This window comes from Biomphalaria glabrata, chromosome 6 (genome assembly GCF_947242115.1).
Source record: "Biomphalaria glabrata chromosome 6, xgBioGlab47.1, whole genome shotgun sequence".
In the NCBI taxonomy this organism is placed as follows: domain Eukaryota; kingdom Metazoa; phylum Mollusca; class Gastropoda; family Planorbidae; genus Biomphalaria; species Biomphalaria glabrata.
The window spans coordinates 49757262-50045619 of NC_074716.1; the positions used below are offsets into that span (position 1 = coordinate 49757262).

The following is a 288358-nucleotide window of genomic DNA, read 5'->3' on the forward strand; positions in this document are numbered from 1 at the left end:
ATACATTAATTAACTGACTAATTTCCTTTTTTTTTTATTGATTCATTTCTTGTCTATGAATATTGCAAAGTTTCAACCCGTAGAATGGGTGAACAAACGTTTTACCTGATTGACAGGGTGAGTTGATATAAAAGAAAAAAGTAAAGTTCCCCTTTCAGACCTTGCGATCTATGGGACATGATATAAAGTTCATCTGTTTCTGTAGCCCACGGTTAACAATGGTGTCATATGGCTAGCACAACGACAAACAGCCTTTACTTTTCCCCAACTAATGTCAGGTACCCATTAGAGCTGGGTGGACTCAGAGTTACCCTAAGATCCCGAGAATAAAAACCCCAGTTTTCACCAGGATTCGATCACGGACCACTGGTTCGGAAGCCAAGCTCAGCCTCTGCGCCTCACTCGAGATGAGTTGATGTAAGCTCAGTAAAAAGTTGAACACAAGATTTACTAGTAACCAGAGCATTGCTACCTCTTACCTTCACATGTTTCTTAGTCGTTTGTACCGCTGAGGCCTCACGCTCAGCCTCTGCGCCTCACTCGAGATGAGTTGATGTAAGCTCAGTAAAAAGTTGAACACAAGATTTACTAGTAACCAGAGCATTGCCATCTCTTACCTTCACATGTTTCTTAGTCGTTTGAACCGCTGAGGCCTCACGCTCAGCCTCTGCGCCTCACTCGAGATGAGTTGATGTAAGCTCAGTAAAAAGTTGAACACAAGATTTACTAGTAACCAGAACATTGCTACCTCTTACCTTCACATGTTTCTTAGTCGTTTGAACCGCTGAGGCCTCACGCTCAGCCTCTGCGCCTCACTCGAGATGAGTTGATGTAAGCTCAGTAAAAAGTTGAACACAAGATTTACTAATAACCAGAGCATTGCTACCTCTTACCTTCACGTGTTTCTTAGTCGTTTGAACCGCTGAGGCCTCACGATCAGCCTCTGTGCCTCACTCGAGATGAGTTGATGTAAGCTCAGTAAAAAGTTGAACACAAGATTTACTAGTAACCAGAGCATTGCTACCTCTTACCTTCACATGTTTCTTAGTCGTTTGAACCGCTGAGGCCTCACGCTCAGCCTCTGCGCCTCACTCGAGATGAGTTAATGTAAGCTTAGTAAAAAGCTGAACACAAGATTTATTTGTAACCCTACCTCTTACCTTCACATGTTTCTTAGTCGTTTGAACCTCTGAGGCCTCACGTTTGTTCTGTTTGTTATTTCTCTAAGCCTTTTGTCAGAATTCGAGCAGCTTTTAATTTAGTCCTGTCCATCGATCCATCCCAGTGGCACTACAGCCCATGGAAGGCCCTGGCCTGTTCTGGCACATCGCTCCATTCTGATCTACCCAGCACTTTACGTCTCCAAGCCCGGACGTTTAGCTGTTGTAGATCTGCCTCTACGTCATCAAGCCGCCGTACTTGTGGTCTGCCCTTGGGGCGTCTGCCTTTTGGTTTTTGCCGGTGAACAATCTTTGCTCCTCTGTTCTCTGGCATACAATCGAGGTGACCCGCCCAACGTAATCAGTTCTATTTTATTTCCGTCACTACGGAGGGATCTTCATATGGCTGGTATATTGCTTGGTTGGTGCAAGTCCTTTGTCTGGTTTCCTCATGTATGGCACCATATATTTTTCTGAGGATTTTCCTTTCCCAAGTACTTAGCGGATTTTCAAATCATTAAATAGAAACAGTCTGATATAAACTTTTCACATGTAGGCCCTATATTACTTTTGCAACCCGCTCGGATGTATATATTGTTTTTTTTTTATAGTTATAATGTTTTGCTTGGCGTGATACACAAATTGTAAGACAAATTTCCTTACGGACAATAAAGATTTTTTTGGTCAGCGTTCAGGTTTTACGTGCATACATAACTACTTGTCTTATGATTGTTTTGTAAGTAGTTTTCTTTGTTGTGTGTTATAGAAAGCTCTGTCGCTAGTCGTTCCCTTACTTCATTCACTAGATCATCCCGTCCATTCTTGGATATATTGTCTTCCCATGTTTTCTTTCATCTGCCGTTCTTATTTTTTCCCCCTAGTACTGTTCCCTTATAAAGGTCTTTACGAGCCTTGAGGATGTTTTATGTCCGTACCTATAGCACACTTGAGATTGTGTGATTCGGACCAACAAAGAGAAATAACTCAGTAAAGCAGGAGGAGTTTGGCGCGTTATTTAAGCGAGACCCGATTAAAGCACTTTCTATGTTAAGGATTCACTTCCCCTTACCGAGTGTGACTATGCTAGCTAGAGTCAAGAATAAAATGAAAGTTCCTTGGCCATCGTCGATTTAGGGCAGTGGCGTAGCTATGGATTTGGGGGCTTGACCTTTTTAGGGGCCCCTGCATTTTGGAATTCGACATCGTGACATGAGATAATGGCGTAATTTTTAATGTAAAAACAAATTTAAACACTCGTTTAAGCCCCCCCCCTTTTTTTTTTCCGCAAGTTGGCGCCTTGGGGGATTTTCTAATTTTGCCCCCCCCCCTTTTTTTTTCCCACTCTAGCTACGCTACTGATTTAGGGTGAGGGAGATAATAATGTGGCCAGCTTAACGACCAACCGCCTTTACTTTCCCCACTTAGAGTCAGGTACCCATTAGAGCACATTAGAGTTGGGTGGACTCAGGGGTGTCCTAACAATTTAACAACAATGAACTATTTTATTTGTTTTGACACAAAGCACAAGTGCTAAAAAGTCAGAATTACAAATACAAATTATCAAGATAGAAATAATCTTTTGAATATATAACATCATTAGAATGAAACGATAATTGAGAAGGCCCTATAAAGATATGTTGAAGCTGGTGCTTTAGGGGCTGGATGAAATGATCATGATAATTAGAACGCTTAATTAAACAGCATTGGTTAAAAAATAGTAATAATAATAATATTATCTAATACCTAACTATATGTGCTTTTCTCGTCTTATTATTTCACATGACAATAATTTCAGATAAAGTCTCTGTTTGAGTAACTTCTCTAAGCTTTCAAGAGGATAACAATTTACACAATTAAAAAACAAGCACAACAACAGGATTAGAAAGAAAAACAATTGTTTAAAGGTCAATCAATATTCTTGTTGCGTAAGCTATGTCCGACACACACACAACAACCTTCTTTATTAATACAGGCGTGGTGGTTGTGTGGTAAGGCACTTGGCTTCTTAACTGAAAGGTCCCGGGTTTGAATCCTGCTGAAGACTGGGATTTTTATTTTCGTGATTTTTGGGGCGCCTCTGAGCCCACCCAGCTCTAATGGGTACCCAACTTTAGTTGGGGAAAAAGTAAAGGCGGTTGGTCGTTGTGCTGGCCATTCTCGTTCACCGTGGGCAACAGAAACAGATGACCTTTACATCATCTGCCCTATAGATCGCAAATCTGAAAGGGGGAAGTTTTATTTTCTAATGCTATCACAAGAAGAACAAATCTGTTAAGGGCTAGGCTTGAACAAACCAATGAATAATGACGATTTAACATCAACATTGGCCTATATTTATTTATTTAATTTTGAAAGAAATATACTTACACAGGGTGGCTCATAATAGTAGGTTTGTAGTTTTCACTTAGAATATTTGTTTGAAAATTTGACGCTAGAATAGCGGGAAATTCGTTATACCAATTAACATAAACAATTGAATCTCTCAAATGTCTTATCTTATCTTATATAATACAAACGTTACTCCAAAAAAGAAGATGATTACGTCCTACGCGTCATGCATTTAGTCATGCATATTAACCAACGACTTAAATTCTGCCAAGTCACTGGTTTTCCTGGCTAGCTCAGGCAACCCATTCCATGCTCTAATAGCAGTAGGGAAGAAGGAGTATTTGTACAAATTTGTCCTAGCATATGGGACGACGACAGCATTACAAAATTCTTCTCTCGAGGACAATCGAACACACAGTCCGACACAAATTCCGATCTTCATTTCGGTAAATGCGAGCTGAATGTAATCTTTGAAATCAATTCTTGTTTTTTTGGCTTCTTGTTCTTGCTAATAACCAATCCTATACTCTTAAGCGAGCAATTCTTGTATGTATGTATGTATATATATTTATATTTATATATATATATAAATTTTATTTCCAAAACGGCTCTAACGATTTTCTTTAAAAGTTCACGGTATGTGCATAATAGTGAGAAAAAAATTCTCAACTCATTGGCCACATCGGGAAAACTCAAGGTCGACCGTTATATCGGTTTGAAAATGGCTCATTATCGAAAAATTTATTTTGGCTAGAATGTTTTATGAATGAAATTTTCTATATGACGTCAATGGGAAAAAAAACTTGACACCGCTTACGTCACAGCAGTACACTAAGACATTTCTTCGCAAACAAGAAAAAGTTTTAATGATTCAATTGGCGTAATTAAACATTTGCGCACCATCTTAATTTACATTGATCCATTATGAAACTATGGAAGAAAAATAATGAAATATCTTTATGTATGATTAGTTATTGTGTTTTAAAGGCTTTATAAGTTGTTTACACTTTAATTGCTTACACCCGTAGGTAGCTTTTACTTTGTTATTATTTTGCTGGTGAATTATTGCAATGTGTTTAAGCTTCGAAGTCTGCCGTCCAATACCAAAACGTAGGAAATGGTCATAACACAGCTTATGCCTTACTTGCACAATCAGGGCCGGCCCTAACATTTGCGGGGCCCTATGTGAAAAAAATGAGGATTGCGCGTGGACCAGTAAGGGTATTGATAAGGATAATAAGTGAAAATAAAGATTTTGTATTAGAAAATAAATTCGTATTTGCATTACATTTTTATTAAATGAAAGCTGACGATGCCGTTTTTTTATATCACGCGTAGGACTGGCGTTTACCATAATGATTGACACCCCAAAATGACAATTTTGTCTTTTTAAGGACATTTTTATGTGTTTTAGGAGGAGATTTCCAGGAGCTCCTTGAAAACAAGGAGACCACGGGAACCCTATTATAAATTATAATGGTTTAATTTAATAATTTACACCTAGAATTAGCGCGGAGCTTTTGAACCTTCGGGGTCCACCACTGTGACAACATAGGCCTAGGGCTGGCCCTGATGATATCCAGCTCGCGGTCAACGAATTTTCATCACGCTGCTGCCTTTTTTTTTTATTTGTTAACCTATAAACCTCGGTAAAACAGAAGTCATGTTCCAAAAGTCACCCAATAAAACCTACTCAGCCCAAAGATCACTGCCATAGACATCCCTTAAAGTGGTAGATAACTTCACATTATCTGGGAAGCATTGTATCAATTGACGCATTGTTTTAAAGAGAGTTTGATATGTGATTATGGATAGTCGTGCTTTTGGACGCATTCAAGCGAGAGTGTGGCGAAATAAATCGCTCGCCTGTCTACAAAAATCAGTTTCAACCAGTATTCTCTCAACCCATCTATGTGGATCTGAGACATGAGTACTTTATAAAAAGCAACTAAGACTTCTTGAACGACTTCACCAAAGACCACAATACAAACAGCGATATTCTTGCAAAATGGTATGAAATTCGAGTCCGAAGATAAGTGAGGAATGCAGTATTTCCCTTTGCTGTGCAGCCCCAACTGTGACCTACATATTTTGCCACATCCAGAGCAAGCATAACCATTGTCCGCAGGTGGCCGATTTAGATTTTCTTTTCGCCGTCTGCGTTTGTTCTCGGCTGCAGATTTTCTTTTTGTCTCAAATGTGTATCCCGCGGCCTTCGTGAGAGACATCCAGCTGTCTCGTTCGGAGGCCGCATGCAACCAGGTGCTCTCTTCTATGTTAGCCAAGGAAAGTTGACGACTAAGCTGGTCTTTGAAGAATTTCCGTGGAGCGCTTCTGTCACGTCGACCACCTTTTAGCTCACAAAAAAGACTGCCTTGGCATTCGTTCGTCTCCCATACGGGATACGTGCCCTACCCAGTGCAACTGTTGGACCATAAGAAGTCCCTCTATACTGTCCATACCGGCGTTGGCAAGGACATCGCTGTTTGTAGTGCGGTCCTGCCACCGTATGTCCATGATGGAGCGCAAGCATCTTTGGTGAAAGCACTCAAGAAGTCTTAGTTTTTTCTGTAAAGTGTCCATGTCTCAGAGCCATAATGAATATATTAATTGCAATATTAAATGTCAGAAAGTAACAATTTTAGAAGTTACACTGCAAAGACTTTCTTACAAGCCTATAATAGCTCAATAGTTCTACATGAAAGAAGCAATGTAAAACGTTAAGACGTGAGCTGTGGTTTTCTATAGGACTACTTTCTATTCTAATCGCCATGTACACTTACATTGAGAACTGAAAGAACTAAAAAGCAACTCTTCGGATTGATAGTCTTTACCCGATAGTTCATTTTCGTAATTACAACAATATTCCCAAAATAACTTCGGGTAAATATCCTTCCTTAACAAATTATTCATCCGAGCGAGGCTCGGTCACCTGATATTACATACATATTGTTGTAACCCTGCCTTGCACCAGTGCTTGAGATGCGCACTAGTGCACTGTTGAACGTAAACAGGAAGACGCTAAAATGGAGAGAAGAACAGTGCATCAGGAACTGTGAAGAGTCTGAATGTTTGGGAAACTAACAGGACAACTTTTGTGCTGCCTGAAGGTTGTATATAGGGACCTGGAGCGAAGCGGGGAAGGCTGTCGTTGGTCCACATTCGGGTTAAGTAGCAAAGTACTGGTATACTTAGTAGTAAGACTCTGAGGAAGCTGAAGGATGTTATGTGTTTGCCCTAGTGAATAAACACAACTATTTATTTCCTGTTAAACTGTGTTGAGTTGCCTGCCTTTTCGTTGAGTGCCTACCCTAGAGTTGCAACAATATATATATATATATATATATATATATATATATATATATATATAAAGTAAGAATTTTACCGTTGTTTTCTAAGTTTATATGATAAGGTACCAGGCTACCAGCCTATGTCTCCACAATGACCACAGGGGATAATGATTTGCAGAATTCAAACACGAAAACATGGTGACGACAGTGCAGTGAGCTTTCCAACCAATCATCACTGCCTGAGTTTACCAACAGTTCCTTCAAATTATTTATTTTTATTAATATCACTAAATTAGCACCACTGAAAAAACAACAACAACGCATTTAAGACATTTGAGATTACAGAAGGCAAACAAAGTGTGTACAAATTGTATTTAATAGATAACATATTAAATTCGATAACAATTATTTATAAAAAAAAAATTATATGCAAAGAAAAATGTCTATATTATCATTAATTGTCACACATAAATTCTTTAAAATGTGAAGTTCTTTTTTTTTTTTTTTTGAATGAATGCAAAACCTACTAAATTCTTAAATGTGGCTATTGTATATTCACATTGACATTAAAGAATTCAAAAATGCATATACGAAAGGTTGCCCCATATATAGCTAAAATAAAATCAAACGGATTTTTTTTTTTTTTTGTATTTTATCCTATGACTTACATTTTCTCTTCGGTTTTCGCCCTTGTCTGCTTCATTTGGTTAGGACCAATACAAGTATTGCATCTTATTATAAACTAATGCCCCAAGCAAGGACTACTAACCGTGTTTTAAATAAAAATGCCATTTTTTTTAAATTAAATGCCTTTTATACTTCTAGAGAAGTGAATGAGTGATATTCTGTACGTGCGTACACATCTGTCCTGATGTCTAGATCTAAATGTTTGAAATTTGAATGAACAAAAATAGGTTTACAATGTATTGACTAAAATTAAAGGCCTACAAGAAAATGAAAAGCATTGTGAAAGTATTTAAAATAACTCTTTAAAACTATCATTCCAGAATAATAAATATTCTTAAGACACGCACGCACGCAGGGACACACAAACATACACATTACACACACGTAAACAATATCGCCACCAGCATTGCTAAGGCCTATCTTCCGGCGGGGAGGTAATTACAATAACTAACTCTACAGCAGAAGTGAGCGCTTTCGAACGTATCCGGCTGCCGGCAGACGTCTCTGCTGGCACATTCTGCCTCGAACCATATCTTCTTGGGCCCCAGGAATCGATTCACTTTTCGGAAGCGGCAGAGCTGTGGAGAGAGAGAGAGAGAAAGAGAGATTTTATGCATGTTAGCAAAATAAAGCACTGGAGAAATATTTCATTAAAACACGTATGAAATATGCACATTTAAAGGGGAGATCAGGCACAAAAGGTACTCCATACATAAGTAAAGCTGACAGAATTATAGCCCATGATATTTTCCTATAGGTTCTAGGTCTAGCCTAACTGCCCTCTTTCTGAACTACAGGAGGTTTGGACTAGGGGTAACAATCTTCGTTTCTGAAGAAACTCCAAAACATATCAAAGAAAACAAAAAATTATATTGTCTATTCAAAATGACAATGTAGATAGTACTCCACAAGGGAAGTAATGATGACCATTTTCACAATTTGAAGGTAAATCCATAAACGGCAAGCTTTTTTGGTGTATTCGATGTACTGACTTATTGATAAATTGTGCATTTTAAAAATCATATAATAATTTATGTGCATTTTTTTTTCGCTGTAAATTCAAATTTCAGATTAAAAATCAAAATTTTAACAAAGAGCAGGTAACTGTGAATAGCGTGTAGTAGCCTATAAAAATCTCCATATTTAGTGCACAATAATACTGACTACGAAGTACTTCATCAATTTATTTTTATATAAGTTTATAATTTTTACTATTACTATGCTCATATTAACTCCCTCTGTCTGTCTGTATGACAAAAAGTTTCTACACATTATTTCTCCCACACCCATTCTCGGATCAAGTTGAAACTTTGCACAATTATTTATTGTATAACACATGTACCGGAAGCTCAAAATTGGAACCAGTGAGGTCTGCCCATGTGGAGTGTCACCAGAGAATGCCGACCATGTCCTCCAAAACTGCTCTCTTTACCCAGAGGCCCGTACAAGACACTGGCCCCAAAAACACCCCAATAGAATGAAAACTATATGGAGAGCTCCTTGATTTGGAAACCACTGCGCAATTCATCTCATATATTGGTCTAGTCATCTGAACGCTCCAGCACAAAAAATGAGAACGAAGAAGAAGAAGATTTATGGTATCAAACAAAAGATGAATCAATGAAAAAAAGATCAATTATCCTTTTAATATTGGTTATTATTTTGTTTGATAAACTAAAGGAAATAGCTTCTATATTGTTTATATATATATATATATATATATATATATATATATATATATATATATATATATATATATAAGTGCAGAATTCTTTCCCTTAGATAAGCTTTGTTTTTTAACAAAGAATTTTTTATTTTATTTGATTTGTTGTGCGTGGGTGTAGATAGTAAATAATGGATAAAGCGTTTCATGTTTACAATGTCAAATTTTTAGACTGCTGCTTTCAGATCTATTCTCGTCTGATTCATAGCCTTGGGATTCTCATTAGAACATTTCCCTTGACAGCTAGAATGACCTATAGCCAAAGGCAATAGTGGCCTTTTGTTGTACGGAACAACAGACAGAAACATTAATTAGCGGTGTTATGTTGTTTTTCTTTTTTGTTTGTTTTTCAATTGAAGAGTTCTACTTGTTCAGTTCACCTTGGCGCCGTAAGATGAAAAATTCAAATCTTATGACCAAAAATTGTAGACAAAGAGAAACCTCCTCTTGTCAGTCTTTGATTGGAAAATGGATGAAGGTCATAGTTTAGATGCCCAGATAACTTTACTGACCACCATATTTTTTTTTTAGCATATTTATCTCCCTTATCTGCCTGGTCGTGCGGTTTGCTCGCTGGACTGTCGTTCGGATTTATCGACGGTCGAGGGTTCAAACCATGCCCGCTCCCATCCCCCGTCGTCCTGCGGGAGGTTTGGACTAGGAAGTAAACTATCTTCAACTCTGAAGGAACATCCGAATTATGTAAAACATTTTACAACAAACATCTATATTATACTTTCAATAACTTTTTTTTAAAGAAATTTTTGTTCTTCGAAATAAAGATATAAGTTTTAGTGACATGGTTTAGTTTAGAGATTATGTTCGTTTTTTTAATTAAATATATTGTGCATTGTTTTTAGCGACGGTAAAAGTAGTGACGTAGTCAGACTGACGAGTGACGTTGCTGAATACGGGTACATGATAGGAGAAGACTATGGCTAGGGCTTGTAGAAAGATGTACAGTGAATAGACTGCTAATTAAAACTACGGATAGAGAGATAAGACGATCATCCCCGTCTGTAAATAAACATCAGTTGAAATCTTCACAAGTTTTATTAAGTATATTTAATTGTTATGTCCCTTGGATGTGTTCAGACTCGCGTTTAGAATAGTGAAATAGTCTCAAACAGACAATACACAAAACATCCAAGCCAGGAGAGTATATGGGGCTCTTAGTATGACTTAGAAGACCCATTAAGAGGGGAAAATGTAGTCGAATATGAGGATTAAACTTACAAAACATGCCTTCGTGTTCTCCAGAAAGAATGCAAAGAAACTTTGAAAAAAAAAATGTATGTTGTACACAGGACAGGCCCTAGGCCACTGCAACATATGCGGCGCAGTGGGCCCCGCATTTTCATAGGCCCCGCGCTATTTATAGGTGTACATTTTTAAATTAAACAATTATGACTGAATCTACTGGAATTCCAAATATAAAAAAAAAAATCCTTGAACTCTCCAGAAATTATTAAAATTTATGATCTATAGAGGAAACAGAATGTTTAATTGGATAAACGCAAGGCTCGTAAAGTTAATTTGATCGCGATTTTGTACTTAGTAAAGAAAAAATAAAATTCAAAGACGAATTTATTTTCTAATACAAAATTTTGATTTTCAAGTATTATCCGTAATCCTTAACTCTTTCCTACCCAGACTGGGCCCACTCAAATCCGTCTCGCATAGGGCCCCGCAATGGTTAAGGCCGGCCCTGCCTATACATTTTAAGAATGATTATTCCGGTTAAGACTCTAATATTTTAAATATTTTATGCTATTAGAAATGAAAGCGTTATGTATTCGCTCCATGTTTTAATGAAATGATTCGCTTGCTTGATAAACAGACATAATGCATCTAAGCGTTTATATTCTATTTAATTGGGAAAGAGGACGGAGACATAGAGAAACCTTACCTCTCCCTGGCTGCATACAGTGATCATGGCACTTCTAATACACTCGTAGACATTCTGTCCTCGACAAGCCAAACATCGAAGTCCTGAAAAGAAGTCATACTTAACTTCAGGCTAACTCCAAACTGACCAGTCTAATGCGTATGCGCAATTAAATGTAACGCGAAGTTTGTTTTGTTTTGTAATAAATTTTCATTTCAATAATTTTTTTTTTAAATGTGTCATTGAAAACGTCATAACTAGATAGCTAGATCTATGCCCCCCTTCAGTCGCCAAGCGACTATGGATCATCTCGGTGAGATGAATGCCTGGGCATTAGCTATGGTCGGAACGATGCCGCCCACACATCAGTTCCCCCCTCTCCACGCAGCTGATGTATCCAAAGGAACGGCAGTGCCGATTCAGTTTGGGATCAGCGGCGTCGAAGGTTCTGCCAGAGTGTAGCACTGGGTGCTGCAAACTGCCCTAAGGCAGATCATCATCATCATCATCAAACTCCATTAGAGTGAGGGCTTGAGAGGCTCAAATCCTCTCTTGCAAAAGCCCTGGACAGAAACCCTCGTGTCTTGCGTAGTGCATAAATGTCGCCATACAGGTCGAGAATTTTGGGTTTCCCAGACCTGTCGAGACGGAGATCAGCAAGTCTGAGGCAGTCAAACAGAATATGAGGCACGGTTTCCTCTTCTTCCCCGCAGCGGGGGCACCGTGAATCAAAATTGGCCATATCCGCGAGAAATATGAGCCAACAGGACAATGGCCTGTCCTGCACTGTGCAATAATAGCTTGCTCAGGCCTGGACAGCCTCCACCACGGGGAAGTTCGGTCAGGGCGCCTCATGCGCTCCCAGACTCCACGGGCTTTTTGGGACTTGTCCCAGCACTCAAATCAGCCTCTTCAATGGGTGGAATAAGGCAGATAGCTAGAAGGTATATGATATTGACCTCGAGCAATCATTTGCAATCATTTTTTTTTTACATCTGTTGGTATTAGCTCATGTAGACCTATATCAAACAATTATTTGTTCATTATTGTACCAAACAAATCATGTATCAATAAAACAAATTAACCAATTAGTCAATTAATTATTGGTAATTAATTATTTTCTTGTATTATTTTATTAGCTGGATAAGACCTGCGGCCTGCGGGCCTTAGTTTGGGTATTACTGATCTACTGGATTGAATTTAGATCTTATATGTCAAACACGGAGAATGTTCCCTTCACATTTTGTTTTATTTTGCCACGTAAATAAAAGTAGAGTATGAAAATGGGTTTACCCGTTCAGCCAACATATTTGTATCTTGATAAAACATGCCAAACAAAAAGTTCAGTTAAAACGGGTTTACCCGATTTGTTAACGTTTCGTTATTTAATACAGATACAATTAGGTAATTGTGTCTATTTTTAGGGCAATCAGGTTGTGGAAGGGACATTAAACATACGCTACGGCCTCGGCCATGATCTAAGCGACTTTTATGCAGTTTTATCAAGATTGGTCAAACGGTTTTTATTTTTATTCGGGACATACATACATAGTGAATACATACATACATACGCCTTACTTTCTACTTTATATATTAGATTTGTAACTAGAATTTCTCAACACATAGTACATTTATAAATGGGCGTAACCCGAAATATCTTTCTGGTGGGTGGGGGTATTGGGGAGAAGTTAAACATTTTCAATATTTTTTTAACATATCATTCATAAGTTATTAAGAGCGACGTGGTCGCTATTACCAAAAGGCCTCATCAACTATTAATTGTATCTTTTAAAAAAATTAATAAACCTTCTTTAAAATGTTATTTGTTTCAAATTTTGTAACGAAGTTGCCGTCTGTTGATGTAAGGTCTAATTTCTTATGCATTGTACACCATAGAATTACTCCCCTTGAGTATTAAAGAAAATTTGTGATATTTCAGAGTGATGTAGATCTGTATTTAGATAGGAGAAAATAAGCTAACTAAGCCTAATAAAGGAAACTACTGTTTTATTTACATCTTATTCTGAAATGTACTGACGTCTCTTAAAAGAAGAAAATAACTACGTCTTATCTTTCAATGAAAATGTGTACTGAATTGTCCCCCTTTTTTCTTCCAAAATTTTAAGACCTTGATTTTAAATGAACACAATATGAGGCGTATTTATACTTGGCAGTGGATGTCAAGAAGCTAAATTTGTAATCTTCCTTCTTCCCTAGTGCTATTAGAGCATGGAATGGGTTGCCTGAGCTAGCCAGGAAAACCAGTGACTTGGCAGAATTTAATTCATTGGTTAATATGCATGACTAAATGCATGACGCGTAGGACGTAATCATCTTCTTTTTTTGAAGTAACGTCTGTATTATATAAGATAAGATAAGATCTCAATTAAAATATTTATAACGGTAAAACTCCATATTTATAGCAAACTGTGTAGGTGCTGTGGCTGAGGGCTTGGCTTCCGAACCGAGAGGTCCCGAGTGGGAATCCTGATGAAGACTGAAAATTTTAATTTCTTCCTTAGGGCGCCTCTAAGTCTACCTGTCATTAGTTGGGGAAAAGTAAAGGTGGTTTGGTTTGGACCATTGGTCCACTTACGCCTTACGTCATTTCCGCTTCCTTTTAGACAAGGTCTAAAACAACAACAAAAAAAAACATATCCTAATAGCATTAAAAGATAAGTCGGTAGTCTGTTTCTTTTCTTTTTTTTTTTTTCGAGAGAGAGAGAGCAAGGAATGGTACACTGTAAAAAAAAAAAATAAATCCTAATAGCATTAAAAAGATAAATCTAGATCTAATGTCATTTCGCTACGTTCAAAAGGGGTCAAAGGGATAAAAAATAATAAAACCAAATTAATATGTCTTTTTATTTAGAGAACAAAATAATAAGATAAATGTAGAAAGGGGAGCGGGAATGTGGCATTGAATACGGGTCTTTGGAAAATACATTTTCCCTCTAGGCTTGAAAATGATGATGTGAAGAAACGGTTTCAAACGGATAATTGTATGCGGCGTCTAATACCGAAAATTGCTTTCTTTTAGATTAAAGATTGTAATATTTAAAAAAAAAAAAAAAGGACAGTAACCGGGGGTGGGGGGGACGGGGTCACGGTCAAATCAAGTCAAAAGTCTATGTCGGAGAAATTACAATGCGCAGGTAAAAAAAATAACAACAAAATGGGGGTTCCAGAGAGAGAGAGAGAGAGAGAGAGAGAGAGAGAGAGAGAGAGAGAGAGAGAGAGATAGACGTGAAACGTCATTGTAACAGTTACACTAATTCACGGGCTAAAAAAAGTATGTTAGGTTGATCGTTGAAATGTAGCCCGTTCATTCAAATAAATTTAAAAAAAAAATAAAGGTGTATTCCAGACATAGTAAACAACATACAGCCTGTGGAAAACAAATCAACGGGTGTGTATAGCTAGTAAAATATAGGTGTTAGAAATTAATATAATTTTTTTTTTGTGGTTAGCCTTCGATTATTATACATAGTACATGGAGTATAGATGGCTGCCTGGTGGTGCGCGCTGGACTGTCGTTTGGATTTATCGATGGTCCAGGGTTCAATACCAGCCCGCTCCCATCCCCCGTCGTCCTGTGGGAGGTTTGGACTAGGAGGTAAGCTATCTTCAACCCTGAAGGAACATCCGAAACATGTAAAACAAACAAACAAATACGTATATATAGGCCTTATGATTTTAAAAATATATCTGTATGAGAAAACAGTTTGAATGTTTATTTATTAAAGGGGGTTTTATTTCAGAAAAATTAAGCAACCGTTGCATATATTTTTTTAAGCACTCTATGAATATAATGCAATCGGATTTTCTAAAGCGCTTTTGATATTTGAGATTTAAACGTGACAGACGGACGGACATATAGACTTCGCAAAACAATACGCGATTTTTCATTTTCATAGTTTGATAAAGCTTCTCTTAGTTAATAAGGAATAAAAAGAAACTAACAAAAGTTTTGTTTATTTTTAGTTTAACTAGGCTGTGCTGTCTCGCTTTCGTCTTTTATCATATTCTTTTCAGTCTAGTTGTAAATCAACATAAACATACGTATTGGCTTGAAACCACAATTACGCTAAGTATTGGTTCAGTGTGATAAACCACCCTCTTTCTCTCTCCCTGTAAACAACTGTGTACTCTACACACGCACGGGTTATGTCATGACCCAGTGGGTCAAGCTCGCAAATCAAACTCTGTGTTTAAAAAAAAAGGAACGTTTTCCTGTGTTGATCCAGGTCTGGGTTGTCCCATATTCTGCTCAGATCCGGCAGACTTGAAATACAGTGATCTTCGATTGGTGCATGCTTGAGAAAAGATTGATCTCTGAATGTGTATTTCAATTAATGTTGGCTTCTTAATTATTATTTTTTGTTTGCAGAGCTAAATCATGGGAAATATTTTTTTAAACAATAAAGTTTTAGTGCTTCAGTTATAATTATCATATAAAGAGAGAGAGAGATAGAAGGTGGGGGGGGGGGGTGGAAAGAAAGAAAAAAGAAAAAGTGAGAACAAGAGAAAAAGTGACAGTGAGAAAGAGAGGTAAGGTGAAGAGAGAGAGAAAGAAATACACACACACACAGAGAGAGAGAGAGAGAGAGCAAGGAGAAGGGAGACAGAGACAGAGAGATAGAAAGAGAGGAAGACGTGAAGAGAGAAGGAGTGGTGTGGGGGATTATGTCTATATAATAACCTGTCGAGGTGAGGTGACTGAGTGGTAATGAGCTTGGCTTCCAAACCGGGGGTTGGGGTCCCGGGTCCGAGTCCTGGTGAAGACTGGGATTTTTTTTTTATTTCGGGATCTTTAGGGCACCTCTGAGTTCACCCAGCTCTAATGGGTACCCTGACATTCGCTGTGGAAAAGTAAAGGCGGTTGGTCGTTGTGCTGGCCACGTGACACCCTCGTTAACAGTGGGCCACAGAAACAGATGACCTCTACATCACCTGCCCTATAGATCGCAAGGTCTGAAATGGGAACTTAACTTTTTAAAATAATCCTACGTAGGGTAAAACAACATCTACCAAAACACCAAACACAAGAGAGAATTCCATGACCTTTCAAGAATGCATGACTTTAAAAAAGTCTTTTTAACTAGGACTGCATTCAGACTACCAAGAAAACCAAAGACCTAGACTTTAATCTCTAGATTAACACCAGATGAGCATGAATGATCGGAAGCAGACGAAGTGTTAGATTAACATGAATGATTAGATGAACAGGAAGGATTAGATTAACATGAGGATTAGCTGAACATGAAGGATTAGATTAACATGAATGATTAGATGAACATGAAGGATTAGATGAACATGAAGGATTAGATTAACATGAAGGATTAGATTAACATGAAGGATTAGATGAACATGAATGATTAGATGAACATGAAGGATTAGATGAACATGAAGGATTAGATTAACATGAATGATTAGATGAACATGAAGGATTAGATGAACATGAAGGATTAGATTAACATGAAGGATTAGATGAACATGAAGGATTAGATTAACATGAATGATTAGATGAACATGAAGGATTAGATTAACATGAAGGATTAGATGAACATGAATGATTAGATGAACACGAAGGATTAGATTAACAGGAAGGATTAGATGAACATGAAGGATTAGATTAACATGAAGGATTAGATGATCATGAAGGATTAGATTAACATGAAGGATTAGATGAACATGAATGATTAGATGAACATGAAAGATTAGGTTAACAGGAAGAATTAGATTAACATGAATGATTAGATGAACATGAAGGATTAGATGAACATGAAGTATTAGATGAACATGAAGTATTAGATTAAAACGTGGAGAGGTAGAAGGCGCAGTAATTTGTTTTCAAAGAAACTTTTTATAATTTCAAAGATAAGAAAACCTCGTTCTTTAATTCACACCAGTTTTTAACCCACGTAGCAGACGTCACCGAGACCCATCGTTATTGTAGGCCTCAACACTGACATGCGACGTCACAACCTGTGGGCAGTTTAGACCAATAGCTCGTTGCTATAACACTGGCAATATATATATATATATATATATATATATATATATATATATATATATATACAAGCCGAATTTGACCGCAGCCTGCGGACCGTGTTTACCCGATTTGTAAAAGAGTTTTGCTCTTTAATACAGATACATTTAGGTATTTTATTTTTAGCCACTCCCCCCACCCTCAGGGATTTTTTTTTTTTGGGGGGGGGGGGGCATACACATACACTACGGTCTCCGCCATGATCTAAAGAACATTTTGGCCAAGTTTGATCAAGATTGGTTAAACAGTTTTGGTCTCTATGTGGGACATACAGACAGACAGACAGACAGACAGACAGACAGACATATATACATACATAGTTACATTTTGCTTTAAATATGTGATATTTCCCCCTTCACTTTCTACACTTTTGATATGCGGCTGTAGGAACTATCTATTTCATTCACAGATAAGGTCTTAACTTAGTATAGAAGCATACATCAATCAACTACAATTCCTTATCTCTGGGTGGTTTTTCTTTTCCAAGGACGCTGTGTAGAAACTACCATGTTCATTTATCTCCCTTTGATTCCACAGGACATGCGCGTGCCTGTTGGACGGAACAATTGATTTTTGTTTATTACATCTTATGATGGGGAAGCGATCACGTGGTCTGGACATCACGTCTAGGTCATTGCATGTTTAGATTTTGGTTTTTGTTGTGTTTTTTTTTTTTTTACGTGTTACGAATTTTGCTTTTAGATTTGAGGTAGGTGGGAATGGCGGGGTTCGAACCCGGGACCATCCAGACGCCAGTCCAGAGCGCAGACCACCGTGACCTCCGTGAACCGTGATCTATGTCGAAGGTGCTGCGACCACACGACCAGGCTGCCATTTAGTGATGCCCACTGCATTATAATAATGATCACAGTACCGTAAGTCAGTGAAAGTCCTTGTATGGAATCCTTTCCTTCTATTAAAGATTTTAACGAACTTAATGAAGATGCACCTAATTAATGAAAGATTAATGACATACCGTATTAGAATGCTTGGGCGCTTGATGCCATTTACCATCTTTTTTTTTAATTCATCATACATATTTATAAAAATGTATTTTAGTTAGCAGAGGACCTCCCTTTGAGAATGAGCAAGGATACCTTTTTTTTCTATAGTTTATCGACTACGGGGTGATGCCTTGGGCTTGTAAGTGCTATTGCCAAAGTGTTGTTTTTTTTTCACGCGTATGGATCTACTTTGTCTGTTTGTGTAAAACGTTTCCTTCAGAAATGAAGATTACTACGCTTTAGTCCGATAGAGATGGAAGCTGGAAGCGCTCGAGCTAAATACAATTGTCACAATTTGACGCGCCTACTTCACGACCAGGAAGGTTAAAGCTTTTTTACTGAATGGATCTATTTGCCGGGCAGGAGGGGGGCTCGTTAGCCTCGGCTGGCTACCCACCTAGGAGGAGGAAAACCCTGAATTCAAATCTTTTCTGCCTTGCAGCTGTACCCCAAACATGGGAAGGGAAAGGCTTCGGGAGTTAACCCTGAAGAAAAATCAGGAGCCGTTGAGTGCCGGTGGCAGCTTGCGGAACCTTAGATGATACAAAACTGTATCGGCACTCATTTCTTTGGATTCATCCGCTGCGTTGAGATCCATAGTGGTTTCATGACTGAAGTTGGCCATGCAGTTTCATAAGCGTTTATGTATTTTTGGCTTTCCTTTTAAAGCGAATTTCTTCAACATTCCCCTCCTCCAACTTTTTTTTTTCTAATGGTGAGACACATCTATCATAGTTTTGGCATGCTCGGTGCGCTGTGGGAGGGGGGTCTTGAAGAAGCCTTTAGGTCAGGGGTTCTCAACCTGTGGGTCGCGACCCTCCTTTGGGGGTCGATTGACGATTTGCCAGGGGTCGCCAAAGACCACCGAAGAAGTCTGTTCTTCTATTGATGTATGTGTGTGAGCGGGGGGGGGGGAGGTCGCGGCAGAGTGGGGGGATTTGTAAAAAGGGGTCGCCGAGCTTAAAAGGTTAAGAACCGCTGCTTTAGGTGCTAAGTAAACACAACTAAGCTACAATCCTGATTCGAGCGGCTTGTGTGCCACTCTTATGTCGGTTTATGTATTTAAGTCCCGAAGTCTTCAAGACTGCGAACAAAATTTCGTCCACGTTAATAATTGAAACGTGAGTTATAAAATAAAGTTCCCCAACCGCTTTTGCTTTCTTAATCTAAAGTCAGGTGCCTATTAGAGTTTGGTGGACTCAGGGCACTGGCGGATCCAGGGGGGGGGGGCGGTAGGGGCGATCGCCCCCCCCCCCACTCGACCGACCCCCCCCCCCCAAAGGGGGGGGGGCGGACGAATTTTAGTATAAAAGTCACACAATTTGTATACGAATTTTACTTATGTTAATAATATATACTAATTATTTATATTTCAAACTATTTTTAGATTATTTCGCCCCCCCCCCTCTAGTATGTTGGCCGATTTGGTGGGGTCGGGAGGGGGCGATAGCATCAATCCGCCCCCCCCCCAACCATAAACTTTTGAGTGGGGGGGGGGGCGGTCCAATTTATTTGTAGAAATCACAGCTTGCTAAAAGAATCAATTAAATATCTATATGATTAAAACTTATTGATATTTTAACCGATCTCTATATTATGTCGTTCCCCTGTTGTCCGATTGGTGGGGGGGGGGGGGCGAAACCTCTACTGCCCTTCCCACCTAAACCCTTTGAGTGGGGGGGCGGTCCTACTTTTAAGGAGAAATCATAGTTTGTGAGCAAGATTAGTTGAATTGATATATAAATTTGATATTATGTCGCTCCCCTTCTGGTATCTTGGCCGATTCCGTGTGTAAAGGGGGGGGGGGGGCGATTGCATGTACTGTCCTCCCCGCTCTAGCCCTCTGAGTGGGGAGTGGTCCTATTTTTATGGAGGAATCATAGTTTGTGAACAAAAATAGTTGAATATCTTTATAATTGATATGTGAAACCATTTGTATATTATGTCGCACCACACTCTAATCTCAAATTTTATGATTAGTAAATATAAAAGGAAAAAGGTGGGAGGGGCGATACATGCCATCTCCTTTCCCTTATCGGACAAAGCAATAATTTTTCTTTTTGTATTATAGTTAAGAAATTACAAAATGTAAAAAAAAATGAAAATGCAAGAAAACGCTTTTAGCGTCGCGGCCCCGAACTCCACTGATTAATAATGAGCTGTAGATGTCAAGAGAATGCGTTTCTTCAGTGAAAAATGCATGAAAACGCTTTAAGCGTCGGGGCTTCGCCCCGAAAGTCACTGATGAATAGTGAGCTGTAGATGTCAGGAGCAGGCGTTTCTGTAGTGAAAAATGCAAGAAAACGCTTTTGGCGTCGGGGCTTCGCCCCGAACTCCTCTGATTAATAATGAGCTGCAGATCTCAGGAGAATGCGTTTCTTCAGTGAATAATGCATAAAAACGCTTTAAGCGTCGCCTCGAAAATCACTGATGAAAAGTGAGCTGTAGTTGTCAGGAGCAGGCATTTCTGCAGTGAAAAATGCAAGAAAACGCTTTTTGGCGTCGGGGCTTCGCCCCGAACTCCAATGATGGATAAAGAGCTTTAGATGTCAGGAGAATGCGTTTCTGCAGTGAAGAATGCAAGAAAACGCTTTTGGCGTCGGGGCTACGCCCCGAACTCCACTGATTAAAAATGAGCTGTAAACGTCAGGAGAATGCGTTTCTTCAGTGAAAAATGCATGACTGATGAATAGTGAGCTGTAGATGTCATGAGCAGGCGTTTCTGCAGTGAAAAATGCAAGAAAACGCTTTTTGGCGTCGGGGCTTCGCCCCGAACTCCACTGATGGATAAAGAGCTTTAGATGTCAGGAGAATGCGTTTCTGCAGTGAAGAATGCAAGAAAACGCTTTTGGCGTCGGGGCTACGCCCCGAACTCCACTGATTAAAAATGAGCTGTAAACGTCAGGAGAATGCGTTTCTTCAGTGAAAAATGCATGACTGATGAATAGTGAGCTGTAGATGTCATGAGCAGGCGTTTCTGCAGTGAAAAATGCAAGAAAACGCTTTTTGGCGTCGGGGCTTCGCCCCGAACTCCACTGATGGATAAAGAGCTTTAGATGTCAGGAGAATGCGTTTCTGCAGTGAAGAATGCAAGAAAATACTGAGAAATACTGCTTATTATTATTATTATTATTATATATGTAATATATATATATATATATATATATATATATATATATATATATATATATATATATATATATATATATATATATGCTGTACGTACGTTTATGTATAGGGTTAGGGTTTCCTGGGCGTTAGGGTTAGGGTTTGGAAAAAAATCGCCCCCCCCCCCACTCCAAAGATCTGGATCCGCTAGTGACTCAGGGACGCCCTAAAGATCCCAAAATTAAAAATCCGTCTTCATCGAGATTCGAACCCAGGACCCCCAAGCGATTAAATCCAGAAATTAAATTTGATATCGTTAAGAATAATATTAAAAAAAAAAAAAGAATTATCAATATTCCATTTACATAAGACCATTTGATATTGTTAGTGGGGATCTAACTTTAAACGACAGATAACAGTCAGCAGTTAATACAACGCATATTTTTGGAGCGCATCTTATCACCATAAATGGAGCACTATCAGTACAGAAAAGAACCGATGTTATCATCCAATTATAGAGTACAAACATTGCATAAAATATAGTATTTATACATATAATCATCTTGAGAACAGTGATTTAAATAAATTAACCATGATCGAATAAGCGTGTTATATTATGTATTGCATACGACAATGTAAGAACGTAATTATCTAAAGCACTCACCATCCACTATAGTGAAGGCCACAGTGCATAGAAGAAATGTTCCTGCTGTCTCCAGCAATCTCATAGCCAAGTGTAGTTACTCCCCTTGTCGAGTTCGCGACCACAAACACCGAAACGAAGAGGGTGGGGAAGGGAGTTAGTGGACGGATAGAATAGGAGGCGGGACGGTCTAAGAATAGCAGCGCTGTGTTTTGTTTTTTTTTCTAAAGTCTCCAAGAACCAATGCCCACTAATGGTTTGTTAAAAAGAAAACAAGGTCCAAACAAACGATTCAATACTGCTGGACAGCCCGCCATTATCTTTTTTTTTTTTTTTGTTTGGCTTACATGACGTAAAGAAGGCCGTCGTGTACTTAGCCGATGATGACGAAAGGTGAAGGCCGGAGCCATTGATGATTTTTTAAAAAAATAGTGCAGTTGAGTCTGGGGTAGGGTTTGGTGGGGTAGTTTGTTTACCTTATTTTTAGCAGCGTATTTTTCAACTGCTCTAGCTTGCTCAGTGTCTCTCTCTTTTTCTTTCTTTCTCTTTTCTATCTCTCTCTCTCTCTCTCTCTCTTTTCTCTTTCTCTCTCCCCTTCTCTCTCTCTCCCTCTTTTTCTCTTTCTCTTTCTTTCTTTCTCTCCCTCTCTCTTTTTCTCTTTCTAAACCAAACATTTCAAATTAACAACTTTCTAATAAATGGTCGGTTACTTATTTATCTAGCATTAAATTGGTCTACCCATCTATATATATATATATATAGCTCCTCCTTCGTGGTTCTAAGATGAGCACATTTCTTATTTCCTATGGACTCGAAGATGACTGTAAAGTCCAATCCTCGCTGTTGCAGATAGGCCTGCTTCTTCTCTCAGCTTTTTGTTGGTTCGGCGCTCTTTCGCCCTGGCCACGCTTCTTCCTTCAAATCTTGAGACTCCGAGACTCACAGCTTCACACAATGAGGAGCGACCGAGAGCTAGTGCTTCCCAGCCGTGAATGTCAATATCGCATTCCTTGAAGGAGCTCTTGAGAGTGTCTTTGTAGCGCTTGTATTGGCCTCCTTGGGAGCGCTTTCCTGCACACAAATCCCCGTACAGATAACGCTTGGGAGTGGGATTGTCTGGCATGCGGACTACATGTCCCGCCCATCGAAGTTGGGACCTTTTTACTAAATTGTAAACCATTGTTATTCGCTAACAGTATACAGTATATAGAGAGAGACAGACCCCTTTACATTGTTTTTGTCGATCTGACTAAAGCTTTTGACATGGTCAGCAGAAGTGGCCTTTTCAAACTCCTGAGGAAAATAGGTTGCCCTCCCAAACTACTGAAGTTAATTGAGTGTTTTCACGAGGAAACTAAATGTACTGTCAAATTCAATGGAGCCCAATCAGCACCTTTTGAGGTTTGCAGTGGTGTCAAGCAGGGATGTGTGCTCGCACCTACTCTGTTTGGCATATTCTTCTCCTGTCTACTGCATTATGCGTACAGCGACATAAACGAAGGTGTGTTTCTCCATACAAGATCCTCTGGAAAACTATTTAATGTATCAAGGCTGCGGGCAAAAACCAAGGTTAGGAAGCTACTCGTCAGGGAACTCCTGTATGCCGATGATGCAGCTATTGTGGCTGATTCTGATATTCAGCTACAGTCCATGGTTGACAAACTATCTGCTGCTTGCCAGAAGTTCGGCTTAAACATCAGTCAAAGCAAGACTAAGATACTTGTCCAAAACACAAACACTGCACCTCAAGTAAGCATTAATGGCCAACCACTAGAAATTGTTGATCACTTTTGTTACCTTGGCTCCATCATATCCAACAACACTCTACTGGATAAAGACATAAACAACAGGATAGCCAAGGCAATGGCCACCATGTCACGGTTGCAGAAAAGAGTCTGGGACAACATATTGCTGACTAGCAGGACTAAAGCCCTAGTCTACCCGACCTGTGTGTTGAGCACCTTGCTGTACGGAAGTGAAACATGGTCAACCTACTCATGGCAGGAAAAAAAGCTGAATGTCTTCCACCTCCGATGCCTAAGGCGGATCTTTAAAATAAGGTGGCAAGATAAGATAACCAATGAGGAAGTGCTACATAGAGCAGGATGCCAGGACATCCGCTCTGTTATCAGCAGCAGACGCCTTGGCTGGCTTGGCCACGTTCGTAGAATGTCAGTAGGTCGACTTCCACAGGACATCCTGTATGGCGATCTAATTGAAGGCAGGAGAGCCGCTGGTCGCCCACTTTTACGTTATACGGATGTATGCAAACGCGACATGAAGCTCTTCAAAATCGACACTGGCAACTGGGAAGAGGTGGCACTGGACAGATCCACATGGAGAGAGAGCATAAAGGAAGGGTCACAGATTGCAGATGTCATACGCAACAGAAGCAGAAAGAAGGGTGAAAATGCAATGGCGCCTGGTGATTTTATATGCCCAACCTGTGATCGCAGCTGTGTATCAAGGATTGGCCTCTTTAGTCACACAAGAAGTTGCAAAGGGAAAAGATCGTCTCGCGAGACGTAAAATGCCACAGATACCATCAACGTTAAATTAAACCGTAAAAAAACTTGACGTGGAATGAATCAGAGAGGGTGTGGATAAGAATTTTTTTTTCTAGAGTTGGTTATCCTAATGCTTTTAGATCTATATAGGTCTATATAGCTGTCGATTTAGACTTAGATCTCAAAAATAAGTCTTAAGACTATAAAAATTGTTCCTTGATGTTCCCGCTGTTAAAAATCTCCACGTGTTCACAGAAAAATTCGGAGCAACCCCATTCATAATATTGCATAGAAGCTTTTGGCAAAAAAAATGTTTAACATTTTATAATACTGCTATTTTCAGTTGCAAATATTTACTCCCATAACATCTACCAGCATCTTACTTTACCCTCTTTAAATGCAGACTGACTAAATAGTTGTTAAGTGCATCATTTTTTTTTTTGATAATCAAAGTTATTGATATCACATGACCAGAAAACATAGATGTGTGTTTCAACCCTGACCACATGTTGAAAAGTTGTACAAATTTTAATTAAACTTTTTAGTTAGTAACTAAAAAAAAATTAAACTACGATTTTAACTAAACTTTTTTTTTTCTAGTTAAACAATGGCATTAATTTTTTTTTTTAGTTTAACTAAAAGTTTGTAACTTTTTAGTTAACTTTTGCCCATCACTAGGCATGATACCCGTGGATACCTGCTGTCTCTTTAATTACACTAAGATATGATTTTGGTTTTTAATTAGCCTCAAATGCGTGTCTCGTGTCGTTCGCGAGAACTCTCCAACGCTTTCCTCAAAGGTGTCTTGACCAAAGATGTACATACGCAGGCAAGACAACCTTACTGATAACCACGTTCTGCTGGAGGCCGGTGTGGACAGTACAGAAGCCCAACTTACCATTCAACAGCTGCGCTGAGTCGGACACTTGTCCTTATGGAGGACAACAGCATGCCAAAAACGATTTTTGGAGGGGCGAGCTTAAAAGAGGACGGCAGAACAGAGGTGTCTTCCCGTAAGTGCTATAAAGATCAACTCCGACGCCATTTTGCCCTCACATGCATAACACTCCATTGAATCAATTATAGCCTCTTTTCTTGTTCCATGGGCAGGGACAAATTCGTGCTAGTGCTCCTATTTCCCTGGTGCCATTGGAGAAAGGAGAAGGTTGCCTGAATCAGCCAGAAAAAAAAAGCAACAACTTAGCAGAGTTTACGACTAGATTAACGATGGATATCCTTTAAAAGAAACGTCTGTAATTAATAAGATAACTTAAGATTTATGTACAGCTTCTACGTCCCACGTGCATAGGTCGCCGTTTTGACAAATACGATTGTATTGAATAGGCGGATCTTTGTCTCCAAGATAATCGATTGATTTGACCAAAAAATGCCATAGTTGTTTAAAGTCGGTTCTAGTCTCTTTTACTAGGTTCATGCAATGCAGGGCCGGTCTTAGGCAGTGGGCCCCGCACTTTCTTAGGCCCCGCGCTAATTCTAGGTGTAAATTATTAAATTAAAACATTATAACATATAAAATAACAGGGTTTCCATGTCCTCCTGGAAATCTCCTGAAATTGCAAAATATAAGAAAAAGGCATGGAAATCTGAAATTATTAAAATCTGAAAACTCATAAAAATCTTTTGAAAAATATACAAATTTGTCATTTTTGGGGTGCCAATCCTAAGCGCGATAAAAAAAACGGCCTTGTCAGCTTTCATTTAATAAAAATGAATTGCAAAGATTAATGTATTTTCCCAATAATAAATCTTAATGTTAACATTATGCTTATCATTACCCAGATTGGGCCCCGCGCAATCATTTTCGCGTAGGGCCCCGCTATTGTTAGGGCCGTCCTAATGCCATGGAACAGCCCAACGAAGGCAGTTTGAGGCATTTTGGTAGAAAGTTCAGGACATTCCTTCAGAAAAGAAGATTATTACCATCTAGTCCAAACCTTTTGCAGGAAGGCGGGCAATGGAAGTTGACAAGGTTCAAACTCGGGACTATCGTGACAGGTCATAGTGCATACCACACGACCAGGCAGCCATTGCATTACATCTCATTTTATTGTCGATATCTATTAGGAATCTATTCCCATATGTTCCTTGACTTTCGTCGTAGGAGCGCTGTGACCGTTCCCGTAACCAAATCCCTCTACTCGATTTTCCGGTCAGCAGATGTTCTTAGTAGAAAGAAAACCCAGAGATAGTCCGGTCTATTCTTTCACATTATATGGTAACATTGGTCATACCAATTTAGAACAAATGATAAAGTTAACTTATTTAGGCAGTGTTATCTCAAGTGATGGAGATGCATATCATGGTGTTGCATGTCGGATTGGAAAGCAGGATCTCGAGCTGTCTTTAAAAAAGTACGGCCTATCTGAACAAACAAATAAATTAGCCTGGAAATTACGCAGTATTTTATATTTGATATGAATAAGTCCGCTTAACGGGTAAACTCATTTTTACAATCTACTTTTATTTTCGTGGCGAAAGAAAAATACAAAGCTTCCGCTTCTACCCCCCCCCTCCCCTTCCTATAATTTGCACTAAAAAAAATTAACTTCCTGATTGGGCTCCATGAAATTTTGTTTCGCTTTCAAAAGTTGTTCTCTTGGGCAAAGTTTTTAAGATTATTCGAAATGGCGGATCCTGGCATGGCGGTCAATTCAGGTATTATTTATAGATCTAATATAATAAAAAGCAAAACATTAGATCTAGATTGTGGTTAAGATAGATCTAGTACGCGATTTTGCAATCAGTTGAATGGCCAAACATTAGGAGATGTTGATCTCTTGATAACTCTTGACTCTTAATATTCTGCTACAGACGGGGAAAAGTGGAGGGACTCGGTTAAAGTTACAGCACCCCTACGACTAGTAGTAGTAGTACGAGTACGATGAAAGTCAAGGGACAGATGATGATGAATATAAAAATGGCATTTTAATCTAAATTTCTTATAAAATCCTAGTCTATTAAAGTGGTCCAAAGGCACAGAGATCTCACTTTATTGATATATCAACCATCAGTCTATATATGTAATTAAAATTATATTATCTAGTGAACAAGAGTCTAAGTTTGACCGTAGCCGTAGACCATGACACTAATGACAGTAGAGACAGTACCACATGAGTAGATTAGAGATGACAAATCTGAAGTCCAAATAAAGATACAGTCATAAATGGCATGGCTATGGCAACATTTTTCAACTAGACTTATGAACAGTAAGACTCAGTACAGTAAATAAAGTTAATTTAAAGTTGATATCTATTAATTAGATCTAAATCTAGTTATAAGAGTTTAGTAAGACTTTGAGTAGCTTATTATTAAGAGTCCTGAGATTAGATCTAGATCTATATTACATATAGGCTATAGACACTCTAGCTCTAGATATATTTTATATTTATATAGATCTCTATACTATTATAGTTATTAAATATGTTTTAAATATAATATATTTACTTATACATACATACATATTTTATATATCTAGTATATAATTTGTTTTATATATATATAGACATGTATTAGCATTTATATAGATTTATATATATGTGTTCAATCTTGCATGACTTTAACATTGTTTGTTCTGTTTACTTTTTCAGCTGCCCGTGTATGGGCCCCATTTCGGGAGCTTAATGACATAGTGGAATCAGCAGTGACTCGACGACAGCCAGGAGCATTACATGACCTGGAAGTTGCACTCCGCAAACATAAACCAGATTTTATCGGTCTCTTAAAGAAACCTGTAAGCTCATTGTTCATATCACTGTTGTCTTCCGATTTACAGTAATGACAAGTATTATACTAACAAAAAATTAAAAAACAAACAATTTGTTTTTACAAAGCTAATAAAAACTCACTCTGTCCGTAAATGGTTTTAGAAACATTATTTCTCTGGCACTCTATCTCGAATCAAGATGAAATTGTGCACAATTATTTTGTTTACCTGTCAACACAAGAATCAATTTTAAAAATCTCAAACAAAGGAAAGAAATTGTACTTGTCTGAAGTGGTGGCATAAGCTGAATTAGTCCCTTTTATAGGTTGCCACTTTAAAGCAAGTTAGTAACAAACAATAGATAACTAACTATACAATCTTCTAATTTCATAGGCGCCTCACTAGCAGAGTGGTCAGTATGTCGGCTTGAGGATGCTTGAGCCTTGATCTTCAATTCAGGTCGCTCCCTTTTTTATTTTATTAAATCCTTTTAAAAAGAAAATATGGTAAAAATTCACCCAAATATGCCTTTCCCCCCCCCCCCCCCCCCCCTTTTCCAAATTTTCCTAACTGGTCAAAATAAGTGATAGGATCGCATCATATTTGAGAAAGCTATAAAAGCATTAAATAATGTTAAACAAAAACAGTTGGTAAATTGGTAAAAAATATTTCTAATTGCACAGATTTATTGATTTATGGCTGTTGGTCTTGATGTATTACAAACTTAATTGCTTGAATGATCCAAACTAATTGATACATTTACACTTCATTGCAGCTTTGTTTCTTTTTTAAAGTATTTTTTGTTTGTTTTTCTTGTACTTGTATTTGAAACATCTCTACTACAACAAATCTGTAGCCTTGTATTTGAAACACATCTATATAACAAATCTGTAGTCATGTATTTGAAACACATCTATATAACAAATCTGTAGCCATGTATTTGAAACACATCTATATAACAAATCTGTAGTCATGTATTTGAAACACATCTATATAACAAATCTGTAGTCATGTATTTGAAACACATCTATATAACAAATCTGTAGCCATGTATTTGAAACACATCTATATAACAAATCTGTAGTCATGTATTTGAAACACATCTATATAACAAATCTGTAGTCATGTATTTGAAACACATCTATATAACAAATCTGTAGTCATGTATTTGAAACACATCTATATAACAAATCTGTAGTCATGTATTTGAAACACATCTATATAACAAATCTGTAGCCATGTATTTAAAACACATCTATATAACAAATCTGTAGTCATGTATTTGAAACACATCTATATAACAAATCTGTAGTCATGTATTTGAAACACATCTATATAACAAATCTGTAGCCATGTATTTGAAACATATCTCTACATCAAATCTGTAGCTGGGCATTATGAATTTATCTGTTTTGTCTTTGAATTGATAATGTTCTTTACTCTCACTTTAAACACATTCTATAAATATGGAAAAGCAAGCTGTTTGATCAATTTTAAAATGTTTATCTTTCTGCTTCTTCCAACAAAGGAATGGTTTGTATACATATTAATATCGCCCTTTGAAAATATTTCTTCGCTGCAGGGTAAAAACACTGCTCATCGTGAACTGGTCAGAAAGTCCAATGTGGAGGGTATTCCTGTTCTCGGGGAACAGAGGAGACAGACTTTCTCCCAGCAGTTCATTGCAGAAACTTTTATCCTGAGTGACCTTTTTGAACTCAATGAACTAGCAGCAGTTGAACTGTTGATGGCAGGTTAGTAGCTCTTCTTACTACCTTCATCCTTCACCTATCCCTGTGGCTGTTGAACCGTTCGGGTACCACACATGATCAATAAGCAAGACAGCAGGGTTTCTGTCCAGGGCTTTTGCAAGAGAGGATTTAAGCCTCTCAAGCCCTCACTCAAAAGGAGTTTGATTATGATGATGATCTGTAGGCAGTATTTTGGCACCCCTCTCTGTCTTAAGCCTTGAATAGAATCTCTTGCAATGACAGGCCCGTCCATTCTTAAATGTGATAACATACTTTGTTCTGATAAGCCTCTAATCCAATATTTATTTCTCATGGTCTGAAATGTAAGCAGTTTGTTACTTTAATTTGAGGACAAAAAACTTGTTTTATTTTGATACATTTAAAACTTGGTTGTATTTTAGTATTGATTTATTAATCATCCATTTTATGTCCCATGTAGAATCATGTAATTGGGATGGTAGACTACGTAATTATAGTTTTTACTCGGAATCGCCTGTAGGATCTTTGAGACAATTCTTTAAAAGAACATAAAGTAACTCTTTCTGACCTAGCGATATATAGGGCAGATGATGATACTGTCATGTTTCTTTGGCCCACTGTTAAAAATCAACTCTACTTTTCCCCAACTAATGTCAGGTACTTATTAGACGTGGGTGGACTCAGAGATGCCTAAAGATCCCAAAATTAAAAAAAAAAAAACAGGAGTCAAACCAGCGAACCTCCCCCACCTCCCAGTTTAGAGACAAAGCGCTTTACCATTCAGCCACCGCACCCTGAGACAATGTCAAGATAGCCAGTAAATCAGTGCCATCACGCTCACAGACCAAGGATGACAAATTGTAAATAAATACCATTATCAAATCTGTGTAATACTAGATTCAAACTGCTTCACGCTTTTGCCTTCCAGTTGAACAGTACTGACTGTTCAACAAGCTTGAAATTTGAATGGTTCTTTTGTGGCTATTTTGAAAAGAAAATCTTTTCTTTGTCTGATTTTTAACCCTCAAAGTGTCTCATTAGAAACAATAAGTTACGTTCCCATGGAAACCTTGATTCCATGTTTCATTTGTTCCATTTCCAACAGTTCAACACAAGTGTGCACAGCACAACAAATGTAGATCTAAGGGAATATAGGAAGACCTTAAACTTTGTTCCCACGTGGTAATTGAATCCCTTAGTTTGACAACCGTGTGCTTGAATACTTGTATAGCTTGTCATGTCATCAGAAGCAGCAAATACCATTAATAACAAGAGATGCTTTTCTTCAAAGTTATTATTTAAAAGCTGATGTCACATTGTACACTAGACTTGCTTTTTTTTTTTGTCCATTTTTTTGTCATTGTGCCCTCTAGGAACTCAGTCACTAATTTGTTGTTCATCATATTGCATTCAAAGGCTTAACCTATGCTTACATTATTTGTGAACATTTGATGTGCTGATGTTATAATTGGCTTGTATTTGTTTGGCAGGGGAGCAGCAGCTTCCCAACTATCCTGGACTGACTAGAGGCCTGGTGGCAGTTCTCCTATATTATGACGGTCAGAGAAGCTTAGTGACTGCCCTGAGAGCGCTGGCTCAAGCAAGAGAAGGGCGGACATGGACGGTGGGGGTAACACAGGAGATGCAGTCAGTTATTGATGTTTTCATCACTGAGCTGTTACAAGCTGGACTTGTTGGTACAATATTGAGTAAGCTGTTTAAAGCAATTGGGAGATTTACATAAAACTAATAATTTGTTTAAAGCTTTAGGGAGATGTACATAGAACTACTGAACTAGTAAGTTGTTTAAAGCATTAGGGAGATGTACATAGAACTAGAAAGTTGTTTAAAGCTTTAGGGAGATGTACATAGAACTACTGAACTAGTAAGTTGTTTAAAGCATTAGGGAGATGTACATAGAACTACTGAACTAGTAAGTTGTTTAAAGCATTAGGGAGATATACATAGAACTAGAAAGTTGTTTAAAGCATTAGGGAGATGTACATAGAACTACTGAACTAGTAAGTTGTTTAAAGCATTAGGGAGATATACATAGAACTAGAAAGTTGTTTAAAGCATTAGGGAGATGTACATAGAACTACTGAACTAGTAAGTTGTTTAAAGCATTAGGGAGATATACATAGAATTAGAAAGTTGTTTAAAGCTTTAGGGAGATGTACATAGAACTACTGAACTAGTAAGTTGTTTAAAGCATTAGGGAGATGTACATAGAACTACTGAACTAGTAAGTTGTTTAAAGCATTAGGGAGATATACATAGAACTAGAAAGTTGTTTAAAGCATTAGGGAGATGTACATAGAACTACTGAACTAGTAAGTGTTTAAAGCATTAGGGAGATATACATAGAACTAGAAAGTTGTTTAAAGCATTAGGGAGATGTACATAGAACTACTGAACTAGTAAGTTGTTTAAAGCATTAGGGAGATATACATAGAATTAGAAAGTTGTTTAAAGCTTTAGGGAGATGTACATAGAACTACTGAACTAGTAAGTTGTTTAAAGCATTAGGGAGATGTACATAGAACTACTGAACTAGTAAGTTGTTTAAAGCATTAGGGAGATATACATAGAACTAGAAAGTTGTTTAAAGCATTAGGGAGATGTACATAGAACTACTGAACTAGTAAGTGTTTAAAGCATTAGGGAGATGTATATAGAACTAGAAAGTTGTTTAAAGCTTTAGGGAGATGTACATAGAACTACTGAACTAGTAAGTTGTTTAAAGCATTAGGGAAATGTACATAGAACTACTGAACTAGTAAGTTGTTTAAAGCATTAGGGAGATATACATAGAACTAGAAAGTTGTTTAAAGCATTAGGGAGATGTACATAGAACTACTGAACTAGTAAGTTGTTTAAAGCATTAGGGAGATATACATAGAACTAGAAAGTTGTTTAAAGCTTTAGGGAGATGTACATAGAACTACTGAACTAGTAAGTTGTTTAAAGCATTAGGGAGATACTCATAGAACTACTGAACTAGTAAGTTGTTTAAAGCATTAGGGAGATATACATAGAACTAGAAAGTTGTTTAAAGCTTTAGGGAGATGTACATAGAACTAGAAAGTTGTTTAAAGCATTAGGGAGATGTACATAGAACTACTGAACTAGTAAGTTGTTTAAAGCATTAGGGAGATATACATAGAACTAGAAAGTTGTTTAAAGCTTTAGGGAGATGTACATAGAACTAGAAAGTTGTTTAAAGCATTAGGGAGATATACATAGAACTTGAAAGTTGTTTAGCTCATTGAATACTGTTTTCTTTGTTTACTGCCATAGGGAAGAAATAAACTTTGTGGTTCAGTCAGACAAAAATTAATTTATATCATCTAGTGTGCTAAAAAAAACCATGTCTTTCTTTTATAGTTAAGAAAACTATATAAATCAGGCTTTAGGTTTGTGGAATTTGAATATTAGCTTGCCACTCATTTTATTTTGACTAGATGCCATTAAGTCCATGGATCTTGTGAAAGAGCTTGACAGACTTCAGAAAGACAGAGCACTTGGTCCACCCAAACATAGGAAACAGGTCAGCCTACAGTTTGTGCTCATCACTTCGTATGTATTTCTTTGTGTGGTTTAATTATTTCAGGATGTCATTGGAACTTAGTCACATCTTTAAAAAAGAAGGATGTTGATTTTTATTGTGCCTCCTAAGAATTCAGACACATCTTTAAAAAAAAAGGACGTTGGCCATTGAAGGAAAAAAACAACTATTATTTCCAAATTATTTATTTTGATAATCAAGATGCATGGGTAGTGAAGAGTACTAGTCCAAAGGAATTTTAATAAGCCATAAAGTTTTTCTTTCAATATTCTTTTCTCTAATTAAGTACTGATGCAAATAATTAAGTATAAAAAGTTAAGTTATCTATAAAATGTATTAATTAAGCAATTAGAGCTTTTAATTTTTTTGATGGGACTGTCTAGATTGGCATACATGGAATTATTGTGAGTCTCTAGTTTCCTAACCTGGGGCTACAAACCTAATTTGAAAATGTTCTGTGTAAATCTTAGTTACTAAACCGTTCTCAATACCTTAGAATACCCACTTTTCTTACAATAATCTAGCTCTAGATCTAATAAAGCTAAATATTTTTCTTATTAATTGAGAGTCTCTTTCTCTGTCAGATTAACTAAAAACATTATTGCGGATAAAATTCTGACTCCCAATCATCTAAATCCACCAAAATATTAACTTTAAACTTCTATATTTGGCTAGACCTACTGTAATTTGTGTCTGGATAATCATTATTGAAAATATTTTCACTTCAAACCACATTTAGTCCATTCAAAGTGGCAGACCTTTACACATGGTTTAACACATGGTTTAGTTATTAGTTGTTATATTTAGATTCTGGCACTTTTTTTTTTTTTTTCAATTAAGCAATTAACAAAAAGTAAGTAAAACTATAGTGCCATTTTGGAAGTTACTGAAAAATCTGTTCAGTTTGGTAGAGTTATGTTTGATTGCCATTATTAAAGAAATATCACATGATAGAAAGATTAGGTATGTTAAAAAAAAATTTTTTGTAGGTCACAGATCTGTATGTTGAAGTACGACAAACACTTGGAGACATACTGTTCTGTTTAGCCTGCCAGCGACCTTTGAACATGATTGATACCCAACGGCTCATTGCACATCTACGTCAGGAAAAATCGCTCCAGGCAAATGAAACATTGGACTCTGTGACCCTGAGTCTTCTTATGACTCTGTGGTATTGTTTTGATGTCAGTTTGTTACAGAGAGAAGATTCTGAAGGTAACTGAATAAATATTCATTTAATTATTATGTTTTATTGTTTTCTCTATGATGATGATGATTGTTTTCTCAGAACAGCATTTTAATTCTTCCCACTGTTTATTAGGGAGGCACTGGGGCTTAGTGATAAAGCCCTTGGCATCCAAACCGGGGGTCCTGGGTTCAAATCATGGTGAAGACTGATTTTTAGTTTCAGGATCTTTAAGTGCCTATGAATCCACCCAGCTTTAATGGGTACCTGATGTTAGTTGGGGAAAAGTAAAGGCGGTTGGTCGTGCTTGCCACATGACACCCTCTTTAACTCTAGGCCACAGAAACAGTTGATCTTAAAATCATCTTCAAGGTCTGAGAGGGGAACTTTTTTACTGTTTGTTTAAATATGGGATATTGATTCCAAGATAGGAGAATATGTCTTAGTTTACTTGTTTTTAAGGTTGTAGAGAATACAAAATGTGCTTGGTCATTGTGCTGGCTTTATTATAATCACTATTACTTTTGCAAGTTCAGAAACAGAATTTATTGCTTCTCTGCAAAAGATCTTTGGGTTGGTCAAAGGGGAACTATACATATCTACTGCTTACATATTGACACCTGTCATGACATAGTCTGTTAAAACCACTATTATCTGCTCATAGTTTAAACCATTTAACTAAATAACCCTTTGTATATCGTGCATTACCTATTTTAGATTCCAGTCTTGAATTGACTGAATAAATGAGCTAAACTGTTTGAATTATAACTAAATTTATATTTTATCTTATTATATGTTCTAGAAGTTCTGTCCAAGCTTCCAGTGTTTAGTCAACCAGATTACATGCAAGCAATACACAAAGAATTGGTGAGTGACACCACTTGGGAGATGCCAGGGTTGAAGGCTGCGGCCCAGTTCAGTTGGGCCATCCTTCTTCGTCAAACATCACAGTTTAATGTTGCCAGTGGAGGTCAGTGGTTTTCTCAGCATAATTTAACATTTCAGTTTTTTTTTTTTTTTTTTGTTTGCTAACACAGTTAGTGGTAAGATTTTTCCTGTTGTTATCTTACAGGTCATAATTTTTACTCTTGTTTTAATCCTAAACAGAATAAATACAACTCATCCGCTCAGTCCATACTTTAAAAAAAATGTGATTATGTATAAGTTCATAATTATTTCTAAATACATTGAGTATATGAAACCTGGCTATTACAATTCACTTCTTATTCTACTTAATATATCTATAATATAAAGCATAAAGTAACGCATATGTATGTATGTATGGCCCGCATAGAAATCAAAGCCATTTCACCAATCTTGATAAAACATGGCATAAATGTTCCTTGGGTGCTAACTGGAACCGTGATGTATGTATAGTAGCCCTAAAACAAACTTAAGACCCTAAAACAAAAATGTTGCTCAGCTCTATGAAAGTATTACTATTTCATGAATCTAGGCCATGTTTACAGGAGAGAAGATCAAAAGGATCTAGATCTAGCATTTTTACATAAATTCGTTCCTGATGTACTTTATAATCCCATATTGTAATAGGGCCATAAAAAATGCTCAGCTGCATAAAAAAAAAATTAGCCTTAAATTAAATCTTTTTAAAAGTGCTAGGATTCTAATTAAATTTAGGTGTTGCATTTTGTGAAATAGGCAAGTTCTATTAACTATGTGTGTAGGTATATAGTGACTTTGATTTTCTACATGGGGATAGGGCTTGGCTCTAAAAAGTTGAGGACCCTCTGATGATATTGTACTCTAATTTTCCAAACACTTGAAACCAATGGCTTGTCATTTTACTCACCAGGACCAAACGGAGGTAGTGATTTTTTTGAAGATGATGAACGTCTGGTAGATGTTGCCATGAATGCGAACCTGTTCTCATTTTTGAGCCTGTCCCTGGTCTCCTGTTCAAACTTTCATTCTGAGGTCAGACTCTTAAGTTTATTTCTATCATTAGTTTGTTGGTTTGCATTTGTAGGCATAAGATAAAAATTTCTTGTATGTTTGAGTATTTATATATTTGATGTTGAACATGGTGAGTCAGGTTTTATTCCACCAATACTTTTTGATATATTAGAAGAAAAGCAATTGTGTACAAACAGCTTGGTTTCTTAGTGTATCATTCGTTAAGGATAACAAGAGAACAAAGTATCTAATGTTAATGTGAAGATTAGCTTTGACTTAATGATTGCAACATAAGAAGCAAAGTAAGCTTGTAATTCTAACAGTTTAAGCAAAAAAAAATGTTCATTCTAGAAATGTCTTGATTCCAGCAGACGTAACAGTGACAAAATTGCTACAAGAATTCTATTTGATTAGAACACTCTTTGTTTTCTGTTGTAGTATTTATTGTTATTATTATTACTTTCTCAGGAGTTCTACTTGAGAAGGCTGCATGGACTTATTTCAGATTTCATTTACCAAATGCCATTAAAGGTATGTATATTAGCTGAACTCAAAGTTACATTTTTTACACTATATTTAGTTTCATTCCAAACAAAAACATATTTATTAATTTTAAAATTAACTTAGTAGATTTGAAATAGTTATCATTGGTGGGAACCACAACGAAACAATTATTAAACCTGGACCCCAATGTATTTTATTTACTATGTGTTACATGTGTTTGCATAGGATGCTGACTCAAAATATCATAGCTTGCGCTGTGGTTATGTTATTGAGCAGGTTCCATTGTGTATAGTAAAAATCAAACAACTATTCAATGTTTTTGTCTTAAATGCTTTGTACTCTATTTCAGACCAAGGAGCTTCGTAACCGTGGTGATGAGATAAGCCGCATTATTTTAGCCCATCAGGCAGAAGGTTTGGAACCACCTCAACAGAGGAGAGATCTGCAAGAATTCATGACTTTGGTTTGTGAACATATTAGCTAGGCATTTTTTGTAACATTATACCTTACCTTTACCTATCCCTTAGTCTGTTGGACCGTTGGGGCACCAGGCAAGACTTGTCGACCGTCTTTCTCAATTCCTCCCTTTTTTTTTTGCCTTGTTTAGAACCTCTCTCAATGGCAGGCCCGTCCATTCTTTAATGTTGTCCTCCCATCGCTTTTTCTGTCTGCCTCTTCTTCTATTCCTGGCACTGTTCCCTGAAGGAAGGTCTTTGCGAGCCCCGTAGATCTTGTAATGTGGCCATAGGTTTTAAGCTTTCGTCTTTTTACAATAGTTAGCAGGCCGTCAATGGCTCCTATCGCTGCAGTAACCCTTTCTCTGATTTCTTTGTTAGTGATGCGGTCTTTGAATGTGATGCCTAGGATCCTTCTGTAGCATCTCAATTCTATTGCTAGGATCATGGACGTTGAATGTAACATTATAGAAAATATAATTCAAACCAAATCTGATCACACTAAAATGAATTCTAATTGCTAGGCACCTTTTATTAGATAGTTAATACTTTTAATATATAGGAGCAATATTGTCTTTATGTCTAGATACTTCGGTTGGCAGTGAGCTTGAAATTTTACTTATAATTCACATTCTGTTCTGGACTGAGTATTTTATTCAAATATATTTTACATATTGAAACAGTAGGAACCCCTTTTCATCATCTGCTCATAGATCACAGGGTCTGATAGGGAAACTTTACTTATTATATGTTTCAAAACATTTTTACAAACTATTTCATTTCATTTCAAATTAGTTTTCAGAAAGTTCATTGCATTAGTGAAAATCAAAATTTCACAGTATAAGAAGAGCTACACAAGTTTTGGGAGCTAGTCAACTGTTCAGTTATATATGTCAGTTATATATGCTGAGAGCAAGTCAACTTTTTAGTTATATATGTCAGTTATATATGCTGAGAGCTAGTCAACTGTTCAGTTATATATGTCAGTTATATATGCTGAGAGCTAGTTAACTTTTCAGTTATATATGTCAGTTATATATGCTGAGAGCTAGTCAACTTTTTAGTTATATATGTCAGTTATATATGCTGAGAGCTAGTCAACTTTTTAGTTATAATGTCAGTTATATATGCTGAGAGCTAGTCAACTTTTTAGTTATATATGTCAGTTATATATGCTGAGAGCTAGTCAACTTTTCAGTTATATATGTCAGTTATATATGCTGAGAGCTAGTCAACTTTTTAGTTATATATGTCAGTTATATATGCTGAGAGCTAGTCAACTTTTTAGTTATAATGTCAGTTATATATGCTGAGAGCTAGTCAACGTTTTAGTTATATTTGTCAGTTATATATGCTGAGAGCTAGTCAACTTTTCAGTTATTTATGTTAGTTATATATGCTGGGAGCTAGTCAACTTTTCAGTTATTTATGTTAGTTATATATGCTGAGAGCTAGTCAACTTTTCAGTTATATATGTCAGTTATATATGCTGAGAGCTAGTCAACTTTTCAGTTTTATATGGTCTTTGATCTAAGTGTAGAACAGACCATAATATTTGAACATTAAATGTAGTTATTTTTACTATCACTGTAATCATGTGTGTTGCTACTATTGTGTTCCCAGATTGGAGACATCTACATGAAGGACCCACTCAATCTTCAGTTAGCTCTAGAGTACTGGTGTCCACAGGAGGCTGGGGCAGGAGATGTTACCACTGTTTACAGACTTGACCCCAAGCAGGTTGGAACTTTTTGCTTGTCATTATCTGACAACATAGATTAAGTATTTAAAAAAATAAATTTTGCTACTTTTTTTTTAAAGAGACTATTATTAAAAATAAATGTTAAGAGACAAAAGATTTTTTTTTTCTGGGGGGAAAGGGTTAAGCCATTATTTAATCTCAATATTTGCTATTTCAGATTGCATTGTTTAAGTTTGTTCGTGTCTCTGGAGATCTTCTTCCGGCTCCTCTGTATCTGCCATACATTCACATGCTGACTGGACTGGCTACAGGCCCTCAATGTGCACACCACTGTTTCAATCTGTTGAGGGTCAATGGTGAGTCCTTCCAGCATTCTTCACATTCAAACCCCTTCTATGCAAAGTTTTGATTCCTTAAATTGGGTCAGACTGACTGGGTTATCAGGACACCATTTTTATGGACTTTTGTTTGGCATTACAGGTGGTCAGGCTAACCCTGTATCCTGGGACCACATCTTTGGTTCACTGCACCAGTACTACACCAGTCTGAGGCAAGAGGTCTTCGCAAAGACTGACATAGTGGGAGTCCCTCATCGCCTGGCTTCACCCCGATGTATGACACCACAAGAACTGGAGGCTGTCTGCGCTGTGCTGAAGCTGACAAAACACATTGCAAATTTGGTGAGCAGACATTCTGTACTCTTGAACTTTAATGCTATATTATCTCATTATAACCTAAATCATTGCATAATTTAGACCTAAATGTATCCCAACCTTTAATTGTTACTCTACTCTTAATTTTCAATTTGGACTAAAGACTTAAAAGACCCTCTTTCATTTGGAGTATAAATGGTTTTGATAATGACCTACAACCTGTTTCATTACAGTAGGTTAGTTTACCGAAACAAGGGCTTACATATTCCAGAGTGTAGTGGGATGCTAGACTGGAGATGATCATTAGAATTTTTAGTAATGACACACAAATATAATGTAGAAAAAAATAGTCTTTGTCAGTGATGCTCAAAATACAACCGGACATGGTTTTATCCGGCCTGCAGAAATGTCGGCACAAAGTGTAGAAAATCGACTACAAAAAATATGGAAAATTTATCTTTACCTATGTTAGGGCCTTCACTTTTCTCTGATGAATTGGTACCATGACCTTTAACATTTGTGTGTTTATGAAATGGGAAAGTGAATGGATCTTTACTTTTTTGTGGAAGCAAACATATTTTATTAGTATTTTATATGTAAAGTTAGCTACAATGTTGCTCACAGTTTAAGTAGAGAAATGAAACCATTTTCAAGCGTGTAAAAAATATACTCATATAGATCATTAATTAATGTAAGTACTAGATCCTTACAGGCTTCTTATAGGCCTAGTTTCAGGTTAATTTCATTTCGTTTTTGTATCATTATCATTAATTTGGCCCTCGACACGAGTGTCGGAAATTAAAATGGCCTCCAGGTCGAATTAGGTTGGGCATCACTGGTGTTTGTGTCTAGATATGTTTATATGTATTGTATTACTTAAAAGTAAAGTTTAAAAAAAATCTGATGATTGAAGCATAAAATTTGTACCAGGAGTATTTCATTTTTCGTACTGTGGGTAATGTTTTTCAGAATGAAACTTGCAGGTCAGCATTTTGTGAAAACCAGCAGTGGTCTGTGGTCATGGTCCTCTTTGGCTTGCTGACTTGCAGTGTGAACATCCAACTGAAGGGAGAACTGTTAAGTACATTGGCTTCCATAGCCCAGACTCCAGTCTTTGCTGCCACCATTTGGCAGATATTGGAATCATCCCAGGTAACTCATTATTACAATTAAATATGTTGGATGTTGTATGGAATATCTGTGAATTTCTTATACACTTTGATGCCCACTCTAGCTAATTCTGAAATAGCTTTTTGTATAATAAGCAATGTGAAAAATTGCTTAAAACAAACCAATCTGATTTGATTGGTTGATGTTCATCAACACTTTGCGTGTCAATGGTTACATACATTTTTTGGGAATGGTCATGAGACCAAACAATTCAACTTAGAGCTATTTTATGGCTATGATTATGTTAATTTTTAGACTGCATTCACTCAGGATAAAAGATGATATTCCAAAAAAATTGGTTTGTTAGGAAGCCAGTAATAGTTGTGGTGAAGTCGCAGCTATCTGGATTTCAATACCCTTTCCAATTTATTGTTTTTTTAATGTCTCGGCTTGTGCTGCGATAATGTAAAAGTAATCTTCCTTTTTTTTTTTTTAATAGATTCTACAGACTCTACCCACATCTCGGGATCAGTCAACTGGGATCAAGGTTGAATTAGAAGAGGTTGAAAGCCGCCACGAGGAGTTTCCTTTGTCCAGAGGTTTCTTAGAGCTGATGACTTCACTCACTCAGTTCCCTGTCCCCATGGGACTTGGCGCAGGGACTCGATCACCTGGGTTTGATCCTTACCTGGATTTCATTCTCAACTCTTTGCTTCTTAAATACAATGCAAGGGCTTACAAAATGGCAGAAGAAAAGGTATATTCTTTTTACATACTATTGTATTTTGTTCTATAAATTAAGAAAAAAGACCATTTAACCATTTTCATCCTGGGCACTTGCTAGAACTACTCACTAATCTTTAAGAAAGAACTGTAATAAAGTAATAAAACAAACATCTATCATAATTGGCTCCTACAGGTAAAATGAATAATCTTAAAATAAAAAAATGCTGCCCTATTATATTATTATCTCATAAAAACAAGAAAATAAAAGCTGATTTTTTGAGTTTAAAATATTATTATTAGATTATTATACAATGAAAAGCTAGTTAGTGAAATTTAAATTGAAAAAAAAAATCTTAAATCTGCAACAATTTGCAGCAGTGTCTTTAGTTTTTAAGAGGGTTAAATAAAATTTGAAGAGCTTTCTTATTGAAATTTACCAAATACAAAACTTTTGATGAATAATGAGAATGGATCACTATTACATATTAAGCTTGTTATTCCAAGAACTTGCTGAGTATTAACAAAGAATTAGTAACTTTTAATTAGTGTTGTAAAACAAACATTTTCTGTAATTTATTGCAATTATCTTTAGTTTGCAATAAATTCTGCATTTCTCAATCAAAAATATTCTCCAATAATCACCTAGACTAATGTTGAGATCCAATATCTATTTACACAAATATTCTTTGGGGTCATTTTGTTCATTTACCTGTCAACATTAAAAAGCTTCTCTTGCTATTACAATTGTGGTGAAACTTTCAGGGGGTGATAAAAAAAAGTCTGTTTCAAATTCTTTGCCTAGTACTAAAAATAGATTTCTAGTTAGTTTGAGCAGTGGGAGAAATGAAGATTAGGAAGATTTTTTTAGCAAGGCTTGGACAACAAGCGGGGTTCAAATAAGTTTATTGTGTCTACTTCTGTGATTCTACTACTCAAAGTAAATTATATTGTGTATTGTATTGTGTGTTCAATATTTGCAAGATTCCGAAGAATAAGTGTTTTATTTCCTAAAGAAGATATCTGTTCTGTTTCTTTACTTAAATAATTATCTCCAGTGATACTGGGTAGTCTTAAATCTGGAAATTTCGAGACATACTTTTATGCACACAATCCCATCGTATCAGATGCATTTCCTATTAAAAGAAAAAAATCCTACTTTAATCTGCTCTTTTTTTTTTTCCAAATACTCTGTGGACATATTTCCTAATATCCTAAAAAAATAAGAACATAATAAACAGAGGGACAGTTAGAATAGAAATTCTTTGTGTGTGAAATAAACTTTCTCTCTTGTAAACAAAATGTTTGTAAAATGTTTTACATGTTTCGGATATTCCTTCAGAGTTGAAGATAGTTTACTTCCTATTCCAAACCTCCCCCAGGACGACGGGGGATGGGAGCGGGCAGGGTTTGAACCCGGGACAATCGATAAATCCAAATGACAGTCCAGCGTGCAAACCGCACGACCAGGCAGCCATCCATTTTTAAACAAGTTATTGTGGAATTTCTTCTTTATGATTCATACATTTAGAGTGAATTTTTAAAAAATTCCACAGTTCACCAAAATTTAATCTTTTTTCCCCCCTGCATCTTAAATTAAATGTGCAATTAGAATTACATAGAATCAGTGATGTTTTTTTTTTTGTTTTTTGGTTTTTACTTATATGTTCCAATATTAAAAACATGCATGCACTAATGGTATGTCCCTAATACATGCAATTGACTCTTCCAGTGGAAGGTGGTGTCTGGTTGTCTGAGAGTCCTTGTGAAGCTCCTGTCCGACTATGAACTGAACAATGAAGACCTGCTTCCTGACACTGTTGATGTCCCAGGTCTGGGAGTTGTACCTGCCAGCAAACAGCCTGGCTTCACTCTGTTGTGTCTGCTGCTCACAGACTCCCCACTCTTTAAAACTGTGAGTTTTTTTTAAAACTATTCTAGACAAAAACATCAATATTTATAAGTGACCATTCATAACTTTATATCATACATAGTTTGTAAATATATTCATACATAGACTTCTCACTTCACTCATTTTTGTTTTCAAGATGTAGATGAATGTGAAATGATTCTGGTAATTGATATCTTGGTTACAGTTTCCTAACAATCTGTCTAGGCTAAATCTGTTATAATTCTAATAATTGATCGTCCCGAGACATGACGTTAAACTGCGCTCCTCTTTCCTTAGCACTTTTGGAGCTCAAAAGTGCCCTACTTCTTTTCTATCATTGTGTCTGCCTCCTCTTTTCCTAAGTCTGCCTTCATTGATCATCACACTGTCTCCTTAACTTTAAATTCTCACTACGTCCTAGACCAGTCCGTTTGCCGTGGACTGCGACGGGTAAGGGGGGATAAAGAGATCCTGGTGTTTGAGTGGTGGCTATCTGAGGATAAGCCACAACAACACAATACTTTGGCTCCAAGTTCCCCTAGACCTGAGACCCAGATGGCCCGCTCTGGGTCAACCGGCTGGTCATGCCGAGCTACCAGCATAGGTCGTCGACCTATGCTGGAGGGCGGTGGCTGGAGGGTCAATCAGGGAGCTGCTGTATCGGACACATGTCCGATGTAGCAGCTGACTGAGTATAGCACCTGTGTAGCCCTGGCGGGCTCATTCTGGACATCCGAATGGCCCGTCCCCTTGTTGGACTCGATGGCGGGTGGGGAGCACAGGTGCCGAATTAACCAAAATATATATGGACAAAAAAACACACACAAAACTACTTGCCCCAGACCTGTGTCTGGGCAAAAAACGACGAATTGACGATAAAAAGGAGGAGGTCCCAAAAGGCTGTGCCACCTGGCCATCATTTCTGGTGGTTAGATGCACAGAGGAGGGAAAAAGCCTGACCAAGTTGAGCCCTTTTATTATCTATAAGGGACTCAAGTCAGTAGTGGGAGAGCCCAAGAGTGTGTCTAAGCTACACAAAACAATGGAACTCCTTGTAGAAGTAGACAGCAAGACACACTCTGATGGGCTTTTAAGATGCAGAAGACTCTGTGATCTCCAAGTGGAAGTCATGCCACACAAGAGTCTGAACACCAGCAGAGGTGTAATCAGCTCTAGGGACCTACTGGAATGTTCCGAGAAGGAAATAGTGGAGGGCATTGAAGGAGTCACCCATGCCCGGCGCATTACCAGGCGCAGGGAGGGTGAGGAGGTCAAAACCGCCACTATTATCCTCACATTCGGAACTAGGACACCGCCAGAGTATGTGAAGGCAGGATACCTACGAGTTCCAGTGAGGCCCTACATACCTAACCCCATGAGGTGCTTCAAGTGCCAGGGTTATGGACACGGCGCGGCAGTCTGCAAGAGGAACACTGTGTGTGCCAGATGTGCTGGAGAGGGTCATGAGGACAAGGGCTGCACAGCCCAGTTCAAATGCCCAAACTGTCAAGCTGGCCACTCAGCCTACTCCAAGGACTGCCCTGTGTGGAAACAGGAGGTTGCCGTGCAGGAGTACAAGGCAAGAAACGGATGTACCTTTAGCCAGGCGAAATCGGCTGTACTGGCCCTACCCAAGGGCCAATTCGGCTTGACAAAGACCTACGCCCAGGCTGTTGCTAAGAAAGGAAGATCCATAGCCACACAGACGGACACATTGACCCCACCACCCCCTCCTCCTCCCCCAACTCAGAAGAAAACACCGCCAAAGAACACACCTCTGAAGAAACAAGAAAGCCCTGTTGTCATGCTAAAGAACAGGTTCTCTGTGCTCGCTGATGAGAGCATGGAGACTGAGAGAAAGACTTCCCCCAAAAGGGGGTTGTCCTCCTCTCCATCCAAACCCAAGAATAAAAATACCAAGGTCACTGGAATAAAGGGAAACCCCTCCGGGGGCCTCCCAAGGCCAAATAGCTCCTAGTAGGTCATCTAGAATAAGCCATGGATTCCAGAATTGTACAGTGGAATTGTAGAGGCCTCAAGGCCAATTACGAGGAAATGCAGCTACTGATGGACTCTGAGACTCCTGTAGCTGTCTGCTTACAGGAAACATTTCTGAAAGATTGCATCAGCTTCCGAAGCTACCGTGCTTACACCAAGAATGTTGAGGATGCAGAGAGAGCATCAGGTGGAGTCTGTATCCTTGTGAAGGATAGCATCCCCCATGAGAGGGTAGAACTACAGACCACACTACAGGCCGTAGCAGCTAGGATAACGCTTCACAAGGTTATCACTTGCTGCAGCCTGTATCTACCACCAGGCGCTCCATTAAACCGAACAGACATGGAGGACCTATTGAAACAACTCCCCCGGCCTTATTTAATCCTTGGGGATTTCAATGCCCATAACACCATGTGGGGATCCAACAATACCGACACAAGAGGTCGTATGCTGGAGGATATCTTCCTCCAACATGATTTATGCATACTTAATGATGCATCACCGACCTACTTGCACCCAGGAACTGGATCATTCACATGCATTGACCTCACCGTATGCGTCCCCGGACTTCTGGACGATTTTAAATGGTCAGTTAGCAATGATCTACGGGGAAGTGATCACTTCCCAATCATCATTACTAACAATCTCCCTTCATTGGGACGACCTCAGCGGTGGAAACTGAATAAGGCCGATTGGGAACAATTCCAAAAAAGATGCTCTGAGGATATCACAGAAAATATCCTCCATGAACAGAACCCAGCTGATACCTTTGTTAGCAAGCTACTAAGTATAGCCAGGAAAGTTGTACCCCTAACCTCTGCAAATCCAAAACGGCCTAGCAAACCATGGTTTGATACAGCTTGCAAAAGTGCTATTGGTGATAGGAAAAAACAACTGGCTGCATTTATAAAGAATCCTTCCCAGGAAAACCTAAAGCTATTCAGGATAGCTAGAGCAAAGGCTAGACAAACCATACGGTCAGCCAAAAGGAATTCCTGGAGAAGTTTTGTCGGCAGTCTGGATGCCAAAACTTCTGCTAGAGCGGTTTGGAAGGCAGTAAGGCGAATCAAAGGGAAAGAATCAAATGCAATAGGGCATTTGAAAAACCAAGGACGAACTGTCACGTCCCCCAGAGAAATAGCTGACTGCCTGGCATCCTCAATAGCAGAAAAATCATCCACTGCACACTACACGCCAGAGTTCCAAAAAGTCAAAACCAGGGAGGAAAGACACCCCATTGATTTCAGGTCAGAGAACAATGAAGACTACAACAAACCGTTCTCGCTTGAGGAACTGAGGGAATCGCTGGACAAGTCACATGACACAGCGCCTGGAGAAGACGAAATCCATTACCAGTTCCTCAAGCACCTTCCCGAACCCTCATTGGCAGTCCTGCTAGGGGTCTATAACTGTGTGTGGCAAACAGGCGCTTTCCCAAACAGCTGGAGGAAAGCCACAGTTATACCGATACCTAAACCGGGAAGAGACGGCTCTGACCCAGCTAACTATCGACCAATAGCACTAACAAGCTGCATCTGCAAAACCATGGAAAGAATGATTAACAGTAGGCTGGTCTGGTACCTGGAAAGGAATAAAGTGATCTCAAACTACCAGTGCGGATTCCGGCAGGGGCGGACAACAACTGACCACCTGGTAAGGCTGGAAGCTTATATTAGAAATGCATTACTCAGAAGAGAACATCTAGTAGCTGTATTCTTCGATATAGAAAAGGCCTACGACACAACCTGGAAACATGGCATTCTACGTGACCTGGCGCTTATGGGGCTTAAGGGACACCTCCCCCGTTTTGTGGAGGAATTTCTGAAAGATCGAAAATTTCAGGTTCGAGTGGGCAACTCCGCTTCTGACACTCATGACCAGGAAATGGATGTACCCCAGGGCAGCATTCTGTCAGTCACCCTGTTCAACATTAAAATAAATAGCATCATAAATGCGCTGTCCCCTGGCATAGAGTGCTCTTTGTATGTTGATGACTTTGTCATTCTTACTTATGGGAAAAACATGAACACCTTAGAAAGAAAATTACAGTTATGTTTAAACAAAATTCAGGGTTGGGCAAACTATAATGGCTTCAAATTCTCAGACTCCAAAACAGTTAGTATGCATTTTTGTAATCTAAGGGGACTCCACCCAGACCCTGAACTATTTATACACAAAAAGAAGATCCCTGTCGTGAAAACTACAAAATTTTTAGGCCTCACCTTAGATTCCAAATTTAATTTTCTCCCCCACATTAAGGAACTTAAGAAGAAATGCCAAAAGTCATTAAACATACTAAGAGTACTCAGCCATACGGACTGGGGAGCTGACAGAGATACCTTGCTGCTGCTCTATCGGAGTCTAATTCGATCTAAGCTAGACTACGGATCCATAATATATGGAGCAGCAAGGAAGTCGTACCTAAAAATACTGGAACCAATACAAAATGCTGCCCTGCGTCTCTGTCTCGGCGGGTTTCGTACATCACCTATCCCAAGTCTCCATGTGGAGGCTGGAGAACTCCCCATGGATATAAGAATGAAAAAGCTTGCAATGCAGTATATAGTCAAGCTAAAATCCAACCCCACGAACCCTGCTTTTGACTCCATATTTAACCCCACAGAGGTAGAACTATACAATCGAAGGCCTAACGTCATACAGCCGTTGGGCCTTCGAATGAGAGAACCCATCCAAAATTTAACCCCACCCATTGACCAAATCTCTAAAATAGAAACCCCTCAGAATCCTCCTTGGCTAATGAATAAACCCAAATTAAATTTATCCCTCCTTAATTTCAAAAAAGAAAATACAGACCCAAGCATACTACAAGTCCACTTTAGGGAACTGCAGGAGAGCTACGGAGATTGTGGCACCATCTACACAGACGGATCCAAAATGGAGGGAAAGGTCGCGTGTGCCTGCTTCTTTCGGAACAAAACAATCTCCCGTAGACTCCCTGATGGCTGCTCCATCTTTACGGCCGAATTGCACGCAATATTGCTTGCACTTATGGCCGTAAAAGCATCAGAAAGGAGTAAATTTATAATCTGCTCCGACTCCAAATCTGCATTGCAAGCTTTGGGGCGGATGAAGACTGACATCCCATTGGTACATAAGAGCCTGAAGCTGTTGGACCAAATAACAGCCGACCGTAGGGATGTCACCTTCATCTGGGTCCCCTCCCATGTTGGCATTGAGGGAAACGAAGCCGCAGACAGAGAAGCAAAGAGAGCCCTAAATCATGCGGTGTCAGGAACCCAAATTCCCTACTCGGACCTGAGACAAAGTATTGCCTCTGCTACCTATCGAGAGTGGCAGAACCGATGGGAGGCTGAGACTCACAGTAAACTCAGGCAGATTGTGGCGGATGTCAGGTGGCGGCCCACATCTAAGGGTCTGACAAGGCGTGGTAGCACAACCATGTCCAGACTTAGGATTGGCCACACCTACATCACGCACTCTTTTGTACTGAAGAGAGAGGAGCCCCCACTTTGCGAGTACTGTGACTCTCGCCTCACCGTGGAACATATCCTCGTTGATTGCCCCAGATACCAGGATGTCAGGGCGAAATATTTTAGAGCCACTAATCTAAAAACACTATTTAATAATGTCGACCCTGGGAAGGTACTGGGCTTTATTCGGGAAGTGGGGCTATCTACGAAGATCTGATTTCTGAATTTGTGAACATGCACTATTTACATTAGATTTTTACCAAATATTTAAATTTTTACTACCTTTACTATTTTAACTGTGAATAGACCTTGATTTTAATTATATGACTGTATAGAATCTGGCCCTTGTTGTTTAGAGAGAGAGTGGTCCTTGAGGGACTGCAGGCACGACATGGCCTAAATTGTGCCGATGTGCCTCAAATCAACAAATCAAATCAAAAATCTAATAATTGATATATTTGTTCTAGTTTCCTAACAATCTGTTTAAGCTACATCTGTTAGCTCTTAAATGTCCTAACTGAATATAATAACTTGATTTCATGTTAATGAAATGTGATTTCAGGTTCAACTTATCTTAGAGGAGGCCCTTCGTCAATTTGAACAGTTTGTTTCTTTCCCTGGTAAGGTCACACACTTTCTTGTCAATCAATTTGACTGTAAATGTCTGCTTTGTGAAATGTCAACCGAATGTAAAAGCTGGTATACGAGAGCCTTAAAAGTCAAACAAGATCACAAAATGTTTTAATGATCTTATGGGAAAGTTCTGAATTGTCTTGATTTGTCAAGACTCTGGCCCCGAAACCCTCCAATAGAAGAAAACTATATGGAAAACTGACTGATCTCGGAGGTGCGGTGGCTGAGTGATAAAGCATTTGGCTTTTGAACCAAGAGTTCTGAGTTCAAATCCTGGTGAAGACTAGGATTTTTAATTTCGGGATCTTTGGGTGCCTCTAAGTCCACCCAGCTCTAATGGGTACCTGAAACTAGTTGGGGAAAAGTAAAGGCCGTTGGACATTGTGCTGGCCACATGACACCTTCCTTAACCGTTGGCCACAGAAACAGATGACCTTTGCATCATCTGCCCTATAGATCGCAAGGTCAGAAAGGGAGACTTTTACTGCCTGATTTGGTAACCACTGCGTGGTTCATCTCAGATACAGGATTGCTGACCTGTACCCTCCAAACATGAAGTATGAGAATGAAGAAATCTTGACTATGGTTTAGCTAACAACTTGAAACCAGAAACTTTATCATCAGTTGTTTTTTTTTTAAATGATAGTTGAGAAACAAAATAGAAGCCTATAAAAGATTTTTTTAATGTCTTAGGTAAAGACTATTTAGAGGAGGTGTCTCTCCTGTGTCTACAGCTACTAGAAGAAGCAGCTGATAGACAAGAATCTCTGGAGAAGAGAATTAGAGAGACAGCATCTCCGCTCCTGGTGTCCAGTTTAGAGAGACTTCTTCTGGCCATCAATCCTAGAACAAAGAAAGCAGACTACTTGATCAACATTACAAAGTACGTTGTCATCTGACTTAACCCTTTCTCCCTGCATCATTACACTAAAACACAACTTTCTTATCTCCAAGTCTATTTGCATAACTCTAAAATTATCCAAAATAAAAATATGGACTAGCTATCTGAAAAGCAAGAAAAAAAAAACTTAACAAATACATTAAGATTCAGTTAAACTAATAACAAATAACATTCAGTTAATGCTATAAAATAAAAAGGGATTCAAAATGGTTATTTTGATTGTACTCATGCATCTCTCATATAAAAATTCTCTCTTCAATAATTGTGAAGTAACAAGGGAAGTGGAAACAGCCTTTAAAAAAAAGCTTCAATTAAGTCCACCTCTTCTTCAAAATAGATTTGTAGCACCATTGGTATCCTGTAAAATATTTTCTTTAGATCTATGCATAAGATTGTTTTTGAAACATTTGTAACCAACTCAGAGTTAATGAATCGCAAAGACTCAACATTCAAACGTTGGTAGTGTTTTCCAAGCAACTTGAGCTTTCTTGAGACGTTAAGATTTAATGTTTGCTTAAGGATGTTAACATATTGAGAAAAAAAAAACATAATTCTAATGAGTAGTTTTTTTTCTTCTGATTTTCCCATCTTGAGTGCTTTATAGGTATATGAATGCTTTGATTGTTTTTATTTAAGGAATTTGTTCTATTTGAAAAAGATGCGTTTGTTTTATTATTTTAAATGTAAAGGTTGAAATGTAATAAGAAACGGAATCAATCTCTGTTTCAGGTTTGTTATCTTCAACACATTCCTTCCCAAACATACCCTGTCAGCCGTGAGGATCCTGTGTCATGTTTGCGCTGAGTTCTCCTCCCAATCTGACATTGTGAACCTTTTTACAGCGGATAAAGTAAGTTGACACACAGTACAGCAGACATGGTTTTTTTTTTTCATGCAATCAAATAAAAAAAAGTTTTAGAAGAATCAAACAGCAGAAAATGACTACATTTAAGCTAAACATGTACAGTAAGTTGTATAACTCTTTTAAAAAATTTAAAAAATAATTTAAATTTAAATGTTTTTTCTTTTTTTGGAAGACTGTCATTTATAAGATAGATTACATTGTCTATTTACATTTTATCTTCTTAGTTACTTATTGCCATATTTAAATTTTATGAACACAGAGTAGGTTATTAAGACTAAGACGAAGCTTTATTAATCCTTATGGACATTTGTTGTGATGTCATATAAAGACAACACAATGATCTTTCTAATTCATTGAATTTAGTCCTGAACAAAAGATCAAACTTTGAGAGACCTACATACAGATCTTTGATTGGAGGGCTGCCTGGTTGTTTGGTTTGCAATTGAGATTTTCATCATAGTTTGAACCCTGCCAGTTGCCATCCTTAGTGCCCTCAGAGAGTTTGGGTTAGGACCTAGTAATCTTCATTTCAGGAGCGTCTAAAACTTAAACAAAGCAAACAGATTAGAACGGGAAGTCTGTGCCTTATAGTGATAATATTTCACAGTGGGTTTCACTTTGTTATTTCAGAGAGTCAGTGCTGAGCTGCTTCATGGCTTTGTCGAATGCTTAGACTCCAGCACTGTTGAAATCAAGCAAGAAAGAAATTTTTTCCTCTTGACAGAAGAAGGTACCACATCTAGATCTTTATATTTTAAAATAAGCTGTAGTTTAAACCTTATCCTAGCTTGGTTTGCTTATTCTTCTGTTTTGTAAGTGAAGCACTTGAGCACTGTTATCATGTCCCCAGAGAGATCAGAACTGAAAGAGCCCCCAATACAAAACTCTATCTGTGAACATATCATACAGCTAATGTTGATGTCCTTGGATCAAGCTGCCCCAAATCTAGCTCATTGGCTTCTGGGATTTCAGCTACAGAAGCCCGTGGTTAAGACCACATTACAAGATCCTGGTATGACAGTTATATTTGTATTAGTTGTTTCTGATAGTTAAAGTTGCATTTGTCTTATCTTACAGTCATTGTAAGCTTCTGTTGTTTGTTCTGAAAGGTGTGTTGGACTCTCCCAAGACCTGCTTACATTCCATCCTGACCTTACTAGAACAAGGTCTTGGCTCCAGAGAAGGTCCGACCTGCCTACTAGATAGACCAAGACTAGCCGAGCTTGGATTCCACCTGATATATGCCTTGTGTGCCAATAAGGACACGTCATCTCCCACGCTGAGATATTTGAGGACAACTCATGATTTCTTGTTCCGACAGCTGCATCACTTGCCCTTGGATAGTAACAAATTGGGTTAGTGGTATTTGTTGTAAAAATACAATGTGCAGCTCTATATTTAATTCAGTTATCACATTTAAAGAAAAATATTTCCTAACTATATAAAAAAAACAGATATTTGATAACCTGAGCCTTTTTAAATATTTAACTTGATACATGACACATAGTTACTCTAACCTGTTATTTACAACAGAAATTTTTCAAATGACATCACCATTTGATTAGCATACTTAAAACAAATAGTACATTTTCTTTCACTAAAATAAAGCTTTCTGTAAGCACTAATTTAACTAGGATATATCAAAGTAAAAAAGTAAAGGCCTTTCAGACCTAGCGATCTATAGGGCAGATGATGTAAAGGTCATCTGTTTCTGTGGCCCAGGGTTAACGAAGGTGTCATGTAGCCTGCACAACGCCCTAACCCCCTTTACTTTTCCTCTACTAATGTCATGTACCCATTAGAGCTGGGTGGACTCAGAATTGCCCTAAAGATCCCGAAATTTAAAATCCCAGCCATCACCAGGATTCGAACTCTGGATTTTCCAGTTCAGAAGCCAAGTGCTTTACCACTGTACCTCCAGGATATATAAAGGATGAAGCAGAAGAATTTGGGCTGTTGATAAATTTAGTTCTAGCGTTAGGATTACTCTGTCTATTACTATGTCCTTTTCCCATCTCAAAATCTTGGATTTCTTGAAATGTGAATTTATAGAAACTCCAGTTTTGAAGTTACAAAAGAAACTTTTTAGGCTTACTCTGTATCTGAAATAAATTTACTGAGATTTTTGAAAACATAAATGGGCAGATAATAAATCAGAATATAGGTAAAGATGTATCATAATAAAAGCCCCAACAAACTTAGATTCTTCTTTTGTCCAAAATATTTTATTCGACACATCATTATTTTAGTGTGAAATTAGCTACATTGGTATAGTTATCTAAGATATCTTAGTTTTGTAGAAGCTAGACGTGTAAGGTGATTTGTTTTTCTTGAATTGTATTGAGATTCTTAGATTTATTTTTATAAACAACTAAATACTAAATCTAGCTAATTACTTCAATGTTATTAAACAAATTGTTTAATGTACTTTATTTGTCATTTGAAATGAAAGTGAATATTAAATCAAGAATTGTTGAAGTGTTGACATGGAAACCTCTTCATTTGATCTTGATCTTTGTCTTGACCTTACAAAAATGACATAAAAGTAAACATTATTGACTTAAATTTTTGTTTTCATTTTTTTTTTTTTTTTAGAAATCAGTGTCTCAGATCATCAAGCCTGGCTGTTGAAGACAATCGCCCTGGAACTTAGAATGACATCCGTCAACAGACAACGTTCTCACACTCAGAGATTAGTTCAACTTTTGTTAGGAGATGAAGAGCAAGAGATTTGTAGTAAGGAGATGGGGTAGCAGCACAGTGTTTCCAAACTGTTCATAATTTTAGTTACTAAATGAATTTGTTGTTCATTTCACAAAAGTGGATCTTCTAAACCAAGTTAGGATGTGCTCCTTACTCTCCATAATTTAAATCATGTTCTTGGGTTTTTAATGGGTTTTTTTTTTACACATTTTTGTGAGAGGAAGAGACAAGTTTGTATGATGTAATGTTTGCATCATTTAATGTTATTATTATGTAATGTTTGTATCCTATATATATATATAGTATAGTAATGTTTTTTGTACAAATGTGTGTGAGAGGAAGAGACAAGTTTGTATCTTGTAATGTTTGTATCATTTAATGTTAGTATTATGTTATGTTTGTATGATGTAATGTTTGTATCGTATAACGTTTGTCTTATGTAATGTCAGTATTATGTAATGTTTGTATCCTGTCTATCAGGCAGCGTACACCCTGGAGAAGACAGTGAGTTAGGAGTTGCGGAAAGAGAATCTTTGCTGTCAGTCACACATACCATCACATCATTGAACACAGGTAAAGCCCAGTTCAACACAGATAAAATCTTTCATTCATGTCAGTGCTTAAACATAGGATATGAAAACATTGGCTTTTAAAATTGTGCTTATTAATTTAGTCTAGAGTAATATGCATATTTTTATTTAAATTTCAGTTAATCCTAGAGTAGCTATTTAATCTAGATAAGTTGTTTTTTTTAAGCCTGATATTCCTAATTAAGTATATATAAGAAAACCTTTCTCATAACAATGTGGGCTAGGATTTCATTATCTTTCAGATTTCAGCGGTTACTGTTTCCAAGGACTAAGCATGTTAGCCTCATAATGGGAATGAAACTTTGTTTCTCCATTGACCTTGTGAGCTCAGCTGCTGTTTTTAATGAGCCCAGTCAATAATCCCTTCTGTAAAGATAGAATCACAACTGGTATATAGTTGAACATGTTCTATAGATTTGCACTCCCCCCTAGCATATGTGTTCAGGGACCCTTTTGATAAGAACCCTTTTTCACACTTAAAAGTTTATCAGGTCAAAAACAATATCCAAAGAAATACGATATTAATCTGTTGTTATTTTTTTTTTAGCCAATGTTGAATTTATAGAATAGTGTTTTACGATTTTTGAAGCGGATAAACCTTTGGATGTTTTAATCTTTTTTTTTATATATTTTTTATTCCAAAGGGAAACAATTCAGACAAAGGCTTTTAGGAATTCTGGACACGATTTCATTTGAGCAGAGCTACCCGAGCCCACTTCATGTAAATTTCTTTGACAAGGCTCAGATAGAGGCACTGGTCAGGAGTCTGGAGACCAGGGCTAGAGATGGAGTGACCTACTGTGATGTTAGAGCTTTGAGACAAGTCTTACTGACAGAACTGGCCAATCAACAAGGTCCAATGGTAGCTGGACAGAGGCCTCACATAATGGAGGTAAATATTGACAATTTGTAGAGGATGGACACAAGGAAATATATTTGTTTTTTGTCAAATGTTTTAAATTTTTTTTTGGGTATTTCTTCAGATTTGAACATAATAACATCCTAGCCGAAATCTCCCACAGGACTAGGGGATGGCAGCAGGCAGGTTTCGAATCCATGACCATTGAGACCAGTCAATAATCCCTTCTGTAAAGATATAATGACAACTAGTATTTAGTTTAACATGTTCTATGGCTGTGCATTCCCACAGCTTATGTGTTCAAGGACCCTTTTGATAAGAACCCTTATTCATAAGGAAAGCTCACTAACATTTAAAAGTTTATTAGGTCAAAAACAATAGCCATTTCATTCAAGCAGAGCTACGAGAGACCACTGAACAACTGTCCAGAGTGCATATCAAACAACTAGGCAGCCATGCATTTGACCTGTTAGAATACATTGCTATTCATCATTACGAATACTTTTGAAAAAGTAGATTTATATATTTCAATATTATTCATGATGGTGGGAAGCGTGGTCGAGATGCCAAGTACGCTTGAACTTGGCTTGGCTTGGCTACCTAGAAGGGGGCTCGAGGTTCGACACCCGGCTCGGGTAGAGTTGTGTTTACTGAGCGCCTAAAGGCAGCACAGAAAACCAACTCCTAGATACCCCCTCCCCCCACTGGTCCACAAATGAGATTGGACCAAAAGCGCTCTGAGCATGCTATAAGCATGAAAATAGCGCTATTTAAAAGCTATAATAATAATGTACATTTACTTCAATATTTTTTACATGTATATATCATACAAGTTCTGTTTTTTTGTTTGTGTTTTTATAAAGATGAATCCTGAATCTAGATCACTAGCTTACATAGTAACTATTTGAAACAATGTTTTCTTCATTAGGAGATTCAAATGGTGTTGGAGACAGTTGTAGCTCACAATGAAGTCAGAGAGGCTCTGCAGAGAAAGAAGAGAGCATTTGAATCCTGGCGACAAGTTGTGGAGGTTCTTCTAACGTCTGTACCTCAGGACTTGCTCAGTGGGGAGCGCCGTCAAGCCTTGTTGATTGACTTATTGCAAGAACTATTACTGAAGGTATCTTGAACTAATTTACAGTGGCCAGACTAAATATTTACTCTTTTTTTTGACACAAGTTAAACAGGCTAGATACTTGTGCAAATGGTTCAAGAACTATTACTGAAGGTAGCTTGAACCAATTTACGGTGGCTAGGCTAAATGTTTAAATTTTTTTGACAAATGAGTTTAACAGGTTAGATACTTGTGCAAATGAATCTCTAAAAAGTTTCAAAGTACACTAGGCTGATTTTAGTACAATGTGTAATGCGAGTGACTGATGTATATTCATTGTTGTAATTGTAGGTTACTGGGGATGATGTCAGCTTTGAAGCATCATCTCTTGTCTCAGACGTCCTCCTGACACTCATGGCTAACCTCAGACACTGCTTCCTGCCTTCGTCCAACATCCCAGACAGCTCCTCTCATCCCTTCTGGATGAGCTCAAACGCAGGCTCAAGAAGTAGTGTCTCAACATCCTTGCAGATTGTTCTGAGGGGCATCATTGATTATATACAGAAATCTAGTAAGTTTTTTTTTTTAGCATAGGCTTAAATTGTCATTTCAAATTTGTTTAAAAAAAAAAAGTAGTAAGAAATTATAGGATTTGTTTTCCCTTCCCTGTTTTAAATCATAAGAAATGAATTCTCGAATGTATTTGTTTTCTGTCTGACCATGTTTTCTTTTTGTCCAGGTGGAGGCACTCAGAAAGTTCGAGTCAACTTGTATGGAGCTCTGTTATACTGTCTGCAGATAGCTCAGAAACCTCAAGCGGTGCAAGACACCTATGCTGGTTAGTTTCTTATTTATGACATGTTTGGTTTCCTCTCCTTGTGTGTGGGTCATACCTCCCTTTCTTCTATTTTGTTTTTGAGAGGTGACTCCAAGCTTTAGTGCTGTCTATCAAAAGTCATTCATTACAACATTCACAATGCAATAATTAGTGAAAATGAAGACAAAAGATTACTGAAGCTCTGATAAAGAACAAAATGGACTTCATTAAATTAATGTTCTTGTTCAAATCTAGTTTTAACATTTCAATTTCAAAATATATTTTTGTCTTTGTGGGGTATGTTTCAACATTGTTTTTTTTTAAGCTTCCAAAGTTTGGAAACTAATTTGTTATACCCATGACATGAACCTCTTTTAAGGGGCAGGATATTGTCACAGTCAGTATCTTGTTTGGACTAATGAGAGGCACAGTAACCTAGGCAACATTCATGTCAACTGTAGCTGACCTGGGTCAGTGAAATGACTGAATAGTGTCACACACAAAACTATATTTGCTACTGTCAAGAACATATCTGTGACTTGTCTCTTTATATAGAGCAATAGTAACAGTAGTAAAATGTTAATCTAAATGAAACTTGTACAGTACATTTTTTGCATTTTAAATGTATGCTAATATTATATAGGAATAAATGATTGAAGAATTTTTTATTATTTTTTTTTTCAAGAGACAAAAACTATACATACAGCATATAATCATTTCCTGTCTGATGGAAATTCCTATTCATCAAATGACTTTATTCAGGGGATCTCGCTGGCTGAGTGGTTAAGTGCTTGGCTTCCGAACCTGGGGGCCTGGGTTCAAATATTGGTGAAGACTGGGATTTTGGATTTTTAGGATGCTCCTGAGTCCACCCAACTCTAATGGGTATTTGACTTAAGTTGGAGAAAGTAAAGGCATTTGGACGTTGTGCTGGCCACATGACAGCCTGCTCATTAATCGTTAGCCAAAAAAAACAGATGACCGCATCATCATCTGCACTATAGATCGCTAGGCGTGAAGTAGGAAATTTACTTTTACTTTAACGATGTAATTCAGCCTAGTATTATCCCCTATTTTCACCTCATTTTCTCATTGGTTAAAGTCTACCTTGCAGCACCATTTTGTAGGGAAACATCTACTTGTCGAAAACACAGGCATGTTTCTAAATGGTCATTTTGTTTAAAAAATTAGGCTTTTTATAGGGCAGAATATTCTTCTAGTTGTTATCTTGTTTTAATTACTGAGAGGAAAAAATTATCAAATAATAATAGTTATTATAATAACAATCTTTATTATCCATAAGGAAATTGGTGTTACAGTTTGTGCATTACATCAAACAAAACATTACACTATAGAAAACCAAAATGAACATCTACAACCTCACTCTCTCAAAATTTACATGTGAAATGTTTTTAACAGATAGTTGATATGTATTTAATGAATTTATTGTGAGGGGAACAAAAGAGTTTTTCTGTCTGTTTGTCTTTGCTATCAGTGATTCAGATTGTAGCGTTGAACAATTAATAAAATTAACTTTAACATTAATGGAGAATGATGCTGATCTAATCATTTATGTTGCCCCCAGAAAACATGTTTCTGAAACTTGTCTTCTAGATAAACTGAAAAATATACAGACTAGAATATAACAAATAAAAAGCAGATTAATTAAAAAAAGAAATTAACATTTTAGAAATCATCTTTTTTTTACAGCCATATTTGTTTGTTATACCTCATTGTTAAGCATTATTTTAATGCGCCATTTCAACTCAACCTCTTTTAAGGGGCAGGATATTGTCACAGTCAGTATCTTGTTTGGACTAATGAGAGGCACAGTAACCTAGGCAACATTCATGTCAACTGTAGCTGACCTGGGTCAGTTGAATGACTGAATTGTGTCACAGTATTTTACTTTCAGCATTAACTGTGTTAATACTTTTATGTGTTCAATGCCCGATCCATTAAACTGTAGATCAGGTCCATTATAGACAGTCTATTAGGACATTGAATTCTACTTTAATATTAGTGTTGCATTGACACAATATCTTTTAGTTTAGTTTTAATCCATTATTTTGTTCTCTATTTAAAGCTGGCTCAGTAGGAATGGAAAAACTGTTGGTGAGAGACGATTCAGACTATGAGAAATTAGCCACAGAATACATGGATACCATCACGTCCTACGGCAGCAGCTTCATGGAAACTTTGAGCCGCGATGCCTGCGATGGACATCATGTTGGGCGAGTAAGTCTAGGTTCCTGTTGAATTGCGATGGTCGTCTGCCATCTTCTTAGTGGTTAGCAAGCAAATAAATTCATCTTACTCTAAGAGTGTCAATGCAACAACAAAAGTCAAAAGTGGTGCCTGATTTTTTTCAAATGTAGAGCTGTGGTCCTTGAGCCCCCAAAAATATAGATTTTGTTATTTATGTCTGTGAAATGTTTCTGTGTGTTTAACTGAAAATTTCATATTAACACATTTCTGGGCATGAATGAAACAATAAATACATTTTTTCCCCATTAAAAATGATACTACTGATAAGAGATTTATAGACTTATTTGGTTGGGGGGAGGTGAATATGTTTCTGTATATTTTCAATTTGCTTTATGTCAACCTCTTTTAAGGGACAGGATATTGTACCAATCAATATCTTGTTTGGACTAATCTGAGGTACAGTAAAAAGGACAATTCTATCAATTATATCTGACTTATGTCTGTTAAATGATGGAATTGTGTGATAGTACACTTGCAAGTATGATCAAACTTTCGTTTATAAAATACATCTTGTCTACTATATTGTATGTGAGTCTATCCTTGGAAGTAAAATTTTCATTTCCAACTCCCCTCAAATTAGTTTTTTTAGGTTATGTTTTATGTTCATAGATATTCAAAATACTTCATTTAAAAACATCCACCATTACCAGCTTTACTTTTTGAATTTTTAACAGCTCTTGTCACTTTCAATAGCTCTGTCACTTTCAATAGCTTTGTCATTTTCAATATTTCTGTTGTGTAGTCCCAGAAGTAGAGAAAGTCAGTTCCATGAAAATAAACTCAATGAAATAAAGCCAAAAGTTCAGACTGAAGTTTCAATGGAATATTAATTTATTAATTTGATCAACAGAAAGCCATCATTTGAATCCATTTAATTTGTGTGTTGATTGTAATGGTAGGTTTTTGGCTAATGTGTAGCGTCAATGTTTTCAGATGTTATCTCTGTCTGTGCTTGACACTATCATATCCATGGATCACCAGCACACCTGGCTCAGCTTCCTGTGTGGTCGTGGATATCTACAACACTTAGTGGACTCTGTGGCATCAGAAGATGATGGTCAGCTGCTGGCTATACTTTCACCTCATCCGGCCAATCTCAGAGCACTCTACATTTTTCAGTCGAAAATGGTAACTATGTCTAGTTTGGGGTGTGATGGCTGAGTGGTTAAGTGCTTGGCTTCTGAACTTGGGGTCCTGGGTTCAAATCTCAGTGAAGACTGGAGTCCATCCAACTCTAATGGGTACCTGACTTGAGTTGGGAAAGTAATGGCGGTTGGTTATTGTGCTGGCCACATGGCACCCTGCTCGTTAACTGTTGGCAAAAGAAACAAATGACCTTAACATCATCTTCACTATTGATCGCAAGGTCTGAAAGGGGAACTATACTTATAATTAGTTCAATTATGTTTATGTGACAGCCCCTTTATTATTTTAACAAGACAGTCACAGTAATCTTTGTTATTGGTAAAATGTTACGTTCTCTTGGGAAACTAAAGGTCGCATGTTCTTAAGTTAACTTGTTTCAGCTAATGATGATATCATGTAGTTAATCCTGCAACCAAATTAATTTTATTTTTAACACACAAATGTCAAGAACACATTTCGGCTGGTTGTTACTAGGAAATACCACAAATATAAAAAATTTTTAACTTCACTGATTCCAACCTAAGTCTTCTCCACCATGACCACCATGCTTCTATTAATACTTGCTTATTTTATCTGTCCCTTTGTGTTCCTCATGGAATGTTGGGGCTCCATAAAACACATCACTCACCAGTCTCTTGCTAGTCCGTGTCTTTTCTAGTTTCAAAAACTTCCAATGTTTGGGAAGTTATTTTATTGACACACCATTTCTTCTTGTTTTAACATGTTCAACATTTATACCATCACCTCTTTTAAGGGGCAGGATATTGTGTTGTCAGTATCTTGTTTGGACTAACTAGAGGTACAGTAAATACAACATCTATGTCAGCTGTAGCTGATGAGTGTCAGTGAAATGGACAATGGATGTTACATTTGTTATTGTTCTCAAGAGGTTTACAGATATTCAAAGTGTATTCTATTATAAGAATCATATTTTTAGATGTGTAAATGTATGCTGGCTTTAAATGTACATTTTTTTTACAAATTTGTGTCTGTGCATTGATTTTTACAAATTATCTGATGTATGAACAGACTTCACCATTTCTAGATGAGAGGAGTCTTAGGTTGTGGATCTGAATGAATTTTTTTAGACTTCAACTGCCTTCCATCACTATCATACTACGGTAGAAAATTTGAAGACATTTGTCAGGATGCATAGTCCTCTGTCCTAAGTCTTCTCCACCATGACCACCATGCTTCTATTAATACTTGCTTATTTCATCTGTCCCTTGTGTTCCTCATGGGACATAGGGCCTAAATAAAAACACAGCACTCCCCAATCTCTTGCGAGTCCTACTTGCTTAGAGTTCAGGAAATAATGGACAGTTCTTCAGGAAGGAGAAGAAAATGGGAAAATCATCTTTATATTAAGTGTTTTTACATCATGCTAGGAAGATTACACATAAGCTATACTTTATGTGGACTTGTGTTGTTAACCTCTCGTTCATCTAACTTGTTCTACCTAGTACTATTGCTCCAATTGTACAATACAATTTTGATCTTCCTTTTTGTTTGCAGGCGTTACTGACCAGAGTAGCAGAAATGCCTGACGGTGCTCGTACATTGTTACATGGTGGAGCCTTGGAGAAACTAGCTTCCTGTTCAGTGCTGAGTCTTCGCCCAGAAGTGGATGAGTAAGTCTTTGTTTTAGTCCATAGTTATTGTCCAAATTAACTAGCCTGTATACATGGTATTTGTTGTTACTTGGTTCTTTATATGTCCTTAATTGTACAAACATATTAAGTAGTGTAGGCATGTTGTTAGCTCAGCACTATGTAAGCAGCAGGAAATTGACTTGTCATTTTCTTGTTTATGTAATGAGTTGTATTATAGACAGAGTGTTAAAAATGGAGTCAAGTATGAAACAGAGTGAAATTTAGAATATACTATCTGTTCCTGTTTCCACTTAGTTGCTGGGATCAAGTATAAATGTAGCGGGAAAATTAGCAAACATGTTTCTGTAACAAACATTTACACGTCAAATAATTAGATTATTCAACTTGTGTATAAAGGGTTATTTTCATGCTGAACTGACAAAAAATGAAGTAAAAAATGTGCACAAAGCAAACCTTGTGAGCCTATGGGCATGAATTAGATATTTGTTTACTTATAGAGAGCTTTTACAGAGTCACACAGTTCCTTTAGTACCGGTACTAAAATAACGTCAACCTCTTTTAAGGGGCAGGATATTTTGCTTGTAAATATCTTGTTTGGACTAATGAGAGGGACAGTCAAATGGACATTTCAGTCCCACGTTGTCTTGTCTGACCTGTGTCAAGAACGTGACTGATTTGTGTGACATACTTTGATCAACTACTTTTAAATACACACTCATCGTTATAGCTCAATACAAATTCATTCTGATCCATCAAAGCCCACAACCAAAGTTTCTTCAAATCAAAACTCAATAGAAATAATTGTTTTTCGCAAATATGCTAGGACAAACTTGTACAAATGCTCCTTCTTCCCTAGTGCTATTAGAGCATGGAATGGGTTGCCTGAGCTAGCCAGGAAAACCAGTGACTTGGCAGAATTTAAGTCATTGGCTAACATGCATGATGCGTAGGACGTAATCATCTTCTTATTTGAAGTAACGTCTGTATTATAAAAGATATGTTGCTAGCTAATCATCATTTTTTTTGTTTTGATTCTATTCATCTCAGTATGTAGGCATCAAACATTGCAATATTTAAAGCATATATCTGGAAACGATGATTTAACTTGGGTGGGATGGGTTGGTGGGGGGGGGGGGGGGATGGCTGAGTGGTAAAAGGCTTGGCTTCCAAATTGACATCTTGATTCCAAACCCTAGTAAAGACTGGAATTTGTAATTTCAGGACTTTTCACCTCCTCCCCCCCAAGCTGAATTTCCATTAGATTGGACCAATAAAACTTTTCTTATCTTACCTGAGTTGTATTAGTTGTGGAAAGCAAAGCCAGATGGTCATTGTGCTGTCCCTATGATACTCCTTGTTAACCATTGACCATAGAAACAGATGACCTTTACATGATCTCCCCCATAGATCCTAAGGTCTGAAAAGGATGCTTTACTTCATTTGATGGCATATATCCATTTTAATTGATAGCTTCACTCTTTCTTCTTTTTTTGGTCCTTGTCTTTTCTACTTTCAAAAGCTTCCAATGTTTGGGAAGTTATTTTATTTCTTCTTGTTGGAAAAAAAACTTTTGGGTTGTACATTTTTTGTTTTAACATGTTCAACATTTATACCATCACCTCTTTTAAGGGGCAGGATATTGTATTGTCAGTATCTTGTTTGGACTAACTAGAGGTACAGTAAATACAACACCTATGTCAGCTGTTGCTGATGAGTGTCAGTGAAATGAACAATAGATGTTACATTTGTTATTGTTCTCAGATTTTTACAGAAATTCATAGTGTATACTACTATAAGAAGCATATTTCTAGATGTGTAAATGTATACTGGCTATAAATGTACATGTTTTAAAAAAAATATTTGTGCTTTGATTTTTACAAATTATCTGATGTATGAACAGACTTGGACATTTCATGATGAGAGGAGATTTAGGTTGTGGATTAGAATTAATTTTTTTAGACTTCAATGTCTTACTAAAGTAGACAATTTAAAAACATTTGTCGGGCTGCATAGTCCTCTGTCCTATCTGAAAAACCTTTCCAGTCTCTTGAAACTATTCAGAAACATACAATTGTCTTATGCTCTCCAACTGACATGCAACCACACAAAAAAACAAACAAACACTAAGCTTTCTGTTTTAAAGGGCCATTAATTTCTTCAAGACAGAGCAAGTCCAATAAAACATTTAAGAAATAACTTTAATTTTTAAACAATGGCTATAACTGTTTATTATTATCAATGTGTTTGTCACTGAGCTAAGCAGTATTCAAAAGTATTTAAAGGCCAATTAATGCTACGCATGATGCTCTTAAATCTGATGTATAGTGTTCCTTGTGTTTATATATAACCCACCTCCATTCTCGGGGACAAGGTATTGCTCAGTTCATAATATCTTGTTTGGAAATGAGAGGGACAGTAACTATCACTGGCAGCCGTTTGTAGTTGACTTTCCATAAAGTCAATAAGAAAGTCTGACACAGGGCTGACACATGGGACAGAGATTTCTTTTTCTTCTTCAGTTTCACTTGTTGTTTTAATGTAGAGACAAGATTCTGAAAAATTCAAACTGTGTTTGTTATCAAATGATTTTATTAAGCATATCCTAAACTTTTATGTAACAGAAATGTCTCTTAACATAGTTAATTAGAAAAAAAGAAATGATCCCATTGTATTACACTTCATAGGACCACATTGTATATTGGAACAGTCAGAATATCACATTTGGCAGTCAACATTCTTCAAATTTGTGTGTCTGACAGTCTTCTGAGTGCTGTCATAGTCAACATTTGTTTACATCTCTTTCACTTTCCCCTCTATCATGTCTCTACATTAGTAATAAAAAAAAAACAAAATGTGTCTACCTAAATTGTTTGTGTTTCACACCGAAATCCACTAGTTAACATTAAACTTTCTTTCTGCATGGGCATTGTTGGATATAAAGAGACTTTATTTAGTTGTTGTAATTTTGTACAATTGTATATAAGGCGCTTTATAAAATCCAGTGAACAGTGAACCTGAATCTTGTGTAAAACTTTGCCTATAAAATAAAAACTTTCTTTTTCCTTGTCAGCTATTTACAACACATTGATGATGAGGATGATGATCTAATACCCAGCCCTCTAGCTAGATATCGCTTGTTGCTGTTGGCTGTCCTACGTTTCTGTCTAGCCTTGTTGACCTCACTAGGTGGTGAAAACAAGGAAGCTGCCACGCAGGTAATTTCTGTTGGTTTTTTTTTTTGTGTGTGAAATGTTTTATTGAAATAGTTATGTTTTTGAAATACCTGACTAAAATATAGTGTTCAAGAACTCCTCCTAAACCATACCAGACCTTAGTCCCTAAACCTAACTGTCCTGATACCCAAGTTTCTGGAGTACCTCCCACCCCTTTTTTTTTTGTATTACTGATCTAGCTCAGGCTCTAATAAAGTTGTAACTCTGTCTCTGTAAATTGCCCCCAACAAATTTTCTTGATAAAATGTTCATACAAGTCTTACATCATCTCAAATACCCATCAACTTCGAAGGTTGTGAAAAACCTCAACCTCTTGTGTTCATAATCATTGCACATTTTCAGACATATTTCATGGTAAACCAAATTATGATTTGTTAGTTATTTTTAGATTCTGGCTCTTTTTTTTTATTAATGTACAAGACATGTTGCAAAAAATGAATACAGTTACATAGCGCCATTCTGTAAATCAGTGCAGTGGTCTGATAAAGTTAAATCGCAGGTCATATCTTCAAAATCAAAATAATTTTAAAACAATATTTTCCAAAATTAATCCCAAAGCAAAATTAGCTAAAAACATCCTTTTTTTTTTTTTGGGTGCTAAAAAAATGTGAATGATTGTTTTTCTTTTCTAATCAGTTTTTTTTTTTTTAGTGTAAGGATATTAGTATCTAAAACAATTATTTTTTTCACTGTTTCTATTGTGTAATGACTTTGCAACCTTACAAACCAGAGTGAAAGCTGTATAAACCAAAATTACTTTGCAATAAGAAAACTTACTGCACAATAGAAATCCCATTGCTAAATTTAGACTAACTCAGAGAACAGTCTGACTCTACAAAACATGTTAGTTTTCCAAGTAAATTAACTTGCCAACTACTTTCTTGAGACATTGTGAATAGAGAAGTTGAACTCTTACCCAAGCAACAAGTCTTATTGTCTTGTTTCTTTTGCAAGGTGATGCTGTTGATTATCTCCCATGGGGACATCTTTACCTCCATCTTGAGAAGTAGGAAGCCAACTTTGAGTGAAGCTTTTCTTTTAGAACTTAGTCTTACAACAGCTGTCATCGCCAGGGCTAACTATCACAGTAAGTTTTAGTCACTAAAAGTATAATTTTTCTTTTACCCATTACTCTTACATGACAGTTTTTTTGTTTTTTTTTCACATTTCATATTTCTTGTCTATTCTCACCAGGAGAACTTGGAGCAGATTTATTAGAGCATGACACTGCCAATATGGAGTTTAAATCTCTCCGCATGAAGCTGCAGGTAAAAAATTATTGTCTGCTTAAAAATGTCTTTTTTTTTTATTCTTCTCAGAAGTTTGAAATTACCATCTTGTATGTGTTGACAAATCTTTCACTTTGAATTGATTGGTTTCCCTTTAGGATCAGATGCTTGCCCTGTTACCTCACTATGTGACACCAGAGACAGTTGCCAAGCAACTGAAGAGTCGTGTCACCTCCCCCAACAGTGCCAGTTCTCACACAGAGGATGATAATGCGGCTCGTATTCTCCACCTTTACCAAGAAGTGGCCTGCAACTTGACAGCATATTGTCGCAGCCTTATTGCTGATATAGGTCAGTGCTCCTCAGAAGAAAAAAAAGCCTTTTAATTTTCATAATAGTTTAAATGTTATTTCAGCCCAGCACTTGGCGTTCATTCTCTGATCTCTCTCTCTCTCTCTCCCAGGCAACAGCAGTATGAACCAACACTTAGTATTTGGTCCTAGTCTAGAGGAAGTCAGTCTTAGAGAAGGAAGTAAATTAGATGGTGAGTACCTACTCAACTTTTAATTCTCAGTGCTATCTTTTGGTACTCACATGGGTGATTAGACATGTCATTGATGGACTGGGACTTAATGCCGGGCAATTTAGTCAGAGAAAAACCTTGAAATAAATTAATCCAGAAATAACTTTTGTTTTTTTCTAATATATTTCATCCCAAGTAGACAATATCATGATTATATGTACATTTTGAATCAAAAGATGACCTTTTGTTTTAGGGGCCATATCTTTGATTTCTTAACTAGATCTAGGCAAATAGATTCTGCTGTAAAACATTTAAGTCTGCTAAAAAAGGAGATTAGTTTAAACACATTTGCTAACATACATTAGATTTTTTAATTTTTTAAATTAATTGTATTTTTTGTTTTTTTAAATTGTTTTATTTCTATTTACCAATTAAATACTTTAAAAAATATATGGGCTTTTTTTTTCTTTATTTTGTTCATGTACACCAGAGGTTCTTAAACTTTTTTGATCTGGGGACTCCTTTAGATAGTCAAACTTGCCCACAGACCCCTAAGTGAAAAGGCTTTTAGTGAAGAAGTTATTTTAATTGTAAACAATTTTCATCTTTCTGCAAACCTCCTTTGGTGGTCTCGTGGACCCTTGGGGGTCCGCAGACTACAGTTTGAGAAAAACTAATGTAGACAGTCTTATAAGTTATTACTTAGAAAAGAGCAAAGATTGGTTGAAATGAAAGTTAAATCTGTGACAACCTCCTGCTAACAAAGATGTGCTATGTGGTAGACCTAGGAGCTTGTCATGAGTTTCACAAGATTAGTCAATTGAAGTGGCTGTTCACAGTGTGTATACAAGACTGGACTGATAAAAAAAAGGAAAGTTGATCAAGTGTTAGTAAAAACATGCAGTCAGTTTGGGCATGGTCCTAATGGGATATCGGGAACCTTATCTTTAGGGCTCTGTTCATGGCAAATTCGTGTGTTTACTTTCTTTCTAGACATGTCAGTGACACTTGGCGTCGGCCGGAGGCTTGGACTAGGTGTGATAGTCTTGTTGCTGCAGCAGTCTGCTCGTCACTTCAACGTAGTCTACGACTCCTATCATCAGCTGACCTACAAACTGAAAAAATTACCAGAGTTGACAGCAGAGGATCTGAAGCAGGTATGAAATATGGGCTCTTTTAACTGGGACTTTTTGTGGTTTCTGAAAGAACAAGATTAAACTCCATTTTTTGGTTTTAAGCACAGAAAGGGGATGGCTGGATAATTAAAAATTTTTTTTTTTAGAAAAAAAAAACTTATCTTCTAACATGTCTTGTTGTAATTTGTTTAGCATTTTCTCAGTGATATATAAATAAATATATATATAGCTAATCTTTCATGGTATAGCATGGTCAGTGTGATGTGGTCCAATCTCTTTTGTGGACATATGGAGGGGGGGGGGTGCTCTGGGAGAAGGTATTTGTGCCAACTCAGCAAATGCAATTCAGCTTGAGTCAGGACTCAAACTCAAGCCTCCTTGGTAGTTGGCCAAGTGGTTTTTTTGCCATTCAGCCCTACGTCCCATATATTCAGGTTAATTGAAATATATTTCAGATGGTCAATTCTTGTGCAGTCATCATTGGTAGTAGAACTGAAAATAGGAAAACACTTGGGTCACTGCTAGGCCTGCATTGCTTTGCTAGCCATTACTTGCATTTAGATGTGTGTATTGTCATTTTCAATGTTCACTTGATGTTTCTCTCTACAGCTATGTGGTGACCTGTCCATTGAGAAGTTGTCCTCTCAACAGCGGCAGGACTTGGCCAAGTCTCGTCTTGTCCAGCTTGTCTCCCAGAAATCACAGCACCTTCAGCACTATGTTTGTATCCTTTGTCAGAGAGAATCACTAAGAGGTTTTTTTTATTCTATGGTTCAATTTGAGTTGTTGCTTGTTTGGTCGAAATGTTTGAAGCATTTTTGTTTTCTTTAACTCAAGTTTTTGTGTTTAGATATTGTAGAAAATTGTTTGTATATAATTTGGCGCCATCTGGAGTTTTTCCTGGTTCACTGCATTCCTGCTGACCAGTCTTCAATGTCCACTCCTAGTTTCTTAAGGCACAGAACAGGCATCAGAAAATTAACAGGTAACTGGTTCAACAGAGAAGAGTGTAATGGCCGAAATAGTTGTGAGCATTGAAAACATTCATTGATATGACACCATGTTACATAGTATAAACCCACATTTAAATGCACCATAACTACACAATCAAGTTAGATCTATTTCACACTTTTTGTTTCTCAGCTTATGTAATGGTTGTCAAGTTATTGACTTGTATAAACGTTTATCTGTTGTTTTTTTGTGTGTGTAGGTGTCTCTGATTCAATGCTGGATGACAGTGTGACTGGAGGAAGTCCAGTGGTGGGTCCAGGACTAAGTCAGGTGGCACTAGGAGTCTCACGTACCAATATAGAGCAGCTTAGAAGTGCAGCTCCCACAATACTGAATGACACTTTCTTTAAGAGAGTGCAGAATGTTGACCAGGTAGACTTGATCACTAGCTCATAGGATTTCTGAGGAATGCTGGTTTTTTTGACCCATGGTTTTTGTTAGGGTTAGATCTCTTTGGATTGCACAAACATTTCTATAGGACTTCCTGAATATTAGAGGCTTTTAGCTGGCTGCGTTGTAAAATGCTAGGCTTCCAAACTGGAGGGTCCTGGATTTGAATCCTGAAGATAGTGATGTTTTTTATTTCAAGATTTTTAGGGCGTCTCTGAGTCCACCCAGCTGTAACGGGTACCTGACATTAGTTGGAGAAAAGTAAAGGTGGTTGGTTGTTGTGCTGGCCACATGACACCCTCATTAACCTAGGGCCACAGAAACAGATGACCTTTATATTTTCTGCCTTAAAGTTCTGGGAGAGGAACTTTTTACTTAACATCTCTTTGAAGTTTTAAGTTTTGGCCAGCTCTTTGAATTCACAATAATTATTTTCAAAAAATTTTGTCTGTTGTCTAGTCTGTAATGATTGTTCTTGTTCCTTCTCCAGGTCTATGGCCAACACAGAACACATTACAGTTTCTCTGAGGCAATTACCAGGAGAATTAAACGCGTTTTAAAACTTCACACATTATAGCCTGTCATTAGCTTGTTGAATTACATTGGTCATTGATGGAACTATGTAGCAGGACAGCTGATTCAAGTCTATTTTAATCCAAGTGCATCCAGACTTGATGCCAGTCAAATATGTGTCTTAAGTCAAGTCTCATAGAAACATGCACCAATCTGTATAGTATGTTTTAAAGTTGTAAGTCTGAATGAAGAGAACCTGTTTCAAGTGTGTCTGTGTTTCAGGTGTACCTGTGAATATGTTACTTTGTAAATGTTTGGAATGTGATTTTGTGAACTTCATTTTTTTAATTCAATTAAACTTTATGAACTCTAACAACTTGTTCCAACATCTTGGATGTAAAATGCTAAAAGTTGACAGCAGTACAAACCACACAGAGAGGATACAGAAAAAAAAAGGAATATTGCAGTACAGAAACTCAACCATTTAATGTACCACAACCAACATGTGTTCAAAATAAATTGGAATTAGTCAAATGTAAAAGTACACACATTGCTAGGTAGTAATAAATAAATTAAATAAATATTCTAAATGGTGAATGTATTGATCACTTAGCATGACAGTTCTAAAGAACGCCAGTTTCTTTTCAAAGCTCAGGAAGCTTCAAGTATATGTTGAGCTTTCATATACACACAGAGTATTTTACTTTGTTGAAATCTTAGTAACTTGTGGGTAAACATTCAAAAGTAAGAGAATGCCCTGAACACATTGTCTCATTTGTTCTCCCTGCCATAAAATCTTGACTCTGACATGAGAACAGCCCTAACTTATATACATCACTGGAAGACAATTAGAAACAATAAGCAACGTAACAGCGGGGTCCCTTGGCATAACTTACCTTAATCAGATAACATTTCAAGACCTAAAACACTTATTGGTGGTCTATTTAATGGCACATGCTGAGCTTCAATTCTCAAATGTTAAAATCTGTCACTTACTGACAGTTCTGTTAATCACAAGCAGAGGTTGGATGGTAGCGTGCTATTAAACAGTTTTCATTTGAGTGACAAGGTTTTAATACAAACTAAATATTCAGGTCAGTGACATCAAAGAATGTTTCACTCATTCAGATTTTATGGCTAACATTTCAAGTTCTACTTCTGCTGGTAATTATCTTAAAACACAATCATTTGATAACATTAAGTCAAAAGCAGTGGATCTGTGCTTCGAGCAAAAGTCGTGTAAACTTATATGGCTGTCACTTGAGTGTCTCTGCCTTCTTTGTTCAGGAGATCTTTGATGATGTCCGACTCTACGTTTTTGTCATACAGGTGTAAGTAATGGACAGCTAGAGGGGAGATAACACAGCTGGTTAGAAGTGCTAAAACACGACTAGATACAAAGTGCTAAAACATGACTGGCTAGAAGTGCTCCACACAACTTGTTATAGGTCTAAGTGCTAATACACTAGATACAAAGTGTTAAAATATGACTGGTTGTAAGTGCTAATACACTAGTTACAAAGTGCTAAAATATGACTGGTTGTAAGTGCTAATACACAACCTGTTAGAAGTGCTAATACACTAGTTACAAAGTGCTAAAATATGACTGGTTGTAGGTGCTAATACACAACCTGTTAGAAGTGCTAATACACTAGTTACAAAGTGCTAAAATATGACTGGTTGTAAGTGCTAATACACAACCTGTTAGAAGTGCTAATACACTAGTTACAAAGTGCTAAAATATGACTGGTTGTAAGTGCTAATACACAACCTGTTAGAAGTGCTAATACACTAGTTACAAAGTGCTAAAATATGACTGGTTGTAAGTGCTAATACACAATCTGTATGAAGAGCTAATAAATACACTAGTTACAAAGTGCTACAAGACTGGTTATAAGTGCTCCACACAACTTATTAGAAGTGGTACTACACAACTTGTTAGAGGTGCTAATACAGAAATTTGACAACAGTTTGACCCACCAAAGCAACATACAAAGATAGTTTCGTACAAAGTTGTCACACAGGTCATTATTCTGTAAATTGCACCCAAAACATTTTTTAATCAAATGTTCATTTATAGGAGTCTTACATTGTCTTAAATATCACAAGTACACAGTGTACTGTCTTCATGCAAGTATTCCCCCCACAACCTCACGGGATGTCGAGCAGACGACACAAAGCACGTCATCCCCAAATGAGTACATCGTGGACAAGAGAGAACTGAGGACCCTTGCAGCCAAGTACAAGATATAATGTGCTCAAATTTTGAAAAAAGTTCCCCTTAAAATACATGTTCTGTTTTGCACAGGCGTTACAGGAACATCCGAAACATGTAAAACATTTTACAAACATTTTTTACGTTCTAGTGTGAGCATATGTCTATGTGAAGTACCTGAGTAAGGAGGGTCATATGGTGGCTTGACTGAGTCAAAGTATGGATGTTTTAACAGTTCTTTGCAGGGTGCTCTCTCTTTCGGATCTACCACTATCATCTGGGAGATTTAGAGAAAAAACATTTAGTAGATCTCTATGGGATATAGACGTGTACATCAACTGCCAATATACCTGTACATCTTCCTAAGAATGTGAACCTTAAAAAAAAAAAAACTAACTACAAATTGAAAATGAATTCTATTTATAGCACTAGACACCCCAGTGTGAATCTTTCATTCTGCTCTGGCAACCCAAATAATAGAAATCAAGAAATGGTTTGAGTGCTGGGACAAGTCCAAGAAAACCCACAGGGAATCTGGGAGAACATGGGGCGCCCTGGCCGCGGTGGAGACTGCCCAGGCCTGAACAAGTGCAGAACGCGTCATTGGCACCTATTTCTCACGGGCTAAGGCCAAACATCAACGCACGGTGCCCCCGCTGCGGAGAGGAAGAGGGAACCGTGTCTCATTTTTTTTGACTGCCCCAGACTTGCTGATCTCCGTCTCGACAGGTCTGGAAACCACAAACTCTTGTTCTGTTTGGTGACAAACGGGCACTACGCAGAACAGCAGGGTTTCTGTCCAGGGCTTTTGTAAGAGAGGATTTGAACCTCAGGCCCTCACTCAAATGGAGTTTAATGATGTTGATCATTCTTAATTTAAAAACGAAAGACTTTATGTTAGATCTTAATTTCATATGAAAAAAACGAGTAGAATGTAGTAATAATCTACACGGATACTAAGCCTGTTGATCATTAGGCCTCTACACTTAAATATTTCAATGAAAACAAAATTAATGAAAATAATAAACCAATAACTAATGAATAAATATACAATCAATAAACGAAGAGTTTCATAATATCGGTAATCGAGAATTAAATAAAATACACACATTCTTACTCATGGAAAGTATTATTTATTAACTTAACTTAACCCAGTACCCAATAACTTTACCATATTTTTAGTTCTTTAGCTTTAGACAAATACCCAATAACTTTGCGTTTGATAAGCTCGTCGTTTTTTAATATACCCAATAACTTAGCCAAATTTAAATTATGTAACAGCCAACTTGGCAAAAAGTACAAATAAATAATAATACTGACTCATAATGGAAACAAAAAAGACGCAAGAACAATTTCTATGTTTACCTTAGCAATAAAGTTCGACGACTCTTTACAAAATTTATTTCCGTACACAACGTTGCCGGCGTTGACCTTTTCAATTTGAATGTGTTGGTAAGGGGACACAAATGGCCACTAAAGATTGGGGGAAAACAAATTTAATCTTGGACAGCAGAAGTTCTAGACAACGTGAACGGATATGAGAAAAGTGCTCATCTTCGTCCTCGAAGGAAAATTATATTATTAGTGTGTCACTGTGTGTGTATATATATATATATATATATATATATATATATATATATCCTCCTCGAGATCGAAGATGAGCACATTTCTCATTTTCTATGAACTCAAAAGCAAAGCACCCTTTTCAGATCTTATGATCTATAGGGCAGATTATGTTAAGGTCATCTGTTTATTTGGCCAACGGTTAACGAGCAGGGTGTTATGTGGCCAGCACAACGACCAACCGCCAACTAAAGTCAGGTACCCATTAGAGTTCGGTGGACTCAGGGGAGCCCTAAAAATCCCGGAATTCAAAAACACAGTCTTCACCGAGATTCCACCCCAAGTTCGGAAGCCAAGCGCTTAACCACTCAGCCACTGCGCCTCGTCTATGAACTCAAAGATGACTATAAAGTCCAATCCTCGCTTTAAAAAGCCGGCCGCATACGTTGCATGCCCCCCCCCCCCCAAAAAAAAAAAAAGGGAAAGAGAGGCGACCTGAGCCCCCTCGTCATCAGAAAAAAAATATAATTAAAAGTGGAATGGTTAAGGATTCCGTGAGAATGTCATTCAGAGATCTGGTACTCTTTCGCCATTTTCTTATTAGATAGGGCCCTACAATTTTATACGATGACCATTACTTGAAATCTAGAATATATTCATAAATACCGCTGACTGATTTGGTTCCCCAAGTGCCTTTTTATGATGATATGAAACTAATTACGCTGGAGGATCATTTGAGACGATGACACACGACTCATTTGGGCAAACAAATCAATTTGCTTGGAGACCAAGATCCACCTCCTCAAATCATACTCTAGCTAACCATGGAAGACATCCTAAGGTTGAAAAAGAGGCTAAACGTGTCACAACAGCGACGTCTCAGGAGGACTTTAGGAACAGCATGTCACCAATAGAGAAATCCTTTCCCGCACTGGGATTTGCCACCCTAAGTGAAGTGGTTACCGAAAGTCGTATGAGGTTCGCTAGACGGAACACGTTTAACAGCCATAAAATGGAAGCTGAATAGAGGAAGGCGAAAACAAGGAAGTAGACCTACACGTCCAATATGGCGTCGCACCTTCTTAGAAGACCTAAAATCAGTGGGTACCAGCTGGGAAGAAGCTGTGAAAGTCGCCTATGACCAGTCTCTGAGGAGAGAGCTTGCCGCTCTATGCAGCGAACGGCGCGAGAAGACCTAAATCTAAGTAGGGCCTAGATCTACTTAATTTAAATTTACGGCAGTTTTGTACAGTACCCAATAACTTAATCCAGTGATTCCCAAACTGTTTCCTTAACGGAACACTTCTTACATTCAGTAGGTATTTAGCGGCACACATAACTTAATTTTTAAGAGAGATTAATTCACATGGTGGCCTACTAGTTAATTATTCCAGAAATTCGTCGAACACCCATTCAGACCTCTCGGAACCTAAACACACTTTGCGAAACACTGACTTAGCCACATTTAAGTTTTGTGGGGTAACCAATTTCCTGATTGGTGCGGTTTAACTTATCATATATCCCGACAAAATATCTGAAGTTATAGGCTACATCGTGACCTAATGATTCCAGTGATTCCAGCAAGTTTTAGTTGCTAGGCGTTGCTTCATGTCTAGGTTTGAATTGAAATTGACATTTATTTATTATCACGACCTCTGTGACCTACTAACCTGATTAGAAATAATGTTGTACACAGTGACACCTAGACTCCAGACGTCTGCAGCTTTACCATACGGTTCTTTGTTCCAAATCTAGAGAGCAGGCATAATGAAAACAAGTAGATCTATGCCATTAACTTAATTAGGCATTGATAAAGTTATTGTGTAAAATATGACAGCTTTTCTCGTGGCCTCTTTGTGGGTACAGTTTAGAATTGTATGAAATGGATGGCTGACTGGTCGAGTGGTATGCGCTATGGACTGTCGGCTTGATGGTCCCGGGCTCGAGCCCCGCTCGCTGCCATCTCTCTCTTTATCGCGGGAGGTTTGGGCTAGGATGTACAATTCTGAAAGAACATCTGAAACATCTATCTATACATAGAATTCTTTTCGTCGCCCAACCGTGCGGGGCACCACGCACGCACGCCGACTCTCTAACCCTCGATGAAAAATCATGGAAAGATCATTTATGCAAGTCAGACTAGAGTTACCCCACGTAACTTTCGCGGCGACAGAGAGCGCGGCTCAGAAAAGAAAAAGAGAAAAAAAGTGTGTGTGTGGGGGGGGGGGAACAAGTAATCTTTCTCTTTACATTCTATATTTGACTACATTTATGTGTGTATTTTTTACACACGTCAATATCTAAAGTCATTAAAATAGTTGCATGTTTTTTCTGTAGCTTTGTTTTGATTTTGCCTCTTCGTATTGCCCTTCGTTTCCTAACCATGGCCAACGCTTCATATATATTTCGAGGAGTCAACAGGTCTTTCAATATAGTCGAAATTCCTGCATCAGGTAACTGTTTATTTCTATCAGTCGCATATTTCTGGAAAAAATGTCATCGACGAAACTGTTGCTCTCGAACTTCGTAAGATGGCTGTAAGCTTTGTTTGCAAACATTGGGATAACTATGGCGACGCCCTGTCAGTTGTTCTTACTCACGGAAGCACAGCCATACACTCTGCTCGACAATACGCTGCCTACATGAATACTTCCGGCAAATAGCGGCTTATGTTACGCCGCGGGTCGACTAGTGTGAACTAAATATCGCGTCATGTTTGACACTTAAGCCTTATATTTTCCTAAGGAAACAACAAATGTAAATAAACTCTTTAGTTTCCAGTTAATATTATCACGTGACTAGACAGTTGTAAGTAAATAACAACACGTGACTAAGAGTTACCTCTGGTGCCCGTGTGACGTAGGTGGCGCAGCGACCCAAGGTTAACGTAGAGCTGTCCAGTTGTATCGCAGAGCCAAGGTCACCCAGCACCACATGACCGGAAATGAGGATATATATATTCTCTGGCTTCACATCTCTGTTCACATATGCAAATATACACAAAGTTTTACATTTACTAGTCCCTGACATCAAAGAGTTTAAATAATGTGTTTGAAAATGATTCAGTTTACAATAAGCATTAATCTCGGAAAGATACAAAGATAAAGTCACATTCCTTGTTTCGTATGCTAGGACAAATTCGTACAAGTGCTCCTTCTTTCTTAGTGCTATTAGAAAATAGTTCAATTGGTTGCCTGAATAAGTCAGGAAAACCAACGACTTGGAAGATTTTAAGTCACCGATTAACATGCATGACTGGGTTGACACGGGGATAAGCTTGGGACGTAATTATATTCTCTTTTAAAGTAACGTCTGTAATTTATAAGATAAGAATCTACTAGTTGAAATTCATTGTGAGAGAGAACTAGACAGAGTATTCGAGAGCGAGTGAAGAGAAAAAAGGAGAAAAAGAACGAAGAGAAAAAAAAGAGAGAGAGAGAGGTTGGTGGCAGATCCAGGTGTTTAGGAAATATTAACGATCTCCACTAATAGCTCCGTTAGTTGGGAGGACATGCGCTACGTGACTTAGCCTCAACGTGACTTAGCCTCAACGTGACTTAGCCTCAACGTGACTTAGCCTCAACGTGACTTAGCCTCAACGTGACGTAGCCTCAACGTGACTTAGCCTTAACGTGACCCCCGGGGGTGAAAACGGTCGTTAGAGGAGACGATTAAGCCAATTTGTAAGCAAAAAAAGAACTACCGTACGAGTGCTTAAGAACCGAGTCCATTGCAATGTCGGGGATGGAAGAGAGCACAAACAACCATGCCACTATCCAAACACCGTTCTTAGAGGGGCCATTTAATAGCGGACACCCGCACAGCTGATGTGATACAAGAAAACATTATGGGGGAATTCCCCAGTAAGCTCGCTCTTTGGCCTCGCCTCTAGCCCGAATGTCTTAGGATAAGAGCCATCTGTAAGAGGGATTAACACATTTATATCTACTTGGATCCTTCCCAGGCAGGCAGATGAAGGAGAACTTCCCTGGGCCTGTAAAGTTCCAAGAGTCTTTGGACAGTTACAGAGAAGAAGAAAAACACATGCAAATGATATTTGAAACTGAAATGTAAAAAAATGTTGAAATCTCTTAAACTCATTACTGAATTTTAAATCTTGAGAAAGTGTGACTTCGCGAGTATTGCTCTAGGAATTTTTTAATTTCACTAACGACAAACTCCTCTTCCCCTTGGTCAACCCAGCTAGTATTGGATTTAGATATAGATCCGTTGAAGCTAAAAGCGTTAAAAGTCTGCGCCCTCCCAGATCTGAAATTGTAAGAACTTCTTCTACATATGATCGTATCGGATCAATGGTGCAGTGATGATTACCTGTGTAAGATGTTCTTTGCATGTAGGTACTCCAAGGCCATGGTGACTTCCATACAAAACAATCTTTTGGTGTCAGGAGTTAGGTAGGCGATTGATAAGAAGAATTTTAAAAAAATTAAATCTTAAATAAATAAAAAACATTGAGAATTACAAATAAATTGAAATATTCAAGCCATTTTATGTCCAAGAATATGAACTCTCTGCTTCCTAAGCAATCTTTTTTTTCCCCATTTGTTTCCCTTACCAATCTTTCTTGTTTTGTTTTGCCTCTTTTTGCATTGTTTTCCCCTTAACCATCGAACGTAAAACCTTCCACCTTCCTCTGTAGAACAATTCTCATTTAAAGTCGTTCTCCCAATCGAAGTTTTTATTTTATTCTTGCAGTGTTTTTCTCATTTTAACCCCCCCTCTTTTTTTTTGCAAACAAAACGACCAAATTCTCAGGTAGAGACACGGTTACTAAGATTGCTGTTAAAATATTTCTTCAGGACTTCTTTGCTTCTCAGTATGCTCTAGTTTTTAAGCACAAAATATTCTTGTCCAGGAGTGTGTCTAGATTCTATTGACAGTATAGTGACAATCTTACGATAGTGGAAGTCAAGTCTGTAGGGCTACAATATTTATGTAGGCCCCCTAAGCATCTCAAATCTAATCCACAGACCCTTATATCTCTTCAATAGATTGTAATATAGATAGTACTGTCTAAGCTGTAATCAGTGCAATGTAAACTGTAATAGAGATAGTACTGTTTAAGCTGTAATCAGTGTAATGTAAACTGTTTTGTAGATATAGTACTAAGCTGTAATCTGTGTCATGTAAGCTGTGATGTAGATAGTAGTCTAAGCTGTAATCAGTGTTATGTAAGCTGTAATGTAAAGATCAAGCCTGCGTTATTACGTTTTGCGTTGATATTAATGCGAATGTTTTGTTTATGAAATCAAAGAACGTTATGAATCCCAGACTTGAACACCTATACATATCTTCTGATGATGGATGCAGCCACTTGTGTTGATTTCTTTCACTTGCGTCAGAATCTGCTAGAACAAAGCAGTCAAATTTGGAGAGGCAGAGCCGCAGACAGCCAGAGTTCCTGCGTACCAATGTTTGTCTTGGGTCTGTCACACTCAGTAGCTTATACTGCTATTTCCTTTCCCATTAAAATATTTTCTTATATATATACACATAACTTGGGCAAAAAACAAATAAACAAACAATAACACCTCCCCCCCCCCAGTAATTCCTACTTCTACAAATCTAACTAGTACCTGGCGTTAGTGGAGCCAACTCCTTTCATTGCGTGTGTCAGATGATCGAGTGTTAAGAAGGGAGCAAACTCCATTAGAATGAAATGACTCTGACAACAAAATAAAATGCAGTTTTGGTAAAAGTGTAACCATAGCAACAAACAACAAGACTCATTTGGGAAAGTGTCTGTCGGGGCGGGGGAGTGGGGAAATATCCAGAAACAACATCTTGTCAGGTTTGCGACTATAATGTTATCCCCCCCCTCATCCCCTTCGCCAGTTAGTATCAACTTGTATCTAACATAATGAGTTGTTGTTTTTTTGTCCATATAGTTTGTAATTTTGAAATGTACTTTTGACCCAAGTCTTTTGACATACACATAAGCCAGCTCTAAGTCTCTATCTGCAGCTGCGTAGATTAAGCCAGATCCGACCATGTTTTACTCTAGTACACTGGCGGATCCAGGGGGGGGGGGTGCGGTAGGGGCGATCGCCCCCCCCCCCACTCGGCCGACCCCTCCCCCCCGAAGGGGTGGGGGGGCGGACGAATTTTAGTATAGAATTCACCCAATTTGTATACTAATTCATTACTTATGTTAATAATATATACTAATTATTTATATTTCAACCTATTATTAGATTATTTCGCCCCCCCCTCTAGTATGTTGGCCGATTTGGTGGGGTCGGGAGGGGACGATGGTATCAATCCCGCCCCCCCCCCCCATAAACTTTCGAGTGGGGGGGGGCGGTCCAATTTCTTTGTAGAAATCACAGCTTGCTAACAGAATCAATTAAATATCTATGTGATTAAAACTTGTTATTGATATTTTAACCGATCTTTGTATTATGTCGTTCCCTGTTTGCCAATTTATCTCTACTGCCCTTCCCACCTAAACCTTTTGAGGGGGGGGGGGCGGTCCTACTTTAATGGAGAAATCATAGTTTGTGAACAAAATTAGTTGAATTAACATATAGATTTATATTATGTCGCTCGTCTTCTTGTATCTTGGCCGTTTCGGTGAGGTTGGGGGAGGGGGAAATTGCATGTACTGCCCTTCCCACTCTAGCCCTCTGAGTGGGGGGGGGGGCGGTCCTATTTTTATGGAGAATCATAGTTTGTGAACAAAATTAGTTGAATATCTATATAATATAAACTACATATTGATATGTGAAGTCATTGTATATTATGTCGTACCACACTCTAATCTCAAATTTTATCATTAGTAAAATTTAAATGAAAAAGGGTTGTACCAGGTGGGAGGGGCGATTCATGCAATCGCCTTTCCCCCATCGGACAAACCAATACTTTTTCTTTTTGTATTACAGTTAGGAAATTACAAAACAAAAACATCTGTCACTAATATAATTTATATATACTATAAATAAATTCTTATATCGAGTCGCCACACCCCTATTCTTTAATTGCAAATGCAATCTTTAGCAGAAATTATTAAAGGAGCGAGGATTAATCGTTTTCACTCTACCCCCCCCCCTCCCATTTCCAGACAGAGTTTATGTAATTTCACATGAATTTATCATAACTATTTTAAGAAAGACTTTGCATTCAAAAAATTAGAATTCAAACGAAATTTTTCAGTATAAGAGTCACGATTGAGATGAGTTCTAAACCCAAATCATTTTTTCATAGTCGCCTTTTTCTAACCTTTACTCAATCTGATATTTTTCTAGTTAAATAAATTTGGGACTATAACTCACAATTTATACTTTGATTTTATTGAATATTATTTATCGAATAATTTTTTTTCGGCGGAGATCCTCAAAGCCAAAATCTAAATATGTGGGGTATCTTATCTTTTCAAGGAACAAATCGGATTTTTTGCAATGTATTAAGGGCCTATAAATTCATATTAGAATATTTTTCAAGTACAACATTATTCAAAAGGTCCTTTTTTAATAGTATGAATAATAAGTTTTAGGTCAGGAGAATACGTTTCTTCTGTGAAGTATGCTAGAAAACTCTTTTGGCGGCGGGGCTTTGTCCCGAACTCCATTGATGAATAATGAGTTGTAGATGTCAGGAGAATGCGTTACTGCAATGAAGAATGCAACAAAACGCTTTTGGCGGCGGGGCTTCACCCCGAACTCCATTGATAAATAATGAGCTGTAAATATCAGGAGAATACTTTTCTGCAGTGAAAAAAGCAAGAAAACGCTTTTGGCGTCGGGGCTTCGCCCCGAACTCCATTGATAAATAATGAGTTGTAGATGTCAGAAGAATGCGTTTCTACAGTGAAGAATGCAAGAAAACGCTTTTGGCGGCGGGGCTTCGCCCCGAACTCCATTGATGAATAATGAGCTGTAAATGTCAGGAGAATACTTTTCTTCAGTGAAAAAAGCAAGAAAACGCTTTTGACGTCGGGGCCGAACCCCACTTGAAAACCTTATAGCGATGTCCCAGTTGTTTTGTTTTTCACCAAAGGTTGAGAAATGCTGCTTTTTAAAAATTCTCATATATATATATATATATATATATATATATATATATATATATATATATATATATATATATATATATATATATATATATATATATATATATATACGCACGTTTATGCATAGGGTTAGGGTTTACTGGGCATTAGGGTTAGGGTTTGGAAAAAAAATCGCCCCCCCACTCAAAAGATCTGGATCCGCCAGTGCTCTAGTATCAACAATGAAGGTAGGGGGAGAGGCGTCCATACTACAACCGCAATGCCGTGCTGGAGGTGATACCTGACCACTGTAGCCAAGCGGCAAGCAAATTCATCACAGATCTGCACGGATAATTCAAGGCAAATCAATGCCGCTCCCAAGTTTACACGCCATAGACTTCACGTGAGTGTTAGAATCGACCACACGGTGCTCACACTTTCAGTGCCTAACAAAGAAATGTGCAGCTCTTGTAACTTGGTGAACTGACCTATATGTCCCTCGGAGAGCCTTGCGCTCCATGGACGCTTTTTAGCTGAGCCGCGTTTTCCCTGCAACACTTAAGGTTTGCGAGCTTTTTCAGTAGACAGACCAAAGGTCTAAAACCTCATTGACAGACCAAATAATTCTCTACATCCAATAACATTTAGACTTATCAATTCAAAACTTATTTAGATTAGTCTCTCATTTTAACTTTTTAAAAATTTTGTCTGCTATGTTCTCACAGCGCCTGGAGTCGACACCATGTTTAGGTAAGGAGTAGGTCTACTGGGTACATTACTTTATTCTCCCAATCCTTCTTATCCGTAGGCACCAGCTGGAGGTCGCCCATGGCAGATCTCTGTGAACGGCGAGGGGGAAGGGCCCTAAGTTTTACCCTCCTCCTAGGCGATATTCTCTCTATCAAGGAACAATCTCAGCATCGCCCCCAGTGACTGATCAGTTCTTTAATTTACACTTTCCCGTAGTTTAAAGATTCATAGAATTACAGCCCATCTCCCCCCCCCCCCAAAATCAAATGATTTCTAAGTGTGACACGAATTCATTGGACTTTTATCTTCAAACTGATAAGTCTCGTAATTGTTTATGTAACTCTTATACAAACCAATGTATAGAATGTGCAATATATGAACTAACACTGTTTCCCAAACTGTATTCCGCGGAACACAGCGGTTACGCAAGGCCTGAATAGGAGTTCCACAAACTACTGGAATAATTAACTAGTAGACAACCACGTGAATTAACCCCTCTTAAAAAATAAGCAAAATGTTCCACTACATACTCTAAATGTGCAATGCGCATTCTGCGTTTGGGAAACACTGGATTAACTGGTTAACTATGAGTAACACTGAGTTGCATAAACGCTTTTGATTATTTGAATAATTTCAACTTTGCAAGACGAACAACGTAAGAAATGAGCTCCTACGTACGTAGTCACGAAAGCGTAGTTTGGTCGACTCAAACCCGTCCAGGACGTTGATGACAAAAGGGCACTCACGACATTGATTCAAAATGTTGAACTCGGTGCGCGCTTCGGTGATCTTGGACAGAGGCAGAGATTTGAGCACTCCGAGATACTTGGACCGTTTGTGGACCACGAGCTCGATCTGTGGACGATACTGCACTTTTTGAACACAGAAAGAAGTACTTTTTAAACACAGAAAGAAGCACTTTTTGAGCACAGAAATAAGCACTTTTTGAACACAGAAACAAGCACTTTTTGAACACAGAAAGAAGAACTTTTGGAACACAGAAAGAAGTACTTTTTGAACACAGAAAGAAGCACTTTTTAACACAGAAAGAAGTATTTTTGAACACAGAAAGAAGTACTTTTTGAACACAGAAAGAAGAACTTTTGGAACACAGAAAGAAGTACTTTTTGAACACAAGAAAGAAGCACTTTTTGAACACAGAAAGAAGTATTTTTGAACACAGAAAGAAGTACTTTTTGAACATAGAAAGAAGAACTTTTGGAACACAGAAAGAAGTACTTTTTGAACACAGAAAGAAGCAATTTTTGAACACAGAAAGAAGTATTTTTGAACATAGAAAGAAGTACTTTTTGAACACAGAAAGAAGAACTTTTGGAACACAGAAAGAAGTACTTTTTGAACACAGAAAGAAGCACTTTTTGAACACAGAAAGAAGTATTTTTGAACACAGAAAGAAGTACTTTTTGAACATAGAAAGAAGAACTTTTGGAACAAGAGAAAGAAGTACTTTTTGAACACAGAAAAAAGCACTTTTTGAACACAGAAAGAAGTATTTTGGAACACAGAAAGAAGTACTTTTTCAACATAGAAAGAAGAACTTTTGGAACACAAAAAGAAGTACTTTTTGAACACAGAAAGAAGCAATTTTTGAACACAGAAAGAAGTATTTTTGAACACAAGAAAGAAGCACTTTTTAAACACAGAAAGAAGTATTTTTGAACACAGAAAGAAGTACTTTTTGAACATAGAAAGAAGAACTTTTGGAACACAAAAAGAAGTACTTTTTGAACACAGAAAGAAGCAATTTTTGAACACAGAAAGAAGTATTTTTGAACACAAGAAAGAAGCACTTTTTGAACACAGAAAGAAGTATTTTTGAACACAGAAAGAAGTACTTTTTGAACATAGAAAGAAGAACTTTTGGAACACAGAAAGACGTACTTTTTGAACACAGAAAGAAGCAATTTTTGAACACAGAAAGAAGTATTTTTGAACACAGAAAGAAGTACTTTTTGAACACAGAAAGAAGATTTTGAACATTGAAAGAAGAACTTTTGGAACACAGAAAGAAGTACTTTTTGAACACAGAAAGAAGTACTTTTTGAACACAGAAAGAAGTATTTTTGAACATAGAAAGAAGAACTTTTGGAACACAGAAAGAAGTACTTTTTGAACACAGAAAGAAGCACTTTTTGAACACAGAAAGAAGTATTTTTGAACACAGAAAGAAGTACTTTTTGAACACAGAAAGAAGTATTTTTGAACACAGAAAGAAGTACTTTTTGAACATAGAAAGAAGAACTTTTAGAACACAGAAAGAAGTACTTTTTGAACACAGAAAGAAGTATTTTTGAACACAAGAAAGAAGCACTTTTTGAACACAGAAAGAAGTATTTTTGAACACAGAAAGAAGTACTTTTTGAACATAGAAAGAAGAACTTTTGGAACACAGAAAGAAGTACTTTTTGAACATAGAAAGAAGAACTTTTGGAACACAGAAAGAAGTACTTTTTGAACACAGAAAGAAGCAATTTTTGAACACAGAAAGAAGTATTTTTGAACACAGAAAGAAGTACTTTTTGAACACAGAAAGAAGAACTTTTGGAACACAGAAAGAAGTACTTTTTGAACACAGAAAGAAGCACTTTTTGAACAAAGAAAGAAGTATTTTTGAACACAGAAAGAAGTACTTTTTGAACATAGAAAGAAGTATTTTTGAACACAGAAAGAAGTACTTTTTGAACATAGAAAGAAGAACTTTTGGAACACAGAAAGAAGTACTTTTTGAACACAGAAAGAAGCAATTTTTGAACACAGAAAGAAGTATTTTTGAACACAGAAAGAAGTACTTTTTGAACACAGAAAGAAGATTTTGAACATTGAAAGAAGAACTTTTGGAACACAGAAAGAAGTACTTTTTGAACACAGAAAGAAGTACTTTTTGAACACAGAAAGAAGTATTTTTGAACATAGAAAGAAGAACTTTTGGAACACAGAAAGAAGTACTTTTTGAACACAGAAAGAAGCACTTTTTGAACACAGAAAGAAGTATTTTTGAACACAGAAAGAAGTACTTTTTGAACACAGAAAGAAGTATTTTTGAACACAGAAAGAAGTACTTTTTGAACATAGAAAGAAGAACTTTTAGAACACAGAAAGAAGTACTTTTTGAACACAGAAAGAAGTATTTTTGAACACAAGAAAGAAGCACTTTTTGAACACAGAAAGAAGTATTTTTGAACACAGAAAGAAGTACTTTTTGAACATAGAAAGAAGAACTTTTGGAACACAGAAAGAAGTACTTTTTGAACATAGAAAGAAGAACTTTTGGAACACAGAAAGAAGTACTTTTTGAACACAGAAAGAAGCAATTTTTGAACACAGAAAGAAGTATTTTTGAACACAGAAAGAAGTACTTTTTGAACACAGAAAGAAGAACTTTTGGAACACAGAAAGAAGTACTTTTTGAACACAGAAAGAAGCACTTTTTGAACACAGAAAGAAGTATTTTTGAACACAGAAAGAAGTACTTTTTGAACATAGAAAGAAGTATTTTTGAACACAGAAAGAAGTACTTTTTGAACATAGAAAGAAGAACTTTTGGAACACAGAAAGAAGTACTTTTTGAACACAGAAAGAAGCAATTTTTGAACACAGAAAGAAGTATTTTTGAACACAGAAAGAAGTACTTTTTGAACACAGAAAGAAGATTTTAAACATTGAAAGAAGAACTTTTGGAACACAGAAATAAGTACTTTTTGAACACAGAAAGAAGTACTTTTTGAACACAGAAAGAAGTCTTTTTGAACATAGAAAGAAGAACTTTTGGAACATAGAAAGAAGAACTTTTGGAACACAGAAAGAAGCACTTTTTGAACACAGAAAGAAGTATTTTTGAACACAGAAAGAAGTACTTTTTGAACACAGAAAGAAGTATTTTTGAACACAGAAAGAAGTACTTTTTGAACATAGAAAGAAGAACTTTTAGAACACAGAAAGAAGTACTTTTTGAACACAGAAAGAAGTATTTTTGAACACAAGAAAGAAGCACTTTTTGAACACAGAAAGAAGTATTTTTGAACACAGAAAGAAGTACTTTTTGAACATAGAAAGAAGAACTTTTGGAACACAGAAAGAAGTACTTTTTGAACATAGAAAGAAGAACTTTTGGAACACAGAAAGAAGTACTTTTTGAACACAGAAAGAAGCAATTTTTGAACACAGAAAGAAGTATTTTTGAACACAGAAAGAAGTACTTTTTGAACACAGAAAGAAGAACTTTTGGAACACAGAAAGAAGTACTTTTAGAACACAGAAAGAAGCACTTTTTGAACACAGAAAGAAGTATTTTTGAACACAGAAAGAAGTACTTTTTGAACATAGAAAGAAGTATTTTTGAACACAGAAAGAAGTACTTTTTGAACATAGAAAGAAGAACTTTTGGAACACAGAAAGAAGTACTTTTTGAACACAGAAAGAAGCAATTTTTGAACACAGAAAGAAGTATTTTTGAACATAGAAAGAAGTACTTTTTGAACACAGAAAGAAGAACTTTTGGAACACAGAAAGAAGTACTTTTTGAACACAGAAAGAAGCACTTTTTGAACACAGAAAGAAGTATTTTTGAACACAGAAAGAAGTACTTTTTGAACATAGAAAGAAGAACTTTTGGAACAAGAGAAAGAAGTACTTTTTGAACACAGAAAAAAGCACTTTTTGAACACAGAAAGAAGTATTTTGGAACACAGAAAGAAGTACTTTTTGAACATAGAAAGAAGAACTTTTGGAACACAGAAAGAAGTACTTTTTGAACACAGAAAGAAGCAATTTTTGAACACAGAAAGAAGTATTTTTGAACACAAGAAAGAAGCACTTTTTGAACACAGAAAGAAGTATTTTTGAACACAGAAAGAAGTACTTTTTGAACATAGAAAGAAGAACTTTTGGAACACAAAAAGAAGTACTTTTTGAACACAGAAAGAAGCAATTTTTGAACACAGAAAGAAGTATTTTTGAACACAAGAAAGAAGCACTTTTTGAACACAGAAAGAAGTATTTTTGAACACAGAAAGAAGTACTTTTTGAACATAGAAAGAAGAACTTTTGGAACACAGAAAGAAGTACTTTTTGAACACAGAAAGAAGCAATTTTTGAACACAGAAAGAAGTATTTTTGAACACAGAAAGAAGTACTTTTTGAACACAGAAAGAAGATTTTGAACATTGAAAGAAGAACTTTTGGAACACAGAAAGAAGTACTTTTTGAACACAGAAAGAAGTACTTTTTGAACACAGAAAGAAGTATTTTTGAACATAGAAAGAAGAACTTTTGGAACACAGAAAGAAGTACTTTTTGAACACAGAAAGAAGCACTTTTTGAACACAGAAAGAAGTATTTTTGAACACAGAAAGAAGTACTTTTTGAACACAGAAAGAAGTATTTTTGAACACAGAAAGAAGTACTTTTTGAACATAGAAAGAAGAACTTTTAGAACACAGAAAGAAGTACTTTTTGAACACAGAAAGAAGTATTTTTGAACACAAGAAAGAAGCACTTTTTGAACACAGAAAGAAGTATTTTTGAACACAGAAAGAAGTACTTTTTGAACATAGAAAGAAGAACTTTTGGAACACAGAAAGAAGTACTTTTTGAACATAGAAAGAAGAACTTTTGGAACACAGAAAGAAGTACTTTTTGAACACAGAAAGAAGCAATTTTTGAACACAGAAAGAAGTATTTTTGAACACAGAAAGAAGTACTTTTTGAACACAGAAAGAAGAACTTTTGGAACACAGAAAGAAGTACTTTTTGAACACAGAAAGAAGCACTTTTTGAACACAGAAAGAAGTATTTTTGAACACAGAAAGAAGTACTTTTTGAACATAGAAAGAAGAACTTTTGGAACACAGAAAGAAGCACTTTTTGAGCACAGAAAGAAGTACTTTTTGAACACAGAAATAAGAACTTTTGGAACACAGAAAGAAGTACTTTTCGAACACAGAAAGAAGCACTTTTTGAACACAGAAAGAAGTATTTTTGAACACAGAAAGAAGTACTTTTTGAACACAGAAACAAACACTTTTTAAATAAACAGCAAATCTCTATACAAAACAAGAAAACAAAAAATAAAACATTTTGATAAAACATATGAAGTTTAAAAAATATGATGCTGGTAGACCAGTGTTTCTCAAACCCCCAGAGGTCCACGAGACGAGTGAAGGGGGTCCTCAGAAAGATGAAAATTGTATACAATTAAAATAACTTCTTCGCTAAAAGATTTTTTTTTTACTTTGGATTTCGAGGGCAAGTTTTGACTTTATAACGGGGGTCCCCGGGTAAAAAAAAAATTGAGAACCTCTGTGTTAGACCATTATAAAAATATGTGTCTTTTGTATGGAATTATGCAAATCAACAAAACATAAAGAAACTAGTATAGAACGCAAAGTAAAGCTTTGAGTTTTTTTTTCTTCTTTTATCAATAAACACCTTTGACTAGAGAAACATCTTTATTATTTTAAAAGAATCTAGGGACAAAATGAACAAAAGTCTAAAAAGTAAAGTAGCAGCAATACTTAAAACACCAAAACATAATTTACAAACGCAAAAACAACGAAATGAAATACTCATAAAGACACATTTCTTTTTCCCGATATCAAGAAAATGTCTTTCTTTCTTAGAGTCTACGGCAGGGACAGGGTTGCCAGGATCAGCCATGAAAACCAATGACTAAGCGACGTTTAGGTCTCCAGCCGACATGTATGACCAGGTGGATACACGTAGGATGGACGTGATAGTCTTTTTCGAAGGAACGCCAGCAACTCATTTATAAAATGAATCGTAATCTTTCCAGATGTAGCCGTCCATTCGGCAGAGATTTATTGCATTTTAAAATAAAAAACAGACTGCTGTCTTATTCAACAAATGTCAAGTGACTATTTGAGTGGTGTGCTATCCAGGGAACTCTAAATAAGCATCCTTTACCAAGTTTAGATCTGGACACTGTTAGTTTGGGAAGTCGAATACTCTTACAACTTACGTACAACCCATGCAATGATGTTTGCACACAGCATATAACCATGTGGCGACGATTACCCAATGCTTGCAATCGGTAAAACTTATAAATAATAATGATGGTATATGCAGGAATGTTTTGTGCTTGTTGACAAGGTGAACTGTAAAGTGTACAGACTCAGTTTTACTAGACCGTGGGTGTAAACCTTGATAGGGCCACTACTGGATCTAAACATAAAAAAAAAAGGGAAGGTATTTAGACCTAATTCTCTACACAACTCTGTTTCACCTCTCTGGCAGTAATGCCCCTTGTCTTCACTCACAAGTTGTCTTCTAATTTCCCCATAATCCAGGTAAAAATTTTATATTTATATTTTATATTAAAAAACACAAAAAGATACACAAAATAAAGTCTCACACTAAATCACGCGCACGCACGCACCTTACCACTTGTCCCCCGTGCAAAATCCTTCTTCAGAACTTGAAACGACTCCGGGTCCTTGAAACAAAGTGAACAAAAAATAAATAAATTTATATACAGGAAATAACGTAGTCGCTAGCAGTGGCGTCACTAGGGTCGGTGTCACCCGATGCGGCCCGCCCCCCCCACCTAGTGACGCCACTGGTGACTAGAAGAAACTGTATTAGTCATAGACATTGCTAAATTTGTGTCAGCACTTTCAAACTTTTATTGTTAACTCGCCATTGCCTAGATGTTGGTTTAGTGTTAAATGGAAATAATAACATAGACTTCAGAAACATTTTTTTTGGGGGGGGGGTCAGTAGAGTAGTCTACGAGCAGACAATGATCATCTACCAGCTAGATCTAATCTAATAAAATACTCAGAAAGACACAAAGATAAAGGCACGTTCCTCCTTCCATATGCTAGGACAAATTTGTACAAATACTCCTTCTTCCCTAGTGCTATTAGAGCATGGAATGGGTTGCCTGAGCCAGCCAAGAAAACCAGTGACTTGGCAGAATTTAAGTCATTGGTTAATATGCATGACTAAATGCATGACGCATAGGACGTAATCATCTTCTTTTTTGAAGTAACGCCTGTATAATATAAGGTAGATCTACCTTTACAGACACTAATAGAGCTACCAGATAGCTAGCATTGTTCTTTTTTTTTCTTTTAAACCACCCCTTTCTTTGACATTCCAGATATTTTACAAAATTACAGTCCTGGTGTATAAGTCTACTAGATCTAGATCTAGATTTAAAACACGATACATGAAACTTACGTAAGTTTTCCAAATCATGGGCTGAAAGATAAATTGTAAACGATAACTTGAATTAGGAACAAAAGTGAAGAGGTCAATTTAATTATTGAAGTTACAAAACTTGAATAAGGAGGCGATTAGAAATGCTTAGGCTAAATCTATTTTCTTGGTAGGGGAAAGTCAACGATATCATGGCTAGGAAGGAAGACGTTTACAGTGCGCATTCTATCATTGTTTTGCATTGTTTTGAACGTTCCTGCAGAACTAAAAATAATTCTCCTGGCCCAAAGGCAGGGTTCAAACATGCCATGTTTGATTTTCATATTAGCAAAAATTAAAGAAATCCATTTCTTTAAACGTTGAAATCTAAAAACCGGTTTTTAAAAATTCGTTTTACCCATTCTATAGATGCCAATCATTGGCACTAGAAAGAGGAACCCCCCCCCCCCCCCCCGTCTCGAAGCGGCTAGTTTTTAAGAAACAGAAAACAAAAAAAGTAAAGGCTATAGCCGTGAAAGTTCAGCACATGGATGTCCCTTACACAAGTCTGAGAAAACAACATAGTAGTTGGTTATGTAGATTAACTGGTAGGCATTAAGTGACCCTCAAACATCTTAGAAAAGTGAAATGATCGTGTCCACTATATCCTTAGCTGTGAAGTGGTCAACGGTAGCGCTTCCTTTAAGAGACGAGTTATTTGTAGTGTGGAGTAGTGTACCTTCATTCCACTTAAAAGGCCCGCATTTTTTATCACTACAAAACTTGTTTCCTATAACTTTTATGCTGAGATTAGAAAGCTAAAATGGAACGATTCAATTGATTGGCCCAAAAGCGATTAAAAGTAGGGGCCTATAACTCAACAGGGGGGTCGTGACACGATGCACAATGTCAAAACGAATTTCCCATATCTTTATTAAGAAATTGTGCTTAAGCTGGCTTACACAAAGTTCTGCATTGAATCGACTACTATGAACAAACAAACCAACAAACAAAACAAACAAAACAAACAAACAAACAAAACAAAACAAACAAACAAACAAAACAAACAAACAGACAAACAAACAAAACAAACAAACAAACAAAACAAACAAACAAAACAAACAAACAAAACAAACAAACAAACCAAACAAACAGACAAACAAACAAACCAAACAAACAGACAAACAAACAAAACAAACAAACAAAACAAACAAACAAACAAAACAAAACAAACAAAACAAACAAACAAAACAAAACAAACAAACAAACAAACAAAACAAACAAACACACAAAACAAACAATGGTTACCAAATGCTTTGGGAAAGTGTTGTAGTAAACTTGCTCCACCATGTGGTACTCTCGCCCGATCAGCGACATCTCTTCATCCACCGAGAACCGCGCCACCTTGCTGAAATACCGGTAGTCGTACAAACGTTTGCTGTTGCCGCTAACCTCTCTGACGGCCATCTCGCTGTCCAGGAACTGGTAATACTCAGGATCTCCAGGCTGCGGGCAGAAGAAGATGTTTGTTTGCTTGCCGTTAAATATTCGTTTTATTATACGTTACTTGTAGATTAGATTCTTGCATACAAAGCACTATTTCAATTAGAGTGACAGAGAAATAAATGATTAGTAAGACTGTTCGGGGAACGGAACCAGGAAGAAGAGGAAGAGTCGGACAGAGAAAGCGATGGGAATTCAACATCAAAGATTGGACAAGGCCTGTCAGTGAATGAAATTCTATCCAAGGCAAAGGGCAGAGAGGAATGGAGAAACGCGGTTGACAGATCTTGTGTGGTGCCCCAAACGGTCCAACAGACTAAGGGATAGGTGAAGGCGAAAGGTGTGAAGACTAAGAGATGGTAGAGAGAAGCTTGCACTATGACATACCTAGATTGCTGAAAACCAAACATTTGGTATAGTACGCAGCAGTGATTGCCAAAATTTAAAAAAAAAAAAAAAAAGCTTATCTAAGGGGAAAAACTCCGCACTTACAACTATATCAATCAAGAATGTATAAGTCATTTCCCGTTTTCAAACAAAATAATTATTACCAATAATCGATTGACTAATTGTTTGATTTTTTTAAATTAATTCATGCCTTGTTAGCAACAATAGATAATTGTTTAAATTTTGACCTGATCCGGGAACGGGTGTGGGGGAAATGAAATTATCAAAGGGATCAAATCCTACATATTTAGCCATTTCTGTGAATACTGAAGGATTAATTTTACTTGTTGATATTAGACAAAACAAATAATTACTAGTAATCAATTGACTAATTGGTTAGTTTTTTAAAATTGATTCATGTCTTGTCTACGCCAATGAATATTTGTGGAAAGTTTCAACTGGATCCAAGAATGGGTGTGGAAGAAATAACGTGTTTCAACGTTTTACCAGACAGACGGACAGACAGAGTGAATGAATACAATAGTTGTGGAAAGTTTCAACTAGATCCAAGAATGGGTGTGGAAGAAATAACGTGTTTCAACGTTTTACCAGACAGACGGACAGACAGAGTGAATGAATACAATAGTTGTGGAAAGTTTCAACTGGATCCAAGAATGGGTGTGGAAGAAATAACGTGTTTCAACGTTTTACCAGACAGACGGACAGACAGAGTGAATGAATACAATAGTTGTGGAAAGTTTCAACTGGATCCAAGAATGGGTGTGGAAGAAATAACGTGTTTCAACGTTTTACCAGACAGACGGACAGACAGAGTGAATGAATACAATATTTGTGCAAAGTTTCAACTGGATCCAAGAACGGGTGTGGAAGAAATAACGTGTTTCAACGTTTTACCAGACAGACGGACAGACAGAGTAAATGAATACAATATTTGTGGAAAGTTTCAACTGGATCCAAGAATGGGTGTGGAAGAAATAACGTGTTTCAACGTTTTACCAGACAGACGGACAGACAGAGTGAATGAATACAATAGTTGTAAAAAGAAAAACGAAAGCACATTTCGTAAGTTTCATGATTTTCCGTTTTCGCACTTTTTCTTCTAAACACTAGTTCATTACGCATGTCTTGGTGGGACAAAAAGAACACCTTACGAAAGATGCCGCAAATTATCGAGTGCATGTTTTTAAGATCACTAAAGGATTTAGTGAAAGAAGTTTCTAGCCAGTAATCTTGTTATTAAAGGGCATCCAGCATCCAATATGGGCAGTAAAATGTAAAAGTAAAATTACCCTTTTAGACCTTGCGATCCATGGGGCAGATGATGTTAAGGTCATCTGTTTCTGTGGCCAACGGTTAACGAGCGGGTGTCATGTGGCCATTACAACGACCAACCGCCTTTACTTTCCCCAACTAAGATCAGGTACCCATTAGAGTTGGGTGGACTCAGGGACGCCCTAAAAATCCTGAAATTCGAAATACCAGCCTTCACCGAGATTCGAACCCAGGACCTCAGGTAGGGGCCATAGGGTTTCAAATATGAACCAGTGCTCCATGCCAGAGTCTTGGCCATATGGCTAGGGGTTCATAATGGAACTTACAGCTCAGTCTTTTCCAAACTTTTGTTTTCTTTAACGGAACACTTCGCACATTCGGAGTATTTAGCGGGACACTTCGCACATTCGGAGTATTTAGTGGGACACTTCGCACATTCGAAGCATTTAGCGGGACACTTCGCACATTCGGAGTATTTAGCGGAACACTTCACACATTCGGAGTATTTAGCGGGACACTTCGCACATTCGGAGTATTTAGCGGGACACTTCGCACATTGGGAGTATTTAGCGGAACACTTCGCACATTCAGAGCATTTAGCGGGACACTTCGCACATTCGGAGTATTTAGCGGGACACTTCGCACATTGGGAGTATTTAGCGGAACACTTCACACATTCAGAGCATTTAGCGGGACACTTCGCACATTCGGAGTATTTAGCGGGACACTTCGCACATTCGGAATATTTAGCGGGACACTTTGCTTTTTTAATTTTTTTTATTTAGAGAGTGGTGGCCTACTAGTTAATTATTCTAGCAGTTCTGGGAACACCTATTCAGACCTCGCAAAACAGTAAGGTTCCACGGAAAACAGTTTGGACAACACTGTTATAGTCTATAGTACACGTAGATTCTTCCTCGAAAAGTGTAATTTAGCTCTTTCTCTCCGTAATTATCTACCACATTCTGGTGGAATCAACGTTGGTATCGTCAGTTAGGAGAGAAAGAGTTAATAAGAGAGTGACGTAAAACTAACAGATGTGTAAGACTATTGGGGAAAGGGTTCAATGTAGAGCGAGTCAAACTATTTTAAACATTTCTTAATGTATATGCTAGGACTAATTTGTACAAATGGTCGTTCTTCTCTATTGACATTAGAGCATGTGATGGGTTGCCTGAATCAGCCATGAAAACCAATGACGTATCAGAATTTAAGTCTCCGATTAACATGCATGACTAGATTGACGCATGAAACGGTGTAGGACGTTATTATCTTCTCAGTTGAAGGGACGATTTCAATTTATAAGATAAGATAAACCTACAGTCTATTAAGATGCTTCACTCAGGTTCATTGATTAACAAGTTAACTCTTTCTCTCCTTATTGACGATGCCAACGTTGATATGACCCCATCAAACTAAACTAACTTTTGGATTTATTAACTTTAATTTGTGTTGTGTAAAATCCTACAATTTAATACCAAACATAACATTTTCTGATAACAAATAAAAAAAGTTATTGAAGTTTAATCGGAACAGGATAGTGAAATACAAATGAGCAAAATGAATGATTCTATCGGAACAATGAAAATAATTATGGAAAGAAAGAGTTAAATATAAAAAAAAAAAACTTTTTAAAAACCTCGCTTATTTTAAAGTGAAATTGCATCAATTATTTTTAATCATAACTGTACACAATTGCGACTTGTATGCGTCTGCTATCTTGCATGTTGACAAGAGCCCCATTCAGTCAAACGAGACTAAGGCTAAGAGTAAGACTAAGACTGCTTTATGGATCCTTGTGGAAATTTGTTGTTATTGCATGTATCCTTTTCTCATATAAAAACAACACAACAGAAACATTCAAATGAATAGAACAGACACAACATAAAGAGTTCATTGAGCGACCACACACACAGGCATCTTGGTGCTTTTCACGTTTCTTGATCAACGAGTGACGAGTAAGGAACGATCGAGTTTTTGAGTTTGAGTTTTTGGCACATCGGCACAATTTAGGCCAAGTCGAATTTGTACCGCTCGGTTCTGGTCTCAATAGATAGAAGTCGACCACTTCGCGATGACTTTACGTTGTTATGATGGAGCGGGTGGCTGTTGTCTTCCAATATTTTTTTCCCATTTTCCTGAGACATTTTTGTTCAAAAAGTTTATTTGAATATAGTAGTGTTGTGCGAGTGATTTTAGATGCCTTGTTAAGTATGTCGTCTAAGCGGCGCAACAGTTTAGATGAAGCGTTGCCTGAGGACTGAGGTCTATCTACATCAATCATTTTAAAGTATGGGATAAGAAAATTCACAAACCTGAGATATCACAGATAATTTTTCTTGCATTGATGTTCTCCTGCTGTCCTGGCTCGTGGATGCCTTGGAAGAAGTATCAGAAGCCACAGGCTTGGTGCAATCAGGTTGGCAATTCATCATCTTCATGTTACTTAAAAGTTCCCATTTCTTATAGGCCAGTTCCTGTAGATTTTCAATAATTTTTTTACCTTCTTCCAGATTTTAAAATTAATTGGACAACAAACTAGACTCTTGAGAATGTGTAATGAAACGTTTGGAAGGCTTCTAGGTGTCGGTCAATCAGATCTTGTCGGGTCCATGTAAACAATGGTCAATCGGTTCAAAAAGGTTGTCAAAAAACTTGAGTTCGGCAGCCATGTTTGTGTGTATTGTGTAAAACGTCATTATTTTTCGTGCATTATTTTGTGACGTGACCAAAAAATCAAAGAAGAAATCTTTACCTTCCCATAAGGCCATTTCATTTCTGGTAAAGGATGAGCACAATCTCATGTCCGTGACAATTGTATCATAAGTAGCATACGTTCCTTCTTAGCAGACGATAATTAATTACCTCCTACGCGTATCCATTTGTACAAGTGCTCCTTCTTTCCTAGTGTTATTAGAGCATCGAACGGGTTGCCTTAGTCAGCCAGGAAAACCAATGAATTGGCAGAATATAAGTCATTGATTAACATGCATGACTTGATTAACCTAGGGACACGCGTAGGAAGTAATCTTTTTTTTTTTTTTTAAGTAACGTCAATATTTTATAAGATAAGTCATTAGATTTCCAGGCTGATTCAGGCACAATCGCCCATCTTGGCAAAAGGGAAGAAGGAGCACTTGTACGAATTTGTCTTAGTACACAGATAACAAGAATTGCGCCTTTAGGCTCTCTGTGTCTTTCTGAATATTCATTAGGGTGTGTTTAAAAGGGTTTGGAAGGAAGTCTGTGTGTAGTCACCGAATGAACTCTTTATGTTGTGTCTGATCTATATATGTGTATGTTTTTGCTGTTGTTTTTATTTGAGAAAAGAGTCCTTGACCTTGTAATAACAACACACTGTCTTAAGGATCCATAAAGCAGTCTTAAGTCTTTTGTATTTGTAAGCTATGGTTCAGTGTTTTACGTGTTATAGCCCTATATATGTGGTCGGAGATAAGCAAGTTTAATTTCCCACGAACTCCAAGATGGCTGTGAAGTCCGATCCTCGCTTTCAAAAGCCGATTACTCTTAAGGCACGGGCAGGTTGGATTTATTCCTGTATTGGCTGCTTTTGATTCATCTTTCTTATCCTTTTGGCTTTTGCATTGCGCAACTTTCATGCTTATAGAATAATGCCCAGTGCGCTATGGCCCTATCTTTTTGGTGCAGCAGTGGGGGGAGGGGGTATCTGGGTGATTTCTGTGCTGCCTTTATGCTTTCCGCTCGAGCTGTAGCCTTGTTGATAGCTAGCTACGCGGAAGCTGCCACTGAGCAACACAATCCAGCTACACTCATCGCCTTGTAGGCTTTATACACACACGCTCGGCGCCTGAACAGCGACCATGGGTATCGATTCCGAATTTCTCGAGGCATCTCTTGGGAGTATCTTCTTATCTCTTGGGTTGACTCCCTTTCATATAGATTTCCAATGCACAGCTCCTATAGAAAAAGCGTTTAGACAGTCGACGTCGACATGCCAAGCTCATTGTTGCTGAAACCTTTTTTTTTTTTCTGTGCTATTAATAGAGATCATGGCACATGTAGGATTTCCAGGTCTGTTGCGTGCAGACGTAAATCTAAAGGGAAAAGGGGGGGGGGAGGGATAGACAAATTCCGATTAGTGACGAGCAGGGAGACCTTGACCTTGGTGGACTGGTAAGAAACTCTGCTGTGCGGCATAGTACCTCATGGCTCCCGTGCAGTGCTAGTGACCTCAGAGATGCAATGGCGGCCTGGTCGTGCATGTATGCACGCTGGAGTGTCGTTCGGTCGTCTCGAAGTCCAGGGCTCATACCCTGCCAGCTGCCACGCCAATTCATCCTGCGGGATGTTTGGACCAGGAAGTAGATTATCTTCAACTTTGAAGGAACATTCAAAACATGTAAAATATTTTACAAACGTCTGACTGCTGCTAACGGAGCCGCGAACTTTCTTGCACGACATATGCGCCTACTCCTCTGACTACTACCAGTGTCGGCAACGGGCATAGTAATTGGGTCAGAATCAGCCAGAGTGAGAACCCTTGAACTTCCATTTCTTCACGAACAGCGCCATTCTGAATTAGTACGCTTTTAATTCAAAACGGCAAAACACTCAAAAGAAAAAATCTTAATTTTCATTCCTTTGATTGTTACAAAACTTCTACACTGAACAAAAGATTCATTCAAAATGGCTACAAAAACGAAATTGAATGTTTAAAAATTGTTTAATAATTTTATGGAAACAAAATTTCAGAGAAAATTGCTTGGCCAAACTGTAATAAGAAGCACATAGAAGAATTTCCTAAAAACAACAAATAGAATAAATCCACGAAACAAATACAAAATATCAACTGGATTCAATGAAGAAAACACAACTGAATTTTAAAATATTTTGGATTATTGACACAAAAAGAATCTAATTCTTCTTAGAAAACTTCCCATAACAACTACACATAAATTTTTTTTTTTTTTAATTGTATTACTAAGTATTTTAATTATACACTAAAGATTTCAATACTTAAAGAACAGGCAATGTAGAAAACATCTATGTAGGACTAGAACGTAGGACCTGAACGTAGGACCAGAATGTGGGACCTGAATGTAGGACCAGAATGTAGGACCAGAATGTAGGCCAACAGTATGGTCAAATATGTAAAACTATTTAATTTTTGTTGAAAGACTAAAGACATACTGCATGGAGAATTGCCTAAACTGAAAGCCTCTGAAACATTTAGCAATTCATCTCAGATACAGGGCAATTTCATTGACCCATCCATAGAACAAAAAAAAAATGTTTATTCAATTTCCTAAAAGTCTAACTTAGAAGAATGAATCCTCCTATTTAAGCTAAACTGCTTTGTAGTTTAGAATCAATCACCAAATCATTCTTAAGCTGGAATCAATTACTTCATAGACAAAATTTAAAAAACTAGAAACAATCACTGGATAGATCAATTCAAAGTCTAGAGCCAATCACATGACCGAATGATTCTAAGACTCAATCGCTTGTCAGATCAGTTCAAAGACTAAAACTTTGACTTTGCGCCTAACAATATCATTCAAACGTAACTAGTTGCTGAAAAATAAAATGTAAAGAAAATATGCAACATCAGTCCCCATAGAGAGAATGTCATATAAGTTGCAGCGTTGGAAAGAACATTATTAGCTAGACTATATACAAGAGAACACTATACTGAATAGTAGTCGAGGATGAGTAGTAAAGGAGAGGTCCCTAGTTCAAATCCTGGTGAAGACTGGGATTTTTAATTTCCGGATCTTTGATTGCCTCTGAGTATACCCAATGCTAATGGGTACCTGACATTAGCTGGGGAAAAGTAAAGGTGATTGGTCGTTGTGCTGGCCACATGACATTCTCATTAACTGTAGGACACAGAAACAGATGACCTTTACATCATCTGCTCCATAGACCACAAGGTCAGAAAGGGGAACTGAATAGTTTTTCAGTTGAAACATTCAATCTCAACTATTTCATATTCACATGTACTATGACATACACTGCATTCATTGTTGGAAGTTTTCACTGAGAAATAAATTAGACCAGTGATGCCCAACCTAATTCAATCTGTGGGCCAATCTGCCGACCATTTTGATTTCCAAAACTAGTGTCACGGGCCACATGATGGAAAAAAGATACAAAAACTTTATAAACTTGACCTGAAACTATTTTATTTCAAGCCCGAGGATCTAGTACTTACATTGAATTATCGGGATATTTAAATTTATTTTCTCTTTACACTTCAAAAAAAAAATGGTGTAAATTTTGTTTATATTTTGTTATTCTTGTTTTTTAAAAACAGCCACACAGACACTTTCTTAACAAAAACAAACATGTTGGCTAGCAATGGTATCATGTTCTACAAAAATGAGAAGATCCGTTCACTTTTCCTTGTAGATTCTTTAGTCCTATTTCATGAACTCACAAATGTTAAATGCCTTGCTAGTAATTTGGGTTGGGGGGGGGGGGGGAGGAGGGGGGATTTTCTATATTTTGTGCCGACATTTTGCCGGGCCGTATGGAAGCACGTCGCGAGCCGGATCTTGCCCGCGGGCCGTATTTTGGGAATCACTGAATTAGACAACTCTGACCTAATACTTTATTTGTTTTCCTATCTGTAACAGGGGCACAATCCCAATACTGTGATGTTTTATTGGATTAGAGCAAATCAATGACGAAGAAAGAAAGGTTGAGGCTCATTTCAAATCAATTGTCAAACTTTTCTAGAGTCAAAATTGAAAAAACAAAAACAAAAAACAGAAAAACACACACACTGCTAAAACATATTATTGTAGGAAACTTTTCTTTTTTTTTCTGTTCCATTGAAATGAAAAAAAAAATATTCAGAGACAAAGGCCAGCTTATGTCCAAAAAGTATTCATTTTAAGCTTGTAATATTTATTTTTCATATATATCAAAAACAAAGCAAAAATAAAATAAAATAAATGCCAAATAGCATTTTTTTGGTTGGAGTATTAGCTTCATGATAAACTCAGTTATCTAAGACTAGATGCACACTGTCAAATTAAAACAAAAAAATACAATTTGGCAGTACATATGGAATGACTCATAAGTAAATGCAGCATAGGCTACTGTCACAGTAAACAAAAAAACAAAAGGTGAACAAAAGGTTTGTTTCCCAAGATGGCTACTGTTGCCACAAATACTGATATACTTGTAAAAGGCAAAAATACTTGTTCATAAAAAAATCTTTACAAAAGATACTCATAAAGGAAAAAATGACTAGCCTCCGTGCCTAGGCCTACAAAGTAGAACGAATGGTGTCTGACTTTACAGGAGCAAAACATGTCAATACATTTACATACTGTATGAGCTATGGTATTGGGCTACTTCAACTAAGGCAAAATATGCACATCATTACAAACTCTCCACAGACATGCAATAAGTTGCTCTAAATAGATTTTCTATTCTTCAGAGTGCCTTGAACATTTGTAGTGGAAGGGTCAATAGAGATTCATGCATGGAATAAATAGTTGCATCTCAATAAACAAATCTATTCAGGACCGTCAAGTGACTAGCTTCTTCATCGAAGATAAATCATAAAACTATGAAAAAAACAAAATTAATGAAAATATGATAAAGATATTGTGACTAGAAGAACTACAGCCAAATGACATTAAGTAAACACACAGGGCGCCAGGAATCTGCTACAACTATTTCAAGTTTCCACTGGTTGCATTGTGATCCATTTGGATTTAAGACAGTTGACTGTTGAGTCTAATGCTCAAGTATGTTAGGACTGTCTCCACCAGGTTCACTTTAATCTCTGAGTTACATTTGCTAGAGCTACTGCGAAGGCTTGGACAGCAGTAAATGGATATTGGAAATCTAATGTGTAGGCATTGTTGTCGATGCGACCAAATTGCATAACCTGGGAAAAGATTTAAAACCAAAAATGAAATTTTATGATAAAAAATTTAATTTGTTACTAAAACAGAAAGCATACAAAATAATTGAACTGTTTTAGATTTGATATAATTGTTTTACTATTTGATTTGGATACAGAGAATTGTATTGACTTTAAAAATGAAACATAAAACACATGACCAGAAACAGAGATTGTGTACAGGAGAAATGGATAGAATGACAGGTTCACTTTGACAAAACCCCAATGTCTGGCAGCATACATGTTATCTACCTGGGATGAACTATTGACAACAGCCTTAATCTAGACAATGAGGGGACAAAAGGGATTGGAAAGACCTCTGCAGCGGTGGCAAAACTATCTGAGCAAGTCAAAGAAACTGCCAAAATGACCATGTCAAACAATGCCTGTGTAGTGAGAACTCTGCTATATGGTAGTGAGAGATGGTCTTCATACATGTATCAAGAGCATAGATTGAAAGTGAAGGTTCGGATTTCACATACACTTCAGACTTCACTACACATGCATAATTTGCTCCTTCCCTATCTCATAGCCGTAAAAAAGGGGGAAAGGTATGCTGTATCGGCTTGTTTTGTCAATTGAACTGAAATTGGAGCCATGAAGCATTCAACTGATCAACAGAACAATCCTTTAACCCAGAGCTGAGTTTGTCTCGGATCCTTAATTGTGACTAACTTATTTTCTGCTTAAGTTATTCATTAAGTATCATTAAGTATTGCACTAAATATGAAAGCTCTATTGATAATGTTCACATAGAATTTTCTTTCAATGTCTCAATTATCAGACAAGTGTTAATGATAATGCCCATGTTTTCAATTCAGATTAATTAAAGCGTGAATGCATTGTTTTTCCACATCTGATGCAGGCAAAGCGGACACAGTATAAGAAACAACTGACCTGTTTCCCTCTCAGTTCTATCTGAAAGTTTTTGGCAGACTCTTGTGTCACCCTGCCCCCGAAGTCCAACTGGTACACCTGACTTGTTTCATTCCACAGTGGGGCCTTGTTGTGCATGGTGAATGTCCGGGCCTGCTCCAGCCTGCCAGATGTGCTGTGCAGACGTCTCCGCATCTGGTTTAATGAAAGATAAGCAATTTTTTTTGCCATGAATTTATCTAAATATGTTTTTTTAATTTCTTATCAAAGTCATGTTGGAAAGCCTCAATTTAGGCTGAACCTAAACAATGCCTAACAGCATTTGACATTACATGATTTGTTTTTTAATGACTATTTGCTTGCTTGTATTATTAAAGAGAAGGTGTGGTGGCTGAGTTGTAAAGCTCTTGTCTTCTGAAGTGAGGGCTCTTGGGTTCAAGTGTTATTGAAGAGTAGGTTTTTTGAATTCAAGATTTTTAGGACACCCCTGATTCCACTCAACTCTAATGGGTATTTGATAATAGTTGGGGAAAGTAAAAGCAGTTGGTTGTTGTGCTGGCCACAAACACTCTCGTTAACGGTCAAAGAAACAGATGGCCTTTACATAATCTACACATAGATGGCAAGATCTGAAAGGGGAACTATTAACAAGACTAGAATGAAATCACTGTATTAGAATATCTGTAACAGAAGACTCTAAGATTTGTTGATTCCCAGGGAGTCCTAAAACAAGTTGATAACAAACATTTCAAATTGACTAATTACTGACAAAACTTTTAAACTACAAACTTTATGCACTTGTGTTTTAATTAAGAAAAAAAAATCACATTAGAATTAATTTAAGGGGAGACCACTCACTGTTATCAAAACAAACCTAGTTACAACATAGAAACTAATCATTATGTGGACTAAAATAATAATAACATAGCCAATCCCAATATGGTGTAATTAAGTGGAATCTGGAATTGACAGTATTCTTGAAAGGTAAAAAAAAAAATGTATATTGAAATATTCATCAAATATATAAATCTCCAAATTTTGTCCTTTTCTCGTTTTTAAGTTAGGCAGAGCTATACAGTTACAAAAATGATAGTCCTTATTTAATCATGAAAAAAACAACATGTTAAGTTATTTATTTCTCTGAAACATTTTGCAAATCCTTCAACCACCTATGATAAAAAAAAAAACACTATTTTTTTACCTTCTGTTTCAACTGAGCCTTTTGGAAAGCCTCAAGACTTTGATACTGATGAGAGAGTCTGACATCCTCTAGCCCAAGGTAAACATCTTGAGACGAGATGGGACTGTCTCGACCTTTTCTCCCAAGCAAGGGGCTCAAGTGTTTGCAACGTCCCTTGAGAATCTCCTCGTGGATGTTCTGGGCTGCTGGGTCAGGCTTAACACCAAAACGTATCGGCGAGGACGGTAGTGAGGCACTAGTTTGCTGGATTTCCAAGTCTGCAATATGATTCCCCAGATAGTCAGAGTTCAGAGGATAAGACCCAAGCAGATTTTCTGAGTGCCCTGGAGTTTGTTCAGGGGACGGGGAACTCTGTTCAGTGTTGATGGTCACGTGATCAGGGTTCTTCATGACGAATCCAGGCATAGACCTGAAATTGTGGGAAGAGCTCTGAGCTGATGGCTCTTCCGAGAGAATCAGGGTCAGTTTGTCAAAGGAAGTTAGATCTTTTGTCATGGCGGAACATTGCTGCGTGTCTGGGTGGTAATGGGTGCCGTCGTTATTGCTTGGAAGATGCTGTCCGTTGGACAAAGTCCTTTGGTTGTGCAGACAGTTGGCACAGATGTTTTGAGCAAGTTCTGATGGAGGTAATGGTGCTGCGACATCACTGGAATGATTGGATGATTGCTTGAGGGAATTCCGCTTGGATGCGACAGAAGCTGCACATTGTAGGCAGTGGGTAAATGAGCTGATGTTAGTTGGGTAACGTCCAATCAGTTTGGAGCCGGAGGCTAATACTGACGATGAGGATGACAACATTGGCACTGAAGTGGGTGTGAACAAGGAAGAACACTTGTCAGAGCCGGCTGCCTCTTTTTGGAATGTCTGGCAGTCATTTGTTTCAGTAATCCTTGAAGAGTTTTTGAGATTATGTTCAGCAACTAGACGAAGGTGCTGGTCACTGTCCATGGTGGACGTTAATGTGCAGTCTGTTGCGGCATCAGAGAGAAACTGGACAGGAAGACAAGCAGGACAGCCACTGGGCGAGATGGGAGCCCCAGTGTCCACGATGTTGTATTGAGCTAAATATAGCCTGAAATGAAAACAGATTTTCAGAAAACTTTTTTTGGTTTAAACATTTTCTCACAATGTTAACATTTTGTTAATTCTGTGCCTTAAAAAACAAAACAACAGAACAAAAACATGACAATAACAAAAACAAAATCAGTTTTCAACTATTTAATTATAAAGTTACCCTCATTAAATTACAAAAAGACTTCAATATTTTTACACAAACTGTTGGTCCTTAACAAGTAATTAACTTTGCTAGATGTACAAAAGTGAACACTTATATAAATATTTGCAACACATATTTAAATTAGTACAACTAAATCTAGTAGTCAAATGGGGTATGCATGAATGTCCCAGAGAAGAGCAAATAGGAAGTGTATGCCTTCTCAAACTTTTTGAGTTTCTAAACAAAAAAGTAAATATGTAAAGGGGTATAATTAGAAGTGTAAATGTTTTTATTATATTTATAGAGAGAGAGTAGAAGAAAAAATCTGTTCAGTTCATAAGTTTCATGCTTCATATTAAGTCTAGGCTACTTTCAAGAATTTATTATTGAATTATATATATAGAGAGATTTTCTGAAGGGAGAGAACAAACTGTAATAATAAATGGCTCCAAATCAACACCAATAACAGTAAACTCAGGTGTACCTCAAGGAACAGTCTTAGTTCCACTACTATTTTTAATCTACAAAAATGATTTACCAAATCGCATTAGTTCAGGAACAAAAGTCAGATTATTTGCAGACGATTGAATAATATATAGAACAATAAAAACAACACAAGACACAGATATTTTACAAAGAGAATTAGATGAATTACAGAAATGGGAATCAAATTGGAGCATGTCTTTCCACCCAGAAAAATGTCAGTCATAAAAAAACTAAAACAAATAAATTCCACTTATCTTATTCATGGCAAACCAGTAACACAGACTAAAAATGCAAAATACATAGGTGTTATAATAAATGAAAAACTGTCATGGAATCCCCATAATGATGAAACTATCAAAAAATCTAACAAAGCATTAGGGTTTATTAAAAGATATTTCCTTAAATCAAATAAGAACTTATAACTAAAATGTTATTTAACCTTGGTTAGGCCAATAATAGAATATGCATCCTCTGTTTGGGACCCCTCAACAAAAGTAAAACATTAAGAAACTGGAACAGACACAAAATAGAGCAGTGAGATTCATAACAAACGAATATTCACATTTGACTAGAGGAACACCTTTAGTAAAATCACTAAATTTAGAAAGCCTTCAGGATAGAAGACTTAAAAGTAAAGTAGCAATTATACATAAAACACTGAACCATAATCTTCAAATACAAAAAAAAAATTTAATAAAATACTCAGAAAGACACAAAGACAAAGGCACATTTCTCGTTCCATATGCTAGGACAAATTTGTACAAATGCTCTTTCTTCCCTAGCGCTATTATAGCATAAAATGGGTTGCCTGAGCTAGCCAGGAAAACCAGTGACTTGGCAGAATTTAGGTCATTGGTTAATATGCATGACTAAATGCATGACGCATAGGACGTAATCATCTTTTTTGAAGTAACTTCTGTATCATATAAGATAAGAAGATAAGTGTGCGTGTTCAATATTTTCATGATTTTTGCCTAAGGATTAAAATATTTTTTTGTACAGAGGAATTCAGTTATTTCTTGCTCTAAATAAGCTTCACTGGTATACACTGGACATCGGGTCATCAGATCTAAACAAGCCTCCCTGGCTTACACTGGACACTGGGTTATCAGATCTAAACAAGCCTCCCTGGCATACACTGGACATTGGGTCATCAGATTTAACTTTAAATATACTAAGACATATTTACCACTCACTTGCAATGTAACTCTTATTATAAATAAAATTTCACACTGACATATTAAGACAAAAATATATAAAAATAAAAACTTGATAAAATATAAATGCTGGTTAAATAAATAAATGCTAAATATATTTTAACTTAACAGCAAATGAACATACTCTAAAATAAGATAAAACAACTGAGTTATCTAACCTTCTATGCAGGTCACGACAGTGTGGGGCAGTAGGACTGCAGTCAGCTACCAAGTTGTTTTCAAACGGTAAATCTGATCCTTCTGTGGCACTGTCCTCAAGAAGCTTGACTGCGTGGGCTGCAGGATCGGCCCAACGTGACCCCACTCCGTCAACGAGTGCACCAGAGTCTACAGTCACATAACTGCTGCCTGTCGTATGCTGGTCCTTGGATATTTGCCCCAGAGTCAACTCCTCAGCTTTCATCACGCCCACCAACCCTGCTCCCCCTCCCGAAGGAGTTCCCAGGTCAAACTTTTTAAAGCCTGCCAGGTTTTCGTGTTTCCTGTTGCAGGACACATTTGTCAGGCCTGAGGGCAGGGCCTCGACTTTGTTGGTGCCAGGTGGGCAGTGCTGAGCTGAGTTGCCGTTCTGTGTGCAGTGGACGCTGGTGGCGGTGTGGCTGCTGGAATGACAATTGGAGACCACCCCGTGTTTGTTGTTGCTGCTGGTTGACTTGGGGCTTGGAATGCTGCTGCAACCACCACCGCCAGTAGCGTTGGTAAGGTTGCCGTGGTTGTGGCTACTGCTGTTACGTTTATGTATGCTGGCCTTGGGCCGAGCCCCCTGCACCTGGACATCACCACTAACCAAATCTGGTTTGGTCAGAGGTCCTGTCTGAGTTAATGAGTTTCTGACTGGAGACAGTGACCTTGACCTCACAGTCCCTGAACTCACCAATTTGCCCGTCATGTTGGTGAGTTCAAAGTTCAAAGGCTGGCTGTTCTCAATAAGTGATGTGTCTATTCCAGTCAACCTGAAGAAACACAAATGTAAACATCCTCTTATTAAAGGAAATAACAAAAAAATAGAATAGATACTTTAAAAAAAATACAAAGTTTATATTGAGTGTAATTGTATCAATGAGTTTGCATCAGTCATGTAATTAAAGTTGTAAACCTGTCTGATTAGAATATTTTTACCAAAGGTATTTGGTTAGCGCCATTTCAAGCTTTTTGCGTTCTCAATGTGCTATGATCCTATCACGTGTCTGGACCAGTTGGGAAAAGGGAGCTGGGGGTGAGGAGGTATCTGTGACAATGTTACTGTGAATGATTTTTTTAGTACATTTAAAAAATAAAAAAATATTTTATGACTTAATTCGAACTCAGAGCTCAAGCCTCCTCAAGGGAACTAACTCAACTTATACCACCACATCGGTAAAGTACAATTTCTTTCACTTGTACAATACCAAACAAAATAATTAATTACCAACATTTAATTAACTAACAGGTTAATTTTTAAAAATTGATTCTTGTTTCGTTAGAAATAATTGTGGAAAAATTTCAACTTGATCCGAGATTGGGTGTGGGAGAAATAACATGTACAAACTTTTTACCAGTCAGACAGAGTGAGTTGATATAAACTTTGTAAAAAAACAGAATAAAAGAGACAACTTGTCAAAGCTTATAAAACAATTATAAATTATAAAGCAATTTCGAATAAAGTGTCTAGCACAGAGAGTCTCTACCAATTTGTATTGACTATTACCTAAGCCCATTCTCTAGCAATGTTCCATCAGCCCTGATGATGTCATCAGTGAGGACAGACGGGGCATCATGTACGCTGACCTCTACTGTTTTCTTCTCTGCCGCCAGGTCCCCTTCACTTGCCCCTATAAAAAATGATTTCTAACAGTGAGCACCAGTCTATGATAAAAATGTTATTTTAAGAACACTAATCAATAAATGAAGATATACATGTATTTTTGTGAACAGCTTTTATATAGCGCAACTTTCATGCTTATAGCATTCTCAGAGTGCTATGGTCCTATCTCATCTGTGGATCAGTGGGGGGAAGGGGGTATCTGGGAGAAGGTTTCTTATGCTGCCATTAGGCATTTAGTAAACACAACTCTGCTAGAGTCTGGGTGTTGAACCTTGAGTCCTTTTAATAGGTAGCCAAGCCAAATTCAAGCCTACATATATTGGTGTAGCAAGTTTGAAAGTGGGTAAAGGTTAAATTGAAATGGGTCATGTTTCATGTGCATGTTTTTGTAGAGGAGGGGGTCAAGGTTGACATCTTGTCTGCCTGAAATACTATTGGTGACCTGGTGACTGTCAGGTTGTACTAGAGACACTAAAACAACAAGAGTCTCAATGGACCTCATTCACCAACCGTAAACAAACAACATTTAGTCACGTGATTATATTGATAAAACAAAGAAAAAAACTGTCACGTGATAGCCATTGTGTATTAAAAATTAGATCGTAATTTGTATAGAATGTTGTTTGTTTACGATCAGTGAATGATGTCCATTAACACATTGATTTTATTAGTCTTCTATTCATCTCTTTTACTCCAGCATCTTGTTGTGAATCTGACCCACTTTTGCACACAGTCCTGACGTACACACTTTCTTTGCTGTTCACTCAACCATGTGCAGTGAAGGTCAACTGGTCATTTCATACACAGACACATACACTGCACTACTAGCCAGGTCTGGCAGGGGTTCCTTTTTTTTAATCTATCTTGAATTATTCTTCTGAGATTTAAAAGATTTATCAACCCAAAATTATATAAATATCAATTCTCATGTGTATACACCACCTTAACTGGCCACTAAGCTACCACATTATTTATGTCTATCTTTCAAGACAAAATGTTCATGAAGACAAAAATGTTAATGAAGACAAAAATGTTCATGAAGACAAAAATGTCCACCAAGACGTTTGCTTACAAAAACTTTCCTCGTCATCACTTGCAGGAGCAGGTGTGAAGTTTGGGTCCCTTGACAATGTTTGTCTGGTTGGAGTGATCTCTGAGATGGTGATGGTCATCTGGCGGGGCTGCAGGTGCAGCAGAGAGGTCTTGTACACCACCTGACCCAGACACGCTGGTAGAGACGAGGCCAGGCCAGTGATCTGAAACTTGGTCCCCCAGATATTGGAAGTCACTTCAACTAGCCTGTTGGTCTAGAAACAAAATGAATTAACATTCTATATTATTGTTTGACAAATCACAAAGTAAAGTTTAATAAGAGCTCCTAAATTTTATGGATGCTTGCATTAAAAAGCAATCCTATAGAAATGGCTAAGAATATATCTTTGTTCAGCGTGTGTGACCTACTTTCATGCCAAATAAAATGTCGTAAAAAATTTGAAATTCAAATTGAAAAAGGTTTTGCAAGAGTTAATCAACATATTTATTTTGAGTGGTGCATTTCAGTTTCAAGTTTGAAAAAGATGGTCAGTTTATAAATTGTGACTAGCTAAAGGTGATGGATCTCTTCACATTACATTAAACAGACTTAAAACAGAAAGCAATGTCCTGATGAAGTATGATTTAAAAAAATTTATTCTTGTCATATTTTAAATGGTTTTTAAGTTTCTTTCTCAATTCATATTATTCGTCAGAAGGAGCTAATATCTTGTAACTGTGATGCCGGGGATTCTGTAGACATATCTCTAGATCTAAATAAGTTCTAGAGATTCAATAAACGAAGATCCTTCTAAATCAAATACAGAGCTTTAATTCAAAACTTGGAATTACAAAAAAATATAAAGTATGTTCAGAAATAAAACTGCATCAGATGAATAACTTCTTTGAAAGCTCAGTAATAAAATATATTCAGTAGATCAAATAAAATGCAAGACTTGTCACTGCAAGTTACAACTCAAAACAAAAATACGTCTTATCTCTATGAAATTTTCTCCACAACTAAAGTCTCAAGATCACACGTTTTCTTAGCCCCTTCCCCCAGACGCTTGTTTTAACCAATCAAATCATTTCCTGTCAGATGTCACGCTATCACCGGACGCGTGTCTGGGTATTTCTGACACCTGCACGTGGGGACGTTCCCTACTGGTAAAAAATTATACCTAGATTAATTACCCTAGGTTAGGTTTATTAAAGTTGATACGTGACAGCTATCCTATTTAATTTAACCAGTAGCTAACGATTCATACAGTGAATAAATGACAGTAGCTTTTTTGAATACAACATGTTATCTCTAGGTCAGGGACTACCTCTGGCAAGTTATCGTCGTACATCAGCTCATCCAACGTTCTAAATGTGATACTTCTGTTGACTCTCTCGGCGCGGAAAACTTTGTTCCGCCGTCTCCTCTGCATGCGGGGTGAGCCACACCCATCTGTGTATACCTCGGCCTCGGACTCTGAGCTGGTGTCACTTTCAATTCCCCCTGGTTGGGCTACTTCAGCTAGAAACAGAATAAAATTGGTTTAGACAAAGTACACACATACTCGTCAGCGCTGGTGTTGTGGTTGTTAATACTTAGTGGTGGTACATGTACATCTAGAGACCTAACATTCAAATGCAAAAGAAGATTCTATTCATAATAGTATTCAATAAAAAAATTTACGTTAGAAAATTGAATATGTAAAATGTCACACACTTGAAACAAAACATAAAATAAATAGTCATAAAGAATACTTCAGGCACTATGTAAAACAATAACGAAAGGCCAAAGTAAGCATGGAAATAAAGAAGATTGAAATTTTAGTTCTATTTCATATTCGTAAGTCTATGAATATGTAAAATATCACAAACTTGAAACAAAACATAAAATAAATAGTCATACAGAATACTTCAGGCACTATGTAAGACATTAAAAAAAAAAAAAAAAAAAAAAAAAAAAAAAAAGGAAGAGTAAGCATGAAAATAAAGAACATTGAAATTTTAGTTCTTTTTCATATTCGTAAGTCTATGAATAGATCTTGAAATAGCCCTGATTCTGCACAATGTGTAAAGTTAACTTATTTTTTAACTCCCATGAAATTTTTATGAGCTTTATTTAGCTCTTCAACACATTTTCAGCGTGTTCTGAGAAAAAAAAGGTTGTTCATAGCAACCATTGACATGTTTGATAATGTCATGTGTATCTGGAATACACAGGGTGCTAAATTTCAATAGCACAAACAGACTGGTTTCATCAATGGAACCAACCAGTCTTTACTCACTAGTATTGCTGATTGTATTGAAAACAAAATATCAATAATAAAAAGCAATGATTAATTATCAGTGAAAGTAAATGATTGAAACAAATTCTCACAAACTGAACAAAATATTCCATCAACAATGTTATTCCTACGTGTATCTGCCAGCTCTTACATTTGCCTGAAGATTTAATTTTTGGATCGTAGATAATAAAGTCTGGTCTCAGCTTGCTGGCCCTCTTGCCCTTCAGGAGCGGCACCAGACCTCCCAGATACTCCAGGTAGAGGGTATAGTGACCTCCAGACGTCTCCTCCCCATGACGTATCATGGTGCAGAACAGCCTCTCACCTCCAGGAGGTGGCGAGCAGACAAACTCTCTCAGACGTAATGGATCAGGAATGTAACTCTAAAATTAAACAAATAATAATTTTGGCTTATAAAGAGATTTGAACCTCTAACCGTTCAAACTGGCAACACACTCAACCACCTAGCCTGACATGTTCTATCTTTTCAAGCCAAAAAAAAAAGTAAAGTTCCCTTTCCTATAGGACAGATGATGTTCATCTGTTTCTATGGCCACAAGCACAGTACCCAACCCCATTTACTTTCCCCCAACAAAAGTCAGGCAACCATTAGAGCTGGATGGGACTCAAGACATAAAAAAATGAACTATTAGGGCAAGAAATAGATTATAAAATATATATGTACTGTTTCATAAAAATGTGTAAATTGATATTCTCTATAAGACCCTATCATACATGTGCTACTTAGGTTAATCTCCCTTTCTTGCATTTATAAATATACTTTGTATTCAACACATCCATTGAAAAACATTCCTTTTCTCCAACAAATGTTAAATACCCCAAAAGACTGGGTGGATTTTAAATTCATGATTTATTTGAAATTCTGAATTTAAAATCTCAGCTTCCATTGTTTTCCTAATTTAGCATTGAGGCACTGCCATCATGCCTTTTTTTTTTATCAAGCAGACAAATTTAATTTTTTAATTTCAAATCCCTTTGAAAACATAACCTCATTAAGGTAGACTAAACAACAATTTCAGCTTAAGACTTGTTTCTGAAATCTATCTCATAACCTGCAATCTGACAAGTCATGATCATCACATTAAAAGACCTCCACCCAGTTCTAAATATTTTGGCGATTCCTAGTTAACCTTTTGAACCTGCCTGCATATCCGGGCATGCTACCCTGCATCATAGTGGCGCCCGGGTGTAAACGATCGTAAAAGGAAACGATTAGGCTAAAGGGTAGCAAAACAAGACTCCCGTGGGGGTGCCTAAGGGGGTGCGAGAGCATCCTCATTGCACTGTGCGGAGTTTTAAAAAAACTCCCACAATCTTGTCACAATCCAGGCGCAAGGGGCCGTTACATAAATGGCGTGTCCCGCACAGTTAGCCTGGTACAGAAAAGGAAAATGGCATGGGTCTTAGTGTACGCGGTCTCTTGCCGCAAGTCTGACCCACCCGTCAGACAGAACAGTGTACACTGTTCTCATTCAGGCCGGTGAGAGGGAGCTCTTGTTCACTTTTGCTGGCCTAGAGTTCCAAGAGCCGAGGGCTTAACTCTACCTGACAGTTTAACCCCTAAAATGCGTGTGGCAGTCTAGCCTCTAAACACCAGAATTGTAATTCCATTTTGTATGCACTCTTTGTGAAACAGCTCAGCATTTAAAGGGTTAAGAAGAAGAAGAAGAACCCGCCTGCCAGATTTATCTGTGTGCACATAAAAAACCCATGACCAGCCAGCCATCTGTCTTGTGCAACTTGCAGTCCGTAGGACCTCAGGGGACATTGGGACTTAAGGGGAGATAACTGGGGGTAACAAATGGGTTAATGAGGCCTTTGCTGAGTACACCCACAGTAAGAAGTCAACTGTAACATGCAACAGCTAATGAGAAAGAAATTCAGCAACACACTAGGAAATGTAATCACGTTAATTACCCAATGCTTATAATCAAGTTAATCACCCAATGCTTATAATCACATTAATCACCCTATGCTTATAATCACGTTAATCACCCAATGCTTATAATCACGTTAATCACCCAATGCTTATAATCACGTTAATCACCCTATGCTTATAATCACGTTAATCACCCAATGCTTATAATCACGTTAATCACCCAATGCTTTCTTTCAAGCATTTGATAGTCAAATAATTTATTATACAAACAAAAAATTTGCTCTGCTCACTACAAATTCTTTAGAAAAATCCTTACTTTAATAGTTGGCGAAAACAAAGCTTTGACTCCACATTTTAACCGCTGTGGAATGGGCAGCCTCTCTACAGCTCTTTCTGTTCTGACTGTCTGATGGACCACCCGTTGGCACAAGAACTGCAGTGGAGCCACCTGCTTACTGACCCAGGCCACATACATGTGACAGCCGGCAGCTAGGAAAAGTCGTTTGTCATTATGACCCCAGGTCATGGCTGTCAGTGGCTTACCCTGAGAACATAAAAATGCATAAATAACTCAAAGACTTTAGATAACAAAAATTAAAAAAAAAAAAAAGTGTATAGTCTAGCCGAAGCGAAGCAAAGTCTATTCACATTCGTATTCCTTGTATGGTTCCAGGAGCCCCATCAGAACTGGTTAAATCAATCCTGACAAAATTAAATTAATAAATTTCAAAACAAGAAAAGAAATTAGGAAAATATTCTTGTTTATCTTTAAACAGCTACAGTCCATGTTATTATTTATTCATTCATTAATCATCCACAGGCAGAGTCACAAGATGAGTTTCTTGTGATGGAAGACAACATTTTAAACTGTCACAAGAGACTGTGTGTCAATCTTCCTTATTTTCTAGGGCAGTGTTTCTCAAACTTCTACCAGTGGCACCACCCTAAGTGAAAATAAACACTTTAAACTGTCACAAGAGACTGTGTGTAAATCTTTGTACAGGTTAGATGTTACTTATTTTCTAGGGCAGTGTTTCTCAAACTTCTACCAGTGGCACCACCCTAAATGAAAATAATTTCAGTCATGCCCTCCCTGAGCCAGCTTGAGACCTGGGAGGAACGCTGTGAGATATTAAGAATGCAATGAAAATACAAGAAACTTTTAGACGTATCGTTATAACACACTTGTATGCGTAAATTATTATTATTAAAAGTGAAAGCCACCTTAACTTGCGATATATATCTGGATGGGAGTGTCTCTTCAAAATAGGGCTCAAAATTTACATAATGAATGTTCAATGAAGCAAATCAATTAAGTATATAAAAAAAAAAGCATTGCTTCCTCTCTATCCACCTATGTGGCCTGGGGAGGGGCATAAGCAACGAGTCTCTGGGAGACATCTAGTTGTAAAATTGAGTTGTATTTTGTTTAAATTGTTGAAGATAATAGGTCAAGTTTATTCATAAGAGTTCAAATCATTTTTGCTTAAAAAGAAGTTTGTTCAAGAGTTACTCAACTTCAGTATCAAGAAATGAATGTACCTACAATAGTTTAGTTGGACTAGCTTTCTGGAGGTAGAACTTAAGGGCAGTGTATCAACAGCGATACAAATCAAAGATTTACAAAACTAAAATTCACCTGAGATGGGATAGTCACCCAGTGAATGAGACTGCCATCTTTGGAATAAAAATGAACTTCATTACGACACTGGAGGTTTGGCAGACGCACAAAACCACCCACAGCTAAATACTCTCCACAGTTTGACCAATCAATTTTTATGCCTGAAAGAAAATGAGCCAAATTAAAAAAAAAAACTTTTTAAAAACAAATTGAAATCGCATCCATTATTTTGACTCAATCATGCTATCATTTTTTTTTGTAGATCTAGTCTAAGAATGATAAATTTGTGTGATTGGAAATATTTTTAATTGTTTATGTTTAACAATGCTTATAGCATTCTTAGTGTGCTATAGTCTAATCACTTTTGTGGATGGACCAGTGTGATTGTGACGGCTGGGGAGGTGGTATTCTTTTTCTTCTTTTAGTCAGATTTTGCAGACTGTGCCAAGGAAAAATAATATGCAGTTCTCTTCAGTTGTTCAGCACTGCCGTACAAGGTGTTTGTAATGTTGGACTGTGGTGGTAGCAGGGTCTGCTCAAGGTAGATCAGGATGAGGCATTCAAAGCGGAGGGGAGTATCTGGGAGAAGGTTTATGTGCTATCTTTTAAAAAAACAGTTTAAAAAATTCCAACTCAAGCCACCAGCATGGAAGGCCAACCTTTTAGCCACTGAGCTATCCAAGTATTTATAAAAGTAGAAAGTTTTATAGTCTAATGTTGGCTAAAAATTGTTTGCAAACAACCTTATTCTCTCCACAAGACTTATCTATATATAAATTAATTATGAATAATTGATTAACTAATTTTTTTTTTCAATGATTCATCGACAATGCATAATTGTGGAAAGTTTCAATTTGATCCGAGAATGGGAAGTGGGTAAATAACATGCACAAGATTCCACCCAGATAGACAGATAAGCTTTGTAAAAATGAAAATAAATGTACAACATAGCCAATGTCCAGAAATCATGGGCACAATATTAGCTGAACAAAATAATAAAAAGAAGGATTTTGAAAATTTTATGGGAAAAAAAAAAAAAAAAAAAGAGATAATTGCATTCTCAAGTAGGACGAAATAAAAATGTCTCTTTAACTTTGCATGGATATCGATAAAATTCAATTCTTAAACAATTTTTTTTATTTTTTATTTCTGTCAATTATTAAAAAAAAAAAAAAGGAATCAAATTATCTGAAACAGAAAAGAAAGAGAAAAAAAACAATAAAGCAACAGGGTACTCAAGGGAGATTATTCAAAGTTAACCACAAGATTGACAGGGGACTATAAAGGGAGCAAAGCAGATTAATGCTCTACAAGAAGGAGAGGATCATTTCAAGAAATAAATTATTAAATCATTACGATATGAGTGCCAGTGAAAGGGGAGGCAAAAGAATATCCATTGAAATTATCTGGTAGATTCAGCAATGGACTAAATGATGTATGTTACTTATCTTATCGAATAAAAAAAATATGCTATAGCTTGTTTATATTAAAAAGACGCAAAAATAAACATGTTTACAAATCAGCCTGCATATATGATCAGACTATATAGGCACAAGAAGTCCCCCACCTCCACACACAAATACTTATCACTTCCCACGTCAAAAACATAAGTTCAATAATAAAATGTTTGTAAAATGTTTTACTTATTTCGGATGTTCCTTCAGAGTTGAAGATAATTACTTCCTAGTCCAAACCTCCCGCAGGACGACGGGGGATGGGAGCGGGCAGGGTTTGAACCCGGGACCATTGATAAGTCCGAACGACAGTCCAGCGCGCAAACCGCACGACCAGGCAGCCATCCCTAGCAAGTTACACATTGAAAAATTTTAAACAGAAACGGGTATGTGAACTATTGTCGTAGAAATCAGGTGAACAAAGACAGTAGTGAGACAAACATTGGTTCAGTGAGACAAACATTGGTTCAGTGAGACAAACATTGGCTCAGTGAGACAAATATTGACTCAGTGAGATAAACATTGACTCAGTGAGACAAACATTGGTTCAGTGAGACAAACATTGGTTCAGTGAGACAAACATTGGTTCAGTGAGACAAACATTGGCTCAGTGAGACAAATATTGACTCAGTGAGATAAACATTGACTCAGTGAGACAAACATTGGCTCAGTGAGACAAATATTGACTCAGTGAGATAAACATTGACTCAGTGAGACAAACATTGGTTCAGTGAGACAAACATTGGTTCACCTGTCAGGGTTGTGTAGATCATGACAGGGCAGACGTCGTCATAGCCAGACATCAGAAAAATGTCTCCGTACTTGAAGCACACAGCCAGCACGTGAGACTTGCTGGAGGATTCTGAACCTGTCGGAATGAAACTGAGACTTTCGATTGGCATTCTCAGAGATAAAAGAACTAGTCTTACAACTGAAGATGATTCTGACTCTAATATAAAAGTCAGTTACAAACTATGATTAATGTGATGTCATAAACACATCTGTTACAAAGTGCAAAGGGTAATTCATATGGTATTAAATAAAAAATGTACTATTATTTCAATCAGTTATAAAAGTAGCATTGTGAAATTACATTGAAAAAAAACAAAAACACATTGCTAAATAAGGGGGATAATCCTTGCATCTTTATGAATGCAACTGGTGCTTGACATCAGGGGACTGAATTGAGACCAATCGTCAAAGAAGGCCAGAACACAGAGCTGAAAGATTGCAACTTGTGGGCATATGAATATGAGACCAATAGCTCGTTGACATGTTACAGGTCTATACGACATTGAGGTCTATTTTAACAATTGGTCTTGGCTCAATCCTCATCTCAAAGAATTATTAGAATCACCCAATACATGCTTTGATATCCCTTTCTTAAAGAATTATTAGAATAGCTCAGTACATGCTTTGAAAGCATGAAAGTCTAAGTTTTCTGTACTAGCTCAGACAATGAGCTCAAAACATGTATTATCTCTCTATATTTACAAAACATTCACGCTGATCTGGTTCTTATCTTCTTATATGATACAGACGTTACTTCAAAAAAGAAGATGATTACGTCCTATGCATCATAGTGTGCTGAAACGGTATTTTAGTCATGCATGTTCTATGTGACAGATAGTTATTGTAGAGAAAATACTCTTTACGAGTTCCTAAAAAATGGCGTTCAGCTTCAAGCATTAAAAATTTCTATTTCATCTGCTTTACTAAAATGTTTTTTTTACATTGTGTGATTGCACTAACCTTGTTAGAATCATTCTATAAAACTTGTATGTTCAACTTAATTTCTTCCAATTTGTAGATATTATGAATATTTTAAATTAAATCTAATTCATTCAAGTGTCACTACAGCCCATGGGGGGAGGGGGGGGGGGCCTTGGCATGCTTTAGCACATCTCTCCATTCTGATCTATCCAGTGCTTTACGTCTGCATGCCCGGACTTTTAGCTGTTGTAGATCTGCCTCTATGTCATCAAGCCACCGTACTTTGGGTCACCTGCCTATGAAAAATCTTTGCTCCTCTGTTCTCTGGCATTCTTTCGGGGTGACCTGCCCAACATAATCTGTCCCTTTTTTATTTCTGTCACTATAGCTGGGTCTTCATATAGCTGGTATATTTCTTGGTTGGTGTGAGTCCTTTGTCTGGTTTCCTCATGTATGGCACCATAAATTTTTCTGAAGATTTTTCTTTCCCAAGTATTTAGCAGATTTTCTGTTGTTTTTGTCAGTGACCAGCCTAGGTTTCACTTGCATACATAACTACTGGTTTTATGATTGTTTAGTGACTAGTTTTCTTTGATATAAATTTGCTTTTGTTGATGTGCTGTGTGTTATAGAAAGCTCTTTCACTAATCGTTCCTTTACTTCTGATATTAGGTCATTGTTGGAATGTATCATGCTTCCTAAATATTTAATCAAAGTTTCTATCTTTTCAAAATTGTAGTTAGTCATTTTTAATTTATTGTTCTTCTGCCTGATTTTCTCTTGTTTTGTTGTTATATATTTAAAGTCCTGCTGGTTGTAAAGCTTATTCCAGTTGTGTGAAAGCTCTAGCAATGTCAGAGATGTCTTTACCAAATAAAGCAATGTAATCTGCATATAGAGGCGCGGTGGCTGAGCGGTAAAGCGCTTGGCTTCCGAACCGGGGACCGGGATTCGAATCCTGGTGAAGACTGGGATTTTTAATTTCGGGATCTTTGGGCGCCTCTGAGTCCACCCAGCTCTAATGGAGTACCTGACATTAGTTAGGGAAAAGTAAAGGCGGTTGGTCGTTGTGCTGGCCACATGACACCCTAATTAACCATAGGTCACAGAAACAGATGACCTTTACATCATCTGCCCTATAGACCACAAGGTCTGAAAGGGGAACTTTACTTTACTTTTATCTGCATATGTAAGGTATTGTAGAGGTTGTGTGTTTATTGGTCCTGTTGGTCTTGACCAATGTTTTCTCTTCTGGAGTAGTCGGTAATTGTTCTCCTTGTGTTTATATCATATTAAATTATTTATTAAAATTAAAATCTAATATTATGTTTCATTACTTGAACGAAATGGGGAATCCATGATAAATGCTCAAATAATTGAAACTTTTACTCCCTTAAATGATCATCATAAATAAATTATCTTGCATATAATATCTTTAATGTGTTACTTTTATTAATTAGCAAAATTTAAGAAGAAATAAAATTAAAAAAGACAATTTTTGAAGACACTGGATCTGAATGTCCAAGAAAGAAACAAGACACAAGATAATTGCCCAGTCCATGAAAAATTAATCTGAAAATGTTTTGTTTTTTAAAAAAAAAAAAAAAAAAATTATTCAACAATCTTTTTTAAGTCACCTCAAATCAAAAAAGCAGAAACAAAAACAATGGCCTGGACAGTGTCAATGTGTTACAATATAAAAACGACAGAAATATTTGACAAATCATTAACATTCTTAAGCATTTGAAAATTATTTTATAACATTTGAACCAGTAGGGAAATTTTGGAGTAAAAATAAATGTCTATGCAATTAGTTTTATTGTCGAATGAAGCTTCTATGACCCTGACCTTTATCTGTCGTCTCTCTGCCTGTTTCTGCCTCCTCCATATTAAATCTTTCACAGCTCCAGGCCATGCTGGAGATCTCAAAGCCTTCATGGACTGTCACCTGAGTGACCACAGCACCGGTAGAGCTCATGACAATAATCTGACCATCCAGTGTCCCAAACATCACCTACATAAAGCAAAGTTTATAAATAAAAATATTTGACGTTCATTTTGAGCACAGCAATGAAATAGTTGAACGTATCTACATTTCAATCATATATCATAACTCAGAACTGTAACAATATTTAACTAGTATTGTAATGGTAGATCTATATTTATTGTACTGGTAGGTCTATTTGTATTGTAAAGGTAGGTCTATGTAATAGTAAAGTAGCAATCATACATAAAACACTGAACCATAATCTTCAAATGCAAAAACAAAATTTAATAAAATACTCTGAAAGACACAAAGATATAGGTGCATTCCTCGTCCCATATGCTAGGACAAATTTGTACAAATACTCCTTCTTCCCTAGTGCTATTAGAGCATGGAATGGGTTGCCTGAGCTAGCCAGGAAAACCAGTGACTTGGCAGAATTTAAATCATTGGTTAATATGCATGACTAAATGCATGACGCGTAGGACGTAATCATCTTCTTTTTTGAAGTAACGTCTGTATTATATAAGATAAGATAAGACACACTACAACAACACGAGCTTCAATAAACACAATGATTTCATTAGTCTCTGTTTATGTTCTTTACTCCAGCCAATTGTTCTCTAAAACTGACTTCCTTTTACTCACAGTCCCGACACACTGCTGTTCACTCAACCATGTACACTCAAGGTCCACTGGTCATTTCATACGCAGGCACACACACTGCACTACCAGCCACGCAAAACACACATACACTTACTATCACAGTCTAAATGTATGGTAATGGTAGATCTATATGTATTATAGTGGTAGCTCGTAGCGCTCTCTCTCTCTCCCTCTCTCTTTCCCTCTCTCTCTCTCCCCCCCTCTCTCTCTCTCTCTTTCCATCTCTCTCTCCCCCTCTCTCTCTTTCCCTCTCTCTCTCTCCCCCTCCCTCCCTCTCTCTCTACCCCTCCCTCCCTCTCTCTCCCCCTCCCACTCTCTCTCTTTCTCTCCCTCCCTCTCCCACTCTCTCTCTTTCTTTCTCTCCCTCCCTCCCTCCCTCTCTCTCTCCCTCCCTCTCTCCCTCCCTCCCTCTCTCTCTCCCTCTCTCTCCCTCTCCCTCCCTCCCTCTCTCTCTCTCTATATATATATATATATATATATAAACTGTTAGGTCTTTATGTATGTCCATACTTTGCACACCGGATATACCAATATGTTTGCTAGTTATAAATTTGTCCCCTGTATGACAAGCTACACTTATGTGTATATATATCCAAGTTTTTATCGTCCATACGTAATTGTCCATGTTTATAATGACCATTTTTCAGTCAAATTTCTTGGCTTGTACCTGTTGGTCATCCGGTGACCAGACTCCACAAGTGATGCTGGTGTTGTCCAGGTTGAGCATGGATGACCAATAGCGCTGCCCAGCGACACTGCCGACCAGAATGAAACCATCCCTGTAGCAGATGAGAGCCATGCGTCCGTCATGGGACCAAGCAAAATCAGTCACCTGAGAAGAGACAAAAATACAACATTTAAAGATTAAAATGAGAAGAGACCAAATGACCAATGTACTTCCAAGGTATTTTAATAGAAACCGCTTGACCCCCTTGAAAAAATAGCTATAGAGCATATATCTATTTTTTGTCAATTAGAACTTCAGTTTTTAAGAAAGTTCTAGAGAATTAGAACATGGTTGTAAGGTATCAGGTTATGGTTTTAAGGACGCACAGGATAAATTTAGAGAGCATGGTTGTTGTTTTTTTTTTGATTATTTTTTTTTTCATCTTATAAAACTTGGAATATGAGAAAGGTCATGACCACCTCCACCAGCAGCAGCATACTGATAAAACAAGGACCAAAGAAACCATAGCCCACACTAAAATCAAGTTGGCCTAGGAGTCATCACAATCTGAAGTGAAAATCTTATAGCCTGCTACCACAAATGTTAAACCACACAGCCTGCCAACACAAATGTCAAACCACAAAACATGGCCATTTACAAACATCAAATCACACAGCCTGCCAAGCACAAATGTTAAACTACCTAGTCTGCCATCCACACATGTCTAACCACACAAACATCCATCCACACATGTCTAACCACACAAACATCCATCCACACATGTCTAACCACACAAACATCCAGCCACAAATGTCTAACCACACAAACATCCAGCCACAAATGTCTAACCACACAAACATCCAGCCACACATGTCTAACCACACAAACGTCCAGCCACAAATGTCTAACCACACAAACATCCAGCCACAAATGTCTAACCACACAAACATCCAGCCACAAATGTCTAACCACACAAACATCCAGCCACAAATGTCTAACCACACAAACATCCAGCCACAAATGTCTAACCACACAAACATCCAGCCACAAATATCTAACCACACAACCAGCCAGCCACACATGTCTTACCACACAGACAGCCAGTCACAAACGTCTAGGATACATTGAAAGAAGCCACAAAAGATACTAGACATACATTTTCCTGTCTTGTGCTATCCAGTTATTTTTTTTTTTTTACTACAAGTTTTACACAAAAAAAAACAACAAAAAACATTTAAAAAAAACCCCAGAAAAAATGAACTAAATTTTCATGTAGGCAAATCATATAAACAAATTCCCTGTAGACAACAGCAAAAAACAAAAACTCACAGCAAATTCAAAGAAAAATACATTTTAAAGTAAAAATAAATAAATAACATGCTAGCCTGAGAATATCAAATAGCAACAATCCTACATTTTAATTAAATAACACACAAAAAAAATTGAAACTTTTTGAATTTTTTTCCCCTGCAGTTTGTAATTAAATTTACCGAGGTTGAAGAAAGAAAAGGGAAAAGGAAAATGTAGAAGCAAAAATGCGAATTGAAAGTTTGGCTGATTAAGATGTATGCTTCGTTAGAGACAGACAGAGAGACAGAAAGAGACAGAGAGAAAGACAGACAGAAAGAGTTAATTTATGACCTAGAATTAGCTGTTTGTTTCATTCCTAGTGAAAGATAAACAATGTGTAAATAGCGGGAACACAAGCTGGGAGGGAACATCGACAAGCAGTTGGAAAGATGATAATGAAAGGAATGATGATGGAAACATCAATAGATGTATAGATTTACTGACAGATGAAGATGTATAGACACATGATGAAGATTTACTGACAGGTGAAGATTTACTGACAGGTGAAGATGTATTGACACATGATGAAGATTTACTGACAGATGAGGATGTATAGACACATGATGAAGATTTACTGACAGATGAAGATGTATAGACACATGATGAAGATTTACTGACAGATGAAGATGTATTGACACATGATGAAGATTTACTGACAGATGAGGATGTATAGACACATGATGAAGATTTACTGACAGATGAGGATGTATAGACACATGATGAAGATTTACTGACAGAGAAAGCTTTATTGACATATGATGAAGATTTACTGACACATGATGAAGATTTACTGACACATGAAGATTTACTGACAGATATGATGCATTGTTAGATCATGAAGATTAACTTACAGATGAAGTTGTATTGATAGACGGAAAGATTTAGTAACCACTAGCTTTAGACCAGCATACGGGTTGCATTGACCTTGTTTTTAATCAAACACAAATGAACTCTGAAGTTGAATGTAATAGCTTTAAACACCAAATTTAGTGCATACGCCAGGGGCGATCACTTAACATCAAAATATATGCCAAAGATTCCAACCCAATGCACAAGCAACAGGATGACAATATAGATAGGACAACATGTGTACATAAAATACATTCTGAGCGAGGTGGCCCACTGTTCAGCAGTTATCAGATGGCCCAGAGGTTTACACTGAATGACTGATATACAGGCTAGCACTGAATGGCTGATATACAGGCTAGCACAGGAATGACTGATATACAGGCTAGCACAGGAATGACTGATATACAGGCTAGCACAGGAATGACTGATATACAGGCTAGCACTGAATGGCTGATATACAGGCTAGCACAGGAATGACTGATATACAGGCTAGCACAGGAATGACTGATATACATGCTAGCACTGAATGACTGATATACAGGCTAGCACTGAATGGCTGACACAAAGGCTAGCACTGACCACAGGTTCTATGACGATTGGTCTCGGACTGTCAAGCATGGTATCACAAACATTCTAATGTCAGACAATTTATTTCTTGGCAATGTGTTATATCACAAAACCAATGTTATTAACTATACAAAAGGAGTTTGTGTTTCACAATGTCCGCCTATGGATCCGCGTTTATAAGACAGTTAAGCTGTGGCCGAAGAAAAACTATAAATCTTTCTTAAGCATGTAATAACGAGTCCTAACAATAAAATTGGAATTTGATCAACTTTAAAGCTAGGAAAAAAAATGTTAAGAGTGGTCGAAATACATGCTTATAAAAATACACTAAATCTTTTTCGAATCGAAAGACCTGGAACGTGTAGACTTAGAGAAAAAAAAAGGTGTCCTCAATATGAACGAAAGATAAAAAGAAGAACTAGGCTCAAGTTTAAATATGCGTGGAAGGGGGTTCGATTCCCTGTGTTTTCATGCAAACTAAAAGTCAATATCATTTGAATTCCAGACTGATTCCTTTGACTTCTGATCAAGAGACGAGAGCGTGGTAAGCTTGAGAAGACATTGATGCCACAGAGCCGGTCAATGAAGTGAGTGAAAGACGCCAACCGAACATCGACCACGAAGAGTGCATTTACTGTAGGCTAGAATAGGCATAGTGCTCAAGTTTTAGGAACGATAGGTAAAGCAGTAGGAACTGGTAGTGCAGTTTTAGGCAAAAGTAACTATAATTTTAGGTAAAGCAATAGGCATTGGTGTTGTAGTTGTAGGCAAAAGTAGTTATAATTTTAGGTCACGTTTAAGACATTGGTATAAAGTATAGAGCAGCGGTTCTCAACCTTTTAAACTCGGCGACCCCTTTTTACAATCCCCCACTCTGCCGCGACCCCCCCCCCCCCCACACACACATACAGCAATAGAAGAGTAGACAATACTAATCCATATTTTCGATGGTCTTAGGTGACCCCTTGCAAATTGTAAATCGACCCCCAAGGGGGTCGCGACCCACAGGTTGAGAACCCCTGGTATAGAGTATAGAGCTCTAAATATGTTTGGGTATATTATCTGTTCAAGGAACAAATCGGTTGTATTTGTAATGTAGGAAAGGCCTATAGATTCAAATTAGAAAATTTTTCAAGAAAAACATTTTCAAAAGGTCCTTTTTGAATAGGATGAATAATGAGCTGTAGATGTCAGGAGAATGCGTTTCTGCTGTGAAGAATGCTACGCCCCGGACCCCACTGGGGGAGCTTACAGCTCTCCCCCAGACCTACTAGCTGTCAAGAGAAAGGCCTCAACATGGCTGGTTTTTTTTTTCGCCAAAGGATGAGAAACACTTTTTAAAATTCTAATATATATATATATATATTATATATATATATATATATATACTGTACGCGCGTTTATGCTTAGGGTTAGGGTTTACTGGGCGTTAAGGTTAGGGTTTGGAAAAAAAATCGCCCTCTCCCCCCCACTCCAAAGTTCTGGATCCGCCAATGTTCTTACGTATAGTCACTTTCACGTTTGTCTTTTCGTGTGTGTGTTTTAGTTTGTGTGTGTGTGTGTGTGCGTGTATAACATTGACTATTTTACTTCCATTAGGCGATTGGCCATGTCAAGCCTGTCCACGCCTACTGCTTATTAGTTGGTTGTTAGGTCATTATTACGTGTGGACAAATTGATCGGCTCACGTTTTCGAGCGGTCCCAGAACAAGGGCAGGTCATCAACTTTCACTTTCGGCTATTCTCAGTCCTGCCGGCGCAGGAGTGGTCGGGCATTTCTCTCACGGCGGCCCATATTAAACGGCGGCCCATATTAAACGGTCAAGCGGAGGAGCGCAGTAGTCTTATGGGACAACAGGGGGGGGGGGAGGAAAATAACTGGCATTGATTTTGTGTGTGTGTCTGGTTTGGGAAAGGGGGGAGAAGATGGTTTTTAGTATGACCATTCTATTCACCAGTCTATTGAGAAGATGGCTTTTAGTATGACGATTCTATTCACCAGTCTATTGAGAAGATGGCTTTTAGTATGACGATTCTATTCACCAGTCTATTGAGAAGATGGCTTTTAGTATGACGATTCTATTCACCAGTCTATTGAGAAGATGGCTTTTAGTATGACGATTCTATTCACCAGTCTATTGAGAAGATGGCTTTTAGTATGACGATTCTATTCACCAGACTATTGAGAAGATGGCTTTTAGTATGATCGCTCTATTCACCAGTCTATTGAGAAGATGGTTTTTAGTATGACGATTCTATTCACCAGTCTATTGAGAAGATGGCTTTTAGTATGATCGCTCTATTCACCAGTCTATTGAGAAGATGGTTTTTAGTATGACGATTCTATTCACCAGTCTATTGAGAAGATGGCTTTTAGTATGATCGCTCTATTCACCAGTCTATTGAGAAGATGGTTTTTAGTATGACGATTCTATTCACCAGTCTATTGAGAAGATGGCTTTTAGTATGATCGCTCTATTCACCAGTCTATTGAGAAGATGGCTTTTAGTATGACGATTCTATTCACCAGTCTATTGAGAAGATGGCTTTTAGTATGACGATTCTATTCACCAGTCTATTGAGAAGATGGCTTTTAGTATGACGATTCTATTCACCAGTCTATTGAGAAGATGGCTTTTAGTATGACGATTCTATTCACCAGTCTATTGAGAAGATGGCTTTTAGTATGACGATTCTATTCACCAGACTATTGAGAAGATGGCTTTTAGTATGATCGCTCTATTCACCAGTCTATTGAGAAGATGGTTTTTAGTATGACGATTCTATTCACCAGTCTATTGAGAAGATGGCTTTTAGTATGATCGCTCTATTCACCAGTCTATTGAGAAGATGGTTTTTAGTATGACGATTCTATTCACCAGTCTATTGAGAAGATGGCTTTTAGTATGATCGCTCTATTCACCAGTCTATTGAGAAGATGGTTTTTAGTATGACGATTCTATTCACCAGTCTATTGAGAAGATGGCTTTTAGTATGATCGCTCTATTCACCAGTCTATTGAGAAGATGGTTTTTAGTATGACGATTCTATTCACCAGTCTATTGAGAAGATGGTTTTTAGTATGACGATTCTATTCACCAGTCTATTGAGAAGATGGCTTTTAGTATGATCGCTCTATTCACCAGTCTATTGAGAAGATGGTTTTTAGTATGACGATTCTATTCACCAGTCTATTGAGAAGATGGTTTTTAGTATGACGATTCTATTCACCAGTCTATTGAGAAGATGGTTTTTAGTATGACGATTCTATTCACCAGTCTATTGAGAAGATGGTTTTTAGTATGACGATTCTATTCACCAGTCTATTGAGAAGATGGTTTTTAGTATGACGATTCTATTCACCAGTCTATTGAGAAGATGGTTTTTAGTATGACGATTCTATTCACCAGTCTATTGAGAAGATGGTTTTTAGTATGACGATTCTATTCACCAGTCTATTGAGAAGATGGCTTTTAGTATGATCGCTCTATTCACCAGTCTATTGAGAAGATGGTTTTTAGTATGACGATTCTATTCACCAGTCTATTGAGAAGATGGCTTTTAGTATGATCGCTCTATTCACCAGTCTATTGAGAAGATGGCTTTTAGTATGATCGCTTTATTCGCCAGTCTATTGAGAAGATGGCTTTTAGTATGATCGCTTTATTCGCCAGTCTATTGAGAAGATGGCTTTTAGTATGATCACTTTATTCATCAGTCTATTGAGAAGATGGCTTTTAGTATGATCGCTCTATTCAACAGTCTATTGAGAAGATGGCTTTTAGTATGATCACTTTATTCACCAGTCTATTGAGAAGATGGCTTTTAGTATGATCGCTTTATTCGCCAGTCTATTGAGAAGATGGCTTTTAGTATGATCGCTTTATTCATCAGTCTATTGAGAAGATGGCTTTTAGTATGATCGCTCTATTCACCAGTCTATTGAGAAGATGGCTTTTAGTATGATCGCTTTATTCACCAGTCTATTGAGAAGATGGTTTTTAGTATGACGATTCTATTCACCAGTCTATTGAGAAGATGGCTTTTAGTATGATCGCTCTATTCACCAGTCTATTGAGAAGATGGCTTTTAGTATGATCGCTTTATTCACCAGTCTATTGAGAAGATGGTTTTTAGTATGATCGCTTTATTCGCCAGTCTATTGAGAAGATGGCTTTTAGTATGATCGCTTTATTCATCAGTCTATTGAGAAGATGGCTTTTAGTATGATCGCTCTATTCACCAGTCTATTGAGAAGATGGCTTTTAGTATGATCACTTTATTCACCAGTCTATTGAGAAGATGGCTTTTAGTATGATCGCTTTATTCGCCAGTCTATTGAGAAGATGGCTTTTAGTATGATCGCTTTATTCATCAGTTTATTGAGAAGATGGCTTTTAGTATGATCGCTCTATTTGCCAGTTTATTGAGAAGATGGCTTTTAGTATGATCGCTTTATTCGCCAGTCTATTGAGAAGATGGCTTTTAGTATGATCGCTTTATTCATCAGTTTATTGAGAAGATAGCTTTTAGTATGATCGCTCTATTGACCAGTCTATTGAGAAGATGGCTTTTAGTATGATCGCTTTATTCGCCAGTCTATTGAGAAGATGGCTTTTAGTATGATCGCTTTATTCACCAGTCTATTGAGAAGATGGCTTTTAGTATGATCGCTTTATTCGCCAGTCTATTGAGAAGATGGCTTTTAGTATGATCGCTTTATTCGCCAGTCTATTGAGAAGATGGCTTTTAGTATGATCGCTTTATTATCAGTTTATTGAGAAGATGGCTTTTAGTATGATCGCTTTATTCATCAGTTTATTGAGAAGATGGCTTTTAGTATGATCGCTCTATTTGCCAGTTTATTGAGAAGATGGCTTTTAGTATGATCGCTCTATTTGCCAGTTTATTGAGAAGATGGCTTTTAGCGTGAATCGTTCTATTCGCCAGTCTATTGAAAAACTGGTTTTTAGTATGATCGCTCTATTCGTCAATTTGTCTTGCTGTAAGATGACTTTTAGAGGATACTTATCAATCCTTTTGTCAATCTGCAGTCACTGTAAATACACACCCACAAACACAAACATACACACGCAGAAATAACATATTTAAGACCTTTATTTCTAGTCAGCATCTTTTAGTTGTTATTTTTTTAGCGGCCCCCGAAAGGGGAAAAGACGCTATTAGTTTTGTGCGAAATGTCTGTCCGTCTGTCCGTCCCGTTTAGATCTCGTAAACTAGAAAAGATATTGAAAATCCGACATCACAATATTTTAGGCCATTAAAAGTTCTGATGCAACGACTACTTTTTTTTTCTGAAAGTGAAAAATCTAATTTTTAAAATCAGTTATGCAAGAAGTTTTTTAAAGAGAAAAAGCTAATTAGTATGCATTATAAGTTAGACCTAATTTAAAACGAATAGTAATCTTGTATACTTTTTTTATATAGCGGTAATTTTTTATTGGTGAGGATTTTTCAAAACAATTAGATCAAATCCTACTGGGATTTTCAACTTTGGAATCTTTGGGCGCCTACGAGTCCACTCAGCTCTAATGGATACCTGTCGGAAAAGTAAAGGCGGTTGGTCGTTGTGCTGGCTACATGACACCCTTGTTAACCGTAGGCTACAAAAACAGATGAACTTTACATCATCTGCCCTATAGTTCTGAAAGGGGGAACTAGTTAGGCCAGGTTCACATCTAACTTTACATTCACTTTCACCTATCCTTTGATCTGCGGGACAGTTGGGGCACTACACAAGATCTGTTAACATACTTTCTCCATTCTTATCTCTCATTTGTCTTTGATATAATTTCAATCGGATGTTCTTTCTGAAAATATTGAAGACTGCCTGGGTGGACCACTTCGGGGGCCGATTTTGAGTTTCTGTTTCCACACAAACTGTCTTTCGTAACCTTGTTTTTTTATTTAAATCGTTTTTTCCCCGTGGATTTGAAACGACTAGTCTGATGAAGTAACAACGCATTGAAGACACACTTTATAATTGTGTCCTTCTCGTGTGATGCCATTTCCCACTTCTGCAGGCCGCCATTTTACCGTCTTGTGGGACAAACACAAGTACTGATGACGTCATGTGATAAGGGATAATCAGCAGGACTAGCAAAGAGAAAAACGCCCGCCGAAGACAATGGGATAACAAGGGAGATAACACAATAATCAAGTTCTCTCGGCTTCGTGGAATAGGATAATGATTGCTTCCCTTACGCTACACGGGTGGGAGCAGCGGCCTAAAGCGCGGGGCTATAAATAGCCCTTGGCCATTAAAGTACAATTAAATGACAGGCGTACTAACGTCTTTGGTGACATACAGTTGGAATAGCCGCGTGGAGGGAATTAGAAAGGTCATTCCCCTAGGGTTACCGGACACTTCCACGCCCCAAAAGAGGACGAAAAAGAGGACAACGCTTTAAAAAAGTAGGGCAGAAAATAAAATACAGTAGCCTACACATTAAAATCATTGGCTGTTAAAATATTAGGGCAAGAAGCTATATTTAATATCACATTTTTTTTTCTTCACAGACGAGGCGATATTTCTCATTAATTAATCATAGATTTAAATGCTCATAAGAAAACCCTATGCACGGAATTGTCTTCTGATTAGAATGAGAAGAATGTCCATTATGTTTTGTTTTTAGCGAGAAATAAATACGATTTGATTAATGAAAGATATTCAAAATGCGATGAATATCGGACTGAAAGCAGGACATTTAAAACAAAAACTTGCCGGACGAAAGGCAGGAGTCCTACAAAAAAGACGTGTCATATTTAAAACAAAAACTTGCCGGACGAAAGGCAGGAGTCCGACAAGGAAGGCGTGTCATATTTAAAACAAAAACTTGCCGGACGAAAGGCAGGAGTCCTACAAGGAAGACGTGTCATATTTAAAACAAAAACTTGCCGGACGAAAGGCAGGAGTCCTACAAGGAAGACGTGTCATATTTAAAACAAAAACTTGCCGGACGAAAGGCAGGAGTCCTACAAGGAAGACGTGTCATATTTAAAACAAAAACTTGCCGGACGAAAGGCAGGAGTCCTACAAGGAAGACGTGTCCTCCTTTTGATGGACGTCGGTAGCCTTACATTCCACAGATCAAGAGTTCGATCACACAACGCTCTTGATCAACCAAGAGAATACAAAATGTAATCAAAGTCTGAATGATCAATCAACAAAATACAAAATGTAATCAATCAAAATCCGAATGATCAATCAACAAAACACAAAATGTAATCAAAGTCTGAATGGTCAATCAACAAAATACAAAATGTAATCAAAGTCTGAATGATAAATAAAAAAAAAACCAAATGTAATCAATCAAAATCCGAATGATCAATTAACAAAATACCAAATGTAATCCAAGTCTGAATGGTCAATCAACAAAATACAAATGTAATCCAAGTCTGAATGGTCAATCAACAAAATACAAAATGTAATCCAAGTCTGAATGGTCAATCAACAAAATACAAAATGTAATCCAAGTCTGAATGGTCAATCAACAAAATACAAAATGTAATCCAAGTCGGAATGGTCAATCAAAATGAACCCACTCAACAACAACTTCTAAGAAGAACTGCGTACTGGTTTCCAACAATTCTCCAAAAACTATGTCTTCTAGAGGATTGTTCTGGGTTCAGTATCTCATTAATTCTTCTAGATAAAAGTCTACAGCTTTAAAGATGTGTTCAAAGAACTACAAAATTCAGCCAACATTCAAACAAAGGAGAGAAAGAACGACGAAAAGGTACAAGAATCTCGTCTTTTTTTGAATGATCCACTGTGGTTGAAATATCCTAAAGTACATAATAGCGTTGTCTTGTCAACCACATTACGAGTGTAAACCTCGGCGATCATAAGACATTATCTGTGTAGAGACGCACCTTTGGTGATCGAGTGTGAACGCGACACAGATGACGTCACAATTGTATCGAGGACGTAGATAGATTGGAAGTAAAAAACATAACGCAGCCATACAATAAACAGAGACTTACGTCCGTTTCCTATATGTAGTTCTAATTCAATGTTTATTTGTGGTGGACTTGTCTTCAAATATTGTGTATGTCTTTGTTGCTGTTTTGCAGTGCACTAGACTCGGCATCTAAATACGCCCGCAGAGATAATTCAACATACTCGACAGTATAGCAAGACATATTACACTTGATAATTATAATTTCAAAACAAGAAAATATACAAAGTACTTTAAAATGAAAACCGCAGCGCTCATATTAAGTGTAATTGTCTGCCCCAGACTTGCTGATCTCTGCCCTAGACTTGTTGATCTCCACCCTCGACAGGTCTGGGAAACCAAAAATTCTCGACCTGTATGGTGACGTGTATGCACAACGCAAGACAGCAGGGTTTCTGTCCAGGGCTTTTGCAAGAGAGGATTTGAGCCTCTCAAGCCCTCACTCTAATGGAGTTTGATGATGAAGTGTAATTGTATCAATTAGTTTGGATCAGTGATGTCATTAAATTAGTAATAGATCTAGAGTCAATCTAGACTAACAATAATAAATCTGCGCGATTAGAAATACTTTACCAATTTTTTTTTGTTTTGTTTAGTGCAAGTTCATGCTTTTAGCTTTCTCAATACGCTATGATCCTATCACGGACCAGTTGGGAAATGGGTCGGTGGGAGAAAGAAGGGGGTATCTGGGTGAATGTTACCGTGATCGCTTTTTTAGATGCATTTTAAGTGAGTTGATATATTTATAAGCTTTGTAATGATGGAAACTAACCCACTGGCACAACTGAACTGCATATCCACTACTCGCACTGCCCTTCAGGTTTTTTTTCTTCTTCTTGATGCCCCACAGCCCAGCAGGGTCGGAGGGTTAAAAAAAAAACAAACAACTCTGGCCTGAGGCGAAACGAACTTTAAGTCTGTACTGAATTACACCTGACGGCAATTCCGCCACCTAGAATCTAGTGAATGAACCAACAGCTTCCTGGTCACATACATACATCATTCTACTGACGTCATTGACACAAACACCTCAATAAACTAACACACACACACAAACACGATTCCTCACAAGCACCGCCATCAATCAGCCAGCTTCAAACATTCACTAAGATGGAGTGTTAAAAAAAACAACACACAACTTAGATATTTCAAATACACCCAGAAACCCTGTTCAGCTTTTATTTTTCTTTAAATTGTATAGATAAAGTACTACCCACACTTTAGTGCCACTCTACGAGAAATAATTTGTATGGAATTTATTCAAAGTTTTTTTCTATATATTTTAAATGTCTAAATTAATTTATAAACTATACAGATAACGAGTTTGTAAAAAAAAAAAAATTATGAAAGTGCAAGGGGATATAATTCGTGTTTGTATATTCGAGATTTCTCTCACGCTATGTTATTATAACGGATAGCTATATATTATCATTTCAGTAAACATTTTCAACCATGATATAGTATTATTTGTTTAGACTCCATACGAGCTACCAAGCGTCATACAGTATACTGTCCAGATAAAAAATGCTTTTATTTTATACATAGAAGCATATGACCTAATGTAAGTTATTTAAACATGTACAGATATCTATATTATAAAGTAGAATGTGAGGTGTACGTATATATGTTACCTATAGACATCAAAACCGCTTGACCAATCTTGATAAAACTAGGCAGGAATGTTCCTTGGGTACTAACTTAGACCGTAGTGTATGTATTGTAGCCCTAAAACAAACTTAAGACCCTACAAAAAAAAATAAAGTTGTCCGACTCTATTACAGCTATAGTATTTTATGGATCTAGGCCATGTCTACAATGTTGACATGAGAAAAGATAGAAAGGATTTAGACCTAGATCTAATTTTAAGAAATACACTTTGCGCAGATAGTTTTTTACTTTGACACATGAAAATACAAAAGAAGATCCATTGATTTCATTATATAATAAAATTAACCTTCAATTTTGTGTTTCAAAAGCATTTTTTACATAAATTAGTTCCTAATATCTGTGACTAAAGATTTCCTGGCGAACATTCTTTCATTAGACAATACCAATTGGTTACACATCTCTCTACTGAGTCTATTCCTAGGTCTAGGTCTAAAACTCTTATTGAACTTTAAGATAATAAAACTTCTTTTCGCAAAGATAGTTTTGTGCTTTAACACATAAACATACTAATTATTGTCCATTCATTTGATATTTTAATCAATTTAACATTCAAATTTGTTTTTCTAAAGCATTTTTAATACATTCGTTCGCTGTTCGCTAAAGTTGCGTAGCCGTGTTGAGATAGGCCTATATTCATTCATGAAAAAAGGTCACGCATGCGCAACACAGAATGAACTCTATAAAAGCCAATTTTTAACTCTTGATTAGTGTACCTCAAGATCTACTTTATATTTTAACACATGAACATACAAAATGAAGTCTATTCATCTCAAATTTAAATCAAATATATGTAGGCCTACAAGCAACTGTTTTAATTTGAAAAAATGGATTTAAGCCTATTAGCTATTTTTATTTGATAGCTTCATTCACACTATTTTTACATTGACACATTCGCTTTACTTATTACATTATTATTTCGTTTAATTGTGACTATATCGACAGTAATGCGCAAATATATGTCTAGTGCTAAATAAAAATAACTTTTATTATTGGATTAATCATTCCTGTTAGGATAAACTTATAAATTGTATCCTAAAAAAAAAAAAGAAATTGTAAAAGTTAACTGTTCCTCAATGGACAGTCTGTTTTTTTTTAAAATGACAGGGCGGGATGACCAATGTCCCGCGTTCATCTAAATGGTCGATAAATGTCAAGCTTTTTTTAATCTTTACACTAATAACTCAAAAGTACGCGGCGCTTCCTTCTTGGTCCGTATTTCCTGTTTGCTGCTTCGCAAGTTCCTGTATTAGAGACATGTGTAGCGGCTTCACTTTGCGGCATTCTGTCTTCTCCTTTCAGAGCCATACACAAGTGTGGCGAGAACCACTGCTTTATAAAATGTGATTGACCTATTTCCCGCCATATTCTCAACTGGAGGCGACCAAAAGCGCTTTTGGCCTGAGTGATGGCTGTCTAGCTCTCTAGTCAGTGGCGCGCCGTTGGACACTGTGCTGCCCAGGTACGTCAAGCGGAAGCGACCGTTCAGACCGATTTGTGTAGCTGAGCTGGTTCCGCTTGGGGGTCTGTCACAGCCTCGCTTGAGACTCATTGTGACATGCGGTAATGTTTTGATCCCCTAGCATAAGCGTGTCATGTGGCACGCTCGGTCTGAACCGAAACCACGAGGTAGCAAGGCAGTTAGGACTTGGTCCTCGGAGAGGAAGGACAGATGAGAGAGTAGAATTATTTGTTGTAAAGAGTAAAATTATGATTAAGTATCATTGTAAAGTGGTAGAATAATAAGGAAAGACAAAGGCTTAGCCCTCAGCACCAAAATCAGACTGATGCGCTCCCTGGTCATGGCCACATTTTTATATTCTTCTGCGTCTTGGACGCTGACTGCAAAGCTAGAGAGTAGGATCCTAGCAATGGAATTGAGATGCTGCAGAAGGATCCTAGATAATACATACATCTAGCCACTAGTAATCTCCCATCTAGCCACTAGTTATCTCCCATCTAGCCACTGGTTATCTCATATCTAGCCACTGGTTACCTCATATCTAGCCACTAGTTATCTCCCTTCTAGCCACTGGTTATCTCATATCTAGCCACTAGTTATCTCCCTTCTAGCCACTAATTATCTCCCATCTAGCCACTGGTTATCTCCCATCTAGCCACTGGTTATCTCATATCTAGCCACTGGTTATCTCATATCTAGCCACTAGTTATCTCCCATCTAGCCACTGGTTATCTCCTATCTAGCCACTAGTTATCTCCCATCTAGCCACTAGTTATCTACCATCTAGCCACTACTATCTCCCATCTGGCCACTAGTTATCTCCCATCAAGCCACTAGTTATCTCCCCTCTAGCCACTACTATCTCCCATCTAGCCACTACTATCTCCCATCTAGCCACTAGTTATCTCCCATCTAGCCACTAGTTATCTCCCATCTAGCCACTACTATCTCCCATCTAGCCACTAGTTATCTCCCATCTAGCCACTAGTTATCTCCCCTCTAGCCACTACTATCTCCCATCTAGCCACTAGTTATCTCCCATCTAGCCACTAGTTATCTCCCCTCTAGCCACTACTATCTCCCATCTAGCCACTAGTTATCTCCCATCTAGCCACTAGTTATCTCCCATCTAGCCACTACTATCTCCCATCTAGCCACTAGTTATCTCCCATCTAGCCACTAGTTATCTCCCCTCTAGCCACTGGTTATCTCTCCAACATCCGGGTGAACAACAGAAAAAAAAATAAATTTCTCTTTAGATCATTGCCTTCCAATTTTCTACCTTCAGAATTCGACAATTTCCCCGGAGGCCGAAAGCCAATATAGAGAGAAGGTGAACACAAAATGGTGGTTTTAAAAATAAAAATGGACAGAGAGAATGCTAGAGAAAGAGAGAGAGAGAGAGAGAGAGAGGGATGGAGAGAGAGGGAGAGAGAGGGAGAAAGAGTTTGAGTGAATAAAATGATTGGGGAAAAGCAAACATGGGAAAAGACAAGAGTGAGAGAAATTTAAAATGTTAGAGTACGAGAGAACTAGAGCGAGAGAGTTAGAGAGAAAAAGGAGGGTAGAGAGAGAGAGAGAGAGAGAGATAGAATGAGGGGGAGGGGGAGTAAGAAATGACATAGCGATTCTACATAACCAGAAAGACTGTAATGCAAGAGTTCATGCCTCTGTTTTAGGGCACATCGATGCTGAGAGGTGATTAGATAAAAGTAGATTGTTCTGAGACCCACTTAGAATATATTATTTCCAATCCTGTCTATCAGTACTAACACAGTCGGTTTCTCACGTATTTTATCCCCCCCACCACCAACCCACTTCTATATATAAATTTCTAATTCAAAACATTTAACTATCAAAACACCTGGCTTTTCTTGGGTTTCTCTGGGTTCCACTTTTAATCGTGTTTGTGTTATATACGTCACATGGATCTTCATGGCCCTAAACCGCCGCTACTTGCGTGCTCAGGTGGTCACGAGGGTTGGATCTTAGGTGGAACTGAAAATGGGTTCGAGAACGGTGGAGGTCAAGATCACGATCATGGACTAGATCACGATCATGGACTAGATCACGATAATGGACTAGATCACGATCATGGACTAGATCACGATACTGGACTAGATCACGATACTGGACTAGATCACGATCATGGACTAGATCACGATCATGGACTAGATCACGATCATGGACTGGATCACGATACTGGGCTGGATCACGATAATGGACTAGATCACGATCATGGACTAGATCACGATACTGGACTAGATCACGATCATGGACTAGATCACGATCATGGACTAGATCACTATATTGGGCTAGATCACGATACTGGACTAGATCACGATAATGGACTGGATCACGATAATGGACTAGATCACGATACTGGGCTAGATCACTATACTGGGCTAGATCACTATACTGGGCTAGATCACGATACTGGACTAGATCACGATACTGGACTAGATCACGATACTGGGCTAGATCACGATACTGGACTAGATCACGATAATGGACTAGATCACGATACTGGGCTAGATCACGATACTGGGCTAGATCACGATACTGGACTGGGCGACGAGAAGGATCAGGAAACAAACGCGCAGTTCTCCAAGTACAGAGACAGGGAACTCCTGAAAAACACTGTCAACCTTCAGGCCGGTGCTGCAAGTCTGATGGAGGAGTACAAACGGTACCTGCTTCTGAAAACTGACACGGACCAGCGAAGGCATTCTAACAGCAACTAAGATTCAAATGGAAACGAAACGCCTTATCTCTATGCCAAATGTCACATATAATGCCAAACTTAGATCTCCTATATTCTTAATGAAAATTATATTTTTTGGGTGCGGGCTGAACTAACAAACGGATATTATTATAATTTTTTTTTAAGCAATCATTTTTCAAGGGACATAATAATAACATGATATTGCTTTGCTATCCGTAAATTGTTTTCTAAATAAATACTATATGAAGGTTTTGATTCGCCATGGTTTTATTCTTATGGAAATGAATGAAACTTGTCTTAAACTGGAGAAATATAATATATTTCAAAGAGAAAAAAAAAAAACAATAACTCATCATAGTCAGGAAGCGAAGTGTGAAAAAGATTGATAGGCAGACTACATTCTTAAACACACACAAACTGTTCCCCAAATAAAAGAGTTGCTAAATTAAAGGCAACAATAAAAAAAAAAAAAGATCACACTTTACGTCATCTAACTGAAAAAACAACTACAACACACAAACAACAACAGAAAACAAACATGGCGCCGTCTGCTCAACTCACAAACGGAATTTGCGGTTAACAGGTTGAGAGAAGTCGCTGACATAATCCTGACGGAGTAACACGACCTTTTTTTTCAAACTCCCAAAATGCAAGAACTGCGCATGCGTCGCAAAGCTCGTCCATCACCGGAAAGAAAGACAAGCAAACGTTAAAAAAAAAAAAAACCCAAGAAAGTTTCAGAAAAATGCCATAAAAAAAACTTAAGTCTGGTCTGTGTGTCCGCCAATCTAGCATTAAGGCCGAGTTATCAGGAAGCTCCAGAGACTAGGGTAACCTCTTTAGACGCTGCCACGGCTTCCATGACCCCATTCTACGTCGTCTGCTTCTCGTAACGTTTGCCGTGCGTGCGCGCGCGTGTGCCTAAAAGAAGAATCATTAAGATGTATGCAATGTATCGACTGCTGGCAAAAGATTTACGGGCCATAAAATGCGTAGATATTTGTGAAAAGTTTTGATAGTGTGGAGTCGTGTGGGTGGGGCTGTGAATGTGTGGGTGGGGCTGTGAATGTTTGGGTGGGGCTAAGTGGGCGGAGGCATGGAGAGGGCGGAGATGAGAGGGGTGGAGCAGTGTAGCCTGTAGGGCGGAGTCATGAGAAAGCTGTACCATTTGCAACTTATGAATTTCTTTGTGTGTGTGCATCTCTCTCTCTCAAAACAAGAAAAACGTACTTAAAAAAAAGCTTATATTAAGTGTAATTGTATCAATTAGTTTCGATAAGTCATGTAATTAAATGTGTAATATATCTAGTCTAGCAATAGTAAATCTCTGCGATTAGAAATATTTTTACCAATTGTTTTTGTTTAGCCAATTTCATGCTTTTAGCTTTCTCAAAATACGCTTTGATCATATCACTTGTCTGGACCATTTGCAAAGGGTTGGGTAGAAACAATGGGGTATCTGGGTGATCGCTTTTTAATTGCATTTATTTTTTAAAAAGTGAACGACCTGAATTCGAACTCGAGGGCTAAAGCCTCCTCAAGCCAACACATTTACCACCGTGCCAACGAAGTGCTTATGAAAATAAAAGGTTTTATAGTTATCTTTTGTTAGCTTAAAACTTTAAAGCATAAAGGGGGCTAATTCAACGAATATCACCACATCATTCAAGTAACATTTCTTACCCGTGTTCGAGAGACCAAACAATAATTCATTAGCAATAGCTATTTAACTAATTGGTTAACTTTTTTAAAACCAGATTCTTGTGTCGTCAGGCAAAAGAAATAATTGTGCTAAATTTCATCTTGATCGGAGATTTGGGTGTGGGAGAAATAACGTGTACAAAGTTTATACCAGAGAGACAGAGTGAGTTGATATTAGCTTTACGAAAAAAAAATAAGGGAGGGGGAGAGAGAGATAGAGAGATGGAGAGAGAGAGGGAGAGAGAGGGAGAGAGAGGGAGAGAGAGAGGGAGAGGGAGAGAGGGAGAGGGAGAGAGAGAGGAAGGGAAAGAGAGAGAGGGAGAGAGAGAGAGAGGGAGAGAGAGGAAGGGAGAGAGAGAGAGAGATGTATTATAGAGGAGGAAAGTGAAAGAGTAGCACACCAAAGGCGGAAGAGTTCAAAAAGCAACGAGAGAAAGGGAGTGTCACTTCGGGGAGGGAGGCGGGGTGGGCGTGAGTGTTCTTCAAATGTTCATTATAAAGGCAATCAACAACATATTTTTTTGTTTGCTATGGACTTAAGTGAGATAACTCTAGTCACTTCGCTACATGCAGCTAGTAAAGATTTGAGGCCCCCACCCTCCTTTTTTTTTCTTTTCAATCAGACTAAATATCTACTTTATAAAGTAGAATGTGAGGCGAATATACGTTATGAATAGAAATCAAAACCGCTTGACCAATCTTGATAAAACTTGGCAGAAATGTTCCTTGGGTACTAACTTAGACCTTAGTGTATGTATTGCAGCCCCAAAATAAACTTAAGACCCTCAAAAAAAAAAAAAAGTTGACCGACTCTATTAAAGCTATAGTATTATATGGATCTAGGCTTTGTTTACAATGTTGACATGAGAAAAGATCGAAAGGATTTAGATCTAGATCTAATTTTAAGAACTACACTTTGCACATATAATGTTTTACTTTGACACATGAAAATACAAAATATAGTCTATTGATTTCATTACGTACTAAAATTAACCTTCAATTTTGTGTTTTAAAAGCATTTTTACATAAATTCGTTCCTTATATCTGCGAATTTAGACATCCTGACTTGGCCGCGGGTAACGGCAGGCTAGTATTTTATACATTAAAAGAAAAGGAAAAGAAATAATCTTAAAATTTTGAAATTGTTTAATTAAACCTGAGAAGCAACAGCACATTTCCTAATTCTTCCTTTTGTGTGTGTGTGTTTGTGTGTGTGTGGGTAAGCGTGAGTGATTAAGTAATCTGTACTCCATGAATCGCCTAATTCGCTTCGCATCTAATTTATTTTGTTACTTTAGCGCATTCCGATCCAACTTTTTAAAAAAAGTGTGACAGTGCTGGCCAGGACAAAGTCATTCTTTGCAAGGTATTTTATTTCTTTGTATTCCTCAGGTCGTCCACACGTCAATGATGCGAGAGATTCATGCTTAGTTTTCAAAGGATCAATACGTACCCCCCCCCCACACACACACACAAGCCCAGCGATGTGCCAAGTGCTAATCACATTGCCCAGCACAAGACATTGATATGTGAGACAGTAACTCTGCAGTGCTATACATTGAAACTTTGCAAGGCAAAAAAATTTAAGACTTTGAAAAAAAAAAAGTTAAGCTTTGCAATGAAAAAAAAATTGAAACTTTGCAATGAAAATCAAGAGCTAAACAAGTGAAATAAAAAAAATACTTACCCCCCCCCCTTTCCACATATTTAAACTTAGCAATGAAATATATTTTAAAACTTTGCAATTAAAAAATTTAAACTTAGGAATGAAAGAAAATTTAAACTTTGCAATGAAAAAAAAATGAAACTTTGCAACGAAAAAAAACTTAAACTTAATCTTTGCAATGAAAAAAAACTTAAACTTTGCAAAAAAAAAAAAAAAAAAAAAAAATTGAAACTTTGCAAAAAAAAATAAAAAAAAATTGAAACTTTGCAAAAAAAAAAAATAAAAAAAAATTGAAACTTTGCACAAAAAAAATTGAAACTTTGCAATGAAAATCAAGAACAAAACAAATGAAATAAAAAAAAATACTTATCCCCGGCCCCCCATCCACACCTTATATTAAGTGCAATAGTACACATTTACTTTGACTCTATCGCGTTCTAAATTTGTACTCGATCAAGACTAACAATAATACATCTGTGCGATTGGAAATATTTGGACCATTTTTTTTTTTTTTTAACGCAATTTTCTGTTTTCAGCTTATTCATCGTGCTCTGGTCCAAACATTTTTGTTGACCAGTTGACCGGTAGAGGGGGAGGGAAGAAGGGGTTCAACGTTTTCGTCATGGCTTGTTCAAAATATTTTTTTTTAAAAAGTAAAATGGCTTGACTTCGAACTGGAGGGCTCCAGCTCTTCACATCAACGCACTAGCCACTCAGGCAGCCAAATGCTTACGAAAATAGGTTTTAAGAGTTATCTATTGTTAGTTTCAATTTTTTAGAAGACGACCTAATTCTCTACACAAGGATTATCTCCCCTACGCTAGTACTGTCTAAACATGTTACGAAATCAGTCAATTATGATTAATTGGTAAAGTAATTGGTCGGTTTTTCGATTGATTCATGTTTTGTTGGGGGCAATGAATAAAAGTTCGAAGTTTTAACTTGATCCGAAAAAAAAAGGAAATTGGGAAATATATCGTGTACAAGATTCCATCCATCCATCCAGACAGACAGACAGAGTAGAGCTGATATAAGCTTTGTAAAATGCACTCCCTGGTCACGGTGGTATTTTGATCACTAGTTAGCGTATAACTCGTTTAAGTTCCAGCAAAGGGTCATAACTCCCTTGAGGTTCCAATTGATGATTATCATTACCGAGGATGTCTGGCTATTATTTGTCTACCACTGCTACACCACACGAGGATGTTTTACCACTGCTACACCACAGACTTCATAAGCATGACGGGAGGAAGATGTTTATTTATTACAAGCTGTTATCAACTCTGTCTGTCTGGTACACATTTTGTACACATTATCTCTCCCACCTCCCAGTCTTGGACTAAGTTGGAACTCAACACAATTATCTATTGTACTGGTACCTAACAAAGCATGAATCAATTTAATTTTTTTTTTATAATAAGTGTATTTATTATAGGTAATTAATTCTATTGACTGAGATCGAAAAAGGTAAATAAATTTTACACTACTGAGAAATACAGTTGTAAATGTGGAGTACTTTCCCTTAGATAAGCTTTTTTTTTTATTTTTTTTTTTTTAACAATTCGATTGTTTTTACCTTAACTGTTTCTCGTGAGAGAATAAGAAAGAGACAGACACAGAGAGAGACACAGAGAGAGAGAGACAGAGAGAGAGACACAGAGAGAGAGAGACAGAGAGAGACAGAGAGAGACACAGAGAGAGAGACAGAGAGAGAGAGACAGACAGAGAGAGAGAGACAGAGAGAGAGAGAGACAGACAGACAGAGAGAGACAGACAGACACAGAGAGAGAGAGACAGAGAGAGAGAGACAGAGAGAGAGAGACAGAAAGAAAACAAAATAGAAAGATAAAGACAGAGAAATAAAGAGACAGAGAAGTGGAGAGATAAAAAGAATGATAGAGAAAGGGGAAAGAGAGAATGAGTGAAAAAGAAAGAACAAAATACAGAGGGAGACTGTGAGGGACATTGATTACAAAGAAAAAGAGTGGAAGAGAGTTAAAGAGGAGGAGGAGATAGAGAGAGAGAACTAGAAAGAGAGACGAGAGAACAAAACAAAAACAAAAAAACAACAAAAGATCAATCTACCAATTTCAAAAGAATTCTAAAATCTGAAATTGACTTTTTAAAAGAGCACGCCATTGTGTATTCCAGGCACTGAGCGAGCTGCATCTCGAGAGATCAATCAAAGAAACTGGTGTCCAGACTACAAAAAAGTCTAGTTTCTAAACAAAGAAAATATTGGACCATTTTTCCCCCCCTTTGGCTTCTCAGTTGCAACCTTAAGATGCACTCTAAATGTATGAAAATTTGTCTGTGCGCATGCGTAGGTGCTAAAGTACATTCATCCGGCACTTCAAGATAATGAATTCTAAAAACATAACTTTTTTTTTTTCAAATCTATATTCTTTCATCCAGTTTGCAGGTGCTTAATGGTCAACATATCTAATGGTCATCCTGTCTAATGGTAGCATGCATGATGATAAGCAGGTCTAATGGTCAACAAATCTGATGGACATCAAAGGGCAATATTTTGTCACAGTAATTCATCAGCGCATGCAATTATGTTGTCTGGAAAATCGATGATCACGATTTTGTTGTCTTTTATTCACATCTCTCTCTCTCTGTCTCTCTCTCTCTCCATCTCTCTCTATCTCTCTCTCTCCGTCTCTCTCTCTCTCTCCATCTCTCTCTTTCCGTCTCTCTCTATCTCTCTCTCTCCATCTCTCTCTCTCTCTCTGTCTCTCTCTCTCTCCATCTCTCTCTCTCCATCTCTCTGTCTCTCTGTCTCTCTCTCTCCGTCTCTCTCTCTATCTCTCTCTCTCTCCGTCTCTCTCTCTCTCTCTCTCTCTCTCTCCGTCTCTCTCTCTCTCGGTCTCTCTCTATCTCTCTCTCTCAGTCTCCCTCTCTCTCTCTCTCCGTCTCTCTCTCTGTCTCTCTCTCTCCGTCTCTCTCTATCTCTCTCTATCTCTCTCTGTCTCTCTCTCTCTCTGTCTCTCTCTCTCCGTCTCTCTCTATCTCTCTCTCTCCCTGTCTCTCTCTATCTCTCTCTCTGTCTCTCTCTCTCTCTCTGTCTCTCTCTCTCTCCGTCTCTCTCTCTCTCTCCATCTCTGTCTCTCTCTTTCTCTCTTTCTCCGTCTCTCTCTCTCTCTTTCTCTGTCTCTGTCTCTTTCTCTCTCTCTCGCTCGTAAGTCCGAACCCTTAAAACATTCCATCCATTTCTTTTCGCTCCACATACAAAGTATCACTTTATCTGAACTCAGATAGAAACGCTAAGGAACAAACTCTATTTCAGAGTGCGATTAATTTCAGTAAAAGTCCCCCCCCCCCTTTCAGACCTTGAGATCTACAGGGGCAGATGATGCTAAGGTCGTCTGTTTCTTTGGCCAACAGTTAACGAGCAGGGTGTCATGTGGCCAGCACAACGACCAGCCGCCTTTACTTTCCCCAACGGAAGTCAGCTACCCATTAGGGTGGATTCAGGGATTGGTTGGTGGCAATGCAGTGTGAATGATGCAAGAAGCGGCAATGAAGACGTCTTGGGTACGTGAGATGACTTCAGGAAGCCAGGGAGTAAAGACGTGTTGTTATCGTGAGTTAGATTTGTTTTAAATTATACTTTTGTTTCATCTCAGGTTGAATTTGTTTATAGATTGTCATAAAAGTTCTATTTAGTTTTAAAAAAAAAGTTCCCCTTTCAGACCTTGTGGTGTATAGGGCAGATGATGTAAAGGTCATCTGTTTCTGTGGCCTACGGTGAACGAGGGTGTCATGTGGCCAGCACAACGACCAACCGCGTTTACTTTTCCCCTACTGATGTCAGGTACACATTAGAGCTCGGTGGACTCAAAGGCGACCAAAGTACCCGAAATCCCAGTCTTCACTAGGATTCGAACCCAGGAACCCTGTTTAAGAAGCCAAGCGCTTTACCGCTCAACCACCGCGCCGCCATATTTAGTTTAGTTCACATAGAATTTATTCAGGTTTTTATAAGTTAAGATATAATACGCCTATAGCGGTCTAGTTGTTTACCAGCAGTTTGGGGCTACAGGTCAACGAGCGTCAACACCACGACCCCATATGAATCCCTTTTTGTCCTTATCCTTGTCCATAGAAAGAGAAAGAGAGAGAGAGAGAGAGAGAAAGAGAGAGAAAGAGATTTTTTCCTTTTCCAATCTGTAAGCGCCGCCCACAAAGTTTAAAAATAAACTATTCTCTCATTTTCTAAAAATAGCAAGCTTTCAAATTCATGCCATTACATCATTCCAGCCATTCTATACAGACACACTTCATATAAGCAGTATCTCTCATATCCACGCAGGTCTACAAACAAAACCTACCTGGCTGTTCCTGTCATTAATCAACTCGATCGACCAGCGACCTTCGTGCTTGATCCACACAAAGATGACGCCCCTGGAGTCGCAGGTGGCTAGCTTTTGGTAAGGTTCGTTCCAGCGTACTAAGACCACCTGTGTGAGAAGAACAGCTAAGTTATTATAACAGTCATGAGACATTCTATAGAAAACTCAAAGCATACAAATAAGCAATTGAAGTTCATACATATAACAAGAAAGGGCTCAAGAAAACCGTTCTGCAGGGAACAGTACCAGGAAACAGAAGGATAGGCAAACATTAATAAGACATTCTAAAGAAAACTCAAAGTATACAAGTAAGCAATTGAAGAGCAAACATATAACGAGAAAGGGCTCGTAAAGCTCGATCTGCAGGGAACAGTACCAGGAAACAGAAGGATAGGCAGACAAAAGACGCTATGGGAATACAACCTCAAGGAGATGGACGGGCATGTCAATTAAATAGACTCTAATCCTGGCAAAAGACAGAGAGGAAAGCAGAGAGACGGTCGACAGATCATGCGTGGTGCCCCAATGGTTCAACATACTAAGTACAGGCCAAGAAGTATTTAACAAACTGTAATGGTGTCGGACATCATTTTAACGGAACGATTTCGAAAAATATTATTTCAAAGTCCTTTTTTTTTTTTGTTCATTAAATGATTAGTGAACAAACCAGAAGATTGGTAAATGACATCAAAAATTGTTCCGGCATCGCCTTCTCAGAGGACAAAAGAAAGATGGAGAAAGGTAGTAAAAGAGTCAACATCTGTTTAGATGTTATAACTACGTAGCGAATAAATCATCAATAAATATTTAAAAAATAAACCTACATGCCGGTAGTGTTTTACAATAGTTAGTGAGATACGGCACACACACACAAAATTGTTGTATCTGTTTTTGGGATGTTCCAACAGAACTGAAGAAGATTACATCCTAACCCAAGCTTCCCGGGGCGGGAAAGGTTCGAACCCGGTACCACAGAGACGTTAGTCGAGAGCGCATATCACACCCCCAGGCAGTCACCCACATTTGATACACAAATTTCGCTTGATGTTGTGTTTCAAATAGTTGTTGAACCAATCTCTTCAATGAGCTAATAGGCCTGTACATATCTGGCTGCTAAAGACCCCCCCCCCCCCAACATGTCTCATATTTATACAAGTCCTAAAACCATATAAGCATATTATAATTAATACGATTGAAAAGTTCTATTAATTATATGTCTAAGAGTTTTCAAGCATTGCTTTGAGGAAACATAACAGCTGTCGTATTTATTTTATACCCCGGTATGTATGTTTAGTGTGTGTGTGTGAGTGTGTGTGTGATTTGTGTGGGACAACAGAAGTACCGCAAAACGTAGACCCTTGTTCCCTGCATCCCAGTGAAGTATGGATGATCCACTGGACTTGACACTGACCAATGGACTTGTTTATCGGACACGCTGAATCAAGATTAATTCTGGAGATGAAACGTAACTCCCTTGCCCTGAACATTGTCATTGACGGGAGTTGGGGGGGGGGGGCGGGCGAATATGGCATTAAAAGAGAAAAGGCATACTGGAAGCGAGGGGGGGGGGGCGGGGGGGGGGTGAAATGAATGTCTCGCCGCTGAAATGCCAGACTCCTGTCCATGCTCTGGCCCTGTATTCGGTCGCAGCATAAATTAGATCATAATTCTTTCTCGCGGACCAGGACCGGGTCCGTCGTACAATATGACCAGACAATAGTATCAATAACATGTCTGACCAGTCGTCTGGTCCAGATATAATCAGCACAAAGTATCTGGTAGTCTAAAAACAAAATGACATGCATGAAGGGAAGGCGTTGACCTGAAGTACTGGGGCGTTTCAAAATAGTCCCTTTAAACCAGAAAAAAAGAAATAAAAATTATTTTAGTATTATCAAAGCATATCTAAGGAAAGAACCGCTTATTACCGCTGTTTATCTCAAAATGGCAGGTTTAAACTCCCTTTCTGCTATATAAAACAAAATAAATTAACTACTAACAATTTATTAACTAATTAGTTAATTTTTTTTAAAAATACTTAGTGTAGTGTCATCGACTATGAATAACTGCACAAATTTCAACTTGATCCGAGAATGGGAAGTGGGAGTAAAGACGTGATGAAAACATAATAGGGGGAATGAATCCATATAAACATCCACATCTCTCATTAAGTAGCATTTATTCCAATTATTTCAATACCAAACAAAATAATTAATTACCAGATAGGGTAATAAATAATTGGTAATTTAATTGATTCATGATTTGTCAGGTACAATAAATAATCGTGCAAAGTTTCAACTTGATCCGAGAATGGGAAGTGGGAGAAATTAAATTTTCCAACTTTTTACCAGACATACAGTCAGACAGACAGAGAGAGTTAATATAAAAAATAAATTATTGTAACCTTCACTATTTTACCCCTTTTAACACCAGGGAATAGGCCTAATTGGTAAGTAAAAAAGCAAAAAAAAAAAAAAAAAAAACGGTCTATAGGGCAGATGATGTTAAGGTTAACGGTTAACAAGCAGGGTGTCATGTGGCCAGCACAAAGACCAGTCGCCTTTACTTTCCCCCATTAAAGTCAGGTACCCATTAGAGTTAGGTGGACTCGGGAGCGCCCCGAAAATCCCAAAATTCAAAATCCCAATCTTCACCTAGATTCGAACCCAGGACCTCAGGTTCGGAAGCCAAGCGCTTGATGTTTGTAAAATGTTTTACAAGTTTCGGATGTTCCTTCAGAGTTGAAGATAGTTTACTTCCTAGTCCAAACCTCCCGCAGGACGACGGGGGATGGGAGCGGGCAGGATTTGAACCCTCGACCATCGATAAATACGAACGACAGTCCAGCGCACAAACCACACGACCAGACAACTCAGCCACCGCGCCTCCATTTGGTAAATAAAGCCAAATTAAAAACAAAAGCTTGAGTAACTTTCCTTTTTTTTCCCCAGCCCCCACGAGGTGTTCAAAACTGCAGTCACTCGAGACATTGCTTGACATCTAGATTCCACATCAATTTCTAAGACGTTGATTTTAAACGTCAGAAAGTATCACATTTGGCATTAGTTTCTGATATGATAGAAACAAACAGAAAAAGACAACAACACAACACAAGAAACAAACGCAAAGACAGAGTCTAGTATAGACTTAAGGAGGGAAGGCAACCTTTTTTCTATCGAGGGCCGAAGTATAAAAATATTTGAGAATGGGGTGCCGCATTTAATCCAGCTCTTGGTCTAAAGTTGAATGTGTTGCTTTAATAAAACATTTTGGCTAAGAGTTTAAGATGAGCTGGTCGTTTACAAGGAAGTCAACTGTGTTCAAATAGGTAGGGGCTTGGTGGCTGAATGGTAAAGCGCTTTAATTTCGGGGGTTTTTAGAACACCCCACTTTTTAAGTCCACCAAACTCTGATGAGTACCTGGAGAAAAGTGCCCAATGGATCCTAAGGTCTTAAAAAGGTTACTAAAACAAGCAAAAATATAAAAGAATCTTAAAAAAACAACAACAAAAAAGATATAAGGAGAAGAACCGCTAAACTCAGGGGCATATATCTTGAGAATGCATGAATAAATGCTAAACTCAGGGGCATATATCTTGAGAATGCATGAATAAATGGTAAACTCAGGGGCATATATCTTGAGAATGCATGAATAAATGCTAAACTCAGGGGCATATATCTTGAGAATGCATGAATAAATGCTAAACTCAGGGGCATATATCTTGAGAATGCATGAATAAATGCTAAACTCAGGGGCATATATCTTGAGAATGCATGAATAAATGCTAAACTCAGAGGCATATATCTTGAGACTGCATGAATAAATGCTAAAATCAGGTGCATATATCTTGAGAATGCATGAATAAATGCTAAACTCAGGGGCATATATCTTGAGAATGCATGAATAAATGCTAATCTCAGGGGCATATATCTTGAGAATGCATGAATAAATGCTAAACTTAGGGGCATAAATCTTGAGACTGCATGAATAAATGCTAAAATCAGGGGCATATATCTTGTGACTGCATGAATAGATGCTAAAATCAGGGGCATATATCTTGAGACTGCATGAATAAATGCTAAAATCAGGGGCATATATCTTGTGACTGCGTGAATAAATGCTAAAATCAGGTGCATATATCTTGTGACTGCATGAATAAATGCTTAAGTCAGGGGCATATGTCTTGTGACTGCATGAATAAATGCTAAAATCAGGGGCATATATCTTATGACTGCATGAATAAATGCTAAAATCAGGTGCATATATCTTGAGACTGCATGAATAAATGCTAAAATCAGGGGCAAATATCTTGAGACTGCAATAATAAATGCTAAAATAAGGGGCATAAATCTTGAGACTGCCTGAATAAATGCTAAACCCAGGGGCATAAATCTTGAGAATGCATAAATAAATGCTAAAATCAGGGACATATATCTTGAGAATTCATAAATAAATACTAAAATCAGGGACATAAATCTTGAGACTGCATGAATAAATGCTAAAATCAGACCAAATATCTTAAGAAACTGCGGGAAAGGGGGGGGGGGGGAATCGTTTTAAGGAAATCAACCTCTGCAGCTTCGAACGTGAAAGGCGACTAGTTATTCTAAGCGCAATGTAAGTAATAATAGGTTAAATTTTCATATTTGTTTTGCCCATCCCTAGTGGGACAATTAGTGATGAATGAAGGGTCAGTCAGTCAGGGCCCTTGAATATATATATATATATATATATATATATATATATATATATATATATATATATATATATATATATATATATATATGGCATTTTACGTCTCGAGAGACGATCTTTTCCCTTTGCAACTTCTTGTGTGACTAAAGAGGCCAATCCTTGATACACAGCTGCGATCGCAGGTTGGGCATATATAATAATATATATCATAGAATTTTAATTATATACATTATTTCCAATGTTGAATAGAACACTTTACTTAGTTTCTTGTTTCTCTTGTCAATAAAAACCTCTGTGTCACGTGCATACAAACTCCCACAGGCCTCGGTTGCTATAACAAGCAGTTTGTTTTCATGTATCTGACAAAACACACACACACAAACACACATCGTGATTTAAAAAAAAAAAAGAAACAAATCCACAGCGGCACGTTACAGAAAACAATGGCGTCACCATGGCAACGCCACAGCAACAAATTCATCAACATTGCAACACCAACAACACAAAATGCAAATGTCTGTATTAATCTAAACCGGAAGACAGAAATGCAGCAGAAGAAGTCAATCTTCAGAGCCTCCCCCAATCTACCCCCGTTCTCGACCTTAACCCATTCCCCTCCCCCCCCTTTCTAAACTAAAAAAAGCCCAACTCCGCTCTGCCCTCATATAAATCCTTGTAGCACACACATACACGCACAAAAGAGAATCCCTTTTGCATGCTTATTTCCTCATTTCCAGTTATGCAGACAGAGAAACTGAGAAGAGAATTGGGGGGGGGGGGGCGGGGGAAGAAGGGAACTGCCAGGATAGGTGGGAACATTGGGGGGGGGGGGGGCGAGAGGAGCAGCAAAGCGAAGAAACGCATAATAGAAGAAGTGGCAGATTGCATAGCGAGAGACAATTTGGCCTCACACAATCACGGAGTTGACTGATTTTGGCGACAGGAAATTGCAAGCCAGAGGGGACAAATATCTGGCCATATTATCTGCTGGTGTCTGTGTGTGCCAGATTGTCCGAGGTGTCCTCCTGCTCCTCGTGCGTCAGGCTGTTTCTTCAGCCATCTCGACAAGTTGCTGTTTCCTTCTGTACTTTGCTGCACCGAACTGCCTACGCACGCAGACACAGACACAAGAAATACATATTACTGCGCTAATGTTCAAGTACCTGGATGACCGATCCTAGCTCGGTTAAATAATTTCCTAAGTCATTTTGGGAATATTTTTGTAATTACGAAAATGAACGATCATATAAATACTACTAATCTGAAGAGTTACATTTAGTGTTCTGTTAGTTCTAAATGTAATTATACATGGCGATTAAATATAAAGTCTCTTAAGTCCTTCTATAGTCTAGACAAACCACAGCTCACATCCGTCTTATAGTTTTACAATCCATTTTTTGTGCAAAACTATTGTAGGTCTACTATTACTGGCTTAGAAGAAAGTCTTTGCAGTGTAACTTCTTAGATGGTTGCGTTCAGACATTTAATTATGGAATTAGTATATTCATTATGCCTTTAGTACGAAACATCAAGTGACGCAAATCTCTACGTTATAGGGTAAAACAGGCACTTTGTGACAAAGTAAAATGGCGCATTTTTTCTTAATAGACTTAAATCATTGCATTAGTTTTCTAAAGAAACGTTTCCATGGGACACCTCTGTTACGCCAAACAATATGCTCGTTACCCATACGGGATACGTGCCTGCCCAGCCTGACTGTTGGACTATAAGAAGTTCATACCATCCATCCATCCCAGTGGTGCTACAGCCCGTGGAGGGATATGGCTTGCTTATACACATCCCTCCATTCAGATCTCAACTGGGCCTTCCATCTCCAAGCCCTAACCCCAAGCTTTTTACCGAGGTGTATAGTTAAATAAAAAGAGGCTGCAGCGTACGCAAACTCGTTGGCCGCTGGCTAGATATCATGTTCAGTGTGAGCACGTAAGGCGTAGAGAAGCTTTGTTATGACCATTTCCTTTGTTTTGGTACGGGACAGTAGACACAAAGCACGAACTTATGGTAATAATTCAACAGCAAAAAAAATACGAAGCAGGACGTTTTGGCGCCGCCGTTTTGGCGACGCCGTTTTGGCCCCGCCGTTTTGGCGCGAAGGTCGTTTTGGCGCCAGCCGTTTTGGCGACGGGACGTTTTGGCGCGATATACATTATGTACGTTTATTGTATTAATTCTTTTAAAAGAATTATTCATATCTATGTTTTGCATGAGTGTTTGTGTTACGTGTTTTCACGTACTAAATGTAATGTTTACATTGGTGGATTCACGTTAGATTTTGTACTGACCACATTCCGTGTCTTGATCTTTACTATGTGTGGAGTTATTGTCATCATTCAGCGTAATAGAGCTTTAGATGTTAACATGGTTTTTGTTATATTTAAGTGTGACACTTAGCTAATTCGTATATTACACTAATGTCAAATAAAAAACAAATTCTTTTGGAAAGAAATCCAAAAATGTCATCCAGTGCGATTAGCAGAACTCACATATAGCATGTCATTACCATTCAGGAATCTGACTTATTATAGGCCTATATTCATGAAATAAGCAAAACCTTTAAAATTAAAAAAAAATAAAATTCGCTGAACGGTGCGAGAATTTATACTATACATACAATATTATGGTAGAGTGAAATAAACATTATTATAAAATTTACGTGCTTATTAAATTATCGTCAAATGATATCTCGCGCCAAAACGTCCCGTCGCCAAAACGGCTCGCGCCAAAACGTCCCGTCGCCAAAACGGCGGGGCCAAAACGGCGTCGCCAAAACGGCGGCGCCAAAACGTCACGTACCGAAAAAAATAATAATAAGGCTTGTCTTCGATTCCTAAGATTAATGAGGATTGCAGTATTTCCCGTGGCTACGCAGCCCCTGCTGTGACCTACAAATTTTGCCACATCCAGGGCAAGCATAACCATTGTCAAACAGTGGTCGATTAAGATTTTCTTTTCGCGTCTGCCTCTGTTCTCGGCAGCAGATTTTCTTTGGTCTCAAATGTGTATCCGGGGCTTTGAATAGAGGTAATTCTTTAAGTCCGTCAGTTACGCTGGACAGAGCGGTATCCTGTATGGAAGACGAATCTCAGACGAACGCATGCCAAAGGCAGTCTTCTTTGGTGAGCTTAAAAAGTATACGACGTAATACCGAAACGCTTAAAAGACCAGTTTAGGCGCCAACTTGCTTTAGCTGAAATAGAGCAGCTGAAGGTCACCAGCAAAATAAACAACAAAGTACAAGGTATCTACACCGCTCTAGGCAATTAAAGTGTTATCAATTTATAAAGCCTTCAAAACACAATAACTAATCGTGCATTGGCACATTTAATTTCATTACTTCTCTTTCATAGTTCTATAATAAATCAATCTACAGTAAGATGGTGTGCAAATGTTTAATTAGGTCTATTGATTCTTTAAAACTCGTTCTTGTTTGCAAAGAAATATTTTAGTGTACTGCGGTAAGCCTAGTGACGTAGGCAGCGTTTTTCCCGTTCACGTCACGGAAAATTTTCATTTATAAAACATTCTAGCCAAAATTAATTTTTCGATAATGAGGCATTTTCAAACCGATATAACGGTCGACCTCGAGTTTTCCCGATGTGGCCAATGAGTTGAGAATTTTTTTCTCACTATTATGCGCATACCGTGAACTTTTAAAGAAAATCGTTAGAGCCGTTTTCGAAATAAAATTTATATATATATAAATATATATACATACATACATACATACAAGAATTGCTCGCTTAAGAGTATAGGATAAGCCGCGAAATGGGTGGAAACAACTGGATCAGATACGAACTTAAAGCAAGAAATAGTACATTTATCGAAGAAATTATAGCATCCTTTTGTGTTAAACCGTCACTTTAATGGAAGACATGCGGCTGTTTTTGTTGCAGTGCAGGTCAGATTAGAAAACATAATCTCAAAACAGACAACTTTTGTTGTGTGTGTCTGTGTGACATTACGCATGACTAGCCTGCATCCTTATGTGCTGTGACAGCCTCGTTCTGAGGATGAGTTCCTGCTTGGCTGATTTACAAATTTACAAGGTCCCCCGTGTATCAAAGAAAAGTTTTTTTGAGTTATTTTGAAAATGTATGTTGTCAGATGCACACATGTATACTGATCTAATAATAATAATAATAATAATAAAAATGTGGAAATGTGGGTGAGTCAATTGAACACATAATGGCGGGATGTTCAGCCCTATCGGAATCTGCCTACCTAGGTCGCCATAACCAAGTTGCAAAGCAAATACACCAGCACTTGGCTTTGACACACTATTTGATTGGTAAGGATAATCCTCCATATTACAAATACTCACCACAAGAGGTTCTCGAGTCTACGGATCATCTACTCTACTGGGATAGGCCTATTTTGATTGACAAAACGGTAGATTTTAATCGCCCTGATTTACTGCTCATCGATAAAAAAGAAAAGGCCGCTACCATTATTGACATCGCCGTACCACTGTCTCATAATTTAAAAAAAAAAACTGAGCTGGAAAAACAAAGAAAATATGGGAACCTTGGCTTGGAGATAAGGCGTTTATGGAAATTATCTAAAATAACAATATACCCCATTGTCATATAAACCGAGGGAATAATAACAACTGACCTCACAGATACCTTCAAGGCCCTTGGCATTCCTAGGAACACTCTCGTTGCCTGTCAGAGGGCGGTACTTCTGCAGACCTGCCACATCACCAGAAAATTCATCGGTGGAAACTGATAAAGGGACTACGATGAATTTTGTTTCTCTTTAGCGAAACTCGACCCTGGCTTCGCCAGAGAATGACTACTCGCTCTTTTATAATAATAATAATAATAATAATAATAATAATAATAATAATAACAACGGGAAACTGATAAAGGGACTACAGTGAATTTTGTTTCTCAAAACTCGACCCTAGCAGTGCCAGCGAATGAATACTCGTTCGTTTCTAACATAATAATAATAATAATAATAGAATAATAATAATCTATAAGTATTAATCTGTCTGTCTGCCTAATCTATCTATCTATCTATCTATCTATCTATCTATCTATCTATCTATCTATCTATCTATCTATCTATCTATCTATCTATCTATCTATCTATCTATCTATCTATCTATCTATCTATCTATCTATCTATCTATCTATCTATCTATCTATCTATCTATCTATCTATCTATCTATCTATCTATCTATCTATCTATCTATCTATCTATCTATCTATCTATCTATCTATCTATCTATCTATCTATCTATCTATCTATCTATCTATCTATCTATCTATCTATCTATCTATCTATCTATCTATCTATCTATCTATCTATCTATCTATCTATCTATCTATCTATCTATCTATCTATCTATCTATCTATCTATCTATCTATCTATCTATCTATCTATCTATCTATCTATCTATCTATCTATCTATCTATCTATCTATCTATCTATCTATCTATCTATCTATCTATCTATCTATCTATCTATCTATCTATCTATCTATCTATCTATCTATCTATCTATCTATCTATCTATCTATCTATCTATCTATCTATCTATCTATCTATCTATCTATCTATCTATCTATCTATCTATCTATCTATCTATCTATCTATCTATCTATCTATCTATCTATCTATCTATCTATCTATCTATCTATCTATCTATCTATCTATCTATCTATCTATCTATCTATCTATCTATCTATCTATCTATCTATCTATCTATCTAACCAAATGCATATTACCGTAGAAAATATGTAATAAATTACTATGGAAAATAAAAAAAAAAGGTTTGTTGCTTTGCAAAATCCCCACACCGTATAAGTGTCATAAAATGGCTTTACTTATGTAAAAAAAAACAACAGAAACAGAAAATTATGAATTAATTCGGAAAGAAAATGTTAGTTTTCGAAGATGCCTTTTTATTTCCCCCCCCCTTTTTTTTTCTAGACTATTTCAAGACTAATTAGCAACTGCAGTTAATGATTTATGACACGGCCATCATGTCTTGGACATCGTGATAACTACATTAGCGGGGCGTTCATTTAGAGGAATTAATAGCAGGCACTTTCTGTGACAGTCAGAGTATACCTTTTTTTTTCATTAAAAAAGGGGGGGGGGGGGAGAGCGAGGGAGGTTCGAATTTCGAACACTTTTAAGTAGGGGAAAACCTTTGCCCAGGCTAAAAGATTTCATATCTTGACATGATTAAATGCTATTTGCCTCTCTCTCTCTCTCTCGTGCTCTTTCTTTTTCTCACTTCCCTCTCTCTTTTATCTCTCTCACACACTTTCCCTCTCTGTCTTTCTCTGACACATACTTTCTTTCAAATTTTATTTCCTCTTCCAAATTTTCTCTCTATTTCTCTCTCTATCTCAATCTTTAACTCTCTCCATCTCTCTATAACTTTCTCTCTCTCTCTCTCTAACTCTCTCCATCTCTCTATAACTTTCTCTCTCTCTCTCTCTCTAACTTTATCCATCTCTCTATAAGTTTCTCTCTCTCTCTGTCACACACATTTTCTCCACTTCTTTCTCTCACACAAAAAAAGTATCTACGCCTACAACTGAGACTATTTTTAGCACACACAAACACAACGACCTTATATTTAAACCAAATATTTAAGTGACTGCCACTTATATTTGAGACACAATTAAATAAGATTTGTAGCAAATTATTAAACACCGTAAAAACACGATTTAAAAAAAAAAATAAAAAATACCCAGATCTAGTTTAAATAAAACCCAGCTGTGGACGCCCTGATTCCCCCAAAAATACCATCCTCGATTTAAAGACAGAAAGAAAAAAAAAAAGAAATTCCCGATAAAAAATTCAAGAGTTCTATCTATTAGGTTATAGAGCAGGGAGTTCTTTGAGCAGGGAGGTCTTTCTCTATCTTCCCCTCCTCCCTCTTAGCGTGACTTGTTCACTCATACAATTAGATGAAGACATCGATAATACCCCTGGGGATTGTCCATTCCTTCTCGGTCAAACTTTGGACTACATCCCAGACCAGGGAGCCCAATACGACGTATCAAATAGCACTAGACGAAACACTGTTTATTCAAAGACCTCTCTACCTCTCCTACATTTTGCGCACATTCGAGTATCGTCCCTTGTCAAGTTAGATCTAGCTCCATTAGTGATGGACCAAGAATGGGATGCTTCTATACATGTTTCATTCTTTTCAGAGTGGGGCAGTGGCGTAGCTAAGGTTTGAGGGGGGGGGGGAGGGGGGAGAATTTGAAAATCCCCCCGGGCCCCACTTGAAAGAGGGGGGGGGGAATAAGTGTTCGAAATTGCTTTTTACATTAAATATCAAATACTAGGCAAAATGCAGGGGCCCCCAAACAGGTCAAGCCCCCAGGGGCCCCCAAATCATGGCGAATTCCTAGCTTCGCCACTGCAATGTGGAAGAAGCTGAGATTCATTAACAAATGGGTGGAGACCATGGCCCACATCTAATGGAATCTTGAAGCAGGACCATTCACTTCATTCGCTAGGGTCTTCAGAATCAGAAGTGGATACGAACTAGGTTCGCCGGTTAACACATACCGGCGCCTCTGTTGAAAATAAAGAGCCATTTAAAGGGGGAAAAAAAGAATTCCTTGATTTAATTTTTAAATGAAGTAAATGACACTATTTACTGATGGAAGAAAAAAGGGGGGGGGCGGATCTGTTCCAGAAAGTAGGCCCATTTACTTATGACTGGAAAGCAGAATAATGAATACTTATGAATAAAGAGATGGGCCCTTGACTAATAAATAGAAGAACTAATGAATGCTAAGTCATAGACAGAAGGGCCCTTTACTAATAAATAGAAGAACCATTTACTAATGAATACTAAGTCATAGAGAGAAGGGCGATTTACTAATAAATAAAGGGAATTATTTACCATTGAATAGAGAGAAGGAACATTTGCCAATGAATAAAGAGATTGACCATTTACTACAACATAGACAAAAGAGCCATTTACTAATGAATAAAAGGAAGAACCATTTACTAATGAATATAGAGACGGGCCATTTACTACTAGTAGAAAGAAGGGTTGTATACTTGGTAATGGATTGAGTGAAAAGCCATTTTCTAATGGTTGGCAAGACTATTTATAAGTGAGCAGAGAGAGAGAGAGAGAGAGAGAGAGAGAGAGAGAGGGGGGGGGGGAGGGGAGGGGAGAGAGAGAAAGAGTACTTATAACAGCACGGTAAGAGCCACGTATTAATGGAATGACACTACTGCCATTGACACCTTATAGTTACCTGTTGTTTAGCATGCTGGGAGCCGCAGTCACTATGAGAGCACTGGCTATATTCATTTCCAAATAATAAAACTCTCAACATAAACATCTGGCATTCCTCAACCAACATCTGTCTAGATAAGGAACTTAAAAAACAAGAAAAAAAAAACCAGAACAGGAAGCCTAATAGAACGTGATCAGGGGAGACAAAAAACAATCTCGTCTGTTTTATTCTCGGTGTATTTACTTTTGGCCCAAGACAAATTAGTCAACAATAAAGAGGAACGGCAGGGGAGGTCAATAGGAGAAATCTGTACAATAGCTGAAAGACAAGCCATTGATTCTGGGAAACCAGACGATTTTTTTTTTTTTTGATAAGAAGCCGGACACCGGACAAGCACATACACGCAGGACGCAAACACAATAAACATCAGACTATTGCGCACTTGCGTCGAGATTATTTTTCGCGAGGATGGCCAACGGAAGGAGATGGGGGCGCGTGGGCGAGGGGTGATTAGGTCGCGTTTGACGCACGTTCGGTCATTATGGCTCCCTAATCTCAAGAGATCGGGATGATTGCGTCTGGGACTAGCTTTGTCAGTTCCGCAGTGGACCGTATAGAGGGAGAGACCCACAAAAGCAAATATAGCCCCATTGGGTTTTACACAGTTTCCGTAAGGTTGTTGATGCCCCGAAGTGGTAATAGATATAAGCACTTCACTACCTATAAAAAGCTTCCAATGGTATGCGCCGGAAAGCTTCTAACAACGTCCAACTCCTGGCCTTCACGTGTGGCTTGGGTAATGGGTCAGGGGGAAGTGTTATCACTTACAGGACAAGGGGCAAAGGCGATCGACTGGCGCCTAAGCCAGTAAGCTTCAGGCTGGAGGGTGCACGTTAGCCTTTGCTGGCTACCCACATAGAAGGAAAACTCATTTCAACCCTTGTGGCTAAACCCAAACACGAGAAAGGCTACGCAGTCAACCCTGACGAAAAATCAAATCAGAAGCTGGTGATCCTTAAGCAGCTTACCGCTCACAGAGCTGACAGAACCTGCGATCGTCCAGACCTGTTGCAGCAGTTGCCGCTTCTTTGGGCACATCAGCTGCATGGAGAGAAAAGAGAGAGGGGAAATGCTGCCAGGCTTTAATCTCTTTTCTACGAGATGATCCAAAGTCGCTTCATTACTAAAGGATGCCATACGTTTGTCAACAGATCACAGCAAGGACTGCATTTTTCATTGATCTTTGGCATCGAAGGCATTCCTTATTATAATTCCTTACTATAATTATCAGGTTTTAAGCATTTGAAAGTAGCCCCCTTGTCCTTGCTTTGGGCATTGTCGCCTGACGAAGACAATCGTTCACTTTCCATGTAGGATTGCTGTATCTAGATCTAAGCCATGCTCTGCCAGAAGTCAAATGTATCTAGATCTAGGCCATGCTCTGCCAGAAGTCAAAAGTATCTAGATCTAAGCCATGCTCTGCCAGAAGTCAAATGTATCTAGATCTAAGCATGCTCTGCCAGAAGTCAAATGTATCTAGATCTAGGCCATGCTCTGCCAGAAGTCAAATGTATCTAGATCTAAGCAGAATTGAAAAGAAAATAAAGTATAAGGCTAGCAACGAAGAGTTTAAAAATGCTAAAAATAAGCTGAAAAAAGCAATAATTGAAGGGAAAAAACACACAAAGAAAAAATTGAGAATTTCTTTGTAAATAACAACTCCAAATCATGCTGGGAAGGATTAAAGAAAATAACAGGCTGCACCACAAAACGAGAAAGACTTTCAGCGCATGATGAGGAGAAATACACCAACGAACTAAAAGATTTTTATTCTCGTTTCGACAAAGAAGATTTTGTTGATCTACACAATGAAATTTTCAACACTCTAACCAAAGAAAAATAAGAACCCTACGTCAATTTTGTAACTGAAGATGAGGTGACCTTATTATTTAAAAGAGTAAACGTAACAAAAGCTTCTGGACCGGACAAAATTAGTGGCAAGCTGACCAAGCTATGTGCGGAACAAATCTCTTTTATCTTCACTCACATCTTTAACCACTCGTTGCAAACGTGCGTAATTCCACACATCTGGAAAACTTCAGAGATTGTTCCAGTACCAAAAAAAAAAATAGATAGCTTAAATGACTTCCGCCCAGTAGCACTAACACCTATAGTTGTAAAATGTTTTGAAAACTATATGCTTAAACAACTTGTAGCAAAAGTCAATAACAGCCTAGACCCTCACCAATTTGCATATAGCAGCTAGGGGAACTGAAGATGAAATTCTATTGCTTTTGGACCAGCTTTATAAGCATGTCGATACACCCAAAACATATGATTTGATTTGATTTGATTTTGATTTTAGGCACATCGGCACAATTTAGGCCATGTCGTGCCTGTCAAAACATATGCACGAGTGCCCTTTGTAGATTTCTCCTCGGCCATCAATACCATACAGCCACATCTAATGATCAACAAACTGAGTAACTTAAATGTCAGCCCTTACGTACAAGCATGGGTTCTAAACTTTTTAACCCAACGTCCTCAGTATGTTAAAGTCAACAACACCAAATTGTCAACTCGAGTACTATGTACGGGTGCTCCACAAGGTTGTGTACTTTCTCCTGTACTATACACTCTTTACACTAATGACATAAGAAGCATCTATGACTCAGTTAAACTCATTAAATTCGCTGATGATACTGCCATAGTCGGTCTTATTTCAGGAGACGAAACTCACTATCGAAGCTCGATAGAAGAGTTTACAAACTAGAGCACTGACAACTTTCTAGAACTGAATGTCACAAAAAACCAAAGAACTTATGATAGATTTCAGAAAGAAAAAACAAACTATATGTGAACTGCAAATAAACACTACATCTATAGAACAAGTGAAGGCATATAAATATCTAGGCGTTATCATTAATAACAAGCTTTCGTGGGAAGACCACCTTGGAATCTAACAAAGAAAACAGCCCAGCGACTTTTTCTATACAAACTCAATAGCTTTAAACTAAACTAGAAGATTCTAAATACTTTTTACGGCGCGACTATACAAAATCTGCTAACATACGGAATAACTTGTTGGCAAGGCAACGCCTCATCTAAACTGTTGCGCCGTCTAGAAAACATAAAAAGGACATAAAAAATTACACTCACAACATTACCACATTTAAAGAAGTGTCTAAGAAAAATCGAAAAAAATCTTGGAAGACAACGGCCACCCGCTCCATCAGAACTACGTCAGGTCGTCGCGAAGTGAGCGACTGCTGTCAATCAAAACAAGAACAGAGCGGTACAAAAACTCGTTCGTACCTCACTCGGTCAGACTATATCTACGCCACTCGTTGATCAGGAAACATGAAAAGGACCAAGATGCCTGTGTGTAGTCGCTGAATGAACTCTTTATGTTGTGTCTGTTCTATTTATGTGTATGTTTCTGTTGTGTTGTCTTTATATGAGAAAAGAGTCCTTGTAATCACAACAAATGTCCATTAGGATCAATAAAGCAGTCTTAGTCTTAGTCAGAAGTCTTATCTTATCTTATATAATACAGACGTTACTTCAAAAAAAAAAGATGATTACGTCCTACGCGTCATGCATTTAGTCATGCATATAAACCAATGACTTAAATTCTGCCAAGTCACTGGTTTTCCTGGCTAGCTCAGGCAACCCATTCCATGCTCTAATAACACTAGGGAAGAAGGAGTATTTGTACAAATTTGTCCTAGCATATGGTACAAGGAATGTACCTCTATCTTTGTGTCTTTCAGAGTATTTTATTAAATTTTGTTTTTTTGTTTGAAGATTATGGTTCAGTGTTTTATGTATAATTGCTACTTTACTTTTGAGTCTTCTGTCCTGAAGGCTTTCTAAATTTAGTGATTTTACCAAAGGTGTTACTCTAGTCAAATGTGAATATTCGTTTGTTATTAATCTCACGGCTCTATTTTGTGTCTGTTCCAGTATCTTAATGTTTTCTTGAGTTGAGGGATATCTAGATCTAAGCAATGCCGTGCCAGAAGTCACAATTGATATGTCGCACTTACAAGTAAAGCGAACCAGGGTCTAGTTTTCGTTCCACGGTGATGCGCGAACTTTGTCACGCGGGCCATATCCGGCCCCGTGAAGTGGTCCTGCAGCTCTACCCGGCCCCTCAGATCCCCTGTTCTAAGTGCATATAAAGCCACAGAGGCTCAGCTCCTTTCAACTCAGACGCCATGTTAGCGGGGATGCGGAACGTGACGGAAAATGTAGTACTCAAGGAACGGCAAACGTTGAGCACCATCGTCATACTGGCCCCAATATATAGAGCCAAAGACACTGACAAGAAGAAAACAATTCTAGAACTACAAATCACTTAACCTAATTGTCAAATAACCAAAGCTACAGACAACTCTATAAGAATAGTACCTAGAAATGTAAATCTTTGGAACCGATTCTACAGCAATAGCTAAAGACCTACAGATAAATCTCGACTAAAGAGAAAAAAAAAAAAGCAGGATTCTCTAGCCAAAGTTATCCAATAAAAAGTGGCCGATTGGTTTCATCGACTGACTGGGCAGTGGTCACGCGTTGAGACCAGAGGTCAAGTGTTGAGATCTGCGTGTCCATTCTAATCTTGGAGACACTAGATGCTGGATTCTGCTCTGGCATACTATTTCCTTTACTCAAAGCAGACTTCTAACATAAGACTTCTAACAATAACTGACTTTTAACACTTAACAGACTTTTAGCACTTAACAGACTTTAACACTAAACGACGTCTAATATAAATGACTTTTAAAATAACATACTTTTAACACAATCTGACTTCTACCATAACTGACTTTTAACATAAGACGTATGTTAATAACTTACGCTTATTTCAAAAACTTGGATCAGTCACCTTCCTGATAAAACCTTTCGTTTTGACATCGAACAAGTCAATTAATCTTTTTTAAATTTAGAAAATGAAAAAAAAATTAAATCAACACTTGGTTAATAATTAAGACAATCAGAAAGTAGAGACATAATCTAAAACTGGAACTTTAAAGCCAAACCGGGTTTAATGTTTGATGTCACTCGATATTTCAGGACAAAACTTTTAAAGATCACAGAAACAGACTTCTGTGCAGGGGACGTTGGTGTTCTAATAATAGTTTGATTATTTCCATTTTGAGAACCTATCTGGACACCATGAAGAACAAAACGAAGCAGACGATACAGAGCAGAAATAAATCCACAGTTCATCTCTTAAGCCTAGACATGTACTTTTGGTACTTGCATGTACTTTTGGTACTTGAATGTACTTTTGGTACTTACATATACTTTTGGTACTTACATGTACTATTGGTACTTACATGTACTTTAGGTACTTACATGTACTTTTGGTACTTACATGTACTTTTGGTACTTTTTTTTTTTAAGGATTATCTCAATAAAGAAAATAAACAAGCAATAGAGAAAAGAGCACTTTTTCAAAAAACCAAAGCTTATCAAACTGGAAATAACCACTAATTACTAACATATATCTGAAAATTACAGGGTTTAGCTCCCTTCATGTCATATAAAACAAATTAATTAATTAGTACTTAATGATTAACTAATTGGTTAATTTTTGGATTGGTTCGTGGATTGTTATTAAATATGACTAATTATGAAAAATTAAAAAAAATGGGAGGTAATAAGGGGACTAAATCCATATATAAATCCACCTCTCATTAAGTAGCATTCAATCCCCTTATTTCGAAATAAAACAAAAATAATTTATCACCAAATATTAATTGACTAATTTTTTAAAAAATTGATTCGTGTCTTGTAAGGCTCAAATAATAATGCAAGAAAAGTTTTAACTTGGTCCGAGAATCAGAAAGGGGAGAAAAAACATGTTCAAACTTTTTGCCAGACAGACAGACAGACAGAGTGAGTTGATAGAAGCTTTGTAATTAGTAATATGTCAGTGTCAGACACTGTGTCTGTCACTGTCACAGACGAGGTGTCTCTGTTTTTTTGTACAAGGGTTGTTCAAGGGGGGTAATATGTGTGACCAGTGTCAGTCCGAGGGGGGACCTCTTGCTTTTTTGATTGTTCTGGCGCCGTATCGTTTTGTGTGGTGGACACCTATCGCTAAAGGTACTCTTTTTCCAATAAATATCTGGTAGATTGAAATTAATGATTTTTTTTCTAATTTACTATCAGATTTATACATTTACTTAAAGATAAATTGAAGCCATCAAAATAAATTACAAAATTGTTGTAAAATAAAATTAAAAAAACAAAGTGAGTTAACGCTAACGATCTGTATTCTAGTGCCGCCTCTTGAACCCTTGGTATCTGTTTTCATACATTCTTGAGTGCAGAACTATCATTGTTTATGTCCCATTTTTGCCCCTGTGCTTTTATTCGACTCTCCACATAGCAGAACATGGCAGTGTCAACTAGTTCAATCACGAGGACGCACCCCCCATCTTATCTCAAAAAGTGGACAGACCAAACATGGCAACCCTACTATACAAGACTTTTTACTTCTGTTGATATTTGATCCGCCTGCCTTCCCCAAATTGGATAGACCTGTCTATGAATGTCACTCTTTTTTTTTGGAGAATGGGAAAACAGTGTCAGCCTTAACTTAAAACTACTGATATGGGGCCTGGGATTTTGATACCTTTAGTAACGCTCTCTAGCCTAATGGTTTCTAAAAGGGGGTTCTAGGCGAAGAATGCATTAAGAGGAAGGAATAGGGACACCTAATAGATCTTTTTTATGGGTGTCACATCATTGCTTGATCGCCAGTGACATGACTAGTCGGGAGTCACGGGGTACACCTATTTGTTGCGTTTATGACGTTTCACGCGGAGAGTTATGAATTGTGGGTAAAAAAAAAAAGTCTCGTTCTGAGAGTTGGCCACATGGTCAGAAGTCAGTATGTACCTTGGACATAGACGTGATTAGACGTATAATATGAAGCAATACTAATTGTGTCATTTATTATGTAATATATATATTCTATTGGATTTCTGAAATGATTGGCGTGAAACATAATATGTGCTTATTGATGACTGGACTGGCCAGTGAACTGTTATTTTATGAGTAATACAATTGTATGTCTGCTACTCATCGCATTACGTTTTGATTCTACATGATTGTTGTGCCATTCTAGTTGTAGTACTCAGTAGCAGCCATACGCGGCAACAAGTAACACAACAATATCCAAGTGAGTGAGAACATCTTTAACCACTGCATATTAGAGACCTTAATATACAATAAATACATGTCACAATAAGTAGTGGCGGTGGTGATACTCTCTCTAAGGCTTTGGTTTATCATGAATTTGCTTGTGGCATCTGTGTAGACCGGCTTTTTATATGTCCTCAGTCCGTTTTCGTCTTGTCAAGTATTTTGAAAAGGTAATCAACGTCTACTCCGTCGAAGGCCTTTTCCTGGGCAACAGGAAGGAGGGCTGCTTTCAGGTCTTTGTCTTTACAGTAATATATAATGTCTCTTAAAGAATGATTCAGTTCGTCGATTTTTTTTTTGTCGGGGTCGCTACAGTATTGGTTTTGTCCTATTAAGTCAGTATGAGAGGGGTTTGAGTCTTAGAAAAATCATTTTCGTCAGGAGTTTGTAGTCGGTGTTTAGAAGTGAGATCTGTCGAAAGTCGCTAGGTGAGGTGTTGTTTTCATGTTTTTAGGCAGAAGTATGATGTATGCTAAGTTGAAATCTTTAGGTAAATGTCCTGTATCTAACATAATTATAGCAGTAGGGATCCTATTTTGGAAAAGGGGGGGGGGTGGTTTGGTTAAATTCAAATGTCAGACCGTCTGGGCCGGGGGAGGGGGGGTTTGGGTTGTGTCTAAAGCAGTCCTCAGTTCGTTTAGTGTAAAGGGAGCACCCGTCTCTATTTGTTCTGTCCTACGTATTTCTTTGCAGTTCTATAAAAATTGTCGACTGTCTGTTTATTTGTCATACATATGAGTCAAGTGTTTCGTCAATATGTCTGTTATTTTGTCCAGGTCTTGGATAGTCTCTCCTTCACTATCTATTATGGTGTCTATAGACCTGTTCATTTGGGATGTTTTGTTTGGCCGATAAAAAAAAAGTTTGGTTTAGGGCCCTTCGGTTGTTTTATTGCTTTTGCACCTCAGTTTCGCTCCTTTGTATTGGTAGTTGAATGGTTGTATGAGTAGAAGTGTTTTTGGTTGCTCGGTCTTCTTCGTGTGTTAGTATAGTTCTAAGTCTTTTCTCAACGAATGAGGTATTATGGTACCATATATTAAAATATTGAAAAGTTAACAATAGTTTCTGTATAGTGTATGACACATTGTTTTTTTGTTTGTTTTGGGACTGTCATAATATTTTAACGTTTTAAATTGCTTTGTACATGGCGTTTTTTTTTAAATTTTTTATTTCCAATAGCATATAATGAATATTTTTTAAATATAAGGTACTTACAATATATAAAGTGAGAATCAGGGGCGGACTGACTATATGGGCAAATGTTGTTTGATTACGATTGGTGACTGAGGTCCACTGTCGTAGACTAGTCAGAGTAAAGTAAACACATAGATTTTGTTACTAAGATTTTTAGTATTTAAAAACAGAAATTGTTGCTTCATGAAATCGCTCCAGAATCTGAAAATTAAAGGTATTCAAAACATGCAAATGTATTTTTTAAATATATCCTAATATAATTTACATTTCTCTTTTTTTTCATTTGTCTTTGTTTTATTTATAAATATTTTTCTAGATAAAAATAACACATTTTCTACATTGCCTGTCCAAGATCTAGTAATCCTATAAAATGCTTAAGTATTCTGTACAATGCGTAAGGCTGCCTGGTCGTGCGTTATGCGCGCTGGACTGTCGTTCGGACTTCTCTATGTTTCCGGGTTCAAACCCTGCCCGCTTCCATCTCCCGTAATCCGGCGGGAGGTTTGGACGAGGAAGTAAACTACCGGTATCAACTCTGACAGAACATGCGAAACATGTAAAACATTTTTTTTTACAATAAGAAATGGAAAAGTCATTTTGTACTTTGCCTGAAAAGACCAAGCAATTTATAGAACAATATAATAGATGTCTGAATTTCGAGCTTGGTTGGTAACATGTATATTTCCAATTGAGTATTTTAAATTAGGGCGACAGAGTATTTTAAATAAGGGCGACAGACCATGAAAAGTGCTCTATAGACAACACGTTTTGTCTACAACATACACGTTTCTACTACAACAAAGTATGTAGTGGGAAAAAAAGATTGGATGGAGGTTTTATACAATTTTTATCAAGACCACATTATTTCAAGCTCTGGGAAATGTTATTCGTTTTAATATTTGATGGAATCAATATTGTTTGTTATGCCAGATGCTGCAAACACCTATACGCCCTCTCACCACATACGCATACAACTATGGGTTGTTTCAGCCGTGAAGCGACTATGGTGGATCCTCACATAGAAATGAGGTGAGTGCCTTGGCATCAGCTGTGGTCGGAACGATGTCGCTCTCACAGTACCTTCCATCTCTCCAAGCAGCTGATGTGTCCAAAGAACAACAGGAGCTGACACAATTTGGAATCAGGAGCGTCGGAGTCTCTGCCAGGATGTAGCATTATGTTCTACAAGCTGCCTACAGTTTACCGGCTCCTGGTTGCTCCCATGCTTGTGTGTAGCTTCAAGGCAGCAGCGGTCTGAATTCATACTTTTTTATTCTCCTAGGAAGTGTTATGGAGTGTTGTCTGTGTGTTTCTATGGTGACGACGGGAAGAGGTTAGCGATTGGTTGTGAATGATGCTGCATTGTCATCGTTGGGACAGACGATTCCAGAACGTGAGACTGAACGGTTGTGTTTTTTGCTTTCGTACATTTTACAATTTCAGGAGATTCAGTTAAAATGGTTTAATGTAATAATTTACACTTTGAGAATTAGCGCGGGCCTATGAAATTGCGGGGCCCACTTCGGCCGCATAGGTTGCAACGGCCTAAGGTCGGCATTGTCAAGAAACATATTTCAAAAAGGCCTAGTTTAAGTTAAAGACCCGAACACATTTACCTTGACGCGACATTCAGGAGCTCTATAACTAAACCATACCACTCAGAAATCGTCAACGGAAAGAAAAAAAAAAAAAGGTTTACCAGCGATCTCTCTCCCTGTTTCCGGAACTCAAAATGACACGTGAGGGTCATCAACGGAAAGAAGCGTCCCATTTCTGACAGTAATCGTCAATTCTGAGTGTATGATAGTTGCCCTTGTCTGTCCTTTTGAATTCCCCCCCCCCCCCCAACATTAGTCTCCCCATGTCTCGCCCACTAAACTTGTCTCATAATTGAAACAGTACAGGATATACAACCACAACAAACACGGGAAAAGAAAGAAGTAATCGAACAATAAATAATTGAATTAATTTTTTTTTGAAATTGTTTGTTACGTGTTGTCCAAGGCGGTGAAATAATTGGGCAAAGTTTTCATTGGACCCGAGACTGGGAAGTGGTAGACAATAACGTGGGCAGGATTTTGACCAGACAGATTTAGAAAAATCTTGTTTTTTTTGAAGACGGTAGTGTATTTTAACACAGCTTTCTAAGCCCGGAATGCCCGAGCTCTGAGAAACAGACTTTCATAAAATGGAGACAAGTCCCTAAATAGCCTTTTTGGTGCACCAGTGTACATAACACATTAAGTATAGATAAACGGAACATTTTAAACAAGCAAAATAATCTTTTTTAAAAAAAACAACACTAACAAAGCTTATCTAAAGAGGAAGAACTCCGCCCTTAAAACTATATCAATAATAATAATAATAACAAGGCTTGTCTTCGAGTCTGAAGATGAAATGGGGAATACAGTGTTTCCCGTGGCTGCGCAGCCCCAGCTGTGACCTGCATATTTTGCCACATCCAAGCATAACCATTGTCCCCAGGTGGTCGATTTAGATTTTCTTTTCGCCGTCTGCGTTTGTCCTCGGCAGCAGATTTTCTTTTGGTCTCAAATGTGTATCCCGCGGCCTTCGTGAGAAACCTCTAACTGTACAAGTTATTTCCCTTATTTGATATCAAACACAATAATTAGTTATCAATAATTAATTGACTAATTTGGTATTTTCTTTTTTTTTATTCATGTTTTAGTAGGTACAATAAATAATTGTTTAAAGTATCAATATGATCAGAGAATACGTGAGGGAGAAATAGCGTTAACGATTATTTAAGGGGACTAAACCCAACATATTTAGCCATATCTGTGAATACTGAAGGATTCGTTTCCCTGTTGGTATTTTTAAAAATTAATAATCCGAGAATGGGTGTGGGAGAAATAACGTGTACACACTTTTTACCAAACAGACAGACATATAGACAGACAGACAGACAGAATGAGTTGATAAAAGCTTTGTTAAAACATGTTTTTGGTACATTTCTTTTAGACCTTTACAATCGAGTCTAGAAATCAAAATGTAAGGAAAGAGAAGGTGATTAAGAATAATCATTAGCATGAACATTTCCAATTGAATCTCTGTTACTGTTAACCCTCAAAGTGCTGAGCTGTTTTACGATGAGTACAAAGAAAATGGAATGACAATTCTGATGTTTAGAGGCTAAAACTACCACACGCGTTTTAAGGGTTAACCAATGTTTGTTTTTTCAATTACTACCAGACCAAAAGACTTCTCCAACTATATTTCAAGCTATGATGTTTGCTTAATGGGACCGACATTTTCTTTTGTAGACACTAACATAAAGACATTTTTGACATAGTGTGGGGCATAGTTTTCAATAATCGAGATAATGAATATTCTGAAAAGCGACAATAAGTATCGATGCCACATTATCACAATGTACACTGTTCCACAAATAAAAAAACAAAAACAAAGTATCGATACTACATATCACTTATGCACTCAAAGACGTTATTTTGGAAATTCAATAAGCACAAAAGTATCGATACTACACTACCACTATGCACTCAAAGGCACTGCTCAACAAATTCAATAAATCTATAAGATCTATGACGCTCGTGCTTAGCACCTCATTCCCCTCTAAATCCCCCACCCCTCCCAACCCAACCTACGTTCCAAAAGTGAAATCGAGACGAGTATATTCTGCACAAAGTGATGAAAAAAAACCCTCAAAGGGCGATAAGAAAAAAAATGGACGAAAAAAAAGGGGGACACAACCTACATCTATTGAGTTCTTCGGCGGTAAAATAGCGACGCCGTGTTTACATCTGGAATTACCGGTGCCTTTAGTGTATAAATAAACTTTTCATGACGGGCCCAGCGGCATCCTATGGATTATTCTGACCCGTTTCGGATCGATGCCCTGGCCACACAGGAGCGAGCATGAGTACAGGAACGTACTCACGGGTAGACTCACACCAGACGTAACCACACAGGCAGGAGCGAGGCCAGAATACAGGAACGTACTCACGGGTAGACTCACACCAGACGTAACTAAGACTTGTTCAGGTTATTGGGGAAAAAAGGAGCGCTACACCAAAGAAAACTACACCACCGTTAAGGGACAAAGTAGGAGAGTGGTATGGTTGAAATGGGCCGGGGATGGGGGAATTAGGCACAGATCACGATTGATAGATTGGGGGGGGGGGAGTTACATTATAGATGCAGGCCACAAAAAATGAGCTATTAATCTTCTTATGGAACATAGCAGAGTATATGTGTATCTTGATGTGTAGGGCGGCAATTGAATAAAAAATGGTATTTAAATGTTTTTGTATGGTAAATAAGTCTTTGAATATAAAATTGTCATAAATATACATAAAAACAGTTTGATACATTAATACCACGATGAAAATAAGCCTTTCAAATGACTTAAGATGAAGACTATGCAAATAACCTTGCCAAACAAGGACCTATAAGATTCAAACATCATATTTTTACAATTTTCCTCTATACAGCTTGCAAATTCTTCATCGGCAAATATAGGCAGAACCTGGAACCTGGACACGGATCTCGAAAACGACTCTAACGTTTTTCCTAGAAATTTGATAGTAAATAGTTTACTTTGCGAAAAGAATCACTATCTAATTGGTCACACAGGAAAATTTCTGGTTTGACCGTTATGATCTATAGACCTATCATTAGCATTTAATTACTCTGAGCAGATTTATACATTCGCTTAACCAGGATTTTGTGTGGAAAAAAATGTCCGTTTTTTTTTAAAATTTATCATTAGTTAGTTATTGGGAGCAAAATAATCACTCTTACAAAGGTTGGTCAGCTGTATAAAGGAGAAGATGCTTTTTGTTTAAAATACAAAATTTGATACTTGTTATTCAAAATCGTAACCTCGGGTATCCCAAATGGCGTACAACATATTTCTGGGTGTTAAACCCTAGCACTGAGCTAGTAGGACAGGTCATGTCCCTCACTGGAGGGCGACGTGGCACTAACAGATGCACGGCACAGTGAGATATGTTGACTTTTGGAGACAAAACAATCGTTGTCTGTAAAATGTTGTAAAATGTTTTACATGTTTCGGATGTTCCTTCAGAGTTGAAGATAGTTTACTTCCTAGTCCAAACCTCCCGCAGGACGACGGGGGATAGGAGCGGGCAGGGTTTGAACCCTCGACCGTCGATAAATCCGAACGACAGTCCAGCACTCAAACCGCACGACCAGGCAACCAACCAATGAGATCACTAATAAAAACAAGATGACTTTCAAGTCAAGTGAACAAGATGACTTTCAAGTCAAGTGAACAAGATGGCTTTCATGTCAAGTGAACAAGATGACTTTCAAGTCAAATTAACGAGATGACTTTCAAGTCAAGTGAACGAGATGACTTTCAAGTCAAGTGAACGAGATGACTTTCAAGTCAAGTGAACAAGATGACTTTCAAGTCAAGTGAACAAGATGACTTTCAAGTCAAGTGAACGGTACCCTGCCCCCCCCCCTCCCCCACCTTCCGGGAGCACCACTTTAGAACATCCGACTCACCTGCACACTTTTTCAACTCAATAATTCCTTAGCCTGGTGCCAGCCCACACCATTCCCCTCCCAGTTTGACATAACACTCTCAGTCACCATCATTGGCGATCAAACAGATGATTTTGTAAAACTAGTTGACTTTTGTTTGGCGTACAGAGCTAATCACTAGAATATCAAACCTGCAGACACAGGGGATGAGTGTGTAAGTAGGGGCTTCTGACATCAGGGGTTCGTCATTAAAACGCGTCACATCCTGTCAATCTAATCAAACAACATCGCTCCTAAAAAGGGAAGGGAAGGGGGCAATAGTCATGCAGACGCACTAGAATTAATTTCTACTTCCTATTAGTGACCAGCAGACAAGAAAAGAGAACTCTTTTAATTGAATTCATTCATTAATGAACTTCAGCAAATAAACAGTAAACAAAAACAGGCAAGACTTTCTCTCGCATGCAAAGCTGTAGATACCAAAATACACAAACTAGAGTAGACAGACAAGGGCTAAGGTCTACACTTAAAGACAAAACATATAAACAAAGGGCTACACTGTAAGACAGAAAACAAGGATTACGGACTACACTTTAAGACAGAATACAAGGATTACGGTCTACACTTTAAGACAGAATACAAGGATTAAGTTCTACACTTTAAGACAGAATACAAGGATTAAGTTCTACACTTTAAGACAGAATACAAGAATTAATGTCTACACTTTAAGGACAGAATACAAGGATTACGGTCTACACTGTAAGACAGAATACAAGGATTAAGTTCTACACTTTAAGACAGAATAGAAGGGTTAAGGTCTACACTTTAAGGACAGAATACAAGAATTAAGGTCTACACTTTAAGACAGAATACAGGAAAATAGGGATACAAGGATAATGGTCTACACTTAGAGAAAGTAGAGATACAAGGTTCGGGGTCTACGAAAGTAGAGATACAAGGTTCGAGGTCTACGAAAGTAGAGATACAAGGTTCGAGGTCTACGAAAGTAGAGATACAAGGTTCGGGGTCTACGAAAGTAGAGATACAAGGTTCGAGGTCTACGAAAGTAGAGATACAAGGTTCGAGGTCTACGAAAGTAGAGATACAAGGTTCGAGGTCTACGAAAGTAGAGATACAAGGTTCGGGGTCTACGAAAGTAGAGATACAAGGTTCGAGGTCTACGAAAGTAGAGATACAAGGATCAGAGTCTACAGTTAATGAAATAATGTATATTCGAGTAGGGCCAACACTAGAGTATGAATAAATGACAAGCGCAAGAATACATGGACTAGATCCTAGACTTGAAGAGATTAAGAAAACACGAACTAGAGCCAACACTTAAAGAGATTAGGGTGAAATTGAACAGGGTCTGGCGTAGGATTACATCTACCAGGGCGTACTTGGGCCTACACTTATAAGAGCGCAGGATTACATTGACTCTGCTTAGTGATGGGTAGTATTACACGGCCATCACTTGAGGAAACAGATCGATAGCGCGTAGCCAGGGAGATGTCTCTCTGTAATCTCTCCTCGAGCTAGTCTAGTAGATAGAACCAATCATAATGAATTTAATTATCTCACGGCAGACATGTTGTCTGGCTGATAAAACTGAAGGCATAACAATCAAGTCCGCTGTCTCATTAGTGTGCAAATAGTAGGGAGCTGAGCTAATTGGTTCGCTGTGTAGAGAGAGGGTACACATTCTATTTCACAATGCCAAACTGACCGGGGAAAAAGAAGAGCAGAATTGAAGTTATTGATTAACATGCATGACTAGATAGACCCAGGGATAAGCGAAGAACGTAATCATTTTTTTTTGAAGTAACGTCTGTATTTTATAAGATAAGTTTAAAAATCAATATTGAATACCGGGGTCAACCTCAGACCATAATGTCGCTTATCAAATGCTACAAATCACGGCTATCAATTAAATACTTGTGTAATGTAATGATGCAGACAGACTTAACATTCACACAAATAATCACGCAGAAAGACTGACGGACGGACATATTAATAACTAGCTAGATACAAACGATACAGATAGATAGATAGATACAGATAGATAAAGGCAGATAGATTAGTCAGACATACAAACAGATAGATAATAGGCAGATAAATAGATATATAGATATACTGATAGATAGATAGATAGATAGATAGATAGATAGATAGATAGATAGACATATAGATAAAGACAGATAGAATATATATATATATATATATATATATATATATATATATATATATATATATATATATATATATATATATATATATATATATATATAAATAAAGACAGATAGATTAGTCAGACATACAAACAGATAGATAATAGATAGATAGACAAATAGATATACAGATAGATAGATGGATGGATGGATAGATAGATACATAGATAGATAGACAGATAGTAATACAGATAGATAGATAGATAGATAGATAGATAGATAGATAGATAGATAGATAGATAGATAGATAGACGAGACCCATAAAGTCAACCTACTGGACACACGACCCTTGTTAAGACGACGTCCTAAAGTGCTATTGACCATTCAAATCTTCTGCCCGAGTCACACACTTCATCTACCAAATGACCATTAGGTCGTCTGAAAGTGTGAGCACACATAAAGCACTAGCTACAAATAACTTGGCTCACCATTTCTTGTAATGTCCAACACATTTGTTTTTGGTTTAGTTCGGACTCTTTTCACGAAATTCGCCTCGCCACACCGACCAAGAGATGGATTTAAAAGTAAACGTCTCCAAGGATACATTAAAAACAAGCAAAATAGATATTCATTAAAAAAGTTTACCTAAGGGGAAGAACTCCGCGCTTGAGACTATATATCTCAATAATTTAGAGGTTATTTCCCTTATTCCATATCAAACAAACTAATTAATTACCCATCATTAATTGAATAATTGTTTAATATTTATATTAATTCATGTTTTGTCAGGTACAATAAATAGTTGTGTACAGTTGACACTACATCCGAGCCTGGGTGTGGGAGAACTAACACATTCCTAAATGTTTACCAAACAGACGGAAAGACAGAGTGACTTGATAATAAGCTTTGTAAGGACATGTAAAATATATTCATAAGGAGAGGGAGATAACGAGGACATTGCAAAGCTACGAGGTGAAATACTATGACATTGACGGGGCGTAAGGGGCGATAAGGTCAGAGTTCGACATCATCGCTTCTGACACATCGGGGAGATCTGAACATCACAGGCGCCAACGCGGTAGAGGGCACCCCAGCAGCGCCCCAGCCTGGCAAACAAAAAAAAAAAAAGAGTGACCAGTGAGCAAATCAGATGACCACTCAATGTCCGCTACGGACAAAGCGAAGGTAACAAGTCTATAAGGCCGTTGTTGCTGGATTCCAGTACGTTCTACTGACCAGTTGACATGAGCAGTGGAATTATAGACCAGCTGACATGTATAGAGCAGTGGAATTATAGACCAGCTGATATGTATAGAGCAGTGGAATTATAGACCAGCTGATATGTATAGAGCAGTGGAATTATAGACCAGCTGATATGTATAGAGCAGTGGAATTATAGACCAGTTGGCATGTATAGAGCAGTGGAATTATAGACCAGCTGATATGTATAAAGCAGTGGAATTATAGACCAGTTGGCAAGTATAGAGCAGTGGAATCATAGACCAGTTGGCATGTATAGAGCAGTGGAATCATAGACCAGTTGTCATGTATAGAGCAGTGGAATCATAGACCAGTTGATATGTATATAGCACTGGAATCATAGACCAGCTGATATGTATAGAGCAATGGAATTATAAACAAGAACAGCGTCCAATCCCTAGACTGCAAGAATTAAAGGATAAATCTGTTACATTGTCATTATAAACTTTAAGTAACTGTATTGTCCTATTTATCTTTCGGGAGGCTCTTGTTAAAATAAAAATAATCAATAAATACAAATATACACACTGTATACATTTTCAGAAAAAAATGCAATCATGGATATTTTTTGTTACATTTTTCAAGTGAGCAAGTAATTGATCTTTGCGCATGTAATTGATCTTTATGTATATTTGGTTACATGAATCAGTTAAACTTGAAGAATTCTACAGCGTGGTCTATTCTAAATTATCTCATTTCAAGCTAAAAAATGTTCCCCAACTCCCGCCACTGTATGCATACATTGTGTACTAAGAAGCGTGGTTGTTTAAAGAAGGTGTTATTTGATTATCTTGTCATAAGATCGAGAGAGAGAGAGAGAGAGAGAGAGAGAGAGAGAGAGAGAGTAAAAGAAAGAGATAAAGAGAAAGGAGACAAAGAGAAGAGAGAGTGAGAGAAAGAGAAAAGAGAAGAGAGAGAAAGAAAAATAGAGAGATATGTGCAGGAAGAGAAAGAGAAGAGAGAAAAGAGAAAGAGACAGTAGAGAAAGATGGAGAGAGACAGAGACAGCGAGAGAGATGGATAAAGAGAGAGTGAAAAAAAAAAGTGACTTTTAAAGTTAAAAACTCGTAGACGCATATACAATCACTAGATCTAGAACGCACTAGAATTATAACTCCTTTTTTTTAAATCCTTTTTTTTTTCCCTTTTGTAACTAGACAATGACTGTCACAGCTTTCCTATTATATAACTCTATCTACTTATAACTCTGTAGAAACTACTGTAGGTCTCGTCTCGCTACGTCTCTGGGTGTCCCTGGTTCAGCCGTAGGTAACGAACAAACACAGAAGCTTTAATCATCTTTTACTGCATATCACACACCAGCTGGACTCTTGTCTTAACAACTCTCTGACAACCAACACACTTCCGGTCATGCGCAGAGTGTAAAAATAGATTATACATGCATACACACATTCATCCGTGACAATGACCAACACTTTAAGAACTAATTGATTGTCCATTAGTAGTGTTGCTATCGTTTGTATCGTTCTGGTGAGGTTAACACCCACAGCTCTTCGTGTTTCACTGTTTTGGGCATTTCAAGAAATAACTTGTTCTTTATTCACATTATGTCCTTCAAGCGATGCTAATTAAATACTGCCTTGTCCTGGAGGACATTGCTCTCTTTATTAATTACTTCTTTACGTGGAAAGGACTCTGGGTAAATAAACACTGACACGGACAATATGTAGGACTTACCTCGCTACGATGTCCTCTCAGGTTGAAGTTGGACCTCGGAGGGGCGTCGTACTTGTGGCAGTGGCTGGTGCTGAATGTCACCCCAACCACGCCACGGGCGTTGCCGCTGGCCAGCCAGCCTTCCACGTAGTACTGGGCGCGGTTCAGCTTCCAGCCTCCGCCCTCCTCGGGCAGGTCCTCCGGCACTTTGCCCATCCAAGACAGGGACAAGAAGTTAGAGTCTGTCCGAGTGCAGGTGGTCTGCTCGAAGTGGACATGCATGGCTGAACCGGAAGTGATCTCATTCACGCTGGATGCTCTTCGCCCCGGAAGTCGTTCAAGTCGCAGAGTTTGACAGAAGTGTCAACCAGTAAGCTGGTCCGGATATGCAGTTGAACGAACTGAAAAATCTACGAGATGTGTCCCGAGTTCAGCAGGTTAATCGTGGAGTAATCCAGAAAGTCTAAGAGTGAGGATTATGTTGACAAACCTCAGTGAGGAGTTTCAGTGACGAGGAGTCAAAGACATATGCCAGTTTGAATTTACTCTTTCTTTTTTTTTTAATTTAAAAAAAGGTCATTCCAGTTTGACTTCACTTAATTAGAAAAAAGTGTACTCCGGTTTGAATTTACATATCGTACTTCTAGCAAATTAGCGTCCTTCATCTGATCATTGTACCCACTAGAATGAATAGATGTTAAAAAAACATTATACCGAGCATAAATATTATTCTCAAAAAACTTCACCCATTTAGAGTTTATTTAGTGATTTTCGAAATAATAGAGAAATCTACTTAAGTTCACATATAACACACTGAAGCTAAATGCTAACACACATTCTCGTACAGACTTAACACACACATCTAGCCCGAGCCCATTTTGATGAACTTATGTATTGAATGAGACAACACATGTTACGGAAGCTTAAAATCGGGGCCAATTTGGGAAACACTGCATTAGAGCACAGAAGATGAAGAAGAGCGCATAAAAATGTTAGAAAGTTAAATGCAGCTATATATTATGACTCCATTTCACTAGCAAAACAACAAAACACCTAACTCAAAAGTCATACATTTTTGTGCCTACGGGTGTCTTGAGATTTTTGACGAATTTCTCCTAATCTTGAACTCTTTCATCATAATGAGTTAAAAAAAAAAATTGTAAAAGGTATGCCTACATCTATTCTTACAATTTAAATTTCTAAGAAATCTGACCTTCAATTCCTTTAAAAAAAAAATAGTTTTACTATACAGATTCCATTATGTAATCCTGCCTCAATATTTCCTGAATTTTAATAAGAACAGAAGTAATAGCCAAAAGACATTTGTGTAAGTGTGTGTGTGTGTGCTCAAGTAAGGTCTAGGTCTAAAAATCTAGCGTTATTTTTAACTGCTCTAATATCCGGTTCCTATTTCGAAACACGCCGCCTGCTCTTACAGAAGCTCGAGAAATTTCCTTTTTGATGGCTTGCCTCAGAGCAAACAGACAGGAGCCGCATCGAGTGTTTTCCAACCTTTTAGACTGGCGATGACGTCATCGAAAGCTGCTCCTTGACACACAGCAAATGAGTCGCTGCAGTGATTCTGGGGATCGCCACCCGCCATATAGACTCTTCTGATCGAGGAGAGCCCCTCCTCACATCTTCTGGTGACGCAGCCACCAATGTCAAGGGAGAAATGTTGAAACTTGAAATTCTCAAAAAAAATATCCCGGAGAATTGAAACCTGAAACAAAAAGAAAAAAAAAAGGTCAAGAACCAGTTACACCAAGATTGGCTACATACATTGTGACCCATGCGAGGGTTCCATGGTCATTCCAAAGAATCTTAAAATTATATTGTTTAACTATATATCTACTATTGCAGATTTTCATAGAAAGGGAGAGAACTACCGTAAAAAAACAAAACAACGGAAACTAAATCTCTACAGCCATATCCTAGGGTCCTCAGGGCTCGCCAAGACCTTCCCTTAGGGAACAGCATCAGGAAACAGCCTTTTGGCGTATCCGGTGCGCAGAGCAAGTGAAGTGCTGATGAGCTATGTATTTTAAAAGGTATATCCATAGACATAAATAAATATAGACTGGCCGATAATAGAGTTTTATGAAACGAAAATTTGTGACTTGCATTTCTGTGTACTTTATTTATGTCTAGGAGTTTTGTTTAATCTCTAAGACTGAAGATCATGCAATTTTTCAGAATTCGGAAATCCGAATACAATAGATGTACATGTTTTCAAGTTACATGAAGTTACTTCCTTCGGCCAGTCTATATTTATTGATGTCTATGGGTATATCCTAATACTTTGTGTGTGTGTGTGTGCACTTTTTAGCATTGCAGAAGCAACTTCTCTGAGCCCTTCCCTTTGCAACACAAAATTATAACATGAAGGAAAGAGATATTCTCTCTAGGACTGTGTTGCTAGCTTGCCCTCGAGAGAGAGGGGACATTTTGGAGACCGTCTCTTTCAACGTTCGTTACCAATGCCGTCGGCGTGGGCGGCTTAGTGCAATGCCGGTGTTTCCGGAAACACTGGCCCCCGAGGTCCCCCCAACGTTTGCGGCGCGCCGTATCTTAGCACGCTGGGCTCCGTTCTTTTCGTCCCCGTACGCAACCTTGCGAGTCGAGTACAGCGACCACTAAGTTAGCCATGTTCCCCCACTCGGAGGGAGGCGGAGACGTTTGGCTCTTTTAATTTTACATTGATTACCTGGCCTTTAAAACCTTGACATTGTTAAGTTTATGTCGAAAAATCTCCACTAGTCATATTTTCATGTTTTCCACAAAGTGAAATCTCACTAGGCATCATGTAACTTAGACAGATTCACTAATTAGGCCATGTTGAACTTTTTATCTTAGAGGCCTAAAGCTTATGCCGAACTGGGAGTCGAACACTTAGTGAGGTTGTGACAGAGCGTCGCATGAGGTTTGCGCGACATGTTCTACGACAAAATTAATTACGCATACCAAGAGTTGCGATGACATGGAGGCCAATACGAGGAAAGCGCAAACAGGGACGTCCTCGTATAGCTTGGCGCCACATCTTCATGGAGGACCTCAGAACAGTGTACACCATGTGGGAGGAGGCTTCAGACATTGCCAATGACAGATCTTTATGGAAACAGCTTGCCACCCAATGCGCCGAACGGCGCGGTAGGACCTAAGTCTAAGTAAGTCTATAGCTTCGGATATTTATCTCTGGAATCAACACTCAGGTTGATGAGTATTGTTACGTCTCTCCTACTATCCAGGCCTTCTGTAAACACTGCTAAACACATACAACACATCAATAATTTGACAACAAGGCTCCAAATAATCTGGTACTTTAATAAGGGTCAAATAAAACAGCCAATATGACACAATTGGCAACACAATCAACTGCTACAAGGTTAGACTGCATATCACTTTACTAAACTCATCAACTCTACTGTCTCTTCCTGGACTCGTACGTTTAACTGGAGGACTGCACCAGGACCGACTTCATGGTTTACTAACAGTCCTGGTCTCCGGTCTTGAACTGCCGCTTTCTTACACACTGTGTCTCTGGTCTGCGCAGGCCTATGATCAGATGACCATAACACGGGCGCTATTCACGTGCAAAGTTAATGCCAGTACTGCCCCTTGCCTTTCAATATAGCACGCTAAACTGTATTACTGGCCAGTGTCACCTATGTCAGCTGATCACACACAGTTAACCCTTTTGCGTCGCGAAAAGGGTTATAACAGTATGTTATATTTTTAAATAGTTTCTCTTGAAATAGACTTCCACTTTGAAGACATCTGACGAGTCAATTTAGAACCAGTAAGAAAAAATGAGCTCGTCACATCCTTGGTTACAAAATGGCTTTTGTGTGTTATCCATTCTTAGAACAATCTGTGGCGCTATACATGATGGAACAGGTTGGAGGACATGAGATATACCAACTGTAGTGACGGAAATAATCTTATATATATATAATTCTCTTCATGGCTCAAGAGTTTGGACGAGAAGAAGTAAGAAGAAGTAAAGGAAAGATCATTCTCTTATTTCTGCGGATAGTCACCCCACGAAAAAACTAGAGGGGGGAGGGGAGAGAACAAGTATTCAACGGTCACTACGGATGGCTGTCTGGTCGTGCGGTTTGCGCGCTGGACTGTCGTTTGGATTTATCGATAGTCCCGAGTTCAAACCCTGCCCGCTTCCACCCCCCCCCCTTTCGTCCTGCGGGAGGTTTGGACTAGGAAGTAAACTATCTTCAACTCTGAAGGAACATCCCAAACATGGAAAACATTTTACAAGCAAACATTTTAGAAACGCTAAATAGCAGCGCCGGACTTAACTATTGTGACCAAGAAGTCATGGAAAGAGTAATCTACTATGTATATTTACAGGTCACTAAATAGCAGGGCTGGACTTAACAATTGTGGGGCCCTATGCGAAACGGATTTCGCGGGGCCAAGTTTGGGTAGGGAAGCGGATAATAAGTGAAATTTAAGAGTTTGGATAAGAAAATAAATTCGTCTTTGCATTTTATTCATTCTTTACTACAAACAGAATTACTTTACGAGCCTTGCGTGTAGCAAAGTCATACAGTATATCATAAAAGTTATATTTCCTACACAGATCACTATCAATAGCAAGAATTACCAAATGTTTCAATCTATCTTTTAGAATTGTTGACCTCAAGTAATTCTTCATTAGTTTGAGGCGTGAGAAGCTTCTTTCACCAGATTACACAATTACGGCTAATACATAATGCCGTTTTTATTTATCGCACGTAGGATTGGTGTTTTCCATACTGAATGACACACCAAAATGACAATTGTTGTCTATAGATTCAGTATATTTTAAGGACTTTATCGTATCTTTTGCATTTTCTGGAGATTTCCAGGAGCTCCTGATAAATCGAAAGGAGGGTGCGGGAAATCTGTTTTAAGTTAAAAATGGATAATTCAATAATTTATGCACCTTGAATTAGCGTGGGTCCTATGAAAGTGCGGGTCCTATAAAAGTGCGGGTCCCACTGCGGTCGCATAGGTTGCAGTGGCCTAAGGCCGGCCCTGAAAATAGTGGCGTATGCTACGCCGCCGGTCGACTAGTATATATATAAAAAAGTAGACTTCATTTAGCAGGTCCCGTTGAAATAATGTCAGAGAACAGAAGAGCATAAAATAGTGTACCGACAACACAAAGGAAGACCACAGCTAAGATGGAATGAGGACGTAGAGGCGCTCGGTAAACACAACTCTGCTAGAGTCGGGAATCGAACTCGAAACCCCTTGTTAGGTGACCAAGCCGCAGCCACACATGCCATAATAATATAGATGCAAGGTCTATTAAATTCAGGACCATTCTTTTCTACTCTGGCTTCAAGGTCTTTGTTAAAAAGTACATTTGTATGTTCAAACCTAAGTTTATTGTTGTGTACACGTTAAATACTATGTTTAATCTCCTATGTCATTGTCAACCATGAAGACAGTAAGAGACCACCAATTAAAAAATAGACGAGTTGTATGGACACATGGTGGCTGGTCAACAGCGGAAAGATCTCAAGCAAAGGTCATAAAGTCAATAATTAAACAGCCCCAGGCAACTAGTGGACAATGACGTGTCGTGGCGTGGACAAGGCGAGTGTAGCATAATGGTGCCAGCTTGCTGGACGGTATTATATACAATAGTTTGGGAGGGGGTGATGAGAGAGAGAGAGAGGGAGAGAGAGAGAGAGAGGGAGAGAGAGAGGGAGAGAGAGAGAGAGAGAGAGAGAGAGGGAGAGAGAGAGAGAGGGAGAGAGAGAGGGAGAGAGAGAGAGAGAGGGAGAGGGAGAGAGAGAGAGAGGGAGAGAGAGACAAAGACGGAGAGAGATAGAGAAAAAGAGTAGAAGAATACAAAATATGTCGAGAGAGATGGATGGAGAGAGACGGATAGGGAGAGAGAGAGAGGGAGAGAGAATGTAGAAGGATACAAATATGGCGAGAGAGAGAGAGAGAGAGACGGATAGAGAGACAGCCAGAGAGAGAGAGAGAGAGAGAGAGACGGATAGAGAGACAGCCAGAGAGAGAGAGAGAGAGAGAGAGAGAGAGAGAGAAGGATACAGAAAGATGTCAAGAGAGATTATCATTATTGCAATTTACCATTTAAAAGAAAACAATTCTATTTGATAACAAAGTTTCTTCTCCAGACTGTAGATTTCACTATTCTACCTTATATGCAAAGACCCAACTGTGACCTACATATTTTGTCACACATCTATCTGTCGGGGGGTCAACTTAATGTCTTCTTTAATTGCCTCTACCTTCGTCGTGGTTATGAGCTGTCTTTATAGATTGAACACGCCAGTAATTAATTGACTGAGTGGTTAATTGTTTTTAGTGATTCATTAATTGTCTACGCCAGTGTTTAACATACTTTTTCCTTGACTGAATACTTCGCACATTCTGAATATTTAGCGGAACACTTTGCTTATTTTTTTAAAAGAGAGGCCGATTCACGTGATAGCCTACTAGCTAATTATTCCAGCAGTTCGCGAAACAGTTTGGGAAAACACTGGTCTACGCCAAGTTTGGTAAACACTGGTCTACGCCAAGTTTGGTAAACACTGGTCTACGCCAAGTTTGGTTAAACACTGGTCTACGCCAAGTTTGGTTAAACACTGGTCTACGCCAAGTTTGGGGAAACACTGGTCTACGCCAAGTTTGGTTAAACACTGGTCTACGCCAAGTTTGGTTAAACACTGGTCTACGCCAAGTTTGGTTAAACACTGGTCTACGCCAAGTTTGGGGAAACACTGGTCTACGCCAAGTTTGGGGAAACACTGGTCTACGCCAAGTTTGGGGAAACACTGGTCTACGCCAAGTTTGGGGAAACACTGGTCTACGCCAATGACTCGAAGACTCGACTTGAGACAAAAATACACATTTTTAACGCAATCGTCATCCCATACGCATGTGAGACATGAAAGTCATCTGCCTAAAATTGAGAAAAGACTACATGTGGCTCAATACAAATGGCTATGACCGATTTTAGGAGTCAGTTACAGAGATCGGACCTTAAACAAGGAAATCCTAAGCCGAACTGGGAGTCGAACACCTAGCGAAGTTTTGACAGAGTGTCGCATGAGGTTTGCGGGGCATGTTGAATTACGCATACCAAGAGTTGCGATGACGTGGAGGTCAATACGAGTAAAGCGCAAACAGGGACGTCCTCGTATAACTTGGCCCCACACTTTCATGGAGGACCTCAGTGGACACCAGGTGGTAAAATCATTGGCAAAAAACAAACCTCATTTGGGCAGTTGTTTCAGACAAACATCTATAAAAAAGCTAACAAGATCCTCGAAATAAAGAATCACCCTTTGTGTCAGGATTTTTTTGATTTTACCATCACAAAAGAGATACAAGACACCGATGGCAAAGACAAACAGACACAAACACTCTTTTGTTCCCCTGGCAATCAAATCATTAAATAAGAACAATCTGGTATAAACTTTGTCACATGTAAATTATGAGTGCGTCTGGTGTGAATGTACACTTTGGTTTCTTATAGTTATACTGTTTTTTGTTTGGTGTAATGCACACATTGTAAGACCAATTTCCATACGGACAATAAAGATTATTATTATTATTATATTAAGAGGCTTCAGACATTGCCAGTGACAGAGCTTATCAACATTTTCTTTATTCTGTACTCCGGATACGCCAAAAAGCTTGGCTATTTAATAGTATTTTTTTTCCGCCGTAGATGAAAATCTCACCATTAGCAACAAAGTGGAAGGTTGTTTTCAAAGCTGTTACAAATGTGTTTCGCTTGAGTTCGTATTTGGGTATTTTCTTTCACGAAGTAGATCTACATCTTCAGGCACTCTCACGGGGGAGGATGGGGAGGGGGGAGTTGGATTTTTTTTGGGGGGTGGGGGGTGGAGAAGGAAATTACTGGATGGGCGCTCATAGTCCAAAGGAAGACAACCGCTGAAAGCCGATAAGGGCCAGAAGATAACAAAAAAGCTAACACGCGAGGCATGCGATCCATCAACACATTTAGGTTAGAGAGTAGCCAGGTTCTAGACACAACTATGTATCGATCTGATAGATTACATAAGCTGCGTCAGAGAACACACGTGGGAGGGGCGGGGGGGGGTTGCCAAATTTATGAAAGAGCTAACAGTCCTACTAGGAACAGGAAGTATGCAGTACTGCAAGTCATGCTGAAGAGGGTCCGGAAAGTTGAAAAACAGAATGTCTTCTTTGAGCTTAAGGGATGCAGGCCTAACTTTAAGCTCATAAAGTGATGAGAGAAGCAGCTTGCATTCTTGACAAAGCTTCTATCAACTCACTCCGGTACAAATCTTGTACACGTGATTTCTCCCACTTCCCATCTCGGATCGAGTTGAAATTTTTGCGAAATTATTCATTGTCGATGACAAAACACGGGTCAATGAAAAAAAATTTACAAATCAGTCAATGAAACAGTGTTAATCAATTTTTTTTTATATTATAAAATGGGAGATAAATCTATCAGTATTTAGAAATTTGATAGTATTTTGGCGGTTCTTTCCCTGATATTAGCCCTGTTAGCTTGTCACTGACTATAATGAGTATAAAATAAATTCGTGGTAGCCTTATAATCAATTTAACATAATTAACAGAGAACCGTGCCCGCAACGTATGGCTTAAATACACTCTAACCCAGTGGTTCCCAAACTTTTTTTGTCCCGTAGACCCCTCGCCAAGTTTTCTGGTTTTCCGTAGACCCCCCTGCTTAAGTTATATTAAATTTTTGAATATTCATCAATTTCATATTACACATTTTGTTTAAAATAATTTCTTACCAGTGACACGAGGAGCGAATAACCAATTTAAAAGTATATTTTGAGTTGAATTAATTTTCTAAAATGAATCTATTAAATAATAGTTAATATATATGGCATACAATCACAAAACACATTTAAACTTTTTGTTTTCAAAGGTTTGCAAGCTTACCATCCGTTGCTACGGAGATTATTTTGTATATAGGCCTAGGGATTTGTTGTTTTGGGAAGTAGTCATTTGAAACATTAAATATTAATGTGCCTAAAGTATCATTGTAAAAGTTTTCACAAAAAGCAGTTTTTCGTGGATTTCTTGAGCCAATATAATTGGAATAAAAAAAAATACATTACCAGACAAGGTTGACTCAGCCAGCTGTATAGAGAAATACGTTGTTTGCGGAAATATGTCGACTTACATGAGAAGAAAGAAATATTTGACTATATTCCAACAGAGCTCAAGAATTTAGTGAACCCTTCTACAAATCTATTGCCCTAACAACCAATGGGTTTGAGTTTGCATGGATGGTTCTCAGAAAGCCTCCACAAACGGAGGAGCTGGAATACTCATTGAATGGAGAAAAAGTAATTTAAAAATTAAGTTCATTGCAACTAATGAGCTCTATGACAACCACAGAGAAGAAATAGGAGCACTGGAGCTAACAGCTACCATGCTAGCGAATCAGCCTAGTTCGCCAAACAGTTAAATTTTTTTCTTCACCAATATAAAAATAGTTCTTCAAAACTTGACAAACTCTGATGTCTCCTAAATAAAACAAGTCATGAGGCCTGGACTGACGTTCGGTTGTCACCATGCCTGCTCGCATCTCCCGTCGGGAGGTTTGGGCTAGGCTGTAATTATCCACATAGTCTGAAGGAACATTCAAAAGATTTTGTACAAAACATATTGTGTGACCTTGTAAAGCTCAACAACAGCAAGAACACTGTTCTCCAATGTTGAAATAGAAGGAAATAGAAGGCTGACACACTTGCCAAATGTGAGAAAACAAATACACACTTAGCACTCCATCAGTAAGAAATGAAGAAACTAATAGTGAATTGTAGAAACGAGAAATGGACAAGCTCTCATTCGATATACAACAAAGATGACACCCATTATAAACTATTCCGATAGGACCACCTAAAATTTTCATATCAGAACCGTACACATCCTAATGAGAGATCATATGTTCCGGAAGCTCAAAATTGGGACCATTGAAATTTGCCCTTTTGGAGTGTCACCAGAGAATGCCGACCATTGTCTTCAAAATTGCATTCTTCCTCAAGAGGTTTTAAGTACTTTACTATAAGTAAAAAGATATAGTAAAACGCTCATTAATCATCATCTTCTCAATGTCATGTCAAAGAGAGATTTTGTGGGTGTTTTATGAACTTTATCTTTGAGCCTTTTTATCAGGGCGGCATCACCTCAAATGATCCTCCAGCTTAATTGGTTTCATAGCATCATAAAAAAATGGCACATTGACACTCGCTTGTTTGACAAGGAAGTAATGAAGTTCACTTTTAAATACTTAACGCTGTACAGTCTACATTTCTTTTTGTTAAAGTTATAACTAGACAAAACTACACTCTTGAAATCTAGTTATTAAATTGAATAAAACTATTTTTCATTCAATCAGCAGAATAAAAATTGTAAGGATTACCTAAGGTACAGATCATAAATGTGTGTATGAAAAGATTTCATTTGTCAAAATTAAAGTTACTGACATGCTGAATTGAGATTCTTTATCGTAGACCCCGGTGCACATCTCATAGACCCCCAATTCCCTTTTTAACTTTCGTAGACCCCCTTGGAAGTCTTCGTAGACCACTGGGGGTCTATATAGACCACTTTGGGAATCACTGCTCTAAAACCCAACACACATCTCTAGCATGTTGTGATCACATTCTCACGACCGGCTGCAAACACATGCACGCATAAGAAAGACAAGGGATACAACTCTCGGGCAATGCGTTCACCGCCAGTTCAAATTGTGCCTTCGTATATTATTTACACTATAAGCAAGTAACTTTAGTCAATTTCAGAATATAATAGAGATACAAGTAAAAACAAATATGTAAGTACAAGCAAAAAATAAAATAATATCTTTTTTAAAAAACATAGCTTATCTAAGGAGAAGAACCGCGATATCACTGGCATATATCTCAATACTGCATGAATAAGCTCAATTTTTTTCTATATAAAAGAAAATTAATTACCACAAAAATTGATTTTTCAAAATTGATTTAAGTATTGCAATCGACCTTGAATAATTATTTGTACCATAGCATTACAGACAGTGGAAAACAAATTATATGAAGGAGTGCAATCACCATCAGATATTGTTGTCTTTACAGACTCCCAGCACCCCAAACAGCACAAGAGAGTTGACAAAACTAATTGTGATAATCCATCAGATGATATCAAAATTAAATATCAATATCATACTAAAGTGGATCCCTGGACACATTGGCATCATGGGAAATAAAAAAGCAGATAAACTATCAAAGGCAGGTTCATCTACGGAACAACCAGATAGACCTGTTAACTACCTCACCCTAAGGGCAATGTTAGTCAACAATCACAAAGAGGAGTGGCTCAACCAATGTGCATCAGGAAACACAGGCAAAGCCATGTACAAAGAAATGACCATGCCTAATAAACTGGAAAGTATTAACTTCCACCCCCACAAAGAGCAATCTACAATCTTCCAACTAAGAACAGGACACACACCTCAGTTGAATTACCATCTGAACAAAATAAACTCCACACAACTCCCCCTTTGCAGACACTGCGCCCACCCTTATGAAACGGTAACAAATATCCTCTTTGAATGTCCCTCCCTAATCCACCTTAAGCAGACCCTACTTCCACTACAGCCCAACATAACCAACACCCTGTACGGCAGTGCTGAACAACTGAAGAGAACAGCACAATATTTTTCCTTGGCACAGTCTGCAAAAGAGCTCACAACTCAGCAGCAAAATGCTGGCTAGAAGAAGAAGAATTGTTTGACATTTCCTCTTGATCCCAGAATGGGAGGTGGGAGAAGAACGTGTACAAAACCTAATAAGAGAAATGACTCCACCTATGAAGCGACATCTCTAAAAAAAAAAAAATCATTTATTTCATTTGCTCGATACCGAACAGAATAATTAATTACCAATACAAAAAAACCCTACCCTTTCAGACCTTGTGGTCTATAGGGCAGATGATGTAAAGGTCATCTGATTCTGTGGCATACGGTTAACGAGGGTGTCATGTGGCCAGCACAACGACCAACCGCCTTTACTTTTCCCCAACTAATGTCAGGTACCCATTAGAGCTGGGTGGACCCCAGAGGCGCCCAAAGATCACGAAATTAAAAATCCCAGTCTCCGTCAGGGTTCGAACGCGGCACCCCCGGTTCGGAAGCCAAGCGTTATACCGCTCAGCCACCGTGCCTCTAAAATTACCAATAATTAAAGAACTAATTGGTTAACTTTTTGATTGATTCATGTTTTTTTTTGTATAACAAATAATTGTGTAAAGCTTGAAATTTACCCGAGAATGGGAAGTGGGAGAAATAACGTGTACAAACATTGTACTAGACAGACAGAGTGAGTTGATATAAGCTTTGTACACATGACATTTGAAATGGGATACAATTGAGTTTAGAAGATATAGTGCTAATGGTTATGTATGTATAACAGATGATAAGGCTACGATTTTACCCCATGAGAGTTGTATGCAGGTTGGATTTAATTCAATTACATCTACATTTTTCATACAACAGAATTCTAAACCATAAAACCATTATTTATTTCGTTTTAAGCATATGTAAATCTCAGTTATCCTCCCCCCCCCCCCCCTCAATTTCTAAAAACTTCATTCGACTGTTAGAAAGAGTACAGAAACAATGGTGAATAAACTAAATAGTTCCAAGAAACTTGTCGGTCAATGGGAATCAAGCTATCCCTAAATGAAATGCCCATTAGCTCACCCCCAAGATAAATACATTTGATTTAGAAAATGGAACAACATAAAGGCGATTATCTTTAAAACAAAACACATTTATATATATATACGTACATGCACTCTTAAATATTTTATGACTAGCCCTAGCAGGTCCTGCTTGTGATAAACAGAAAAGCCCAAAATTAGCAACACAAAGCAGCTAACGCCGCAGACGGCTACAGCGTCCAAGTGGGCTGAAAGGAGAGTTACTCTTCAAAATTCCTTTGTGAAGAGAGATTTAGTCTTTTTTTTTTTTTAAAGAAGATAAATCCTTTAAGTAAACACAAAACTTATAGATCGCGCAGCAGAATTGGTTCCATTCTAATACATAAAAACCCTGACCAAAAAAAAATAATTCGATCTTTGCAGTGTATTTAAAAAAAAGGCGGGAATGCGGTTCAAATGCTGAGAAGATGGAACAAAGAATGGCGTGCAGAACGAGAGGTGCCATGTTCCGGCTAATGAAGCACACGAGGACACAGAGGACAACGCAGATGTTAGATAACGAGAAAGAGGGAACAAAAACTCTAGAAAGGAGGAGGAGGAGGAGGAGGAGGAGGAGGAGGAGGTGGGGGTCAGTGAGATATAAAGAAAGTCTAATAGCATCACGAAACATCCAACGAGATCTCATCTTACTCTCTTCACTCTCGGGAGATCACATCTACTTAACATTTAGCCAAGGACAGACTCATTACACAAATGTAGGTCAGGGTAATTAAGTGCACTCGGGCAGATTGTGTCAAGTTTCACTTCTGCAGTAGACTACGAGTTACTTACTTAGATCCTCCCGCGCTGTTTTTTGGCGCATTGGGCGGCAAGCCGTCTCCGCAAAGATCTGTCACTGGCAATGTCTGAAGCCTCTTCCCACCTGAGGTCCTCCATGAAAGTGTGGCGCCAAGTTGTACGAGGACGTCCCTGTTTGCGCTTTTCTCGTATTGGCCTCCACGTCATCGCAAAACCTCTTGGTGTGCGTAATTCGTTCCGTCTGTCTCGCAAACGTCAAGCGACGCTCGGTCACAACCTCATTAAGTGGTCGAGTCCCAGTCCGGCATAGGATTTCTTTCTTTAAGACCCGAGTCTCTGTAACTGACTCCTAAAATCTGTCTTGGCCATTTTTTGAGAGTGTACTGTGGTCAGTAAAACGACAAGCCGCATTCACATTTTCCAAACAATAACATGCGCAATTTACAGGGGGAGTGGGGGGGGGTGAACTCGCGCATGCTCCAAAACTCTCACAGTGAAAATGGAAAATAAAAGAAGGAGGGGAAGAGCGAAGACAATGATGAAGTGTGAGCTGTAGATGCAAGGAGAATGCACTTGTGCAGCTCAGAATGGCATGGCGATAAGAACAAAAAAGGGGCAACCACTACAACCACCACTGACCAAAAAAATAAGTATAATTTCAATATATTTTTAAAGGTTAGACAAAGTAAAGAGAGTCTTTGCTGTCTTATAAAATACTTTAGTCAGTGAGTAGTTCAGTCTTTGACAGATATTGCCTCATGCATCACATTGATAGCGATTTTATTTGACGTAAAGAGATCTTTTTGGGCCAATCAGGTCAATCTAACACATGGTGTTAAGCGTGCTGCCAGATTGGATTCAGACATTAAGCCGACACCCTGTTTCAACTCCTCATTGGTTACCAGTGGCGTAGCAACCATGACGCGAAAGGGGTCAACTATTGAGCCAGGTGTAATATTAAAAAACAAAAGTAAAGAAGCAATAAGATTCATTTATTTTAATACGTTATAAACAGACTTGCACATTATGTCATGATCAGATCAGACTGGCATTTTTCGTTTTAAAGAAACTCGCATATTACGCCATAAAAACCAACATTGTGTCATGAACAAGTTGGTACATTACGTCATAAACAAGCTTTTATATTACGTCATAAAACCAACATTACGTCATGAACAAGTTGGTACATTACGTCATAAACAAGCTTTTATATTACGTCATAAAACCAACATTACGTCATGAACAAGTTGGTACATTACGTCATAAACAAGCTTTTATATTACGTCATTAAACCAACATTGCGTCCCGAATAACGTCATAACGAGATGGCCTTCACATAGTTGAGGCCCATGATAACTCTTAGGATGACAATAACAATGAGCTTTACAAGACAATAGCAAGAAGTTAGACACTCACAAGGCGTTTCAGAAGACGCGTCGTTAGGGAGTGATTCCTTGTACACGTCTCACTGTCCTTACGTGGTGCCAATGCGGGCAGAGACATGGGAAGGGAGGCGCGGTGGTCAGTACTTCGGTCACTCCTGACAGATGACCAAACGGTGAATGACCGAAAAAACAAATTTCTTCCTCCTCACCCCACCTCGTGCTGGAAACATTCCCCGACGATCAAGGTTGTTTTTTTTTTTTTTTTGACACGCTGGAAGATCTGGACATGACAGGTGGCTGATGCGCTAGAGACCACCCCTGGGACAACACTCAGATCAACACACACACACACAAAGGATGACCAGTGAGCGAAACAGATGACCACTCAAATGTCCACCACAGCCGAAGTCGTGGTTAATCAGAGTCCACTTGATAGTGTGCTCGTATTTTCGTAATATACTTCGGATAAACGAAATACATTGCGTAAATCCTAAAAAAAAATTTTAGATTTTATTTTTTACTAAAATATGCAAATAAAATAATTTTATTTTTTTAAACGAAGGAAAATTAAATTAAATTCACAGGCACTTTCTTTTATATAAGGCACGCTTTTAGATATTAGTAATTTTTTTTTATTAATACGTGGATTTATATTAAAAAATTTAGCTTTCGAAAATGTGAAGGTGGCCTCTACTAAAAATATACCCTGGGGCTTCCACATACCTAAATCCGGCCCTGTCGAAAGGGACTAGAGCTCTAAATACTCCAGACACATATAGACGATCGTGCATTTCTAAAGACAACCATGACATGCATACACCTTATTAGGAGGCTGTTCTAAAACCAAAATTGGTTCAAGTATGTTTAATTTACAACTCATTCGTTTCTATTCAAAGTTATAAAACTAGCAAATAATTTTAAAAAATGCTCTAAAAAACAACAACAACAAGCTTATCTAAGGGGAAAGACCGCAAATCACTGTCATATCTTTAAATATTTCAAGTTTTATCTCCACTTCTCTCTATAAACAAAATTGATTAAGTAATTGTTAATTTATTTTTTATTCATGTTTTGTCATCCATCCATCCCAGTGGCGCTACAGCCTATGGAGGGCTCTGGCCTGCTTCAACACATCCCTCCATTCAGATCTCTCCTAGGCCTTTCGTCTCCACGCCCTAACCCCAAGCTGTTATAGATCTGCCTCCAAATCATCAATCCATCGCATTTGTGGTCTTCCTTTGGGTCGCCTGCCTTTTGTTTTCTTACCGGTATGCAATTTTCGCTCCTCTGTTGTCTGGCATTCTTTCACGTTGACATGCCCAACGTAATCTTCTTTTTTTATTTCGTTCACTATTGGTGGGTCTTCATACAATTGATACATCTCATGGTTAGTGCGTGTCCTCTACCCTGTTTCATCTTGTATAGCACCCTAGATTTTCATAAGAATTTTTCGTTCCCAAGTATTTAGTAGATTTTTGGCTGCTGGTCTTATTGTGGTTTTGTATATTGTCATCCACAAGGAATAATTGTGCAAAATTTCAACTTGATCCGAGAATGCGAAGTGAGAGAAGTAAAATTGTAAAAGAATCCACCCAGACAGACAGACGGAGTGAGTTAATATAGGCGTTGCATATATACAAAAATATGGTCTAGTAACTAGCCAGTAACGAGGTCGTGTTTTTGACAGTACTAAGACACTCGTTACGAAGCACCAATGAATTCTTCACGCTCATTAGTTCCAGCCTGGTTAGAGAGTATTAGCCTCAGGGTCAGGGCAAAAGTGAAATGTCACGCGGGAAGAAGTCTCAAAACAAGATTAGAGAGTATGCCTGTAACAGACGGCAAAATGAGATCACAGACGATCTAGCCACGAGCAGGGCCGGAAAGACAAAACACCATCATAATGATATATAAGCACGAGGCGGAATGTTTACATTTATGAAGATAGATGTTTATAGTTGTAAGGTTGATTATACAACAGGGAAGGCAGCAGACGATTTATAGCAAAGATGCGAAGCTTGTTTTGATTTCACTCCACACAAGTCCATTCTTGACCTTCCTCTGGCTTATTATATCTTGAGTAACTTGTGGTTCAGGTTCTCTAAACTTTGTTTCCTCTAAATAATTTAGAAGCTATTGCTATTTTATTTGGCATTTATTTCGATTGCGAATTTAAACAAGTAGGACCAAAATGCATAAAAGTTAAAAATCTGATGTTAAGTTTAAACCCAGATGCAGTTTGATTAAAACCCAGATCCATTTCGTTAAATACAGTAATACGATTTCTTCTCACATCATAAGTAGGAACTAAATCTGTAAGTAACCTGAGAATTCAGTTGGTTCAGAACCAATTTTCATAATAAGTTTGGCGCCTATTTGTTTAAAAAAAAAAAACAAAAAAAAAAAAAATACAAACAAAAGAAAAAAAAAAACACCTATTTATAAACAATTTTTAATAATCTCAAAATATATTGATAAAAAGTTTAAAATATATATATTGTAAGTAACCTGAGAATTCAGTTGGTTCAGAACCAATTTTCATAACAACCTTGGCGCCTATTTGTTAAATAAATAAATAAAAACCAACTGATTCTATTACTTTCAAAATGTATTGATAAAAAGTTTAAATATATATATATATTTATCTTTTTTTTCTTTTTTTAATAATTAAAATAAAAGCGATAGGTTATTTTGATGTTCATCAATTAAATGAGGAATAATAATTTTTTTGTTAAAGGGTCTGATACAAAAATTACCTATGTAAATGATCTTTTTAGTAGGTTAAAAAAATAGGTACCTAACAGTTGGTTGAGTGCTGGTTAAAGACAAAGCTTAAAAAAACACGTAGAGATCTAGGTGTCTGAACGATAAGAAGATGAAGGAGAGAATGTCTGCCAGGTGGAGAGATACTTGGAGAGACACGAGAAGTTGGAGAGTTGCAAAATAGAGGGCTAGTCGTGTACACTGCTACAGAGAGATCTATCCATAGAGCTTAAGGAGCTGCTACATAGATATAGATCCATAGAGCTTAGGGGCTGCTACATAGATATATACATCCATAGAGCTTAGGGGCTGCTACATAGATATACATCCATAGAGCTTAGGGGCTGCTACATAGATATACATCCATAGAGCTTAGGGGCTGCTACATAGATATACATCCATATAGCTTAGGGGCTGCTACATAGATATACATCCATAGAGCATAGGGGCTGCTACATAGATATACATCCATAGAGCATAGGGGCTGCTACATAGATATACATCCATAGAGCATAGGGGCTGCTACATAGATATACATCCATAGAGCTTAGGGGCTGCTACATAGATATACATCCATAGAGCATAGGGGCTGCTACATAGATATACATCCATAGAGCTTAGGGGCTGCTACATAGATATACATCCATAGAGCATAGGGGCTGCTACACAGATATACATCCATAGAGCTTAAGGGGCTGCTACATAGATATACATCCATAGAGCATAGGGGCTGCTACAAAGATATACATCCATAGAGCATAGGGGCTGCTACATAGATATACATCCATAGAGCTTAAGGGGCTGCTACATAGATATACATCCATAGAGCACAGGGGCTGCTACATAGATAGACATCCATAGAGCATAGGGGCTGCTACACAGATATACATCCATAGAGCATAGGGGCTGCTACACAGATAAACATCCATAGAGCATAGGGGCTGCTACATAGATATACATCCATAGAGCTTAAGGGGCTGCTACATAGATATACATCCATAGAGCATAGGGGCTGCTACATAGATAGACATCCATAGAGCATAGGGGCTGCTACACAGATATACATCCATAGAGCATAGGGGCTGCTACACAGATAAACATCCATAGAGCATAGGGGCTGCTACACAGATAGACATCCATAGAGCCTTGGGGCTGCTATAAAGAGATCAATAGGGCAATCCATCACTCATCGATATTCACACAATCAACACTTGTAAAAAAACAACAACACTGGTTTCACTTCAGCAAATACAGACGTGAACACAGACTTACTTCCCCTGACAGATACTGTTCTAACTATTGACAAGGGAGTCAATCAAACGTAGAAGAAGCGTGAAATAATACTTCTAGAAATAGGCTGTAAAGAGAGACTATTATGCGACGATGTTAGGATAAGCTAAAGGGGGTGGGGGGGGGTGGAGGTCGAAGTTTTCTTCAGACAAATCACGTCTTCCCCTCACTTTGCTATCAATTTGCATCAGTGATTGGGACATTAGTGTAAGAGCCATCAGTGTAAGTGACCTCAAAGTAGTAGGCATTAGTGAATGATGCATAAATGTAAGAGCCATCAGTGTAAGTGACCTCAAAGTAGGAGGCATTAGTGAATGATGCATAAATGTAAGAGCCATCAGTGTAAGTGACCTCAAAGTAGGAGGCATTAGTGAATGATGCATAAATGTAAGAGCCATCAGTGTAAGTGACCTCAAAGTAGGAGGTATTAGTGAATGATGCATAAATGTAAGAGCCATCAGTGTAAGTGACCTCAAAGTAGGAGGCATTAGTGAATGATGCATTAATGTAAGAGCCATCAGTGTAAGTGACCCTAAAAGTAGGAGGCATTCGTGAATGATGCATAAATGTAAGAGCCATCAGTGTAAGTGACCCTAAAAGTAGAAGGCATTCGTGAATGATGCATAAATGTAAGAGCCATCAGTGTAAGTGACCTCAAAGTAGGAGGCATTCGTGAATGGTGCATAAATGTAAGATGCATCGATGTAAGTGACCTCAAAGTAGGAGGCATTCATGAATGATGCATAAATGTAAGATGCATCGATGTAAGTGACCTAAATATGAGTAACCTAAATGTAAGAGGTGTCAATGTAAGGGAAGTCAATGTCGAAGACATCAGCGAAAGATGCATCAATGTAAGTGACCTAATGTAAGTGAACTATGTGCAAATATGTAAGTGAACTAAATGTAAGATGCATCAATGTAAGAGGCATCGATGTAAGAGGCACCCATGTAAGTGACCTAAAACGTAAGTTACATCAATGTAAAAGGTTTCAATGTAAGCATCAGAGGAAGACAAATACACAAACCATAATTATCCAGCGTTTGAATTGTGTTGGTAAAACAAGGGCAGACAATCACCTATAACACGGGCAAGAAATAAAGTTAGAGTGATCGAAAGACAGCCCTTGCTCACAAGTTGTGAGAGCGGGGTCGGAGAGACGGAGGAGTGGGAAGAGACAGAGACAAAAAAACAAAAGAAGACAAAAGACACAGACCAGACAGAGACACGAAGACAGCAGGCAAGGAGAAGGGTTGGCTGCGAATAGACATGAAACATGATAGCCGAGTGAGATCTAAATTAAACAAAAACATCGAATCAGTAAACACGCAATGATGAAAACGCAACAGAGATACACAGAGAGAGAGAGAGAGAGAGAGAGAGAGAAAGAAAGAGAAAGAGAACTAATCCTGCCCCTGTGATAAACTAGATGAAGAGAAAGGGGGGGGGGAGAAAGTTGGAAATATATATCTATATGTTTGGCAGGGAGCCTATGCCAGATCAATACCATTCTTTTTGGTCCGCCCCGGGGGTGCCAGGGGAGGTCCCTAGCGGGCGCTCTCTTCGACTGCTTACGTTGGTCGGTCTCAAAAAAACTCGGTAACGTGAACTAACGAGAGGCAGGGGGCAACAACTCTGTTCAAAACAGTCAGGGGAAGTAAGCGAAGGGTGACACGGGGACGAGTTGGCGAGGGTGTGGGTGAAGAGGACATGAGGGTCCTACCAATGTCCTGATGTCTACCAACTACGCACGTTCCATAGACAATTAGTTTTATTTTGTTCCATTTTTTTTAAAAATCATTCATTGGTTAAGAGCAAGATAATCGCTCTCACAAGAAGTCATCAGCTTCATAAAGGAATAACTGTCTTTAAAAAAATCTTCTTGTTTTTATTAAAATTATCAAACACATTTCTCAGAACCAGAATGAGACTACTTATGTTCCGGTAGCTGAAATCGGGACCAGAGAAATTTTCCCAAAGTGGAGTGTCACCCAGTGGCGTAGCTAGGGTGAGAGGAGGAGGGAGGAATTAGAAAATCCCCCCAGGCCCCCACTTGAGAGGGGCCCCCAAATTAGTGTTTTTTACAATAAAAATTGAATATTACGCAAAATGCAAGGGGCCCCCAAAGAGGTCAAGCTCCCTGGGCCCCCAAACTAGGAAAATTCCGAACAAGACACTGACCCCAAAACACCTCTAAAGATGAAAAAAACTATAAAGAGAGCTGTCTGATCTGGAGACCACTGCGCAGTTCATCTCAGATATTGGTCTAGTTATCTCGGAACTACTTCTGAGCGATAAGATGGAAGCCAATACGAGGAAAGCGCAAACAGGGACGTCCTCGTATTACTTGGCGACGCACCTTCATGGGAGGACCTCAGAACAGTGGACACCAGGTGGGAGGAGGCTTCAGACATTGCCAATGACAGATCTTTATGGAGACGGCTTGCCGCCCAATGCGCCGAACGGCGCGGGAGGACCCAAGTCTAAGACTTCTGAGCCCTTCGACATAATGATGAGAACGCAGAAGAAAAAAAAATTAGAAGCTTCTCCTTTACTATCACACTTTTATCGTGTAGCCCCGAAAATACAATTCGTTGGGTCACCACTGTTGATTCTTTCACAAATTGTTTCATTCCTCTGTTGTTCTTGAAGAGAATGTAAAAGAAAGCAGTGGCGTAGCTAGGGTGGGGAAAAAGGGGGGGGAGGGGTCCAAATATGAAAATCCTCTCCAAGGCCACCCCAAAATGAGAGACCGAAATGTGTTTTTACATTAAATAACCTTAACCTTATGCCATGATGTCAAGAGGTCAAGCCCTGGGGCCCCCAAGTCTCTAGCTACGCCACTGAACGAATGGCAATTTCAACCTGGAACTATGTACGCGCCTCGTTAGTTCATGAAACCGAGCTTGAGACCGACTGACGTGGCTGGCTCACCTGACATCACTCTGATAAAATACTTGTGAACAAGACAAAACTCTGATAGAATACTTGTGAACAAGACATCACTCTGATAGAATACTTGTGAACAAGACATCACTCTGATAAAATACTTGTGAACAAGACATCACTCTGATAAAATACTTGTGAACAAGACATCACTCTGATAAAATACTTGTGAACAAGACAAAACTCTGATAGAATACTTGTGAACAAGACATCACTCTGATAGAATACTTGTGAACAAGACATCACTCTGATAAAATACTTGTGAACAAGACATCACTCTGATAAAATACTTGTGAACAAGACATCACTCTGATAAAATACTTGTGAACAAGACAAAACTCTGATAAAATACTTGTGAACAAGACATAACTCTGATAAAATACTTGTGAACAAGACATAACTCTGATAAAATACTTGTGAACAAGACAAAACTCTGATAAAATACTTGTGAACAAGACATCACTCTGATAAAATACTTGTGAACAAGACAAAACTCTGATAAAATACTTGTGAACAAGACATAACTCTGATAAAATACTTGTGAACAAGACATCACTCTGATAAAATACTTGTGAACAAGACAAAACTCTGATAAAATACTTGTGAACAAGACAAAACTCTGATAAAATACTTGTGAACAAGACAAAACTCTGATAAAATACTTGTGAACAAGACATAACTCTGATAAAATACTTGTGAACAAGACAAAACTCTGATAAAATACTTGTGAACAAGACAAAACTCTGATAAAATACTTGTGAACAAGACATCACTCTGATAAAATACTTGTGAACAAGACAAAACTCTGATAAAATACTTGTGAACAAGACAAAACTCTGATAAAATACTTGTGAACAAGACATAACTCTGATAAAATACTTGTGAACAAGACATCACTCTGATAAAATACTTGTGAACAAGACAAAACTCTGATAAAATACTTGTGAACAAGACATCACTCTGATAAAATACTTGTGAACAAGACATAACTCTGATAAAATACTTGTGAACAAGACATAACTCTGATAGAATACTTGTGAACAAGACAAAACTCTGATAAAATACTTGTGAACAAGACAAAACTCTGATAAAATACTTGTGAACAAGACATCACTCTGATAAAATACTTGTGAACAAGACAAAACTCTGATAAAATACTTGTGAACAAGACATAACTCTGATAAAATACTTGTGAACAAGACATAACTCTGATAGAATACTTCTGTATAGAACATACCTCTGATAAAATACTTCTGTATAGGACATAACTCTGATAGAATACTTCTGTATAGAATATAACTCAAATAGAGTACTTCTGTATAGCACATAACTCTGATAGAATACTTCTGTATAGGACATAATTATGATAGAATACTTCTGTATATGACATAACTCTGATAGAATACTTCTGTATAGGACATAACTCTGATATAATACTTCTGTATAGGACATAACTCTGATAGAATACTTATGTATAGAATATAGCTCAAATAGAATACTTCTGTATAGGACATAACTCTGATAGAACACATGTGTTTAACATATAAAAGGTTTACCGAACGCCTCCAGTAAAGATCACACTCACAAAACGTCAAACGTAAGCGAAGGTTGTTTTTTTTTTCCAGCTCCCAGAAGTTACTTCCCAGAAATCCTTTGTGCGCTGTTCGCCCCTTTGGGAATGAGCTGAACACCGCTAGCCCAAAATCCTTAATAGCGACAAGCCTAACACCCACCATTGTGACCGTCGAAGGACAAGACGATGCCATAACAAGATGAAATCCCCCCAAATACCCTCTTTCTACATTCCTTCCTCCCTTTTTTTCCCCATCCCCCCCCTCGTCACCACAGACAGTCGGCTAACACCAGCTATTGCTTTCTGGGAGAGAAGTCTGACCCCTGTGTACTGATAGTGTGTGAATCATAAACAGAGACGAGACAATGGCGAAACTAGCAATCCTTTCAAACCGCCTAATGTACGTTTCTATAGTATATTTATACAAATATTTGAGATTTTCATTCATGGCGGAAACAAAAAAAAATAAGATGGAAAAAAAATCTTTTGGTGTATGCGGTGTATAAAATAAAGGAAGTGTTCAAAGGGTATTCCATGCGCACTTTTTAGCACAGCAGAAGTGAATGTTCTAAGCACTTCCGTTTCTAGAACCAATGAATTTCAATGTGGCTCGAAACCAAGGATGCCGCCATATTTATTTTATAATGCCGATATATATTATCATTATAGCTTTTATATAGCGCTACTTTCATGCTTATAGCATGGCTCAGGGCGCTTTTGGTCCAATCTCATTTGTGGACCAGTGGGGTATCTAGGTGTTGGTTTTCCGTGCTGCCTTTAGGCGCTCAGTAAACACAACTCTGCCCGAGTCGGGTGTCGAACGTCGAGCCCCCTTCTAGGTAGCCAAGCCAAGTTCAAGCGCACTTGGCCTCTCGACCAAAAAAAGTGGAACATGATAATAAAATCAACATTTTTGTTTTATAAAGAAATATTGGAATCTACTTTTCCTGGTAGATTCCCAGTTCATAAAGGCACAAATGTTAAAGGTCATAGTACCAATCCATCAGAGAAAATATGAGAGCCCTAAAGTAGGTAAAGATCTATTTTTCAACTTTTTCTTTTGGAGGGGGGGATTTTCTCTATTTTGTGCGGACGTTTTGGCGGGCCGGATGGAACCATGTCGCGGGCCGGATTTATCCCGCGGGCCGTATTTTTAATAATTGATACAGTATGCTAATCCACCCAGAAAGAGCTGATATAAGCGTTGTAAACAAGTAATTAGTCAAAGCTTTGTATGTGTGTGTTTGCATGTAATGTTCGTGCGTGTGTGTGTGTGAGAGATAAACAAATCATTTATCCAAGAGAAACTCTCCATTTCATGTCATGAAATGTAAACGTAGTTAGAATATCAGGAAATACAACCAGTGGCGTCTCTCTAAGGCGGGGGGTCACTGTATTTGTTACTTTCTTTTCGATTAGCCATGACAGTTGGATCAGGTCAGCGTGGCCCGAAAAGAAAAAAAAACTGAATTAGAAATATGGCTGAAACGATGGACAATAAATAGCCTTCGTTCTGGACAATATAGTGAACTAATTGATTTCGTCATCGAATGGGAATAGACGTATACAATAGAGGAACACAATATATTAATGTGTGGTCATTACTGGCAAGAGTCTATATCCCCAATAAAGCCGTAGCTGACAGGAATCTAAATCTTTTAAGAAGTGACTGTTGACAGGAGTCTATATATCAGTGGTTACCAAACCTTTTCCTTAACGGACGCATCGCACATTTTTTGAGTATTTAGAGAAACACTTTGCTTATTTCAGAGAGATCAATCCACGTGGTGGCCTGCTAGTGAATTATTCCAGTAGTTCGTGAAACACCTAATCAGGCCTCGAGGAACTCGGTTACGCGGAACACAGTTTGAGAAACACTGGTCTATATCATTAAAAAAGTATATTTGACAGGAGTCTATGTCACAAATGAAGCGATTGCTGACAGGAGTCTAAATCATTAAAGAAGGAATTGTTGACAGAAGTCTATACCATTAAAGAATAACTGTTGACAGAAGTCTATACCATTAAAGAAGTAACTGTTGGTAGAAGTCTATACCATTAAAGAAGTAACTGTTGACAGGAGTCTATACCATTAAAGAAGGAATTGTTGACAGGAGTCTATACCATTAAAGAAGTAACTGTTGGTAGAAGTCTATACCATTAAAGAAGTAACTGTTGACAGGAGTCTATACCATTAAAGAAGGAATTGTTGACAGGAGTCTATACCATTAAAGAAGTGACTGTTGACAGGAGTCTATACCATTAAAGAAGTAACTGTTGACAGGAGTCTATACCATAAAATAAGTAACTGTTGACAGGAGTCTATACCATTAAAGAAGTGACTGTTGAGAGAAGTCTATACCATTAAAGAAGTAACTGTTGACAGAAGTCTATACCATTAAAGAATAACTGTTGACAGAAGTCTATACCATTAAAGAAGTAACTGTTGGTAGAAGTCTATAACATTAAAGAAGGAATTGTTGACAGGAGTCTATACCATTAAAGAAGGAATTGTTGACAGAAGTCTATACCATTAAAGAAGTAACTGTTGACAGGAGTCTATACCATTAAAGAAGTAACTGTTGACAGGAGTCTATACTATTAAAGAAGTAACTGTTGACAGGAGTCTATACCATTAAAGAAGTAACTGTTGACAGGAGTATATACCATTAAAGAAGTAATTGTTGACAGAAGTCTATAACATTAAAGAAGTAACTGTTGACAGGAGTCTATACCGTTAAAGAAGGAATTGTTGACATGAGTCTATACCATTAAAGAGGTAACTGTTGACAGAAGTCTATACCATTATAGAAGTAATTGTTGACATGAGTCTATACCATTAAAGAAGTGACTGTTGACAGGAATCTAAATCAATAAAGAAGTGACTGTTGAGAGGAGTCTATACCATTAAAGAAGCAACTGTTGACAGGAGTCTATACCATTAAAGAAGGAATAGTTGACAGGAGTCTATACCATTAAAGAAGTAACTGTTGACAGGAGTCTATACCATTAAAGAAGTAACTGTTGACAGGAGTCTATACCATTAAAGAAGTAACTGTTGACAGGAGTCTATACTATTAAAGAAGTAACTGTTGACAGGAGTCTATACCATTAAAGAAGTAACTGTTGACAGGAGTCTATACCATTAAAGAAGTAATTGTTGACAGAAGTCTATAACATTAAAGAAGTGACTGTTGACAGGAGTCTATACCATTAAAGAAGTAACTGTTGACAGGAGTCTATACCGTTAAAGAAGGAATTGTTGACATGAGTCTATACCATTAAAGAAGTAACTGTTGACAGGAGTCTATACCATTAAAGAAGTAATAGTTGACAGAAGTCTATAACATTAAAGAAGTGACTGTTGACAGGAGTCTATACCATTAAAGAAGTAACTGTTGACAGGAGTCTATACCGTTAAAGAAGGAATTGTTGACATGAGTCTATACCATTAAAGAAGTAACTGTTGACAGAAGTCTATACCATTATAGAAGTAATTGTTGACATGAGTCTATACCATTAAAGAAGTGACTGTTGACAGGAGTCTAAATCAATAAAGAAGTGACTGTTGAGACGAGTCTATACCATTAAAGAAGCAACTGTTGACAGGAGTCTAATAAATGTGTTCACTTTTCAAGGGTGAAAACAAAAATAAAAAAAATGTATTCTAGCATTATTTTAAATTTGCAATTTTTTGAAGGAGAGCTTTCTTAACCAGAAGAACTTGTAGTTCTCAAATCATACCGGCTCAGTGAATCTGAAGTTGTTATTACCCCAGCCCAGTCAACAATGATCATTGTGTTATGTTGGTACTATAAATGGTGTCAGAATGGCTGAAAACATTTTTTTTTCATATTGCGTCACCAGAACCTTTACACTGCCAAAACATTTTAGTGTGCCCAAAGTTTATGTCGGCTAAAAAAAAAAAAATGTTTCACCAAAACGGTATCAGAAACTAATTCCAGACATAAAAAATGGGAGCCTCTGTAGATATTGATTGTAACTGAAGTCTTTAGGACGGTATAAAAAAACAAAAAAAAATGTAATTCGTCCAATACAACGTCAGTGCTTGAGACCATCAGGCAAGTTTGGTCGATACGTCTCTACACCAAGTCCTAAATGTTGGACGAGAATAGACCGATGACAAATGACAGCTTATGAATGTCGGTAGACTAAACGGATGACATGTGTCATGTACCTTGCGTAAGACGATATCGTGACTATGTTTGGTTTTTTTTTTTTAAGTCCCTAACATTTGTCCGTAAATAAGACGAATCAAAAAGATTTTTCAAAAGCATGTCGTGAGAGTTGAGGGGGGGGGGGGCGTGTTACCTGAGTGGGAGTGACTTCCGAGTTCGAGTCCGGGTAAAGATTTTGAATGTCGGTATCTTTAGGACGCCCCTAAGTCCACCCAACTCTAATGGGTAGTTGATACACTTTGGGAAAGTAAAGGCAGTCGGTCGTTGTGCTGGCTACATGACACCGTCTTCCCTAGAAACAGACGACTTTTATACCATGCTCCCTCCCCCCCCCCCCACACACACACAGATCTCACTTCGGAACGAGACCATTCGTGATAGAAAAGGCCACAACATTGACCCCTGACCTCTATTCGCTACACTGCCCACAGGTTTCGACGTCACAGTTCAGTGTTCCGGCCTTCTATGATGATTGGTCTCGTTCGGAAGCAGGGCTTTGCCTTACGCCACTGCAACCTTTCATAGACCCCGCGCTAATTCTAGGTGTAAATGATTAAATTAAACCATTACAACTTATAACAGGATTCCCGCGTACTCCTGGTTTTCCAGGAGCACATGGAAATCTCCTGAAATTGCGAAATATACGAGAAAGTCCAGGAAATCTCCGGAAAACTCTTTAAAATTTCCTTTAAAATAGACATATGTCATTTTGGGGTGTCATTCAATATGGTAAACGCCAAACCTACGCGCGATTTAAAAACAAAACAAAACATAAAACAAACGGCATTGTCAGCTTTCATTTAATACAAAATGTGATGCAAAGACGCATTTATTTTCTAATGCAAAATCTTCAATTTTCACGTATTATCCTTATCCCTACCCTCACTGGGCCGCGCGCAATTCTCACGAGCGAACGGCGAACACAAACTCAGTCTCTCACTCACACACACACACTCAAGGCAGCACACAGATTGGCCACAGATATCGTCACGAAAGAGGAAGCCATCTTGAAGATAACAACTAATTCAATCATTTGGAAAAAAAAAAATTAACGAAATTAAAAACGATACGGAATACACTTCTTTATATGATCTCAAAAGGGGAGATAATAAAAAAAAAAGAGATCCACCTTGTTGGTACTCCTAACACTGAAATGTTTTTAAATTCCTACTGTTAGTCAACATTCTCTCCAGCCAAGGGGGGTGGCTGGAACGTGAACTGAAGAGGAAAGGTGGTTAAAAAGTGGAAGTTCTGAAATTCCCAAAACTCGCATGAACGTGTTAGAGCAGGGGTTCTCAACCTGTGGATCGCGACCCCCCTCTTGGGGGGGGGGGTCGATTGACGATTTGCCAGGGGTCGCCAAAGACCATCGAAAAAATGAATTGTGATTGTCTTTTCTTCTATTGCTGTATGTGTGAGCGGGGGGGTGGGGGGAGTCGCAGAACAGTGGGGGATTGTAAAAAGGGGTCGCCGAGCATAAAAGCTTGAGAACCGCTGAGTGAGAGCGTCGTGATAATAGCACACATGTCGTGAGTTCGATCCTCATACTGGTCTTTTTTTTTTATTCAAAACAACAAATATCGAATCGCCAACAGGAGTGGAAGAAAAGGGTCTTGAAGTAGACGCCTATATCTGGATATTAGTTTTCAAAATAAATAGTGCTCCCAGAATGAATCCAAAGCAATACCCTTGAGTGGAACGACATGCGCAATGGCAATCTCTTTCACGAGGCTCAAACTATACTATTTTTACATAGCTTATATCAGCTCACATTGTCTGACTTACATAGCTTATATCAGCTCACATTGTCTGACTTACATAGCTTATATCAGCTCACATTGTCTGTCTTACATAGCTTATATCAGCTCACATTGTCTGACTTACATAGCTTATATCAGCTCACATTGTCTGACTTACATAGCTTATATCAGCTCACATTGTCTGTCTTGCATAGCTTATATCAGCTCACATTGTCTGTCTTACATAGCTTATATCAGCTCACATTGTCTGTCTTGCATAGCTTATATCAGCTCACATTGTCTGACTTACATAGCTTATATCAGCTCACATTGTCTGTCTTACATAGCTTATATCAGCTCACATTGTCTGACTTACATAGCTTATATCAGCTCACATTGTCTGACTTACATAGCTTATATCAGCTCACATTGTCTGTCTTACATAGCTTATATCAGCTCACATTGTCTGACTTACATAGCTTATATCAGCTCACATTGTCTGACTTACATAGCTTATATCAGCTCACATTGTCTGACTTACATAGCTTATATCAGCTCACATTGTCTGACTTACATAGCTTATATCAGCTCACATTGTCTGTCTTACATAGCTTATATCAGCTCACATTGTCTGACTTACATAGCTTATATCAGCTCACATTGTCTGACTTACATAGCTTATATCAGCTCACATTGTCTGACTTACATAGCTTATATCAGCTCTCATTGTCTGTCTGGCCAAAAGTTTGTACACGTTATTTCTCCAACACCCAATCTCGGATCAAGCTGAAATATTGCGCAGTCATTTCTTTTACCTGACAACACAAGAATCAATAAAAAAAATTAATTAATTAACTATTGGTGACAAACAAGGGAAAGAAATAGTACTTGACTGAAGTGTAGTATAAGTTGAATTAGTCCTCTTACCATGGGAAAGAAATAGTACTTGACTGAAGTGGTGGTATAAGCTGATTTAGTCCCCTTTAAAGATTGTTGACTGAGGCTTATTACACATTTAATTACATAACTGATTCGAATTAATACATACACTTAATATTAGCTTTTTTTTTTTAAAGTATTTTTTGTGTGTGTGTATTTTGCTTGTTTTCAATTGGCGTGGGTTTGAAGTGTTATGACATGATTAGGAATTAGTTGTTTTGTTTCGGGAATAAGGGGAAAAGTTTTACATAGCGACGATGACGTAAAGTTTGTTAAAAAGTTGGAACGCTCTATTCGACACTATCAAGAAGACGATTTTCAGTATACAGACGGCTAGTCACGAAGGACATTAGACGGATCCCTTCTTAAGTATTAAAAACGTGTTTATAGTATCAATAATAGTGTCGACTACCTATCTTGATTGTTTTGGTGTTTCGCCGGTGCTGGAAGGTTACCTCCTGTGTATTTCATTGTTTGTATTTAAGACACCGCGCGGAAGAGCCACAACAGAAGCCTTCGAGGAATCCAAATTTTGCATTAGCCAATGTATAGACAAAATACATTAAAACGAAAGTGACGTCCTATGACAGAAGATGAGAAAAAAAAAGGGACATGGGAGTGAAGTGACCGGGAGGGGGGGGGGGCGATGCGGGCGCAACCTTTCTTTAATAGAGTTCGGACCAGAACAGACGGTGTGACGTCACAGATAAGGACAACATGCCAGACAGGGGGTTTGAGCAAGAGAAGAAGAAAAAAAAGCGGCCCAATCTGTCCCAAAGAGGGTGAGACACGGCGGGTCAATAAGCTAATCTGATTTAATCCAATCTTCAGGGGGCCGGTAATGAAACGGAGGGAGGACCCACAACACGGGAGGATGCTCAAATAGTTGGAATTGATTTCGATCTTCTTCTTTCACTCCCAGACCCTTCTCAGAATTAAAGTACAACTCAAACTATGCTCTTATGGTCTAGCAGCTTTTCAACAAGTAAAAGTGTGATTTATCACAAGCCAGTGTTGAGTATAACAGGCTTTTTTAATTACTATATTCAGGCCGCAGTTATCCCCCATCGGGGTCAGTATAAATACAAAGTTATTTTTCAAAGCTTAATCTCACCCTGTCTGTTTGTCTGTCTTTCTGTCTGTCTGGTAAAAAGTTTGAATGCGTTTTTTCCCGCAAACCCATTCTCGGATCAAAGTGAAACTTTTCACGATTATTAACTGGCTTGGACAATACATTTATCTATTAACCAATTAGTCAATTAATTACTGGTTATTGATTTTTTATACCAATAAGGGAAATTAATCCTTCAGTCGTGGTTAAATATGTCGGGTTTTGTCCTCTTAAATAATGGACCTCATTCACCAATCGTAAACAAACAACATTTAGTCACGTGATAATATTGATAAAACAAAGAAGAAAAAAACTGTCACGTGATAGCCACTGTGTATTAGAATTACATCGTAATTTGTATAGAAGAGATAGAGAATCACGTGGCTAAATGTTGTTTGTTTACGATTGGTGAATGTGGTCCATTGTACACTTTATTTCTCCCACAACCATTCTCAGATCAAGTTGAAACTTTTAGCAATTATTATTATTATTAAAAATTAACTAATGGACCTCATGGGGGGGGGGGAGTGACCTTTCAAAACTCTAAAAGACACCGATACTAGTGAGTGTGAAGCTTAGTTTGTTGATATTAACGTATCAGTCTGGGTGACGCCCTGCTAATGTCACTTTAGGCATTCTTGCAGTCCAGGGCCAGTTTTAAGCATAAATGAAAAGAGTCCGCTGGAGATATGATATTATTTATTTATTAAGAAAAAGTCTCAAACTTGCAGGTTTATTGCGTTCTGAAGCATAATGATTAATTCCATACTTTCCTCCGTAGGTGGGGGAGGGGGGGAGACGCCGGATACTCCCTTGTTACGATCATTATCATCATCAAACTCCAATTGAGTGAGAGCTTTAGAGGCTCAAATCCTCTCTCGAAAAAGCCCTGGACAGAAAACCCTGCTGTCTTGCATAGTCGGCATACAGGTAGAGAATTTTTGGTTTCCCAGAGACGGAGATCAGCAAGTCTGGGGCAGTCAAAAGAAATATGAGACACGGTTTCCTTTTCTTCCCCGCAGCTGGGGCACCGTGAGTCGAAATTTGGGGTTTGAGTTTGAGTTTTTTGGCACATCGGCACACTTTAGGCCATGTTGTGCCCTCAATCCCTAAAAGGTTACTCTCCCTTCATACCACAAGAGCTAAATTTTATTTAGTGAAGTCATTAAAAACAAGGTCTATTCACAGTTAAAATAGTGAAAAGTTAATAATTTAGTAAAAATCTTGTGTAAATATCATATGTTCACAATCGTCGTAGACAACCCCACCTCCCAGACAAAGCCCAGTACCTCCCCAGGGTCGACACTATCGAACAGTGTTTTTAAGTTGTGCGCTCTAAAAACAGTTTCCCTAATCTACTCTCTAACCCTAGGGCTCCTAAAAGCCTAAAAACAGAAATGAGGTCGCTTCCCCATAAATTCACTGACCCACAACCATAGACATAAATAAATATAGACTGGAAAAAGGAAGTAACTTCCTGTAACTTGAAAACATGTATATCTATTGTATTCGGATTTCCGAATTAAGAAAAATTGCACGATCTTCACGCTGAGAGATTTAAAAAAATCACCAGTGAAAATATTGTAATACTTATATAGGTTACGGCTGAAATAGATCTGAATACTTAACTTTTATACTGCTCATAAATGCTGTATAATAAAGTACACAAAATTGCAATTCACAAATTTTCGTTTCATAAAACTCTTTAATCGGCCAGTCTATATTTATTTATGTCTATGCCCACAACATTGCATGATTAAAAGTATCACAAATGGATGGTTCTCAAAACAGAAAGGGGGAAAAAAAAACAAACAACAACATCCCCATTTTCATGCATGCCCAGAATCCAGATGCCTGGCCCCAAAAGCGATATTTATCATCGATTACTGTCCGTAGCGTAATCGATGGAATGATTTCCGGCTCAGGCCCAGAACATTGAATATTGACACGAGAATTACTCACCCACACGATACTTTACACATCAGCGTGAGCAAGTAGAGCATCGGAGAGCCCTGCCCTATTAATATATCCGACAACAGCAACAACGATAAACAAATAAGGTCACGTGATCGACAACGTGAATGCAGAACTCTTTAATTTCATTATTTCTCTTCCATAGTTCCTTAAAATAAATAAATCTACAATGAGATGGTGCGCAAATGTTTAATTAGGCCAATTGATTCATTAAAACTTGTTCTTGTTTGCGAAGAAATGTTTTAGTGTACTGCTGTAAGACTAGTGACGTAACCGGGTTTTTTTCCCTTTGACGTCATGGAAAATTTTCGTTCATAAAAAATTCTAGCCAAAATTAATTTTGCGATAATGAAACATTTTCAAAGCGATATAACAGTCGACTTCGAGGTTTCCCCGTGTGGCCAATGAGTTAAGAATTTTTTTCCCAATTATATACATTTACCTTGACATTTTAAAGAAAATCGTTAGAGCCGTTTTCAAGATAAAAATTTATATATAAATATATATACATACATACATACAAGTATTGCTCGCTTAAGAGTATAGGATTGGAATACACAGAATACCGGAGATACGAGGCTACCTTGAATGGGAGAATGCATCAATACCTAATTACTAACAAAGAGATTTAGAGCAGGCATGTCAAACTCATTGAGGTGTATGGGCCACTTACCAAACTTACTATGACCCGAGGGGCCGCAGCAAAAAAAATCAGTTGCAAAACAGCCTACTAGAATTATGTAAATTAGAAATGTTGCTATAGAACACAATAATTAATGGAATACATGTCCCTTAGTTAGTTAAATGTGTAGTACAATTTGCTTATTAAAAACTACTAACTATGATTACGCATTATTTTCTTTGTCTTGATGCTTGACATCTTTTCTGGGATACACGTTTATTAATGTCATCACAAATTGTGACCAGATAATCTCGAACGGTGAGGTGTATGTGTAGCTTTCAGTATTGAAAAGAACTGCTCACAGAGATCAATGCTTGCAAACATAGCTAGAATTCTGGCTGCAAATTTCCGCAATTCAAAGTACTGTTCATGGTACATAACTGTCAAATTTTCAACGAAGAATCTGACTGCTATTCTATCAGCTCTAGTTGCACATTACCAGCAGCATTTTCACGAGCAAATGAAAATGGAGATACAAACAACGAAAATTCTTGTTCGTATGAAACGAAGTCACGAAAACAGCCATTGAAAGCATCTACTAACGATTGCAGGTGTAAGACATATTTACCTAATGTTATAGCCGTATTTAATCTTTTTAGTTCCTGACACGTTGAGAAGTGAACAAGATTGTCTCTTCATATTTGGTTTATCCACAGTCGTAATTTTGCTTGAAAGCACTTCACATGATTACACGCAGTTGTGACAATTTTGTCTTTACTTTGAAGTTTTAAATTCAAGTCTTGCAGGTGACCAGTGAGATCAACTGCCAATGCCAAATCCTGAACCCATTCGTCAGTTTGGAAATGTTCAACAGGTTCACCTTTCATGTTCAGAAACAATAAAATTTATTCTTCACGCAGAGCAAAAAAAAACTCTTCAATACTTTATGACAGATCAGCCAGCGGACTTCTGTGTAGTAGGGAACACTATCTAATGCGTGTTCATCCAGAAACATTGACAATAGGAGAAGATTTAAATCACCGGCACGAATAAAATTGAGAGAGACTGAAACCGGCCTTATGACATGCTCTGCAACTGTAATTGCCGTGTACGCAGAATGTTTCTTGGTGAATGGTGCACTGAAAATGAGCAAATTTAAAATTAGCATCAGTCTCTTTTAGTTTTGCAAGCAGCTGTGCATCGAAACCATTTCATTTCATGGTTGGTGCGCCATCCGTTGCTAGACTAGCTAGCTGTACCAAAGGTAAATTGTACTGCAATATCACATTCGGTTATTTCTCAAAAACATCCTCGCGTTAAGCAAACAACAGAGCTCAAGTAGCTCCTCATGTATCTCAAAATTCCTGTCACGAGTCTTTATGAAAATAGCCAACTGTGCTACACCCGTTACATCAGTTGACTCATCGAGAGCCAATGAAAATAATTCAAAATCAACTATTTTGTTCTTTAATTGATCACGAAAGCTGACTGACATGTCATTTATTCTATTTGCCACAGTGTTCCCAGTTATTGCTATTTCTTTGAATGCTTTCACCTTTTCTGGACAGATTTCTTCGGCTTTAACGACACATTCCTTCATAAAATCACATTCACTAAATGATTTGCTATGGCTTGCAATTAAGTTTGACAATATGTAGCTATATTTCACTGCAGACTTACTCTGGTTGTTCAGTTTAACAAATACTATTTTTTAATTCAAGTAGCTTGTCATCTCTTATTTTCAAGCATAATTGTTTATTATTATTTTGATAATTTTTTAGGTGGGTCACGCGGGCCGCATGCAAGGTGGTCGCGGGCCGCATGCGGCCCCCGAACGCCGTGTTTGGCATGCCTGGATTAGAGTCAGGATTAATGCAGCGATCGGACCCCAAGATGTTAACTACTGTCAAAAAACGCAAACTGAACATTTATGACCCTATCACAGGGTCCTCGGGGCTCGCAAAGACCTTCCTTCAGGGAACAGTACCAAGAAAAAGAATAAGAGGCAGACAGAGAAATCAATGGAAAGACAACACAAAAGAATGGACGAGTCCGTCATTGAAAGAGAAAGGCAAAAGACAGAAAGGAATGGAGACAGACGGTCAAAAAGATTTTGGTGGTGCCACAACGGTCCAATAGTTAAAAGGCTATGTTTTTCAAGTTCTTGTAAGCGGACAGCTCGCTTTGAAGGAATAAATATAGGCATTGGGAAGAAGTTGGTGTTTCTGTAGAAGAGGCGTTGCTTTTTCAAGTTTATTTTTAGAATCCTCGGGCATAAAATCACGTGATATGATTGACTCAATACAGCGGTTCTCAACCTTTTATGCTCGGCGACCCCTTTTACAATCCCCCACTCACACATACAGCAATAGAAGAATAGACAATAACAATCCATATTTTTGATGGTCTTTGGCGACCCTTAGCAAATCGTCAATCGGCCCCTAAGGGGGTCGCGACCCACAGGTTGAGAACCCCTGACTTACTAGATTTTTTTTTTTGCGTGTTTAGATAACGGGTCAATAGTTTTAAATGACTGCCAACGAGTGGTAGAAGAAGGCTGAGACGCAAGAGGCTGACCAGGTCACTTGGAAGTATCGGGAACTCAACAAAGCAATAGGAAAACCGTGGAGAGTCAGACTATGAAGAGATTTTGTGCTACATTGAGTGGGCATTCAGCCATCTAAATACACTTAATTTAAGCAATAAACCAAACACCAAATAAATTACGTCAAATTAAAGTTTGTATCCACTAAGTAATAAAATTACATTACTCCTGTAATTATGACACTTCTTTACAATTAGTTTCGGCTCTATAGAAAGATTGTCTATTGAGCTGGAAGCCTCAAGCCCAAAACTCTCCCAGAAAAAGCTTTTGGTTTTAACTAGCGAAGACAAAACAGTACAACACTGCCCCCGCCCCCCAAAAACCCTTAAAAAAAAGACATTGCCCAAACTCAACCAAAATTTCTCCAAATCAACCAACACTTCTCACTCAGCTCAACCCACGTGCTGCCACAAACCCACCAATATGAATCTGATTGGCTAATAGATAAGCATCCTATTCACATCCTCTTTAGTCACACGCATTGCTCCGATATCGAGAGATAATTGCGGTATAAGCTATTTTACACATTTATTCAGCCAGCAATGTACCGCAATAAAATTGATTCATTTTTCGCGATATACGAAGTAGTCGTACACATCCTGTAGCGGTGGGAAGTAAATGTCGAAATGATGTATCGATCTTTAACCCATTACTGCCTAATTCAACTATTTCCAATTTAAATTAGTTAAAGTCCGAAAACGATCGATAATAATAATACAAGCTACAATTTTTTACTAAAACCCCAGAGAAAAGGTTTCTATATAATGAATTGCAATTAAAATGTAAAAGGAAAGTTCCCCTTTCAGACCTTGAGATCTATTCTTTGGACAAAGATTAATGAGAAGGGTGTCATGTGGCCAGCACAATGACCAACCGCCTTTTACTTTCCCCAACTAAAGTCAGGCACCCATTTAAGGGTGGACTCAGTCACGCCCTAAAAATCCCGAAATTCAAAATCCCAGTCTCCATCGAGATTCAAACCGAGAACCCCCAGGTTCGGAAGCCAAGCGCTTTACCGCTCACCATCGCTCCCCCCCCCCTCCTTAAAATTTAAAATGTAATAACAACTAATTGATTAACTGACGCACATTTTGAAGCTGTCCACACAACTATAAATAGTAGATTGGACCACATGTTCTGTTATCTAGTATACGCACTGGCCTATACAATCGACAGTTGCTTCCTCCTGCATAAATCATGTCATTTGCGCATCAAAAATATCCGTTGTGCACAGATAACTCCGCGTTCAAACTGTGATTACTGCCCTTTAATTAATTCCTTTGCTCCGAGCATTCAACATCTAAAACATGAATATTTTTTTTTTGTGTGTGAATGTTTTCAATTAAACGTGCGTATTGATCAAAGATTTGATTCCACGGCCTCAGTTTTAATAGCGTTAACTGTTAATTACACGGGGATGAGGAGGGAGGGAAACAGGCTGCTTGTCCAAATTAATTATTTAGAGTCAAAGGTCATGCTTTCATCTTTGTTATTACTGACGTCTGGACTCGTGACAAATCCAGTGCTCATGACACATGTGACACAAACCCCTTGACTCCTGACAGTCTGTGACTATTCTGTCCCCTCTTTCATTTATGACAGTCTCAGTGACGATTCTGAGACCTCTTTGGTTCCTGACGACATCTGTGACTATTCTGTCACCTCTTCGATTTATGACAGACTCAGTGACTATTCGGAGACCTCTTTGGTTCCTGACGTCCTCTGTGACTTTAATGTAACTTCTTATATTTCTGTCACCTCCCTGTTTCCTGAAAATCTGTGACCTCTTTGATTCTTGACAACCTCCGTGAATTTTCTGTAGCCTCTTAGACTATTGAAAATCTCTTAAATTTATGAAAATGTCTGACTGTGACCATATCTATAGTTCCTGAAAATATCTGTAATATCGCGTAACTTCAGAGAATGTATATGGCTTATTCGAATTTATAATCCTCCTTAAATTGCGCATGATGCCTGCCCATCTTTGCGACTCGAGACTATCCCTTTGACTTCAGACAATCCCTTTGACTTCAGTCCATGTGACTTCTGGCAATCCATGTGACTTCAAACAAATCCTCTGACTTCAAAATGTCTTCCAACAGGCCTCAAGACTGTCACAGCCTCGTTTGTGACATGAGAGTTTACCTCAAAAAAATTCACAAAGACACGTGATATACTAAGGTACTGGATTGATGAGGAGACTTTAGAGAGCTAACTTGAAGCCCTGTGACGTGACAATGACCTACCTACAAATATCTCCGCAACGCCCGTTACAACAAAAGACTACACCGTCGAATGTTTATTAACTACAGTAAGAAAGTCTATTAGATTGTATTTCCGTACAACATTCAACCATAAATGAACTACGCTTACCAAGAGTTGCGATGACATGGAGGTCAATACGAGGAAAGCGCAAACAGGGACGTCCTCGTATAACTTGGCCCCACACTTTCATGGAGGACCTCAGAGCAGTGGACACCAGGTGGAAAGAGGCTTTGTGGAGACAGCTTGCCGCCCTGTGCGCTGAACGGCAAGGAAGGACCTAAGTATAAGTAAGTCTAAGCGTTCAATCATCTCAGATTACAAAAAAAAAAAATAGATTCAACACTAGTTTCTAGAAAGACAATAAATAAAGCTATCGGTGAGTTTGAAGCTACTGTCCTAATTAGCATCGCTGAAACCTTCATCCAATTAAGCACATAACAATCTTACGGCTGAACTCTGAATCCAGAAGTTGGTGCTAGAAAGTTCTCCCTTAAAAAAAAAATAATATTAATTCTTTGTCTCTTTCTATTCGACCACATTGTCGGTATTAAAATCGATCGACTACTTTCCAAGCGATAGGTAGAAGTAAGGCACTCGTGTCAGACCTGGGCGGGTAATGTAAAGCTCCAGGAGGTGGCGCTTGAAAATTTAGATGGAATGTAATACCTTGGACATGGATGAAACTGACCTTTCACTCAGAATCAGAAGCATCTCCATCACAATATAAAGTATCCTTTCATGTATGATAGAAAACAAACTCATTGATCCCAAACAATAAGGCTGGCAATGTACTAACTGTGACAGGAGCTGGGGGGTGAGGGATCACAAACAATAAGGCTGGCAATGTACTAACTGTGACAGGAGCTGGGGGGTGAGGGATCACAAACAATAAGGCTGGCAATGTACTAACTGTGACAGGAGCTGGGGGGGGGGTTGTTTGCGATGTTGATCTATTCTCAGCAAACATTATCAACGGATGAATGGGGAATACTGTCACAATAGAATTATGGGAGGCCGTGATGAGATTTAGGGAGTCCGCGGTTTTCCATTAAGACCCGATACATGAGACTGTACTCACACCTGCACAGTTCGACCCTCCATTACGTGTCAGCGTCCACCAGCCCCCCCACCCCACCCCCACTGCTTCTATCACCTAATGGTTTGACGAGGCCTTGACGCTGCCACACCAGGTCACTAATTAACACTGGGGAGAATCAATACGTAAATGGCCTGGACAATGACGGTATGTGTGTGTGCGAGCGTGTGTGTGTTTACGTGTCAGGTGACGTCAGTTTGAATACTTGACACGTGGAGGTGTATTAGATGAACCAAGGGGAGGGAAGAGTCAATATTTATTGTGACGCTGGTTTTTAATGCAGGACTAATGGTCATTTGGTCATACGACATAGGCGAAAGGGGGGGGGGTCAGTTGAAAACAGAAAAACGTTTTGGATTCAAAGAGTGGATAAACTTTGTATACATCTGTTGGCATGGTGATTATATTCTGAGCATCACTTTTTTTTTCCTTGAAGGGCGACAAATTATTACCAGCATTTCATATTTAAAATATATTATAATAATATATACAGATATACCACATAATATAAATGCTGACAATAATTTAAACACAAAATATATATTTATGCATTTAGGACATACCTGCTAGATTTTATAAAATACTCGTCACACAATATACTATATGACATTTATATAATGCCATATGACAATTATATAATGCATCTTATAAATAAGTTATTCTTCCAGACCTTGCGATCTATAGGGCAGACGATGTCAAGGGCATCTGTTTCTGTGACCCACGGTTAACCTCCTTTACTTTTCCCCAACTAATGTCAGGAACACTTTAGAGCTGGGTGGACTCAGACGCGCCCAAAAGATCCCTAAATTAAAAATCCTAGTCTTCATCAGGATTCGAACCCGGTGCCCCAGTTAGGAAGCGAAGTTTTAGCGCTCAGCCACCTCGCCCCCATACATAATGTAGTTATGTCACATCATTTTTTGTATTCTTTTAGCCAGCTTTTTTGCTGCAGAGCTCTTTTGCAGTCTGTGCCAAGGAAAAAATAGCGTGCTGTTTTGTTTTTGTTGTTTTTCAACTGTCCCACATTGCCATACAGAGTGTTGGTTTTGTTAGTATGTTGGGCTAATAGGGTCTGCCTAAGGTTAATTAAATTGGGGCAGGAAATGAGAGCACGATTGCCAGTTTCGAAAAGTAATATCAATGACATAAACATAGAGCAGGTCGTCCTCACCTTGACCATGCACAACGTTAGTTTAGGAGTTTTGAAATGCAAGCTTTGTTCCCCCGTGATCAAGAACTCACGTTAGAGGCTCTAGTGTCCTTGAACTCAATGCCAAAATCTTATAGCTCACAAACTTCATAGCACGTATAACACAGATATCCCTTCGATCCATTATCTCATGGGAGGAAACTATGAACCACAGGAAACTGAAGCTTAGGTAAGATAAGTGTACATCTGCGTATACAGAACAAGACGCATACAAGAAGCAATACATCACTGTATGTAGACTTCTAGCTAGGACGGTCCCAAGCCCGGGTGGGGGTTCGCGTAGGGCTAGCTACCCTACCCTGTAGAAAAAACACTAGCTACAGAAACATCAAGCCGCAAATCATCTGATGCCACCTGGGAGAAGGTGGACCTCCAGCAGGAAGGTTTAGGTGGGGACAGTTGGAGAGACTCGCCCAGAACCGAGACGCAAGAAGGACGCTGGTTGATGGCCTATGCCCCAGAAGTGACCACAGGCCGAGATGAATTAAGATGAGACGATGTTGACTCAATAGATAAGAGTAAATCTAACGAATACTAACCCAACATGTTGGAACTTTCAATATATATTTTCGTACAGGTCGTCAATCTTAATATAGTTCAGACCGTGTGGTCTATAGGGCAGATGATGTAAAGGTCATATATTTCTCTGGCCTACGGTTAACGAGAGTGTCATGTGGCCAGCACAACGACCAACCGCCTTCACTTTTCTCCAACTAACGTCAGGTACCCATTAGAGATGGGTGTACTCAGAGGCGCCCAAAGATCCCGAAAATTAAAAATCCCAGTCTTCACTAGGATTTGAACCCGGGACCCCCGGTTCGGAAACCATTGCACCTCTCCAATCTTAATATACGCTGATGAATTTAAGCTCAAAATGAAGCTCTTCGACATCAAAACCAACACATTGGAGCAAGAAAAACCCAGAATAACCTACATAGAGGACAAACACACAGGAAGCGTCCTGGGTCGCAGGTGGTAAACAAGCCAGCAGAAGAAAAAGGCTGCAGCATCTCATCATTACAAATGCCCAACCTGTGACCGCTGATGTGTATCAAGGATAGGCCTTTTTAACCACACGAGACGTTGCTGATGGAAGGAGTCATCCCTCCAGACGTAAAATGCCACAGAGATATTCTGAAATGTTCCAACAACGTGGCCAATGATAGAATTCAAGTCTATCCCACAGACTCTTTACTAGCAGTTTGCCCGGCTTAAAAGTTTAATCTCCCAAGTGGACTTTGAAATCAAGAACTAATGAAGTATACAAAGTGATTCGTTGGTTAACGAATAGATTCCATAATGGTATTCGATCCGTAATCTCACGGGAGGAAAAATATGAATCACGGGAAATTGAAACTTAGGTAAGACGAGTGTAGTTCTGAGTATACAGAACAAGACATAAAAAAAGTAATATATCAAATATATATAGACTCAATAGATAGGAGTACACCGGAAATGAAGACACCATACATCTCTAAATATAGACACGGTTGAGATTTTTAAAACCTCATTTCTATATGTCAGTGACACATTCCGACGGAGGGGGAAAAAAATCAATGCCTATGAGAAAACTTCATCAGTGAAGAAATGAATAGAAATAGTGGGAATCGACCCGTTCCATTTGTTCAGGTCTACGGACTGCAAATTGTTTTTTTAAGTCACGAGATTGGCTAATGGTCGAAATGGTCCTTTAATAATTTCCCGTCAACAGATTAGTACCGGGTGATTTTTTTTTGTGTTCGGTAATCATGACGCTGACTTGAGATTAGATGAGTAAAGATTTTGGTTGACAATTTTTTAAATATCTTTTTTGTAAATATATTTGAATGACTGAATAAAGACAGTATGTTAATTTAATGTTTCTATTTCACCAAAAGAGGAGTCTCAAAAAGGTTTCTAAGTATATAGTCAGAAATTTCATTGTACAGGTGATGTTCACACTAGAAATGCACAAGAGTAGCCTGCGCTTCGATTTCATTTTTACACAGTTTATATCAACTAACTCTATCGGTCTGTCAATCAGGTAAAAAGTGTGTACACGTTATTTCTCTCAGACCCATTCTCGGTTCAAGCTGAGACTTCATACAATTATTCATTGACATTGGCAAGATATGAATCAATTTTTTTTTTAAGTAACCAATTAGAATTATTAGAAAATTAATTACTGGTAATTCATTATTTTGTTTAATAGCAATAAAGAAAACTTAAACTTCGGTATTCACAGTTATGTCTAAAATTGTTGGGTTTAGTCCTCTTGAATAATTGTTAACGGTATTTCTCCCTCACGCATTCTCCGATCAAGTTGATACAATTTTATTTAATTGTAGCAACAAAACATGAATCAATATGTATATATATATATATATATATATATATATATATATATATATATATATATATATATATATATATATATATATATACGTTACAACCCGCGACGCCTCCTATGTGGAAGCGGAAGAATAAAGAGAATTTGCTAGTTAAGCCAGGCAATACATACGTTTGTCTTCCGCAAACTAAAACGTGACCCCAGATCTGGAGGCGACGTATCCTAAACGTGTTCTTTACTGTCTTTGTCGCAAACACGAGCAGAAAGGAAGTAGAATGAAAGAGAAATCACGTGATCAATACGGCTTGAAATCAAACCGACCAGCCCCCCCACCCAAAAAAATGAAACCAACCAGCCCCCACCCGATGGATACTGGATCACAAGAGATAGGTGACACGTCAGAGGATGTTGATTACATTTTGTAAAAAAAAAAAAAAAAATTATCGGTGATATCAGAATCCAGAGTGAGAGAGAGAGAGAGAGAGAAAGCGAGAGAGAGAAAGGGGGGAGTAGGCCAATTTAATGTAAACATTCTACTGAGTGTGGAGGCGCGGTGGCTGAGCGGTAAAGCGCGGGATTCGGGGTTTGAATCCTGGTGGAGACTGGAATTTTTAATTCCGGGATCTTCGGGCGCCTCTGAGTCCACCCAGATCTAATGGGTACCTGACATTTGTTGGGGCGGTTGTAAAGGCGGTTGGTCGTTGTGCTGGCCACATGACACCCTCGTTAACCGCAGGCCACAGAATCAGATGACCTTTACATCATCTGCCCTATAGACCACAAGGTCTGAAAGGGGAACTTTACTTTTTTTTCTTCTGGGTGTAGGCCAAACTACCGGTGTAGGCCAAACTATCAATACAACAACGCCAACAAGAGTTTTTATTTGAAATAAATCCAACAAGAGTTCGACCATTGGAAGATACATTGTTCCGTTCCATTAGGTAAATCCTACATTCCCCAATTTAAAACAACAACATAAAAAAGCTGGTACAAATAACAATGAGAATAAGCGAGTTCTGTGGATATTCAATATCAAATAAATAAAGACCATGAGTGGACTCTTTAGTCACTGGTTTATTAAAATGCCACAGTGTATTCTATTTATTTTCTTAAACAGTTTATTTTCTTCTCACCAATAATCAGTGCAGTTTTTTGTTTGTCATTTTCCCATGTGGTGGTGAAGGCCACTTAGCCACAACACTGAAAAGTTTTTTTCCTTGTCTCTTGAATACATTTTGAATTGTTTTCAATGAATCATTTGATGTTATTGTTGTGTTTTTTTTTATGTATTATGTCCTAAGAGTAGCAATGGTTGATTCATTCATTGTCCTGGTTGATTCATTCATTGTCCTGGTTGATTCATTCATTGTCCTGGCCGATTCATTCATTGTCCTGGTTGATTCATTCATTGTCCTGGCTGATTTATTCATTGTCCTGGCTTATTCATTCATTGTCCTGGTTGATCCATTCATTGTCCTGGTTGATTCATTCATTGTCCTGGCTGATTCATTCATTTTCCTGGTTGATTCATTCATTGTCCTGGCTGATTCATTCATTGTTCTGGCTGATTCATTCATTGTCCTGGTTGATTCATTCATTGTCCTGGTTGATTCATTCATTGTCCTGGATGATTCATTCATTGTCCTGGCTGATTCATTCATTGTCCTGGTTGATTCATTCATTGTCCTGGTTGATTCATTCATTGTCCTGGTTGATTCATTCATTGTCCTGGTTGATTCAGGTAATCATTTCCAAAAGTCCTAAAATGTTATTTAGCCTAACCTTGGTTAGGCCAATAATAGATTATGCATCCTCCGTTTGGGATCCCTCAACTCAAGAAAATATTTAGAAACTGGAACAGACACAAAATAGAGCAGTGAGATTCATAACAAACGAATATTCACATTTGACTAGATCAGGGGTCGGCAACCTTTTGAGTCGGAAGAGCCAAAAATTACAATTTACAAAATTTCAACGTTTTTAAAGAGCCACAAGATTTTTCTTGTCAACTATCAATAGTACTCACACAATTAATTTTTTTTTACTGAAAAAGAAAACGAGTTCATATATAAGTAGCATTTTTCACAACAAATTAGACAATATATGTGTGGCATTATAAGATAATTATTTTTTTTATTTCCGTAACAACTAAAGTAGTTCAACATTTAATTACAACACTAACTTTTACTTCAATAACAAACATTAAGCTAACAAATTCAATGGGAACATTGGCTTTGCATGGTTTAAGAAAGTTTGGATACATTTGGCTCATAACTTGTTATTTTTAGTTTCAAACACGATTCTAAATTTTCATTTGTTAGTGGGCTTCTTACTTTACTTTTCAACTCTGTAAATTGTCCACTCCACAAAGCTTTCCTTTTTGAATCGACCAATTGCATTTGCACAGATGCAGTATCAATTCCTAATGTCTCAATGTGAATTTCGGTACTAATTGTGTTAGATTTACTATGAAAGATAAAATGGTTTTGTTAGTTTTGCACTGCTCAAATCTGTCAGCAAATTCATCTGTATTTTTTTTAAAGCTGTGACGAAGTAATTCGTGCCAAAAGTTCCACGGATTTTATCGTGATTCTGCTTTAGACATTGAAAATGAAGTAACTAACCGCTCTGAATATTTTCTGCAAAAAGAATTAATTTTTCGTCGAGACAAACGAATACTTCTACTAAAACATAGTATGGGTTTTCCTTTCCTTGCAGTTTTAGATTTCAGCTCATTTTTTCACTGTTATATCCACCATAAAGTAAAATTTTTGCAACTATTTGTCGTTCTCTAATTCGGGGTGATTAATGGCTTTTTCATATAGGAATGTATTTATTTCCTCAAGCACAAAGCAAAACGTTTCATCATAGTTTTTTCTTGGGAAGAATGAGGTCTGATACTGTCTCCATTTCGTTTAAGAATTCTTGAAAGTGACGATGGCAGAGTGCTTTTGACAAAATGCTATTAACAATCTTGATTACCAAATTCATGATCTCAACTATTTTGGCAGGAAATGTTTGGGCACAAAGCGCTACTTGGTGTATTATTCATAGAAAACGTAAGAATTTGGTGATATATTTCGCTCCGAAAAATCCTAGTTGCCATTCTATTTTTTCCTGCCATACTTCTGACTCCATCAGTTGCTATTGAAACGATTTTATTTAAATCATCTTAATTTCTTCAAGGTATTTTTACAAGGCATTCGCTTCCCCTCTATTTTATCTCTAGAGCGGTCGCAATCCTAGAAGTTCTTCTTTTGGACCTTTGGAAAGGAATATACCTGACAAAATTCTCAGTGTGTTTTATGTCGCAAGACTCATCTATAGCAAGTGATAAGACAGCAAAAAGCTGAATATCTTCCAAATATGTTACATTTGAAGACATTTTAGCTATTCTGTATTGTACTGTTTCAGCGGATAGTGGTAAATCTTTTTATTTATATTTCAAGGTTTCTGGTTAGTTGTTTAAATCACGAAACAGTTCTCCAGATGGACGTAGGAAGCAGTCTTTGACATATATTCACCATCTGTAAATGGTTTGTCTTTTTGTGCAATTTCTATGTGGTACCGCAAGGCTTGCCAGATTAGCATTACTTGTAGATTGCTTCTAACTTTGAGAAGATAATTCGCTTCTTACTCATTTACTTGAAACAACAAACTATACGTCACAGTCAAAGCACGTGGTTAAGATGCCAATTCATCTTGCGTCAAAGCGAATTAAAACCGACGGACTGACAACAATGACGACGCGTGTAATGGGGGAGGGGTGTGGTGAAAAGCGAGTTCAAGTGGCTGAGAGATAGAATCGGTGCCTTATCCTCGTTAAACGATTCACAACTACTTAAAAAAAAAGTATCGATAAAATAAATAATATTTGCGTATGAGACTAAAGAGCCGCATGTGGCTCGCGAGCCGCAGGTTGCCGACCCCGGGACTAGATAACACCCTTAGTAAAATCACTAAATTTAGAAAGCCTTCAGGACAGAAGACTCAAAAGTAAAGTAGCAATTATACATAAAACACTGAACCATAATCTTCAAATACAAAATTTAATAAAATACTCGGAAAGACACAGAAATAAAGGCACATTCCTCGTCCCATATGCTAGGACACATTTGTACAAATACTCCTTCTTCCCTAGTGCTATTAGAGCATGGAATGGGTTGCCTGAGCTAGCAAGGAAAACCAGTGACTTGGCAGAATTTAAGTCATTGGTTAACATGCATGACTAAATGCATGACGCGTAGGACCTAATCATCTTCTTTTTTGAAGTAACATCTGTATAAGATAAGATAAGAAAAAGTAACCGTTATCCTAGTTTTTGGAATAAGAAATGTGCCTTAGTCATTGTGTATGAGTTTTCTTTTTATTAAGATGGTTTTGTGTTTGTTGAAGTGTTATTGGTACATTACTTTTTTAGACTTCTTTCCTGAAGTGCCTTTAAGTATTATTCACAAGTATATCTAAGTTTCTTTTCCTAAAGTGTCTTTAAGTATTATTTAGACGTATATCTAAGTTGAGAGTCCTGGAGTGTATTTAAGTATTATCCGCAAGTATATCTAGGTTTAGTGTCCTGAAATGTCATTTTAAGTATAGCCGACATCAAATTTCCGAATCCCTTTATTTATTGCAAGGGTCATTTAACAAAAACCGTCCAATTTTTTTTTTTTTTTAACTGGAACATTATCTACCTATTAGTGGCTCATTAGTTTACTTCCCCCTTTTAGACCTTGCGATCTAGAGGGCAGAAGATGTGAAGGCCATCTGTCTCTATGGCCGACTGTTAATGAGGATGATGTGGCTAACACAACGACCAACCGCCTTGACTTTCCCCAACTAATGCCCGGCACACGTTAGAGTCGGGTAGACTCAAGGGCCTACGAAATTCAAAATCCCAGTCTTCGCCGAGATTCGAACCAGGCACCTCCCGGTTTGGAAGCCAAGCGCTTTACTTCTCAGCCGCCAAGCCCCGCGATACGTATGTTACTTCGAAAAAAAACTTGTATTAAAAGTGTATGCACCTTTCAGGTTTTCTGTTTCGTTACTGATTAAGCACATATTACACCAGGCAAATTACGGCAAACATACCCACGGGGGCCAACCTTTGTTCTAAAGCTACGATGATAGTATATAGATTGACAGGGTACTCCAAGTTGTCACCTACAATGATCGTATTGATCAAAGTGATGAACAGAGATCTATACAGATCGATCTGATCAACTATTGAGCTCCCAAGTTCAATGTAATAAAATAATGAATTCTGCAGATCGGCTTGAAAGGGGGGGGGGGAACTGCTAATGTGTTGAATCGATTCGATGTTCAGGGAATGAATCACTCATCTGTTTGATAGAAGAAGTGATGCCACACCGTGTGTGTGGGGAGAGTCAAGTCATCAAGAGTGAATCATACAGCTCTGTTGGGCATACAGAAAACCCGTCGGGGGGGGGGGGGTAAATAGTGGGGAGTCTTTACGGCCTTAGACTTGAGGAGGGTGATAGAGAGATACGAGAAAGAAAGAAAACACACACACACACACACCTACCAAAAGAGTGTGAGGATGAATCGATAAGAACTCTAGCAACAACCAAAGCATAGTAGTGGGGGATGAGAAAAAAAAAGAAACAACATGTTGACAATGGACGCAGCAGCCAGCAGGCCTTCACGAGTGGTGGAATCTTTGCGGCCTTATCGATTCGGGGTTTGGTGCGGCCCCCCCCCCCCCCCCCCGTCTCTGACTGCTGGCTGTCAAGAGTTCACGGACTTGGCTGATTGATAACTTTAGACTTTGGTTACGTGTGCTGTTGTTGTTTTCATAATCAACCGACGTTGAGAGGACAGACAGGAGGCAGAAACACATTTAGTTGGGGGGAAAAATCGCTTCGATGGAACCATAATATCAGGTGTACCTATTAAACAAAATAGGCTACCCGTTCTATAAAGAGAATGACAAAGTTATTACTCAAACTTTAATTATTAAAAACTTTTTCTACATTAGAATCTCCTACAATTAATAAATATCACAAAATTTTAAAACGTTGTTTTAAAAATGGTTTACATGTGCGTGCATACAAAACAGGCTCAGTACACTAAACCATGTTATTTATAGCATAGTAAATATATGCTCATTAATATTACCACTTCCATAACATACGGAATGCGCTTTAGTCCGAAATCTTTCTAGAACATTCTGAACTACTAAATAGAAGAGTTGGGGGTATCAGAGAATTTTTAGGCGCTGAGAAAAAAACCATCTCGAGCAGAATCTCGTCTTGTAAAAGCCTGGCTTCTAATAGGGTTTGTACTCAAACACTTCATTTCTGCAGCCATATGTTTTAAGTGAAACCTCTTCATCCTCCATTGCTTAACCATAAATAGCGTTAAAAGAGGCGCGGTGGCGGAGTAGTAAACGCTTGGCTTCCGGATAAGGGATCCCGGGTTCGAATTATAGGATTTTTAAATTTTGGAATATTTAGAGTTATGTAAATTTGATATTATATTTACGAACCGAACACTGGGCGCAATAATAATGATACAAAGATATTGACTAGATAGACTAATTAAAAAAGCATCATGTATCACTCCAAGACAGCCAACATCTCTTGAAGAACTTTGTCTTTCCAAAACACTAAAATTCTTACAACAATCTGCACCCGTTAAATAATTACATCAGATATGGACGAAGTGGTCGACTCCTCTCCATGACGTCTAGGGTCAAATATGTTAAAAAACTCCTTTATGGCACCTTTAGGGTGTTTCAAAGTCACTTTTCGTCACCGAGAAGTACATTACATAGAAGCCTAATTCATAAAGCGCTGGTCGTGTGTGTGTGTGCGCGTTTGTGGATGTTCGTGTCTGCATCTATTTGCTATTATTACAGTAAAATTATAGCTTATATAAAGCGCTACTTTCATGCTTATATAAAGCTCAGAGCGCTTTGGTCCAAACTTATTTGGGAGAAGGTTTTCGTGCTGCCTTTAGGCGCTCAGTAAACACAACTAAGATCGAGTCGAGTGTCGAACCTCGAGGCCCCTTCATAGGTAGCCAAACCAAGCCATGTTCAACCGTGCTTAGCCTCTCTACCACGCTTCCCTACTTCTAGTAGTCAGTAATAATACTGAGATAGACTACTGTAGTCAAACTGAATTTCCATTTGTCTGGGCCAATAAAATTATCTTATCTTCATATCTTGTTAGAACATAACATACTTAATCCCTCAAATAACATACTTAATCCCTCAATTACCAAAACGGATACGTTCACAAGCAGTTGTCACTAAGAAAAACCTAAAAATACTTCTGACTATATCAATAGAATTGCCCAAGAAGACGCCTCTCGATCAACTAGCTTTGTATTTCATTTCCATTCCCAGTCCTAGTTTTTAGTTTCGTCACTTTCGCTAAGAGTCAGTGCTATGAATAAACCAAAGTAAACAAATCCCAAATTTACGCGCCAAATCTAATATTAACTCCTAAACATTATCGTTTAGTAATGTCGATGTTAGTTAAGAGTGCATTCCAAGTTTTTACCAAGAGATGACCAAAAACACAATGATCGGTTACAATTTAGTGATTAATTGTTCAATTTACATTTTAACGACACAAATTACAAATCGATTGTTTTTTTCTGTTTTCCGCCATAATGTCAGGGTTTTATTGTGTTCTTGGTGTCAATTCAATTTAGATGACATAATATTGTCAGTCTTAGTTAGAAGCTATTTGTAAGTTAATTAAAATGTTAAGGACCCCCCTTTCCGATCACGCGATCTATGGGGCAGACGATGTAAAGGTCATCTGTTTCTGTGGCCCACGGTTAACTTCCTTTTCCCCAACTAATGTCAAGTACGCATTAGAACTGGGTGGTCTCAGAGGCGCTTAAAGAACACTACATTTAAAACCGCAGTCTTCATCAGGATTCGAACCCGGGACCCCCAGTTTACCATTCAGACACCACGCCTCCATCAGTAAGCCTTACCTCATCTTAATTTAACTCTATTTGCGCACGGGGAGAAGTAGTTTGTTTAGACTTGGCAGGAGAATGTATCTCTGAAGCTCAGAATGCTGGAATACGTTTACCCCCTGGAAGCGTCACTAGTAAAAGCTTGAGAAACACTGGTATAAACACTAAGACTAAGACTGCTTTATTGATCTTTATGGAAATTTGTGGCGATTACAGGGGACTCCCTTCTCATAAAAAAACACATAACATAATTCACTTACATAGAACAGACCCAATCTACTGGTATCCAAACTTCTAATATATAGGTGGCATTGTCGTCACTTGGTCTTAGGTTGATTTGATTTGATTTTGATTTTAGGCACATCGACACATTTTAGGCCATGTCGTGCCTGCAGTCCCTTAAGGACTACTCTCTCTCTCTCTACATAACAAGGGCTAAATTCTATACAGTTATTGTAGTGAGTTTGTACCAAAAATTATAACTAAAGTCTACTACATTTATTTCATTTGATCACAAGTTGATTTTGTTTATATTATAAATAAAGCTCTATTTAGTCTTGTACACCAAAGGAAGTTATTCAAGTTATTTGAAGTTTTATTAGTTAAGATATAGTCCGCCTACAACGCAGTTTGGTGCTACAAGTCAACGACCGGTAATAATATAAGCATACAATAAAAGATCAAGCATTAAACGGTTTCTGTTCGAGTTCTTCTAAAGAATATCGAAACGTTTTTAAACAAGCTCCATTCATTTGTTTGATTTTTCACTTCAGTTTTACACAACCTGTGAGAAGCAGAAGTTTGTTTGGTTGCAATGACCAGAGAAACAGGCTTGACGCCATACCAGATATTATACCGTGCCTAATATAAGGAGGTTATGCTCAATACCATGAAAATCATCTAATTTTTTATCATTTGTATAGATATCTCAATCTATACTTGAAAATAAGTTCTATACTTTAACAAAATGTTTAATTTAGAATATGGTTGTTGTTGTTTTTTTCATTTACACAAAAAACAAACCCTCTTTAAAAAAAAAGAAGCAAAGTACTAAATACTTTGAATGTACTAATTGTTCCGTTTAGGAGAAAGTTTGAGAACCACTGAGTTTATACAGTGTATTTGGATAGTTCAGTTTAGAGATTGTGTTTCTTTGGAAATAAATACTGCAAACATTGTTTTTAGCCACGGTAAAAGTAGTGACGTAGTCAGACGAATGACGTTGCAGTATACGGGTATATGACAGGAGAAGACTATGGCTAGGGCTTGTAGAAAGATGTATAGTGAATAGACTGCTAATAAAAAGGATGGATAGATAGACAAGACGGTCATCCCCATCTGTAAATAAGCATCAGTTGAAGTCTTCACATGTTCTATTTAATTGTTGTCTCCCTTGGATGTGTTCAGACTAGCGTTTAAAAGAGGTGAACTAGTCTCAAACAGACAACACACATAATCCAAGCCAGGACAACAATAATAGATCTACTCATTGACTTAGCAGCGCAAGACACTTGATAGCGATAGAGTTTAACTAACGGTAACCATTGTGGCCAATGAATGTCATAAGATGTACAATTAAAAGTACTGCTAAAGCAGCAGAGAAATTATCCCAGATTTTTTTCTTGTCTCAGCTCAAACTACGCTTTTTTTGTTGTCTTAATTCACTTATTTGTTATAGCATCCCAGCATGCTTAGACTCGGTGTTAAATAGAAATGACACCTTTAAAAAAACAAAACAAAACAAAAACCGAGCAGCGCTGTGAAATAACCTGGTGTTAAATTGAAGCCTCGAACTCACGTGTTTTCCAGAGCAGTGCTGCGAAATTTCTCGAAGTTTAAATAGAGGCTTTGGTGTTTGAACGTGTGACCAGGTTGCCATTCGCTTTGGAAGTCGATACTTTATCAGCCCCTGACCAAACAGTCCCAGCTATCTCAATGTTCCAAGCTTCAACAAACAAACATTTTTTTTATTTTATTTCCCCCAGATTATAAAAACTGAAAATAACAAAAGGAACTGATTTTTTTTTTTTAAAAAAAAAGCTCTGCGGGAGCCCATCACCAAGACAAAAATACTAGAAAACAAAAAAAATGGTTCAGCTAAGTCGTCTGCTAACATCGGAGTTTGGTGGGGAGTAACTCTAGCCGGATGTGACGTTACACTTTTTAAACACGATGCTTCATACTTGTCGGACACATTACGTTTCGGAAGATGACATTAATGGAGGAGTCTCTGTCGAATTATTTAAAAACAACGCACGTACATATTAAAAAAAAACAACAACTAACTCAGATACACAAGTGAGGAACAAACTACGGCCCGGAGGACACATTTGGCCCCGACGTGATATTATCCTGCCCTTGGAAACTTTAGCCCACCAAACATAATAAAGCAACAGGGGCTCGGCCCTATTGAATTCGACGAATTATTTTTTTTTAGAGTTCCTCTTGCTTGCAAACTCTTCATGGGCGGAACCTAAAACCTGAATGGGTGGAAACGGATCTCGAAAACGGCTCGCATTTAAAATAGTGAAATAGTATCAGACAGCACACAAAATCCAAGCCAGGACAACAATATAGATCTACTTATTGATCTAGTACCGCAAGAAACATGATAATGATAGAGCTCATAGAAATTTGAAAGTTTAGGTATATCTTTAGGGAAAAAAAAAATTACAAGCTGATTGGTGACACAGGTAAAACTATGGTTTGACCGATATAATGGTTCAAAATAGAATCATCTAAAAAATTGATTACTAGCTGATTGATCACCGAGGTAAAACTATGGTTTGACCGATATAATGGTTCAAAATAGAATCATCTAAAAAAAAGTGATTGCTAGCTGATTGGTCACCGAGGTAAAACTATGGTTTAACCGATATAATGGCTCAAAATAGAATCATCTAAAAAAATCGTATTAGGTCCTGAGGTCTATATCTTGAACACACGTCAGTTGTAATTCCCTCATATATTCAGTAAAAAGATAAATAATACGTAGAGGTCTAGGAACATTTTTTCACAGCGTCTTGTGCAGAAACCATTAGCCGGACGAACTAGATCCAGTAGTCTATCATAGACTTCCGTCTTTTTATCTTTCCAACTTTGGATCTGTACCACCAAACTAGAATCTTCTATACCATATGACTAGATCCAGTGTTGTAGTCAAGATTACTACCTTTACAAAAGGTTAGGTCAACTCTGGTCAAAAGTTCGTACACGTTATTTCTCCCACACCCATTCTCGGAGCAAGTTGAAACATGAAACAATTGTTTATTGTACCTAACAAAACATGAATCAATTAAAAAATTAACCAATTAATTATTGGTAATTAATATTTTTTGTTTAGATATCGGGAAAACCGAAAAATAACTTCTACAAAATTGAGAGATGTTGTTGTAAGTGCGGAGTTCTTTCCCTTAGATAAGCTTTTTTTTTTTTTAAAGGATTTTAAAAAAATTTTACTTCTTTAATGTTTCCAAATTTGTGTCCGTATTACAAAAATTAGAATCTTCTGTACCATATCTCTAACAAGATTCAGTATTAAGAATGGTGTTTTTAAATATTTTTTTTTTGTTTTTATTTTTGATGTAGCCAGCTCGTGTGTTAAAAATACATCTGACCACCAGAGCAAATCAAAGCTAGCCCGTCACTGAGATACACAAGCACAATACTTAAGGCAGCAGCCTACAGTTCTTTGCAAACCGTCCCTGCTGCTAATTTGTTTAAAAAAAAAAAAGGTTATTTGATTGGATGGAGTTTGGTAAACTTTGGAAAGCTGTGTGTGTAGTAGTAGAGTCACACAGCACATCATCATCAAACTCCATTTAAGTGAAGAGCTTAAGAAACTCAAATACTCTATTTGCTAAAAGACTTGGACGAAACCGTGCGGTTGTGATTAACTCTTTCTCTCCGTAATTATTTACCACATTCTGGTGGAATCAACGTTGGTATCGTCAGTTAGGAGAGAAAAAGTTAAGCACTATGTCACCATACAGGACAAGAGCAGGTCACTGATGTTAGAAGACTGCATTTTAAGACCAAATATTTTCGAAGAATAAAAAAAACAGCATTTAACAAAAAAAATTAAACTTAGGTCTAAGTATTTGCACTAAATCAATGAACAAAGTGAAAAGTCTTACTCCAAATGTATGATAGCAAGAAGTCGTTATTGTTAATCCATGTCGTGGCCTGAAACTATTTGCAAGAAGTCGTTTTGTTTTAGTTTGTGTGATGGCCTGAAACTATTTGCAAGAAGTCGTTTTGTTTTAGTTTGTGTGATGGCCTGAAACTATTTGCAAGAAGTCGTTTCTTTTTAGTTTGTGTGATGGCCTGAAACTATTTGCAAGAAGTCGTTTCTTTTTAGTTTGTGTGATGGCCTGAAACTATTTGCAAGAAGTCGTTTCTTTTTAGTTTGTGTGATGGCCTGAAACTATTTGCAAGAAGTCGTTTTGTTTTAGTTTGTGTGATGGCCTGAAACTATTTGCAAGAAGTCGTTTTGTTTTAGTTTGTGTCATGGCCTGAAACTATTTGCAAGAAGTCGTTTTGTTTTAGTTTGTGTGATGGCCTGAAACTATTTGCAAGAAGTCGTTTTGTTTTAGTTTGTGTGATGGCCTGAAACTATTTGCAAGAAGTCGTTTTGTTTTAGTTTGTGTGATGGCCTGAAACTATTTGCAAGAAGTCGTTTTGTTTTAGTTTGTGTGATGGCCTGAAACTATTTGCAAGAAGTCGTTTTGTTTGTCTGTGTGAAGCTGGTTTCTCAAATTGCCGTCTAAAGTAAAGCTCTTTAGATTTATCGTTCACAAATTAAGATTTATTGTAAGCTACTTGAAAGTTTCGTTTTGTAGACAAATCTCCAGTCACCGGTAGAGGAAATAAATGTTGTGTATCGTCAAGTGTGATTAGGAACTCTAGCAAGAGGAGGTGGCGTGTGGGATTAGCAGTAAAGCGTTTGACTTCCGAGCCGAGAGGCCCCGGGTTCGATTTTCGGTGAAGACTGGGATTTTTTAAATTTCGGGATTTTAAGGACACCCAACTGTAATGGGTTCCTGACATTAGCTGGGGAAAGTAAAGGCGGTTGGTCGTTGTGCTGGCCACATGACACCCTTGTTAACCGTAGGCCACAGAAACAAATGACCTTTACATCATCTGACCTAAAGACCACAAGGTCTGAAAGGGGTACTTTACATTAACCATTGAACCCAACATATGACCTTAACATCATCTGCCCTATACATCGCAAGGTCTGAAAGGGAACTTTACTTAAACTTGATCCGAGAAAGAAAAGTGGGAGAAATAACGTGTACAAGATTCCACCCAGACAGACAGGAATTTTGTTATCAGCTTTTTAAAACACAAAATAATTAGAGACTTCATTCTTATACTAGTGCGTATACAAATCAGACTGATGCACTCCCTGGTCATGGCCACATTTTTATATGCTTGTGAGTCTTGGACGCTGACTGCAGAGCTGGAGATGAGGATCCTAACAATGGAATTGAGATGCTACAGATGGATCCTAGGTATCACATTTAAAGACCGCATCACAAACCAAGAGATTAGAGACAGGGTTACTGCAGCGATCGGACCCCATGATGACCTGCTAACTATAGTAAAAACAACGCAAGTTTAAAATCTAGGGCCATATTACAAGATCTTCGGGGCTCGCAAAGACCTTCCTTCAGGGAACAGTACCAGGAAAAAGCAGAAGAGACAGACAGAGAAAGCGATGGGAGGACAACAAAAAAGAATGGACGGGCCTGCCATTGAAAGAGGTTCTAAAAGACAGAGAGAAATGGAGAAAGACGCTCGACAAATCTTGCATGGTACCCCAACGATCCAACAGACTAAAGGATATGTAAAGGTTAAGGTGTATAACTTTTATGTTAGTTAAGGGCTGTAAGTCAATCATTAAAAAATCTTCACCTGGATTCGAACTCGAGAACCCCGTGTTCGGAAGCCAAGCGCTTTACCACTCAGCCACCCCGACCTCCGTTATCGGATATATCATGTAATATCTATCTTGAGTAGCGAGTGGTTCTGTTGGCGTGTACACGGTGACGCTATGCTATTACGAAATAATGATACGGGCGAGATGTCATCAAGCTTTTGCTCATCGCTCGGCCAAGATAAATGCTCGACAACTAAAGGCTAGGAGCGACACGACGGGGGAACAAGATGGATGGCTTTATTTTTGGTTTCCCGTGGCCGCATCCATCATTTTCATTGACTCGGACATGCTCCTGCCGGAGATTGGCTAGAGGTTTAAACGGTCTAACCCTAACACTAACCCCTAACTGTGTAGCATGAAAGCACTTTTAGGAATGTCACAAAATGTTGCCATCTATAGAGGCAGATGATGTAAAAGGTAATCTGTTTCTGTTGTCCACGGTTAACGAGGGTGTCATGTGGCCAACACAACGAGCTACTGCCTTTACATTTCCCCAACTAATGTCAGGTACATTAGAGCTGGCTGGACTCAGAGGCACCAAAAGATCTCGAAATAAAAAATCAGTCTTCACCAGGATTTGGAAGCCAAGCGCTTTACCGCTCAGCCACCGCGCCTTCCTTTACAATACCTTAAAAATGTTTTATTCTTAATAAAATATCAATATACACGAAAAGCTGGGCTGGTTCTGTCATACACTAAGACAGTGTTCCCCAAACTGTGTTCCACCAAAACCAGGTGTTCCGCGAGGCGTCAATAGGTGTTCCGCGAGGCGTCAATAGGTGTTCCGCGAGGCGTCAATAGGTGTTCCGCGAGGCGTCAAAAGGTGTTCCGCGAGGCGTCAAAAGGTGTTCCGCGAGGCGTGAATAGGTGTTCCGCGAGGCGTGAATAGGTGTTCCGCGAGGCGTGAATAGGTGTTCCGCAAGGCATCAATAGGTGTTCCGCGAGGCGTGAATAGGTGTTCCGCGAGGCGTCAATAGGTGTTCCGCGAGGCGTCAATAGGTGTTCGAAGAACAACTGGAAAAATTAGCTAGTAGGCCAGCACGTGAATTAACCTCTCTTAAAAATAAGCAAAGTGTCCCGCTAAATACTCAGAATGTGCGAGGTGTTCCGTTAACTCTTTCTCTCCTTATCGACGATACCATCGTTGATTTTGACCTCATTAAATTAAAATAAAACTTGACTTTGAATTATATAAAAAGAGCATGCATTTCCCTTTAATTCTATACCAAATACAACATTTTCTGATGACAAACAACAAAGCTATTGAAGCCCCAATCATAACAGGGAAGTGAAATAGTAATGATCGAAATGAATAATGCCTTCAAAACGTGGAAAAATAATTTCGGAGAGAAAGAGTTAAAGAAAATGTTTGGGAAACCCTGCCCTAAGACGTGACTCATTGTCGAAATCCATCCTTCAAGGTACAATGGACAAAGCAAGGGAGAAAGGGTCGTCCTAAGAAAAGCTGGCTGGACAACGTACAAGAAGGGACCGGCCTCTCCCTTGATATCCTGATATTCTCCTAAGGGCAGCCGCTGACAGGAAAGAGTGAACGGAATGGAGCTTGTCACGCTAACCGTCACAGCACATCAGCGACCTCTATGACGAAAGTCAAGGGCCAGGTGATGATGCCTTTACGGGTGCTTAGCTCTACTTTAACCATTAAATGTTGGACATTTGTAAAAAGCCCTAAATATCTTCGTATCTGCAATGCAAACAAAAAAGGTTGAGAAATAACTAAACATTTAAAATGAGCTTCCCAAAGGATGAATACGTTAGAAACCAATATGTCCAAAATTTTGCTATCTATATTGTTGTAACTTAAGTTAGAAACCAATATGTCCAAAATTTTGCTATCTATATTGTTGTAACTTAAGTTAGAAACCAATATGTCCAAAATGTTGCTATCTATATTGTTGTAACTTAAGTTAGAAACCAATATGTCCAAAATTTTGCTATCTATATTGTTGTAACTTAAGTTAGAAACCAATATGTCCAAAATTTTGCTATCTATATTGTTGTAACTTAAGTTAGAAACCAATATGTCCAAAATTTTGCTATCTATATTGTTGTAACTTAAGTTAGAAACCAATATGTCCAAAATTTTGCTATCTATATTGTTGTAACTTAAGTTAGAAACCAATATGTCCAAAATTTTGCTATCTATATTGTTGTAACTTAAGTTAGAAACCAATATGTCCAAAATTTTGCTATCTATATTGTTGTAACTTAAGTTAGAAACCAATATGTCCAAAATTTTGCTATCTATATTGTTGTAACTTAGTTAGAAACCAATATGTCCAAAATTTTGCTATCTATATTTTTGTAATTTAAGGGAGGCAACTCAACGAACAGACAGGAGGCAATAATAATAATAATGATGTATATATTATATAAGCTATCAACAAATAGTTAAAGACGTCCGCTATCAAGTCACAGGGAGTAACGTCTTGAGTCCTAATTAATACCAGCACACAGAACAGACCACCGACACACTTCCCAGTGTCGCTCCAGGTCTCCCACACAGTTTCCTAGTATCACACAGGACAGCACTCAGCACCAGACTGTTCAGACTCCCATAACTTCAAACCGGATCTACAACAGTTCCTCTTCCTGTCTAAACATGTCTTATACTGCTTGTGTTCAATGGTGCTCTCATGCGCACCATCAGTGTGGAGCGGGAGCGGAGTTACAACATTATTATAAGCGAATGACTCGTTCATTCATTCGTATATGTTTGAATCAGAGATCTCAACATCTACCTAACAGACTCGCGTGAAATTTCGTACACAGGTTGTTGTTTTTTTTTTACATCTTTAGAAGAGCTTGCTAAGAAAAGGTTTCGACTGATTCGCAGACTCAACGCCGCAACTCGAGAAAAAAAAAACGCAAGCTTTCAACTTTGTATTTTATTTTCAGTATTTCCCCATAAGGCCACATTCTATAGCGGGTTCGAATCCTGGTGAAGACAAGGATTTTTTTTATTTCGGGATCACAAAAAAGGCCAACCAGCTCTAATGGGTACCTGTGGAAAAGTAAAGGCGGTTGGTTGTTGTGCTGGCCATATGACACCCTCGTTAGCCGTGGGCCACAGAAACAGATGAACTTTATATCATCTACCCTATAGATTGCAAAGTCTGAAAGGGGAACTTTTACTATATAAATACAAATGTTAAATAACATAAAAAAGACTTCCTGTAGTTTTATTTATTTTTAAGCATATATATTCTATTTTGTTCCTTGTTATGAAAATTATATGCTGTATCGGTTGTCGTTCTTATGTTTACACGTGCTTGTAACTCGTCCGTAAGAATGTGTTCACGAAATGTGTGTTGTGTATTAAAACCATACTTGAACGGACATGGTTTTTGACTGTTATCAGTATGTACACACACAATTTAATAGGAAATAGGAAAATAGGAAATAGCTGCATGAATGTGTGTGTGTGTAATAAGTTTAGACAAACAACATGAAATGAATAATTCTTTGGTCCGTAACTCACTATTGTCGACAATTAAAAAAATTTTTTAAAAAAAATTTTAGCCTTTTTACCAATCTAGTTGCTAGCACCCCCCAGCAAGCGGAATAACTCAACCATTTTCATATAGGAAAATAATAAAAAGGACGAAGCGATGTTACAATGGTGATTCCCCGAGGCACTCGCCTTTGGTGTCGTACGTAGAACCGGCCCAGTTCAGCACTGAATTAACTCTATCTCTCCTAACTGACGATACCAGCGTTGATTCCACCAGAATGTGGTAGATAATTACGGAGAGGAAAGAGTTAAGAACCTCGCCAAACAAATTAGATATAGGCTGGAGGGAGGGATGTTGGTTGGTACTCTCTTTACGAGCTATACCCTCCTCCTCAACACGCACGCACGCACAGACAAACAAATCTCCACTATGAAAATGTAAACGATAACTAAATAGATAAATGAGCCTACTTTATCGGTCCGGTCCGTAATTAGTGAGACTGTGAGACTCTAGAGTGGACGTTTCTGTTAACTCCAAAAGTGAAACCCCGAGGACGTTACAAGACACTATTTCCCTGACAGCAGCACGCGGCTGAACTACAAGACTCGGGCGAGTACACATCGCACGCCACCGCCCCACACGGGTGATGGTATCACACACACACACCAATCGAGCCTCAGCCCAATGTCCATGTTAGAAAGGGGGGACCGCCCCCGTGTCTTGGAGAGAGACAAACGCAGGCAGGTGATCCTAGCACTAACGGCGGCAGAAGAGGCGCGCTCGTAGATCGATGTCCACCTCTCTCTTTCTCTCTCTCTCCCTCTCTTCAACTCACCCCTTGTCTTATTCCTCTTGGCCGAATCAATGGAGATCTGGGATATAATTGGTCATTGTCGCAATTAAAATGGGCACCGGTCAATCCTGGTGGAAAGAAGTCGAGATGACCCGTAATTGGACCATTAGTCGCTCTCGCAAAGCCGTAAACGACTAAGCCCTAAGCGTAGCGGCCATTTATTTGGTTAACAGTTTAGCATATACGCTCGTTGAATGAAGTTAAAAGCCGAGGAGAAATAGATCTAATCATACAATAAAAAAAAAAGTGGAGACAATCTGAACCATGATACATCAACAGGTTACGCGAAGTTTTCTGGCGCAACCGTATTGGTGCGATTGTATTTTTGTCGCAGCCGTTTTGGCGCGAGAAGATCTGACGACAATTTATAAATCACAAATCTTTTTATAATGAGCATTTTTTTTCACTATACTAAATTATAGTATTTATGGTATACATTCAACCCCTCCACACACACACACACACACAAATACCCCTTTAAAAAGTTTTGTAAGAACTTTGACTATTTCATGAATGCATATTGCGAAGTATGGTCAACAAGCTTAAGACCCTCAAAATAAAACAAAAAGTTGCCCAACTCTATGAAAGTATTACTATTTCATGGATCTATGTCATATAACCATGTTTACATGAGACAAGATCGTAAGGACCTAGATCTTATTTTAAGAACTACACTTTGCAAAGATAGTTTTTTACTTTGACACATGAAAATACCAAACATAGTCCATTTCATTATTTAATCAAATTAACCCTCAAATTTGTGTTTCAAACGCATTTTTACATAAATTCGTTCCTTAAAACCGTTTGACCAAACGTGATAAGACTTGACATTTCACACTCGACTTTCATAGTCGTGGCAACACGGGAACATCCTCCATGTCTGACATAGATCTAAGTCCAATCCAGTACATCAGTGATACCCCAAGTCCTGCCGGCCGCGGGTAATATCCGGCTAGAAATAACTGACCTAACCTCTAGTACTGTATCGTATTTACGTCAGACCAAGAAAAACAACAAGCCACAACAATAAATGATTGATAGGAAAATTGTGGACTTGTCCTCGATCCGATCCGTCAGATCTACCAAGACAAATGATCTACCAAGACAAATGATCTACCAAGACAAATGATCTACCAAGACAAATGATCTACCAAGACAAATGATCTACCAAGACAAATGATCTACCAAGACAAATGATCTACCAAGACAAATGATCTACCAAGACAAATGATCTACCAAGACAAATGATCCTACCAAGACAAATGATCTACCAAGTCAAATGATCTACCAAGACAAATGATCTACCAAGACAAATGATCTACCAAGACAAATGATCTACCAAGACAAATGATCTACCAAGACAAATGCTACTAAGAAAAATGTCGAGTTTAGAGACACGTAACTAAAGGAGTTGCTATCATGCAATAATGATTGTATTCATAAAGTCCCAAACCAAAACACAAGACTTAATTAAATTTTTAAAGAATGTGTTGTAACATCAGATTCAATATCTAAAACGATAGACACACTAGAGCTCCATATTCTCAGACCCTAATAGCTAGAGTACATATGAACGGTAATAGAAGGCTTTAAAAAAGGCTAGCATCCCATTTGGTATTCTTGCTTTTAATACTCCTTTATATCAGTAGCTTAGCTTTTTCGCAGTTTTTTTTTTGTTTTTTTTTTTTTGGTTAACTTAAATTTGCATAGAGATCCCTTCTTCCATTTGAGCCCCAAACCAGTCGATGAAAGATACTACATCGAGGACGCTAAACGACAGCTCGCCTATATTGCATCGTTAAAGCTTCCTTATTCTCTCTCCCCCCCCCCTCACTTTTTCCCCCTTCTATTTGCATTTTTATTCAGGGCAGACTAATGCGGGCGTTTCTACGAACACGACCCGTTCCGGAACGGGCCACTTCCGATCGATAGCTCGAAAGTACTGCCCGATAGATCAGTCCCCAGACTTACCAAGCTAGTTGGCCCAGTGCCACTCTGCAGACGACTGTCCGATGGATTGGAAGACATAAATCAACAAGAGCCGGGGAGCCGGGGGCTGTCGGAAAGGGAGAAGGGGGGTGTGATTCTCTCAACTTTCTGGGGGCCAAGTTTGGCATTTATGGAAATGTCCGATTGCGCAAAGAAGAAACCATATTTGTACACCTCGTAAATAAGAAAAGAAAGTAAGAGATTCCTAGGAGCGAGTCTTTGGTGAACTTGGGGAAAGCTCCTTTGTGGATGGTTTATTCCTTGAAAAAAAAAAAAAAGGTCTGATGTCTGACAATGAAAGACTATCTCATAACAATGGGCAAGGCTATTTTGTTGAAGCCGTGTAGACGCATATCCGACAGAAACCAATACAAGTAGCCATGAAAGGGAATTAGAGGGCTGCCATTAGTCGATATCAATTATACAACTGCACTGGGGGCATTGCTTTGGAGCAGATGATCCATAATTAATAAGAATGTATAAGCAGGCTTACAGCAGAAAGAGCTAAACGACCACATTGTCCGAGAAGACACTAAGTACAGCACTCGTTCAGCAACTCACAATACTTGTAGACAATCCTAGGACGCTCTTTTGGAGTTGACGACAAAAGCCATAGATATTGTGATACTGAAAATTAAGCTTTATTCGTAAATTCTTTTCAGAAGACAGTCTTTAAAACAATGTCAACAAAACTATGCATGCTATAGTGACAAGAGAAAATGAGGCAGAAGAAAAATACATTAAAATGACTAACTAGAAGTTTGAAAACGTAGAAACTTTGATTAAATATTTAGAAAGCATGATACATTCCAACAATGACCTAATGTTAGAAGGAAAGGAACGACTAGCGACAGGCTATAGAACTTTCTATAACACACAGCACATACTTAGAAGCAAAATTATATTTAAGAAAATAAAGAAAACCATTTACAAAACCATCATCAGACCTGTAAGTCATGCGCAAGCGAAACCTGGACGGTGGCAGGAAATCTGCTGAATACTTGGGAAAGGAAAATCATCAGAAAGATGTCTGGTGTCCTACATGAGGCAACTGGATGGAGGACTTGCACCAACCAACAAATAGACCAGCTCTAGGAAGTGACCTCTCCATAGAGACGGAAATAAAATGGAACAGATTACGCTGGGCAGGTCACCTTGAAAGAATGCCCGAGAACAGAGGAACAAAAAAAAAAAAAAAAAGTAGACGCCTCAAAGGCAGACCACAAATACAGTGGCTTGATGATGTAGACACAGATCTACAACAGATAAGAGTCCGGGCCTGGAGACGTAAAGCCCAGGATAGATCAGAACGGAGAGATAGAGCAGGCCAGGGCCCTCCACTGGGATGGATGGATAGTCTTTAAATAACGTTTCTTCAAATGAACGTTTGTTGTTAACCCTAGCCATCTTATGTCCATAGTGTAGTGCAAGCACCTTCAGTGGACTCGTTATCGAGGGACTCTTTCTTAATCTTCGGACTCGGTAATAGCACTCATGTTAAATCTTCGGACTCGGTAATAGAACCCATGTTAAATCTTCAGACTCGGTAATAGCACTCATGTTAAATCTTCGGACTAGGTAATACCACTCATGTTAAATCTTCAAACTCGGTAATAGCACTCATGTTAAATCTTCGGACTCGGTAATAGCACTCATGTTAAATCTTCGGACTCGGTAATAGCACTCATGTTAAATCTTCGGACTAGGTAATACCACACATGTTAAATCTTCTAACTCGGTAGTAGCACTCATGTTAAATCTTCAGACTCGGTAATAGCACTCATGTTAAATCTTCAGACTCGGTAGTAGCACTCATGTTAAATCTTCAGACTCGGCAATAGCACTCATGTTAAATCTTCGGACTAGGTAATACCACTCATGTTAAATCTTCGGACTCGGTAATAGCACTCATGTTAAATCTTCAGACTCGGTAGTAGCACTCATGTTAAATCTTCAGACTCGGTAATAGCACTCATGTTAAATCTTCGGACTATGTAATACCACTCATGTTAAATCTTCAGACTCGGTAATAGAACTCATGTTAAATATTCGAACTCGGTAATAGCACTCATGTTAAATCTTCGGACTCGGTAATAGCACTCATGTTAAATCTTCGAACTCGGTAATAGCACTCATGTTAAATCTTCAAACTCGGTAATAGCACTCATGTTAAATCTTCGAACTCGGTAATAGCACTCATGTTAAATCTTCGAACTCGGTAATAGCACTCATGTTAAATCTTCGAACTCGGTAATATCACTCATGTTAAATCTTCGGACTCGGTAATAGCACTCATGTTAAATCTTCGGACTCGGTAATAGCACTCATGTTAAATCTTCGGACTAGGTAATAGCACTCATGTTAAATATTCGAACTCGGTAATAGCACTCATGTTAAATATTCGGACTCGGTAATAGCACTCATGTTAAATCTTCGAACTCGGTAATAGCACTCATGTTAAATCTTCGGACTCGGTAATAGCACTCATGTTAAATCTTCGGACTCGGTAATAGCACTCATGTTAAATCTTCGGACTAGGTAATACCACACATGTTAAATCTTCTAACTCGGTAGTAGCACTCATGTTAAATCTTCAGACTCGGTAATAGCACTCATGTTAAATCTTCAGACTCGGTAGTAGCACTAATGTTAAATCTTTGGACTCGGTAATAGCACTCATGTTAAATCTTTGGACTCGGTAATAGCACTCATGTTAAATCTTCGGACTCGGTAATAGCACTCATGTTAAATCTTCAGACTCGGTAGTAGCACTCATGTTAAATCTTCAGACTCGGTAATAGCACTCATGTTAAATCTTCGGACTATGTAATAGCACTCATGTTAAATCTTCAGACTCGGTAATAGAACTCATGTTAAATATTCGAACTCGGTAATAGCACTCATGTTAAATCTTCGGACTCGGTAATAGCACTCATGTTAAATCTTCGAACTCGGTAATAGCACTCATGTTAAATCTTCAAACTCGGTAATAGCACTCATGTTAAATCTTCGAACTCGGTAATAGCACTCATGTTAAATCTTCGAACTCGGTAATAGCACTCATGTTAAATCTTCGAACTCGGTAATATCACTCATGTTAAATCTTCGGACTCGGTAATAGCACTCATGTTAAATCTTCGGACTCGGTAATAGCACTCATGTTAAATCTTCGGACTAGGTAATAGCACTCATGTTAAATATTCGAACTCGGTAATAGCACTCATGTTAAATATTCGGACTCGGTAATAGCACTCATGTTAAATCTTCGAACTCGGTAATAGCACTCATGTTAAATCTTCGGACTCGGTAATAGCACTCATGTTAAATCTTCGGACTCGGTAATAGCACTCATGTTAAATCTTTGGACTCGGTAATAGCACTCATGTTAAATCTTCGGATTCAGTAATAGCACTCATGTTAAATCTTCGGACTCGGTAATAGCACTCATGTTAAATCTTCAGACTCGGTAATAGCACTAATGTTAAATCTTTGGACTCGGTAATAGCACTCATGTTAAATCTTTGGACTCGGTAATAGCACTCATGTTAAATCTTTGGACTCGGTAATAGCACTCATGTTAAATCTTCGGATTCAGTAATAGCACTCATGTTAAATCTTCAGACTTGAAGGTATCAATCTTCCTTAATCTTAGTACTCGGAGATATCAATCTTCCTTAATCTTAGTACTCGGAGATAACAATCTTCCTTAATCTTAGTACTCGGAGATAACAATCTTCCTTAATCTTAGTACTCGGAGATAACAATCTTCCTTAATCTCGAAGTCGAAGACGACTTATAATTTATTTTAAAAGTACCAGGACTTGCTACACTAAATCGGTTAGAGTACATACATCTCTATCAGCTTTCAGTTCAAACACATTATTAATCTTTCAACGGATTTTGACAGTTCTACTGTAATCCTATTCTCTCTAGGGTTAGATATAGACACAAACAATGTAAAACTGTTAATATTTGGTGTCCGTTGAAAAAAAAAAAAACAGCAGACAATCAATACAACAAAGTCTGAGGCTGGCGATCAAAAACATATTTTTTTAAAGATGTAAAATTTGAAATTAGCTCAATTTAAATGTTGTTGTTTTTTTAACGCGTGGAAAGAAAATATTCATGACAATGTTAACCTGTTGGTTGATATTATGTATTTGTATTTGTAAGTGGGGAATTCAATATTTGTTTTGCCTCTGTAGAGAAGAAATTGTAAAATGTTGTTTTTCCTTTTACAAAGCTTCTATCAAATCACTCCGTCTGTCTGGCAAATGTTTATACACGTTCTTAGATCAAGTTGAAACTTTACACAAGTACTTGTTGTGACTAACAAAAAATGAATCAATAAAAAAAAAATAATTTAATTAGTAGTAATGAGTGGAAATTAACTATTTCGTTTTGGTTTCGAACGAGGGAAAGAAATGCAACTGAATTGAGAGATGTGACTATATATATGGAATTATTCCACTTATTACGTTTTGTACATGTTCTTTCTCCCGCTTCCCATTCTCCATCATGTTGAAATTTTGCATATTTGTTTTATAGTTGATGGCAACACATCAATCAATCAAGAGACATCAGACTGATGTTCTTACTGATGTTCTCACTGATCATGGTCCCATTCTTGTATGCTTGCAAATCTTGGACCCTAACTACAGACCTAGAGAGAAGAATCCTAGCAATGGAACTGAGGTGCTACAGAAGGATACCAGGTCTGGTCTCACCTACAAAGACCGCATTACAAACGAGATTCCAAGCAGGATCACAATGGCAATAGGACCTCGCGATGACCTGTTGGCCACTGTAAAAAAAAAACAAACTAAAACTTTATGGCTCGTAAAGACCTTCCTTCAGAGAACAGTACCAGGGAAAAAAAAGAAGAGGCAGACAGATTAAGCGATGGAAAAACAACAATAAAGAATGAATAGGTATGTCTTTGATAGAGATTACATTCAAGAAAAAAAAGACAGCGAAATGGAGGAAGGCGGTCGACAGATCAACTGTGGTTCCCCCAACGGTTCGATAGACTACGGGACAGGACGGACAGACAATCAGAACTCTGTTTAACAGTGTCTGGCAAAGGTTTCTCAAGGGAAATATGGCTAATGACAGAGATCTAAATAAAATAAATGAATAGTAATAATAATAACTTAATTTCTATAGCGCTGTAAACAAACACAATGCAGGCACCGGGCGCTGTGAGAACATAAACATGAGAGTTACAATGACAGACTTATCTAAATAAGCTTTGAACAGGTAGGTCTCAATTAACTAATCGAAAAATTAACAAACGAAATTTTAAATAATCTAAAAAAAAAACAACAACACCTTAACATCCTCTGCCCTTTAGACCACATGGTCTGAAAGGGGAACTTTACTATTTTACATCGGGGATCGATAGGCCTGATAGAGCTTTAACTCTTTCTCTCCCAAATTAACGATACTATCGTTGACTTGACCTTATTAAATTTAATTAATGTTTGGTTTTATAAACTTTCAAATTGTGTTATATAAAAAGAGCATGCGTTCTCCTATAATTCTCTATCAGAAGTAACGTTTTCTGATTACAAGCTAAAATGTTATTGCAGAATGTACAAAAGTGAAAAAAAAGTAACAATTCTGTCAGAACGTGGGAAAATAATTACGGAGATAAAAGAGTTAATGGGAGCGACGTGTTCTGATTAGCCGAATAACAACGTCTTTGAACAGCTAGTCCCACTGGAAAGACTATATCGGTCAAGATACTGATATAACAGAGAGAGAGAGAGAGAGAGAGAGAGAGAGAGTGAGAGAGAGATGGTTGAGGTGGACAGAAGATCTGCAAGTACATGAAATCATTGCACTTGGGTGCGCGCTGACTGCCACTAACAAGACGTCTATGTAACAGACCAAATAGAGGAGGCGTCTCCTCCAGGGCTAAAATGCTGCTATCGGAAACCAATTTAAACACCACTTCCTTCGGGGCTAAGGAAATAAAGGAATAAGGGGGGGGGGGCTTCTAGACTGGTTGGAAGGGTAATGTAGGAGTATCCCCCCCCCCTCCACCAAAAAAAATTGAGGGTAGGGGTCGCGCGAGAGATATCACGCGAATATAATTTGTGGATCTCTCGAGGATTCAAGGGGGAAAAAAAGGTTTTGTGGTATTTCTAATATGTGCTAGCCGCACGCCATCTTCATGTTGCTAGGAAACGATGTGCTTTATGGGCTGGATGTGAGTGGTTATATGAGGTTTTTGTGACGAGGCTTTGCAAGGTTTTTGTGATGAGGCTTTGCAACGTTTTTGTGATGAGGCTTTGCAAGGTTTATGTGACGAGGCTTTGCAAGGTTTACGTGACGAGGCTTTGCAAGGTTTACGTGACGAGGCTTTGCAAGGTTTACGTGACGAGGCTTTGCAAGGTTTACGTGACGAGGCTTTGCAAGGTTTACGTGACGAGGCTTTGCAAGGTTTACGTGACGAGGTGTTGCAAGGTTTATGTGTCAAGGTGTTGCAAGGTTTATGTGTCAAGGTGTTGCAAGGTTTATGTGTCAAGGTGTTGCAAGGTTTATGTGTCAAGGTGTTGCAAGGTTTATGTGTCAAGGTGTTGCAAGGTTTATGTGTCAAGGTGTTGCAAGGTTTATGTGTCAAGGTGTTGCAAGGTTTATGTGTCAAGGTGTTGCAAGGTTTATATGCAAAGTTTAAGTGGCGAGGCGTTGCAAGATTTACGTGGAGTTGTAACACGGTGTGTATATATAATATAATGTGTATGTGCGTGTATGTAATGTTGACTAGGATACCAACACCTTATGAGCCCATTTAGATGTACTAAGGATACAATATCAATGCTAAATGTACCTATGGAGATGTACTGATGATAAGGGTACTAACACTAAATGGAAAGATGATGATATACGAAAACTGTACATTTAAAAGTACAGCCAAACTAAATATATTTGCAGTGACATCCAACGCTGACATCAATTCATTGTCATAGGGGAAGTCATTAAAGAAGTGAAGATATCACTTGACTGTCATCTAAACAAAGCCATTTTTTTTTTAAGAACGTCAATATTTGTTTCGGAGAGGAAGCCGGAGAAAAGAGAGAAACTTTTTTATTTCACTTTCAGCACGTCAATAGATTCTCTTTAATTCAATCAGTTGATTCGTTTTTCAACTTCTTGTTCCAGTTTTTTTTTTGTTTTTACTTGGCAACGAAAGCGTCCTCTGGTGACAGACTTCTAATTTTATTGGAACAATCTCTACTGACCAGAAATTTGAATTTTTTTTTTTTAAAGTCGTTTGACCTAAATGGAAAACTCTTAAATTACCAACTTTACTTTCAGGAGAAGTAAGGATAAAGTTAAAGCAATATCTATAAGTACTTAAAGACGTACTACAGATATGGATACCATAGTCTATCCCCCAATATCTATATGCACTTTAAAATGTTATGAGTATAGGGTTTCAAAACACCGATAAGCGCTTTGGATTTATGAGGATAGGGGTACCAATATCCATAGCCACCGGTACTTGATGGACTTTTTGAGGCTAGGAATACCAATAATTATGGGTACTTTAGGACGCCTTGATGATAGCGATATCTATAGGTATTTTAAGACTTCTTGAGGATAGGGATACCAATATCTATATGTACTTACAGACGTATTTAGGATAATGATACCAGACGTGAGATGTTATGCGCCTAGGTTTACAAAAGAATCCACTCGTATCTGTGACGTAAAGAAGATAGAGCTACCAGTGTACAATTTATTTGCTGAACAAGTAAGTGAAAATATCCCCAAGCTAAATCTCATAAATCATATGGATAGAATTGGTTAAACTTATTAGCATAGTTATTCGCTTTTTAAATTAGTTTACACAAGGTTGCTGGACAATGACACAGGTTAGGAATAGTACAGAGAGTTGTTGTTCTTTTAAACTGTTATAACGATATGAAAACAAACTAGTCTTGGGTTTTTCTTTTGTCGATATTCTGGATGATTTGTTGTTTTGCTGATCTCTCCCGACCAGCCTTTGACGTCACTGGCATGGGAAATAACCCAGCACTGATAATGATCAATTTTTTTATTTTTTTTTTAATATTCTTTTTGTTGTTTAGGCCGTCATGGAATGTTCTGTTGATTCCATCTTATTGGACATTTTCACGATTAATTTTAATCACAGTAATCTGCTCATTGCTTACGTTTTTTTTTTGTTTTTTTTTTTTGTGTTTTTAAGATCCGGGCTACACGCTATAAGCCAAGAAAGTCTCAGCAACATAGATGAAAAAGAGAAAGCGATATTGGGACTTTTCACGAGGAATAAAGGTAATGTCAAGGACGATACAGAAAACAAAATGAGCTACAAATTGATGAGTTGAGACCATCGTCAACATTTCTTGTATTCTCAGCACCGGATACACCGAAAAGCTTAGCTATTTTTTATTTCCCACATAAATGAAAATCAATATGTAGAAATGTGTGGGGGTCGATATAAGAGAGTGTATAAGAAGAGCATAGAAAACTTGATCCTGCAGTGCTAAAACAAATGCACACAAATTATTATATACCTTTTTTAAAATACATAACTAATCTTATATTCTATATTCTGTACACCAAATACAAAACAAAGAAAATGCGGTTATATTAAGCTATCCGACCTACAAAATATCACACGGATATGTAACAATTTTTGGTTCTTATTTAACGATTAATAAGTTTGGTTTGTAAATTTTTCTGTCAATATAAGTGTCAGATAAAATTATAAGGGCAACTATTGTGAAACTACTGAACAGCTTATGTCTCAATAAAACTATTGTGCTGTTGTTGACTCTTTACGAAATTATTGTATGAATAGCTAAAGAGTCTAAATGAATCTATTGTGTTGACAGATATAAAGTTAATATGAAAGTAATGTGTGAATAGCTAGTCTATAATTAATGTGTGAACAGATGTAGAGTCTATACGAAATTAATTTGTAAATAGCTAAAGAGTCCATATGAAATTGGTGTGTCAATGGGTATAGTTATTGCGTGAATAGTCATATATAAAGTTATTGTCTGAATAGCTATCGAGTCTATATTAAATTATTGTGTGAATAGCTATCGAGTCTATATTAAATTATTGTGTGAATAGCTATACGGTCTACATGAAAGTATTGTGTGAACATCCGTTGTCCAAATGAAGCCTCTCATGGCATAGAAGAAAACTTCTCAGAGGAAAACAAAAAATCGATTTGAACTTATGTTGCTGTTGTTTTTTCCCGGTGTATTTTTATTTCCTATTGATCCTGTCTATAGTTAGCACCAGTTTATATTTTTATTTTTAGTTTTAGTTTCTTCCATTAAATGCTGCCTGCCGTCCTCCCCCGCCAACAGAAGAAAGGTGAAGCCATAGAACGACCAGAAAACTTACACAGTGAACGCCACCAGAAGAGTTCAACAATGTCGAAAGCTTGGCTAACGAGCTTGCTTTCTTTTTTTTTTTTTTTTTCGTTCCTGTTTGTCTTCCTCCGTGATGCAGGGGAGAAGGCCCGCGGGGGCCGAAAAGGTTTCAGTTCCCTGCCTCTGGATCTCTTCTACTGCCTACCATTAAAGATATACGCCGATACTAAATACACTCGTGGAAGAAGTCATTACAGCCACGTTATCGTACGTCTGAACAAGAGGCGGCCTTAGCAGGACGCGAGACACTGGGCCTTTGTCATATAGGGGACGGACAGGATTACTTAGGTAGATGATTATATATATATACCATACCGAACCTCATCGCCGGGACCCCATCTGGCCGCCTCTGCCTACGCTGTTCCATTCTTTGCCCAGGCAACTCAAAGGATAATTCGGGTTTATCTTTACAAACTCACTCTTTCTGTTTGTCTGTCTATCTGTCACGAATCTTGAACACGTCATTTCCCCCACTTCCCCTTCTCGGATGAAGTTGAAACAATAATTCATCGCCGATGCCAACACGCGAACCAACTTAAAAAAACAACAAAAAAACAATCGGTTATTAAAATTAATTAGTGGCAATAAAAATATTTGTATTTTATCTGAAAAAGGGATATACATTTTGCAGTATAGAGATGTGGTTTTAATTGCGCGATTCTTTCCCTAAAAAAAAACCTTTATTTTAAGTACTTTTAAAAAAAAATGATTTTGGATGTTTAAAAATGTAAAGCATGTGCGTCGAGCAGAGTTGGTGGGAGGGGGAGGTAATAACACAGTAAAAATAAAGGGAATTGGACATTTTCAGCATACACATTTTTCAACTCATCCGAGAGAAGCAGAATGAAGGAAAGTTTAGGACAGCTCAAACTGAACCAATAGAGAGCCCTGCGACGTCCAATCCGTCTCGAGAGACAACGAAAGTGCCTGGAGAGTGTCCTATTTAGATAAAGGGGTCAAGGCTTGCCAAAGAGTCATAGACTCTCACACAACCTTGCCAGCGCAATCGAAAGTGGAGCTAGGTGCTACTTTTGACATCAACTCTGCTACAGGGACCTGCTGGATGTTGAACAATGCCGACTGTTGCAGATAGTCATTGACTTGTAGCACCAGACCGCTGGTAGACAACTGATTTTCAAAACCTGAAATAAACTTGAATGTTGTGAACAACACTGAATATACCTTTTTATACAGTCTAGACAAATTCAACTCGAGATAGAATGAAATAAATGAGGTAAAAGACTTTGGTAATAATATAAAATGGCACTTAAAACAAAACCTAACTCAGTACAAAAACACGTCTTTTCCCGCTGGCATGAAGGATTCGTCTGGCAGACTTTGGTAATAATATAAAATGGTACTTAAAACAAAACCTAACTCAGTACAAAAACACGTCTTTTCCCGCTGGCATGAAGGATTCGTCTGGCAGACTTTGGTAATAATATAAAATGGCACTTAAAACAAAACCTAACTCAGTACAAAAACACGTCTTTTCCCGCTGGCATGAAGGATTCGTCTGGCAGACTTTGGTAATAATATAAAATGGCACTTAAAACAAAACCTAACTCAGTACAAAAACACGTCTTTTCCCGCTGGCATGAAGGATTCGTCTGGCAGACTTTGGTAATAATATAAAATGGCACTTAAAACAAAACCTAACTCAGTACAAAAACACGTCTTTTCCCGCTGGCATGAAGGATTCGTCTGGCAGACTTTGGTAATAATATAAAATGGCACTTAAAACAAAACCTAACTCAGTACAAAAACACGTCTTTTCCCGCTGGCATGAAGGATTCGTCTGGCAGACTTTGGTAATAATATAAAATGGCACTTAAAACAAAACCTAACTCAGTACAAAAACACGTCTTTTCCCGCTGGCATGAAGGATTCGTCTGGCAGACTTTGGTAATAATATAAAATGGCACTTAAAACAAAACCTAACTCAGTACAAAAACACGTCTTTTCCCGTTGGCATGAAGGATTCGTCTGGCAGACTTTGGTAATAATATAAAATGGCACTTAAAACAAAACCTAACTCAGTACAAAAACACGTCTTTTCCCGCTGGCATGAAGGATTCGTCTGGCAGACTTTGGTAATAATATAAAATGGCACTTAAAACAAAACCTAACTCAGTACAAAAACACGTCTTTTCCCGCTGGCATGAAGGATTCGTCTGGCAGACTTTGGTAATAATATAAAATGGCACTTAAAACAAAACCTAACTCAGTACAAAAACACGTCTTTTCCCGCTGGCATGAAGGATTCGTCTGGCAGACTTTGGTAATAATATAAAATGGCACTTAAAACAAAACCTAACTCAGTACAAAAACACGTCTTTTCCCGCTGGCATGAAGGATTCGTCTGGCAGACTTTAGTAATAATATAAAATGGCACTTAAAACAAAACCTAACTCAGTACAAAAACACGTCTTTTCCCGCTGGCATGAAGGATTCGTCTGGCAGACTTTGGTAATAATATAAAATGGCACTTAAAACAAAACCTAACTCAGTACAAAAACACGTCTTTTCCCGCTGGCATGAAGGATTCGTCTGGCAGACTTTGGTAATAATATAAAATGGCACTTAAAACAAAACCTAACTCAGTACAAAAACACGTCTTTTCCCGCTGGCATGAAGGATTCGTCTGGCAGACTTTAGTAATAATATAAAATGGCACTTAAAACAAAACCTAACTCAGTACAAAAACACGTCTTTTCCCGCTGGCATGAAGGATTCGTCTGGCAGACTTTGGTAATAATATAAAATGGCACTTAAAACAAAACCTAACTCAGTACAAAAACACGTCTTTTCCCGCTGGCATGAAGGATTCGTCTGGCAGACTTTGGTAATAATATAAAATGGCACTTAAAACAAAACCTAACTCAGTACAAAAACACGTCTTTTCCCGCTGGCATGAAGGATTCGTCTGGCAGACTTTAGTAATAATATAAAATGGCACTTAAAACAAAACCTAACTCAGTACAAAAACACGTCTTTTCCCGCTGGCATGAAGGATTCGTCTGGCAGACTTTGGTAATAATATAAAATGGCACTTAAAACAAAACCTAACTCAGTACAAAAACACGTCTTTTCCCGCTGGCATGAAGGATTCGTCTGGCAGACTTTGGTAATAATATAAAATGGCACTTAAAACAAAACCTAACTCAGTACAAAAACACGTCTTTTCCCGCTGGCATGAAGGATTCGTCTGGCAGACTTTAGTAATAATATAAAATGGCACTTAAAACAAAACCTAACTCAGTACAAAAACACGTCTTTTCCCTCTGGCATGAAGGATTCGTCTGGCAGACTTTGGTAATAATATAAAATGGCACTTAAAACAAAACCTAACTCAGTACAAAAACACGTCTTTTCCCGCTGGCATGAAGGATTCGTCTGGCAGACTTTAGTAATAATATAAAATGGCACTTAAAACAAAACCTAACTCAGTACAAAAACACGTCTTTTCCCTCTGGCATGAAGGATTCGTCTGGCAGACTTTGGTAATAATATAAAATGGCACTTAAAACAAAACCTAACTCAGTACAAAAACACGTCTTTTCCCGCTGGCATGAAGGATTCGTCTGGCAGACTTTGGTAATAATATAAAATGGCACTTAAAACAAAACCTAACTCAGTACAAAAACACGTCTTTTCCCGCTGGCATGAAGGATTCGTCTGGCAGACTTTGGTAATAATATAAAATGGCACTTAAAACAAAACCTAACTCAGTACAAAAACACGTCTTTTCCCGCTGGCATGAAGGATTCGTCTGGCAGACTTTGGTAATAATATAAAATGGCACTTAAAACAAAACCTAACTCAGTACAAAAACACGTCTTTTCCCGCTGGCATGAAGGATTCGTCTGGCAGACTTTGGTAATAATATAAAATGGCACTTAAAACAAAACCTAACTCAGTACAAAAACACGTCTTTTCCCGCTGGCATGAAGGATTCGTCTGGCAGACTTTGGTAATAATATAAAATGGCACTTAAAACAAAACCTAACTCAGTACAAAAACACGTCTTTTCCCGCTGGCATGAAGGATTCGTCTGGCAGACTTTGGTAATAATATAAAATGGCACTTAAAACAAAACCTAACTCAGTACAAAAACACGTCTTTTCCCGCTGGCATGAAGGATTCGTCTGGCAGACTTTGGTAATAATATAAAATGGCACTTAAAACAAAACCTAACTCAGTACAAAAACACGTCTTTTCCCGCTGGCATGAAGGATTCGTCTGGCAGACTTTGGTAATAATATAAAATGGCACTTAAAACAAAACCTAACTCAGTACAAAAACACGTCTTTTCCCGCTGGCATGAAGGATTCGTCTGGCAGACTTTGGTAATAATATAAAATGGCACTTAAAACAAAACCTAACTCAGTACAAAAACACGTCTTTTCCCGCTGGCATGAAGGATTCGTCTGGCAGACTTTGGTAATAATATAAAATGGCACTTAAAACAAAACCTAACTCAGTACAAAAACACGTCTTTTCCCGCTGGCATGAAGGATTCGTCTGGCAGACTTTGGTAATAATATAAAATGGCACTTAAAACAAAACCTAACTCAGTACAAAAACACGTCTTTTCCCGCTGGCATGAAGGATTCGTCTGGCGTACCCAGTGCGGCTTACGACACCATTCACACTGAATGCCAACAACCAATCGCTGAGTTCTTCTCACCGTCACCATAGAAACACACACACACACACTCCATAACACCAGACAGATACCCTACTCCCGAAGTTTGTTGAGAGATTGACTTTCAACAAGGCGCAGCACTTTCTTGTTTTTTTTGGTTTTGTTTGGTGCAGGTTTAGAATTGTCTGTCAGAATTGAAGATTGCTGTCGCCTAGATCCTAGCCCAAACCTCTAGCAGGTCGGCCCGGGGGGGGGGGGGCGGCAGAGGGCAGGGTTCAAACCCAGGATCATTGATAAACAAGTCCATGACGTATACCACACGACCAGACAGACACTTCCACGCTGTTTTATGACTATATACTTATTGTACTTCAGCTATTATGCAATTATTATTTGAACTGTATAATGTGTCCAAGAAAACAAAACGCCAAGTTTTTATTTTATTGCTTTGAGTTCAGGCGTTTCCTTTCCAACTTTTGTGACATGCCAACAGACGACTATAAATAGCTCATTGCGTCATCTTTTATTAATAGCGGCAAACGGTCGACTGAGTTTTATTTGGGGACAGCTAGAGTCAAGTTTACTGTGTTACATAGACATGTATCTTCCCGAGATGTTAAAGGACGCTGCCAGTGTACAGCCTCTAAAGAAAACGACAACAACAGCAGCAAAAAAAACTAGACAGCTTCCGTGTAGATAAGCACACATTACATTTCGCGTGAAGTCATACTGATCTAAAATACGCAATCTTGTCAACACTAATCTCGGATTGCTTGCGTCAACCCAGGGGCAACAACCATGTCTCACGAGTTTACCAAGAGTTATCCCCTGTTCATTTCCCCCCCCCCCCCCCCACCAACAACAGGAAGAGGGAAGATCACGCGCAGTGACTGACGCCGTCCGTGGACAATGCCATTATTGGGATTACATTCTGTCATTCAGAAGTCTTTGCCCAGAGAAATAGGAGGGGAAAAAAAAGAGGGGGGAGGGGAGGGAGAGAAGCAGAAGCGAGAGAGTGAGATGCGAATCTTTGGTCAATATCCGACAGTTCAAACTTCTTGGCCCCTTTTCAGAGCCTTCTCTTTGTGAAGAGACAACAGGCACTTTTTTTTTTTATGTGGTTAATCACAGCTTTTTACAAAGCTTATATATCAACTCACTGTCCGTCTGTCCGTTTGATAAAAAAGTTTGAACATGTTTTTTTTTTCCCTTTTCCCATTCTCGGATCAAGTTAAAACATTGCACTATTATGTATTAAGCCTGACGAGACATGAATCAATAACAAAAATAACTAATTAGCTAAATAACTGTTGGTGATAATTATTTTGTTTGATATCAAAATAAGGGGGGGGGGAATAAATGCTATTTAATGATTATTGAAAAATGTGGATGTCTGTATGGATTTAATCCCTTTATTACGATTTGACACGTTTTTTCTCCCAGAAAGGGTACTAAATCCTCTAATTTTCAGATAAATGGCAGTAATTAGCGGTTCTCTCCCTTAAATAAATTTGTTTATAAAAAGTATTCTTTTTTTTATGAGATCTATAATATTGTCTGGTGTTATAAGGAATTCGATTTTTTTTTTTTTTTTAGAATTTGTCGACTTTATTTTTAGCCTATACCGACAATTTCACAGACACCTACCCGCAGACGCACAAACACGCGGACTGAAATTGAAACCTCTTCTTCCATGGAGAGGGAAATATCGATAACACACTCATCTTTCAAAGCGACATCTCCGGAGTAGGCTACTTTGGGTGTCTGTGCCTTATGTTTCAGTGTGATGTCAACATTAGAAATAGATTTTTTTAAAAAGACAACAAAAAACAAAAAAAAAAAAAACACTTTTATTTCAACGCACTAAAAATGGAAAATAAACTGTATAAGGTAAAGTGGGGTGGATTTGTTTGCTTTTCTAAAATGTCACTTCAAAGCTCACAGCTATCACTAGTATTCAAGTATTCGTATTAGTGAATATGCCTGATAATCGTTTCTGTGTACAGACCTGATCCTCGTATCTGTATATAAAGTGGATACTCTGCATACAGAAGGTCCTCGGGCTACGTCCAGTCCGGAGTTACGACGTTTCGTGGTCCCGTCACATCTCCCGTATATTATCTAAAGCCCCGTTTCGATTTAAATGGCATCTTCTTTGCAAACTCAAACCCTATGGCCACATCACAAGGTCCTCAGGGCTCGCAAAGACCTTCCTATGGCTACATCACAAGGTCCTCGGGGCTCGCAAAGACCTTCCTATGGCCACATCACAAGGTCCTCAGGGCTGGCAAAGACCTTCCTATGGCCACATCACAAGGTCCTCGGGGCTGGCAAAGACCTTCCTATGGCCACATAGCAAGGTCCTCAGGGCTCGCAAAGACCTTTTTATTGCCACATCACAAGGTCCTCAGGGCTCGCAAAGACCTTCCTATGGCCACATCGCAAGGTCCTCAGGACTGCAAAGACCTTCCTAAGGACACATCACAAGGTCCTCGGGGCTCGCAAAGACCTTCCTATGGCCACATCACAAGGTCCTCAGGGCTCGCAAAGACCTTCCTAAGACAACATCACAAGGTCCTCGGGGCTCGCAAAGACCTTCCTATGGCCACATCAGAAGGTCCTCAGGGCTCGCAAAGACCTTCCTAAGACAACATCACAAGGTCCTCGGGGCTCGCAAAGACCTTCCTATGGCCACATCACAAGGTCCTCGGGGCTCGCAAAGACCTTCCTATGGCCACATCACAAGGTCCTCAGGGCTCGCAAAGACCTTCCTATGGTCACATCAAAAGGTCCTCGGGGCTCGCAAAGACCTTCCTATGGCCACATCACAAGGTCCTCGGGGCTCGCAAAGACCTTCCTATGGCCACATCACAAGGTCCTCAGGGCTCGCAAAGACCTTCCTATGGCCACATCACAAGGTCCTCGGGGCTCGCAAAGACCTTCCTATGGCCACATCACAAGGTCCTCGGGGCTCGCAAAGACCTTCCTATGGCCACACATCACAAGGTCCTTAGCGCTCGCAAAGACCTTCCTTCAGGGAACAGTACCAGGAAGAAGACAGAGAAAGCGATGGGAAGACATCAAAGAATGGACCGAGAATGAAATTCTATCCTAGGCAAAGGACGAAGAGTAACGGTTGACAGATCTTGCGTGGTGCCCCAACGTTGCAACAGACTAAAGGATAGGTGAAGGCATTTTCTGCAGGTTCTGCCTCTCACCTGCTCCAGTATCTCCAGCACCATCTTCCCCCTCCTAATAACTCTGCCTTTTTTTAAAATGACTGTTTCGTTTCATTACCAAACGTATTTTATCTTCCTTAATGTGTTTTCTTTTATAATTATACAGGATTGTGTTAGGATAGGATACGTGTTAGGATATGATAAATGTTAGGATAAGATACATGTTAGGATAGGATAAATGTTAGAATAGGATAAGTGTTAGGATAGGATAAGTGTTAGGATAGTATAAGTGTTAGGAAAGGATAAGTGCTAGGATAGTATGCATGTTAGGATAGGATACATGTTAGGATAGGATAAATGTTAGGATATGATAAGTGTTAGGATAGTATAAGTGTTAGGAAAGGATAAGTGCTGGGATAATATAAGTGTTGGGATAGGATAAGTGTTAGGATGGGATAAGTGATAGGATAGTATAAGAGTTAAGAAAGGATAAGCGCTAGGATAATATAAGTGTTAGGATAGAATATGTCTTAATATAGGATAGATGTTAGGATAGGATAAGTGTTAGGATAGGATAAATGTTAGAATAGGATAAGTGTTATGATAGTATAAGTGTTAGGAAAGGATAAGTGCTAGGATAGTATAAGTGTTAGGATAGGATAAATGTTAGAATAGGATACATGTTAGGATGGGATAAGTGTTAGGATAGTATAGGAGTTAGGAAAGGATAAGTGTTAGGATAGTATAAGTGTTAGGATAGGATAGGTTTTAGGATAGGATAGGTTTTAGGATAGGATAGGTTTTAGGATAGGATAAATGTTAGGATAAAATAAGTGTTAGGATAGGATAAAAGTTAGGATAATATAAATGTTAGGATAGGATATGTATTAATATAGGATAAATGTTAGGATGGGATAAGTGTTGGGATAAGTGTTAGCATAGGATAAGTAAATCGGTTAACAATGCGATGTAGGGACGGATCAATGTCGTAACCCGAGGATCCCACACCCCCTGTATAAAGTTGATACTCGTATATGCCTATACAGTTGAAACCGATAGCATACCCCGCGTGCCACATAATAATCATGGACCTCCATTCCTACTTGTTCTCATATTGTAAAGTTTGATAATGCATTGAGCCCTGAATTGAATGGTGCTTGGGTTAACAATCTACGTAACTTGTTGTATTGGATGACTGGTAGACTATAGGCATCTCAATGCCTATTGGCACAAACTTAATTAGTGTGAATTGCTTTATAACAGGGGTTCTCAACCTGTGGGTCGTGACCCCCTTGGGGGGTCGATTGACGATTTGCCAGGGGTAACCATAGACCAACGAAACTAAGGATTGTTTTTGTCTATTCTTCTATTGCTGTATGTGTGTGTGTGTGGGGTCGCTGCAGAGTGGGGGATTGTAAAAAGGGGTCGCCGAGCATAAAAGGTTGAGAACCACTGCTTTATAATGACACGACTGCGTTTACACCATTATAGTTACACATCCATTAACCAATAACTATCCCAGGAGAAGTTAACTTTGAAAATACTTCATGAATAAAATGTTCTAAAAACAAAGTTTATATTGAATGAAAATGTATCGATTATTTTCAATCAAGAAAGAATGGACCTCATTCACCAAATCGAACTGCCACGTGAGAATACTGATAAAACAACGAAAGAAAAAAAAACTATCAAGTGATAGCCATTGCTGATAAAAATTAGATCGTAATTTGTAAGGAAGAGATAGAGAAGCACATGGCTCAATGTTGTTTGTTTACGATTGTTGAATGCGTTCCATTCCTGGGTGGTTGTTTTTTTTCAGCAATATTTTTGTAGGTAAAAGAATGAAGTCATCAATTTTGCTAAATGTTAATAGAAGACAATTTTTCTAAGATTCATTTCAAAGCTTTGACTTATCAAGAAAAAGGCACAGAAGTGATGTCAATGCAAGGAATGGTAAGGTAAGGTCCACCTTCAACCAAATTCTGAGATTTATAGAAGTCTCCTTAATGAGAACAATTAGCCAGATTATCTTTAATGCAAAGCTGGTTTGGACATACATATCTGAGACCTGAAGGATTATGAAAACCACTTTTAAAAAGTCAGGTATTTATCAGATGTTTCCTCCTGAGAATTTTTTAGACCCCTAGACATCCTCAGCAAAATTTATGAAAAACTACTGCCCCCTACTGTCATCAATGTTGTCCCAGCCCCAGCTAAAACTAAACACTTAAATATCTGTTTGCATCTGCGACAGTGTGGAATGCAAGGCTTAAGAAAAGAAACCATGGAGATATGTTGTTGGTCACCAAGACCTTGTCATGGTATTGGGCTGTATGCATATAAAAATTTGACTCTTGCAGCCTTTCTGCAAAGCTAAGAAAAAATAATAAAAAAATGGACATTTTCATCTTTTAAAATGTGTCAAACAAGCAGAAGAAAAGAACTTGCCTGGTGGTGATGACCAATTTTTGCCTGGTGGTGATGACCAACTTTATCCAATAGTGTCCCACTTTTAAGCTATTTTTGTTTTCGTTTGGGTAAATAAAATTTTCCAACTGAACTCCAGGCTCACTATCAATCTGAAAAACAAAGTCAAAACTGTTTAAATCAATGTAGTTATGGCTTATGCAGTTTTAAACACAGTACATCGTCTAGTAATGAAGGATTTAATAGTTAATAATGGTTAATTAACTATTGGTAATTAATTATGTTGTTTGGTAAACAAGGGAAAGAAATCATACTTGACAGATGTGGTGGTATAAGTTGAATTAGTCCCCTTGAGGAATCAAGTCCTAAGAGAAATTTTTTTTGTGCATTTAAAAAAACAATCATGTAAACATTCCCCCCCCCCCCTTCCTTTCATAACTGTTCCAGACAAGTGATAAATCATAGCACATTGAGAAAGCTAAAAGCTAAACAAAAAAAAAAAACAACTAGTAAAAATATTTATAATTGCACAGATTTATTATCTCTAGGTCTAGGTCAATTGTATCTTATCTTATCTTATATAATACAGGCGTTACTTCAAAAAAGAATATGATTACGTCCTACGCGTCATGCATTTAGTCATGCATATTAACCAATGACTTTAATTCTGCCAAGTCACTGGTTTTCCTGGCTAGCTCAGGCAACCCATTCCATGCTCTAATAGCACTAGGGAAGAAGGAGTATTTGTACAAATTTGTCCTAGCATATGGGACGAGGAATGTGCCTTTATCTTTGTGTCTTTCAGAGTATTTTATTAAATTTTGTCTTTGTATTTGAAGATTATGGTTCAGTGTTTATATGTATAATTGCTACGTTACTTTTGAGCCTTCTTTCCTGAAGGCTTTCTAAATTTAGTGATTTTACTAAAGGTGTTACTCTAGTCATATATATTATTACATAACTGATTCAACTTAACTGATACAATTATGCTTAATATAAGCTTTGTTTTTTTTTTTATTTTTCTTGTTACTTATTGGCCTCTTCAGCTGAAGAATGACTCTGGCTCATCTCATAGAGCACTGAGGCCCATGTTCCACCTTGTGCTGTCCAGGGCTATGTCTTCCCAATAGTAATCAGATGAAAGCCTGGCCATTAGCTATGGTCAGAACGATGCCGCCCACACAGCAGTTCCCCCTTTCCAAGCATCAAATATGTTAAATATATAAATTTGTTTTTGTATGTACATGCCTTTGTGTGTGTGTGTGAGAGAGTGTGAGTGTGTTGGTGAGTGTGTGTGTGTGTGTTGATGTGAGTGTGTGTGTTGGTGTGTGAGTGGTGTGTGTGAGAGTGTGTGAGTGGGTGTGTGTGTGTGGGTGTGAGTGTGTAGGGGTTAAGGAATACCCAAATCCAGCAGTTCAAAAAGAAACATATTGAGCAGGTGTAAATAACACTAATAATGCAGATAACATTGTTTGAATTTAGTTCAGAAGTCACTAGGTATCCTTAAAATTAAATCTTAAAATGTTCAATGAGACTTAATTAATAAAATTACATTCAAAATAATGGAAATAACATGTATCAATTTCAAAGCTTTGTGTCCCATGGTAGATTTAACAGATTTATTTTAAAAGTCTTTCTGTAAATGTGATGTATGTATGAGATTCGCAAGACAGAGGAGTAGCAAACATAACTGGTGTAAGAACACAAAAAAAAAAAACACAGTGATATATGATATAGGCCTATATATATAATGTACTCATAATGAAAATATATTTTCAAATAATGATGAGTGTAAGCATTATAACCTAACCCAAAACATCTACACTATATTATGAATAGTTACTACTGAACTATGCTTCTAGAAAATGCTATATTGTTTTGTTGTGGCTTTTTCCTATATGGGATGTGTGGCTGAGAGGTGAAATCCGTTTGGCTACCTAGCAAGGGGGGGTAAGTTTGAAACCTGTCTCAAATGGTTCCACAACAAATCATTCACAGACTATTCTTTCACCCAACATTTTGTTCACTGACAACTAGTTCACTGACAATTCATTCACCAACAAATCGAGAGTAACATATTGTTGTAAATTCAAGGCAGGCACTCTTCGAAAGGTAGGAGGTAATAATAGACAATGTATTTATTATAAGCTATCAACAAATAGTTAGACTTAGACTTCCACTATCAAGTCACAGGGAGTAATGCCCTAAGTTCTAAGGTCTTCCAAACAGTTAGCTAGTATCACACAGGACATCACTTAGCCCCAGACTGTTCAGACTCCCATAACTTCAGCAGATCTACAACAGTCTTTCTTCCTGTAGAATCAACATGTCTCTTAGTACTTGTGTTGAATGGTGCTCTAATGCGCACCATCAGTGTGGCGCGGGAGGCACCATCAGTGTGGCGCGGGAGCGGAGTTACAACAATATTGTTAATATTCACATTGAGTGTTTGATTGGTTTCCATTAAATACATACTGGAAATGGATAAATTATAATTTTGGTTCCTATTATAATATTGATATTGCAAGAGTGACACAAGTCTGGGCTTAATCAGAGTTTCTATGTTAATTTCTCTAAAGCATGTGAACAGTATGTGATAAAAAAAAAATTAAACTTTAAAAAAACAACCTGCGACCTTACAACAAGCTAGCCGATCAATTTAAATGGACCCTGACTTAATTTTAGGCAACCTTTTTACTTGCCCAAGTACATTCATGTGGTCTTGTATGCCCCAGCCTGTCCTTATCATTCTTTCATCTGGTCCAGATGTTTAGCATGATACCTATTCCATCATGCTGTTGGGGTAAATCCACTTTAGGGCCTTCCTCTACCTATACTTCTCTTTTTTTTTATTTTCCCAACAAGATGGATACTTCAGTTAACACTTATTTGAGTGACAGACAGAATGGCAGCTCTGGAAGTAATGAAACTTTATTGGACATGGAATCATTATCCTTAAAAGGATTTAATCTGTTAACATTGAAAATATCTACTAGAGACCAGTATTATACTTTTTAAAATTGGATCTAAAAAAATTTTTTTTTAAGTCTACCAAAAATGAATTACAAATACAACACCATGAGATAGTTTGGTTCCAGATCAAAAATTATAAATTCATTGTAAAAACAACAACAACAACAACAAATGTTTTGATCAATTAGTTTGAAATCCAAGCAACCAAATTAGCCTACCAACGAGAACATTAGAGATCAGAACAAATTTTAAAGAAATGAAAATAATTGGCAAATATATATTTTTATAACAACAAAATCTTTAAAAGGTGAAAAATATGTTACTATCCAGTGATCAACTTGTCGGTGAAGAAATTGTTAGTGACCCATTTGTTGTTTGAACCATTTGTCTATGAACTGTTGTCAAAAAAACAAGATGTCTGTGAACGAGTTGATGGTGTTCCCATCTCAAACAGAGTTATATTTGCTAAGGATTATTACCAAACTAAAAAAATCTACAATATACTATGAATAGTTACTACTTAAACTAAGCTTCTAGAAAATGCTTTACTATTTTTCCTATATGAGACCTGTAGCTGAGAGGCAAAATCTACTTGGCTACCTATCTTGGAGGCTGGAGTTTGAATTCTGCCTTGAGCAGAGATATGTGTTTGCAAAGAGCCAAAAGGTAGCACCAAAACCTACTCCCAGATAGCCCCTCCCCAAAAGATACTGGGCCCGAGAGCACTGAGCATGATTATTGCATGAAAGATGCTGTATACAAAAACAATTTTTTAAAAAAATTAATAAAAACAAGGACACAGGCTCAAGTTGTGTTTTAAAATTTTAGATTTAACAAATATGCATTAAGTATAAAATACATTTTTTCTTGCCTTCAATAAAGCAAATGTATTGGTTATATCATCAAATTCAATCAATTTCAATTTTCACTTCCAAACTAAAAAAAAATGCTAGGTCCCTTAGTAGATGTTGCCCCATCGTTGATCAGAGATATATGTAAATTCCTTTTAATTTGCTGAATCATCTAACAAATACTGAAATATAGTACAGAGTTTTTAAAGTGTATTTCTCAGGTTTATAAAAACATTTTCTTCATATGAAATTATTATATAAAGCTGAGAAGCTCTAATAGAGTTTTAAGTTCATTTTTTTCTAATGTGGAGTAACATCTTGCAGTCATATATTTCAGTATAAAGTTCTGTGTAAAGTTTAACAATGATTTTCAAGATAGTTATTCTCATTTTCCTTGTTTAATTCCAGTTTGAAACTAAGACCACTTAGTGGTGTGAATCATGTGCTTATTTCTTGCTAAGACAATCAAGGCTTGCAACCATTATTGGTATAGGTCGTGCCATATACATGGCGCACAGCACATCGAATCCCGCCCACTTGCTACAAGCTGCTGAGACCAGTTTTAAGCACAGAGAAATTCTTCATATTCCTATTCTTTATAGAATATAGACTCTAATTACTAATTTAACTAACACTAATATAAATATATTAATATACATATAAAGAACTAGATCAAGATCTAATATAGAGTCTAATTACTAATTTGACTAACACTAATATAAATGATATTAAATAATAATTTAATTTGTCGAGCGATGTTAGTGCTAACAATCATATTCATGATGTAGTTCAAAAAGCTTACAAATACAAGGCGTTGTCATTCATTGTGATAACATTATTTAGAATCTAGATCTATATTAATATGGACAGTCTAACACTCTTGGTCATTTAGACATTTAAGTTAATTAAAGAAGGCAATAATTTTAATAAATATAAATATTATTATAATATATGGTCAATATACATTATATTCTAGACTGTCACTGTGTCTGTAGACTTAATTAACTTAATAAATAATTAGATCTAGTATAACTAAATAAGACAACAAGTTAATTATTTATATTAATAAGACTATTGTATTCTTTAATTAACTTTAATGTCTAAATGACCAAGAGTGTTAGAGACATTAGTGATTAGACATTATAAAAAAATGATTATTATTATTATATTAGATTAGAGATTGATAATGATTATCATTCATGAAATTGAAATGATTGATATATTAAATAAATAGATGATTAGATCTAGATATGCAGATAAACAATACCAATGAAACTTAGATCTAGGTCTTAATTATAGTTCTCACATAACAGATCTAGACATCTATATGCTGCAAAATGTAATATATTGTTCGTGTATTTGATTTTGGAACCATTGAGTCCATTGCCATTGTCTCAATGATGACTAAAGTCGTTGTTTTCCTTAGCATCAAAGGGAGACCACTGTGATCGTTAGAATATATTTTAGATATTGACCCATGATTGACCTAGATCTAGAATATTTCCACCATGATTTCCACACACACAAACACAGTTCGCCTTTTAGGACCAAATAATTATTTCACATACCTTATTTTATTTAGGTTTAATAACCCATCAAATACATTTAAATAATAAAATAATCGTTTATCAAAATATGCCTAACAGAATAAATAATAATAACTTAAAAAACAAATTAATTTCTCGGTAAGACAAAAATGTTGATCATTTAGCATAATTCAACGAAATAATAATACACTTACATGAATATAGTCTTAGTGCAACGCTTCTACTAGATCTGAAAGTCAATTAGACCTGTCTTATTGTTATACAAGAAAAATTGCAATGAAACAAAACAGGATTGCCGCCCAACCTTATAGATCTAGATAAAACAAGCAATTCGGACTGTCGCCAGAGGCGGCTTTAGAAGTGTGCCGGACCCTGGGTGTCATATCAAGATCGCGAATATTTGTCTCCATATCTTTGCGTACTTTGTGGAAGAGCGGGCTATGACGTTTTCTAGCTGTGACTCAAAGAAAAGAAAATATTTGGTCCATGTGGTAGTTTTCACTGTTGCAATACTGAGGCCATGGCGATCTGTGAGGCCTTAAAAATCAGACTCTTCACAGTTTCGTGGTCACTGACTTTTAAGCCTGTAATATAGGCTAATCAAAGTCCTGGCCGTGTCCCCCCCCCCCCCCCCAATCTGTCCACCAATGAAAGATACACTGCTTTCCCTAACCCGTAAATGTGCATCTGGTGATCGAAGCTTCTCGCACCTCAAACAAATAAAGAATTGCTTGAGGTCAGCAATTCACGAAGATAGATTGAACAACCTGATTTGAACCTCTCAGACCCTAACTCAAATGGAGTTAGTTGATTATGAAGGAACCTCTGAAACTCAATAACTTAAATTTTCCCTACACATTTCTCAACATCTATTCACGTTTACCGCTTTAGTATCTTTAAAGATTTATCTGCTATTATATTATAATCTACAGACGTTACTTCAAAGAAGAGATAGTAACGTCCTGAGCGTATCCTTGTCAATGTAGAAAGGGCAGATAACTTTGATAAATGAAGTCATGACACACTCTAGTGAACAGGTCAATTAAAAATATTCATTTTATTTAATCAATTTTTTTCACGTTTATTTCATTTAAAAATTGATATCAAAAAAAGATATTTTTTTTATTATATTTATTTCAAAATATTGAATTTTTTGTACTATTAATATATTTGTGAATTTAAGAACGTGGCAGCCGTGCTTCTGTATCCCATTAGTTGTGGTGTAGGTTAGAGCAGAAGTTTTCAAACATTTTTGACCCGGGGACCGTTTTATAAATTCAAAACTTGCCCCCGAAACCTTAAGTGAAAAATCTTTTAACGAAGAAAGTATTTTTATTGTATACAATTTTTATATTTCTGCAGACCCCTTACAGCTGTCTCAGAGACCTCTGCAGACCACAGTTTGAGAAACACTAGGTTAGGGACACTTATAGAGTAGTATTCACAACACTTATTAAGAAACAAGACAAAAAAGAGAAATCTTCATAGTTTTAATGACTGAACATGTTCCTCAGCTTTATGAATAAACATGTAGAGAAGCATAGTCATATTTTATCTATTGAGTGTCTTTGAACATTATTCACAGTTAAATCCTTATACTATACAAGACAAAGATGTAAAAATTGAAACAAATTAAGAGTTATTTTATGACATTTTCAGTCAACAACATATCCTAAGTTATAATAATCATTTTAATCATTTATGTGACAAAAATTTCAAGTCAATAAAAGATGCATAGCGTTATGTTCATTTACTAAAACTAACCAGGTCATAGAGAGTAATACAGTATTAAAACTGGTCACGTTTTTAGAATCATTGGATCATGTCTGTTACCATAATTTGGTCAGAGACTTTAAAGGATCTTATTCTTATTACAAGATGTGGAAAGGGAGATGAGCACTCCACTACCTATAAAATGCTTCTGATTGTATGCATTTCAAATGGATCAGATATTGGGACCCACAGAACTGTTAACACTGACAGGAGAAGCGTCATAGGCAAGTATCTGGCACCTAAACCAGAAAGCATTAGTCAGGAGGGGCCTTGGAATCATTTGAACCTATTAGAATCTCAGGGTTACAATCCCAAAATCATATTTGCTACAACGAAAGGTATTGTCTGTTAAAATCATTACATGAAAAAAAATAAGATTGAAGTTAAAAATGGTTTATAAATGAACAGAATAGTTCTCAATTTGATATGGCTCTGAAATACAGCCTATGAAATAATAAAGTCAAAGATTATTTTTGAATCTATTCATGTCACAAAAAAACACTTTTTGTATGGAAGGTTACAAAAAAGTTTTGTTTTTTTTAATTTACATATTAGGCATAAAAGCAAGGTCTGTTTAAAATACAACATTATATACAGAATACCCCTGTTCCATTTAATCAATGCACAGGCAGTAAACCGTTTAAAAAAAAAAAAAGCTAAAATAAAGTAGAATTTAACCTACATTAAAGAATCTTTTAATTAAGTTTAAACATGTCTAAAACTGAACTATTGATTCTGATTGTTAAAGTGCAATAAAAATAATGATTGATATAAATTTTTCCCCTCTTTCTTGCCACTATTGCAGAATTATTATTATTTTTTTAAAAATTGGCAGATAATATTGTTGCAAAAAAAAAAATCACAATCGCAGAAAGAAAGTGTGTCGCATGCTCTGGTCTGTCAGCGTCATGGTACCGGGTTCAAACCCTGCTTGCCGCCATCATCCAACATCTTGTGGAAGATGTAATAATCTTCAATTCGGAAAGAACATCAGAAATTTGTAAAACATATACAAACAAAAAACAATACAGAGATAGTCAAGGATTTTCCTCTGTAAAATCAAATACAAACTTCAGACAACATAATGGAGACAAAAGAATCTATAATCAAATGTCTATAAGCCGGCGTAATGAATATGAGGATCACTTTTGCACATTAATTATTTTACCAGGGTAATGAGCTGTATCCTCCTTTTCTTGGGTGCTTCCTTCTTTTCTTCTGTTGATTTGTCGTTAACATCAGAAAAGCCTGCAGCCTCTGACAGTTCTGCATCCTTTAAGGTTATTTGATTCACAGAATCAGACAAACTTTCTTTTTTATGGTCGGAGTCCGATGAGTCCTGTTTAGTTGATCCACTTAATGTAGATGTTGGGGTACTCGGTGTTGTCAGAGTTTCTGATGGAGTAGATGGCGCTTTAGTTGTGTCCTGTGGTGAAGGAGGTGTAGTTGGTTTGGAAGGTAATTTGCTTTCGGAGTAATTAGAGAATGGAAGATCCATTTTCTCTGGTGTCTTGACGTCATCTTCAACTTCCATAGAAACATCAAGAATGACCTGCAAAGTAAAACCCAAACTCTGTATAAAAATTGCATAAATAAACCATTCTATTCACTTTTGACTGTTTTACCAATAACTACCATATTTATGTACATTTCATTTTGTTATTGCTTTTGTATACTAAGGTACAACTTTCATGCTACCATGCAGAGAATTAATATAAAAAACAAGGTTATAAAGACAGTTTGTGTGGAAACACAAAGTCAAAATCGGCCCCGAAGTGGTCCACCCAGGTAGGTAAAAAGGCAGGTTTCAATATTTTCAGAACGAATATCAGAATGAAATTCTATCAAAGGCAAATGACAGAGAAGAATGGAGAAAGAAAGTTGACATACTTTGTGTGGTGCCTCAACGGTCCAGCAGACCAAGAGATAGGTGAAAGTGAAGGAGAAATTCAATGTGAACCTGGCCTAACTAATGTCATATAATAATTGAACTTATTGTTCTGTAAAGGTTCAATCTCTTATTCAAAGCCTCAAGAAAAAGAAAAAATATTTCCATAAAAAAAAAAAAAAATTCTCCCCTATCTTTTTGTTCAGTGTACCATAGCCGTGGTGCAGCACTGTAGTTCACACGATAATATGAAAAACTACTTATTAATAGTTGTTTTAAATCATATTCCACTTAAAGGCATAATAAGTACATTTTTTCACTTTAAAAATACAAATATAATATTTTTTTGTAAATGTAGTAGTTAGTATGAAAGAACTTACTGAACCTAGCATTACAAAAAAATCTAAAAATGTGTTAAAAATATGGTAAATTGCCATCTCCCTTACTAAATAGCCTCAGTGTTTGTTACTATTAATAGTGAATAGTTGTAAAAATGGTGTATTTTTATGAAAAACTGCTTGCATAGTTGATTTCAAAAATTAAATTGTTCACTTTCAGAAAAGAAAAAAGTAGCTGTTGTCTCAGAACTTTGAATGGTCTAAAATATCATGATTACAGTTTTCACTGTCTTTTCTAGTTTACGAGATCTAAACGGGACAGATAAAAATGCATTGAAAATGTGTAAAAAATCTGTGTGTTTTCCAAAGGGAAACTATTCAAGATTAAATTATAAGCAATTAAAAACATTTTGGGGGGAAAGAAAACAAAACAACTGACTTTTTAAGCATGGACAATGAGTTCGTCGATTTGGCTGAAAGAATGGGGTCAAATCAATAATGATATCATTGATTAGGAGAGAAAGAGTTAAATATGACTGAATCTAGTCAAGGTCTGATGAGAAATATATGAAAACCTTTGCTAAGCAATAGGACTGTGAATTTAAAATCCCTCCAAGAATATTCTTTACAAATATTGAACTGTGTAAAAGCAAGAGTGCCCATCCCATTTCTCAATCCAAAATAACATTATGGATGACTATACTAATGATTCAAGTAATGGATATATATTTAATAATCCACAAACTTACTTTTGTGGTTGGGGAGTTGCTCAGGGCTGACTTTTGAGTCTCTGGCGTTTTGACAATGTATGGTATTCCAAGCTCATTATCTTCAAAAGTTGCGATGGTACAGAAGCCATCGGTGGATGAGACTATCAGCGCTCTGCCGTCTCCTGTCCTGAAAATGATAAAGGAATAAGGTCAGCCTTAAATAATTTATAGAGACCATAGAAAAAATAAATAAAGGACTGGGGTTAAGTCCTCATTGACAACCCAAAATTAACTAAGGCAACATTACCTTCTCAACACCTAAATTATGCCAAACTTCCACTGACTATACAAACCTCTTAGACATATACTAATTGTACATACGAAATTTTTTTTTTTTACTGTTAAGACTTAAAGGTATGGAAACAAAATTTTACCTGTAATACTTGATACCTATTACTTAGTAGATACAATTAGCATGAGGGGTTTCATAACAAATTTCCTATAAAATGACTAGTTTGGGCCCAGACAATAAGAAATTATTTTACGTGACTTATATTTAAATCAAATTTACCTTCAAATTTGTGTTTCTAAATTATTTTTACATACATTCGTTCGCCATAGCTGCAATTCTACTCTTGATATCGCACGCTTCTAATTATATACCTATACACAAGTCAGTTTTTTTTCATTAAAAAATTTGATTTAGGTCGATTAGCTATTTTTAGCTCCATTCATAATATTTTTAGATTCATGAATTCATGCATACCAACGGGCAGCGGGCATCTTGATAGTATTAAATAAAATATGCTTAACTGAACTCTTACCACGATAAGTCGCTGATCTGATGATAATGAATATTTTTCAAAAGACCAACTGGCATCGTCTGTTGCGTGTCGTAAATGATAACAGAGTCCTCAGTGGCGACAGCAAAGACAATACGATAGGGAAGGCTGGCAAAAATATGACCAAAAATAAAATTTTTTAATTTATTTTTACTTAAAAAAAAAAAGTAGCAAAAATATGACCCCCCCCCCCCCCCCCCCCAAAAAAATATTTTATTTTTACTTGTGAAAAAAAAAAAAAAAAAAAAAGTAGTAGATGCTTTTCTCTAACTAAATAAAAACTGGAAGGACATGATTAAATTTTTTGGCATTAAACATTTTTAAATAAATCAGACATCTTAACTAGAAACGTACCTAAATAATGATTTGTGTTTCTCCCAAGGCTTTTGGTTGTCTGTTGATTCTGGTTCTGAGAAAAGAAAATGTTATTATTACTGAAAGACTAAAATTCCCCTCCCCCCCCCTGCTTGATAATAAAATAATTATAATTAAATTCAATCTATTTACATTCATTACAAATAAAATGAGATTATAATTGTTCCTAACAAATCCTTTGTGACATCAACTATCTGAATTATAAATAAATGTGATTTTAATCAAGGAAACTGAGATCTATGACAAAAATTGTAAGGTAGACTTATCAAAAAGAGTCACTAAAGAAACAAGACATTTCTCTTTACCATCTGTGACTGGTCTCAGCTGGAATAGTTGAGGATTTATTCGAACTACTGTGGTGCTCTTCTCGGCACTAGGCAAATATATGGCAGGTCTGTGGATGAGATAAATTGGACCAGTTGAATGCTGAAGATCTGCCTCTCCAAACAGTGACTCTAAACAGGGAAGTTTCTTGCTAAGAGTGATGAGAATGTGTGTTTTTCTTGAAATTCTCAGTACCAGGTCTACCATTGACCTGGCACATTTTCAAAAATACACAGAGAAATAAGCAATATAGGCCCAGGCTCATGAATGCAGGCCCTTGACAGTCAGCCCAACATAAGAGATGAATCTGACGGGTCCCAACGTTTGAAATGGTTATCATGGATTAACATTTTTCAAAGTCAATGACTCAATGTTAGTCTTAACTTATTTCTCAATGAGCACTAAAGAAAGGTAAACACTCACAAAATGCTGTATTTTATATTTAAAACCCAGTCAAGAAACCTTTTCCATGTACACAGGGAGGTGGAAGGTTTTAAATTAATTTCTTTTTCTCCTGCGAACTGTATTTAAAAAGAACACATCATTAGAAAAACAAATGTTCAACACTTCCTAAGTGTTCATTATTTTTACAATAAAATTATTTGTGTGAAATTGAACTGTGAACATATTGTTATAAACCTGGTGGTGGCACAGATGGGGGTAGTGGTGTGTGTGTAGTCAGCCGATGCAAATCGCCCCAGGCCAGCGCTAGACGAGCGGTCAACCGTGACGAGTTACGACGATCGGCCGAGACGAGTGTCAACAAGAGAGTTCGGGAAGGATCGCCGACGTGAACAGAGCTCAGGGGCGTCACGAGAGTTGTAGTCATCTGACCATCTAGAAATGTCGAGCGGCGTTCTGTCCGGTTCGAGAAGGCCAGTAGGGACCCTATATAAGAGCGGAGGTGACGCAGTCAAGGGGGTTCAGAAAGCGGGTTCACGACAGGAGTTCAGAACACGGTCGACTACAGCACAGTTCAACGGTGTGGTTCTGTACGGAGCATTACGACGGTTCAGTGCGGAGTACTGTCAAGTACAGTTGAGACGAACGGCGTCTTGATCTTGGTCTGTGATCGAGTCCGACACAACGAGCCCAAGTGTGTGAAGTCAGTCCCGAACTGTTGAACCCAGTGCAAGCCCGGAACGAGACGGAGAGGCCAGTGCAAGACTTGATACGGCGGAACGGTGGTATCGGAGAGATATTTGTTATCGCAGAGCTATTTGTACTGTTCTACGTGCTGCCAATTGTACAGTATTGGCTGTTATTTATGGACATTAAACCTTTACGTTATTTTGGAGCCCTGACTTGTCAAGTTCTTTAAGTTGGTGGTGTATGGTGCAGTTTGCAGAGAGCCTGGATAGTGAGATTCGTAACAATATATTTGGTATGTGATCTTTATCTTTGTTAGATAAAAAAACATGAAATCCATAAACCAAAGATGTTTTAATGCTGCAGCGTCTTGATCTACATGTTCAATAAAACCTACACAAAAGTATTTTAAAATTCTATCATAAAAAGAAGGCGGTAGTGCACTTGGCTTCTGAACTGGGGGTCCTGGGTTTGAATCCATGTGAAGACTGAGATTTTTTTTTCGGGATCTTTAGGCACCTCTGAGTCCATCAAGCTAAGAAATAAGTTTGGGAAAAGTTAAAGTGGTGGGTCATTGTGCTGGACATATGACATCTTCATAAACAGTGGGCCACAAAAACATGACATTTACATCATCTGCCCTATAGATCATAAGATCTGAAAGGGGAACTATTATAAAAAAAAATTACTCAAAATAAATGACTACCTAAAAACTTACTTTGAAATAGCGCCTCTAGCAAAAATATAAGAAGAGTTAATAGTTTTCCCATCACCTAGTTCCATACAACCAGCGGGCGTGACCAATAACTGACCATCAGGTGAGAATTCTAAGCGTCTGAAGAATGACCGAAGACTGTCATCGTGGAAAATTCGAAAGGATTTCGGCTTAGAATCCCCCTGAGCATCTCCGGATGGGCTGGAGGAGGTGAGATGACCTGGTAGTGACATCTTACTAACATTGTTGACACATGTCTTCGAACTTAAATTGTATAGTCTTAGAGATCTGTAGAGAGTAGTTAAATAGATACTCAACGTTTATGTTTTATTTTATTATATTTATTTTATTTATTATCTTAAGGAGTGAAGGTAAAGTGAATTGAATGTCTTAAGACAAAGTCTGGAATATTCTTTTTTTTTTTTTTTATTTTACATCTTTTTGAGTCTAACTAATTTTAATATTTATAAGCTTTTCATGATCCATCATGCGATAGTAGGCCAATGTGCTTGCTACAAGTCACCACAATAAGACATTGACCACAAAAGTATAACCTTCGTCTAACACATAACTTTTACTTTTTTCATCTTATGGATAGGTTAGTGATTATGTAATGGATTTGTAAAACTTACAGAAAGTGTAGTGTTAGGATTGAAGCTAGTTGAAAATGATAATACTGATTGGACACCTCAACTACTAGCTTACATGATAAAAGATAAAACTAAATCTGTAGAATACCTGTCAGCACTAAGAGTAGCGATGTACTTTCCAAGAGGATCAAATGACACTCCCTGCACATAACTTTTATGCTCATTAAACAGGGCAAGTTTAGTATCTGGCGAGGAACATGTTCAAGAACAATGACAAATCCATGTTAATCAACAACATTGGTTTTTGTTAAAAACATACACTAATGAGGTGATGAAATTTTAATCTAATAAAACAAATAAATAAAACAAAAAAAAAAACTGTTCATTATAAAATAATAATAAAATAACAACCAGTCAATAAAATTCTTTGAATCTGACTACAGGAGAGCAATATCATGATAATGACCACCAGACTAAAGAAATCTTGCTATAATACAGATGTGTGGCTTTTAAAATGTAGAAGATGGATATGTCACTGTCACAATATAGAAGATATCAATGTCACAATCTAGAAGATGAATATATTGGTTTTTGTTAAAAACATACACTAATGAGGTGATGAAATTTTAATCTAATAAAACAAATAAATAAAACAAAAAAAAAACTGTTCATTATAAAATAATAATAAAATAACAACCAGTCAATAAAATTCTTTGAATCTGACTACAGGAGAGCAATATCATGATAATGACCACCAGACTAAAGAAATCTTGCTATAATACAGATGTGTGGCTTTTAAAATGTAGAAGATGGATATGTCACTGTCACAATATAGAAGATATCAATGTCACAATCTAGAAGATGAATATGTCAATGTCACAATCTAAAAGTTGAATGTGTCACTATCACAATCTAGAAGATAAATATGTCAATGTCACAATCTAGAAAATGAAAATGATCAGTCTACAAGATGAAAGTCATTATCACAATCTACAAGATAATGTATGTCACTGTCACAATTTAAAAGATGAATGTATGTCACTGTCATAATCTAGAAGATGACTGTATGTCACTGTCACAATCTAGAAGATGAATGTATGTCACTGTCACAATCTAGAAGATGAATGTATGTCACTGTCACAATCTAGAAGATGAATGTGTCACTGTCACAATCTAGAAGATGAATGTGTAACTGTCACAATCTAGAAGATGAATGTGTAACTGTCACAATCTAGAAGATGAATGTGTAACTGTCACAATCTAGAAGATGAATGTGCCCAATATTCCTTTCTATTTAAATTTCCAACTTCTAAAACTTTCAGTGTCTTCACAAGCTTTTTTTTTGCCCTTTGTTCTAGTTTATTACTTACCCTTCCCCCTAAAAAAAAAAAGAAAAACACCTACCTTTCACAACATCCCAGACAATGGCACTGTTGTCTACAGAACCAGATACCAAATAGCGATTATCTTTGGACCAACTGATGTCAGCAACATCCAATAAATGACCCCTGTAAATTACAAAAAAAATATTTTTTGGCAGACGTGTTTACAGCTCATCTTATCAACCGTTAAAGAAATTTGAAACATATGTGGCCTAAGTTATTGGATGTTTGTCGACTGATTATCATCTATGACACACACACAAAACCCTCACTGACTGAATGGTTTACCACCAACTCCACCATTCAGGGGCTGTTTAAAACTGGGATCATACTATCCTATACTGCTCTTGCAATAACTATTACTACTAAAATTAAATTATGGCTTTTATATAGCGCTACTTTCATGCTTATAGCATGCTCAGAGCGCTTTGGTCCAATCTCAGTTGTGAACCAGTGGGTGGGGGTTTATCTAGGAGAAGGTTTTTCCGTGCTGCCTTCAGGAGCTCAGTAAACACAACTCTGCCTGAATCGGGTGTCGAACCTCAAGCCCCCTTTATAGCCAAGCCAAGCCAAGTTTAAGTGCACTTAGCCTCTCTACCACGCTTCCCACTACTATTGCTTCTGTATTGCACATCTTCAAGGCTCCTATAACATACTCAATGCGCTTTGGTTTATTTTCTTTTGGAGGAGAGGTGGTATCTGGGAGAAGGATTCTGCGCTGCCTTTAGGCACTCAGCAAACACAACTCGGCTCAAGTTACACCTAGAGTTCAATTCACACACTACATCATAATTCAAAGCTTCCTCGGGCAGACAAGAGGTTGCTGCCAATGAGCCACACACCCCACAATTTTCGTATGTGAAGATGCACTGGGTCTGCATGCAATGTTTGATTCTTCCAATTCTAGCTGTTCTTTCACGCAACATTTTTCATGCCTCGAAGACAACTATTTCATCGTAGGTCATTAAAAAGTAAAGTAGCAATTACACATAAAACACTGAACCATAATCTTCAAATACAAAACCTAATAAAATACCCAGAAAGACACAAAGATAAAGGCACATTTCTTGTTCCACATGCTAGGACAAAATTGTACTAATGCTCCTTCTTCCCTAATGCTATTAGAGCATAGAAGGGGTTGCCTGAGCTAGCCAGGAAAACCAGTGACTTGGCAAAATTTTGGTCATTGCTTAACAAGCATGACTAGATTGATATAAGGATACTTGTAGGACATAATCATCTGTATTTTATAAGAAGAAAAAGAAATATTAAATGGCTAGAACTAAAAGATCAAAGTTGTGTGTAACAAAATGTGAAAAAGGTGTCCCAATCTGACTATTCCAATGAAAACAGCAAAGCAAACAAATATCTTTAAGGGCTAATAGAATTCAAGGTCCAAATCTCAATGAATCAATCTGGACAGAGACAACAAAAAAAAAAAGTTCTGACCTAAAAAAAAAATATGATCAGATAATAATTCTAATTTGTCATTTTATCATGGTCATTTTCAATCAATGAACCTCATTCACCAATCCTAAACAAACACCCCTCAAGTCATGTGCAAACCCATCCTTTCTATGGGGGCTTCTGACCTAATTCAAATCAAACAGGAATATTTCGGGACCATACTTTTTGGTGTTTTATCCTTGGATATTGAATGACAGTTTATTTTGGTGAATGAGGTTCACTACTGTGACTGTTTTTGTGAATTTTTTTTTAGCCTCACTCTTAAATTTATGCTTTGTTTTATGACATTATAAGTTGTGTTAAAAGACTTGCTAATATAAATCAGCGTACAAAAAAACAACAAATTAAAGCAATGTTGGCTTTCTATTACCTCAAAGTTTTATGACACACCCAAGATTCTTTGTCTTCTTCAACTTCCTCTTCAGCAAAGATATTATTGGCAGGGATAGAAGCGTCACTTAGTTTCCATAAGATGATTGCTGTGTCTGTGAACAGATCATAATCATATTCCTTTTACTAATAGCTTCAGAAAACATACTTCTACTAAGTACATTGAAAACAGAAGGATTTAAAAAGTCTATTATATATATACTATTGTATGTATCTGCATCAAATTTTGTACACAGGTTTCTTTTACCTCCTAGGTGCTCACGAATGCTTTTGACAGATTCCCAACCTGAAAACCACCATTCGCTAAAAAGAGTGCAAACTCTATTAAACCTTTGCATTTTATTTTCAGTATTTTCCCATAAGCTACAGTCTACATATAAAGCATTATTTATAAATATCTGAGAGAGAGAGCAATTAATGGTGTTTTGTAACACTGTCAAAAAAAATAAATAATAAATTTAATTCTAATAGTATTGAAAAAAAAAATATCTAGGTCTATTATCATTATAATATATAATAATAATAAATGGGGTCAAATAAACGATTTCAATTATAAAAACCAATTCATATTGCTTTTTATTTAAAGAACAAAATACCAAGATAAATGTAGAAAGGGGAACAGGAATGTGTACAAAGGACTAACTTTTGTTTGTTGGCGGGGAGGGTGAAGCGGATAAAAAGAAACCAAAATATGAGAGCATGTATACGTCTGGGGTGCGGGTCTTTCCAAATCAATCCAAAATTTATGTGGGAGAACTTATGTTGTGAAGATAAAAAAACAACAACAAAATGTGGATTCTAAAAAGTGAAAGAGAGAAAGAGTGATAAAAAGAAAAGGATGTGAAATTTCATTGTAACAGATACACAAATTCATGGGCTAAAAAAAAAAATGTTAGATGGTTAAAATGAGGCCCATTTATTAAAAGAAGAAAAGATGGGGGTGTTCTGGCCATAATCAACAATATAAAGCCTAGGAACAAATCAATGGGTGTAGCCAGTGCATACTGCTAGTATTACATAATCTTGACAAATTGTTTAAGGGTTTTGATCATCATCATCAAACTCTCTTGCAAAAGCCCTGGACAGAATTCCTGCTGTCTTGCGTAGTGCATAAATGTCGCCATACAGGTCGAGAATTTTGGGTTACCCAGACCTGTCGAGACGGAGATCAGCAAGTCTGGGGCAGTCAAACAGAATATGAGGCACGGTTTCCTCTTCTTCCCTGCAGCGGGGGCACTGTGAATCAAAATTTGGCCATAGCCGTGAGAAATATGAGCCAACAGGACAGTGGCCTGTAGGCCTGGACAGCCTCCACCACGGGGAAGTGCGGTCAGGGCGCCTCATGCGCTCCCAGACTCCACAGGCTTTTTGGGACTTGTCCCAGCACTCAAACCACTTTTCCATTTCTGTTTTTTGCATTATAGCCAGGGCTTGATGAAAGCTTACAGCCTCATCAGTGGGTGGAATTCGCCCTCCCTAGTGGGCCAAAGAGTCTGCAATTGTGTTTTGATACATCAATATTGTTAGATCTACAGTAACACAGTGAACATTACTAAGACTATATATGCTATTAGCTTTAATGTTTCACTGCTTTTATAAAGTTTGAATGTTTTACTCCTATTATAAAGTTTGAATATTTCACTGCTTTTATAAAGTTTGAATGTTTTACTCCTATTATAAAGTTTGAATATTTCACTGCTAATATAAAGTTTGAATACTTTATGGCTATAATAAAGATTGAATGTTTCACCCTATTATCGAGTTTCAATGTTTAACTGCTGCTATTGGTTTAAATATTTCACTTTTATTATAAAGTTTGAATGTTTCACTGCTATTAAATAGTTTGAATGTTTCAACACTATTAATAAGTTTAAATAATTTCCTGCTATTATAAATAGTTTGAATGTTTTACTTCTGTTCATCAATTTGAATCTTTCACTGCTATTATATAGTTTTACTGTTTCACCTCTATTATAAAGTTTTAATGTTTTGCTGCAATTATAAGGTTGAATTGCACCACTATTAAATAGTGAGAATGCATTACTCTCAGTGAGTAACTTGGTACATACATTTTATTTCCACTTTGTTTAAATTCATGTAATTATTAAATTTTAGTTGTTTAAAAGCTGGCAAAGTCTAATAGACAAAAAATGTATTTATGACAAGTAAAAAAAAAAAAAAGCCCAATGCCGGCAATAAGAACAGACTGGTGTTTACCGGCAAGTTATTACAAAGCTTATATCAACTCACTCTGTCTATCTGTCTGTCAGGTAAAAATTGTATATACGTTAATTCTCCTGCACCCTCTTTTTTTTTATACCAACAAGAGAAACTAATTCTTCAGCACTCTTTATACATGGCTAAACGTGTTGGGTTTAGTCCCCTGAAATAATTGTTAACATTATTTCTCCCTCATGCACTCTCTGATCAATTTGATACTTTAAACAATTATTTATTGTACCTAACAAAACACGAATCAATGAAAAAAAAAGTCAATTAATCATAGGTACTTAATTATTTTGTTTGTTATCGAATAAGGAAAAATAACTTGTACAACTAGTATATTAACGACAGATATAGTGTTAAGGTCGTAGTTCTTCCCCTTTAGATTTAATAAGCTGTTGTTTTTTTAAATAGATTTTTAAATATTTTGTTTACTTTTTAGATGTAATTTTGCATCTATGCACTAGGCACACTATGGTAACCCTGAAATTCAGTATGGATCATTTAAAAAAAAAAAACAAAAAAAAAAACAAACCCAGCTTAAAATTAAATAATGATCATCAATACCTTGTGGTCATGATAGAAAAAAATGTAAATAAATCACTTGTTTATTTTACATATAAAATAAAATATATACAAGCATTTTATAAGACATTAGTAACTGGCTGAATGAGAGTTTTAAACATACAATATAACTAAAAGAAGTAAAATTAAGAACTGACTTACCATCACCAGCCGTGGCTAATAGTTCACCTGTTGAATAAATTTATCATTGTAAATTTGTTTAAATATTTTTTTGTAGGCATACAAGACTTACTTAGACTTAGATTCTCCCGCGCCGTTTGCGCACTGGGCTTCAAGCTGTCTCCACCAAGATCTGTCACTGACAATGTCTGAAGCTTCTTTCCACCTGGTGTCCACTGCGGTGAGGTCCTCAATAAAAGTGTGGAGCCAAGTTATACGAGGACATTTGCGTTTTCTTTGTATTGGCTCCCATGTCATCACAACTCTTGGTATGTATAGTTCTGTTTGTCAGAGAACATGTCCCTAACAAAGTGGTAGACTCCGACACTTCCTTTTGTGAGACCTCTATAACTGACTCCTAATATCTGTGTTAGCCATTTTTGTTGAGCAACATTTAGGGATACAAGACTTATTGGTTGGACAGGCAATAGATTATATCCTGTACTGGGAAGTCATAACCCAGGATAGCACTATGTAGAGAGAGATGGTGACAAAGAAAGCTATGACACTAACTATTTTAAAACGCCTGAATTTAAATGCTTTAAAAATTAGATTGTAAATGAAAAATTTCTTGCATCGGACAATAAAATAAAAAAGAAAACTTGCAAGTTATTAAAAGACTTTTTACTTGAATTTTTGTACAGTAATAGCTCATCATTTTAAAAATATAATGTACTCATTTATTAACTATTAATTTACATGTATACTAATAGAAAAAAAACAACACACAGAAAAAAAAATTTAATAGTTCGTAAAGCTAAAAATATAAAAAAAAAATTACATTTAATATTATTATTTTAAAATATTTATTTTTACTTTAAAATTTGCACATTACAAAGTCATTTTAATAAAGACACATTCCCTCTCCATAATCTAGCATTTAAACATTATAAAAGTTAATCTAAATGAAAAAATTCATATGTGTGCTTCTAAAAATAGGATGTGATAGACAGAAATTGACCATTTCCAGTAAATCACAGTATTGGTTGTTACTAAAAATAAATTTTAACAATCAACTTTTAAAATTAATATCTAAAGAGTGTGCCAAGCTACAAAGTTCAAACTTAGCACACAGATATATATTAACATGCTAAATTCAATAGAATTAGTGAGATTGTTGTAACTATAAACACTTAAATTTTATTTCAAAAATAACATTTTACCCTTCTTTGTCTTTGTTAATTTTGATATCAAATATCTTTAAAGTGCGCCAAGAGAATGTAATGAAATTTGAAATATACACATTTCATAATATGATATAAATTATTGTAGCAAACAGCATTGTTGTAACTTTTATAGGAAAAAAGTTGTAAAAATGTTAACTTTCACATAAACTTTTGTTAAGAAAAATTTAACAGATTGGCTTCAAAAGCAAATATATAAATTATCTCTGATATCTTATGTTAACAAAAAGTAATCACAATTAGTCCTGAAATCAAATACAATATGCTAAAACTTTAATGGAAATCACCACCCCTAAAAAATGGGTAAATTGTGCTGACACACTTTTCAGACATATTTTGGGAGGTAAAAAAATAGTTTATCAAAGTACCTACTATTGTTTGTGGGAAGGTTTGAAATTGGCCAAATACATTCACTATTTATGTTCTTTTGACACAGAGAAGACTTCTCTAGCTCAGACATGTCCTCAGCATACTGGATGGAGGAATTCCTAAGGACATTTTCTTTGCCAAGTTTGTGGAGGGAGTCAAACCCAAGGGACGCCAAAGCCTAGCCATAAGAGATGTCTGCAAGCGAGATCTGAAGACTAAAGGTATCAATGAAAGTTTGAGGAATAAAATCAGGGGAGATCAGACAGCATGGGGACAGACTGCGTGTGGTGGTTCAAACCTCACTGAGAGCAAAAGGAATGAAGCAACTTTAGACAAACAAAGCCTTAAAACAGAGATGCATTTATATGAATGAACTTTGGCAAACTTTGCCGCTCAAGTATTAGCTTGATATTCTACCTAGATTCAAGTAAAAAATAAACCATTGATTCCCCTGGGTGTATCCATTTTCCGAGACAAGAGACCTATATGTGGATGGGAATGTCTCTACAGAATAAGGCTTTTGTCACATTAAAAGAGGCCTACAAGATCAACCAGTTATTCTACGACTGAAGGAGACTAATGACAATATATAATATTTATATCTATCTACATTTAATACGTTTTGTATATATTTAAACTATTTTCATAGCTTACCATTTTTAGAGAACCTGACCACATTAACTGTAGCGGTGTGTCTTCTAAGGTTTGACAGAAACTCAACAACTGCTTTCCCCTCTGAATCTAATGTCATTTGCCAAATCTGTTTTTAAAAATGTTATATATATATATATATATAATATATATAATTGAAATAAACACACAATAGAATAGATATAGATCTATGTGGATATGTAAAGTTTATAGTTCCAAATAGATAGTATAACTAAACCGATGTAGATGTATTAAATTGTAATGCAGAACCTCAATTACAACAGACCCCTCGTGGTTTCATCCGAAACTCTTGAAAGCCTACACAACCAAAACATCCTTCCTCTTTTCCTCATTACATCAGAAACACTCACATGTACACTCCATAACAACAGAAAAATAAACTGACCCTGACAATTTTATCCACACCACCACTAGCCAGTCTCTGAATAGGCCAGTCGCCTGGCTGGAAGTCGACACTGTAAACTGGATCACGCTCATGCCAGGAAAACTCAGGTGTTATCACCTTCATATTTAATCTGAAATGTATGAAAATGAATTCAATAATATATATTAAAATATAATTAAAAGTCTAGATACCAGTATATAGATCTATATCTAGGTTTTCATTTCATTATTAAATTATAATTTTTATAGAATAGTTGGTTTTTTTAACTTCTATAGAATACATCTATTCTAGACCAGATGGTGAGATAGAATCTAATTATAATTATATAGTCTCTATATTCTATAGATTTCTAGACTTATAATATTAAGTTAACTAAACAAAGAATCACATGCTGATAGCTTGTCAAGTAGTCAAGTGATAGATCTGTTTTAGTGTTTATTTCTAAATCTATCACTGTCAATCTATTCCTAGATTGACAATCTGTAAATCAATATGACTATACTCGTATACTGAGTCTCGTGAGACTATACTCTATTAAAGACTATTAGTCTATTACTCTATTAGTAGTATTAGATACTAAGATTAGATCTCTACAGTTAACTACAGACTGTCTCTAGAAATTAGAATCTTTTATATAATACAGTCTGTCTACACTCTAGATTCTAAATTAGTAAATCTAGTCCCAATCTACTCTACTAATAATCACTAACTAACTCACTAACCAGGTCCAGAGACAGACTGACACTGACAGAGTAGTCACAGTCACACAGAGTAGAGTGAGTAGAGAGAATCAGAATTCCAGAATGAATCAGAGTAATCAGACTCACTTGACTCAGATTTGGTCATTAGGAGCAGAAAAGAATTAAAAGATCGAGAATAAGAATCTAGATCTAGTGAATCTAGACCTAGTCTAGATCTACCTAGAAATAGATTATGTTAAGTATATATATAGATCTATATTTTATATTTATAGATCTAGTATTTATCTAGATCTAGATTCTATATTCTAGATCTAGATCTATATTCTAGAGATAACAAATGAAAATATTTACAATTCGCCTTCGCGCGTAATAAATAAAAAATATGCACGGGAAGTCGTAAAGGGAAGTCTGTATTGCTTCATTTATTTATTCTTTTCACTGACCTATATAAGTATTCTACATTTTTGTTTGGATCTTATGACTTATAGTTTTGATCTTGCCACATCAGTCTTTTAAAGTCTAATAGCAGTAATAGCAACTCTAATTTGTCGGGTAAACCATTTGTCGTGTGAATGAATTGTCGGGTGAATGAATTGTCTAAAATGATTTGTCGGTGAACTATTTGTATTGTAATCCCTTTACATCGTCGCACACAGTGTCCTGCTGTGTAATCTGAAGAGATAAAAAAAAATTATATAAATCAAATAAGAACATAAAACTAAAATGTTATTTAACCTTGGTTAGGCCAATAAAATGACAATAAGAATATGCATCCTCTGTTTGGGACACCTCAACTCAAGTAAACATTAAGAAACTGGAACAGACACAAAATAGAGCAGTGAGATTTATATAACAAACAAATATTTATATTTACGCCTACATTTGACTAGAGTAACACCTTTTTTTTTCCCTACTGCTATTAGAGCAGAAAAAACAACAGAATTTAGGTCATATATAGTTAATATGCATGACTAAATGCATGACGCGCAGGACGTTCGATTGCCGTAGGCCTATAATAATAATAATTATATAAATTTAGGCTAAATATAATAATAGTTTTAAAAATCTTCTTTTATGAAGTAACCTCTATTCTGTATTATATAGGATACGAAAAGATAATCGATACTCAATTTACATATCTATAAATAGAAGCCGGTTCCGCAAGGTTGTTAACGCCGGAAGTGGTAATGGTCTTAAGCCCATCATTACCTATAAAGTGCTTCCAATGGCATTCGTCTCAAATAGCCTCTGACAACCAGTCCAACTCCTGGCCTTCACGTGTGGCTCAGTTACTGAGCCTGGCGGAACCGTTACCACAGACAGGAGAAGGGGCAAAGGCGAGCAACTGGCGCCTAAACCAGTAAGCTTCGGGCAGGAGGGGCTCGTTAGCCTTGGTTGGCTACCTATCTAGGAGAAGGAAAACTCTGAATCCAAACCTCCGCTGCCCTGCGGCTATACCCAAACACGAGAAAGGCTTCGGGAGACAACCCTGAGGAAAAATCAGGAGCTGGTGACCCTTAGGCAGACTGTAGCACACCGTGCTATAGCCTGGCAGATCCTGCGGCGCTACTGATCCCAAACTGTATTGGATATTCCGTTCCTTTGGTCACATCAGCTGCACGGAGAGGGGGGAACTGCTGTGTGGGCGACATCGTTCCGACAATGTACAATGCCCAGGCTTTCATCTCACTTATTCAAAGCCCTAACCCCAAAAACTGGAGAGGACATTCCAGCTTCGCCTTTGGCATCGGCCAAACACGGGAAGTGGCAGTCACCGGTTATAAGCTCAAATGCTCAATTGACGTAGAGCAGGGCGCCATGGGCCACTTTCGTCGGTGGGAGGAATCCTAGGATTCCAATGGACAGCTACCGCCAGCCTCAAGCTGGGCAGCCCTCAGCCAATAAGGTGCTGTCCCGTCATGCCTGTCTTCCTCGTTTGGGTACACGAGGATAGGACAAAATCTGAAAAGCAGGCACAAAGCCAACGTACCAGTCGACATGAAGAAAAAAAAGAGGAGCTAGACAGTGACCAAGAAAGCTATGGACAGTGAAAGTACACGGGTCTCAGCTCAGGAAGAAAAACGTACAATCCGAAAAACGGCCAGCTCCTAAACCCCCGAAGGAAAAGCCACCTTAACCTGCGCTATCTGTGGACGGGAGTGTTTCTCCAAAATAGGGCTCCACAGCCACATGAGGAAGTGTGCTCTGAGATGAACCATAGTCGTTCTACGACTGAAGGAGGCCAATGAAATAGAAGCCAATCCAAAATTAAGTTTCTTATTTCTTATACCAGTGATGGAGCCGTTGAGATTGAATACTAAATCTTCTTTTACATATCAGACGAAAAAAAAAATTTGTACTTTAAAAAATTAACACTTTGGCTGGCAAACAATACCCATTAAATTAATACTGTATCGAGGCGATCATTTCTAGGGATGTAGACTATTACATTATTTCTGAAAATTTGTTCGAATTTTTAACACGACGCACAGATAGGACCCATTTAAAAGGGAATATTATAAAACCTTTAACAACTTAATACATTATAGTGGCATCTATGTGGACCTTTCAGTGACCCTAACGGCCTATTTGGGTAGCGACCCACCGGGCATTTGCCTTTAAATGCCCATATATAACCAGTTCGCCCCTGTCAATAAAAGTACAAATGTAATAAAATTAC

At 37.6% G+C, this 288358-nt stretch overlaps 4 protein-coding genes and 2 long non-coding RNA genes across 9 annotated transcripts; 1 reads left to right on the forward strand and 5 right to left on the reverse strand.

Annotated features, from left to right (window-relative positions):
• Positions 1-7133: 7133 nt before the first annotated feature.
• On the reverse strand, positions 7134-22070 carry LOC106056593 (uncharacterized). The gene is made up of 3 exons (XR_001215721.2): positions 21905-22070; positions 11098-11180; positions 7134-8043 (listed from the first exon to the last, which is right to left on the reverse strand). It is a non-coding gene; the product is annotated as an uncharacterized LOC106056593 (long non-coding RNA).
• Positions 22071-26965: 4895 nt separating this feature from the next.
• Positions 26966-70860, forward strand: LOC106056592 (nuclear pore complex protein Nup205-like). The gene is made up of 41 exons (XM_056032182.1): positions 26966-27066; positions 27999-28141; positions 29697-29868; positions 31335-31553; positions 33309-33394; positions 34402-34627; positions 35401-35568; positions 36412-36533; positions 36981-37043; positions 37366-37479; positions 39095-39211; positions 39391-39529; positions 39654-39853; positions 40796-40978; positions 41436-41693; positions 43392-43574; positions 49563-49620; positions 50327-50516; positions 51264-51384; positions 52030-52129; positions 52250-52411; positions 52509-52754; positions 53995-54135; positions 54583-54675; positions 55337-55584; positions 56480-56671; positions 56957-57176; positions 57345-57443; positions 59509-59660; positions 60624-60818; positions 62352-62467; positions 65520-65664; positions 66637-66769; positions 66877-66950; positions 67070-67262; positions 67375-67455; positions 68428-68591; positions 69180-69294; positions 69421-69555; positions 69781-69953; positions 70462-70860. The coding sequence occupies exons 1-41, from the start codon at positions 27036-27038 to the stop codon at positions 70546-70548; spliced, it is 6057 nt and encodes a 2018-aa protein (XP_055888157.1). The 5' UTR covers positions 26966-27035; the 3' UTR covers positions 70549-70860.
• A 91-nt stretch (positions 70861-70951) lies between these two features.
• LOC106078149 (uncharacterized) lies at positions 70952-97087 on the reverse strand. The gene is made up of 12 exons (XM_056032184.1): positions 96697-97087; positions 92507-92704; positions 91241-91261; positions 90435-90491; positions 83699-83875; positions 79860-79948; positions 78595-78657; positions 77104-77239; positions 75933-76013; positions 74065-74172; positions 72877-72976; positions 70952-71830 (listed from the first exon to the last, which is right to left on the reverse strand). The coding sequence occupies exons 1-12, from the start codon at positions 96820-96822 to the stop codon at positions 71730-71732; spliced, it is 1257 nt and encodes a 418-aa protein (XP_055888159.1). The 5' UTR covers positions 96823-97087; the 3' UTR covers positions 70952-71729.
• A 1980-nt stretch (positions 97088-99067) lies between these two features.
• On the reverse strand, positions 99068-240312 carry LOC106060626 (tubby-related protein 4-like). Of its 2 annotated transcripts, none has more exons than XM_056032842.1 (17): positions 240099-240312; positions 180200-180410; positions 178709-179368; positions 146708-146836; positions 122404-122568; positions 120935-121100; positions 118125-118241; positions 115938-116080; positions 114615-114842; positions 112550-112781; positions 111445-111638; positions 110157-110391; positions 108968-109091; positions 107439-108233; positions 104362-105433; positions 103182-103355; positions 99068-102269 (listed from the first exon to the last, which is right to left on the reverse strand). In XM_056032842.1, the coding sequence occupies exons 3-17, from the start codon at positions 178967-178969 to the stop codon at positions 102153-102155; spliced, it is 4152 nt and encodes a 1383-aa protein (XP_055888817.1). In that variant the 5' UTR covers positions 178970-179368; positions 180200-180410; positions 240099-240312; the 3' UTR covers positions 99068-102152. The 2 variants fall into 2 exon arrangements, with proteins under 2 accessions (XP_055888817.1, XP_055888815.1); XM_056032840.1 differs by having other exon boundaries at positions 180124-180410.
• Positions 240313-262163: 21851 nt separating this feature from the next.
• LOC129926916 (uncharacterized) lies at positions 262164-267408 on the reverse strand. The gene is made up of 2 exons (XR_008778612.1): positions 267277-267408; positions 262164-262298 (listed from the first exon to the last, which is right to left on the reverse strand). It is a non-coding gene; the product is annotated as an uncharacterized LOC129926916 (long non-coding RNA).
• Positions 267409-268990: 1582 nt separating this feature from the next.
• Positions 268991-286089, reverse strand: LOC106078217 (chromatin assembly factor 1 subunit B-like). 3 transcript variants are annotated; one of them, XM_056033535.1, is made up of 13 exons: positions 286030-286089; positions 284978-285107; positions 284575-284680; positions 282350-282376; positions 279381-279495; positions 277566-277669; positions 276310-276406; positions 275575-275859; positions 273749-273837; positions 273423-273477; positions 273051-273176; positions 272266-272413; positions 268991-270842 (listed from the first exon to the last, which is right to left on the reverse strand). In XM_056033535.1, the coding sequence occupies exons 2-13, from the start codon at positions 285098-285100 to the stop codon at positions 270450-270452; spliced, it is 1668 nt and encodes a 555-aa protein (XP_055889510.1). In that variant the 5' UTR covers positions 285101-285107; positions 286030-286089; the 3' UTR covers positions 268991-270449. The 3 variants fall into 3 exon arrangements, with proteins under 3 accessions (XP_055889510.1, XP_055889513.1, XP_055889511.1); XM_056033538.1 differs by lacking the exon at positions 286030-286089 and adding an exon at positions 285805-285965; XM_056033536.1 differs by lacking the exon at positions 286030-286089 and adding an exon at positions 285700-285965.
• Positions 286090-288358: the final 2269 nt, after the last annotated feature.

What these genes read in the sequence shown, in the direction of transcription:
- LOC106056592 (XM_056032182.1), top strand. Translation starts at nt 27,036, where the DNA reads ATGGCGGATCCTGGCATGGCGGTCAATTCAG. An exon ending in ACTTGTTGGTACAATATTGA is followed by an intron (nt 31,554 to 33,308) that starts GTAAGCTGTTTA and finishes TATTTTGACTAG; the next exon opens with ATGCCATTAAGTCCATGGAT. An exon ending in TGAAGAGCAAGAGATTTGTA is followed by an intron (nt 54,136 to 54,582) that starts GTAAGGAGATGG and finishes CCTGTCTATCAG; the next exon opens with GCAGCGTACACCCTGGAGAA.
- LOC106078149 (XM_056032184.1), bottom strand. Translation starts at nt 96,822, where the DNA reads ATGAAGATGATGAATTGCCAACCTGATTGCACCAAGCCTGTGGCTTCT. An exon ending in CCATGATTTGGAAAACTTAC is followed by an intron (nt 90,492 to 91,240) that starts GTAAGTTTCATG and finishes CTTTGTTTCAAG; the next exon opens with GACCCGGAGTCGTTTCAAGT. An exon ending in GTTGGCTCCACTAACGCCAG is followed by an intron (nt 78,658 to 79,859) that starts GTACTAGTTAGA and finishes TGACACCAAAAG; the next exon opens with ATTGTTTTGTATGGAAGTCA.
- LOC106060626 (XM_056032842.1), bottom strand. Translation starts at nt 178,969, where the DNA reads ATGCATGTCCACTTCGAGCAGACCACCTGCACTCGGACAGACTCTAAC. An exon ending in ACGACGATAACTTGCCAGAG is followed by an intron (nt 110,392 to 111,444) that starts GTAGTCCCTGAC and finishes TTTTGTTTCTAG; the next exon opens with ACCAACAGGCTAGTTGAAGT. An exon ending in TAGAACTGAGAGGGAAACAG is followed by an intron (nt 102,270 to 103,181) that starts GTCAGTTGTTTC and finishes ATCTTTTCCCAG; the next exon opens with GTTATGCAATTTGGTCGCAT.
- LOC106078217 (XM_056033535.1), bottom strand. Translation starts at nt 285,100, where the DNA reads ATGAAGGTGATAACACCTGAGTTTTCCTGGCATGAGCGTGATCCAGTT. An exon ending in GTGTGTCATAAAACTTTGAG is followed by an intron (nt 277,670 to 279,380) that starts GTAATAGAAAGC and finishes TGTAATTTACAG; the next exon opens with GGGTCATTTATTGGATGTTG. An exon ending in GCTACTCTTAGTGCTGACAG is followed by an intron (nt 275,860 to 276,309) that starts GTATTCTACAGA and finishes TACTCTCTACAG; the next exon opens with ATCTCTAAGACTATACAATT.